The sequence below is a fragment of the Ammospiza caudacuta genome, chromosome 2, assembly GCF_027887145.1.
Source record: "Ammospiza caudacuta isolate bAmmCau1 chromosome 2, bAmmCau1.pri, whole genome shotgun sequence".
NCBI classification, from domain to species: domain Eukaryota; kingdom Metazoa; phylum Chordata; class Aves; order Passeriformes; family Passerellidae; genus Ammospiza; species Ammospiza caudacuta.
Genome location: NC_080594.1, coordinates 31,451,647 through 31,739,657, shown reverse-complemented (window position 1 = coordinate 31,739,657; position 288,011 = coordinate 31,451,647). Strand labels below are relative to the sequence as shown.

At 40.6% G+C, this 288,011-nt stretch overlaps 4 protein-coding genes across 6 annotated transcripts; 1 reads left to right on the top strand and 3 right to left on the bottom strand.

Annotated features, from left to right (window-relative positions):
• Nucleotides 1–13,733: 13,733 nt before the first annotated feature.
• CD86 (CD86 molecule) lies at nt 13,734–22,866 on the bottom strand. Its single transcript, XM_058800389.1, has 5 exons — nt 22,817–22,866; nt 21,202–21,543; nt 16,930–17,238; nt 14,761–14,901; nt 13,734–13,973 (listed from the first exon to the last, which is right to left on the bottom strand). Exons 1-5 carry the CDS (start codon nt 22,860–22,862, stop codon nt 13,954–13,956), a joined length of 858 nt encoding a protein of 285 aa, XP_058656372.1. The 5' UTR covers nt 22,863–22,866; the 3' UTR covers nt 13,734–13,953.
• Nucleotides 22,867–51,994: 29,128 nt separating this feature from the next.
• Nucleotides 51,995–184,754, top strand: MAN1A2 (mannosidase alpha class 1A member 2). Its single transcript, XM_058824745.1, has 13 exons — nt 51,995–52,548; nt 81,676–81,931; nt 95,211–95,307; nt 111,418–111,536; nt 113,890–113,970; nt 137,497–137,591; nt 138,995–139,118; nt 139,531–139,624; nt 157,490–157,605; nt 163,331–163,550; nt 170,478–170,650; nt 177,715–177,830; nt 180,281–184,754. The coding sequence occupies exons 1-13, from the start codon at nt 52,241–52,243 to the stop codon at nt 180,411–180,413; spliced, it is 1,932 nt and encodes a 643-aa protein (XP_058680728.1). The 5' UTR covers nt 51,995–52,240; the 3' UTR covers nt 180,414–184,754.
• Nucleotides 184,755–196,421: 11,667 nt separating this feature from the next.
• On the bottom strand, nt 196,422–207,073 carry LOC131554580 (3 beta-hydroxysteroid dehydrogenase/Delta 5-->4-isomerase-like). Of its 3 annotated transcripts, none has more exons than XM_058800074.1 (4): nt 207,040–207,073; nt 206,561–206,774; nt 201,621–201,785; nt 196,422–197,607 (listed from the first exon to the last, which is right to left on the bottom strand). In XM_058800074.1, exons 2-4 carry the CDS (start codon nt 206,712–206,714, stop codon nt 196,793–196,795), a joined length of 1,134 nt encoding a protein of 377 aa, XP_058656057.1. In that variant the 5' UTR covers nt 206,715–206,774; nt 207,040–207,073; the 3' UTR covers nt 196,422–196,792. The 3 variants fall into 3 exon arrangements, with proteins under 3 accessions (XP_058656057.1, XP_058656059.1, XP_058656058.1); XM_058800076.1 differs by having other exon boundaries at nt 206,982–207,071; XM_058800075.1 differs by having other exon boundaries at nt 206,902–207,068.
• Nucleotides 207,074–209,726: 2,653 nt separating this feature from the next.
• HAO2 (hydroxyacid oxidase 2) lies at nt 209,727–222,067 on the bottom strand. The gene is made up of 8 exons (XM_058825722.1): nt 221,990–222,067; nt 220,234–220,386; nt 219,424–219,575; nt 218,363–218,646; nt 217,770–217,985; nt 215,874–216,032; nt 214,101–214,170; nt 209,727–212,399 (listed from the first exon to the last, which is right to left on the bottom strand). Exons 2-8 carry the CDS (start codon nt 220,362–220,364, stop codon nt 212,344–212,346), a joined length of 1,068 nt encoding a protein of 355 aa, XP_058681705.1. The 5' UTR covers nt 220,365–220,386; nt 221,990–222,067; the 3' UTR covers nt 209,727–212,343.
• Between the last annotated feature and the right edge of the window lie 65,944 nt (nt 222,068–288,011).

Sequence of the window (288,011 nt, the reverse complement as noted above, 5' to 3'; positions counted from 1 at the left end):
GAGATTTGAAATATTGTTACATTGATTTTGAAAACCATTTTTTCCATCTGAATTTCTGAATATTTTAAATATTTTAAGACATAAATGTTGGAAACCAAAGGGTATTCCTGTTAAAGAATGCCTAAATTTGGAAATATTAAATTCAGATAGCTTAACCACATAATTTCTTCCCCAGATTTTACTGAGTCAATTAATAAAAAGCTGCACTTTCTCACCAGCAGGGCTGATTTAAAAGAATTGGCTTTTCCTAATAAACAGTATAACTTCAGGAAAACCACAGCCAGTTTTAAGAGGCACTGTGTTCAAAAGCACTGCAAAACTCTTCACACACACTCCTCACTGCTTCTCAGTAAGAAACATATCATCACCTGGTGGTAACCAGCTTTTTATCAATAGCTGTCAAAAGGTACAGGTCAGCAAGACCAGCACAGAAAAAAAGGTGCTGATGCAGGTATTCTGAGTATGAGGCCTGACCAAGTAAGATGAGGAGATGATAACATGAGGGCTTTCTTTTTTGAGGGCTTTCTTTTTTTCCTTTTTTTTTTTTTTTTTTTTTTTTAACAGAGGCTGGAATTACTGGAGGTATCAATTAGTCACATAGATAACCACACAAGAAAGTTTGTTCTCTGTGGACTGCAAATGAGAAATGAAATAATTTGCAAGGAAATGTGTCTATTGCTATATGGTCCCCAGAATGGCAAAGGTCAAAAATTCCTGATCAGGTATGGAGGTTGATCCCTACTGCCTGCTGCCAGCTTCCTGGAACTTCCCATTAGCTATCTCTGCACAGTATTGAAGATGTGATGCATTTCCTTGAGTATCTAGGAAGTGAGCAACTATAAAAAGATTGTTATGGAAAAGTCTATTAACACTACTGTGTACTGATTGCACATGTACAATATTTTAGGATTCAGAAGTCACGGAAATGCCAATGGCTGGTTTAAGAAACAAAATTATTAATAGAAGATTAAGTGTATTCACTTGGATGAATGACAAGCAGGGATATTTGCTTTAGATAGTGCAAAAGCATATTCTGATGAAAATATGGGGTAATTAGACCAATAAACCAATTCTTCCTTTAGTCCACATTTGTCAAACTGGTACTTGCAAGCCTCTGACTTGACTTGTTTCCTCCACTGTGCTCTTTTTCCCTTGCAGATCAAAGCCTGCCTGGGTTCTAAATATGCTTGTTATCCTACTGCCACTCAGAAACAACCACATCCTTTCCTAACCCAGTCCAAGCAAAGCCCAGAATGTCTTGGAAAAGTGGTCTGCACTGACTGAGATCAGCTGTTGAACAGTTGGCTCAATAAGGAAGAATGGCCTTGTGGATTAGAGAGTGGAGTGATTCTCAGGAGATCAGACTCTGTACCTTGCTTTTTCACAACTTACCTGAATGACATTGGCCAAATTACTTAACTCTGTGCTTTAGTTCTCTTGCAGCGTGACAGTACTTGTGTACTTCTCTTGGAAAATGCTAGTACATTATAATGATGCTGACAAATAGAGCACCTAAATGTCTACATAACTCCAATGCCAATTTCTGTATCTGCCCTGACATAAACCTCAGTGCCACAAGATACCAGGACCTTCAGCGATGCCTTCTCTCAGTTTGCTTTTTCTCAGTTTCAGTGTTTCAAAGTTAGTGTTTTCTCAGCTTTTCTTTGGAACCACTTAGCTCCATTGTTTCAGTTCCAGGCTTTCCTTAATGCTGAAATGTTTCATTTATGCCAGATTATAAATCAGATTGTAGCTAATGAAAACAGCCGTTTTATTTTTTCCCATCTACTTTCAAATGCAGGAAAAACATGCTTCTTGGAATTTTCAACTACTCAGCCATTCTTCTAATTTCATTTCACCAATTTCATTGTAGGAAATGTTAAAAATTGCTATGGTCCTTCTCAGATATTTCAGTAGTGAGTTGGTCCTACACAGAATAAATGTGACATGCAGAGAACTAGAGCCTTGACATGGCTCCCTTGCTTCCCAGGTGCATTTCCCTGTGTCTGAGAATCCATTGCAGCTCATTCTTGGAATGCATTACTGTAGCTGTGGTCCACAGCACCAGTATCCTGGTTTAGAGCAAATTTGGGAGGAAACCTCCAAAGGGGTTCTTCTAGAAAGCAAACTTAAGTGGCTCCTCTCTCAACCGGTTTGGGAAAATATTTCCTTGGAGAAAAGTGGAAAAAAAACCCTGTTTATTTAACAGGCAAAGAATTCACTAGCACAAAAATTTGAACAATATTAAACAATAAAACCTCTTGCCACTCTGAAGGGATGACAAACTCAGGAAGTCTCCTTCATGGGCTGTAGCTTGGCTTACTCAGTCTCTTATCAGTCCATCCAGCACTGGGAAATGCCACGGCCCAGGCCTGGCCCAGTGGGCCACAGGTGTGAGTTTCTGGTGCTTTTTTGAATTTTCAGTCTATAGCAGGTTTAAACAGTTCTAAGAAGAAGAAAAAATATACAGTCCAGGGAACTTCTCTGCCTCAGCTAGCTAAAAACAAACTAAAAATAAAGGAGAGCTCTCTCTTGCTGTCTGTCTGTGCTGCAGACAACACAGTTTGGGAGAAGGATGCGGGGGAGCAAGTGCAGTACTTGATAACAAACTCTGCACTTCTTCTCTCCCCTCTTTTGTTCTCAGAACTAGTCTTAAAGGCGCAAAACTTATTTCTGGGCTAAACAGACAAATGGGGATACAAGCATCATAAAGTCACCCCAGGACAACCAGTGACTTGGTTTTCCCTCTCATCAGGGACATTGTAGAGGATGAGCCTGCAATTCTTTTTCTTATGACTTAAAGTGGCAGATTCCTTCTTTAGTTTACGAATTGAGAAATTTTACTTCGCTTAAAAAAAATTCTCCCCTTGTTTAATTTTACATCAGACTGGATGACCAACAGGACAACCACCTCTCTTTTGCTGAAATTAATTGTACCTAGCATTCTGCTGTAGAAATTGCTGAACAGAACGAAGCTTTGAACATCTTTACTCTTTCATGTGTAAAAAAGGACAGAACAGCCACATTTCCAAATATGCAATAGACACAGGTAAGTTCACCTCCTTCTACAGGTCTATGTGTACCTACCAGAAAGATGAGCCTGTGATGTTTCTTCTAATTCCCAGCCAACATAGTTCATACAAGATTGTTTCCAGGGCACGCTATATTGTCTAGTTCAAATAGTTATATTTTCTAGTTCACAATTTTACCTCTTGTCACAGATCTTCAGATTAGTCAAGAGTGGCTCTATCCCTCACTGGCTTAATCACATCAGCTGCTCCCTGATCTCAGAAGGAGGAATGGAGTAAGCTTGCTCCTCTTCATAACAGGCATTTTTAACCAGGGGGACTGGGCATACAGGTCAGAACAATCTGTGTTCTCCATTATGTGTGAAATCTAGCTCACTTCTTCCTGAAACTGCATTTCTACCAGTTATATTGGACTACTTGCTTAAAATAAAAGCAGTGCATCCTCCCACTGAATGCTGAAGAGCAGCATTGCAATCGTACACAAAAGAATTTTTTTCCTCACTGATCTACTTTGAAGGTCCTAATGCACCAAAATCTATGTTTGCCTAACTAATGCTCAGAAGTCTGTATCGATCTGCTGTCTTCCTCATCTTTTCACACAAACAATTTGGTTGTATTTACAGCACTTGGAAGAGAAAAAGGCAAAGACTCATTGCAGTTGCCTGCTGACCAATATACTGTATTTGTTAACAGCCTTGTTAGAGACTTTTTAAGGAGTTCACTTGAATCAGGAGTAATACTTCCCTCCATGATTTTCCTGCATATATTTTTGAGCTTCTTGTGCAATTTGCCTTTCAGATAATGTTTTGTCCACGCACAAGGGGCCCAGACCTAAGAGCTGGCAAGTACAGCACAGAGATTGTTATTTTACCTCAAATTATTCAGATATTTATAGCTAAAATTAGAAAAAAGATGCTCCTATTACAATCAAGGTACCAATTGCAACAACCCAAGTGATAAGGATGGCTTTCTTCCAGAATATTGTGTACTCTTGGAACATGCAAAGATGCTGCCATCACTAGATGGGTGGGACACTCCTTTTTTTTCTTTCTTTTTTTTTCCTCTTTCCTGCACATGTGAGAGGGAGAAAGAGATGAAAAAGGAGTAGGGGTTTTTAGTGTATTTCAAATCTTATCAAGGCAAAAACTTCCATTAATATTGCTAGTATAACCAGAGCAGTACACAAAGTGTCTCAGAGAAGATCAGTAACAGATAAATGACATTTTTATATAAGTCCAATAAATAATTATGGCAACGTTTCCAAGTCTTAAGTCCAATGAGCTCCACAGCTTACCTCCTAAAATGTCCAGAGCAAGCAAAAAATTGGCTGCTAAAAATCCATAACCACAGGACATCTTCCTTCATCTCCTTTGCTTGTGCACTGTAACACTGTGTTATCATGTGAGGACATGATAATGCTATCTTGCACCTTAAGGTGTTAAACTCAAGAAGAAATGTGACAAAGAATACTTTGCAAAATGTCCTTGTGACACCCCTACCCAGCTTAACACTTTTGTCAGCACCAGTCAGCATTGCATGGGGGAGTCACTGCAGGTGTGTAATAGCTGTGATCCTGGAGCCTTCCCCTTAGGGTTCATATTCAACTCACTTAAATGCTTGGGAATTGTCAGGGGCATGTAAAGGAATGGATTACCATGTCTCAGAAGTACGGAGCGTTAATGTAAACTGAAAGGATTGGTACTACAATCTCTTGGCTTCTCACAGCTCTGTCTGATGGAGATTTTTTGTCAGACATTGTCTTTTATAGCCTGATATTCCTTCTTTTACTGGTATTACTTTTTTTCATATTGTTACTTGTTCCTGAAATTGTACTTATTCACACCAATAAAACATTTAGGAAAACAGCTGATGGAGAAGTGTATGTACAATGGAGTTGTACAGCACTATGGAGATTCAAATCTATCCACAATACTTATATCGATACATATCTAATGACTTGTGTTTGATAAGCAAAATTATCATGTCTCTTTATTCACTGGTAGATCAGCCTCCAAGTACTTCTCTTTAGGCTGGCTGAAATTCAGTGCAGGATGCCTCTGGTATTAGAACAGAAACTTTCAACAGATTTTTAAATTTCTCTTGGAAATGCTGAAAACAATTTGCAAAAATTGTCTTTGTAGGTTGGGGGGGTGAAATAATTAAACATTTAAAAGGATTTTAAAAATATTTTATATGTTCTCATTCTGTTCCCAATTTTGTTTGGATTGTACTATAGTGCCTCTATTGAAATTAAATGCTTTGGCTAGATTTTTTTCCCAAGGTTTTACAAATACTTTTTTTATAATTTCCCTTTTAAGTATATACTTAGAATTCTTAATGATTTCTCTGAGAGGACAACTGCTTTCTATCAGTTGCAATTTTCACCCGCATGGTTTGCAAGTTTTATTAAATAGGAACTTCTCTCCTTAGAGACTCTTTGTCCCTGTCTCCAAAGGGCTATCATCCATATTCTGATTTGTCTGCATGAATTCAATTTTTCCTCTTGCATTCAGTTGTCTGAATAGCTTTAGACTTTCCAACACACCTTATAATTAATTTCCCCTCTTTTCTAAACCTCAGTCTTCTTGTCCCACATCATCTTTCCCTTGACTGCCTCAGAGTTCTGTTCACATGAATAATTCTCCTTTTCCCTGTATTTTCTTCTAGCTTCACATGAAAATTTCCCAGAATGAGAATGGAGCAAATTGCAAAGAATTTGTTGAGAGTGGGCTAGACTGGTGGGATTGATCATGAGGCAGGCCTGAGTGGAGGGGAAGTGACAAGAAAACTACAGTGCAACATTAAACACCAGCAGAGGGAATGCATAGGCACTCAATACCTCATGTCCAAAAGTGCTGTAGCTGCTCTGGAGAAAAGGTGGAAAGGGGATGATGCTGGTGAGATTACTTCTGTCTCTGTAGCTCATGACAAAAGAGTGGCAGCAAACAAGGCTGATGTTTGCTAGGGCTGTATTGACAGCAACATTGTCAGTAGATTGTGTGAGGTGAAAGATGCTACTGCGTTTTGTTCAGCACTTAGACCACCTCTAGAATAGCCTGTCCACTCCTGGGTTCCACAATGCAAGAAAGACACAAATTAGTGCAAGTTTGGTGGTGATGGGACTGAAGCACTTGCACTGTGAGGAGAGGCCAAGGAAGCTCCCCCTGTTTGCCCTGGAGAAGAAATCACATCTTTCCAACAACCACAAGGAGGTTATTGAGAAGGTGGAGCCAGGTTGTTCACAGTGGTGCATGGTGAGAGGATCAGAGACGGCAGCCAGAAACTGAAAGAAGAGCAGCTCAGGCTTGGTGCGAGGTAAAAATTTTTCTCTATGACACTCAAGCAGCAGAGCAAACAAGTACTTGAAGAAGAGTGTTCCATTTCTATCCTTGAGTGCAGAGAAAGGCGAAAATCTGTGGAAGGATCACGCAAGTAAGTCCTATGAGGAGTGGCTAAGGGAGTAGAGGGTGTTTAGCTGGAAAAAAGGGGTCTCAGGGGAGACCTTACTGCTGTCTGCAACTGCTTGAAAGGAGGTTGTAGCCATATGTGGTGTTGGCTTCTTCTCCCAGGCAATTAGTGACAGTAGAGGATGAAGTCTCAAGCTGTATCAGGAGTGGTTTAGGTTGGACATCAGGAGGAATTTCTTCCCAAAAAGGGTGATTTAAACATTGGAATGGCCTGCCCGGGGATGTGGTGGAGTCACCGTCCCTGGAGGTATTTAAGGAAGGACTGGATGTGGCACATAGTGCCCTGGTATGGTTGACATAATGGTATTTGGTCAAAGGTTGGACTCAGTGATCTGGGAGGGCTTTTCCAACCTTATTGATTCTGTGATTCCATGTTTCTATTTACAGAACCTGGCAGGACACAGCCCTGGGCAGCCCAGTCCAGCCTCATCGCTGACTCCTTTGGGAGTATGAGGGGAACTGGAGCTTCCTGGCGTTGCTTCCAGCCCTTGGCGCTGTGACCCTACAGCTCTCCCTCAGCACGCCCTGACGGCAGACCCCGCACAACACCGCAGAGCTCCTCACAGCCCTTCACAGCCCCTCAGCCCCCTCACAATCTCTCACAGCCCCGCGCAACACCGCACAGCCCCGCACAACACTGCAGAGCCCCTCACAGCCCCCTCACAACCTCTCACAGCCCCGCGCAACACCTCACAGCCCCTCACAGACCCCTCACCGTTCCTCATCCCCCCCACCAGCCCCCTGACAGCCATCTCACAGTCCTGCACAGTCCCCTCACAGCCCCTCACAACCCTCCACAGCCCCCTGATAGCCATCTCGCAGTCCTGCACAGTCCCCTCACAGACCCCTCACAGTTCCTCACAAACCCCCATCCCCCTGATAGCCATCTCACAGTCCTGCACAGTCCCCTCACAGCCCCTCTCAGCCCCTCACAGCCCCCGCACGGCCCCGGGGCCGCCGGGCCGAGGGAGCGGCCTCCGGAGCCGGCAGGGGGACCTCGCGCCCCAGCCCGCGGTGCCGGCGCCGCAGCCTCGGCTTTTAAGGAATAAAATCGATGTGGAATTCAAGTGAAATTGAAGTGGAACCCAAAGGGTCCCGTGTTGTCAGTTCAAGCCGTGCTCCTTGCCACAGGGAGTCTGGGGGGCAGGGGCGGGCCGCCAGGCCTATTCGGGGTCTGTGGGGGCTGCTGGGAGGAAAAAGGAGGAGAAAGGCGAAATAAAGACCCAAGCCCAATGGCCTGACTGGGCACCGTCATCATAGGACATAACAATGTTTTCCCTCTGTGGTGCACTGCCACTGCAGGTGTTTGTGCTGGGCTTTAGAGCGGGCACATACAGTCAGCACTGAAATGTCTCTTTTCATTGGTGTCAGGGATGTGGATTCCCTTGAATCCAGACTTTCACTCACTCCTTGCCAGTGAGAGGAAGCTTAGCAGTTGTAAAACTGATACGAGAAGATACGTAGATTCCACGGTTCTTAACTCTGGGATCAAACAGCTGCTTTGCATCTCTTTAGGGGAAGCTGGGGTTTGATGTTTCTGTGTGCTATGCTGATCAAGCATTTCTGTATTTTCATTGATAAAACTTCTATGTTCCTCTACTGAGTTGTTTTTATACACTTTCTGCTCTGGGTGCATACATAATATTGAGGGACTTAACTACTGACCCAATTAAAAAAACCAAAAAACCACCTTCTTAAAAGTCTAATCGAATTTCTATAAAGGCTTAGGTCTGCAAAACAGTTTTCACTCTTTAGCACTTCTAGCCTGCTTTGCCATGATTTCAAAGTTCTTAAGTGATAGCTTTGCCTTTTAAGTATAAGCTTTAACTCTGATTGAACTAAAGCAGATGAAGGAATAAGTTGTTCATTATTTTAAATCATCTTTTCCAATACAGCGGGGCAAAGATGACTGGCCATGCGACCTGTTGTTATCCCTCAGCATAATTCTGCCAGTTTCAGCCAATCCAATCCAATCCAATCCAATCCAATCCAATCCAATCCAATCCAATCCAATCCAATGCAGCCTCAGCTGTGTCACTCTCCAAACAGTTAATTGGACAGCAGGTCTTGCATATTATTTCAGGCACAGAAAAAAAAATCTCTGAAGAAAGAAGATCTTGCAGTTTTAAGATCTTCTGCTTCTGGATGTCTGATCTACTAGGAAAGGCTTCTACCTTGTTCACAATATGCTCTGTTGCCATAGGCAACTTGAGAAATAGAAGCTGTGGTTCTCATCATTCTTTCAAGAAACTATCTAGTGATAAAGGAATAGGATACCAAGCATCTTTTTTTTCTTTCCTTGGCTTTGTGTTGGTTTTTCTTTCCACACAGAATCTCTTGCTAGGTGTCATAATTTGTTTTCCCCCTCATATCTTGTTAAATTAGACACTTTCTATTCCACAGTACAAATGTAATATATTCTGGATGTTCCATAAACATTCAAGAAACCTGATTATTCTGACTCTTTCATCTTCACTTCTTTGTCTCCTTTCCATGCAGCAGCACATGCTGGCAGATGAAAAGCTGGAAAGCAGCTTTGCAGAAATAGTTCTGGTGGACCCCAAGCTGTACAAAGTGACAAAGATACCCCTCCTGAACTTAGGAGGGGTATCCTTCCCCCACTCAGCACTGGTGAGGCCACACCTGTAGTACTGTGTCCAGTTCTGGGCTCCCCAGTAAGAGTCACTGAGTAGGAAGGATCTTTCACACCTTCCTTATTTAATCAGTCATTTAAAGTGTTTTTGCACCAGACAGATTAATCAGGTACTTTCTCCATTTTCTTCATCACTTCCATAGGTTGAACTTCACAAATTCCACATTGTAAACATGCTTTCTAGAGACTTAACCATCTTTTTTCACTTCTCCAATTCTAGTATTTTAACTTTTTAGAAAATTATGACATGTTTCTGGGTATGGTAGTGCATTTAACAGTGCAAGGTAAAGAAGTAAGATCTCTCTGTTGCTTCCATGTCATAGTCCCATTTTAAAACCTGGACAAGTTAAATCACATACATGTTTCAGAAGAGGGCAGGAAATATACATGATGCAGCAGCTGTGCACATAGGTATGCAACTGCAGTCTGAGCTACTCTCAACTCAAAGTTTCCATTTTTTCCTAGGTGTATGCCCTTCTGAAATAATAAGCACTGCTTATTAGAAGCATGTGGCTGGCCATAATTTTTTATTATTTTCATGAGGTTGTTTTAGGTTTTTGTTTTAAGAGATTAACAAAAGCAATGGACAAAAGATATGCTGGTCTCAATATCAAGAACATACCAAGTGGAAGATAATTTGAGGTTGTATATCAAATTCAGGTTGCAAGCTCAAATTCACAGGTATGTGAGGAGGTATGACATGTTAATATCTGTAAGAATATACCAAATTTCTGGACCTCTGTGCAAAATCTTTCTTTGCTAGTGGCAAGCCTTGCCTAGCTTTCCTGGAGTCTGTGAATCTGCTCTGCACTTGATGCATTGCACTTCCTGTTGCAAGCCAGCCTGGTGTATCACTCATCTCCTTACACTTTCTCAGTCCTCATCCATTTCCCATCTTTCACAGCTTTCACCAGCTTTCCTGTCTAACTGTAGTTTTTGTCTTGAAAACCTTCTGGCAGTCCATCCCGAAATCAGAAAACATGTTTTGCTTAAATCCTTCCTGGTCCCAGCATTATGGTCCTGTTAGTGCAGAAGATTGAAAACCAAGGAGAAATTAGTTATGAATTTAGGACAGCCTGGCATTCCAGTGTAGAGAAGCATTTTGTTTATACATATATATAAAATTTTGCTTTTTGCCTTCTGAGTTTGGAAAGGAGGAAGAAAGATAATTTGAAACCGAAACATAGATAGATTTCTTTAATAGAATTATTGTATTTTTCTGGCTGAGTGTAACTTCCAATAGCAAATAATTCACCTGAAAGAGGAAAAAGTGCCCTAAGGCCTACTTGCCGTGTGGTGCTTTTTTAATATCGATCTCCTCAGAAGTAACTGCAGAATGTTCTGGAAATGCAACACTTCACTGTTCCATCACTTGTTAACCATAGGGAAATATTGCTTGTTGCAGTAGCACTAGCTGGCATTAAGGAATTTTCAGTAAAACTAACTGACTTTCCTCTTTGCTAATGACCTGTATGCTGGGAGCAAGTGTACACTCACCAAGTTTAAACAAAAGACTTGGAGCAGCGGAGCCCAGACAATTGTGTGGCCATCCAGAGGGGTCTCAAGAGGCTGGGGAAATGAGCAGAGAGGAACCTCCGAAAAAAAATCGAAGGAAATCCAAAGTTCTGCATCTTGGGAGGAATAGCCCCCAAAATGCACAGGTACAGGCTGGGGCAATCCATCGGGAAAGCAGCCGAGGAGAAAAGGACAGGGATGGCCTGGTGGACAAGCAGAAGATGAGGCAGCAGTGCGCCCTCGTGGCAAAGGCGGCCAACAGTGCCTGGGCTGCACCAGGGAAAGCGCTGCCAGCAGGATGAGGCACGTGGTACTGCCCCTCTAATCAGCACCAGTGAGGCACCATCGGGAATCCTGTGTCCAGTTCTGGGCTTCCCAGTATGTGAGAGACGTGGACATACTGGAGGGAGTCCAGTGAAGGACTGCAAGGATGGTTTAAGGACTGGAGCATCTCTCGTCTGAGCCCAGGCTGAGTACATTGGGGCTGCTCAGCCTGGAGAAAAGAAGCCTCAGAGAGACCGAATGAGTGTGTATAAATCCCTGAAGGGAGGGTGCAAAAGAGACTGAGCCAGACTCTTTCCAGTGGTGCCCAGTGACAGCCCAAAGGCAATAGGCACAAACTGAAACACAGGAGATTCTCTCTGAACACCTTTCAGAAGGAAATCCGGTTAACTGTGAATGCTGAACCCTGCCCAGATATGCTGTGGAGCCTTCCTCCATGGAGATACTCACAAACTGTCTGGACATAGACCTGGGAAACTTGCTCCAGGTGACCCTGCTCAAGCAGGAGGGTTGAGCTGGATACTCTTTCTAGATCCATTCCAATCTCAACTATTGGGTGATTTAGTGCTGGTAATCAGTTAACTTGAAGCAGTCTATCACAACTCTGAGTCTGATAAAGAATTTTACATTAGAGCATTGGATGTGAATTTAATGCATCTTTGCCATTTCTTTGTTAACATTTCTTTGTTTTCTGAAATTCATAATGTTCTGCCTAAAAATAAAGGAACGGTGTTTTTGAGTGAAGATGTTCTACGCTGTGGTACATAGTGGATGTACACTCTTTCATGTTCTTGCCACATTGATGGAGTCACTGACTGAAAGCTGTCAAAGAAAGAGATGAAGTATATGAGGAGATAGCCTGGAAATGTGAGTACAATTGTATGGAGGACAAAAACGCCAGCACATCAGCCATGCTTTTCCTGTGCCTTGCTACTGTGCTCATTACACCTGCTAGTGCAGAGGAATAATGTTTCAATGCACAGAGGCAAATTAAGATTTTCCTTGAAGCCCATCTGCTTTTTTCCCCTTAAATCTTTACCTCAGGAAGGAATTAGACTTGATTTAAGGGAAAGAATAGAGGAGGTAGAGAAATTGAGCAGTTAATAGAAAGAGATTGGCAGCCTAAAGTAGAGGGATGGCAAGGGAGAAAACAAACAACTTCACCAATTAGGAACAAATTAAGGATGGAAGGGAGTTGTCAAAGGATAAACCTAACCCACCATGTTGCCTTTTCCACTAGCTACAGTTGCTGATGTACATATCATATGTACATATGTACAAATGAACATATGAAGCCTCCACTTGTCAGTCTCAGTCATTGCAGCAATACCTTTTTTATTCATTTGTTTCCAAGAAGTAATTCTGGAAATGTTTTCTCCCTGAGAACACCAAATGTTGGTATTCCGTAACAAGAAGCTTTAGTGGAAGGAGAATAAAAACAGCAACACAGAAAAAGACATATGTTTTAATCCATCATTAAATAAGCTTGCTAGAAAGTACAAACTTTTACAAAAAATTAAAACCTTTACCTTCTAATAACGTTTGAATGATATTAATCTGAATGAAAATATTTTGAATGTTAGTGTAATAGCTTAATAAACTGACTCCCAAATAATTTAGCTAACTCAAAAGGACATGCATTTCTCTCACATACTTGAAAATGGAGTAAAAATTGAGTTGAAATCTAGCAACTCTCATAATTTAACAGAAAAGAATATTTCTACCCAACAACTGTAGAAAATTTATGTCCCCAGACTGCAACTCTGAGCTGAAATTTGTCTTAAGAATATGATGCTAATGTCCCTGCTCTTTCTGAAAGTGTCAGACCTACAAACACAATCAAGATCTCAGAAGAATTTTGTCTCAGTTCTGCTGCATTCTTCCTCTGGAGAGATGTCAGTGCTGTTGAAGAATATAAAGTGCAGAGATCATTCAAGATTGGAGAACTGACACATTTTGAGCAAAACAAAGGATCTTTTCTGAAGGATAAAACTCCTTCCTATGGCTGAATATACCACAGTGTATGAATTGCTCTCTCATCAGGGTCTGAAGCAAAATTAAGAACATAGTCAACAAAAAAGGAACATGACTTATGTAATGTTTTTTCATTATCTGCTCAGCCTAATTTTGTATGATTAGATATACACACATATGATACCTCATGCTGTCATTTTCTATCCCTGCATCCACCTGAACAACTCTTACAACTCTCAGTCAGAATACAGAGGAACAAAGTGTGGAGGCACTAACTGTCTGGGTGTATTAAGCTTGGATGATATATATATTAAAAAAAAAAGACATTAATCACAAATTATGTTTAAAGCAAGTATTTCCTTTAGATTATTTCTAGATTCAAATGCTTGATAGGAATTCCATGACTTTTCTCAGAAAGTGGGGATGCGCCTCAAAGTTCCTCTTCCTGATGTGAAGATTTACAAGGAAGTTACACAGTTGCTCTGCGAAAAGCATTTATGGCTTATGGTCAGGCAGGAGGCTTGAAACTAGATGAGCTTCAATGTCCCTTCCAACACAAGTCATTCTACAGTTCTATGGTTCTATGATTCTATGATTTATGGGTAATAGCTTACCTCGGATTTTGTTTGCAGTGATGGTTATGAATCACAGATTGTGGCTTAACTCTTTCTATTTCTGAGACATTCTGTGACCCATACAGCTCTGCTTTCTCCATTGACTCTCAGGATTTTACATTGTCACAGTGCATATTAAAAGATACAACAAAAAGGTAGTCAGGCAAAATGCAGACAGGCAGAGCATCATATTTACTACCATTTACTACCATTCTGGAGCAACAATAAAAACAGAGAACACTGGGCAGTAGGTTTCAGCCATCACACAAAAGTGTTGCATGTTGTTCTGTAGGGCTTCTGGGGAGGATTCTTGTTCTGGCAGAACCTCTAAAAACACGGGACCTCATGCTTTGCTGGGTGCAGAGGTGGTTCCCAGTCAGCAGTCTGGCTGATGGCCTCAGTTTCAAGCTGGATAGCATCTAGACTGCTAGACTGACACCTAGAACAGATCAATATGTGATTTACAGACATGTGAAAAATAGGAGCGGGTAAAGGAATTGACAGTAAATGTCCAGTTATCTTAGAATTTCAGAAAATAACAAGGTGGGGCTCAGGACCCTTAACTGTATAGGGAAACAGGACTGACTGAGGGATGCATTTCCCTCTTGCTATAAGGAAAATAGATTTTGATGTCAACAGGATTCAATGCTGAATAAACCCTGGACTGCTGAGAATTAGTCTCGGAATAAAATAGAGAAATGAAATGCCAAGATCAAGTTCTGTTCCCAGTACAAGATTAATTTTTTAGCCCAGTGTGTGGGCAGCTTGTGGTGGAGCAATGTTCAACTCTGTGATGACAGAGATCCTTCTGTGAACTTCATGTAAGTTCATCTCATCCCTGCCCCAACTCCACCTTTCTTATAGTAGTGATAAGCAAGAAAGATTTATATAGTTCAATGACTTTAAGAGCCAAATCTACCCCAAACCCAGAAAAAAAAGAAGGATGAAACTACTGGAAAAGGTGGTAAAATGGTGCCATGGCAGTCTCACAGAGCACAAAAATGGGCAGAAGTGGATTCCAGGATGAGACAGGAGAAAGATGCTTTGACTTACTGCAGGATGAACTAAGTTGCTACAGGAACTAAATTGTCCTAGGAAGTTTAGCTTAAGTCCAACATGAAACCTAACTTTCTGTCAGCAGCTTGAAAGTAGGTAGAGGGATGATTACGAAGGGTAAAGCCTGTGAGCTGAGGGATGGTAGAGCTGAATGACACGTAGTAACTTACTCTGGTTGGTAGACAAGATATTTCTGTTCTTCTTTAATATCACAAAACCCAGAAGAAGTGCAGAAATGATCACTACAACCACAGCTATAAGTGGGCCAAAGAAATTTATCTTTGCTTGCTCCATTTCTTTCTCTTTTATCTCTGAATAAGAAAACAAAGAAGATACACACAGCCAAGATTTAATTTGGTGGCAATTACTTTAAACACTCTATCCCAAAGTTACATGAAATAGAAGTTTAGGTCAAGGCCCTTAACAACCTTTTTGCTTTGCTAGTGTCAATAAATCACTATCCACATTATTTTATTTCCGGTTCCAATAACTAGTGAAACTACCTGATCTTACTACTCACTTAAACAGCAGCAAAGCAAATAACTCTTTCTAAGGTTTGGGTAGCATGTGAAAGATCAGCAACTTAATTGGTACAACAGCCTACGAGGCAGCTACAGTGCCAATGCTGCTCCGTGTTACCATGCAAGTTGGAAGAACCTGGAACATGTTACTACTTGGTGTCTGTTGAAAATGATGGTCAAAGCCTAATGAAATCCTGTAAGGGATGTGAAAGTAGCAGGGAATTCAAAGGACTTTCCCTCTATTTCTGGTTTTTGTGTTTTTGAGGTTTTGGTTGGCAGGGTTAGCAGCTGATAGAGCTTTAGTTATTGCCAAACAAAACTGATGTTTGTGTAGAGTTCCTGGTTTCTTACCCACCATCACTGTTTGTCAGGTATCTATTTTCATAAAGCCAGAGAGGAGAGAAGAATTGAAGAGGAAAGAGGAAGATTCAGCATTATAGTTAATATAACCGTTTCAAAACTAATGAGCAATGTGCAAAGCTGAACAAACATTAGAAGGCTTCTAGACTGTATTTTAAGAGTATTTGCAAGTCCTAGAATGCAAAGACATCAGAGGCAGTTTGCCATATCTGGTGTTGATAACTTAACCCTTTAGCTAAATTTATATTAAGGAAACTTCACTATGGAACTTTTTCAGAACAAGTGGCAAGTTTATTTTACATCTGCAGTAATAAGGTGCATGTTTATACTGCCCTGGTAGGCTTTCCTGCAATGCTACCATTCCCTCTTGGCTCCTTGTTCCTCTTAATTGAAGCACAGCTCTCCATCTTCAGCATTGTCTAAAAGAGACATGTGCAAGCCAAAGGAACGTAAGACCAAAATGGGAATTGTCTTTGTTTTGATGTTCTTGTGCCATAGCTTATAAACAAAAACATGTGAAAAGAAGTTTTCCCGGTCCAGAAGATAAAAAAAATACTGCCTTAGTTTAAAGAAAGGATCAGCCATGTGGAACCCTGAGATAATCCGTCAGTAAAGTCATAATGGAACTCAGGTCCCCAGCTTCTTCTTGCAAGAGGTGTCTGAAAAAAGACACAATTTCAGAGATGAAAAATCCCCAAATAGTCATTTTGGAATGTGCACTTAATTCTGCCAAATGTTATGAAAACCACCAGGAATGCTTCTAATATTAGTCCAAGTTTCATGGTCTTTACAGTTAAACTCAGCACAGTTTATTTGGCAGTTTGTGAACCAAATATGGTCCATGGAACTCTTCTGTTTAGCCTTCTGCCTCTTTCTAAGGAATAATTAAGAATAGCACTTTAAACCAGCAAAAGACTCCTTTTTTAATATCAGGGTAGTCAAACTCTGGAACTTTGTGGAGTCTTTATCCTGGGAGATGTTTAAAATTCAACTGGATAAAGTGCTGTGCTACTTACTGACCCTACTTTGAGCAGGGTGGCTGTACTAGATTATCTCCAGATGCCTCTTCCAACCTCACCAGTTCTCTGATTCTGTGAAGTGACAACCTCTCCCAACAGCTGTCACCTCCAGAGACTTGTTGCTGCCTGATCCAGACTCCTAGGTTGCTTTGTTGCTACTGCAGCATCTTTCAGGGAGGGGATCAATAGGGCTGTGCTCTGGATTGTGTAGCAATTCCTTCTCTGTGTTCTCTCCTTGCTGTAATAAGATTTCCCACGTGGAAAAGAGAGGAAGTTCAGTGGTGAATAGGATAGAGCACCTACAACCCTTTTAATCAACTCCTAGTCCTACTTAGAGTTTATTCCCTGCCTTGAACCTGCTGCTGTCTGTGATCAGCTGTGCTGCAGTACTACCTGCTCCTACCCATGCAGAAATTGGAATGGCCAAAGGGAGACTCACCTATGCTCAGTGGGACTGAGACAAGGCTTCCCAGCTGCTCCCGAAGGCGAAGTAAGCAGCTGATATTAGTGGAGCTCCCTGCAGGAACTGGGATATTCAGCTTGCTGGTAACGTTGTACAGCTTTGTCACAGCATCCTGTGAGACATTCATGTGAGCCGGACTGCTGAGTGTTATGTTCTCATGTGAAATCAGCCAAGTCATCTCCTTGGGCTCTGGATAACCTCCACTGGAAGAACAGGTGAGGTTCAAGTATCCGTTGGGCTTTAGTTCCCCAGAGTGCAGTTCTATCTCAGGTTGACTATAGTTGGCTGAAATAGACCAAAGACAGAGGATCATGAGCCAGCCACACCATGTTTGTGACAGTCTCTGCCAGTTATTTAATATTTAGGTTATTTAAGATTTTCAGGAAGCAACAAGTCTGAACACTTTTCTTCAGGAAGACAATGGGAATTCCAATAAGGGATTTTTTTGGTGTGTATGTAGACTTGCTGCTTCTTGTTCTCAGGGTGTTTCAAGGATGCAAGTCTGATCAGTCAGATAATGGGCCTCTGTCTCTCCCACCTCTTTAAGACACATTAATACCTGAGAATAATGAAACCTTAAGCCCCACAAATAAGGGCTTAAGCAGAAAATGGGAAGGGACTACAATGTTCCCTACCTTTGGTATCCTGAATGGGTAAGGGGAAACCCACAAACTTCTAACTGGGAAATGTAAAAATAGAAATAATCTGAGAGAATCCAGATAGGGTAAGTTCAAAGTGCAGTGCTGTTTAAGTAGAAATATCCCTGGTGTCTGTCAGTATTGTAAGTAAACATTTTGCAGCATATAATTCATCATCACTTTGTGGCAGGGTTCTCTTAGCTTAGCTTTTCTGATGGAATTGATTATAGCATAAGGGTTTTTTATTTTGTGTCATTCACTCATCACAATAAATGAAAAACACACCTGTTGCTTTAAAAAGTCAAGTTTCCCATGCAAGAAATAGTGAAACAGGAATGGGAAGAACTATTTAAACATAAATAGAAGCTTTTAACTAATACCCTCTCTTAATTAATCTAGATATACTCAACCAGGATTTGTTTGGTCAGAGGTTTATAGTAAAAATAATAGGCTATAATTGAAAAGGAAAAAGAGAGAATGTTGACATAATACTGACCACTAAGTTGGCATATAGCAAGTTAAAAAAACCCCAAAGAACATCCTAAAAAGTCAGAAACAAATACCGAGAAGTAGACTCAAGATTTGATTGCAAATTTTTAGGGCCAATAGGACTAAAGAATATGCAGAAATATTGGAGAAGGGAAAAGGGCTCTTAGGAAAATGTGAGTCTTGAGAGGGTGAGTCTCACTCTTCTGCACATACACTCAGTGTGTTGGAACAAGGATCTAATCCTTGCCCTAGAGGACTGTTAATATGTATGAATGAAGAAACATGATATTGCTTTTATTTTCTCTATCCTAATACACAATGCATAGGATTTAGCTTAGTCACTTAAATCCCCCCAAGAGAGTTGATGGATATGAATTCAAAATGAAAAAAAGCCCCCCCTTTTCTATACCTCAAAATTTAGTTAAGGTGTCCCTCAGAAAAGCTCAAGGTCTGACTAGCTTAGCTGACTGCTGTCAGACTTCTAGTCTGGAGTATTTATTCTCTCCTTGGTATTTTATAGGGATAGCAAGAATGTAATCCATGGCTATGAAACTTGCCACAACATCCAAGTGATTTAAGGGCTTCAATCTTATTGACAGTAAGCAAGTGGAAATAGTAGAATACAGGTTGCACTTCTCTTTTATAGTTTCTGGAACCTCAATTTACTGAAAAGTGATGCTGGGTGCATTCAGGGTGTGGGCTACATATATGGGGTTTATGTTTGTTAACAGAAAAGCACATTTCAGGAGGTCTTTTTTATTTAAAGATATTGTCTTCCAAAAAACTTTGGGATTAGGTTAAATAACTCAAGAGACAGCATAATCACTTTGCTTTTATTCTATTTTCTTAAGTGACCATCTGCCTTACTTCCTTCCGGACACATTAATTAGATAGCTTTGTTTTTTTTCTTTTTTTCTTTTTTTTTTTTTTTTTTTTAATATGCAGTATTTTACATGTATTTCAGGTTCTCACATTCTGGAAACAAAACTCTTCTGATTATTTTGTGTTATAAGATTGTAAGATTGTTGTTTTAATGTTTCTAGTTGACTGTATTTTTTCCAGTCTTCAGATAACTCTACTAGAGCTTTTTTTCACACTTTTCAGTTTTTCAACATCCTCTTTAAACTGAGCAACTCTAAGTCTCTCTTGTGACATCATTTCAGCCTCAATGCTCTGAGTAGTGCATATTTTGAAACAGCTTCCCTAGTATTAACTACTTCCCTTATTGATCTATCCAGAGGAAGCACTGCAGACATGCCACAATAGCAGATTTTCCAGTTAAGCTGCTTGTCGGCATGGTCCCTACCTTGCATTTTTAAGAGCCAAAGTTTTCCACTGTGAAGCCTTCCTTTTTTTCTGGAGAAGGATCTGAGTCTGTTTTTATATAAGTCATCATGGCAGTATGAAATACATCTAACATATATATATAATCCTAGAATTTCTTGAGTTAGAAGGGACTCAGAAAGATCATCAAGTCCAACTCCTGGCTCCACAAAGGATGGCCAGGAGTAACACCCATGTGCATAAGAGCATTGGCTAAACTGTTCTTGGACTCTCTCAGGTGCTGTGACCACTTCCCTGGGGAGCTTGTCAGTGCCTGACCTCCCACCCACAGGGTGAAAAACCTTTTCCTGCTATCCAACCTAAACCTCCCCTGACACAGTTTCATGCTATCTATATATTGTACAAATGTAATACATAAAAATAACATGTTTAAATTGAATTCAAAGGTACTGCATTATTTCTGAATACTTTGTCACCAAGTGATCCTAGCAGCTTTGTATGACTGCCCTGTCATTCTCGTACAGCCCTTGGGTTTTCTTATGCCCATTTTAAGTGTGACATGCCAAACTACAAAAATCCCTTCCTGTATGATATGAGACTCTAATTAAAAAGCAGCATGTAAGCACAGGTACATTTCAATATTTGCATTTTTCATCTAATTATTTTGAAGGGCTTGAGTTTCTTTAAAATACGGTTTTATACTGCTCCTTCCTTTGAGAGTTTCTTGAACAGAGAGTAATTTGGAAGGAAGACAACAGCACATTGTTAAAACTGTCTTCCTAACCTAAACTTTAAAAGGTGTAGGAGACTTTTAGTCCTAAGAGTGAGATGTCTGTAACATGTTGCTCAGATTTTGGGTAAACTGATAACTGATTCAACTGTTTGAATTGATTGAGCACTTGATGCTACACATCTTAAACCAAGGGCCTTGATACTGAGTGCACATTGTGAATTTCTGAGTTCTGAAATGCCACAGAAAATGCTTCTCTAGTAGATCCTGGGAGAACCAAAATTAACAATCTATATTTTATGTCTGTGGAACAAGGGAACACTTGCTAGTAGCACAAAGCTAAATAGGGTCAATTGTCCTGGTACCCTCTTTTTGGCTGCTGTTACACTTGGCCTGTTCTCTTTTAAAGCAGTATGCTGAAGCCTGAAAACACCAGTGCAAGTTAGAAGCTGCTTTATTAATGACTAGCACTAGCACAGTGGAAGACAGAACACAGGCATAGAGATAAACACTACTAACAGAATAATTTAAAATAGAGAAACATTAGGATTATATATTAGGAATTAAAATAATATTAGAAAATGTGAAGAGAACATTGGTGCCTCACTTCCATCTCCCTGTTAAAAGACTAACTGCCTTTTCCTTTGATTACAAAAAATTCTCTGATGCGGAAAAAACAGGTGGAATCTCACCAATGTATGTATATAATTTTCTTCAGAGGTATTTTCTGCCTTCCTTTAGCTGAATATATGAATTTCTACTCCTACACGTGGGCTTTTTTTTCTTTATTTTCCCTGTGATTTATATGATCATAAAATAGCTGTGTGTTTGCAGAGATCTTGCCATGTTTCAATTCTAATTTGCCACCAGTGTTGATAAGGTTGGATAACTACTGCTACTTTTAATAGAAGGTAGTTTGTCAGATGCAAACAAACAAGTTTATTTTCCAGAGTCCTAAAAGCCATAAAAATTGCAGGAAGCAAGTCTCTTATTCATGTTTAAAAATTTTGCTCCAGAACAGGCACAATTTCAGGACCCATATTTCTGGACTGAACTAAACCACAGAGAATCTCACAGACCAGATGGCAATCAGAAGAGATTACTTACCAATGATGTGCAGTGACCACTCAGATTGGTGTATGACCCTTTTTGATTGTTCAGTTGTTTTTTTCATAATAATACACTTATAGTGTCCCTCATCCTCAACCCCTGCATTTAACAACTGCAAGGTCCATCTGGCCATGTCCACCTTGGTGCGATTTATATATTCAGGACTAAGGTTCTCATGCTTTTCTTGGCCATGATATACTTCATGCACCACTTTATTGTCTTTTTGCCAAAAGATTATTAAATCCTTCACGTCAATTTCCTGAGAGTTTGGAAAACAGCAGGATAGGTGTACAGTGTGATGGAGAAATGCCTTCACCGGATGCACACTGGCAGCAATACCTTAGACAGAGAGAGAGAAACATCAAGATTTCTACCAGCTACAAAAGAATATCAAGTTGCACTCAGATATCCAACACTTAACAACAGTGGAAATAAAACCACCAACATTTAGACATAAATTATCCCACTAGGTATGACAGGACACGTAGTAGTTCAAACTGACTCATTTAGTCATGAGGAGTTCAGGTCATAAAACTATTTCTTGTTTTTCTTCCTATATTTTACTTTCCAAAGAAGGCCTACCACACAGAGGTCATGAGCATCTATATCTTAGAAAACTTGTCTCCAGGCCAAAGATTCAAACAATTCTTGCTTGCAGCATCCTGAATGTAATGAGGTTCTGCCACGAAGAAGATAGATGCACAATTTCTGTTTAAAAAGTTGAGTTAATTCTCCTAAGGAAATTACAACACATTAAATTTTTGAAGAAACTGTGAAGTACACACTGTGTGGTAAGTGTGAGTGTCTAGGGAATGCATGACCAGAAGGTCAGAAGCAGGTGAACACTTTCAATCTCTATGAAGAATTAATCTAAAGTTTAATGACAAATTAAATGTCAGATTTAACTGTTCTGTAATTAATTTAGAATTTAATGACAGAGTAAATGTCAGATTTAACTGTTCTGATCTTGTTAACAGAAATGGTCAATAAACACAATTATGCCTTCATGCAAAGAAGGGATGAACTGCACTACACAAGGGATGATTTTTCTCCTGTGCATGTGTCCATTATTGTGAGTAGTGGCCTGGGGGACTGTGTTTTCTTGGAAAAAGAAATGCAGCCCTCTGTCCCAGAAGATACAAACATCTTTGCTGTGTTCAAAAGGAGAAGAAGATTTACAGTCTCTCTCCTGGTGCAAAGTTTTGACTGTTCTTCCAGAGCACAAGACTACAAAATGATCTCTGTGGCTGCCTCAAACTCCAGTTGTCCCATATCAGACTGCCAGTTTTCAGTTTAGTACCGCTCTTCTCTATAATGCACAGAGGTGATACACACACATTTTAAAGACAGATTTAAATTGAGAATTTAGGAGCAACATAAAATAAGTGAAATGTAAAGATATAAAGTTGAAGAGAGGAAGTACTTACTATATATATTTTACAGAGTCCCTGCACACAATTTAAATACATGTCACATGGGCTACATGACCTTGATTGTGCAATGGAAGTGATTAATAGTACTAAGGAATGAGCTTCTTAGTGGATGAAAAAGTATCACATAGCAAGACACAAACAATCAAAATAGTTTTAATAATTGAAAATGTGCCTTTTACCTGGGAGAAATATCATAGCACAGAAGAAGAATATGCAGATCTCCATGACACTGTAAGAAGAAGAAAAGAAATAAATGTATTAGAGGTTGAAAACATTCCAGTACTTCCAAAGAGGTGGTAAAACAAGAAGTTTTAGCAAGAGATAGTATCGAGAAAGTTAATCTCACCTTTTTCTATAGATTGGTGCAAGGGATTCTATGTGTTTCCCAGCCTTCAGCAACCACAACTAGCATGCTATGGCAGATCTCTGGTTTACAGAGAAGGTGTTGTGCAAGATTACTGCAGACTGTGTATGCCATGGGAGGAACACAGAGTCCCTGAGGTCCAAAGGGCAGGACAAGTACCCAAAATGCCTGGAGTGGAGGAAAGAGGAATGGGGAGCATACTTGGCCTGGCAGTGTGGGGGAGAAGATGGGGAATTGAAAGTAGAGGGGGAGGAGAGTGTGATGAACAAGGAAGAGGTGGGGGAGACATCTCGGTGATGTCAGCTACCAGAAGTGATGAAGTGTGTGACCTTCAGTTTTGTGACAGTAACAGGAACCAATCCTTAACAACAGCCAAGGATAACAGGGAAATCTTATGATATATGATACAGAGAGATGATGCTAAACAGCATATAGTTCTCGGTAAAGAAAAAATTAGTTTCTCTTTAGGAAACAAAACCCTAAAAAAAACCCCTATATATTGTCTCCTAAGCAAAACACCTCTCTGGCTGCTTGGGTTCATGTGGTGTAAGGGCCCATAGTCCTGGTAAGCAGCCAAATGTCATTCCCATGCAACCTGAGAGTGGCACCTGCCTCCAGTCTGTGTTTGCTATTTTGCATTTTAGCAGCACCTTTGTGGTTTTTGTGTGCCTTTTCCATAAATGTGGGACCTGCCTCCAGACCACCCTTGCCAAAGTCCTTCCCTCTCCTCCTTCAAACAGCTCCAAAGAAATCACTTGGCAGGAGCAGATGTAAAACTTTCCAGCTTTCATACTACCTAAAACCAGTGAGATCTCTGTCTGCTGTCCTCACTAGCAGTACACTTTCCTGATGGATGGTTTCCCATTTTTTGTCATGTTTTATTTTAGACTGGTATACTTGGGTCTTTACCCCAGGTCTCTGGTGTCTTCTTCTGCTTAATACAGAATTCCCCTCAGTCCACTGACATGTGTTTTGTGAGTATGCTGTAATGTACAGGACTGACAAGGGTATTTTTTCCAACTTCATCCTACCTTTTCTTAGGAAAGGAGAGAAAGAAGTCCACATGGCTTGGAGGATATGGATAACTTTCTTTTGATCCACCTGTCACAGCAAAAGAGGCTCATGCAGAATCCATTGTCATAGACAGAGGTCGTTCTTTTTCTGCTCCAGCCACCCAATTGCATGGTAAACTTTTATCAAGGGATTTTCCTCTCCCAAGCTGGGCCCCACTGAACTAAACCAGACAACTGACTGCCTAAGTAAAAATGCCTGTGCCAAGCCACTGAAAATAATAGAAACTGCTTTGCAGCAGTCATATTTCCATCCTATAAATAAGAATTTTAGCTTTCAGTCAAGGGAAAAATAAAGGATAGCTCTATTTTTTTTTGATTCAGTGCAGGTGTGTAAGAGGAGAAATTAAAGCAGTTCAGCAACTACTGACATAAGTGGAGAGAGTGTTCTGCATGTTTTGCAATGACTGTCTCACAGAAGCAAAGAGCAAAACCAGAACTGAAAATGAGAGAGAGAGAAAAAACCCAGGCAAAAATACCAAATAGCATTGCATGCCTTTCTTTATGGTTTGGATTTGGAGCTGTGAGAACAGAAATCCTCAAAGTTCCTACATGTATTCCTGGCTGCCATCTTCCAGGAGAAGGCACTTTGCTGGGGTAGATGGCAATGAAGAAGCATCCCGTGAGTCTGCAGAGGGGTGTACATTCACCTTCTCTCATGGGAGCTGCTTTATAGAGAATTGCTGAATCATTAATCAGGCTGCTACAACTTCAGTGCTGCAAAGAGCTTTACTTCCCCCTTTTTATAAAATGCCTTTAACCAACAAATGCAAATCCTTGGAACCAGTGTCCAGAAGACTGAAGGGAGGGAGGGGAATTACACAGTATCACTGTGAGTTACTTACACCATTCCTTTGGCATATTCAATACAGATTCTGTGCTCAATTCTCTCTTATATTTGCAGGCCTTTGAAAGTCTTCAGTCCCAGAACTGACCAGCAGTCAAAGGTGGCTAGGTAAGAGAGGAAAGATGGACATTGTGAGTCTGTGTGTGGATGTACAGTTTTGCTTTTCACAAGCTGAGTGCATCCATCTGTAGAACTGACACTTTTTCATGGATAACTGGTGAGATGGGAATGGTTTGAAGACCCAGGGCTTTAAAATTATCTCTGACATCCTGAATAATGTGAGGTCAGACCATGGGGAGGTAAATATTTTCCCTTGCTAAGTAAAGCTAGCATACGTGGTGTGTCTTTCTTCCCTTTTGGAGCTTTTTCTGCCATTCCTGGAGATGTCTCCATGACTCACAATTACAAATCACGTGTGGACGTCAGAGATGAAAATGGAGAAGCATATTAATTGAAATTATGTCAGTATGCAGTCCGGGGTCACACTCAACTTTTTATTTACTACCTCTGCAGTGCAATCACTGAAAGGAGAAGAAACCATATAAGCACGTGCACTTTAGAGGCCTGATTCATGAGGGCTTTGGTTTGGTCCAAACCAGTCTGAGAAAACTCATGAGGCAGTTCCCACTTGGCTCAGTACAGGGGGATTCCTATCCTGAATCATAAAATCATAGAATGGTAAGAGTTTGAAGAAACCTTAGAGATCACCAAGTCCCAGTGCCCCCTGCCATGGGCAGGGACATCTCCCAGTGGACCAGGCTGTTCCAAGCCCATCCAACCTGGCTTTGAACACTGTCAGGGGTTGAGACATCCACAACTTCTCTAGGCAACCACTTCCAGTGCCTCACCACCTTCATGGTAAAGAATTTCTTCCTAATATCCAGCCTAAATTTCCCTCTTGCAATTTGCACCCATTCTTCCCTTTCCTATCACTACAGTTTCTGATGAAGAATCCCTCTCCCTTCAAAAACTGGAAGGCTGCTATGGGAGGGACTCCTTGTGGCCTTTCTCCGGACTTGCTCCAACAGTTCCATGTCCTTCCTGTGTAGGGGGCACCAGAACTGTACGCAGCACTCCAGGTGGGGTTTCATGAGAGGAGAGGAGAGTAGAGGGGGATTATCACCTCCCTCATACTTCTGGCCATGCTGCTTTGGACACAGCCAGGGTATGGTTGGCATTGTGGGCTATGAGTGCACACTTCATGCTCATGTTGAGTTTTTCATCAACTGTCGTGCCCAAGTCCTTCTCCACAGGGCTGCTCTCAATCACTTCACTTCACCAACCTGTTGGTGTCCCTGGGATTGCCACAATGCAGGTGTAGGCCCTTGCACCTTTCTTCTTTGAACTCCATGATATTTGCATTGATCCACCTCTCAAGCATGTCAAGGTCCCTCTGGATGGCAAAAAGTCTAACACCAATGTTTGGGAAAAAGAGGCAACTTCATTCCCTTTACTTTTGAGGGCAATTGCCAGAAAACCCTGTGTTACTTATTGAGATTGGTTTTCTGTCTCCTGTTCCTTCCAATCCAGCAGGTGAAACCAGCATGTAAAACCCCAATAGGCACAGTGGAGCATGAAGGTCTTGGAGTAAACAAGAGCTTTGTATCAGGTATGCTTGCCTGGGTTTTCATTTGCTCTCCTTTTTGCTGTTTTCAGTTTTGGATGTAGTCATTATCTTTTAAAAGACACTGGCACATCTGTGCTCTTTGACTCCTAAGTTCCTTCATTACCCTTAAGTTCCTTCCAAAATGTGCCTTTCTTGCATATTCCCACAGGTAATTAGTTTGTTTTCTTATAACAGGTACACATATTCTATGGGAACACTCTCCTACCCCATGCTGAACTCAAAACAAAACTAAACACTGAACTAGTAAAATACTCATTTTATTTTTCTAGCATGGGGAATTTTTCTAAAATTTCCACCCTATGCAACACTGAGCAGCTCCATGAGCAGTGCTGTGAGCCTCCTGGAGGCAGGACATCTGTGACAAAGACTTTCCACTGCTGACTTGGAAACTATCCCAGGGGCTTGTAAATTAAATTATCCTGAAAATGCATTTACCAGCCTTCCCCCATGTTGTAAATACAGGTTGATCTGTACAAGTCTTATGAAAGGAAATCACATCTTAAGACAAGTTCCTTAACATGGCAAGTTCATGGGATTCTATGATGCCTTCCCCACTAATACTAAGCCACATGACCATATAGCTATCCAGCAAGGGACATGTTTTAAAAACATACATTACTCAGGCAATTTGGTTTTCCTATGTGCTTTCCCAGTCAGAAAAGTGTCACTGTTTTAATCAATTGCAAAACATTTTCTATTGCTCATTCTTTTAGAACTATCTTTCATTCCAAATTACATTTAAAAATGATGGGATTGTTATTTAATTATTTTTTATTACATGAAGAAAATACAACCCTCTGTCTTCCTGATGTTTGATTTCTGAATGCATTTTGTATCCCTTCCCATTCAGCAATATCCTTACTGTACCTAAGAACTTCAGGAGAACCATGACTTTCACTATGATTCTGGGATCACTTTGCTCTAACATCTAGAAACTCCTCTTTTAACAACAATAAAAAACATCAATTATTTAAATAATACCTTTGGTCCAGAGATCATGGAGCATTCCAGTGCCTCTGCAAGCAGAATCCTTCATCCACTACTTGGGGCAGGTATCTGTGAAAGAGGGCACAGCGGCTGCCCAGTGACACAGAGTCCCACTGCACAAATGACAGGACACAAATGTGTTCTCCCTGCAAGTGAAACTGTGGGGGAAATTCGGAGGGGAAGAACGTCATCAAACCAGAATTAGACATTCGTTTGGATTAGCTGTGGTGTTTGAGTTCCACCTAAAGGAAAGGTCAGGTGTACATATCTTTCCACGCTTTAAGCCACACTTGGGCACAGGGTTGGCAAGTTGGTTGAACCACTTCTACATCACAGGTACAATAGGTGACGTCTGTGCTCCTTTCCCAGCTCTCACACTTGCCTCAAGGCTAGTAAAGCAAACTTGTGAGCTGGGAAGCAGCAGTTGCTGGGTTCACATCTCACCAAATCACAGCAGCCTGTTTGACTTTGCACTGAAACAGAGAGAGACCACACCCCTGTTCCCGCACAGGTCACTATTTAGAGGTGACAGCTGATTCACAGGCCAATCAGTTGCTGGAGACTCTTCAAGAGTCATTGTACAGAAGAGGGAATGTAAATGCCCATTCCCAGGCTGTCCTTCTTCCAAGCCCCCCATTTCTGCACAGGACACTGCCTGGAAATGGCATCATGGCTACACAATGCAAAGCAGGCATAACTTCAAATAGCAGTTTGCAGGGCACCTCTGGTGTCAAGGTGTGTGCTGCATAAAGAAAGATGAGTCTGTATTTGACTCCTAACTGTACAAACACAGCTAACGAGGATTAGCTGCCATGCAATATATTCTGTGCTTAGTCCTCAGGTGTTACATGCTTTATTTTCAATAGGAGTCTTTCAAAATCAGCTGAGCATGTGACACAAACCTCGTAGTGCTTTTCAAACAGAAGGATCGCTGATCAAGTGCTACTTTTCTTGCAATAAATTAATCTCAATTATTAAATGAAGATGTGATATTCAGTAGCTCAGTTAAATGAGCCAAGCCTCTGCTCTAGTGCAGAAATCACTCTAGGGACACATACTGATTTTCTCACAGTGCTTCTTATGGCACATTAACTTTACAAAGGTAGAGGAAACGATTCTGCCTTTTGGTTTTGGTTTCTCCCTTCAACCACCAGAACTGAGCTGTGAAGAAAGGACCTGAGTCTCATACTCCCTGGTGTAAATTAGAATCAGCCTCCTTATAATGTGTGTGATTGGACTACACCCTGGAGATCCACTTTGGTCCTTTCACCCAGGTCCTGATTATAAACATTCAGCTCCAGAAATTCAGGAAATGATTGTGCTGATGCCACCATAGGATGGGCTCTGGCTCATTCTGCTATAGCCTGGTCAGCTTGCTTCAGGAAGTAAGGGATGTGTGTGAAGCTGCTATGACAGCAGCTGTGGCTCAAATGAAACAGAGAGCAGCTGTGGAGTCACTTCACTAGTAGCAATTATGTTTTTATGAAGGTGTGCTCCTACTTGTTTATAGAAGCATTACAAATGCTTGTGTCTGTAACTGTCCAAATCATTATCAGATAAAGAAGAAAGGCTAAAGCACTCGATCAAAAGGATTATTTCAATACTGGGGAATGCCTTATTTCTTTCTCCAGTGTTCCTATCTCAGAGGCAGCAAAATACTGCAGTATGGATCTTGCTTGATAACAGAAATGTTCATCCTTTCCTCTGTCCTCACTGCCTGTCTTCCACTGTGTGCAAAAAGCCCAGATCACAGAAAATCCACCCTTTCCTATCAGAAATACGTTTGTGCTACTTATAGCAAGTACTCTCTGTGCAAAAGAAGCTTCCTCTTTTTTTAGCCGAAATTCCCCTTTCAAGGCACATTTAATTCTCTCACAAGTGTCAGTGTTATTCTCAGTGTCCCTGAGCTGCTGTGTAGCCCCAGCCTCCACGAAAACCTTTGCTCCGATTTTGCCTGAAGGAAATAACCCTTTTTGAAGAAGTTCTTATGGCTGGCAAATACCATTCACTTTTCTTTGCTTAAATGGGTCTTTGAATATAAAATACAGTTTTTTGGCAAAGACTGAAGTTACTACAATGAGATTTAAAAAAAAAAAGCAGCCTGTCCTTCCCTAGTACTCCACTGCTGAAAGTCACCAAGTTAATTTAAGAACTGATGACACAGTAAAAACATATCTGAATGGATTGTTATGTAAGAACAATGATATCAGTACTGATTCCATAATATTTATAGGAAATTGAAGAAATTTAAGGCCATATCTCTGCCATAGCTGCACTTCTTGCTATATTCTCATTGACTTTTCTACGACTGAGTAAAGACTTTGTGATTATGTGTTTGACTATTTATATGTATAATTCTTTGGTAAATTGATAACTTCATTTTCTTGTACTGCCAATTTATTTACATGGAATTTGATTTCTCCTGTAACCTCATTTTGATTCTGCTAGCTTAGTAAAACTTGTAATTTTATCATTTATTTATATTTGTTTCAAGTTGGCTTATGAGCATGCAGTGAGCCTCATAAAAGCCCAGCTTAATGAGTGCAGTTGTTCTTGCCAGCTGTAGATAAAACAGTATTCACACCTGAGTCCCTTTTGTCTGAATCAAATTTTATATGTGGCATTCAAAAAGGGGCTGCCTGAGTAGAAAAAAAATCCATCCTGTATCCTTAGCTTATTAAGCATCTGCATCTATTGCCTATTATTAGAAATGAATTCCAAATCTGTTTCTGTATGCACGTTTTTCTTTGCCCAGGACAAACTACTCAACAGCTCTGATTAAAAATAGAGAAGTAGGCTGTTAGGAGTGAAGAAGGGGAAGTTTTTTCTCCAGTCTGTAGCAATCAGAGAACTATAATTTACTTTTAACAGTTTCCTGTGAATGCAGCCAAAAGAATAATTTCTTCAACTAGATTGATTGAAGACTAATTGGACCTAATTTAAGTGTTTCCCAAACATATTCAGCAAAAATCTAAAACCTAGGAGCATTTACAGGCTTCAGATTTTTTCCTTGCATGCAACTTAGTCTTGCAGTTAACAAGAAAAACAGGAGAAGTGCATACGATTTTCAGAGATGATGGAGTATCCTCCTCCCACTCTAAGATGTCACAAGAAGTAATGATGGATGAGACCTAAACATTGCAGTGGAAGAAATCAAATTGGAAATGTTAAATATTCTTTGTCTTTCTGCCTACAGAGTCTCACCATTTATTCTGAATGTCATACTAATTTATTGAGTTCAGTTTTCACCTGAGTCAAATCCCTCACCAACCAGGCTGGTTGCAGTTGGATTAGAAGGTAGTGAATAAGAACTTCTTCAAAAAGGGTTATTTCTTCTTTGTATGAGCCTGGGTAACTTTTGATGAGATGGGATGTGGTTCCTAGTTCATGGGGAAAGATTTGCTATGCATTTACAGGTTAGCTTTACCTATATTTTTATTGATAATCATAGGTATTTAATCGAGACAGCTGTGTGGGCAATGTATTACTGTGATGCTCTCTTAAAAACTTGTTGGGTGACATCTGAAAGAGGAAACCAATGTGTCTAAATCAGAAGGGAATCTAAAAAGTGTGAAGCAAGACAGTGTGTAGGCAAGGAAAGAGAAACTAGAGCAGGCTTTAATTGAAACACATAAAAACTACATGAGAAGATGATAGAGCATAGAGAGGCAGGGATTTTGCAGAATATAAGTTAGCAGCTGATAAGAAGTATTTTAAGAAGAGGTCAATTTAATAGTCTTAAGGGAAAAACATACTTTGTGGTAGGTCATAAATAAAAGGTAAGCAATTATTTAGAAAGACAGACTGAACTTGAAAGTCCAGGCTTAAGAGTGAGTTTTCGTCAGAATTTCATCCACTTCTTTGTCTGTTACTAAAAGAAAGACCTTGAAGTCTAAATTGAAGAAATAACAAAGATAACAAAGTAAGGATTGAAAAGAGATCTCCAAGTTGGCACATATAGAAAGAGGAAACATGTTCTTTGTTGAAACTCGGTCACACAAAACGTGTGTATCACTAATACAGCACAATCCTAAAAGCTGACAGGTATTGGGAAAGATGTTTCCTTGTAGCTGTGAAAAGGTTTCCCTTGGAGATATGTAGCTGCAAGGACAAGATGCTATGGTGTGCACAGAGCCTCACTGAAATTTACAATTGTGCATCAGGGCTGCAGATTAAAAAGGTCTGGCAATCTGTGATATTGCAATGCACTTACATTATGGTAGGACTGTAGGTGCAAAAGAGGGGTTGAAGCATATGGGGACACACGGGGGCATAAGCCTGTGCACAAAGCACAGGTATGAATGCTGTGAGCAGCCCAGACATGCTCAGCAGACACCCCAAGCTGACACAGGGCTACAGTGAGGATGCCTGAAGTCTTATTTTTTTTCGTACACACAGATACTACTTAGCAGTTAATGTTAGAAAGATTTTACTTATGGTAGGCAGGTGTTTTGTAGGTGCTTATCAGAGTGGGAAAAGCATGGGATAAAATGATCAAAGGCAAGCAGATGGTGTACTGACCGTGTGAGGATGTGGAGAGATTTTTTTAGAAAGCTGGTGTTGGGTTGTACTGGAAAGGAGGTAAAGGACATCCTGAAGGAAGGGGTCTTAGTGTCCTAGGAAATGGTGTGTCCTGAGAGTAAGTGCTGCCTTCCTTGGGACCCCCAGAAAACTTCCAGAGGAACTGAGTGATGCAGTGTCTAAGGCTGAGGTGGCCACCAGGAAGGCAGGTGAGAAATCATAGGACCCCAAAACTGTGGTGATGGCATCAGTGGCAAAGAGAACCACCCATTTTACAGTGACAGAACCCCTTAGCCATATGTAGGATCTGAGTTTTCTGTTAATGGCATAAAGGATGGCAAAATATTCTTCATTATGCCCAGAATATTAAATGCTGATGCAGAAATTATGCCTGAGAGATTAAAAAGCAAGATGAGTTTCATAAAAAGGTGTGTTACAATAACAACAGGGTGTTGTTACAGTAACAACAAGGTGTTGTTAGGAGGTATCTTGACTCTGGAGACAGGATTAGGAAATTGTTTTGGCAATGTTCCCCTAGAGTCTCTGGGTAGCACCAAGGCCAAAACCTCTGCTAAGTGGCATAAGCATACCAAGACAAAAAAGACTGAGAAATCAAGCTGTCTTGTTTCTTCTCCCACAGTCACAGCTCACTGTGAGAAATGAAAGGCACAGAATATTACCAAGATGTGTTGTACTGGACAAATCTTAAAATCTAGGGAAAATGGTGATGAATTGACAAGACAAGTTTTGAAGACAGAGAAATATCTTTTATTAATCCAAATATTGGCAGAAAAGACACAAGGAGATTCAAAAGCCTTCAAAAATGCCTGATAGCCTGCTTTTTTTTTTCCTGGTTTTTTTCCTTTCTAATAGGAAACATGATCTCTCTACAAATCTTGCTTCATTTAGACTATCCTGGCTACATCAATACTACTATTATAATTAAGGCTTTGAATGCCCACCTGCAGAAAACAAGAAATGCTAAACATAATTAATGGGGAGAATGAAATGCTTCCAAATGGAAATTTTGGTAATGCTAATTACCAAAGGAGGAGGAAGTCACCTACATGAGTCTATGGGAGAAGCCTGCAAAAATATGTCTTCAATCTGACCACTTTCTAGGATAGCGCTTTCTCATTCGATGCTAATAGGTACCTGATTTCCCTCAGGATTCCCAGTCTAAAAGCTTGTTCTGCTAAAGAGGCACCTTCATCACCTCCTCTAAAAAGGGTGCACCACTGTATCATAAGGATACAAGCAAATCCCTTTTTCCTTCTTTAGGAGGCTCAGGTTCATCAGAAGATTTTGATTTACTTTTTCACACTGCAGGACTACTTTGTGTACCAGGCTAAAGGCAGTCCTGTAGTAGGGCCAAATCCCTTCTGAACCAGCTCTACTTTGCACAGGACAGTTACAAATCTCTTGGTCAGAAAAGAAGGAGCATAATGACCTCCATTTACTAGTGCTTCAAGTGGATGTGGGAGCTCTGGATTCATGTTGCTGCCCCCAGGACTGTATTAAGAGTTTTGTGTTAAGTATTATTATGCCAAATGCACAGGCAGTGGTTGGGGCTAGGAAAAGAAGACCAGGAATGACCTCTTCTTTGAGACTGCTTGCATCATGCAGCTAAAGCAATATTCCCCCTTTCTAATTCACAGGTTCAGGAGAGGTTGAGGATTGCCATCTACCAGGGAATAGCTGTCTAGAGTGCTATTCCATAATGTGAGAGTTGGAAGCACATCAGCACCTGACAGACAGGACTGGGAATTGGCCTGCACCCTCCTAGCCTCTGAATGAGAACTCTAACCACTAAGCAAGTGTAAAAACAGTCCCAGTCCAATTGGCAGAGAGAGACATCATTCCTCTTACCATATTTCCAAAGGAATAAGCACCTGCAATCCAATTTTGTGCAGAGACTCATTCAATAAATATGTTCTGAGACAACCAACTACGTCAAGTCCATCAGACAAGACAACCAGAGAGAAGGCTGGGACTGGCTCTTTGTAGGGCCTGAATTACTAAATTGCCTCTAAGCATCTCAGGTTTTGTCACTTGCAAACCTGAAATTCTGGAGGCCTAAAGAATTTGGCTAAATAACAGCTGAAAAGGGGCTTTTATCTTTGTCAGTCTGTGTTTGGATGCCTTAAATCCAGCCCATGAACCATCCTAAGTACTAAGAGATTTCAGTGGATTTGTCCTAACTGGACAGACTTCTTGTCTCCTTTCATGGCCAGGGGCAGCTCCTGCACTGCTTTTTGTTATGTCTTTGATCACTGGTGAGTACCAAAGTCTACTGAAAATTACATCCCACCCATAGCATGGAAAAAACTTCTGGAGATGAAAGCAAACCTTTAGGAAGAAGGTACTTATTACAGTTCCTAGGAGCCATGGCCAGCAGTACTTAGGAAAACCCTCTCCCTTCAGAAAAGTCTGAGATTTAAAATTCTGCTGGTCCCAGGGCCCATTTTGGCAAGTCCTAACAGTTGTCCAGGAATGAGAATTCTCAGGCACACCCTGCTTAGTTTTGATTCAGAGAAAGAAGGAGTTGCTATTATGAGGCAGGGGAACTACATTTAAACTTCAGTTTTTAAGTTTATTTAGTGGACTGGATCTTACAGGATGTTCCAGTTAAACTGGGAGCAAAGTTTATTTAACATATAATTGCATTTTGAGAGATGGAGATTAAAGCATCCAGTGCATTTGGAGAGGATTTCATTCTCATGGCATCTGGTTTTGCAACTTGTTTAAACAAAATGTGATTCTTTGATGTGGAAGTGATGCTAACATGCAAGGGAATAAAATCCATGAAATTTAAATACAGGGAATGAGTTTACAAATACTTAACCCTGTGTATATGCTGATGTACTGAAGTGCTCTTGTCCCATGCATCCTATATACTTATTCACTCTTCTTATATATTATGCCAGCTGGAGGAATTATGACATTTGAGACCACAGCAGAGAGAATATCCTTTTCAATTCAAGTCCTCTCCAAGCATAAGACAATCTGGCAGTCCTCCGAATAAAAAATAAAAACAAAAACTGGCTGAAAATGGACGAAAATTACTGCAACCTCTTCTGCAGTACAAGTCCACTGTGTGGAAATATTATCAAAGGAGAAATATAAAATTTTGCTTTTAAATGTTTTTGAGGGTTTTTTATATATACCTTAAAATAAATTAAACTCATTGCTGGAAAATGAAAATAATCACATAAGTTGACAACTTGTAATCTCTCAATCACTTTTGTTCATTTTTTAAAAATAAATACTGAGAATGACTGTTTTCTTTGAAGCCATTGCTTGGAGACAGCAGTAAAATAAGCTTTGTCTCCTTTGGACAAAGCTTATGTATTTAAAGCTGTCTTTCCATACTCTCCTATCTAATGCTCTGCTAACATTGGTTTTACTTGCTTAACTAAATTTCTTATTTGTGTACCTGCAAAAAATTCTTTTGCCAAGGGTGACCTTCCTTTGGACAGGGTGAATAAAATGACTTAATTCTCCTGACCCTTTGCTGCTCACAGGACTAAAAATGATTGAAAAATCATTGAGAGAGTTCAAAATATTGGCAGGTGCAATGGGAGTATCAATGAAGTCAGAGAAAATATTGGTGAAATAGATCATCAATGAAACTAAACAACCAGAGGAAGTGAGAGAAACTGGCAGCATCATCAATTCACCTCTTATCCTATGTGGGATTTGATAAAAGAGCTGTGCACTAATCTCCTTATCCTGAAACCTTCCTATTTTGAGACCCTTCTATCATGGCTTTAAAAGAGGTTGACAACATGCAAACTGCTAGCAGAAGAGTTCAATTTACAGGGTTTGACATGGGGCTAAATTGAAGATAATCCCTGGAAGTTAAAGAGGGCAGAAAAAAGGAGAGGAAACAGCATGTTTCAAAAATGTATGATGTGACAGCCCTCAGTACATCTGAGCAGATGAAGAGAAAGGAGGATCCCATCCATAAGGGTAAGCAGCACAGGAAGTTTCCTCTGGGACCAACAAGATGCAGATTACTGCTGTCCTGGAGCTAGTCCAAAGCAGATGTCAGCTCAAGGCTCTGCAAACTTGCCTATGGATGGTTTCCCTATGCGTGAGTAATATTTGTAACCTTTAGAAACCGTGATTAAGTGTGTCTGCATGACAACTTGTACACATCCAAATATGTAGGAATTGCTGTCTTAAATCATATTGAATTCCAAGGGTTGGAAACTGTGTTTGTCGTGTATTAGCTTGCCAAAATGGGAAAGAGAGGGTTTTAAGCCATTTTGAAGGAAACAAGGGCAATTAGGTTAAATAATGGAAAATTGCATAAATTGCTCAATAAACAACAATTCTGATAAGCCTAGCAGCTGCCTCAAAGAGGCTGGAAGAAGGTTATGTTTGTTATACTGCCATTATCATGCGTTCTTAGTCTCAGGCAGGTAATTTCACAATCTGAATTCCACTTGTGTTCATATAAAGTGCAGTTGTTGACTTCATACTGTAACTTAAAAGTATATTAATTCGCTTTATTGCAGTTGTAATTTAATTTGAGATTTATCCTGCTTTATTTTATTTAGCCTAATGGGTAATACTGGGTTTAGGCTTCTTAGTTTATTAATGGGTAATCACCCTTGTAAAAGGCTCTCAGGCATAGGGTTTTTCCCTTTCAGAAATGTAGTAAGGTTATAAAAGCTATAGTAATTCTGCTGGTAAATATTTATCCCTATCTCTTGATGTATCTGTGCTCTTCCCAGCACATTATACAACTCTGTGTAAGATACTTGTTTACCTTAGGTTTTGGAACTCTTATATTACATGCCTACATATACCTGTGTGTCAGTGAGTACTAAATGAACAGGGTATGAATAAATATTAAAAAACCCCTAGTTTTTCTAATTAAATATAACTTCAGAAGGTTTGATGGACTATGTTTGTGCAACTATGGCCTCTCAAAAAATCTATTTGTTCTACACTGCAGTTCCCACTGTATTTTGTCATCTGCCATCATTAAACCTCTACTTTTTTAACTACTATAACTTCTAGAATTTGAAGTACTTTACCTTGAATTTGCATTATGTATAACAGCCAATGGATCTTGAAATATTCTTCAAGGTGATTTAATGTGCTTTTGTTACCTCGTCACAAGTCTGTCAAACACAAGTGAAAAGTTGTGGAGTTTATTAGCAATGCTGTAAATATTTAGTCCAACAGAATGTGCCAAAAAATGATTATATAATTGACAAAGATGTTTTTTATACATTCTACATTTACATTTTTATTGCAAAGGCAGGCTTTTCAAAACTCAGAAATTCCTGCATATATTATAACGCTCCACCTGCCTTGCCCAGTGCATTCATTCATGTAGGCCTGAAGGAAGCAATGTACCAAAATCAGAATTGTGCAAGAATGGCATCATCAAAACCTCTTCAACTGAGGCAGATGTGTCTGCTTTTGTGTAGTACCATTCAAACACCTCCTTCACTGCATTATTTCTGTTACATACTATTTATATCTTACAAAAAGTCGGGAGGAGCATTGGAGTACCTCACTACGCTGGCATACTAATACTTGAAATATTATCAAGGATTTTGTTTTTATGAAGCATATAGGCTGGGTTCCAGTCTGGTGAAGAAAAGACCTGAAGAAATGGTACAGCCTTAATAAAAAGACATTTTAATTTCACTGACATTATCAATTACATTGACCTGCTGAGACGTTAATGATGTGAATATTAACACCTCTGGTTATGATGTGATTAAGACAGATAGAGAGGCAAAAAAGAGTTTCAGAGGTAGGACTGTACAGTGAAGACACAATTACTTTGTTTTAGGTCTATAGCTCATAGAGCCATGAATTATTTAGCCTGGAGGGGATCTCTGGGGAACCTCCCTGCTCAAAGTATAATTACATCAGGTTGCTCTGGACCATTTCTAGTTGAGTCTTTAACACCTCTTGGGAAGGAGATCCTTTAACCTCTCTGGGCAACCTCTTCCAGAATCTGACCACTCTCAAGGTAAAAAAAGAAACCCAAATCAAACAAAAAAAGGTGATCTATAATTTAAGTTTTTCATGTTCTAACTTGTGTTTTTGCCTCTCATGTTATTGCTGTGCAGCTGCGGCAAGAGGTGAATCAGAAGTGAAGATTCCTAAATGCCTGTAGACCAGTGTGCTAACTAACACTGGAAAATACAATAAGGCAGCAGGGTGGAAGGAGAGAATAAGAGAAATATGAAAAGGGCTGACCCCTTAAAATGGTTAGAAAACCTGCAATTACATTGATGAGTTATACCTAACCAAGTTTCTGTAATGGGCAGAATTCAAATCTGCACTGTTATGGGGAAATTAAAAATTGAAAGGTTTGCAGTTACCAGTTAAACATCAATAGAGATTAATTTTTGTTCAAAGAATTTAAGACTCTCTGGACAGAAGGGGCCTCCCTGTTCACCTAGGCTGACCCTCCCTGTGCAGAAGCCGGATAAAGTTTTTCTGGAACTAGATCAAAGAATGTCTTTTTAAAAGAAATCTAATCTTGTCTTCTGCATTCAAAGGAATGGTGACCTAACCACTATTCCCAAAAAGTTGGTAAAAATGTCACTTACATAACTAAAAAGCCTTAATATCATAGGATAAATATTTTGGACTTCACTACAAGGAATAAAGATGAAAGTTGCTGAATTGGAAGCTGGTGGTTACCAAGAGACCAGTGTTCAAGGCCTGATTATATTTAGCATGGCCAATCACATGAGAGTCTCAAACACAGCTTCAAAAGCTTTAATTTATGAAATCTTGGGAAAGTCATAAGGAGAATCTGTTTGGGTAATATATCTGGGCAGAACAATGTACATGGAAGATGATGGCTCTTGAGGAGCATTTATCAGCTATCCAAAAGTCACTGTCTAAGCAAAGAACATTGGTACTCTTTTCAGTTGTTGAGGGAAAGCCATGACAAGAAATAATGAAGCAATTTTTAACAAGTAAAAACAATTGGATACAGAAGAATGTCAAATGAGGAGTCACAAATCTTGGGAAATTGATATGGTAAGATAAAGCTGCCAAAGTAGGTATCTGATTGGAAAGTCAAGAGCATAAATGTGAAAAAAAAACCCAACAAACCCCACCATTAAGCCCCAGAATTGTTTGGTCATAGCTAGATAAAGCTGGTAAAATTGCTTTTAATGGTGCAGAAAAGACAAAATTAGAATTTTCTTACTATATTTGGAAGAAATCTGTGTGATACACGTCTATCAAATGAACTGCTTTCTGGCCCATTAGCTATTGGCTTATTAAGTAACAGATGCTAACATCAATAAATCTGCAGGCTCAGCTTATTTGCTCCTATGAGTTATACAAGTATTGGCCAACTTGACTTCTGCATCTTTGATAGCTTTAACAGACAAAAGAATGATGAAAATACCCCAGAAAATCATGTCTTAGTGATAATATTGTGTCAATATTCACAGAATTAGAATGATACTGCTAATTATAACTTAGTTAGCCTGATTCAGTCATGGTAAAATAAGGGAAAAGCAGTTAAGGCATTAGCTGAGAAAGACCTGAGGGGTAAGATTATAATTAATGTCAGTTAGCATCTTTTTAGGGAAATGAGTCAGATCAAACAGTTGTGCTGGGAAGACAGCAAGATACACTGATAAAGGCAACCCCGTTGATACATAATATACAAATGTTTATAAGGCAGTGGATTCAGTATCTCATTACACGGATCAAAACTTTGCACAGCGCAGTGAGAAGGGAGCCCACATACCCTGGGTTAACAGCTGGCCAAACCCTGGCTCCGAGTACCAATTTGCAAAGCAGGAGCTGTGGCTGAGCAATTGTGCTGAGCTCCTGGGAAAGAGCAGTGCCATGTGTGGTGGGCTCCTCTGCCACTGCTTCTGGGCACAAGCTGCTGGCTGGGGCTGTTCTCAGCAGGGCTGTGCTCTGGGGCACATCCCTGTGCCATGGGAGCAACTGTGAGGAGCCCGAGGACTCTCACAGTGACAACTCTAGCACAAAACCATGGGCAAATGACCACAGCTTCTTCCCCAGATGTTTTTGAGTGAAAATGCCCACTTTCTCAGCTAAAGAGTGGAAGACTCTGGTTGATAGTCCATGAAGAAATAGCTCAGAAGAGCCTGGTGCAAATCAGGTCGGAGGGCCTGATAGCCATGGACTGGCTCTTCTTGGGCAGGAAAGCCAACTTGATTCCTCCCTGACTGTGGCAGAAATGCCCCAGAAAGATATTTTCGAAGTCTCCTTGCCTAATTTAGTCAGGACTTTTCTTTTTCAATTCATTGTTCAAATTGGAAACGGTTTGGAGATAAGATCGTAACACAATGGGAGTTCCCCCTGCTTTCCTGATGAGAATGGCTGAAATTTGTTTTGCTTAAACTTAACAGAAGAAAATTCAGCAACCGGATAAACTAGGCATGGGAAATTTTTGTCAGAAGGTAATTGTGGGCAATTGTAAACAAGAGAGTTGAATTGAAACCCTTATGCATCCTGACCAAAATGAGCATTCAATAAAACTACATTTTAGATTCTGTATCTTTTGTTTAGCCTCAATTTTTCAACTGGTTCCTTTTTTCCCCGTGAAAAGCGGCTCAGTGTAGGCACATATTTCTTTGCTTCCCATAATCTGTGTCCATGAGCATTGAGCAGAGGCAGACTAAAGGGAATTTTGGAAGAATTTTTCAGAATGAATCTTGGGTGCTTTCTCCTTAGGTGCATTTCTCTTTCAGTAATGATAAAGAAGTACCACAGTGGAACATTTATTCTGACCTGTGGGGAATGTGTCATGATTTGTTTCCTGCTTGAAGACTGATGAAGCTGCTAGCATGTGAAACTCCAGTGGTTGGCCATGCTGACAAAAAAGGAATTTGTAGTTTTTAAGAACTGCCATTAATCATACCTCGTGTCAGGGAGGGAAGAGTGCAGCAGCGCCAGCACATTTCTAAGGAAAGCTGACAAAAAGGGGAGTGGGATTAAGAATTGTCTGTGCCTGGCTGTGAGGCTGTTTGGTGCTGTGCTAGGTGGGTGGAGTGTGCTAGTCTCCCAGGTAAGGGGGGTCCCCAGGCAAATGCTGAGCTGCTGATTCAGGAGGTAACTTTCACAATGCTCATGCCTTTGGGAGAGGTGTGGAAGGTACGAGTGGGTTGTTTGCCCAAACTTTTCACTCCCTTGCTTCCCAGGGTCCGTGCCAAGACTATTTTGTACTTGTGCACCTTAAAATTATTTTTGAAGTGCATCAAATTAGTTTCTTAGTACATTTCAATTGTTAAATAATGTCTGTGAGGGATTTGAAGAGTGGCTGCTGACAGAGAACATTCAAGATTTATGTGCTGTTATTAGCTGTGTATGAAGTTTAGTGCAATAAGCCATACTTAAAAGCCTTCTGTCTAATGTAAACAGTACATTTCTTCTACCTGTTGGTAAGTAGGCAAATAGACATGAAATAGCATAAACAGAGCCATTCCAGGCACAGATGTACACTAAATGTTACAGATATTTGCTTTATTTATTATGGGATATCCATGAACAATCTCTGAATCTCTGCCATGAGAAAAATTCAGACAAAACTAAATTTCAAGCTCTTCATAAAAAGAAATCATAAAAACCTGAACACTGGTACTTTAACAGTAGCATTTGAGCAGAAAAAAATGGTGATAAATTAGTTGGAGCAAATTTAAAACAGATGCTACAAGATTTTAATCACTGAAGAATGAATTTCTGGAATATTCTTGCATATTGAGATGTAGGTGCAACTAAGGTTGAGTCAAATATAGCACAAAGGAGGCAGAAAATGTGGGTCTGGTATGCCATAAACTCATAAAAATGCAGCTGATAAATTGAGAAGCTGGTATACCTGATGATGGGAGGATGATGGGCTGGAGAATGTGTCGTGCGGTTTAGCCACAGGATTTCTGCCAGGATTGCTCCTCTTCACAAAAGCAGGCAGAGTAGGAGCAAGCAGGAGGTAGAAACCAGGCCTGGAAATATCTAGTCAGGTCCTTGTGTCTGTGCAGAAAAGTCACAGCTGCAGAGCACTCTATGAAAGAGTTTTATGAGGCACTGTCTACCAAACACACGACAGGAACAAGCGCTTAGTATTGTAAAAAATCTGCAAGTTACAGTGATCTCCAAGGCCTTCTATAAATATTCTTTTGTCTCTGGGAGACATCTCTTTCCTGCAAATACAACTCGGTGTGATGCAACCAGCTCGCTCAGATCTGGGTCAGGTTTGTTAAGGAAGCTGATTTTCTGTAGTTACACACACCTTGTTAAGGCAAAACACATTTGCCTGTACTCCCCCTGAGATTCTAATGGAAACTCACTCGTTGCCTGGGTGTACCCCCACACCCTTATCTCACTGCTCGGCCTTTTCTCTGAATCGATGCTGCTCAGATACTTGGTTCTGGAATTTCTCCCCCAGTGTGGCATTTTACTCTTTGGCATTTCAAGCTTGTTCCATGTATATAAAAATTGTTTCAGTTATTTCTATTTCTGCTTTCACTTTCCTTGACAGTGTTCTGTGTGTTCTATATTTTAGAATATGAAACTTCTGTGCCTGGTTTTGTTAGGTATTCTCAGAAATTGCTCCTTCATCCTGCTTACAAGGACCTTACTCCCAGGTATTCCATCTTTCCTGCCTTGTATGTACATCTTTGTGAACTAGTTGGGCTTGTCACTACAACTGCTGGTATTTTAAAATTTTCTGTTATATCTGCTCAAACAGTGTCAGCTGATGTTTTGCTGACGTTGTTTGGCATGTTTATTTATTTTGCTTTTTTGTTTTTTGTAGTCTTCACTGAAATAGTCTTAAATGGGTTGTTTAGTATCATGTAATCTGTTCCTTTTAAAGACCTTTGGGATTTTGATTCAGTTGTCACTCAGATTTCTTTTTCAATGATTCACAAGTTTCTTATCATTAATGAATAGATCTGATTAGGCCAACCAACCAACCAACCAAAAAAAAACCCCAATAAACCAAAAGCCCCCACATCCCACAACAAAACTCTTCAGAGTGGAGGGGAAAAATCCTACTTCCTCTTTTTATTCTCCACTTTTTCTGAGAAACTGGACATTTCCTCCTATAGACACAATGTTCTTCCTACCTTTGCACTGGCATTTCAAATCAATCTTCTCTTTTATCTCTCTATATAAAAGGCAACCTATATTACTCAAACCAGCGCCATTCCTTTAATTGTCATCTCTTTTACTAGTCTAAATGATTTTCATGTACAACAGAAAATGCTAGTTGAATGTGATCTTTTTCAAGATTTCATCAGCATCTCATAATTTTTAAAGCTGCCATGTTATTTACACAGTGCTGCCCAGAGAGGTTGAAACTCTCTTGTGATTTTTCTGTACCAAAATTAGTGATTTTCATCTAACATTTTAGAGTTATAAAATAATTTAGATTTGGAAAGACCCTTAAGATCACCAAGTCCAACCATAAACATGACACTGTCAAATTCAGCATTAAACTATGTCCCTAAGTGCCACACCTACATGTCTTTTAAATACTTCCAAGGATAGTGACTCAGCCTCTTCCCTGGGCAGTCTCTTCCAATGCTTGATCACCCTTTCCATGAAAGAAATCTTACCTAATATTCAGTCTAAACCTCCCCAACAACTTGGGGCTTGTACTGTTGCTTGTTACTTGGGAGATGAGACTGAATTCCACCTGGCTACAGCCTCCTTTCAGGGTGTTGTTGAGAGTGATAAGGTCCCCCTGATCCTCCTTTTCTCCAGGCTAAACACTTCCAGCTCCCTCAGCTGTTTCTCCTCAGACCTGTGCTCCAGACCCATCACCAGCTCAATTCCCTTCTCTGCACTCACTCCAGCCCCCCCATGTCTTCCTTGCAGTGAGGGGCCCAGAACTGGGCCCAGCCCCAGAGGTGTGGCCTCAGCAGCGCCGAGCACAGGGGACAATCCCTGCCCTGATCCTGCTGGCCACACCATTGCTGATCCAGGCCAGGTGCCACGGGCCTGCCTGGCCACCTGGGCACAGCTGGCTCATGTTCAGTCAACCAGAACCTCCAGATCCTTCTCTGCCAGGCAGCTTTCCAGCTGCTCTTTCCCAAGACTGTAGTGTTGCATGGGGTTATTATGACTCAAGTGCAGGATCTGGCAACATCTTCCACTGCCTTGATCTTTTTTCTATATTTACTGTGACTTGTAATTTCCATTTTAAGGATTCTAATGTATTGAATTCTGATTATACACACATTTTAGGTACCAAACCACAAACAGTAAGCACAGCATTCATGCTGCTATCTTTTATTCTAACTTTTGACTTGGCCACTGTCCCTGAAGAAGTATGTGAATATCGAGCAATAATACAACACAATAACCTGTCAGCAGTTATTTAACTATTGGATGGAACATAAACTTCCATTGCAGCATTTATAGGGAGGCTGGATAGGCTCTCTGAGGCATGAAAGGACTAAATGTAAAGCTCTGAAGATGTTCAGGTAAGATCAGCAGATTTTTATTAATGCTTGAGAGAAGGCATGAAGTTGGCTTCATTCTTCCTGAGGGGAGACAGCTCCCTGTTCTTTGTTTTCAGAGTGTGTGCTCACATGTGGGTGTTTCTGGAAGGGGAAAGAAGACAATGCATAATGATGGTGAAGGTGTATAATCACAGATACAGCAGAGCAGAAGTTCCCGGTCTCCTGTCTCTGGGCATTTTTATCAACAGTGGCAACACTGGTCATTACAACCAGTAGAAGCAGGCACAGAAACACCTTTTTCCTTCACCCATTGTCCCATGCCTAGATTTACCCAGAGAAGCTCTGTTTCGGTATCCAGAATTTCAATTTCTCTGGAACAGGAGAATTTCTAAGTGTATCTAGTGGACCCAAGTAGCTGCAAATCTCCTGCATAGTTGTTCCAGCTGGGGGGGCTGTGTATCTGGAAGTTAGGGTGGTTTCAAACACACACCTCACACAGTTGCTGCATAGCTGTCAAGCAGAGCTCGTGCCATGAGGATGCACTGGGCTCAATTACTTTCTGTCTGCTACAGCTGGTGGAGCCTGAACAGCATTTTGAGCAAATTTTGGGTTCCTATATGACTTTGATTCATACCTTAATAAATGCAGCACGATCAAAAAGGTCAGGCTTATTAGTCACCCACACCTACATACATCTTGGAAATCCCAGACCAGCAGTGGGAAGCCACTTGGGCTCACATGGCACAGCTGGAATACAGGCAGGGACCCCGTGGGATTTGTGGCTACAAAGCTTCATGCAGTGGGAGAGAAGGTATTAGAAGTTCCTAACTAGAGGTACTTCAGAGATGCAATGTAGGGCCTTTGCTGGATACATTCCCATTGCAGCTTCTGCAGGGAAGCCCTGCAGTGCTAGTCTGATGTTTGGATATGTGTAATTACAGACCCACACACAAGTTCAGCTAAAAGATGGTGGGTAGGAAAAGCAGTGGCCACCTGAGGGCTGGGTGGCTATAGATGACTTGGAGGGAATGGTGGGGAAGAGGGAGAAAGTGTTAGATAAATGAGGGCAGGATTACTGAATGGTCAGAATAACAAATCAAGAGGATGCCTTGTGTTTGGATGAGTAAATCTTCCATTTCCACTGGCTTGACTTTGAACCTGCACAGAGGCAGATGGAAAAATCCCTGTCTTACTGTTACCAGTCCTGACATGCACCCTGATGGCTTCACAGGGTAGCAAGGATGAGCACAATGCTTGGGACAATGCTTGGGACACAGCACAGCATCTTTCCCAGCTGCACATCACTCTGCAACTGGCTGGATAAATGTAGGACAGACAACAGTCTGACAGACATTTATTGGGTGACACTGCATCTATGCAACAAAGTAATGTATTTGCCACTGTAGCTGATGATGGTGCTCCTGATCTGGCTTTTTTGATTCATTTGGAAGAAAGGAGCACTGGTTCATGAACTTCATAGTGTATCCTGTGAACTGACAGCTACTGCATCTGGTCAATTTGTCTTGATGCCTTCAGTTCCACTGTCAGGCTTGAGTCAGCCTAAGAGATTCCAGGTATAAAGGTATTATAGGTGAAGCCTGGAAGAACTGCAAGTTGTGTAGAACCTTTCTTCCCTCCAGATCTGTGGCTGGGCTAATGAAGGGAGGTAAGAATGTGAGAGCTGACACTGTTATTTTTACATCAAGTGGTATACTCTCCTGTAACAGCAGAATTCTTCACTGACTGTTCATGGTCTGAGGCTCATTCAGTAGCATGAGTTGAATGAGAACATTTTACCCAAAGGTTAGGCTTGCCAAAGGACTTCCTTATCAGCTTGTTGTAGCTCTAAGGCAGTTTATTTTTGAATGTCCACCTTTGCTTCATGTTTTTTCTCTTTCTAAAATGAAACATCTTTTAATTGCTCTTTTGGTATTGAAGGAAGATAATGCAAACTATCAATAATACAATGATAAAATGTTAAATGGCGATATATGGAAGGGCCCTTCAGTTTTCCACATATTTGTGACTGACTTTCTTTAAATAGAAAACATTTTTTTTCTTTTAATGTACAGATATAGAATAAAAACATTTGAAAGCAAAGAGTGAAATTGGATCTCATTAAAACATGGAGTTAGTGGAATGGTGACAGATGGGCCCTGCTGGGAAGGAGAAGATCGTTGAATGAGACTGGGATAAGTTAGTGACTTTGCAATTATAAAGCATGTGGCTTTGTAATTTCTAACCCCCAGTTCTGCAAAGTAATCAGTGCAGTTGGGTCCATATGCCTGCAGGGAGGCTCATTGAGACAGGCACGAAGATCTGCATAGAGGAACAGGGGACATGCAGATATTCCAAAACACAGCTGCAAGGGAGCGAGTCTCTCTCTTTTCCAGCCAAATTTTAATCTGCCCTCTCCAGAATGAAAGAACGCTTCACTGTGAAATATGAACTTGATTTTCACGCTCTCCTGTAGTGCTCACCAGACTAGGGATGGAATTTTAAGAAAAACATGACCCTTTCAAACATTGATTGATCTGCCACTGTTAAATGTTGTCCATCTCAGTATGCCTGTGGCAATGGGTGACAGGTTTTTCTAATTATGTTTCAAAGTAGACTCTGATCTGTTTTTTATAATGTTGAAAATCTTTATCTTGACTCATTTCTGTAATAAACTTCTGGCAATGGGAAGCTATAATTTATTTACTTAGAAATTTCTCAACTCTATTATCGTAAAGATGTCTTAGCGATTCTATTTTTAGGATTGCACAAATGGGGCATAAATCCTGTTTTTCTTTTAAAGCAGATTGTGCTAGGATGTCGACTATCAAATGTGTGAGATTCATGTCCATCTGAATAATCAGCTTAGTTTTTATTTCCAGGGACAACCTCAGCCATCAAGTCCCATCATATGCAAACGTAGATCATGAAGCAGGTGATATATTTAACTCGTTACACAATCTCTTCCATGCACTTAACAAGCTGCAATAATTCAGGGATGGTCTTCCCAGTGCACACTACAGGCAACTATTTGGTTTCAAGGCCTTGAAGCTGTGCAGCTCTTGGCTCTTTTTTCTCACCATCCCTGGAAAACTTATTTTCACTTCCAAGCCAAAGAACAGCATTACTGCTGCTGATTCAAATACACACTCATAGATATCACATTTCCTTTACAATCTGATATTTATGCCCATTTTGTGTCTCTGTAGAGAAGTTGCCATGAGTAAGTTCAGTTTTCATAGCTGCAAATTTTCTGGTGCAGTCTAATACACTTTCATGGTTCCCAAATTTCTTTTTGATGTGCAAGTCCTTTCATGCCTTAGGGAAGCACAGCAGAAAGCATGGAAGTACTCGAAACATTAATAAATAGGTGTTGGAGGCTGATATTATGGGCCAACTGGGTGTAGGAGGAGCTGGTGTCTTAGAGATGAATCAGAAATCCTAGGAGAGAGGGAAGGCATGTCAGGAAAGATTGGGAAGATGCAAAGCTTGAAGTGACACAGCAAGGGCAGTCACTCACAAAGAAAATGCATTTCCAGAAGAACTCTGAATGGACATGAAAAGTGCAATACTGCCTTTTTCAGAACCAGAGACAAGGAAGCATGATAATACCTAGGTGGAATAGTTTGGCTGAGGTGACGGATCAGAAAATTTGTATCTTTGGTATGTTACACAGAAAAAACTCAGCAAGGTGTGAGTTGGAGTTTGGATGTGAGGACATAGGGAGAATTCAGAGCAGTAGACTCGCACATGATATAGGTCTGAATTAGGAGAAGAGTGTGTTCTCATCTCGATTGAAAATGGAAGGATGAGAATGAGATTAGGACAGTAATAATCATCCTGCTATAGCCACATTAAGGATGACCAAGGCTAGACTCCCTCATAAAGTTATAGGGTAAGGGTTGCTTGGAAGAAGATGGGATCTGAATTGCAAAGGTCAATTTATGATTATTATTTTGATAGAAATAATAGTAAAGTGTACGTTTACATACACCCAGCAACACAGGGAGGAGGATATAGAGAACAGGGCAATGGGCCAAAGACCAAAGGTTTGTGGCAAAGGCTGGCTGAGGGTAAAGTCTTTTTCAGATGGGCTGTGATTGGAGGGATAGGGGCGAAAACATAAAGACAGCCACAGGAGCCACTAGTGAATCTCTAGATTTTAGATTTCATAAAGAATGTGCTCTTGGGACCACAGTCACCATTGAGTCCAAGAGAACATGAATGTTGTTTCAAGATACATCGGATTTTCCATGGAACCTGGAAAGGCTGGACAATTTTGGAGAGAAAACTGAAGAAGAAGCTTCGCAAACAATGAATCCAGACTGTGTGTCCAAATTCTGATGCTAGAAAGGATCACTGCGGTTTCAAGAAGAAAGAAATAGTACATTGATATGGATCTGTACTTCTACAAGACTTACTTTGTGTACCTTTGAAAAATGTGGACTACCCTAATAGCTTTCCAGAAATATTGGGTTGTGGAAATACAGTGACTTTAGAACTGATGATCAAGCACTTTTGGACCTCAAGTTCCCAGTTACATTAGCAATTGATCAAAGTCAAGGCAGTGAGTACAGGAAATTCCTGGTTCTTGTAAAAGCCTTTATGTTTCAGCTCAGGACACTTCTGAGAGTGTTCTGGGTGTCTGTGATAAAACACTAATAGATGCAAAATCTATACAATGTAGCACAGCCTCACAAAACCCAACTAATTCAATATGGTGCTATATTTAATATTGTTCAGCTACAGAGTAACACCACTGCAGCGTGGAAAATCACTGGCAAACTTACAGGGATATGCATATTACCCAGTATGACAGAACCAAAGGATGAAAAATTACTATTAGTCTTTGGTAAAAAATAAGGAAGTCAAAACAAGCAAAAAATTGTAGAAAACTTCATCACGGTTTAGACACAGATGCTTTAGAATTTGGAAAGGTCATCATAAACTAAAAAACCTACAGAAATGTCACTTTCTTCCCATAAGCTAAACACAAAGAAACATTTTCTAAAGAAATTGGAAGCTTCTGCTCAATCTTTTAAAGCAAAGGAAAAACTAGCAGTTGGCAGAGAAGAGTGAAGCAAAGGGCAAAAAGACTGAAGAACAAAAGTCTTCATGGACTGATCTTTGTTTTCCAGACTGTGTATAAAAGCAATTTAACAAGTGAAGACATGAACATATTTGAAGATAATTTACTTTACCAGATCAAAACTAGAAGACAGTTGAAGTGGCCAGCAGACCAGTTGAAGCATGTTGATCCTGTTCTAATAACATTAAATGTTGGGTTTAGTTTCTGTACTGACTGGAGTGCATTGTAGTGTCATTGATAATACAGCTCTTTTTGCATCTCCTCTCTTTGGTATCTCTGTCCCACACTGGTGTTTTGGATTTTATCACCTCATGGCAGTTTCTCACTTTATACTGCTTTTCAGTAGTGCAAGACTACTGAGCAGGGCCCAGCTGTCCGCTGCATGGCATTGTCACAGGTCTTCTTTGTAGAAAACAAAGAGGAAGCAAAATAAGTTGATGAAAGAGTTTAGCTGGGTGGAGAGATGGGAAAGGCCAACAGCTCTGACATGGTACACCGTAAGATCCAGCAAGGTGGGATTCATGACTTGGTTGTGAGGACATAGGGAGTGGTCAGAGCAGAAAAGTTAATCTTGGTAAGGTCTCCTTTACCTTGAGCAGTTAACTTCAACTAACTCGATTGTCCCTAAGTGTTCCTTAATCTGGATTTTTTTTGACACACCCACACCTGTGCCACTATATCAACTGTCAGAGTATTTTTGTTAGCTCAGCTGCTTTCCTTCCCTGGAAACATCCCAAAGTAACCTTTCTCGAGGGCTTAATTTCCAGAGTAAACCACACTCAGATGAGAAGCCGAGGAGTAATCTTCAGCACATCCAGTTGGACTTGGAGTTCTTCTTCCACAGGCCAACATGATTCAACAAATTCAAAACATGTAAAACAAAGTATAAGCCAGATAACAAACCTAAATGCCCGGGATTGCTGTTATCCAACCTGCATTGCTCAGATTCCTGCTGCTGTGACAGGGATCAAGGCACTCCACTCAGGGCCACTGGCAGCATTTGTGGTACTGGAAACCACTCTTGGCTGCATGTCTGCTTTGTCTACCTGCAGGACACGTGTCTCAATGCTTTTTCTCACTTTCTTTGTGTATTTACACCTCTAGATGGGATTCCTCTTCCTTCTGGAGCTTGTCTCAGTGGGGAGGTTTCCTGCAGGGAGCTGCTGCCTGCTGCTTCAGCTCAGTTCTCATCCTGTCACTCCTACAGGGGTGACAGCAACCTGGGGTTGCTGCCTGCCCCTGGGAAGTCCTCTCCAGCCCAGTTAGCTTCACTTCAGCAGGCTGGGCTGACCTGTTCTCTCCCCTGCCTTTATACCTCCTCAGCTGTGATTCAGATTTGCTGCCAGTTTCACTAAACAGACCCTGGTCTCCATAATCTGGGAGTACCTGAGTCTCCAGTGTTGTTAAACCTTTATAATGTGGAAAACACCTTACTCTGAAAAAAAGCTGCCAGTGAATCTTGTCTCTGAAATTTATGAACCTACTTTTGTTCTGTGACCTCCATTGAATCTGGATCCTGCAGCTCCCTTGACCAGGTCTTTCCTTTTGCCTTTGCATGAAACCTTGTCATGGTGCTCTGTCGGATTGGGTGTCCAGGATGACTTCGTGGAGATCCTCCAGTCCAACCCCCCTGCCAAGGCGGGGTCACCTGGAGCAGGTTACTGTGTGCAAATAATGGAGCAGGAATGCCTCCAGGTGGGCTTTCAGTGTCTCCAGAGAGGGAAACTCCACGGATCTCCATGAGCAGCCTGTTCCATTGCTCTGCCACCCTCAGTGTAAAGAAGTTCTTCCTCCTGTTTCGGTGAAACTTACTGTATTTTAGTTTATGGCCACTGCTTCTCGCCCTGTGGCTGGGCACCAGAGGAAAGAGTCTGGCATCATCCTCTAGGCACCCACCCTTGAGATATTTATGTGCATTAAGGGGATCCCCTCTCGGCCTTCTCCAGACAAAACAGGCCCAGCTCCCGCGGCTCCCTCGTAAGAGAGATACCCTAGTCCCCTCAGCATCTTTGTGCCCACCCACGGGCCCTGTCCCGCAGCTGTTTGTCCGTGCGGCGTTTCCCCCGAGAGACGCGGCTCCCTCAGCCCGGCCCCGCCCCCGCCCCGCCCCGCCCCCGCCCCGCGCGCGTGCGCCGCCCGCCGCCGCCGCGCAGGCGCCGTGAGGGCGGGCAGAGGGTCCGGAGCGGGACCGGCGCGGCGGCCGCTCCCGGCGTCGTTCGCAGCGGGGCCCCGGCGCGGCCAGGGGGATGCGCCTCCGCCCGGCCCGGACAAGGGGACGCGGGTGGAGCCACGCCGCGCGCCAGGCCGGGCCCCCGGCTCCCCGCTGCCGCTCGTCCCGCAGCCCCGCGGCCGCGGAGCTCGGGGAGCGCCGCTGACCGGAGTCGCTCGCTCGGGCCCGGCTGGCCCCGCGGCGAGGGAGGGAGGCAAGGAAGGAAGGAGGGGGGCGCGCAGGTAGCGGGGCGACCGCGCCCCGGCCCGAGCCCCCGTGGGGGCGGGGGCCGTCGGGGCGGCCCGGCCTCCCCCCCGTCCTCCCTTCCTCCGGCAGCCGCGGGGAGGATGGTGATGGTGCAGCCGCCCGCAGCCCCCGAGGCGGGCCGGGGCCGCCCTCCGCAGGGGCTGAGGGGATGAGCCGTGCCCCGCCGGGGGGTCGCTAGCGGAAGGATGACCACTCCCGCCCTGCTGCCGCTCTCCGGGCGGAGGCTGCCCCCGCTGAACCTGGGGGCCTCCGCCTTCCCGCACCACAGGGCTACCTTGAGACTCTCCGAAAAATTTATCCTGCTCCTTATTCTTAGTGCCTTCATCACCCTGTGCTTCGGGGCGTTCTTCTTCCTCCCCGACTCCTCGAAGCACAAGCGCTTTGACCTGGGCTTGGAGGATGTGCTCATTCCCCACGTGGACACCAGCAAAGGGGGCAAGAACCTCGGCGGCTTCCTCATCCACGGGCAAGGGCACGACGAGCACCGGCACAGGTGGGTGCCTCGCTCGCCGGGAAGGGAGCGGGACTGGGTGACAGGGAGATCCCTTAAAATATATCTTTCTGCTGTCCCTCCTCTCACCGACGTCCTCCCAAACGTGTATCAACTTCTGAGCGCTAGTCCTGTGTCCTCCAGCTGCCATATGTAGCTGTGGCTCCGTGTTGCCTTCCCTAGTGTGAATTTAGCCTTCTGGCGAGCTAGACCTGAGAGGGCAGATACGAGGTGTCCTCCAGTGGCTGATTTATTTTCTCAGCCTGGCCAATTCCATGCATCAGCCATGGAAAGAAGGGGGTTAAGTTATGGCATTTGTGGAGGCAGTACAAGTGACTGAAAAACTGCCGCATCTCTTCTACAGCTATTATGTGCTTACTCAAAACAGCTGCTTGTTGCTGAATAGTGCACAAGAACTTTGATCTGAAAAAGACTTCATGCTGTGATCCAGAGACTGTCAGCCTATGACGTGCAGGACACAGAACTAGTGCAGATGGCACAATTGCCTTTTTCTGGCCCTTAAAATCACTTGCTCTAATGTTAATCCAGACGATTGAAGGTGCCGGTGGCTGAGTTTCCTTAATTGTATTTGCCAGTGTAAAGAAATCACAGATAGAATAAGAGTATCAAGGGTAGATATGCTGTATCAACAGCTTTTAGGGGGCCACCCATAGCTTTGTGTGGTGCAAGCCTCTAAATGTTTAGGGCTGGATCATGTGAAGTTAAGCATTCAAAACGCTGGTAAAAAACCTTAAATCATGATTATGCAGTATATTTGCTTCTAATATACTTCAGTTGCCTAAACCTTAAATAATGATTATACAGTATATTCACTTCTAACATACTTCAGTTGCCTAAATCCTACACTGCTGCCTGGATCTTAATGAGGCTGACAGATATATTGTCACTGTGAAAGATGTGTTAAAATATGATGGTGGGTGATAAAATACCTGCTTTTCCATACTCAAATTAGTAATACAGGGGATTTTAAAGAAAGGTTACTTATGCTGATAGTGTTCCTTTGGAAACAGCTTGAAATATATCTTACTGGCATAAGAATGATTTAAAGGTTATTTGTATGAGATTAAAAGGAGAGGGTTTAATTTACTTATTTTTATTAATGTGTTAGGAGTTATAAAGAATACGTGAATACTGTGGTATTTTTCCTTAAGGCATCTTCACTGGCATCTTGGATGTTTTTGGGCACTTAAGTTGAGCCCTTTCTCCCTATCTGAGAGAGCACAGGTACTTAATATTTAACAAGGACTTGTTTTGTCTATGATGTTAATTGCTGGTGTGGTTAAACGCTGCGTTAAACATAGGTTTAGACAGTCTGTAATATGCCTCTGAAGTTCTTGTCTTTCACTGTGTGGGTTTATTTTTTTTGTGTGTGTGTGATCTTATTTCTTAGCTTCCCCAGTCCCTGTGGCACATGCAGTCAGATTCAGTTTCTAAAATATAGGACAGATGAAAGAAGAGTTCAGGAATGTTCAGAACTCCAGCTGTGGCTTGTTGTACCTTGTGTTGCCCAGTAGATGGGCTGTAGAAAAAAAGGAGTCTGTTGATAGTGATAGTTCATATTCTTTCCAGGTTCCCTCTCTTAGTTACTGAGGCCACATCTTTAGGAATGAAGTGCTACTTTTTTCTGTGTCATGTGTGGATAAGCAGTAGCTTACAACTGTCAGACCTAAGTTGTTTGGGATCTGTTCTTAAACAAAGTGGTTATCCTGACATCAGTTAACTGAGCTGTGGTTCCTGTATTGCTATGGCTGTGTGTACCTCCCACCTGCCCTACATCCAAAATTTCCGTCATGTTCATTTTTTGAGTTGTTATTTGAGCAAGAATAGTTATTATTCCTGTTGTTTTAGCTTTGCAAAAACAGGCATATCTTAACTACTTAAAAGCCTGCCTGCTTAACCTGCTTGTGAAACCCTTTTGTGAATATCACAATATGCATTGTGAAGCAAGGTTATGTGCTTTACTTTTGAAGCAACTTTGGCTGATCACTACAGTTTAATCAACTTTTATTTGCCATCAGCTTGTGGCTCATGTGGTTGTTTAGCATAATGGAAAACACATGCTGCCATTTTCATTGCAGAGTTCTTGCTCCTGGATTGCAGGGATATTGACAGATGGTATTTTGAGAAAGTGGAGGATCTTCAGTGGTGAGCTCTGGATTATTTACTGTTACAGTTTGGGATGGAAAAATTTGTTCTGCTTACTATCAAGAGGCAAAGTCAAGCAAGCATCAGCTACTTTGTAAGTGCTGTTTTTTGAGTGAGGCAGAGGGGTTAGGGTAGAAAAGATCAAGAGAAATTAACCTAATCCTAATGTGAAGGAGGATGCAGTCTGAAATGGGAAGGGTGAGGATGGATTGACAAGCTGTTTCCAGAAATTGAGGGGCTTCAGAACTGATTGGATCAAAGGTCATTCATATGAAGTATACACTTGATTATGAAGTCACAGATGTTTTGATTAGTCACTAAAAGCTATAGTGTTTCTTCTGTGAATGCTGCTATTGGTGTCTACCAAATGATAAACACATCTTATTATACTGGTCCCTTGGTATATAGGCTATAATATTTTAATGCTCATTTTGCCTTTCTCAAATCTTTAGTTTTGTAGGCTACTGGAAAATATTTGTATTTCTGTCTTCTAGAAAAATGCAGCAGTGATGTAGGTAGAAAATCATTGTGAAAACCATGCTTTACAGTTGGGTGTGCAAACAATGGTTCCCATTGGACTTTCTCTGTATTCCTTGCATTGCTTTCCCACCTCTTCCCCTGGGCACCCTTGACATTCTTGAGTGCTTTTATTTTTATTGTTACAGTGGTTACCCCTTGCTGACGTTAACTTTACATCTTCCATTAAATTGTTTTCTTTACTGCTCCTGTCTTTTGTTTTCCCCTTCCAGGCAGAAAAATTGGGTGGGGGGTGTGGAGGGAAAGCCCTACTCCCTTCCTGATGATCTTAAATATTTATTCAAAAATTAAAATGTTCTTGCCTGTCTCCTGAGAAAAACACAATTCTTCTAAGAAAATGGTTAAAATCTGGAGTGAAACTGCAGTTTGTGTTTGGGAGATGGATGGGCTGTATTGCAAGGCAGTTCTCACTTTCAGCTGTTCATTTCATCTGTAAGCTCTTCCTGCAGGGTAGTGCATGGGGAATGAGTGAGTAATGTTGGGAAGGTGTACCGCAAATTTTTTCCTTTGAGAGGAGGGAGAATGGAAAGGATTAGTCCAGGACTTAGGAAGATATGTGCATACACATATCACAGTTTTAAAAAATCAATTTCATTTCCTGAAGATGAATTTCTTTCCATTTCAAATAGGATATTGCAGAGATTTTGGAACGAGAGCTGCATGGTTTTGAAGACACATCTTGCCAAACAAACTTGTGTAGCACTCAAAATTTGTTACATGATTTTAGATAATTGCAATTTTCCCCAAACTTCTGCATCTCTTGCCGCACAAAGATACTTAAGATGTTTCTTACTATCCAGCTACTTTTCAAGTACCTGTGGTGTTTCATTCTTCAGTACCAGATCTAAAAGATAGCTCTGGAAGTAAACCAAAACATTCTTATAGCTTTGCATCTGATGCAAATGAGTGAGAATGCAAATGCCCTGTAATCTCCTTGATTTCTCAGATTTTTTAAAAATAAGATTATCTGCAATATGTAAATTGAGAATACTTTTTGCTTTAATGATCTGTCAAAGCAGCTGCTCTCTGTGTTATTTGACAAAAGCTAAGGCCGTTTCTGTGGTGAAAGTGTGTGAGCTCTTAGCTACTTTGTAGCAGCACTTGGACTGCTGTTGGGCAAACAGTTCAATCCTTCAGAATCTGTGAAGATGTATCTTCAGCTGCTGAATTCCTGTGTATCACTTCAAGTCAAAATTTCTGTCTGTGCCTGGAAAAAAACCTCAGCAGCCCTCAAGCCATCAGGTTGACAGCAGCTGCTCATACATGTGCCCACCTCAATGGCCTTGGCCTCTGTGTGGCAGTGGGTATAGATCAGTTTAAATCGTGCTTTTGACTTTGTTTCTGGAATGCTGAGGATTACTGACTGCTGTGTTATGCAAAGATGGAAGGTCTGCAGTCTGATATGATGAGTTGTGCGTCAGCAGATGTATGGCAATAGCCTAAACGTGCTCTTTCTTCTGTTGCTCAGTAGGTGAAAGCAACAAAAATTTTTCTGAGGTGCTTTTGGTCTTAATTTCTTCTTCTAATTTCTGCAGTTTTTTAAAAAAAGAAAAGCTTAATATGCTTATTTTGAATCCCTTTATCTTCTCTCATCTATATTACTTAGTTGGCTATAGTAAAAGTGGGCAGAGGAGATAATTTAGCTTCTATTGCTCAGTGGGATCAGTGTCTTCTGTCATCATCTGCCATGCCATTGAGTATAAAAGTGCATAAAACTCTTTGCTCTTCCTTTCCAACTTTTCTTGAAGCACAGTTCATTAATGAAATTAGGAGTACTTGCTATTGTGATTCAGGGAACCTGTTTTTTTCCCCTGAAAAATCAGGAGCCGCTCTGGTGTCCACATCCCAGCTCTTACTGCATTCAGTTTTTCAGTGTGTGAGATTGAGCCTATCTTTAGAGCAGGTTCCCCACAGCCTCTCTGAAATGTGGGCACTGATTTTAAGCTGAGATGCTTGATCTAGAAGCAAGGATTTTCTGGAGTGCCACTTTCAGGAAATGCAAGTCCTCATGGTGACATCTCTGGAGCCAGTGAGGGCAGGATAGTGCATTCCAGGTCAGGCTTCAGAGACATCTCATATGTCTAGTGTGAAGTTGAGGTGTAACTGCCTGGTGTCATCTTCAGCTGCTGAAGCTTCTGCAAGAGCACTGACCCTCTTTATTTGAAGACTGTTCTTGGCTAGAGTTTTTAGTAGCTGCATGTTATTCTTTTCTCTGGAGCCTGTGTTGAGAAGAGACTTCAGAGATGATGCTGGTACTTGGAAGAATTAGGGGGGTTTGATGTCTTCTGGAGTGCCTACGTTATAACCTTAAACGTAATTGGATTTTTCCTGCAGTTGCACTGGACAGTGGGAGAGGTGTCCTCTTGGATTATTTCTAAGGTTCTGCTGAAATTAGTGCTTTATATTGTAGGCTGAGAAATGCTTTCAGCTTTGAAATACAAAATGCAAATTTTAGACCATCTGTTTAGATGTCCTCCCTCCTCCCCCCCCAATCTGCTGAGCAGCCTACATCATATGTAGAGTGCTGCTTTCTTCATGTTCTCTTGCTGTACTCCAGTTAGTCAAAGTATTTCCTGTATTATGAAAGAGAGGAGTTGAGTGCTGGTATTCTCCAATTCTTACCCTTTCCAGTAAAAAAAAAAAAGTTTGAACTTGTTGGTTTTCTGCATGATCTACACTTTGTCTACATGATGGGAAACAATCAGGTGTGGGAAAACAGCAGAAAGCCTGCTGGCTGGATTTATGCCAGCTAGTGGGTGGAAGGCAGTAGCAATTTCGTTCATTTGGAGTTTTGTAGATTAAAATCTTAGAAGAACTTTAGCATAAATGTGGGTTGCTTGATGATGGTAGCAGTGCAGGCAATAGTAAGCAGTATGGCTAGTTGTGGGCATACAGCACTGCAAGAGTTCCCCCATCTTCTGATCCTTTTGGTTTCCTGTAGTAAATACAGATATCTCAGTCCTACTGGGCTAGTTCTGAATGATGGGATTTTTCTTCCTTACAAAAATATTACCAAACTTGTAATTAGTTTTACATCCACATGTGGTTTGTGTACATGTTTTCATAACAATTGAAATGAGGCTAAATATGGGCAAAGAAGACAAATTTTGTAATATCTTTCTTCTTATGTCCATCCCTAAGAAGCCTGTAAAATTTTAAACATGGTCAGTGCTTTTATTCCACCATCCTTCACTTTTAATTATTGCAGCTCTCAGTGTTGAGAAAAGTCTGGTCTCATGGGTAGGCAGCTGTTTCTCACAGTAGTTATTCAGGCTAACAGAGTAGGAACTTGAGGACACATGTTTGGGTATAGCTTATGGGATTTGTTCTTTTCCCTTCATTTTCAGAAGCAAGCTCAAGTGAGTGCTGTCATCTGTCTTAATTCAGTAACTAGATTATCGCTTTTTTACTGAATTAAGAGTTCTGTTGCAAGTAAACTGTGGGGAGGGGGGTGCTTAACAGGCCAATAAGCCTATAAGGGGCAAGAAAGGGAAAAAATAAATGCCTTTTTCCTGCCACCTCAAACCTTGAAATAAAAATTCTGAGTGCTCCAAATGTCCTGTATGCCTGTAACTGTTCTATTTAGAGTGAATACATGTGTTCATGGGGGCAAAGATAGGGAAAAGTTTTGGTGACTAAGTTCTTGTCATATGTTTGCTCATAAAATCTGTAGGCTTTTGATTCCTTTTGTCTTTGTTGTCTAATCTAGTGCCCAGTATAGAGCAAATTATATAACTTCATCTGTTCACTCAAGGATATGGAGGTTCTGTGTTATTTTTCAGGTCTGCAAATACTAAATGATAAATAGGAAGGGAGATAACTTTCCCTGGTAACTTCCATTCCTTCCACTCTTGTTTTTTAGAGTACCTAACCAGGTACACTAGCATTTCTAAAATTTAAAAGGAAAAAAACCCCCCGAGAAGATAGGTTAAGAAGTAACCTGTAATATTCTTTTGTTATCTAGAGACTAGTTTTGAAAGGTCGTTTTTAGCCTTGTCTTGGAAGCCAAGAAACTTTGTGGCCATGCTGTGGACACATTGTAGCTCTCACTGATCCCTTGCTGTTCTCTATTCCCTCCTTTTCCCCACTCAGTCAGCAGCAAAGGGTGACCTGTTAGAATTACATTTCTCTATCTTGCGTGTCCTGGTGCTGAGGGAAAGACCTTAACTGGGAGCTGTGCTGAAGGAAGGATCACAGAGCCCAGGAGTACCTTGTGATACTTCTGCTGCTGCTAGTCAGTCTGCACAAGTGTAATTTTGAGCCAGCCACAGCATGAGTCTTCTGTTCTTCACTGATTGTTAGAGAAGGGTGGCTGGAAATGAATGGTAAGGAGAACCGGGGATTTGTGGCACAGCAGTAGCAACAGGGTGTGTTTACTGAAGTAGTAGAAAACATTGGGACAGAAGGCTAAAGGTCATTCAGGTTTGAAATACAGGGGTGTGTTAGTTCTGTTTCTCCAAGGATTTATTTGCCCAAACATTGAATCATATTTGTCATTATGTCTTGCTGCCTTTGTTCTTTTAAATATTCTTATGATGCACACCTATGAACTGGATTACCTGGCATATTGTATTCAGCATCAGTTTTGTTAATGTTTGATGTGCTCTGTTACTTGTTAGTTAACTCTTAACCCACCAGATGATTTTGGAAATGCTTCCCCAGCTCCTTTCAGCAGCACTGCCATTGCAGCTTCCAGTGGCCAGCTAGTTATTTTCTGTGATTCTATTTGAGAGAGCAAGTTTGAGGTTTTCACTAGGCTTAACATTATGTAATCTGATCAGTATGGCATGAGCAAAATTACAGTTTTAAGGGAGTGACGAAAGTATTTTCTTGCTATATAAAGCTCTAAGAGCTCCTCAATGAGATTACTTTGTGTCTGTTAACACCAGCATGCAGAAGTGTCAATTTTCACAGAACTTTGTTTGGGTTGGAAGGTATCTGAAAGAACATCAATTTTTAACTCCCCTTCCAAAAGCAGGGACCCCTTCCACTAGACCAGATTGCTCAAAGCCCCATACAGACTGGCTCTGAACACTTCTAGGGGTGGGGTATCCACAGGTTTTCTGGACAGCTTATTCCAGTGCCTCATCACCCTCACAGTAAAGAATTTCTTCCTAACATCTTATCTAAACCTGTTTCAGTTTAAGGCCATTCTCCCTTATTCTGTCACTACAAGCCCTGGTAAAAAGTCCCTCTCCAGCTTTCTTGTAGGACCCCTTTTGGTACTGGAAGGCTGGTAGTAGGTCTCCATGGAGCTCACTCCAGGCTGAATGAACCCCAGCTCTCTCAGCCTGTCTTCATAAAGAGCTGCTCCAGCTTTTTCTGTATGCCAGTACCCATTTGGAAGTGATTTGCATGATGACATTCATCTCAGCCGAGTTTTAGCACTGTTTGCAGGTCAGCAAGGCATCTGAAGTTTGCACCGACAAGCTGTGTAAGTATTTTCTCAGTAATTTGTTATCATATCTCTCTGTGACCTGCTGACATGTTTTAAGGCTGAAGTGTACCATCAGGCCACTTAAGAGCAGGTGACCATCAGTGGTAAATCAAACGAATCCAATTTGCTTTTTATTGGATCAACCTGAATGTACTTACGGAGGGTGAGAAAAACATACCATTTGTGGGAGCGGTATATCCCTTAAATCCTTCAGTGGGAATCTTGCTTTGATTGTCCTGCTGGATAAACAAACCTGTGGTGAATATACTGGGTTCTATTCCTGGTTTAGGTTTGTTAGCAAGTAAGAATAGCTCACAGCAGTGTGCTGTTTCCTCAGCAGATTTTTCTGGGTGTGTTGCTATCTTTACCAATGTATTGCCTTTGGAGGGCTATTTGCTGTTTTCCCAATGCAAGTTAGAGGATCTGCTTTTGCTCCAATATACTTGTGTCCTTTCTGCAGTATATTTAGAGAATCATAATCCAGAGCTGACTTTCTGGACCACAGACTTCCTGTTTGTTTTCATTACTTTTATGAAATAAAATTTGCTGTGCACTTAAAAATAAAAATTGAAAGAAGACCTGCCACTCTCTTGGGTTGTTTGAGATGACAGTACAGTAGTGGGAAAGATGCTTAGAGAAGAGGGAAGTTATTTTCCTGGTTAATATATAATATTTTTCCCCCCTCCTTTTTTTTTTTTTTTCTCACAGAAAGAAAGTATTTTTTTTTGAAAAAATGATAGCATGAAGTAGCTTGACTTAGAACTGTGTTTCTAGTGACCTTTTAAATCTCTTAATCAGTTTTATCTTGGAAACACTGATGACTATTTAATTCTAAACTTAATAATTGCAGATGATGCAAGCATGTGTCTGTTTTTCCAGTACTGTAATCACACATCCTTAGTTTCCTAAAGGCATCTGTTCTGTTGTCACTGGCTTCTATTTGAGTGGAAAGTGTTCTCTAAGTGATTAAGTAACACATGAAGTGAATTCTGAATTGCAATGCACAGTGTTCTGGAGAAGAAAATATTGCAGAGGTGTAAGAGGCTCTTTGCATTCTGGAGTTCTGATGTTATAAGGAGTATAATGGAAATTCAGATTTCTGATTTGTGAATAAATCTGCCTTCTACAGACAGTGGAATCTATGACAATTAAAATTTTAATTGGTCTGTAATACAGACATTTTCCAATAAGCAGAAAAAAATCAGAACAAATGGGAAATAATGCAAGCAATTAAACAAAACTTTAACTTCAGTTTTATCACTGTCTTGCACATGATTTTAACTGGTTCTAACTGTTCTGATTTAGATACTTAAAAACAGTCAAGCTGGATGTGCTAATTGTTACACTTGTTAAATTGCTCCAAATCCATGCAGTGAAAAGTTCAAAGAGCTGCACCATTACACCTATTTTTATGTGAAATGAGTTAGTTTTCAAATCCCAAATTCTGGAAGGGAACTCAACTGCTCTTCAGTAGCTGACACGCTGATAACTAAGAATTTTTTTAGTTTTGTGTCATGTCTGGGAGCTTTGTCATTTTGAGGGTCTGATACCTATGGAAGGATACCAAGGTATCTGTGTGTGTAATATCTATATCTATAAATTGCCCAGTGAGGTGGATAATCAGTTGTTACTGCCATAATTTCACTACTTGAATGTGAAACTTCAAAGCCAGTGGCTAAGGAGATGACTGGTACTGTATTGGCACTTTTTATGAATAACTTCTGTATGAACTTGGTTTAGTATTTATCTGAACACAATGATCAGAAATGATTCAGAGTGTGTTGGTAACCAAAGGAAGCTCTTTTGTGAAAATAAGACCAAAATTTACTCAAATCCCTACCCAAAACCAAACAATAAAGCCTGCCATCATTCTTGGTATTCCTTAATGTGAAAAAGATTCCAGGTTCTCTTCCAGCAGTGTTTTTTTGTTGTTCTTGCTGACTGGCTTTTACTTAGCCCCATGTTGGCATCGCAGTGTTTGGCAGCTGCTTGCTGGCCAGAGTAGGCAATGGGAACAGTTTATTGACTCACTAAGCCAAGAGCCTAATGGTGACTTTGTTCTTGTGTGTGTTGGTGAAACAATGGAATTTTTGTGATTGTATTACTCCATGTGAACTCCAGGTCCTTAGTTTGGTCCAGGTTTTATACATCTGTGGTCTTTTGATATGTTTGTTTTGATTTCCATAAATCACTTGAGCACTAATTTTATTCAGATGGATTTGCTGTTGCAGTTATGCATCGTCGTTTGCTTGACGCCCTGTCTCCCCTCTTCAGACATAATTTTCTCGGAATAGCATCTGGCCATCACACTACAGTGGGACTAGATCATCCAATCTACTGCTATTACAAAGAAAAATGAGGCTTGACATATTCGTGTCAATTTGGCAAAATGCCTGAATCATTATGCTCAATGAAATATGTGACATTTCAAGTGGGAATGTAACCTGCAGGAGCACTTGCTGGAGAAACTGGAGGAAGTGCAAGGAAAATGCCACCCTTACTTGTGCTGGGAGGTTCAGATACTGACACAAGCCACCTGATCAGTACCCATCCCAAGATTGTGGTTTACTCCATTAAGATATTTAATTTTGTTAAAAGATTTTCAGTCTCTAGAATTTGGTGGTGGTGATGATGCTGGGAAAATTTCAAGAACCTTTTAAGTTTAAAAGAAAAAGAAAATCCAAGGAAACATCTATGGAACTTCCTTTCATACAGTAACAAGTAAACCAACTAGCAACTAGCCCAAACTCCAAAGCAGTGTGTGTAACTTCTGAGTCAGTCGTAATTACTTGCTGTTCTTTGGTTCTCTAGCAAATTTGTTTTGAACCTTCATGGATTCATAGTGTGGAATTTTTAGGAAAAAAGCAGGCTGTGTAATATTGCCTAGTGTTTTAGTAACTAGAAAATATATGGAAGCATAAAAAAATTTAAGTACTCCTTAGATATGATACCTAACAAATTCATTTTTCTATATCTGCAACCTTTTAAGAAGGAAAAATTCCTGGAGCCTGTACAGACTGTAAGTAGAGTTCTTCCAAGCTGTCTTGAAAAAATTAAACTTAAACTCCATCAGCCATAACCTTGCTCTTTCTAGCTTTAAAGTGTATTCAGTAATGCTTAAAATAGAATGTCTTTTGAGATTTAGAAGCTCTTACATTTACTGTTTTTACTTACATTCAACTGTTCAAACACATTTGTGGCAGATGGTTTTTGGTTTTGTATTTTATTTTCAGTTCCTGCTCTACCTTTCCTTTTTATAGAATTGTTCACTTATATTTAGCAATTTGACCCTACTGCTTTCAGTTCAGTGCTCAACAGTTGAAATAAAACAGGGCAGTAAAGTGGCAAGGGCTATGCAGTGGCTCTCTAGTCCAGAACTTCTGAAACAGCAGCATCATCTTCTATGCTCTCTAGAGATGGAAAAGCTGGGAAGGGAGGAAAGGATAGGAAGAGTTGGATTGAAGTGTAACCCAGAAATTTTTCTTGTATTGCTTTATACCAATGTCCTGGGGTGACTTTGTGATGCTGAATTGTATCCCCATTCATCTGTTTAGCCTAGAAATAAGTTTTGCACCTTTAAACTAGATCTGAGAGTGAGGGGGGGAGAAGAAGCAGTGGAATGTCTGAGGTGGCTGTACTTAAAAATGAAGGGATGAGAGCTTCAGCCTGCTCTCTCACAGATGGTATTGTCTGCAGCATGGAGAGGGCTCTTCTTTGCTTTTAGTTAGTTTTTTTTTGCTAGCTGAGACAGAGGAGTTCCCCAGACCGTGGCTTTTCTTTTTCTTGGAAGTGATGAGCCTTGCTTTGGTCCAAAAACCCAGAAAAACACTGGGAGCTCATGGCTGTAGCCCACTGGGGCCTGGGACACGGCATTTTCCAGCACTGGAGGGACAGATAAGAGACTGAGTGAGCTGAGCCACACCCCACAAAAAGGACTTTCTGTTTTTGCCATCTCTTCAGAATAATGAGAAGTTCCATTGTTTAATATTATTCATTTTTCCATGTTTTGAGTACTTGTTAAAGAAACAGGGGTTTTTCCACTTTTCTCAAAGGAAATTTTTGTCTCTTGAGCTGGGTGAGGCAGGGGCCACTTGAATTTGCTTTCTAGAGGGACCCCTTTGGGGGTTTACTCCCTAAATTTGCCCTAAACCAGGACAGCTATGCTGTTTTTCACATCACAGCCTTTGCCCCAGCCTTCTTCCTACAAAGGCTTGGTGTGGTCCTGAAATGTGTTATGGTGATGGCTGGATAATACTGCTTCTTTTAACCTGTTGATAATGACTGAACTGTAACCTCTGAAAAGAAGAAATTAGTAAAAGTCTCAATAAAACTAAAGAAATCCTCAAGAAAGGAAGTTACATTAGGCTTTGACATCAGTCTTAAATACCAAGTTTTGTGTTATTTATTTTGCCCCATACCTTCTTTCTGGAATCCAAAATGGTGACTGATGGTGACATAGTGTTAATTGGAGATGGAATAAAACTTTCAATTCCTAGTCTGCGTATTTAATTTTGCAGTGTCTTTAGGATTGGAAAGAACTTCCAGCTAATATTATCTTCCATGCAGGACACTGGCTGCAAGGACACAACCTTTTACCAGACCATTAGTCTTGAGAAGTAGTCTGTCTTTAAAATTGCCATGGGTGAGTGTTCGGCATCTTCTGCCATGCGTGGAGGTTCCTCAAGCAGGAGATACACAGCAGTTATTTACTGGCTCATGCAGAGAGCCTAGCCAGTTAGGCAATTTACTGTGGATTAATGTGCTTACCAGCTCAAGGAGTCCCTGCTGGCCTGGAAGGTATAAGGTAGGAAAATACCAGCCTCCTTTGATCTTGAAGTGGATTGATTCTTGATCTTGCTGAGTCAACATGTTCCAGATCCACTTTTTTCTCAGTTTTTATTCCTCTTTTAGTCAATATTCTTCTCTTGAATTAAGTTAGTGTCTCATCAGTTACACTCTTTCTTAGCTTTTGTGGCTTACAGTGATGAGAGAATCCTCTTATAAGGTACCACTTTATTTTTGGAGGAGCTCAGCCCAAGCTCACATTGAATTTTTGGGTAGTAAAAGAGTACAATTCTTGGTTTGGTGATCTTGGGATTGCATGCTTGTTTACTCTGGACAAGTGTATTTGAAACTATTAGATCTGAACTCAAAATAAACATGACTGTTGCCTACAGCCAGTGAAGTGAAGGAAAGGGTTGTGGGTCTTTTTCCATTTCCAAAACTTGCATTAGTCAAATTGACAGTGTTATCCTGCTTGAGTAATCTCTTTCTTAATTATGTGCAGTTATAGCGTGGATGTATTTGTTAGTGAAATGAATTTCTTTTCATGAATGAGGTAAGAACGTTGCCATAATAATTTTAAGTAATGGAACAGATTTTAATTTAATCTTGAAGGAATCAAACATGTAACTACAGCTATCCATGAACCACACTTTGTTGTTGGGAGTTCAGGAAGTTGTATGTGATGGTGGTAGAGGAAGAAGTTAGACTTTACATGCTGGATGCATATGTTATTTTATTCTGCAAATGAACAGGGGAAGAAAATACTGTGTACTATGTACTGTTTCTAAAGCTCTCTGAAAAATCTGAGATTCTGTTGTTGAACACAATTCAAAGATCAAATCGTTGAGACATTTTATACCCCCAGCTCTCCCATTGTTCTAGATTCATGTTTTGGGCTGTGGTACTTCTTTGTGTTTTCTGTTTTGGTCAAGAGTAGTTTGTGTCCAGCTCATCTACTGCTGCATACATCTAAAGCCTGTGTATGGCTTGTTAAACATGTTAGTATTAAAAGTATTTCACTGATAGTGGAAATAGCACTGATAGCTTTAAATCAGCATTTCATTGCATTAGCTTAATCTGTTAATATTATGATAGGCTTGTGAAAACCACATGTGGTAGTTCTAAATGTACATACTGCTGAAACATTGTTCATTTGCTGTATTTTGTTTCCCTTCTTGTGTCCTGACAATATTTTGATTGCAGATATATGTGGACAAAGATTTGCTCAGCAATTCCCAAAGAATGGCAAGTCATCTTTGGTGAAATTATTTACATATCATTGTTTCTTCTCTTGTACTTTTTGCATTCGGTGGTGTTTACTCTCATGATGCTTCGTACCATCCTTACCTTGTTTATGGGTCAGTGATTCCTTAGACTGCAGCCTGGATTTTGCTAGCTGAGATGGCTGTCAACTGTGTTTAGTCATTTGGGAATATATTTCAATTGGGAAGGTATCTTTTGTGGAGTGAAGCTTATCATTCATATTTTGTGCAGTTTGCTCATGGAATGGAGCAAATGAGCAAACTCCTGCATAATTTGTGGCAATGATATCTATATTTTTGAAGATATTTGGAAGCTATCTGGATGTGATCCTGGGCAAACACCTCTAGGTGACCCTGCTTGAGCAGTGGGGTTGGATCAGATGACCTCCAGAGACATCTTTCCCTCTCGACCTTTCTGTCATTCTGTGACAAGGACTGTGTTCTCATCTGACATGCAAATAGCTACTTTTCCATATTTATAGATGTACAGAGTAGTTTGAGCCTTGCATTGCTAGGTTTTTTTGGATGGGAGTTGCTAACCTAGTGTTGCTTTTCTGGCCTTTTTGAAAAGGAAAAAAACCAACATCCAGTTATCTGTCTCCTGAATCAAAATTGCGTATTTTATTAGCAGTGGGGATTATTGTCATGTGGAAACTTATTAAAAGCACCTGGAAGGCTAAATAATTTGTCATATAATTGTCTCTTATCCTCTGCTTTACTGACAAGATTAAAGAACTTTGGGAGTAATGAGATAGAGTTTTGCTCTGTGGAAACAGCGCAGATTAGACCGTACATCATGATTTCCAGGTATTTTGTTGCTCTATCTTTAGTTACTGTTTTGGCTGATTTGCTAAGTGGAGAGGCATAAAGCTTTGGTGTTCTTTCTTTCTGACTAGTCCCAGCAGTGCTGAATGTGAGAATTTAAATTTCTGTTTTAGTTAATGCAGCATTACTCCTAAATATGTCCACACTGCAGCCTGTGCCATTTTATATGAAAACCTTTTGAATCACAGTGTATGTACTATATGTGTCTGTGTGTGTGTATGTATTTCCACCCTGAAACAAGGACAACTGTGTTTAACAGCAGAACATTGCCTGCAGCTCCTGTCCTGTCAGAGCTTTTCTCACGACATGTCACATAATACCTTCTGGAATCTATTGATATTCGGAGACTGAGTTTGAACTAATTTTTTTGTTTGTTTAGTTACTGTTGTTGCCCTGTAATTCATCCAGTTTCTGCAGAGCAGGGCTAGGTTTTAAACTGCTGCCATGTAGAAGGAAGGGAGTGATCCTGCCAATCTTGCACTCAAAGCTCTGTGTCTTTCAGACAAATCCAGTCCTGCTGCTGTGCCACAGCAAGGCAAATTGAGTAGCACTGATTCCGTGTGAGCCAGGAGGGTTGTGCATAGTGGTGTCCTGGGGGCAAGAGGAACAGTCAGGAGAAATTGTTCTGGGCCTGTGTTTGGACAAAGCTGCCCACTCCTAGTAGGGTTGGTTCCCCATAGCAAAGAGCTTGTCTCCCTTTCCTATGGGAGATCCCAGGATATTCCCCCTCCTCTTTCTCTGCAAGCTCTGCCATACAGCCTTTCAGTGCAGGGCTTGTAGCACCATGCATGTTGAGTGCTATTCTGATTTTAAACACATTGGTAGACAGGTGTCAATTTACCATATAGACATACAGTAACAATTATTGGTACAGGAGGAAGAGAAATCTGAGCAATGTGTGTGAACTTCCAATCAGATATTTAAAGCAGTGTTGCTTCTGGGATGTGCAAGGCAGCTTTGGCTGGGTGATTAAAATAGCATTATGGAAATGTGGTAGCTTGAGTTGACAGAACATCTGTGTGAGGGTAGTCACTTCCTTAGAGCTCTGTAGGACCTGCCAGAGGGTTTCCCATGCAGAGAAGCCTGGTACCATCTGCTTACCTGAAAGTTTGCCATCTCTGAGTCTGCATTATATGCCACTTGCTACTTTTACTTTGTAACAGCCATTTTCACTTTGTCTTTTTTTGCTGTCTATTTATATTTGCTATTTATATTATTTTTGCTGTCTATTTAGTATTTGAACAATTAAGAACTTTCAGACTAAGACCATAATAATATCATGGCTGTTGCTTTAAATTGCTAACTTTCTCCAGCTGTTTTTCTTCTGTTGGTGAGAGTTTTGGTGCTTACTCCTGGAGATCAGGCTACCAAGGAGACTCAGAGTGTAAAAGGAGGGAGCTATTTTATTGACTATGATGCCCCTTTGGAACACAGACATCAGGAAGAGGGTATTCCTTCAGTTAATATAGTTCTCATTTTCCAAGTATAGGGGGTAGGAAAAGGGAAGGAAGTACCTGATTGGAATGGGAACCTGGAGGGGGAGAGGTGAGATTGAGCCAGGGCTTGCAGAGGACCTTGGTGGTAGTGAGGAGCAGCAGTTTATTTCTTTGAAAGCTGGAGATGGAAACTGCACTTGGAGCAAAATAGACGCGTGTAGGATAACACTGAAATATTGCTTTTTGGTTTCTTTTCCTTTTTCCCTAAGTAGAAAAAGATTATTGTTGTCTCAGGTGTAAGAAGAGGCAGGCATTGGCTGTGTGAGATACCAGAGACTAATCAGAGGCCTTGGGAAAAGGAGAAATTTGGTGGAAGTTGATAGTTAGGAAGGCAAATATAGCATTTAAGATGGTAGGAAGTGACTCTTGCTGATGGAAGAAGCAGTATCAATGGGGTAGAGTAGAGGAAACCATGTGGCTGAGTGATGGAATAGATAGAAGTGATAGTAGGGAATGGCCATGGATAGTAGTGGTTAATGGCCATGTGAATTTGTGTGCAGAAAACACGCTACTTGTACCTTGGGCTTTAGTTTAACACCCCTGAACATGCAGGTCTAAACACTTTGAAGCTCATTTCCTGTTCTGCTGTGTCCCCAGACATTTAATCTTGACGATATTCTAGCCTCAACATCAGTGTTTGGGCAGTTGGCCAGTTAGGAGACCTGATTTGGCCTGAAATGATCCATAATTTTTCAGCTGGCTCAGCTCACCACTGGCTGCATGGCTTGTTGCCCAGTCTCCTGAGTGCCAGCATAAGGAGTAAGGGAGCTTGCTTTTACAGGACCACTAAAAGAGAAAAGAATGATTTGTACAGAGATAGTGACCAGTACAAGGAATATAGGGTTATAACATCCTTTATCCATAAACCAATATTTCAGCTGTTATAATTGATCATTCTAGTAATGCTGCAGTCACACACAATCAGTCTTTAACCTACTAAATCAGCAGCAGGTATGGACATCCGAGCATCCTTATATGCCATTTCTTGTTCCTACAGAAGTGCTAGTTTGTAGCCATAGGTGACTGGCTGTGACAATGCCAGGGAAGCTGTGTTCTGGGCTTTATCTGGCTGGAGGTCAGCAGAGGGGACCCACGCTGATGAAGTGCAACTCTAACTTACCTAGAGATATCTTCTTACCGCACAGGGTAGCTTCACAATCTCAGGTGTGCAGTGGTGGCAGTGTTATTCTGCAGCTGGAAGTGGGGTCTGCAGATGGATCCCCTCTCAGTTTGTCAGAGAAGAGCTTCCCAAAGCTCAACCTGCCAAGGCTTGTGCATGCGCTGGTGTTCTGTGCTTTAGGTGCTGTTTCAGTTGTCCAGCTATCATTTATCTCACCATGTTTTTATCCAATAGTCCTCAGTTTCCAGCAGATCCTTGCTGTATTGCTGTTGGGACATTTCACTTGTCAGTAGCTAGGTATTAATCAGCTTAAATATAATGTGTAATGGAGTCTCTTTTATTTTTTGCTGTGAGCTGAGATGTGTGAAACCCTGTCAAGGTATTTCCTCTTCCTCTGTTGTTTACGTAGATAGAGGATGACAGCCTCCTGCTACTAGCTCAAATGGTAGATTCTCTTAGTGACAAAAAGCTCTAGGATTTCTGTTTTGAAACACAATAATATTTAAATGATTGTCATAATTTTCAGTGATTGCTGCTGCTTAATTTTCTTTAAAAACACACCCTTATCCCTTACTGCAATTCTATATGGCAAATGTCTTTTGTCAGCCTATTTTCTGTTGTCTCAGGTTGTGTTCTTAAGGCTGCTTACTTGATGCTTCTAGAAGTCAGTAAGATATTGCTGCTCACAGTTGCTGTCTTAACTTTTCCTGGCTGTTATTTGAAACTAAATAAAGTTTTCAAACCCTGTTCTTAATAAAATAAAGGAGGGCTGATAGGGGTGTTGGCTTGTTAACTGTGTTGCTTGAAAAGCTTTCTTAGTCTGTGTTGTGATTTGCTTGATCTTTTATACAAAACATCAGTAGACCAGGAGTTTTCTTCTTTCTACTCTTCATCCTGGAATCATACATTTAGTGTGGGTGTTTTTGGACAAATTCTTTTCAAGTATGTCCTCTCTTGTTCCTTCGTTTTAGAACAAGCTTATAATGTCTTTGTAGAATGTCACAGAAGCATCTGTCCTACCACATGTGGAGAATGAGGCTGTCCTGTTCTATTAAGTATTTAGAGCATTTGTATTAAGCACTTCTCATTGCAAGGAAGTAATGCAGCTTTCACTGTGATAATCTTACACAGTGATTTGAGCAAGCTTTTGATACCTGCTGAATGAAGGTTTTCAAGCTCTAACTTTATGAAGGTAACAGGCAAAATCCTGCTTCTCTTTTGCTTGAAGATTCTTCTATATTGCTGTTTCTGTATATCAGGTGAAATGTTGGAGAACTCTTCATAGCTTATGAGGCAGACAAATATTGTTCTCTTATTGGGCTGAACAATCTGAACAAAGGCATGTGCACATCAATAGATGTGCTAAAAATTCTTTTGCTTTAACATGTGCATGTGCAGAAAGAATTTTTTTCAACTGGCTAAAGCTCCTAATCACAACTTCAGTTTCTGAAGACTATTATTTGGGTCCTTTCCATTACTCCTGAACATTTTTTGGCCTGACTTCAGAAACTGTTTCTTTTCCTCTGGTAGTATCATGTGTAAAAGGAGAGATTTATAATTCTGGGGTCAAGGAAGATCAGAAAAGGAGGGAGGACAAGATACTGTGTATAACACACATGTATGATTGCAGTTCCTCTGTTGTCACTTTGTTCTTGTGTTTGTCCCCATATCCTCCCAAAATTCCCGTACAAATCTGAGGTTTTGAACCCAGCATCCTGTCTTGGCACAATTCTTGGGCAATGTGGGTGGTACAGAAGGTGAAGGGAGTAGTAAGTCAGTACTGTAGTGCTGAACATATAATTCAAGCTTCTGTAGAGTATGCACTAAAACAGTTGCTGGTGGTGTACAAAATGGAACCCATGATTCATTTTTCTTAGGTAAAAAAGATTTAGGAATTATGTTTCTGAAAAGTCAAAAAAACTTCTCACTCCCAAGAATATTAAAATATGTAGAATAGCAGTTGCACATGCAACTTGTGGGTCTGCATGTGCTTGAAAGGGTGAAAATTAAGGTGTAGCCGAAACCAGTGATATTCTTGGGGTTTAGGTGTTTTAATCTATTGTTTTTAATCTAAAATTAAAATTAATTAAGTCTAGCTAATTTTAGGGTTCTGTTTAATGTTGGATAGCTAAGTTAGCAACTTTTTCTCTGAAAAAACTTCTATCGAAGCAACTTTGTTTATTATAGTGAAAAACTTGAGTTTACAAGTACTCAGTTTTGTATAGAATAAAGAAAAATAGGTAATGCTTGTGAAGATTGTAACGTGGTGACCTCTGCGAAGGATGAGCTTTGAGTGATATGGAAAATGCAGCAAAGCTTCAGACTCTGCAGCAATTTTTGTGATATATGCCAACTTATAGAATGTACCACTCTTATTTTCCTTTATGTCTTGTGTGGATGGGTTTAAATATTTGGGTTTTCTTCCTATTGGAAATTCAATTTTGGGTAATAGTAGTAGACTAGAAATAATATTTAAGAGCTTAATGCTGTATGTGGGAGTTCTCTGTTTCCTTTTAGTTCTGCTTGAGCATATGCTTCAGTATCTGATCTGTGCCATCAACATCAGTGGGACTGCCTTGTCCTGTATGTAAATGTGCCTATTTATAAAAATTCCTTCTTTAGTAGGAAGCAGAGATGATGCATTGGTCTTGCTTGAGAACTCAGTTCATTACTTCCTCAGTGCCACAGGACCAGCTATGTGTTATTCTACCTTCATCAAACTGCTCTTTGTGTTGATAAATAATGCAGTATGCAAGGCGGTGGTCCATGCTTAGACTTGACTATAGTGAGTAGAGTGTAAATACATTGCTACATACATAATTAAATTTGTGTAACAGCAATGTTTCCAGTGACTTAGAGTGATTTGTAGTGGAAAATACTGAGGTTTGACATTGTTAGTTGTAATGGGCTTCTGAAATTAATCTTGAATTAAACTAATCCTACTGGTTTTTGATGGATTGAAACCCATGTCAAAATAAACCTAACATTTCCAAATGGAGAATTCTTAACTTTTATCCTACCCAATTCTCTTTTTCAGTATTGATTTCTTTTTCTGTTTATTACTCCCCTAGTCTATATGTATTTTTCTCTCCCATTTCTTATAAAGTTCTTTCATCTTTATTGTTTTTAAAAACTAAAGTCTGTCTCATTTGAGTGCTAGTTGGAAATGAAGATCTGATGCTCCAGTCAGTATGGTGCTAGGATACAGGAAGCTATTTAAAACAGTTTTACTCAGGGCAAGGTACTACCACTCTTCTCACTCAGTTTTCTTGAGGAAACAGGAAGAGATCCTAAATTTCCTGGACTTTTAGTAGAATTTTCAGAGTCCTTTTATAGGCATAAGATTGATTACTAAAATATATTTTTCCCCCTCTATGTTAGCATTGTAAGTGCTTGGACCAGATTTAAGACCTTGTTCTGCAGACGCTTAATATTCTGCACAGAAGCAATTAGTTGCAGGTGTTAACTCAAGTTCCTTTAATCATCAAAAAAACTGAAATAATGCCTATTTTTGATTGTGTTAGTGCATTGAGGCAAAAGTGGTTGTATTCTACTTTACACTGGAGGAGCAGAAGAGATACAAAAGAGATGTTTGATAGGGCTGTAGTGATTGAAAACTCCATATTGTTGAACTTTGTGCAACTCCTGCTTTTTCTAATGAAGTGGTTTTGTACCCAAATGACATTAAGACAGTAAAAACTAAATGAGTTTGCCTATATGTAGTTGAAAATGTGTAATTTTGTTTGCTCCCCACTAGTGAACGTTCCATTAATTGCTGTTGTGGTCTTAAAAAGTATTATTTTTCTTCCTGAAATAGTTGATCTGATTCTTCTGAAAATCTCTTTCAGCTGATACTCTAACTGCAAAACAAAGAAGTTTCATGTAAGCTTTAAATGTGTACAGTCTCTGGTGACCCTTCTTAGCATTGTCAAATGCCTGGCTGCTCATGTAAGTGCAAGTGTAGGAGTGTTTGTGGAAAACAACTACTTTCCTTCCCTAGTAAAACTTGAGCTGACTGTACCAGCAGTGCTTCCTAAGCTTGGCACCCTTGTCCTTTTTTAAGTTGTTTTTTTCAGATTACATGGCTGCTGTAGACAGAGGTGAGGAACAAATGCCTTTGCTAATGGTCACGCCACTTGACAGATTCTCAAAATAAGTTTTACCAATTCTGTTCGTGTAAATATTCATAACATAGGAAGCAAATAATTCCCAAAGGATGATCCCTTACCTGCATATCTTTTTTTCCTTCTTCCTTCAAAGGCTATACATGTTCCAAATTTGATAGTGTTAGCTGTACTATTTTGGTCTTAACTGGAAGGTATGTTTTGTTCTTTTTATTATGGTTGTAAAGAAACCCTATGAGTTGTCTTTTATGTTAACATTCTTAATTAATAAGTTATTAGCATAAGAAGATCCATGAAGGTCCTGGCTGTTCTCCAAGATACTATATAAGATACCAAGGAATATTCAGTGTTGTTTCATTTTGTAGATGACTTCATGCATAAGGGATGTGCTTCAACTCTGCACTCCCTTCTGCAAGTTCTGTGTGCCCATTCAATCTCTGTTTTTGAAATTCTCTCTAAATATATTTCCCCCAGGATTTTTCTTGTCCTCATTCTAGAGCTGTTTCCAAGGCCCATACCTAAATTAGAGGACAAAGGAAAACAATTAGGCAGAGACAGTAAAGTACTAACAAGCAGAAGGCCTCTAATGACTAGCATAGAAATCTGTGAGTTTAACATACTGGATTTCTGGAAATAGACATATTTTTTGGGTGTTTCTAAAAAAATGCATATAATGAATTAAAGTTGCAGGGGAAAAAAATACAGAAAGGCAATCTAAGGATGTCAGTAGTTAAGTGGCTTGTCTTCCTGGTGGAATTGCTGGGTGAAAGGAGCACAATCAAATTCTGAGGGCTTCTAATGATATGGGTTAAGAAAGACTGAATTTAGAATACTTGGCAACTAAGCAGATAAATTAGATGTAGTCAGGTTCTAGAAAATGGGAAGAATGCCCAGACACTGGCAATCTGGACAATGGCAAAGTTTCCACTGCTAAACAAAAGATAGGGAAGGAAGATTAAAAGTTAAGTTAGTTTATTTGCTTGAAGGTGACACCCAGCTATCTACAAAAAAATGTTAGGGGCTAAGGTTTTGGTTTAAACACAAGAGCAGATCTGAAACAGGATCTGTGAGCTTCCGTCATGGAGATGAGAAGTCTTGAGGGCAGTGATGAGGGTGGCTAAAAGCTCAGATTCTTGGTCTGAGATTTGGGCTATGAACAAGATCAATTAGGAGCATCATTTCTTGCAGAAGGATGGAAGGAAATTTATTTGGAGAAGGTCTGTGTAGACTTTGTGGGAGTATTTAGGATTCAAGGAGAGCGGCTGTGTCAGTGAATTCTCTCTTCTGCCTAGCATTGTCCAAGTAAGTTGAATGATTACAGTGAGGAGGACTGGCATCCAGAGGGGTGGCCCTGCCCTTTTTGAAGACCAAGGAAGGAAGGTAGTGAAGCCTAAGTTGGTGCAAATAATAGTAAAGGAAGTAGGAAGATGAAGGAGGTTAAGAGGAAGTGTTACAGCAAGAGGAAGAAAAGCTAAAACTAGATGGAAAGGGATAGGAGTTGAATTAGGATTCTGTCTCATTTTCCTTCTGTTTGAGGAACAGTGCTCATGTCATATGCAAATTAACCACTTGCAAGGAAAAGATTTTACTGTCATCTTTGTCTAAAAGAAACCACTCAAGGCATCTATTTTTTGGGGTAATTTTCTGGGCAGTAAATCACAGAATCAGAGAGTATCTTGAGTTGGAAAGGACCCAGAAGGATCTTAGAGTTCACTCCTGGTACTGAGGGGACAATCTCAAGAGACACCATGTACCCGGGAGCATTGTCCGAATGCTCCTTGAACTCTGTCAGGCTTGGTTCTGTGACCACTTCTCTGGGGAACTGTTCCAGTGCCCAGCCACCCTCTGGGTGAAAAACCTTTTCTAATGTCCAACCCAATTCTTCCCTGACACAGCTTTGGGCCATTTCTTTAGGTCCTTTCACTGCTCACCACAGACAAGAGATCAGTGCCTGCCCCTCCTCTTCCCCTTCTGAGCGAGTTGCAGCCTGCAATGAGCTCTCTCCTCAGTTTCCTCCTCTCCAGGCTGAACAGACCAAGTGATCTCAGCTGCTCCTCACAAGGCTTCCCCTCCAGACTGTTCACCATCAGAGGATGGCTCTCCTTTGGACACTCTCTAATAACTCAATGTCTTTCTTGTAGCACCCTAAACTGCCCGCAGCACTCGAGGTGAGGCTGCCCTGGCGCAGAGCAGAGTGGGACAATCCCCTCCCTTGCCCTGCTGGTGATGCTGTGCCTGATACAATGTTGGCCCTCCTGGCTGCCAGGGCACTGCTGACTCAGATTCAACTTGCCATTGACCAGGATTCCTTTCCACAGGTTTTCTGTATATGGAAAAGTTGTTCAACAATAGTTTTTCAAAGTGTATTAGATATGTTCTCTTCTGATGTCATAATGAAGTGTTATTAACTCCCTTGGGGAAGAAAGGTTGAAATGGGGAATATTCTGCATTTCAGCATTTCATTCCCAGGCCACCACATAGATGCACAAGTAACTGTATAGAGTGTGTATATAGCACATGTAGGTATTGCTGTTTTAAGTAAAACAGTGAGCAGGTAGAATGCTTGCAGATACCTAAAAGAGCATAATGTTCTTAAAGTAGTTTAGAACATTGACAAAGGACAGTTTGACTTAGTAGTTTTTTTTAAATAACAAAACCTTTTTCCTACTAACTTATAATCTCTTTACTCTGAGTGCTAGAGTTTTAGGCCGTGTCCATCTGCAAGGTGAAAATATATTTAGAAACAGTGTTTTGGGGACAAAACATTTGGTTGAAAACATGAATAAGATTCTTCCTAAAGTCACTTTTGAAAATCTTTATAACCAATACTTTGACAGTATTTTTGATGTACCAAAGTTACCTCCATGCCTGTAGAATTCATTTTTTTTCCAATAAAAATATTCCTTTCTAACCAGTGATCTCTGACTCAGTTCATTACCTGAAGAAAAAAAAATTCAGTCTAATAAATACAATCTTGACTTGCCTTGAAAGAGAAAACTCTTGCTGAGTAACAGCCTCTGTGTTAATGGTGGAGCTTCCTTCTTCATCTGTCACAGACACATACAGCTCTGGTACTCCTTCATGAGCCTACCTCTGATGTCTCAGAGCAGCCCAGCAAAGTGGGAGAAAGTGGTCACTTCTGCAGGATGATCATGATGAAAACCAAATATTAGAGAAAAATAATCAGGCCTCTTTTTCTGTGTGTGCTTGACAGTAATACAGCCATCCATACAGTAAGGGTAATCCAGCAAGAACAAAATCCAGCACAACTGCTCTGTTCTTCCAGTTCTTCCTCTTTCAGACTCCAATCATGTGAGGGGCAGGATGTGTATCTCCATGCCTCATGTATGCCACGAATGTATATTCACCATATACTGAGGGAAGGTAATGGGGTTGTGATACATGGGGATAGTATAAAACAGTGTATGCTGAAGGACTGGAATGAAGTCTTGCAGTTAGTGTGTGAAACGCTTCTTAGGGGCTGACTCTCAAACTTTTTTGTTTTAATTAGTGCCTGCTTTTTTTCTTTCACCGTCTCTGAAAGTAGCCTCTGGTTGAAGATCAGACGTGACCAAAGGGTAAAAGTTCACAATTTCCACACAGGAGGTTATTTCTGAATGATAAGCTTACACAAATATTTGTGTCCTCTAACAGTTGTCTATCCATCTGCTGAAAATCCAAATGATAATAAACTGTGTGTCCTTTCTGTATAGTAAGCCAGTGGCCTACTTTTTCATAGCAAGAACAGTTGCTGGTGGCCTGCTTGCTTTTCTTGACTCCGTTCTAATTTTTATTTCTCTCTTTTAAATCTTGAATCTCACAAAGAAATTTGAACAAATTTTTAGAGGGTTTTTTTTCAGTTTGCTTTCTAAAGAGCCTGTTGTATCACAGCAGATAGGGAAGACTTTTGTTAAAAGTCATTGTCTTGACAAGTGACGCTTGGGAGCTGTTGAGAAGGCTCGCTACTGTGTGCATAATTAAAGCACATTAAGTTCCAGTTGGTGATTTGGGTGTCAAGCGTTATAATTTGTGGTCTTCTCTGAATGATATTTAGGCAGCTCGTGGACACTTTGAGAGCATACAGTGTTCCTGCATAGGCAGCTGCAATAGCTCATGGCAGTGATTGTTTAAAGAACTTGCACCTGTTTCTAGTTTCAGATTCTAATTATTAAATCTATTTATGGTTCTTCTTGGCAAAAACAGTCTAATCACAGGTTATTTTAATAACATTGGTTGTTTTAAAGTAGCTACTGCTGTAGTTTCATGGTACTTGAACATCTCTTGAGACTCTTGAATAAGCTTTAGGGATGCCTAGAAGTAAGTAGCTTTCTCTTAGATAAGGTTTTGAAGATTTACTCAAAATACTTTAAATTTTAAGAGTTTACTTATGTTGCTTGGAAGCGGGGGTGGGATACGGAAACAGTTTGACAGGTTTTGGTATACGTGTTTATGCTGGGATTCTCTCCAATCTTATATTTTTAGATTGATCCTTCTGAGGGCTCTGAGTATTTTAGTATAGTGCTCTCTGCATGTATTAAATTGTTGCTTACACCTTCCTCTGCTGGCCAGGAAGCTTGGTGACTTGAGGGGGTGTCAGCTGCTCACACATAATCAGTCTTCTCATTCTCTGAACTTTATTCTCTATTTTCACGGAATTCTTGCTGCTTAAGAGCTCAGATGAAACATGTGGTATTGTTATTTAGGGGTGTGATTTTTCTTCTATCAGAGTCTTATACTTGAATGCATTTAAAAATATGTCTTCAGCTGGCATGTAGAATATGAGGTGTCATGTAGCTCATGCTGTCCATCATTGGTAATTGCGCAGAGAATATGTATCTGCAGAAGAAGCTCTTGTGCTGTCTCCTGTAAACTCCCTCAAATACCTGTTGACCTTTCTCTTCATCTTACTGTTTGTTTATCTCAAAATGTCACTTCCTGGAAGAAAGGCTTTGAGCTGATCATAAAGTTAGCATTGGGATTTTTCATCTCTATTGAGTCTGTTTATTTTCTTCTGAGTGACTGAAGGAAATCAGACTGTGCCATTCAAACTTTCTTAATGGCTCTAATTGGATTATTGTGCTCTAGAAATGAACAGCTTTTCTATGTTTATACAGTGGTTCCTGCAGTGTAGACAGATGCGAGTTCAAAACTTGTTTTCCAATTTATGGCTGTTTCATGCACTTTGAATCTAGAAACAGATGAAGTTTGTAGAGTGATGGAGCTTGTATTATGATTATTACATGTGGCACCTGGAACGGAAAACTTAAAAAAAGATAAAAGCAAAATCTTCCTGGCACTTGATATTGGTGGTGCAAAGTTAAGGTTCACAAAGCACATCGGCAGTGACTCATTTCAGTGAATCAGACTCACTGTAACTACTCAAACTTCATAATTCTTTTTCACACAGGGGGATTGTATTTAGGCACTTCCAAGTTAACCATGTGTTTTACCAAACATATTTCTATTTATCAATAAGCAATTAGGTTAATGTAAAGATACCTTGACCAACTTTTTATTAAGGTCTGAGATACACTGTTACCTTTTCCGTCATAAAAATGCCGTTATTTCAATGATGATTGATCCTTTGCAAAAAGAATTTCAATACCTATCAGCAAAATATTTGTGAACTTAGAGAGTAAATACTGTCACTTACCTAAAGATACTGAATTTTGAATATGGGAAATCAACCTGCAAAATACATTATTCCCACACTGAAATATTTTGACTCTTAACCGTTCAGTAACATTTCAGATTTCTCATTCTTTGTCAAGCACCTCTTTGGTTCCTTTACTGTCTCTCGGGGAGAACATGACTGTGGGAGTGATGTCTTGTTCTGGCGACCTCATTCTCATTCTCTCCAGTTGCATTTTATGCAGAGCCCTCTGCTAGCCTTGGAAAAGCTTTCCAGAGCTTCAGATCTTCCAAGTGGTAGAAATTTTTTCTGTTTTTTGTTATTGCTATTTGAGCATGATATTGCTGCCACAACAGAGTGTGAGTAGCTTTTGCAGGAATACAAGGAAGTTTTTTTCTCATATAAGTGGGCCACAGTAGAAGTAAAAGTTATCCTAAATGGTATTACTTGTTCTCTCTTTTTAGAACAGTGTTTTGCTGCTTTGGAAGTTTTTTTGCTTCTCAGTAAAGAGAGAGAGGCACTGGCACTGATACCTTTAGACAGTTATTAATGATCTTGGATTTCACAGTCAAATTGAGGAGCTCAATCCTTTGTTTTTTTATTGTTTGGAAGAAATATGGATGTGGTGTGAATCATATTGAGAAAAGTGGCTGAAGAACTTCAGTTTGAAAGTGTTTCCATCAGTGCATCTATTAAAATGTTGCTTTGTATTCTTAGTACTGATATATTGAAGGTAATAATGCTGCTATAATTTATTTTAAATGCAAACCTAATAGCACTTTGGAAAAATGTAAGAGCTAATAAAGTACTCTGTGTAACAATGCATTTTTTTTTACCTAATGCTTGTTTTAAAATGCCTACAACTTTTTTTGGCTTACATTAGTCATTGAGCAACTCTGTTTTTTAAAGAAGCTTGTAAAGGTGGTGCTATATTGAGAGTCTGATGTGTGTCTTTCTGATGCCTTGAAATATTTTAGGACTGGAACAGGCCATTTTTGTCTGTTGTTAGAATAACCTCTTTAAGCCAAGCTTTAGAACTCTTCATTCTATGTGCAAATCTTAAAACCTTGAATGATCATTAAAGATCACACTGTAAGGTATTGCTTAAAATCAAGATGACGCTGGTCTTGTTGAAAGTGAATTTCAAAATAATGTTTTACTAAAAGCTCTTATGCACCTAAATGGCTTTATAATTAATTCTGCTTTTAGGACTGGTGGTTTAAGGACTTTACTGATTGGAACAATGAGTTGTGAATTGAAGGGAAAACATGCTGTGGTGGGTGTTGGTAATAAATGAAGTGGTTGTGGAGTTTTTTTGTAGTGGTTACTTCCAATCTTGTCAAGTTGTGTACGATTTATTTATTGTGGAGAAAGTGAAGAAGAGCCCTTCTGATTTCTTAAAAAAAATATTATTGAATTATTGCTAGATAGGCCTCTGCACACATCCTGTAGTTGAAGTACAACTCTCTAAATTCTTGAGTGGGCAAGCAAAGGTGCTAAGACAATCTAAAAAATTCCTATGATAAATTTTTCTACAATAGTGTTGTGGATGTGTGTGGTGTTCTTTTGGGGTTCTTGGCAAAAATAGTGTAGGATTGTGTACTAATATAAATCAATAAACTTGTCTAAATCATTAGAATTGCTTCGAGAAAACCAGGTTAGGATGTGGCTTCTGTTGAAGCTGCAGTTTGTTTGTAACCAATATTTTTTTAGTAATGAGATGCTGACTAGCATTTGTGTCTCTAGAGAAGAAGAGGAACGTCTGAGAAATAAGATCCGAGCAGATCATGAAAAGGCTCTGGAAGAGGCTAAGGAGAAATTGAAGAAATCACGGGATGAGATTCAAGCTGAGATTCAGACAGAAAAGAACAAAGTAGTGCAAGAATTGAAAAAGAAAGACAGCAAGCCACTGCCCCCTGTTCCTTTACCAAACCTGATAGGGATACACAGCGGAGAACCAGCAGACCCGGATATCCGAGAGAGGAGGAACAAAATTAAAGAGGTAAAGATGATGATGATGATGTGGTTCTGCCTGTTCTTGTGTCTGACAGCAGTTATTTATATGGCATTTGGTTTCTGTGATTTATGTTAAGAAAGAAAAACAGATCTGCAAATCATGTAGTAAACTAAAAGTAGTAATGAGCATCAGCATTATTGTATGCTGTTTGAGTATTAATATTTCACTGGATAACAACTTAAAAATTATTTTAAGGAATTTCTTCAGCTTAGTGGTATGGATTCAAAGTGATTTTGTCATTAACACATGGAAGAGTAACAAGGGCATCTTTCAAGTAGGGCATGACTTTGTGAGTTTCCTTTCAAAGAATGGAATATCTTACTGTGTCACAGGATGATTTTAGATGTTAAAACATAAGATTGAATGTGAGGAAAGAGAAGACCTGCTGCTAATATTTGAAAATTACCAAATGATCGCATACTTTTCAAAATGCATTTTAAATGGGTTTTAAAAATTGAGTAAATTTAAATGGATTGAATGTGTTACAGGTAAGTGAGACAAACTAAGATCTTGCTTAGGCTTTTGATTCTGTAGCAACTTACACTATGGGAATTGCTGTTCCTCTCCACTACTGGTTGGCTGTGAGATTCATTGCCCCTTTTTGTCCTGGCAATGCCAATTTTCTATTACTATTGCCAGATGTTTCTCTGAGTCTGACCTTCTAACTCATATAGCAAAAACATTGTACAGCCTCCATTATTCTTTTTCTTCCCTGCACTCTGATGAGTTTTATACCAAAAAATTGATTGAGCGAAGCAATGCTTCACTAAAGGAATGCTTCAGGCCAGATGCAGACAAGCACTGACTTTGTTACTAAAGAATGTCCAGGACAATAGCACTTAGTATTTACATCAGATAAATTTACTTTTAAATTGCAATCTGAGTTCAGGTCACTTATAAAACCAAAAAGAAATCTGTCATTCACCTGTCCTCGTTGTAGGAAGTAGTTGTAGCTGAATTATGTGCCATTCTGTGGGTGGATCACCCATTCTGTAGGTAGACCACCCAAGCTGGAATTTTACTTTGAGTATTAATGATGGCTAGATGGAATCCACTCTTATAAAGTAATGAGCAGCTGGTTATTATATATGAGTGATGCAGTGTCGAGCTGTATTTGCTCCATATAGAGCCCTGGCACAATCTGGGTATCTGAAGTGGCAAATCCTTCTGTGAAAGTTGTGTCTGTTAGTGATTACTGCAGAAGTGCTTTTGCTAGGAAGTTGTGTCTGGAATATTGGACCTCCTTGACCCTGCTTGGTTAGGGCTGCTTCCCGAAGAACAAAATTGAAATGTGGATTTGAAAAGGCTCTACTAATTTGTTTGCAAACATTTTGAGTGAGAATATATAGAGCAGTTTGCTTTTCTAAATGTTTTTGTAGAGTGGACAGTGAACAGCATGGTTGTCAACACTTCTTGAGTTTTACTACAGATTACTGTAGCAAAATACCTTTGAGATGGATTTAATGCATAGAATAAAGTTGAGTTTACCAAGTAATGCAAAATTACAGAACACAACTAACAGTGAAGAACTATCTAGAAGAAATAATTAACCAAAGCTCTTATAGACCAAGTCTGGAATTGGAGGGGGGATTGAAAATTAGTATTTGCCTTTCTGAGGTTGTTTGGTCAGATTGTAGCTTGAGAGATTATAAACTCTAGGTTTAGTAGAGAATGGCAATTTTCATGGTCTCATGAAAAAGTAGTAAAATTTGGACCATTCTTGCTGATTTAAACCTGGAGGTATAGCAAAGTGTAAGGAATTCAGAGTAGTTTGTGAGTAAGAATCACCAGGTGGTGATCCTTAGCTGCAGTTGCCACACACCTCATGCTGTAAAAGGCTTACTTCTTTTTTTGATGATCAACCTACGTGTGAGTCACACTGACAAGCTGTTTTTCTATTGCATAACTTGTTGATGACTACTATTATGGTTTCTGAAGTGTAGCTTTTCATTACCAGACCATAGGTGTTTGTGGGACTATGTTTTAAGTGGGTAAGTCCTTCAGTTAGGATAATAATGCCTTTGTCTTGAGCAGTTTTCCCTTGAGCGCACACTGTGCTTGTTACAGCCCAGGATCACAGGAGCGTGAGTGCAAATTCTTTGTTGTATGAATTGCCTTCATTGACTCAGCCACGTTAGTACTGTAGCTACCAGGTGATCTCCAGAGTTCTTAATTTTAGTTTCATGCAGGGTAGGAGATTGTCACTTCTATAGCTAGATGTGTGAAGGCATAGAACACTGCAGTGGGAGGTCTGCTAGGGAGAATGGATAAGGAGTAATGCTCAGGAACCATTGATGAACAATGTGGCTGAGATTAAAACATATATTAATAGTGTCAAATGAACAATATTTTATCTGAAGCCTGTTTTTGACAGCATCCCATGTCTCAGAAAAGACAGCAGCGATTTCAGAGATGTGAAGTGCATTTTGAAATCCGTTCATCACTGAGGTCCTCCCTCACTGTTTTATGTAACCAGTGTGGACTAATACAAATAGTCTTTGGAGATAGAGACATAGCAGAAAAAAATGAACAAAGAAGACAATATCTAATGTAGGTCCACAACTGATGTATATGAAAAAAAAAATAAAATATATATATATAATTTTTGACATGTAAGACATTATGATTGCCTGAAAAATGGCCCAGGGAAACTACTGACTCTTTGGTGGCTGCATATCTGGCTTCAGAATTCCTGGTGTTCTCAAGAAAGCATTTGACCTGCTTTGGTTTATTGTGAATTGTCCTGATAAATTTTTGAGGAATTTCACTCTCAAAGAACAGCTTTAGACTGTTCAAATTCACAAAATTAATGATGTTATACAGCCTATTTCAGCTCCTATCAAATGGTGAAAAATTGTATAGAATTGGATGGAATGGTGGGGGCTGTTTGTAACACACATGAGTCTTTACATATGTGAGGAAGGCTGGAAAATTTTCAAATGAGGATCCAGTTTCTATTATTTTTGCAGAAAATATATTACCAGTTTTTCTTTCCAAATAGCAATTTGTTGAAGTCTGTTTTTTTTTAACATCTCTTTATAAGTGGTTTGGCAGTAGTTTAACATTTTAAAAAGACATATTTTGATTTTAGAAAAAAGTGCATATAAAAGTAAAAAAGAATTTCTGTAATGCTCTTAAGAGAGCTTTGCAAAACATTTGGAAACTTTATATAATAGGAATGTTTGCTGAGCACAGAGAGGGAAGTTTCTTAAGGTCAAGGAATACAACTGGGAGCAGAATCTGCATCTTACTGGGGGGTTTTTTGTGTGTCATTTGGTTCTGAAAATTATATATAGTGTTACATTGTATTCTCAAGTTTAGTTTACAAAATTGTATAATCTGTCTATATTCTACTAAGAAGCTATTATTTATTTCAATAAGGAGAATTTCTGAGTTGGCTGATTATTTTAGATGCACAGTGACAACTCTGAGAAATAAAGGTTTTCCACTTACTTACCATACATGCTTTATAGCACTTCTCTGGCATATTAGCTTGCTGTTCAGGCTTTGAGAAGATGCTGTGGTGTTTACTTAACTGGTACTTTAAGAACAAACACATTGAAAATTATTCTTGCTGTTACACTTTAGCTTTGTATTCATATTTTGGCTTTTTGTATTATGTAGAACAAAAATATTGAAAAGAGAATTTTTTTTAAAAGATTTTAAGTGCAGCTTGCACTGGAGCCAAGCACTGGAGCTGGCTGCCTACAGAGATTGTGGAGTCTCCCTCCTTGGTAATGACTGGGAGTGGACAGCTTGTTTAAAATTACCCTCCTTGAGTGGGGAGGTGGGACCAGATACCCTCCAGAGATCCCTTTCAACCTCAGCTATTCTCAAGTAAGATGATGTTTGTTGTCTCAGCCTGTCAGCTGGAAGACAGCTTCTCTGGAATGTTACATGAGGGCACATGGTAAACTTAACAGCTAAATAATAATGCTTCAGATTAAGGTTTCAGATAGATGGGAAATCTGAGTTCTCTGGAGCTTCTGTTCTATTACTTGTTCTTTGTTGTGATATGCAATCGTGTGATTACACAGTGCTAATTATAAATGCACTTTTTAAAAATCAAGCTGAAAGGAGGTGTGCTGTCCACAGAGGTAAGGTAGAGTTATGAAGTGACTGAAACTGCTGCCTGTACCATTCTTGCTTGTGCAGTTTAAAAGCTCTTATTTTTAATGAGATGGGAGGGCAAGGTGGAATCTTTCTGATAAGCTGTTCTCAACCCAGCAAAATTCTGGTTGTGTTCCTGTGTATCACACCTTTCTGGTTAAAAAAAAAAAAAAAAAGGTGGATGAGATATTTAAACAAAAGTTATTGTGAAGTGGACATCCAGGAACTAGAGGCGCCAGAGTTAAAGGTCATTGAATAATAGAATAGTTTGGGTTGGAAGGGACCTTTAAAGGTCATCCAGCACAACTTGAAGTTCGTTTGTGACATATGACACCTGTAGAAAGAGTTAAGTTTGGATGCTTTGCACAAGTGAGGAACAAGTCTGTCTGGGAAGCTGGGGATGTTCTGACTTGAGTTCTTTTGCCAGTGAACTTCCCCCATCACAACTTCCCACTTAACCTCTTTTAAAATTAGTTGTAATATATTGCCTGTTTGAAGAGAAGGTAGGAAGTTAATTTATTTAATATTAGTGGAGGCAATGTCAGAAGTATTTACAGATAAGTGCCAAGAAGAGAAGTGATTAAAATGTATTTTCATCCTGGTCTCTGGATGATACTCAAGAGGCTGCTAATACTGTTGAGGAGTAACAGGCTGTTTTATAAGCAGCAAAACTTATGATTTCCTATGGATTTTTGACCTATATTCCCTCATACTACCCTCTGCTGATCATGCACTTGTTGCTGTGAATATCCTCTTAGCTTCCTATTTGCCTGCATGAATTGCAGTGTGTTCTGTGCCTTCTTTAGAGCTACTGGTGTGCTAAATGCTGCCCCCCTGAATGAATAAAGGGTTGAATTATAACTGCATTTGTCTCAGTCAGGGTACCAATTTGTATCGGTCTGCTTTATCTAGCCACAGATATTTTTTCTTTTCCTCAACACAAAAAGTAGAGTATCTGGTTCCTCCAGCTCTTTAAAATCAAGTGTGAAATTAGAAAATGGATTAAAAGGCTACTGTAAATGCATGTGTCAAATGATGGATGTACAGACAGCAAGGTTGCATAAGCCTCATTCTTTTAAGAAATTGGGCTAAAAATAGAAAGTGTCCCTTCACCTGAGTTCTAATTTTTGTGCTTATTGAGGAAAGAGCTGTGTAGAAGAAAGAATTACTTAATCATCCAGAGATCTTTTCATCCTACCTAAATCCTCTTTTCATAGTTACTATTCATACAACTTTCAGAGCTAATCTCATTTATTGTTTCTCATTGCAGTGTTTCTGATCTAGCCAAATAGGCTGCCTTCTCTGACTGGAGGACTTTTTATCAATATCTAAAACCAATTTAGAACAATTTCATTACTGCTGACACTTTACAGTCTTTGTTTCCCTGGTCAAATTTACTTGGACTTCTAGTTGGTTGCAATACCAGTTTGTAATGATCCATGCCTGTGAAGGGTTTTGCATTGTATTTTGTAGCTCACTGCTCCTGACTTGCATTTCTTCAGTTATTTCCTGAAACTGAAGGACGTAATTATCATCACCCAACTTTTTCAGTATTTAAGGTAACACTCCCTGCAGTGTAAATGTTTATATAAAATCCATACACACACATTTTATATATGAGTGTGTGTGTGTGTGTATAAAAAGCTCTTTGCATTTACTCACGTGTATACACACACACATTGTTTATTAGTTGGTTTTGTTTGCGCACATTATTTGGATTCTCTATGTTCGGGGTTTTCCAGTGTAATCTGACAAGTTGAGAACAGATAAATTTGTTTTCAGTTAGTTTCACTGCACTCTTTTATAGCTTATCTTAATTTTACTGAATTAGTGCAATCTGTAAATTGAGGATAAAATCTTTTTGATTGAGCCTATGGGTAAACTAGTTTTCCATTTATATATTAGAATGAATATTGTTCAATTGGCACTTTGGCCAGTACAGGCATGTTAGGAGTGGCCCTGAAAAAGCTGTGCCCCAGCTTGTTGGAATGATTTTATAAAGAATTCATTTTACATTTGTTAAATCAATCATTTATGTCTGTGAGAAGCTTTGCATCTCGGTGTATTTATTTTGCTGGAATAGAAGAATGGAAATCAAATCCTAGTGTGCAGCTTCATTTGCAATATTTCTGCTGCAGATCCCGGATATGTTGATTTGATTTGTAACTTAAAATGCGCTACTCGTGAAGAATGCAAGTTTTTGTTGGAGGCTTTTTGTTTTAAAAATGAATCAATTTAGTCAAGTTGTAGAAATTACAGAATTCTCCAGCGCTTATGCAGTATTGGAAGCATGTTAAAAATTCAGGAAGGTGTTCATTATTAAGGATGGCTTTTTTCCAGACCATTGTGAGAAGAACCTGTCTTTCAACAGTGAATTAGCACATTTGCAGTATTTAAAACTCATAAATGCAAATTAAAATCAAAGAAATATAGAAATATTTCACTTAGCTGATATTATCAGCCAAACAAAAATGAGAAAAACTCCAGGTAAATTTTCTATCTTCACAACTGGGTAAATCAAAAGACTCCATGAAATCTAGTTGACCTTACTGCTATTTTTTTTTAAATTTGTATATTTTATGCCATTTATTCTTGTGAAACAGAAATGCTGGTAGCAAAAATAATGAATTACAGCTAGATTGAAGAGATGTCTGTTTTAAATTACACATGATCTATTATACAAGTGACAATAGGTGTGTTTTGAGCTACGGAGACTTTGATTGGAAAGCCAGAGCATGCTGTTGTGTTCTTGTTAGTCATCTTTACATAATTTCTCCTGTAGTCCCCTCTGTGTTTGCTGGAGCAGCTCCATAGGATATATGCCAATGTGTTTTTAACATGCAGTTTTCCTGATGGTGTTAGCTCTCAAGTATTGGTAGTAGTGATGATATTGATACACAGTCTGAGCTACTGGTAGTTGATGTGTAACCTCTCACAGTGCATTCCATTAAGTCAGAGACCATCTACATACAATACTGAGCTACCTGAAACTCCCTACAGTTCACTCTAATTAGTTCACTCTGAGATTTGGATTCCTGATTTGCATCGCTGGCATCTATTCTTATTTTCTGCTTTGTTACCAGAGGAATAGTGGCTAACAAGGCATCAGTTTTTGAAAGGGATTCAAGGAGAATCCAAAGCAACTGCAGAACCCTATGCCTGCTGAATGAACTGCAGATTACCAGAAACCAGAACAGGGAATAGAGTCACTGAGCATATAGATATGTGTGATGTCCTGCTCTATTCCAAAGCCATCGAAGATCCCCAGAAGAGCCAAGAAACATGTGAATAATGGAGAGATGGTTGGATACATAGTTTAAAAAAAAAAAATATTTGGCAAGGTTCACTGCTAATAGGTGTTGAACTAAGCAGCCAAGGGATGGAGGATAGTTTCTGTGTTTGCCTGGAAAACTGGTTAGAAGGCAGGAAATTGAGAGTGCGGATAAACAGTGCTGGAGGTCACAGAGGACATGTGCTGGGGATCCATGGTCTAAATTATACAAATGAATTATTTAGAGTTTGAAAATGGATGTGTAGTGGTATGACAGCTTTGCTGCCAGTGTGAAGAATTGCAGAAAAACCTTATGGGACTGAGTGATAATCTCTTTTTTATTTCTCAGCTAAATGTAAAATGATGCATATTGGGGCTGGAGATGGAGAGATTCCAACTTCATGCTAAGTATGAAAAGCTGTGAGGTGACTTAGTACACTTGAGAATGAGAAATTGTGTTTTTTATAGTTCCTTGGAAATGTCACTGTAGTGCTTAATGGCAGACAGTGAGCAGATATTCAGCATTTCAGAGAAGAGAACAGATGAGGTTCTTTACCTCAGCCTGTGAAGCTCAGGTGCCCCTGCATCTTGGAAGCTTCATGTAGTTCTAGTCTTTCAGCTTCAAAAAGGATAGGGTAGAACTGGCAGGGGTGCAGGGCTAAGCAGATGATGGCTAAGCTTAGACTGATGCCTAAAAGGACAAGACTGGAAGAAAGGAGCTATAGGAAACTCTCTCTCCTGGCTGATGTGCAGCTGTGGTTGTTTACAAAGTTGATCCAAGAGGCTCTACTTTTCTTAACAGTACAGCACCAATCAATCTTGTGAATACCATATTCTCTTGAAACTGTGATGATGCCCAAGGTCAAAAATACCTGCATCATGCTGAGTTAAAAATATTTGGCTTGCTTAACATTTTTGAGCAAGGTTCACTGCTGCAGTGAAGGTCTCCAGATTTAGGCTCTTTACATCTGCTGTTCCAGTTCTCACCAGTCTGAAGGATTTTCCTTTGTAATTTCATCAGGCATCTAAAGCTTCAAGTATTTAATGCCAGCAAAAAGAGTTTCCCACTTTGCCTCCATCTGATAAGTGGTTTTGTTTTATTAATGGATTTGTTACCAGATTTGACAGTAAAAGAAAACCTAGTGTTCTGTGTTAGGAACATATTCCAAACAGACTTTTTCAGTGACAATGTTTAAAAATGCATGACAGAGGCATGAACTGGTGCCTAAAATAATTTCTTTTGAGATAGAGTTCCCAGAAAATAAATGTATGAGTTTTCTAAGTTTCATCAAAAATCTGAGTATAAAAGGAAAAGATAATTTTTTAAATTAACATACAACAGTAGGAAAATTATTATTAATTTTTAATCTGCCAATTGAGCAGTAATTTTGTCAGCAAGTCCTTGGTTAATTTTAAAATAGAGTTTGAAGATGGTTTATATAAATCTCTCAAAATTGTATCCTTAATCAGAATACATTGCTTTGAAAGCAAAACCTATTTGCTGTCTGTTATGCATGTTCCTGATGGAATGGCAGGAACCAGTAAATACAGCAATTTGCCAGAAAATTGGTTCTTGTGCTTGTTTCTCAGGACTCCTACTTTGTCTGCTGGTTGCCTGTCCTGTTTTTAAGACTGGAAAGCAGTTTTTGAACCAATCCTTACCTTGAATTACCGTTTGTGACATGCTGGTGTAGTGGTAGAACTGCCTTACAACTCACTTTTCAATAATTGTAGCCTTCTTTTATTGTTTGTCAAAAGACATCATTGATACTCTGTCTTTATAAAACTTCTTTATAAAAAATCTGATTTCCCAGTGACTGTAGGAGATTAGATCCCACGAACATGTTCTAAAGTCAGCAAAACCAATTAGATAATGGTGTACCTAGAAAAGCAGTTTCATTTGGCATGTCCTGCTTCTTCCTTTTCTGTCTGTCTTGCAGCAGAGTCCAAATTAGTCTTTTTTGTAGAATTACCAAGTTGTATTTACAGCAGCATCTTGCTGGTTGTAATTTCCATTACATCCCATAAGAAACATTTTCAAGATTAGGATGCAGCAGACCAATACCCCATGAATGATGTTGCTTTCAAAAGCAAGATCTGTCATTAATGGTGTCAGTTAAAAGTCAAAACTGCTTGTTCTCTGGTGGCCAGATTGCAAGATGTGTATATGACATGCCCAAGTTCCAATCCTTTCCTGTGACAAGCTGCTATCAGGTATGGAAATTTCAGCTATGGAAATGTATGTCTTGTGGTTTTCACACTTACTGATCCATGCTTGTAATTTTCATTCTACTGAGCTTGAGGTACTTCTCTTGAGTTCTTTAAGGGCTGGGTACATTTGTTTTTTAAATAGTTTTACCTTCTTGCTATTATCTGTAGTGCTGATGTTCCAATCAGTTCTGAGACTTTCCTCTCCTCTTAAAGACAGAGCTTTGTTTTAGGAAAAGCCCGTCTATCCCTGCAGCTATTCTTCAGCATTTCCAATTTGCACTATGCAAACGCTGCTTAGCGTACCTGTAGAAATAATTTTGTTTTTTCAATCAAGAGTTCATGTTGTTTGTACTTTCTGAGCCAAAATGCCATCCTCAGTTAAATTTTGTAGCTGTCAGAGGCATCTGTCTTCTTGTGTCTCTCCAAAGCTTTTGTGTGCACAGCTGCTCTCAATGGTATAGATGTTCTGTCTACAGTATAACATGCTACCTGTTCTGGCAGTAACAGAAACCTCCATGTTGTTACAAGATCTCTTGGCATCTCATCCTTACAAAACTTAATAGTGTATGCAAGAGCTCTGGGGCTTCTCACTTGCGTGTGATGTGCAGCTCTCCACTAACATGATATCATGCAGTCTGTTTGCTTTGTGGTGGAGGAAAGCAGCGAGTTGAGTGCCCAAGTAATGGTCAGCGTTCATCTGGAAACAATCAGTTGGCTGCTTAGTGTCATAAATGATTCTTGAGGACTTAAAACACCATATTCTTAGTTTTTGGGGCAGGCAGAGAGGCAGGACAGGTGTGTTTGTGGTTACCAAAGTAGCTTAGTCTCCTCAAAATATAATTTCTTATCTCAGTCTTAGTTGATGCAGTCAACTAAGTCTCTTGTGTTGAAGAGACTTTCAGGTCTCACTAGTGTATTCTTAAGTTACTTCTGCATTAATTCATCCATCCATTGAAATGTACTCCTTTTCAGTTTCTATCTTAATAAAATTTTCTTAGGATAAATTATATATAGCGAAACGTGTCGTATGTATTCTGTTTTGGCCTTTGTAATTTGCATACTTTTTTTGGGTTTCTTCAGAATGAAATATTCTGTAATGAATTATGTACCTTCCCCCCCAGAAGTACAGCGAATTGGGACAGTGAAATATTCCACAATTAACATTCTGCTGTGAGGAAACAAGTTGTTCTTCTCCTGGACTTAGCTAGCTTTGGTGTGTTCTGGTATTTGCTATCAGAATGTTAATGGCTATTTGATTCTTCTTCATGAAATACTTATTTGGGACATCCAAAGATCTCAGAAACCCAGTTTCCCTTATGTGCAAGCCAGTTGGTTGGATCTGCCACGTCATGGTCACATGTTGTTTAGTTATCTCTCTGCTTTCAAACACAAGGAGTGCAGTGGTCTGCCTTTAGTTTTATCCTCTAGTTCTTTCTAAACCTTTAAGTCTGTTTTCCCAAGTAGAGTTTTTAGGACTGGCAGGCTGCAGGTTACAGCAGGACCCTTCACAGCGGCCTTGACTGTCCCCAGTCCTTAAGTCTACCCTGACTAGATAAAGCCTGAAGTAGCCCAGAGTGATCCCATAAGTGATTATGCTTTGAGCAGGAGGTTGAGCAGGAGAGGCATCCTGAGGTTCCTTCCCGTATGAATGATGCTGTGAGTCTCGATTTTATGTTACTAAATTAATGAACAATTTTATATGGAAGGTTATAGGTTTGTTCTGGATAACATTAGTGAGAGCTCTCTGAGGAACTTGTGTGCTTACTGCCTGTCCCAGGCTTTTATTGGATTTGTCTCACTGCAGTTTTCTTACCTGTCAAGAGAGGGTCCCTTTACCTGATTCATCTTGATGTTCAATAGCCATGAATTGGCCAGTTTGGTAAGTGCTGTGTAAACACTAAGGAGTTTGTGACTGCTAGGAAAATGGCTTTTCTCTCCTCTTTTAATGTATTTGCATCCTCTTTTTCTTACACTGCTAGTTCATGGCACTAAAAAAAGTTCTAGAGTATTATGGCCTAATCAGGTGTCAAAATCAGTGCAAATACTAAAAGCAACATGTGAGTTGACTTTGAATGACAAAAGGAGTGGGACTTTGACATCTTGAGAGGGGCAGCTGTGCTTAGGTTGATGCCAGTTTAACACAGAAGTGCTCCCCGGCTTCTTGGGCCTGTGGAGGGTTCAAATTTATTGTCTAGGCATGACTTAACAGGGCCATGGGAAATTTGGAGGCAGCTTACATTAAAAGGAATTATGACTTTGTAGTTTGGATAGGGGTCTCTTGATGGTTGTAGGGGGAACAGAAACTTTGTTTTCCATGTCTCAGCAGGCAGTTTAGATGCAGTTTGAAAGATGCTGACTTCCACTCAATCTTGAATGTGGTGGGAGGAGGAATCTGAGAGGTAGTAAGAGGAGAGTTGTGAGGTAGTGCTGGTAAGGCAGCTGGCTGCATCTAATTTTTTAGCTAGCATCTGCTTGTTCCTTCACATTTTCTGTGAGTATGGTGGCTGTCTGATTAAAATAAGAAAATTACAGTCATGTAAATCGTAGTGAAAACAGATTGCCTTGCCTCAGTTTCTTAAAGGGTTAGTATTGTTCTGTTAGTTACATTCACATAGTTTTTCCTCTTAGAAAGCATTTATCAGACTTGTGAAAATCATGATTTTAAGTCCTATGCATTTTCTTGGATGTTTTGTTTATATTAACACTATTTTAATACCATTTAAAAAAATGAAATATAAAATAAAATATGTAAAATGTTGTGGTTATAGACACATGGCTGTTCTAAAGGTTTCTTCTTACTGTTCTTGTGTCTGGGGCAGTCAATGCCTTTTGATATCTAATTTTTTCCTCTTACTTTCTTTTACCTGTTTGTTTACTAATAATATTAATTTATTTAAAACTGCATTCACCTTGCAATTTGGTGGCTGCTGAATTTCCAACAAGTAAGGAGTTTTAAGGGTTTTAGCAAATTCATGAAAACATTGCTTAGTGGCTCATGTGCACAACTAGTCAGCGAGACCTTTTGGGTTTTTAGATGCAATTTTTTTACTAGGTGGTGGAAATATCTATTAAAAAGCTAAATGTTTTGTGTAGTAAATGTTAATAACATTATACTGCTTTGTTCATTATGCTTTCTAAAAAGCAAAGCTTTTGGCATTTCTTTTGGTAGAGGCTATATGATGGTACATCTTTGTCAAGTAGGTGTTGCTAATGAGAAATCTGTTATGCCTTTTGTAAAATTGTTGATTCCTATTTGGAGGTACCAGTGTAAATGAATCCTTTTTATGCTTCAGGTATCAGTAGATATATTTTTCTTTTAGTTAGCATCTTAAGACATTAGCCAGTGTTTTAAAGCAATTTCTTACACTTAAATGCATTCCTTATGCTTACGTTCTCAAATGTCTGTGCATATATTGAAGGAAAAGAAAGAACAAGAAAACAACCTAATGCAGAGCATTAGGATCTGTCGCTCAAGTCAAATAGGCCTGAAATTTTTTCCAAATTTATTCATGCTGTAAAATCTGATTTTTGTAACAGAAGCAGTGGCAAAATAATTAGTCACTGTGCTGGGATGCTTGTGAAAGATGAAATCTCAAATAAGGAGTAAAATGTTGTATTCATAGAGAGTAGTTTTACAATGTAATCAAATCCTATTTTTTTCCTGTTTCTTAGATGATGAAGCATGCCTGGGACAATTATAGGCAATATGGATGGGGACATAATGAGCTCAAACCAATTGCCCGGAAAGGACATTCCACCAACATATTTGGTAGGCTATATTTTCTGGTTTGTTTGTGATTTTTTTTTTTTTTAATATTTCTGTCCATGTGTCTTCTTTGGAAGTCTTCCCGAACTTTCTAGCAAACTCTGTTTTAATAAAGAATCTTTCAAAGTGTGATTGACAGAAATGTATTATTTCAGTGGTATTTCATTGAATTACTTTATTGATCTATCTTTTTGGGAGTAGTATGTTCTTATTATTGCAGAGACTAAGCTGTGTCTATTTACACTGATGCTTTGTGTGCATATGTACATATATAAATGAAAGTCCTGATGCAGTGATGGTTATTTTTTGGCTATATTTTGAGATGCAATGAATATAAATGTGTTGGGTTGTTTTGTTTTTGTTTTTTTTTTTTTTAACCCACCTCATATTGTCTAGATCTTTGTGTTTAGGTCCATGAGAAGCATGGAAGAGTTTGAGTTGGAGGGAACCTTTTAAAGATGATCTAGTCCAACCCCTCTGCCACGGGCTGGGACCTTCCATGAGACCAGGTTGCTCAGAGCCCCATGCAGCCCGGTTCTGAGCATTGCCACCCACAGCTTCTCTGGGCAGCCTGTGCCAGTGCCTCACCAGTGGTGCTTAGCACAGTGCAAGGAGAGAGTGAGCTGAGTGCCACACTGGAGCAAAAGGCTGCTTCCACGGCAGAAGGGCATTTCTTAGGTACCAGGGCAGCATTGTGTAGCACTCTTAGATACTTTGTTATCTTGTACATAGGCACTGCCATAAATTTCGCTGAGAAAATCTCTTCTGCACCTCACTGTGATTTAGTTTTATGTTATGATTAATTGATGGTTTTCCTTTATGTTTTTTATGGCTGATGAAACTGGATTTGACAGGGAAAAATCTTTAATGTACACCTCTATGATCATGTAGTCTTTGCTACTTGCAAATCTGTTGCTTAATTTGCCATGTGTAATTCTAGATTAGCCTTGGTTTGTAACCCAGACTCTATGAAGTAAGTTTTTTTCCTTCATGTGGCAGAAAGACATTTTTATGATGTTTGTTTTTAATGTAACTGACACGATATTTTGAAGCAGTTACAAATTGCAATTTCACTGTAGTATTTTTTTTTCTATTCCTCCTCTGCTTACTTCTAACATGTCTGCTAATGAGTCTGGAGGATTTCTGCTTTTTTTCTTGGAATGATTATTCTTTGGAGAGCTTATTTTTAAAATTTTGGCATTGCTTTCTGAAAGAAATTGCAGGCCTTGTCCATGCTAAAGTTTCTGCTCCTCTTGTTCCAGCTAACTCTAGCAGCCAATGCTCTACATGTTTGTCCTTTTAAAATCCAGATGCTATTTTGTGCCATTTAGTTTTTAGCCAAATCATGTCATGATTGCTGTATTCAAGGCTGTTTCATATGAAAAACTTTTCTGAAACACATAATCTTCAGCATATATCAAGTCTAAAATAGAATCAGCTATTGTTCATTTGGTGGATGGTTGATGGGGGAGATGTGTGCGGAAATAGGTCTTTGTCAAGGACTGTCTTAGGCTGTATTGTTATTCCAAGCTCTTTACCAATCTCTATTACCCCTATTGACACAATTCCCAGCAGTATTTGCCTTTATAGCAGGGTTGCTTAATTTTTTTTGAAGCCTCATGCTAGTTTTAATAAAAAGATGCTCAGCAAAATCTGTTTTTATTATTCATCTCAAAGATGATTTGATCCAAACTATTTTCAGCCATTACTGCAATCTACTGTGCTTCCATTTCAATTCCTAGCACGTCTATGAGATCCTGCAAGGAGATGGTATCGCTGGTTGAATGAAAGGCAGCCCTTTGCATGAATCTTTGGGAAATCAGGTTTGCTGATAACTCCCAAGTGAGGTTAAACACGATTCAATTTGGAAGACAAATAAGTCATTAGTCTTCCCCGTTGGACTCCACTTTTGTCTAAAGCAGTGTATATCTATATCTGTGCCAAGGAGAACACAACTGTTTCTAACATTGCAAGATCTAGCAGGTTTCAGTCTGGGGTCAGAGAAGGGCAGAGGAGCTGGCCTTCTCTGCTCTTAAATCTTACTTTTAAGTAATTTAAAATATAAAGAAGGATAAGCTTTATAAACTTTAAAGCAAGATGCTCTATGCCTTGCTGAAGCATGCCAACAAGGATGTTTATGGGCTTCCTCAATTATTAGTTGACTTTTATGACAAAACGTGGTAGGTTGCTTTAGTTGGCCTGCAGCAAGAAACTCTTGCCAGTCTTTTTGAGATGTCTGACTGTAAATTGTAAAGGAGAGTCTGCTAAAAATACTGTCTTTCAAACTGTGTAGTTGGGCAGTATCTTGAGCAGCACCTCTTCCACAGCTGGGTCACAGCATTGGTAGTATGGTACTGCTTTGAGAAAGTATGACTGGGAGTGGGTGAGCTTTTAAAGATATTTACATTTAGATGATATATGAAACAAACCTTAATAGGTTCTCTCTTGGTGAAATGGGGTGATAACTGCTTTTGAAAAGGCTGGCATTTATTCCTATCCTGTAAAATGAAATATAAAAGTCAAGGAGAAGGTGCAGCAGAGAGGTGTAAATTTTCTTTCCAGTTTAGATTTTTATTTGCAGCTCTGCTGAAGGTTGTAGCAGCTAAGCTAAGAAAGAAAAGTTGGCCTTTTTTGTTGGACTGCTTAAATTGGTGAAAAAATTTGATGGCAGCTGCAGGGTCTTGTTGCAGAGGGGGTTTGTGTAGGATCCTGGTCAAGTTCTCATTAGAACACAAAGGGTAAAGAGGCTGATTATGAAAATGATGCATGTAAGATAATGAGCAAGCACAGCAAACACTGAGCTTGCTTCAGGAGGTTTTGTGAGTTTAGCATGAACCAGATCAGTTGATGGTATTGTTGGATTCTCTCCCTGTAATGCAATCTGATTGGATTTGCTTTTGAGAATGAGAGTAACCACCTGAAACATGCTGTTTGAAGATTATTTGTCTCTGTTTGATGTAGGTGAACATCTCCTGAAAACACAAACAAAATTATTCAGTCCGGATATGCTTCAGAGTTTTAAACTGTATGTGTTTGTATCCGGTATAATATGAACTAATTACCATAGCATAAGCTGTAAGGATACTTTATTGTGAGTTAAATTGAGTAGTTAGTACTAGTTAGTTTGCATCAGTCTTCAATCTGTGTTTTTCTAAAATATGTTTATTTGAGAACCTGAACTACTATAAGGAACAATATAAAGAAAATATACAATGCTTGGGCAAATTGGAGCACTGTCCTCATCAAAACTAGAAATTGTGGACTGTCATCTAACCTGATGCTTTCTGAAATAAGAGTTCTGACATTAATAAAGAGTTCTGACGCACATAAAGTGAAGATGTGCAATTTGTCAAGTAATAAGTACATGGCAAGTACTGATACAATTCTTGCAAAATTGAAAACTTCCAGTATTACTAGCAATGCACTTCTAAACCTTGCATTTGGATGTGTTCTGTCTAGAGATGAGTTGCTTTATATGAAGATGGCCTGGTAATGCACATAATCCATAGACAGTTATATGTCTAGATGTGTTTTGAAGGGTGTGGAAAGATTTTAATAGTGATGAAAAGTTTTAAAAGTTTAGAATTTGTGGATGCTTGTATATACACATGCCTATTCTCATGCCCAAAGATTTAATGAAGTCATTATTTTGTATTTTGTCACACTAGAGCTGTCTCATGCATTGACAGTGCTTTCATGTCTCTCCTGTTCTTTCACCTCACATGCCATGCAAACAGTCAATTTACCCTGAGCTGCCTGCCAGCTCTCTCTTGGGATCCTGTCTTCTAAGAGAGAATTGTCAGTGAAGTCACATTGTGATTGCATTTGTGGTACCTGGTAGAGCCCCGAGGCTGCAATGCAGTGCCTTATCTCTTCCTTAAAGCTTGACCAAATAAAGCTGTCCTCTCTTTTATGAGGGATTTTTTTGTCTGGCATTTTAAGTGTCATTGGTGAGCGAGATACGTCCAAGGGAATAACTCAAGGATTCAGGTGGGGAAGCTCATGTGTTGAATATTCCTTGATATACCAGTGGACTACTTGGTTTGTACCACATCATTGAGCATGTCCAGCCTCAGCCTTTTGCTGCCAGTGCCACTGATGCACACCGGTTACTCGGGCGAAAGTTGCTGAGGTGACTGCCCGGTGCCGCAGCAGCGTAGGAAGCTGCTGCAGCAGCTCCTCGTGTTGCTAAGCAATGGAGATCTGACAGTGCATTTCTCCCTGTGCCGGGGAGCAGGAGCAGCAGAACTCCCAAAGAAAATGCATCTGTCACACTGCAAGGATGGGAGGCTGTGGCAAGGAGGAGATGAGTCAGGCACAGGAGCCTGCTTTTCCAATGCCTTTGACAAGTACAGTACAGCCTGGGAGAGCAATGTGATTTCTTTGTCCACTTTGTGGTTCCTGAAGTGAGGGGTGGAATATTTCTTCTAAGCACTAAAAGAAAACACCATAACAGAGTTTTTATTATTACTTACCCTTGGAAATATTCTTTAATTTATAAGACATTTTTGTTATCTGTCCTTGTGGCAGTTACTGGGCTGCCTGAGCTGCTCTGGCATTATCATCTGCTGTCACCTGATTAGTTGTAATTTACTTTTGAAGTTCATATTAATTGTCAAGGGTGTCTGATTTAGTAAGCCTTTTGTATTTTCTGGTTTGTTTGTTTGGTTTTTAGCTGGCAAAATACTTGTTTATAAACAGTATGGAGACAAACACTTTTACTGGAAAGAAAATAGGTTATACACTTTAAAGACTGTGGAACGACCTTTTAAAAACATGGTGGAAAACTTCTCATGTCTTCTCACTGTAAAATCCTAATAAAAAGACAGATGGAAATCACAGCTTCTGCTCAACATCCTTTTTCTGTGCATGTGTTCAGCCTCTGAATCCATGTAGAGGATAAACGGGCACAAAAAGGGAATATGAGGTGTATATGTAAACAAAAATGTTCTTGACTATATGTTATCTTGATAAACAAAAGCCTCCTTAGTGAGCAGTAGTCCTTATCTTTTAACTGTACATGCACAAGTAATGTAGTCATTATTGCCTTTTTCTGTGGCAAATGGAAAGGGAAAGAAAATCCATTCTTCCTAACTAGGGAAGAGAGGTAATTTCACAATGCAAATTTCAGCCTAATCTCTGTACTTCAGGTTCAAGTCAATTTTAAAATAAATGGAAATGGCCTTAAGACAGGCCTGTGCATCTGTGTCCTCTGCAAACTCCATAATGAGTGATTACAGCAAGATAATGTTGAATATTATAAGTACATTGAATGTGTATTTTTTGACCAGTAAGACGAACTTTGAAAAGATAAAATTTTGAGAAAGAGCATAACTCTTGAGCTGCTGGCTTTATTTGAAACTAGAACCGTGTTCTAATATCAGAAGAAAAGTTCCTTTAGGTCAGATGACAGATCAAACATGATTGTTAATCAGTGTTCAAAAATTGCTCACAGCAGGTACCTAGGGAAGACATGTAAGAGCAGGAAAAGCTCATAGTGAGCTTGTCTCAGAGTACTCCACAGCCTTACAGAAGTTTGTATAGTGCTAGTGTTTCTGTGGTCAGAGGCAGCAAGTTTTATTTAATCACTTCTAGTTGATTTTTCCTTGATTTTGTCCAAACTGCTTTGGAGTCTGGCCAACCTTAAGAGCAACATAACCCACTATGAGTGGTTCCATAGTTTGATTTGATATTGTGTAGAAAACATTTTGTTTTGAAGGCTGCTCGCTGTCCTGGATTACTGCTTTTGGTGTTGGAAAAAAGAAATAAATCCATTATTCATCTCTTGCTTGCCGTTCATGGGTTTGTAGAACTGCATATGCCTTCAGTAGTGCCCCTGTCCTGCATGGAGGGTTTTAGCCTGTAAACTCATTTATCTTACTTACATTTTTCATACCTAATATGTTGTTATTTTCTTTCTTTGTATATTTTCAAGGCAGTGGTTTTGGGGTCTTTTTTGGTCTTTGAGACGAAGGCTAAAACTTTGCTCCATTTTCTGTTTTGTCTGCTGTTCCTCTCCTAATAATGATAGTCTCTGTCTTTTAGGCTCCTTCTTGAGTCTACAAACACAGTACAGGGTAGCATTTCTCCAATAACATTCCTTTTGGAAATCCTCACCACTGTACCCTATGATTTATGCTAATGTTATAAATATTTTTAGTTATTTCATATTTAAGCTTTTGTCCAACCTAATCATTTCAGTAGGATCCCACTGGTGATTTTACCTCACACTGATGGCTGTTTACACTTATCCCATTTCCTATCTTTTAAACCGTTATTCATCTGCACGAGAACAATTTTCTTTTACTGTGTGGCAGGTCAGTTTTCTCAGAGATTTTGTTAAGGGATGGTCTCACATCCCTTCTGTGTATGTTCTCTGCCGATATGCAAGTTCACTTCTTAAAAAGACTTTAACATTGATGCTAAGACAACACATCCCTCTACAAAATTTCTGACTTTTCCCTCTTTTATCTCATTTAAAGCTGTTTTCTGATTGATGCTGCCAATTGGGCAAATAGTGATTTGTTAACACTGTTTTGCTTCACTGCAATGTGTATCGTGCTTATTCAGAATATAGTTGTTCTCTGAAACTTGCAAATTTGTGCAGACAGGATACAATCTGTCTGTATGTTCCTTCTTAAGTGTTTTACAGTACTGGTGCTGTAGATAAAAACAACTGCTTAGTAAGAATGTTTTTTGAATGTCACTGATATTTCATCAAACTGTCAAAAGTGTGCCTATGCATATCAGGAAAACAGGAAAATTCACCACAAGCAGCTGTTGTCTTGTTCTTTTTAATAATACAATATTCTTACTGAATTCTTCTCACACAGTTTGTATTAGTTCGTGTACAACATAATTAGGGCAGTTGTACTCAGTGACTTCTTTAAGTGTCTGAATCAATTACGTTAAATCCTATTCAGAAGATTGAAAATTCTGCTTTAATGAGAAAATACCACAAAACAAACAACAGATGCACAAATGCAAAGTGAAATTAGATAAACACACCTCACCTACACACACATAGGATAGTGAGGTAAACATCTGCATGAAATGGCAATGAAAAAATTATTCATGCTAGAGTTTAGGGCTGAGGCTCAGAATTTTGATTCTTCCCAATAGCATTCTCTTCTGTTCTTCTCTTATAAATCAGATGGTTTGCTCTGAGGAAAAAAAAAATTGTTTCTTGTTGGAAATCTTTGGACTTAATGTTTATTTTGAATTGTGAATTATTTAGGTTGTGGGAATGCTTGAATTTAAATCATGAATTTAAACTTTTTTCCTACCTTTTGGAATTGAGCGCAGAGGGTATAATAAGGAAATGAAGATAAGGCCATGCAGCCTTGTTTTGAACAGGCATGACAGCTGAGTAAGAATTAGCATTCTGAGCTCTAAACCTAAATCTGCTGAGGACAACTCCATGGGCATGTGTACAGTGAGGGAGTCAGGTGTGGGTGTGCTTTGCTGTCATCTGAAGCCAGAGGATGCACCAGGCAGCTGGAATTCAGGAACAGCTCAATCACGTGAGTGGAGCACTGTGCTTGTGCCTGATACACTGCTACTGTTCACTCAAGTTTTGCACCCATCTGGTGAAGTTCTATGGCTATCCCACTGGAAATCTGCTCCTCTTATGCTGTCCCAAAGAAAATTTAGGACGTGGCTTCGACCAAAGTGTGTGGAAGTGGCCCAAATATAAAGATAGAAAAGCCTGTGTGCCATGATGGCTCTTAGGTGTTGTTTTTTTGATATGTGTTTTCCTACTGCCTAGCTGACAAAGTAATTTAGCTTACAATTATCTGTGAGAGATTGTTATCTTGTCATGGAAGACCTGTACTTGGCTTGCTTCATATAAAGTCACACAACTATACTCAAGTCCAGATAACATCTTGTTCTCTTATTTACTCTCAAATATTAGTCTTGCTTTGCTTGCCGTGGTGTTTAACTGATTGCTGCTAGTGTTTAGGCTCTTCATACTTCCAGGCCATCATCCACAGATACTTTTCCCTTCAGTTTTCCACTTCCTGTTTTCTTAAAATGGGCTTACTTCAGATCTATATTTTTGATTAGTTTTGATTGACTGCTTTGTGTATACAGCAGATTTGCTGTCACTATTCACTTTTCACATGTTATTCTTGCTTTCTTTCTGATGTGCTTCCATGGCCTCTTTTGTACTCAATGCCATCTTCTCTCCCTCTTTCCTTTCCTACTCTGAAATTCATCCTAACCTTCTCCTGACATTGTGGCTTTCAGTTATCACCAGGTCTTAACCTTCCACTAACTCATATTATAGTTCCAACATTAATCTTTATTATGGTCTGCACACAGTCTTCCTCCTGTATACAGTAATAGAGTTTGGTCTTGGTGCTTTAAAAATAAGAGAACAAAAAATATGGAGGAAATTGGATAGAAATGTAGAAAATTGAAATGGTCTGAGGATATTCAGTCTTTGTACTAGGGGGGACTGCATTCAGCTCTTGCTTGCATGAATTTTGAATTAATTTGAAGGGCCATGTAAGATTTAGGGAGCAAAGTAAATCAATCAGCTGAAGAGCAGTCAAGAGGAAGGTTTATTGCCATGTAGATTTTTAGACAAAGTTTTAAAATTCGAGTCTTAAGAGCATGGGTATTCAGGCAGCAGTTTGTTGATTATTAACAAATACCAGCAGGTCCAGTTTTTAATAGGTTCAAAGTCTAGCATACAATTCCGTGTTCTACTCCCATGACTTCCTCAGTTATGAAATTAAGGAAAGCATTAAAATTGATCATTTAATGTTATTTATATGTTGAAGTACTCTATTGTCTGATACAAAACATTAAGACCTCCTTTTCATGTTGTCTATTATCAGCAATTTAACAGAACTAAGCAATCAACATGCTTATTTTTTTGTTCTGCTTTTTTAATTAGTCTAAAATGTTAAAGGCAATTGGTTTCTTCATGGATACTTACAGGCTTATTCATTGCATTTTATGACTGAGCTGAAATCATACACTGCAGTTTTGTATGAAATGTGTAGTTTCATTGACTAATTTTGAGGCACTTGTTTTCTCAGTGAAATTAAACTCTCTTGTTCAAAAGTTTAATTAATTTTCTTAAACGTTATCTTGTTCCTCGTGAGTCATTAAGATATTTTGCAAGTGGTATGCTTCAGCAGTGGCAGCTTTATTGCCAGACTCTCATTAGAGATACAGAAAATTGTTGATAATTGTTTGCTTTTAATTTTCATGTTACATATTTTCATACTATGTCTCTAATTGTCTGTCACATCAAGAATTTCTGTTGCTACAATCTAAAAACTTGAATTATTTAAATCTTTTGGACTAGAAATTGGTGTATTTTCTAATATATAGTGCAGTCTTGCCCAGTATGTATTTTTCAGCCATTATGAATCTGGGCAGACAGGAATAACAATAACAAGAATATTTATTTTCCTTAAGATTGTAATAACTCTGTATTGAATGTCAGGCTGAGTTTATCAAGGAAGCATTTTCACTCAGAGTCTGGGAATTAAAATAACTGCCTATGTGAAAAATAACTAAACTTTTACCTTCAGAGTGTAACACTTCAGAGTCTTGAGAGAGTATATATTTCTCCTTGGGGAGGCTTTACATCTCCTCTTTTGTTTCTGGAACCACTATGGTGGAAAGGGGAGGATCTGCTTTATGCTTGTGTACACCCCAATGGTTGGGTTGCTCTGTCAGTAGTGCTGGATGAGTCTGAAGCTGAGGTTGCCTGCTTAGTGGAGATTTATCTTAGAAATTATGGTAAATTACCCCTTGAGGCTTTGGTCCTCTTACATTCCTTTTGCAAGCTGATCCTGCCTCCATCCCCAAGTAGCTTCACCACCAATCAAGCATGTTCTGCACCAGTAGGAGTAGGTTCAGCTTCCACTGAGTGATGTCTGTCCAGGGCCCTGCAAAAAAAAAAAAAATCAGATATGAGACAGGCTGAGACCAATAGTATTTCTGGCACTATTTCTGTTTGTATCTTATCTGTCAGTCAATATGACCATCCCATTGGCCATGGGAAGTTGTTTTGAGAATGAAAGCTATTTTCTTGCATCTATATCTCTAGCATTTGCATATAACTAACTATGGATTCCAGCTTTTTATTGCTTAGGAAGATAAGTCTGCTTTCTAGAGTATAAAATAATTTATTTTGATTGCAGGGATGTCTTAACACAGAGATACTTGCTCTTTGTGTGGTGTAGAGACACTTGTCTTCAGTAATTGCCCAAATGCTTTTAGTGTATCTAACTTCTTGTTCCTCCTCAGTCTTGCAATTTCCCTTAGCTTTCTTCAAAATGTAGCTGCTGCTGATGTCTGCAGGCTATCCTTGCCAAAGAGAATAAGAGTCTTTATTACTGTTATTTATTCCTGTGTGATTTTGTCACTGGTTTAGGAAATATGAAAACCCTACCTTGATTGTAAATGGACTGATGAGCATCCTGCTTTTGGGCGTGTCATCTGCTGTCTTTTCTGAGGAAAAATAAAATGCTTCCTTCTCAGTTACTGCTTGAGGCAGAAGAGTAGGAATGGTTACATGCATCTATTTATATGACTTCTTTGTATTTATATGATTTCTTTGGAAGCAGAGTGGCCTTGGTAGTTTTACACTTAGGCTGGTTTCCTTGACTTCATAGGAGCAGCGTACATTTTGGTAATGAGAGATCCATTTGAGTAGGCTGGATTTCCTTCAGGTTTGTTACTCCTCTAGCAAGTCTCTGGGTAAGTGCCAAGTGTGTTGTAAGACACTCACACACTTGTGGTACAGGGGTGTTGGAGCACAGGCATAGGGAGAAAGGCTAAGAAGGAAATTCTCTCTCCAACTTTATGCCTTCCCCTGGCTTATTCACTGTGGGGATTCAGGGGGGGCAGGAAAGAGAAAGCCTTGATGCTGTGCAAGCACTGCTCAGCAATAGTCAAAATTCTCATGTGTTTCCAACACTGGTTTAGTCACACATCCAAACCCCACAGCACCATACAAGCTGCTGTGAAGAAAATTAACTTGCTCCCATGCAGACTCAGTATCCCTGCTCAACCCTCCACTTAGACCAATGAAAGCTCCTATGGATTGTTTTTAGGAGAGGTAATGAGATTTGTGTGTGATGTATACATGTTGAAGTAATGAGGAGGTATGGGTGAGATGTTAAATAATCAAAGTTTCTGTGAAGCACCTATTTGATGGTTACCTTTCAGCTTAGTGCATGACTTCAGTCTGTTGGTGCAGAGTTTTGTCGTCTTGTTCCTTATTTAACTTGTCTAGGTATCATATCTTTAGTCTTTTCTGTTCATAATTGATCTATGCATAGTTGATCTATTAATATATTTTCTCTAGTACCTCACTGCTTATAGTCTCTTCTGCTTCCACATAATAAATACACAAAGAAACTCTGAGCTGATATAGGGTGATATCAGACGTTCTAAATCTCTATACTTTTTCTTATGGTATAATGAAAATGGGCTATTTATTTTCTTCATATTCATTTTGTTGTGGAACACTTGACAGCAATCTGTCTCCCTTGTACTCTGATAGTCTCTTGTGGGACTTCCAAATGGTACTAATAAGCCAGTTCTTCATCTAGTGCTTTGGCATACTGAAAGAATTTTATATGAGAAGACTGTTTTTCTTTTAGAGGCCCTGATATTTACACTTAGTCATATTATTTGCTAGAATTTTCAAACTGTATTTTATGTGGCATTGAGTGAAGGAATTATTTGACTTATCTCAAGAAACTGAAGTCTAACTACAAATTTGAATTACCACTTTGCAGTCCTTTGGAATAATACTTTTGCTTAATGAGAGTCTGCATGATTTTCTTAATAGTTCAGCTATTTCACTGCTAAATTCTTTCCATTAGCTCATGATGGATGTTCTGTTTTATTTAGAAGAATGGGCATTGCATTCATTAGGCAAACTTCATTAAATTTGGAGCTCAATCAACTAGAACTATAATTATATGGAGAGGAAACTTCCTAATCTGACGTTTTTAAAACGGAGCCGTTTTGGAATTGGTTATTATCTTCTGCGACATGACTAGCTGAGCCTTTGTATTGAACAGAGGCAGACCTGGGAGGAGTGCCTTCAGCTAGCAGAAGTGCTATTTTCTATTATAGTTTAATTGTTTTATAGACTTTTTTCACCACAATGAGACATCTGCTCCCTCTATATGTGGAGCAATAATAGACTGCTTGAGGTGGTAGCAAGAAGTGTATACTATAAACTGTTATCTCGTCATTTAGAGTTACTTTATGGCACTTTGAATGATACCTTCTGCAGTTTAATTCCAGGAAGGTTATCCCCTTGTCCTTTTGATCCAAAATTTATGGATCTTGGCATGGCTGGGAAAGAAGAAAAAGGAGCATTCTCTATTATGAATGGAAAATGATTTCACTTTGTGACTTTAGATGAATGGTTTCTATCAGCATCAGTAGGGGGAAGGACCACTGCCTATCCATTTCTGCTTTACCTATAGCAGCACACTGACCCTAGTGCAGGCTAGTGACTGGAACACTTGCTGTTTCTTCCTTCTTCAGTTTTCAGTCTATGCCTTGCTGCAAGTGCAGTACATTTTAAGATGAGGAATGTCACTGCTTGTTTTGGTCAAGCTGTAGATACTGAAGAATTCAGTGGAAGGTCTTACTTAAGAACAAATTAAGAGTGACATCCTTTCTACACAGTCCTTGAAGAAAGAAGCTGAGAGCTAATTTTACTCTGACCAAGCATCATATAGCCCACATATAGTTTTAAGTTGTACCTGTCTTACAGTATGGAGTAGCCAAGGTGTTAAATGTGTCTTGTCCTCAGTGTTGCATTATGTTCAGTTCTGCCTTGTATTCTTGTTGACACAAGATTTCTGAGTGTGAATTCTGCATTTTGGACTTTTCCACCTCAATGCCCATGAGGAAGGAATTAGCTTGCTTCCTGCTGCCTGATTGACACTAAAGGAAGAAGACTGGGCAGACAATCTGTTGCAAAATTTTGATTTGTCATCTCTTGACCTTTTGGAAACATCTTCAGCCAAAAGGATTGGAAAATGCAAAGATTGTTCTTCTGAGTCTTCCTCAAGGAAGAAGTACTCATGTGTAGAAAAAAGAAAAATAACTCAAGTTTGGTTGAAATAGTCTGCTTATATGAAAAAACGAATAATTTATTATAGGTTGGGAATGTATATGCTGTCTTTAGGAGATTGGGATAAAAAAGAGTTAGGCTCTCACGTGAAGTCTAGAAAATATAACCACACTGATTTGTGCCTCAGAAACAGGTGCCCATCACTGCTTAGGGAAGAGGCACATGAGAATAGAACAGGCTTTTCTCAATCATGTTTTGTTGGACATGCATGGTTCTAGAAAAGATAAACATAAAAGGCGAAAGAAAGGAATGTAAAGGCAGCTGGAATGAGGGCTTGAACAAAGTATTAGGGTATGGCCCAGACAAAAATCTCAGAGTGTAAGCCTATGCTTTGAATTGACTCTTAGGGACAAAAAGTACTGAACAAGCCAGTTTTATTGGGCTACACTTGTTTCTGTGGCTGCAAACAGCACCAAAGGCTCTGTAGAAGCGCTTTGTAGGCAATCTCTTTTGGGGACCTACTGGTTTAGGTGAGATCTCTGTATATGGGGTTGAGGGCTCACTTTTAACACAGGGATAGTGAAAGCAAATTTCTTGTCTTTATTTGGTGAGGTCATATTTTTCATCATTATGGGATGCTCTGGGGAAACATTGAACACCTTTGATCAGCTCTGGAGAGAGCTCTTTTCTGTTCTCTCTGAATTCATCTATTGGATTTGTTAGATGGCAAAAGTTGTGTGCTTTTTAATTTCCATGGCCCTTCTTTTGTGGCTCTGTGCAAAGAGAATTCGGTGAAAAGGATTGTTTAAATTTGTGGTTTTGAAGATACTTTCTTGACATCTGGCAAGTAGATATTCTTGCCCCCAACATACTGCTCTCCCATATTGTTGACAGTGAAATGTAGTTCTGAGATCCAGAAAACTGTGGAAGATTGTACCATGGTGTTTGAAGTCCTTTGGAGTAGGTGTGGGGAGGTAGGGTGGTGGACAATGACACAACAGGCCATTTCCATGCAACTTGTTTTCAGCATCCCTTGCAAGCTGAAGAATACGAGAGCTTACTGATCTGATTACCACTGTGTTTAAGTTGGAAAGTTTTTACTTTTTGAAACTACTGCAAGAGGAACTTCCACGATTTCACAAGACTTATGTATCCCTATTCGTTCAAACACTGTGTGTATTTGACAATTTGATCAATGTGATTTAAATAAAGGAACAGAAATTACTTTGAGCATGTGGTGGAAGCTGTATAACACATTCCAATTTTATGTAAAAAAAAATACTTTGTCAGCTGGTACTGAAGGTAGTCCTTGTGTCACGGTCTTATTTGCATATTTTTGAAGTGATAAATTAGATAACTGTCACATGATGCTTTTGAGAAGGTGCTAAGTTTAAGTACAGTGCTGTGGCTCTGCTCAAAGCAGCCTCCACTTTAGCATAAGCAGTGGAATTTGTCATTTGGCTGAAGGTGTTAAACCTTACAGTACTTGAGCACCCCAGTGAATTCATTTCCAGAGAGTTATAGGTATGGCTGGTGGACAATTTGTCAAAGGATTTGTCTTTTAATTAATCTTGCAAAAGGTAGCGTGTCCCAATCTCTACTTGAATTTTCTTAACAAACACTGCCAACTTCAGGCTTTTCAAATCTAATTGAAATTAATTAAAAGCAATGCATGGCTATTCTTTAAAAATTAGTTGGTGGTTACTTTGTCATGGATATTGTTGTGTTTAATTTTTATTATCTGGAGAAAGAAGTCCCTGAAAATGGAATTAAGCTTTCTCAGTCATTTAGATGTGTGAAAGAAACACAGTGGGGATGATGGCTTCATTCAATTACTGTTATGTTTGAGGGTAAAAAATATAGCTCTAACCATGTGAAAGTCAGAAATGGATGAATAAGAACTACCAAGCAGGAACACTGCTGTAGAGATTCCCATTAGTGGTGGAAAGCACATTAAAAGAACCCTAAAATGGACTTGTCATTAGCATCATTAAATTACAAATCAATTCACCAGAGTTTATAAACCAGCGTGCACTGGTGTATAGATTACAGGTATAGACAGTGAAATTTGGCGACTTTGTTGGTGCACAGGAAGTTTTAAACACTTCATGAAAACAGATAACTCAGGATGATTTTGGTTTCCTCTAGAAACCAAGACCTGTGCCTACTGAGGGCAGCAGGTTTGGTTGGCATGGCCTAGGGAGATCAGGGCTCTCACGGGCCAGGGCTCACCATCTCCTCATCCCTTGCACAGACCGATGAGTCACTCATCAATCAGCTCTAAATTGCTGCTGTTTCAAGTGAATGGCATTTCAGCTTAAAGCACCATTGATTTTTATTTGGCTTTCAATGCTCCACTTGAAGTGGTGACAGTTGAGAAATCCATTAGCGCTCCTAGCGCGTCCCTGCAGACGCCCAGGAGAACATCTTGGGACTGCGGCTCTGGCACTCGCGCCCGGCCAGCGCTTCCCTGCTCATCAGGCCGTGCTTTTCAATCATTAGCTAGCGTCCATAATTGCCAAACTTTGAATATTTCAGAAGTAAATGTTGGGAAATGCAAGGCATTACTAAGGCATTACTGCAAGTGCTGATTGCTTTATCTTGCCTATGCCTTTTTCTTTTTTTTTCCCCTCCCCTAATGCTTCTGTCCTAGAATTCCTAGTAGCTTTTTGAAGCTGAATATCTTTCTGTCCTTTGATTTTTTGTGGGTTTTTTTTTTGGTGTCAAAGTACAGTTGCTCAAGTTCAAGTTGGGAAAGCAGATGAGAAGGGCTCTTTTTTTCTGTCTTTAGCATTCTTTTCTCCGCAGAAGCCAAACTGTGCCAGAGGATTGATACTTTCAAAGAGAAGTGGGAATTCTCTTCTGTACCTGATAATTCCTTGCTCATTGTTTGAGCAAGGATAATTCTTTGATAATTCTTTGTGCTGACACCTTTGTAGTAACTTTGCTTTGCTACTGCTTGGGTTATTTTCTCATGTTTGTGATGCTTAAGAAAAGTAGTGAAATAGTCACTTGTAATAGAAATCCTTCTTTTTTGCACGTAGGAAACTCACAAATGGGTGCTACCATAGTAGATGCATTGGATACTCTTTATATCATGGGCCTTCACGATGAATTCAGAGAAGGACAAGAATGGATTGACAAAAATCTTGATTTCAGTGTGGTGAGTAGATCCTGCCCTAAATATTTCTGTAGTTCTTTTCAAGTGTTCATCTTGGAAGAGGTCTTTCAGGTGAAACTTAATAAAAATTACAGATCAAAGTGTTAGATCTGAACTTGTAACAGGTGTGACATTCTCTGTGTATCTAACTTTGTTTTAGAAAAAAAAATGCCATGACCTTTTTACAGTTATGATTCTAAGTAGAGGTACACCTATATATTGTATTTTCAAAGTACAAATTATAACTGGATAATGGAAGTAACAGAAAATGTTTTGTGAGAAACAACCAGGTATCAGAAATGAAGACACAAAGATGAGGTTTTATGGGCTGATAGTTGTTACAAATAACTGAGCTATGAAAGACAATTTTCCCCAAAACTACCATGTGTAAATTACTTAAGAATACAATCTCTTCTTCCATTTCTTAAGAGTTTTAACACAAAATATGCCACTTGAATTCGTGAGTTTTCCTACAGGCTCTTAATCTATCACAAGAATTTCCCAGTTGGTCATACAGTATCTGACATTCTTGAGAAGCATTAAATGGAAGAAATGGCTCTATTTTAGTCTTATTGATTAGTGTTCTTTGTACTAATTTTGGGATTGTCACAGACTCTGTGATGGAATTTGTATTTCAGTCCTTAGATTTGCCCTATGGTTCCAAAAACAATTTTTCATTCAGTAAATGTACCTAATGAAATATAGTTGTATACTCCAAATTCAGCAAATGCTTTCTGTTGTTTCTTTATTTTAACCCACTTTTCAAAAATTATTTGTTTGGGCTTTTTCCTTTTGATTTATACCTTGACTGTCTGGCAAGCATCAAAGAATTTTTACTCTGCTTTTTCTGTTAGTGCTAGATAATTATTCAGTCTAAAACTGAAGATCCTAAATATATCAGAGACAGTGTAGAGATAATGATGCCATTATGAGGATGAACTAAATTGCTTCCATAACTTTTGTCTGATCTAAGGCAATTTCAATATAAATTTGCAGTATTTGTCTAGGATTTGGATGGAAGAAATTTACATGACCCTCTGGGGTTCAGTTACATCTTCCTATGTATCAAAAACCATTTCTGAAGGTTAATGAGTTGTCTTGTGTATACACCAAACTTGAATAATTTTCTTACATAGTTTGGAGTTTATAAATAAATACATAAATTTGATCCTCTTGGATTCTTCTACTGGGAAATGGAAGTCATTGGTTTCACTTTACACTGTCCCACTGCATGTATGATTCATGACTTTAATGGGTATTAAGTGGAATCATGCTGCATTGGTGTTATTTTTCTTGTATCACCTCTATGTTAAAAGGGAAAACCTTTTACTGAAAACATTTGGGAGTATTTCAAACTTCCAAGTTTTAATCAGTGCTGTTTGAATAAATTTTTATTCACATAATCTTTCTGAAATATGTAATATGTGCAAAATGAATTTAGTTTTGATCCAAGCACTGCAGGTACCAGAGAAATAGCACAAAAGGAAAGACGTACCTGTAAATGTCATTTCAGCTGTGTGCAGATTGGTGACTCAGCTTGTTCAGTGCACATTGTAGTGACTTTTCTGGATAAAAGGAAAAGTTTTGCCTATCTCAAAATCTCTTAATAAAACTATATTTCTGTGTCTAATAGGTTGAAGAGAAGTTTATGGGGGAGACAGATGGAGTGTATGTGGAAAATTAGCTGAATGGGGCACAGAGGGAGTCAGTTGCTAAAACTATCTGATTCCTCTTAATGTTTTGTGGGTTAAATGAGTCAAAAGATACTGTTGAATTTAACCTAGGGATAATAAAGTGGAGGAAGGCAATAAAATTGTTTATTCTCTTGAATTTATCAGTGGTCCTGCAGTACTACTTGTCATAACAGAAAAGCTATTCCGAGACAAAGATTATGTTAAAATAGAGCTCTGAATTTGAGTTTAGTAATTTAGGTTAAAAAAGTGCATTATGGGAATTCTCTAATTATCATTTTGCTTTATCTTTTTAAACTAGAAGGTTTGGTGCTATGCTGAAGCATAAAAGAGAAGATGCTGAATTATAGAAATGTGTAGTCCTTGCCTTCTTTTCCACCAGCCCAAATTACTGTAATTGCACTTTGTGGTGATAAAATGGTTAGAGGGCAGGAGAAAAACTAATTTGATTTTATTAAAATCGGTTGAAGCTGTAACTAGAATTGTCATTTGGTGTCACAAAGATGTGCATGAGAATTTCAGTTTGGGTCTAGAGACTGCAACAGTACAGACCCTTGCATGTGGATTGCCTTAGGATATGTACTTTTTTCTGCCTTGACAATTTTTTTTTCTTCCTTCATTAAGGAGTTGGTTAATTATTTATTAATGCTCTCTTTCTGTTCTAGAATTCTGAAGTGTCTGTTTTTGAGGTCAATATTCGCTTCATTGGTGGTCTTCTGGCAGCATACTACCTTTCAGGACAAGAGGTAAGGAGATTGAAAGGTGTCTGAAATTCATTGTCTTCTATCAAATGTGGCATATGGAGACTTTTGTAGAATCTTTTTTTCTCAGTAGATTGCAAACTAATTTCACAGCAGTCAGATGTCCAAAATAACAAAATTCTTAGAGTATGGAATCTTTAAAGTTTGTTTCTGAGTAGGTCTCTTGGCATTTAGGACACTTGGTTACAGTTCTGAAATGCTTCTTTTATCGAGATGTTTTCAGAAGATATCCACTCAAATAAGCATCAGCTTGAAATGTCAAGTGAAATGTCAACCTTTTCATGCCAACAATAACTTGTTTTGATATTCTGTAGCTCCATGAAGGCAGAAATAATAGCTTTGTCACTTGTCCTGCAAGGATGTAGGTTTGCTTCATCAAAGTGCTACTCAATCTTCTTACCATTTTCTTGGTGACAAACTGGGAAATAGCAAGCCAATTTTATACAGCTTCTGAAACTTCTGTTAAAACAATGTAGATTCATGCTTGGATTCACAGGATGCATGTCCCCAGAGACTTGCAACAATGGACTTCCTTAGTCCAGCAGTCACAGTGCTGTGACCTCTTACTTCACATACTTTAACAAGAGTAGAGCTTGACCCCCAGCTCTTCTCATATCTTAGGAGCTGCATGAATTTAACTTATTGCCTGTGTCTTTGATTTTTGGTTTTGTCCTTTATTTTTCATGACCCATCTGTAGCCCACTACCAGGCATATTTCATGGCTTTCAGGTGTTCTTAGGTAACTACTTCCTTTGTTTAGGGAAGCACCACATATGTACCAACAAGTTCTCAGGGATTTTAAGATTGTGGCCCTAAAAGTAACCAAGAGAAAACTCATAATTTATTGTCTCTTTATCTGTGAATTTTCTCCTTTATGAGGATCTTCTCTTAGGAAGAAGAGCTCAGCAGCAAAGCAAAAATCCTGTGTAGCTCTTGAAAGAAATGGGTGGTTTATTTTTCATCCAGTGCTCCTGCTTCACCTTCTTCAAAATGCACCATGCTCCTTAGAGGTATCTACTGTGAATATGAAAAACCTCAGAGAAAAAGCTAGGATCACATGTTCACAGCTGAATTATTTGTATATATTGATACTGCACTTGTGCACAAGCCCCTTAAAAAGAACTTTTTTGCCCCAGTATGCAGATGGGTGCAGCCAAGCACTGCCAAAACATATGCTTTGCCTGCATTTGTAAAGCAGAGTATTCTTTCTTAAATTTGCTTCTAACCTTTTGGTAGAGTCAGAACAAGCTCTTTTGCTTTAATAGCTTTAATTTCTTTCCTTCTTAGAAAACATCTACCCTTTGTTTCTTAAATGTTGGCTGAGCTGAGTCTTTTGTTTTTAAGATTTTTATGGCATCATTCTCTCCAACAGACTTCAAATGCTTCATGGCTTGTGATACAGGATTCCCGTCAAATGTCCATATGTATCATCTTTATTTTCCTAAGGAACTGCTGAAAAAAGTGCTCAGACTGCATTTCTTTCAAAATAGTGTGGCAGCTAGGATTGCTTTGGGTATCTGAGACACTGCTTCATTTGCCAAGTTGGATGGGTTTTCTCTGCAATTTGTCGTTGTGGATATGACAAGGAAGAGATTTTGAGGCTCTTCAGCAATTGAGCCCAGGAGAGACACCTGCGTCTGGGAACTCCTTGGAGTTGGAAACAGGTTGCTTGAGATGTGATTTCCAATCTGGTCCTCTCTCTTCCCCAAAAAGGGAACATATTCCTGAGCTCAGGATTGGGACATGGTTGATTTCTTTATTCACTGCATTCAGACATGTGAGGAGCACTTTGTAGCATTGCTAAGACAGACAAGCCTCTTCCCAGTCTTTTGGGTGTTTTACCTGATCAGGTTGTGAATGTGCACGTGGGCTTACACCTTAGGCAGTCTCTGTCTCCTGGTAGGTGTCCTTTCTTTGTTCATCGAGCCATCATGTGCTTGATCATATTCACTTACCCTACCTTGTTGATATTCCTGTCGCCTTCTTCCTATCTCCAAGCCTCTACTTCTGCAAGGCTGTTGCTAGATTGGTTTTAGAAGGTTTTCATACTGATTTTCCGTACTTTTGCATGTCTTGTTTGATGTATTTATAATAAGGTCCGGTACAATGAACTGCTGCTTTGAATTAATTCTGTTTTTTCCTTTAAAGAAATATAAATTCTGCTTAGGTCTGCAACAGGAGTTACTGCTGTTTGGTGATAGTTACTAAAGCTGCTCGTACTTCATTTGGACTCCCGCCACTTAGTGTTGATAAAGGTGCTGTAGGGACAACCATAAAACAATGTCCAAGACTCAATATCAGCTGTGGAACTGTAATAATTTGTAAATGGCCATGTCTGGAGAATTTTAAAGTCTTCATGGTGTATCTATGATGCCCTTTGTTGGGAGAGAGTAACTGTGCTTGACAGGATTTTATCTGATTGATTCATAATGGTAGCTATTGACCATAGTTTTCAAGTACAGCAGATTATTAATTTAGATGAAATAGTCCTTTTCAATGCTTTTATTGAAAACATGTTAGATTTAAAATTTATTTAGCACGTCCAGTGGCATGACTTTGTGGCTTCCATGCTGTATTTAAACTGTCAGTTACTGCTATTACTTAGAGGAGCATCAACTGAGATCATGGTTTTAATAATGCTGATTATAGGTAATGGTAGAATTTTAAGCCTTTTTTACTAAGATTGTGAGTATTGCTGTCCTTTCATCAGTAAGGGTTCCCTCTTGCTCACTGCAGTGAATGAGTGAATAATGAAATATATCTCCCATACAACCAAAAATAAAGTTGCTGTTTTTAGCAGCTGACAGCTTGGCTGAAAATGCTGTAGGGCTTGTCCTGTCCAGTGCTGAGTCACAGCCTTTCTTTGTGAAACATGACATGTGTAAAATTTTTAACAGCTCAGCCTTTCACATGTGGGAATTTCTGGTGGGCTTTCATAAGTGATGAGCATGTAAAGCTAAAGCTTGAGAAGGATGCATTTTGGTGCAAATGTCATGGTTGTCTTGCCTCCCTGTATCTGTGTGCTAAAGTAGCGAGACAAAATTGTTTCCCTGTCTAACAGGCTGTTCTCTCGATGTGTGAAAGATCACCATCTTTCTCCATTTTTCCATCTCAGCGTGCCATTTGAATGGAAGATAATCAAGATACAACTGCAAACCTTAACACAGTGGAAAATTTGCCCATGCATTCTGTTTCAGTCTTCTGAAGTTGAAGCAACACTGATACCTCTCTGGTGGCAGAGGTTGTAGATCTGCAGTCTGGGGCCCTTGTTTAAATCCTCTGCACAGTATGTTTTTCCTGGCTGATTGTGGACAGGCCGTCTGGTGTCTGGCTAGGTGTATGTTACCAGATGAAAGTGTGTTTCTTCTTTGTCTCAGTTCCCACAGAGAAATGAGGTCTCAATCTGTCATCAATTTTGAGATTCTTTGAGGCAATGACTTTTCTGCAGGGTACATTATTGAACTATATCGTGAATATATGCTAAAATCATGGAATATAGGATCATAGAATGGTTTGGGTTGGAAAGGATCTTTGAAGATCATCTAGTACAACCCCCTCGCCGTAGGCAGGGACAGCTTTCTACAGACACATTCCTCAGAGCCCTCTCTGACCTGGCCTTAAACACTGCCAGGGAAGGTGTGTTCACAGCTTCCCTGGGCAGTGCAACCTCATTACCCTCATTGTAACAAATGCCTTCCTAATAGGGCCCTAAGAGGACTTTGAGCAGCCTGATGTGGTGGAAGGTGTCCCTTCCCTTGGCAGGGGTTGGAACTAGATGATCTTTAGGAGTGTCTTCCAACGTGAACAGTCTTGTGGTAATATCCACTCTAAAACTACCCTCTTTCAGTTTTAAAACAGTTGTTCCTTCTCCTGTCATTAGAGGCCATAGTAGAAAGTCCTCTTCATCTTTCTTGGAAGCCAGGCCTCCTTCAGGTGCTGGAAGGTGCTAGAAGGTCCCTCTGGAGCCTTCTCCATGCTGAACAACCTCAACTCTCTTAGCCTGCCTTCAAAGGAGATGTGCCTCAGCCCTCGGATCATTTTTGTGACCATCTTCTCAACCTGCTCGAACAGGGCCACATTCTTCTTTTATTGGGACCTCAGAGCTGCAAATGTTATTAGGGTCCTCGGTATAAGTGGGGGTTCAGTGTATTTTTTTTGAAATGGTATAAATGAAAGAAAGAGGAGGTTGGACCAGATGATTGCCTGTGGTCCTTTCCAACCTGACCGATTCTGTGCAACAGAGGGAAGCTCAATAAAAAATGAAGAAAAAAAGCATGTTCTCTCCTGGGAGTGCTGTGTGTCATAAAATAATAGAATCATCTAGGTTGGAAAACACCTTGACAATAGAGTTCAGCCTCTCCAGGCAGACTCTCTTGTATTTTGCAGTATGCCAGATATTTCTTCCCAGTTCCAGTAAGCAATCTGTGCAAAGTGTTCACTCATTGTTATTCTTTATTAAATTGTATGCTAATAGGTATAATCTCTTAAGTACCTAAATACCTAAATAAGAAATGCAAAATTCATTGTGTCTATATTTAATAAGGAGCCACTAATTAAATATTTTTGAGGTATAGGGTTTATGAGAGTTGCTTAGTAGAATTGTGAGTGACTGGGAGACATACTGTGAAAACTAGGCACTCCTATTTTCTACCCCAGGTTGTGATAGAATGGATAACATGTTTGTATTTTACATTTTGATCAAACGGGATTGTAGTTAAAGTGTGTGAAGTGCAAGCTTCCCACCTTCTGAGTTCAGAGGAACCACTGTGCTTCCTCTTTTGCGTCTGTCAAATAGATTTAATAGTCCAAAATAACATATTGATGGTAAAATATGTAATGAATTCTTATCTAAGTTGAACCAGACTGTTTCTCAGTAATCCCTGCAACAATCCTTTAATTTCTGTAAGAACTATGTACAGTCTTCATTATGCTTGTGGCTTGGGGGTGAGGGACAACACTATGATACAGCTGATAATGTAACAGAAATAAGTATAAATTAAATGTTCCATATGCCTAGTTTGGAGTAAACATTGAGTATGGAAAACCAGCCTTACATGATTTAAAAAACAAAAAATAACTGTCAATAAAATCCCAAAACAAAATAACAAAAAACCCAACTTTTTTTTTATGTGGTTGCATTAAGGGATTTTCTTTCTTTAGTGCATTGTACCAGCACAAATATAATTTTTCTCTTTAGTTATGAATCCATGTGGTTTTTTATAGTTTCCAGTGATGCCTGGCAAGGCACTGTTTAGCATTTTCCCTGGAACAGTAGGCTTCTTTGTTTATTCCAAGTTCATTCCCTAGACTTACTGTATAAGAATGTTTTGTATTCTTTATGATTTTCTTTAACTTAGTATCCAGCACTAATGAAATAAAATATCTTGATGTCACTCTATTGTATGTAACACCATCAGGATAGAAATGCTTAATGAATGAGTATCATGTATACAAGGAGATTAGAGCAAGATAAACTACTTGTATTTCACAAAAAAAAAAAAAAAAAAGAATGCTATTGCAATTTGTACTCTTATTAGATTAGATCTGTCTGTTCATACAGTCTTCTAAAGTCATTTTCCAGGGAGGTTGTCTGGAAATGAACCCCAGCATGACTGGTTTCTGAGGATGTGCCTCTGGAATTCTTTGATCTCCTTTGGTGTCTATCTAGTTCTGCAGTTCAAGATTTTATTCAAGATCAGTCATGTTCGGTGCTTGGTTTTTCTCTGGGTAAGATGGGGTTTTTCTCTTCTATATGGATGTTGGTATTAATAAATTCATTTTTTCAACACGAATTATCTAATTGATCTTTATTTGGTATATGATTAATTATATGTTCTTCCACTTCTTTCAGTCGCATCTGTACATCTGGGTCTTTTTGAGCATCAGGGTAGCTGATACTGATTTCTGAGGGAGGATAGGAGCACTGCTTTGTAAAATCACGCTATGTCCACAAAGCTTTCAACTCCTGCTGCAAAAGTGCAGCAAGCATGCAAGCAGTAAGAATGAACTGCACGAGGCAGAAATGAGTTGGCTGATCTCTCTGTGTTAATGCTGCAAGAATGAAGCTTGCCAACAGACCACAGCAATGAGCTGCAGGAGAATTTACAAAATAGATCCATGATGATTGTGTCTGAATGTAGAATTTGTGAGAGTAGGCTACCAGGAAACCAGGAGTTCCAGTGTCGTTAAAGACTAAAACAGTAAAAGGACTGTTGCAACCTGATGTAGGATATCACACTGGAATTTTCAGCAGAAGTTGGATTTTCTTGTGGTGTGCTGTATCAAGTGGTCCAAGAGTTGTGATTTCTGCTGTGCTGTCCCCAGACCTGGCTAGTGAAGGAGCAGTCAGTATGAGGAAGACTTCACAGATGACAATGCCAGAAGAAATCAGCTTCAAGCCTTCCTGTTGAGTGTGTGAAGTTCTTTGAGCTCATAAAAGCAGATGGAGATTCCTAGAGCATCTTGCAGGACCCATTGTTCCTTATTTCTGAAACCCATCCAAAAGACAGCAGTGAAGATACTGAACCCTGCTATGAGCAGTATTTTCACTTCCAAGTGTTTGTGAGCACACTGTAAATGAACTTTCTGCTCTCCAAATGGGAATGTCTTCAAGGAGGGAGGGACGGACATCTGCATAGTCTAAGTGTTATATACATGCAGAATCATCCTGTAATTAAACACAGAGAATGATCATTGGAGCAATAAAGCCCAAATAAGACAAAGAACAGTCTTGTACCAGAGGTTATTGCTCTGTGTTCAAAATCCAATTTTTTTACAGTAGTATTTGATGAATTGCCGTCACTGCTCCTCTATGGCTCCTGCCCAATAGCCTCCAGCGTGGATGATACCCACTGCTAGAATGAACGTGACTGCCTGCCAAATGTCTGTCCAGCTTCTTGAAAAATAGATAGATACGGTCCAATTTTTTGAGCAAATCTCCAAGAATAGTAATCTCTTCACAGGGATCCCAGTCAAAGGCATGTCTGCTGTCTCTGGATGCTGTGACATCTTCCCTAAAGGTTAATAATCCTTGAGTACTATTTCTTCTCCATGCTGTGGAACTACTTCTTGCTTTAGAAAAGTTTGTATTTCCAGAGTGGCTTGGCATACTTACTTCTTACACAGCAAGCCCTAGCCAAAAAATAAAGAGCCTCATCCATTGATAATTACAGAATTATCAGCATCTCCCCAGGAAGGGAAAGAGTCTTCTACCTTTTATATATCAAGCCTTCCCCTTCCCCATGGCTGCAGCCCAGTCTGTGACACGGCATGGCTATCTGGTGGCTAGCTGTGGTGGTGAGCCCTCATGACCATGGATCCCCTCTGGGGCTTGGTGTCACCTGTGGGAGTTGGTAAACTCCCTCAAATAGCAGTTTCAGCCTGGGTTAGGGATTTTGGTGTTTCCCCTGTGTGTTCCCAGCATGCATTATTTTCTGTTTTCTCATAATATGTGCTAAGTGAGATACTGTTTATATGGAGATAAAATCCTCTAACACTGAAAGAGAGTACCTGGAGCAAACATCTGCAGGCACTTGCTGGAGCTATGTCTCCAAGTAGGAGAAGGCAGGGTGTAAAATGCATATCATTGTCAGGAGGCTGAGGAGATGTAGTTAATGAGACCAAGAGAGTCAGAGGAACATGATGTTACATGGATCTATTTTGTTTCACTGCAGACTTTCTTTCAGGTACCTAGATTTTATCTAAATTAAGATGGATCCTTTGAATGTGTGGATTTCCCCTGTCTTTCTGAACATTAAAGAAGAAATAGTACAAAAACATGTAAATAGAGCCCACATCTATACAGACAAACTCTTTAATGGTCATTTCAGTGAGTAAGCCTGTTTTATTTTCTGATCCTTAAAAAGTCATTGCTTGTTTTCATGTGCCTACTCTATTATTTATTAAAAAATTGTATCACAGGCTCTAGAATGCATCTGCCAAGCTGGTTGTTTTGAGCTAGGATTTCCACCAAAGCACTGTGTGTGCTGACTATAGTATCATGCTACCAGCACTCCTCTGTTCCATGTCTGAGATGGTCACTACATTCCAGGGTGCTTGGGAAGTAGTGCTCTGTTCTGCAAATGCATGAAATGCAACCTCAGCCAGAGAGGTGATCACAGAGGAAGGGCTATTCAGCCATCACCCGTAGGTGCTGTGAGGGACAGTTGGCAGGTGTGTGTGTGACATCCGTCTTTATGAGCACCCAGGCTGAACTTCGTGTTCTTGATCGTTTTTGTGGAATTGTATTGTACGTATGTCCCATTAATGTGCGTGAAGGTTTACAGTGTTGTGAGAGAATGTTGTCATGCTCGTTTCAGGCATTAGTAATTGCAAAGTGGATAGACTTGAGAATAAAAATAGTGAAGATATTTACTGGATTTGGAGTGCTTCAGTGATCAGGAGTATGACATTACCTTTTCTCAGCAATTAGCACTCTGAGTGCCTGTGGCCCTCTCACATTAGAGTCCTTAAAGCTTCTGACAGTTCAGCACATTTTCCGAAGGAAGAAGAACCAGAAAAAGGAATGTGACAGTGATCTCTTAAAACTTGGATTTAACTTTTCTAATAGTATCTGATAGAAAGTCTGTAACAAAACCAGACATTGAGCCCATGGCCTTGGAATTGCTCCCCACAAAAGTTCATCTGCAGCTGTTTCCAGTTCTTGCATGTGTTCTGGTTTGTAGGCAAGGTGACTGAGAATTGGGCTAAGTAAGTGATAACTTACATTCTCTGCCAAGAGCTCCTTTGTTAGCAGTCCATAAGAGATTTGTAGGGTAGACAAGAGTGACCCCATCTTGCCTTTAGAGTAACTAAGTGTTCTCTGGTACTAGCAGCATTTGTCTGAGGAGAGAGTGCACAAACGACCCATTGACTGCTTGCTTTTTTCATGAAGTGAAACTTCACAAATCTTTAAAACTTATGGTGTGAGTGGCAGTTGGAAATAAAATATTCCTGCTAGCAGTAGTGCACGGAATGACAAAAGCCCAGAGATGGATGGACAGTCGCTTGTTGCACAGTGTACATGGCTGTGCTTGAGGAACAGCGTCAAGTAAGGAAAACAAAGTGAATGTTATTCTAAATGTCTCTTGTGTGATAGCAGCAGGAGGACACTTACACCATTATGACAAAGTGTTCTTGTCTGCTGCTGATTTATTAATATAATAAAAAGGGTAACTTATTGTTTTATTTTTGTTGAACAAAGTTATTTACGGTATTTGCAACATAAAAAAATAGAAGATTAATAGTTTACTCTGTTTACTTTTGTCAGCTTTAGATATAAAGCAGTTCATTTACATGACTGTCTTTTTCATCTTTTTAAACACCATCAAAATGACATATCTTTCTGGGCAAAATAGTAATATAATTTGTGTGGATCAATCTAGCCTCAAATCTCATTTAAAGTAGAGCACGAGGGATGTTAAGTACCTGATACTCTATTAACAGATAATCAAACTAATCCTTTCCAGGAATCTGACAGGCAGCATCTCCTCTGTTCAGGAAAGCTCATTAGTCAAATTATGTTATATGTGTCAATGGATATCCCCACCAACCAACCTAAATAGATGAAATATGGGTCTTCAATAAGTAAGACAATACTGTGTGTACTGGTTTCACGGGATTCTTAGCTGTACTGATGAAATTACCTAAATTAAAGCTTTAAGGCCTATCTAAATTAAGTTTTCAAAGGGTGAAAATCTCAGAAGAGTTAACAGCATTGTGTATGTCCTATTCAATGAAGATGAGATTTGAGCTTGTTGCCAGGAGATGAGCTGCATATTCATAAGTAGTTATGACAGCTCACTGGTCTCTTAACAGGACACAGTCTGAAAAAACCCCTCTATTTTTCTTTGACTCCTAAAGTGTTGTCTCATATTGGGCGTTGCCACAGCTCACTGCAGTGCAGATCGCAATGCTTGTGCAGTTTCTGTTTACCAGGCTTGTAGTAAACATATTCTTGACTGGCAAAGGACACTTAGCCCAGTTTATTGCTGCATCTTGGTGCTGCACGACACCTGAAGCAGAACACTGACTTTATTTTGAATTTGTTTCTTCCACTCTGATTGGAAATAGATTTTTTCTGTTAGTGTAATATACTTTAAACTGGTGGAAATAAAGGACTATCTGATTTAGCACTAGAAAATAGAATAGCTGTGCAGTGATAGCTACTCTTAAAACTCATTCTTTGGCCATGTTCCTGTGGAGGGCTGTAAAAGCTAAGAAGGAGCAGGTCATTGGTAACTATTGTTCATGTGTCATGTATGTCCTCTTGACCAGGTCTGTGAGTTTGTCTGTCCCTCTTCAGTAGTTTAAGAAACACATTGATGCTGATGGGCACCAGTGACAGCAAGCACAGTATCCTTCCTGTTGTTTTTCCAGACATTTGTTTATTGGCATTACTCTTGACATAGTAACACATTAGTTTCTACCATGGGGTTTTCCTCTTCTTTCCTCCTGAGGATTTTCCCACTTTATCTGATCCAGAAAGGAAGTATGGCATTGTCTTTTGTCAACTGAAAACACAGTTCTTCCAGCAGGATTTTTTTTCACTTTGAAACAGAACTGAAATACAGCTCTGGACATACTGCTTTAAATTCAGTATCTTTGGCTGGCTTTGACTTTTGGAACTTGTTCTCATTCAGTACTAACTCTTTATGTTTTTGTCTTGAAAAGGAATTTGCATGCTCACTGAGAACAGATATGGTGAGAGAAAAAGAAATGCCAGGAATGCTACAATAACTGCTAAGCAAACCCACTAGAATCTAGGAAAATATTAACAAAAAATATGTTGCCTCTAATGGTGTGTGCACCTACCACATGATAAAGATTATAAACTCTTGTTATCTTAGGAATCAAGAGGATGCTGTCTGCAGTAACATTCTGTTACCATTTATGAATTGGAAAATCAAGAAACAAATATTTAAAGGAATGACCAAGAAGTTCTCTAGCCTTCCAACTCAGCACATTCTGTGATTCTGTGATTTTTTTTTTTTTCAATTCAAAATACAGGATTGAAGATAAGTGCCTATATCAAAATAGTGCAACTATGTGCATTTTAAGAAAAGGTCTTTTAAGGTAACCTAGGTAATTGTGAGCCAGATAGTCTGATTTCACTTTTTCTGCCCACACCAGAAATTTATATAATGGAAAATAAGACATGACCGGTACATTAGTGATTTGATAATTAAAGTCTTAAGAATTTATATCTGACTGTAAGTTTGCTCTTGTTGAGATGGAAAATAAGTAGAAAACTCCTGAGAAATTTAATTGAATGTTCATCTAGGCCTGTGTAAATTAAATCCATTTTAGTGTTGCCAAAGGTGTAGGTGCAGACTGGCAGCTACAAGAAAAATGAGCAACTCATGTTGAACAGACCAACATGGGGTCAGAATAAGGGATTGCATTTTGAGTAGTTGTGGCTTTGGAAGAGTATGTGAAACTCAGAAAAGGCAAGCTGCTCAGCTTGAATCTCTGGTATGAAATCCTGTGGCAAAAGACCTATGAGCATTTGGGTTTATAAATAGGAACTTCACATATGAGGAGGAATTTATTTCTGTTGAAGTCATTAACAAGACTTACAAGACTGCTGTTGGTATGCTGCAAGCTTCTTGGCAATAATGTTCTTAGAAGGATTTGTAGAAGCAGTACAAAGTCGTGAAAAGTAAGAGGACTGGTAGTTGTGCTTCCTGGACAAGTGAATAGTCAGGATGTGATACAGGACACAGTCCGGATATCTCTCTGAAGGGAATCTTCCCCTTCAGTACTGCTTATTGATGTATCTGCGTAAAGGTATCTTGACACTTACTCCTTTATTTTATGCAGATGATTAGATTGTTGTTCTTGAACCTTTTTTATTTTCATTTGTGTGGCATAAAAGAGCAACATTTTTATCTTGTAGTTCTGATCCTGAGAACTATAAATTATGCTGCAGGAGTCTGGATATTTATCTCACCATTTTGTCAAAGCAAATGTCTGGTTTTTCAAGTGCCTTGCAGAATTTATGCTACTATGAAGATTCAGTGCTTACTAATTCATTGCTCATAGGTTTTGCTTGCCAACTAATTTTGTGTCAGAACTTAGTCCATATATGTATATACAAACTGTAGATAAGCTACATATCTGTTGACTGGGGAAAACAAGCCAGTTCATAAAAAAGAAAAAAACAAACAAAAAACAACCACCAAACACTATTTACTTTAATCAGGTGCAGTGTAATGTGCTTTGCATCTGTCATTGTGTCAGGAATATGTTTTTGAAGATGTAAAAGCTGTATGATTTTTACCTTTTTCTTTCCCCCTAGACTGTGATTTTTGCATTGTAATCTCCCACTGTCACATTGCCACAGTGGGAGAAGGGAGGCTGTGTGTATAATGACTGCACATAGTGTAAAACAATATGTAATTTAATCTCTGTTTAACTTTTCTTTGTAAAGGCAAATACAGTCTAAAAGGGACTGAGTCGTTTCTGACAAAGACTAAAGGCGAAATCAAGATAAATTTAAAAGGGAAAGCTTGGCAGGGAAAGATTGGCAGCACATTCAAGAGAAATGGGAGATAGAGGAATAACTGAGAAAGAAAGTAGAAATTGAGACAATCTAAGCATAGAGCTGAAGGACAAAAAAGAGAAATATATGGGGAAATATATTTCATGGCATAGAAAAAAATATATGAGAAATTAAGGAGATATTTGTCATGAATAGAGAAGGTGCTAGGAAAAGGTGTTGCCGAAAAGAAACCAATGTCAAGAGAGATTAATAACCACAGGAAGTAGATAACTTCCATTGCACAAAAATGGTTCTAATAAAACTTGTTAGCTTAGTACAAACATCTTAATTATTTGACTTCAGAACCATTTCTTAAGGTTTCTAATGCAGATTTTTCTTCTTAAAAATCACAGAGTGATTGGATCATCAGTTGAGTTGTGAACTTCAGGCACGTAATGCAGTCTAACTCAACTGAGAACAGCTGGTAGTACCAAAATACCAAAGACCATTGATTAATAGAAAAAACCCAAAAAACAGCACTCCAAGGTTCATTGATACCATTTGCTTTGCCTGGATGTGTTTGGCTACAAAGGCAATATATTAGAGTCAATTCTAGTTCCTAGGACTATGTTTTGGAGATGAGAAAGTGTTTTTCTTCTGTCACATTCCCCAAGATGTTTCTCATAATCCTGTTACTTTCAGCTGTGCTCTTGGCAGTCCATCCATTTTATGTCCTACCTTCTTTAGATCTCCATTCGTTCCCTGCCCTTCCTCCTGATGCCTTTGTATCTCCCCTTCACTGCCTATTTATGCTTCCTTCTTTTACCAGCTTCTCCCTGACACTTCACCTTGTAGGAGGGAGGGGACTAGAAGCCCTGTGCTTTACCACTTCTGCTTCCCCACTGGCAAAGCTCCATGCTGATCTTCTGTACCTTGATGGTTCTTTTCTCCAATTTCCTGATGGCCATTCCGATTAATTTTTCTCCCTTCTCTGTCTCTGTTCCCTTTCTCCACAGTTTAAATCAGTCTTTCTCTGTGCCAGCTGCTAGTGGGGGAACATTTAATCCAGAAGCCAGGCATTGTCCATGCTGTCACATCTGGTTCCCTCTGCTACTGGAGTAGCTCCCACAGAAAAAGGAGATTGTGCTTAGGCATGGGTGATTGTGGTTGGTGTGTTGTGCAAATTCAAGATTGTTGCTTTTAGTTCAGGGACCATTTTTTAACAAAGGTAGCTAAACTGGCAGGTCAATACTGCTTGTGCAGGTAAACTTAGAGTGAAGAAGCCAGAGATATGAAAAGCAGGAAAGATGAAGCACAAAAATTGCTTACTACTCTAATAATAATAGCAGAAGAAAAATTAACTCAAGACTGCCATGGTTTTTGGCTCAGACAGGATGTGAAGCAATATGCTACATCTCCTGGAATTATCAGATTGAGGAGGCATTTATATGCCAGATTTTAATCACATTTATTCTGAATTTTAAGTCATCTGTGATGTTGACTGACTGCTGTAAAGTGCCTTGGATTTGAAGGCCCTTTAAAAATTGAGAACATGTAACATTTCTACTCAGAAATGCATGAAATCTGTGCCAAGGAAGCTAATACGGCTATTGAAGTAAATGGAAATTATGCAGTTTAATTGAAGTATTATTAGCCAGTGCCAGGTAGTTCAAATATGATTAGCTGGTTGTCCAGTTCATGCCAAATTTTTATTTTCAGATCTTCTAAAGCAAAAATGTTGAATATTTCTAATAAGCTAATATATGCACAGACTTTCTCATATGGATTTTTCAAAAATATCAGTAGTGTGAAACCAATGAATATTTCATTACGTCCTGAGATGCCTCAGTCAACAGTAACTGGATTCCTCATGTCTCTTGTCCAGGAAACCAGCTTTGGAAAACTTTTGAAGAAGGTAAAGATAGTATCACTTAAGAATTCTGTTTGGAAATCTTTCCCTGCTGATCATAGAGAAATGCCAGAGTATTTATCTTTTATCTAAGAAGCACTATTTGAATATATGATTGCTAATTTGTAAAATGTAAATAGGGGAAGTTGTAGTCAACCAGATAATATCTGTCTTATCTGCAGTTAACTGATGGAGTTGGAGTATTTTTGTGTGTTTATTTTTCAGCTCATTTGTAGACTGTAGCTGAACAGTGTGATCAGGTAGGCATTTTAATGCTTTTAAGTACAACTATTAACTAGGATAGTTCTCTTAGAGTGTTATGATAAGATAGAGAGTTTCTTCCCATTTCTTTTGATTGTCTTTGTCCCTGTATTCATTATTCCAAAAAATCATTACTTGTATTTTCATCTCGAAATAGTGTAGAGCCTCTAGGAAAGAAGCAGCTTTGGATGTATGAATGGACCTATCCAGTCCTGTGGGCTTTACTGAGCTTTTGGGTTCAGAAGCAGAGTGTAGAGCACAGTTGCAGCTTTTGCCTTGGAAATTGTGATAGTTGTGATACCCTGCAATAGAATATTTTTACAAGCTGAGTCTCTGCATCCTTAAGCAGAGAAACTAAGGAGAGCCAAGCTTGTGTAGCCATGAAGTTTAGGTGTTTCATCACCTAATTTCATGTGTCATCTGAAACTGGACAGCCTTTCTTGTCTTTCCTACTGTTCTTTAAAATTGTCAGCAAAAATGTATCTTTCAGGGAGGAATCTGGTGTGACTTCTTTAAATAAAAGTGTTTGTAGAAGTCTTGTTTGTGATATTACTGGTTAAAGAAAATGTCAACCTAGTCAACATATTTTGAAAACTAAGGGAGTTCCTTTTTTCCACATAGAAGGAACATTCCATGAAGCATTTATTGCCTTGTGAAATGAGCAAATCATCAAGTTATGTAATATTTATGGCTTAAGTACTATCTGCTTTATCCTGTTGCTCTTGAGAGACCAGAATTCTCCTAGCCCAGGAGTACTTTGCAGCAGCGGATTTAACCAGTCTGGACTTTTATGAGGGTGAATTTGGCAGTGTTTTAAAATTTTGGAGACTGTTAGAATTAGGCAGAGTTTCTTTGCCTTTGCCTGTGTAAACTGCCTGCATGTAACAGCTGAGTGCCTTGCAGAGGTGTAGTAGCTTTGCTGCCAAAGTGGGTATCAGTGGGCACCAGAGCTAATGCTCAAGATGAGTGTGATGGTATCACACCTAGATCACTTCTGCCTTCAAAAAGGGCAAACCAGGAGGGTCTGGGGAACTACAATCTGGCCAGTCTTACCTCTGTGCCTGGAAAGATGATGGAGCAACTAATTTAGTAAACTATTCCCCAGAACAGCAAGGTCATTGGGGAACTCATGTTCAGCCAACCCTGATGACCTATGATGAACTGACTTTATTTCATAAGATCCTTGCAAAGAAGTTGGTGAAGTATGGGCTGGATGAGCAGATAGTGAGGGTGATTGAAAACTGCCTGAGCAAACAAGTTCAGAGGGTGATAATCAGCTGTTCCAAATAGAGTTTGAGGACAGTGACTGGAGGCCTACCCCAAGTCCAATCCTGTTCAATGTTTTCAGGAATGATCTGGGTGATGACACAGGTGGCACTCTCAGCAGATTTGCTGATGACACCAGACCAGGAAGAGCAACTGATATGCAGAGGAACCTCAGTAGGATGGAGAAATAAGCTTGACAGGAACATCATTCAGTTCCGTGGGGGCAAGGGCAAAGTCCCACACCTGGGGAGGAACAAACAGACCCAGCTCTGCAGAAAAGTGGTGGACACCAAGTTGACCATGAGCAGCAATGTGTCCTTGCAGTGAAGAAGTGAATGGTATCCTGGCATGCATTAGGAAATATGCCAGCATGTCAAGGGAGGTAGTTCTTAGCCTTTACTGTATCCAGTTATAGGCTCCATAGTACAAGAGACATGAACACACTGGAGAGAGTCCAGCAAAGGACTGACAAAGATAGTTAAAGGACTGGATTATCTCTCATTTGAGGGAATGCTGAAAGAGCTGGGATTGTTCAGCCTGGAGAAAAAAAAGGCTCAGGAGAGACCCCATCACAGTGTGCAAAGTAAAGAAAGTAGAACGAATTGTCATGATAGCCATTTTAAGTTGTCACTGTAGTCCAGATTCAAGCTGATTCTTGGTTTTTTAACTCTGATCTTAGACTGCTGGGATGGGTTTAGATTTTTCATTTTCATATTGATTTTTTCTGTCTCAATGTAATATAAATTCATAGAGCATTGCCTTTGCAGAATAAGTCTTCTCTTATTTAAAGAGTTTCAGTCTTTTGGAAATGCTAAGTGTTGTTCATCAAGTACTTTGGTAATCATTGCAGCTCACCAAGGACTGCAATAGTACCTCAGCTATGGCATTGTCTTTACAGTATCTGCATATTTTCCCTCCTTGAACATCTGCTACAACTCAAGAAACCTATAGTGCTGATGAGGTGCTGTTGAATTTATGTATTTCTACATCATTTCACCTCTGTAGGTAGTATAGTTTGTAACTGCCTTGCTAAATTTCACATGAATGTGATTTACATTCTCCAGGACCAATTCTAGATGTGGCATACCTCTTCAATCATCACTAACAAACATCTATGAAATATACCTCAAGTGTTCTCCCACTCTCATTTCATACTATGATAGCTGAAATCTTACCAGGATCTTACTGCATCTCCCTCATCTCACAAGATGACTTTGTAATTACAAAGTGAAAATTACTAGAAGCAGATGTGTAAAGAGGGAGCTGTTTCTCCATTTCTCGGTAGCAAGATGGCCCCCACTAGCAGGGGAGAATGCCCTAGGAACAGTGGGAGCCCCCAAACCTGGGAGCTCCCAAGATTTACAGAAGCAAAATATGTTGAAATTTAAGAGCTATTCATCTAGGAACTTGGAGCTATTTATCTGATATGCAGACATCTTTTTCTTATGCAGTAAGACTTATGTATCATCAAATCTGTAATGCTTATTAAGCTACTTCTGCTTTTCTTAATTATTTTTTTTGTGATAATGCTGCTTGATTTTCACCATGAACCTTTATCTCTACTTATGCAGAGAGTACTGTCTAAGACGTTGACCTTTAAATGAGTGTTTAGCCACCAAAAGGCAGTGAGGAGCTGACTGCTGCAGATTGAACTCTGAAAGTACAAAGATAACTAATTTTGATTGGGCCAAGGAATACCACAAGGGTCTGTGGAATACCACAAGGTATTCTGGAATACCACAAGGGTAGTTTCCTCAAGGGTCTGAGTCTGGTATTGCTGTCAAGGGCTCTGGTTTTTCAATCTACATTTAGTAGATCGATAGATCTCCCCCATCATCTTCATCCTTAGTGTTGAAAGGAAATGTGTTCAGGATTTGATACCAATATAGTAGTACTGATGCTGAACCAAGCACTACATTTCTGTGAACTTGTGCAATATGTCTGCTTTGTCTGATGTTTTTTTCAGTGATCCAGGGCTATCAAGCCTACAGATCCAGCCACATTGCAAGGCCATAGATTCTCACTACTTAATAACCATCAGATTAGAGAGAAGTCTGGCATTTATTACTTTTTAATAAGAACGTTTCAAAGGCTGCTCTATGCACATAAATGAAAGAGATTCCTTATTTGTAGAAAACATCTATCATCACTCTCAAAGTTAGGAGCAGAGGCCATTTGGTGCTGTTTGCCATTCATAGTGCTGGAAGGGAACACCTAACAGCAGTATTAGCATAATACAGTCTTCTGAGAGCTGAAGCCATGCATCTAGGCAGTCACTGGATACATCAATAAGGCTTTTGAAGAATCATTGAAATCTTTAAGGCCCTTTTCTGCTGCATGTTTTAATGGCCTTGCTTGGATTAATCGGCTCAGGAGCAAGCTTTCATATTGTGGGGTGGGTAGCAGGTTTGATATGTTAAGCATCAATTTATTGGATGAAAATTATTCAGGCCCTCACAGCTGGTCTGCTGTACATACTAGTTTGTAAATACTGATTGCTGTTTTCATCTTAATGAGGGATCCACTTATCCGATTTGGGGTTTAGATTTTGCTTTTTCTGCCAATTTTCACTCTCTTTCCTTCTAGCTGCCTACAGCCTGATTTGTTTTTGAAAGGGGGGAAAATTCTTCTATTGGTTTACAGTATTTGAAGAAAGAAGTGTTAGGCTAGTAAAGGCCATGTAAATTGATGGCTTTAATGTGTTAGATTTTGCCATGTAAAATGGAGACACTTTTCCAAGGCTACAGTGGCTTCTAAAACTTTTCTGAAGAATGCCCATATTTTGGGAGTGGACAGAACAGCTACCTTGGGTTTAATACCCATTTATCTAGAACAGTATTTTTGAATCTTCAAAGCAGGATGACTTGCTGCTACTGCCTTTAAGAAGATTCTGATCTGTTCTATAATTGTATCTTTGTGCTAACAAAGTACCTTGGGGTGGATGGTCTCCATTATCCATGAAAGGTGCATTGTGTATCTACAGAGTAGATACCACACCTGAGGGGCAAAACATTTTAATCTTAGGGATACGGAATGTGTACAAGCCATCTCCTACTTGGAAACTGTGGTGGGTTGATGCAAAGTGCCCACCAAAACTGCTCTGCCACTCCCCTCCTCAGCTGGACAGGAGAGAGACAAAAAAAAATGCAATGAAAGACTCATGGGTCAGGGTAAGGACAGGAGGAGATCACTTGCCAACTACTGTCATGGGCAATTAGACTGGACTAGGGGTAATTAATTGATAAAGAGAAATAAAAATTAAATCTTGAAACACCTTCCCCCCACCCCCTCTTCTTCACAGGCTCACTTTCACTAACAATTTTCTCTACCTCCTCCCCCACAGCAGCACAGGGGTCAGGGAATGGGGTTGCATCAGGTGTTATCTCTGCCATTCCTTCCTCTTCAGGGGGAGGACTCCTCACACTCTCCCCTGCTCCAGCATGGGGTCCCTCCCACAGGAGACAGCTCTCCATGAGCTTCTCCAACATGAGTTCTTCCCACAAGCCACAGTTTTTCACAAACTGCTCCAGTGAGTATCCCCCCACGGGGTTGTCAGTCCCACCAGCAAAGCTGCTCCAGCGTGGGCTCCTCTCTCCACAGGACTACAGGTCTGCCAGGACCCTGCTCCCGTGTAGGCTCCTACAGGGTCACAGCCTCCTTTGGGGATCCACCTGCTCTGATGTGGGGCTCTTCCATGGGCTGCAGGTGGATCTCTGCTCCCCCATGGACCTCCATGGTCTGCAGAGGAATCTCTTCTCTGATGCCTGGAGCACCTCCCTTCCCTCCTGCACTGACCTTGGCTGTCTGCAGGGTTAATTCCCTGATATATTCTCACTCCTCTGGCTGTAGTTGCTCTTCTGTGGTTGGTTTTTTACCCTATTCTTAACTATGTTATCCCAGAGGCTCTACCACCATCACTGATGGGCTCAGCCTTGACCCATGGTCTGTTTTAGAGCCAGCTGGCATTGGCTTAGCCAGACATGAGGAAGCTTCTGGCAGCTTCTCACAGAAGCCATCCTTGTGTCCCTCTACTACCAAAACCTTACCATGCAAACAAAATGCAGCAACATGGCTGGAAGAGTGCTAAGACAGCAGAGTAATTCTCAGTTATTCTTCTGTTCCTTGGCAAAATTAAATCATCTAAGTCTTTGTATGTATTGTGCAGAGCATTTTTAAAAGCTTTGGTGATGACTTTGAAGCAATCAGAGTCATGCTGCATTAGTAGTTATTCTTATCATCAATTTTTTCCTAATAACTAACTTACTTTTCCTTGGTCCATTTTGGTGTTATTTTTTGTTCTTTGTGTCCATGGAAAAAATATTATTTCCTTTTACTTGTGTTAGCCTTTTATATACTGAAAAGTCATTATCTTGTCCTCTCTTGAAAATCTTATGTCTAGACTAAATAACCCCAACTCTTCTGCTGTTTCCTAATGAGCTCTATTTTTAAGGCAGCCATTCATTTTTTGTTCTTTTCTGTTTTTCTTGCCTATTCATTTTTTGAAATGCATTGCCTGTCAACAGGGAACTGCCAGGGCTGAAATAGAATCTATGAGTTCAACTCAGTGTAAAAAAAATTAAAGTAAAAATATTAAATGATAAGTAACTGTTTTGTCTGATACCAACACATTATTTATAAGCTAGAGCCCAAGGCTTTTAATGTTGTTCTTATGTTAAGTTTGAAACTTGCTAAAGAAGGCACTTTAATGAGCGCAGCAAAACTCTCTGGAGACATCTGCAGTTTCCCATAAACGGCACCTCACTCACCACTGCCTGCTACATTTCTTTTCCCTCCCTCTCTCCAAAAATGCTCTTGTGGTCACTTGGCTCTGATAAAATCCTATGCAGCTGTCTCCCAGTTCTTACTCCAGCCTGCATAGGTAAACACTGTGCCAAGCACTCAGTGGTTTTTTAATGCAGAAGTAGCAGCAAGATCAGACTGAGATGACAGTAATAGAAAGTAAAGGCATGCTTTCAACCAATACATTCGGTTTTAGATGTGAAGCATATAGAGAGGGAGTGTTGTACCCTTCTGATGCTACATCAGTGGTGCTTAAGAGTCCTCAGCCCGATGGAGGTGACAGAAAAGTGCCTTTAATCACAGCCGGTTTGGGCAGGTACTGCTAACAGCATGGTTGTGTGAATTAGCAGTTCCTGCTGGTGCTCAGATGCTGAAATGGCTCTGTGATTGCCTTTTAACTGTCTTGTCCAGATTCATGCACATTTAGATCTGCTCAACCTTTACTTCATACGCTCTAGCGAAAAATTCCTTCCTCAGATACCATACATTTCAAACTAATTAAAAGCTGGATAGCAATCTAAATAGCCATTAAGAATATTCTTGAGCAAGGATGTTTCTCAGGATGTTCTTCCATTGAATAGTCTTACCCTAATGTTTCAGTATCTTTTATTAATGAACAATATGATAGTGCATAGCACTTTCAGAGGGTGCAAGATAAGAAAGCTGAAGATAAACAAATTTATATTACAAATGTCTTTCCAAACTATTTGCAATTTCACTGGAAGTCATCATTCTGTTCTTCATTAGGTATTGAAGCTTGCTTGCACTGTAGAGGGAGTACTCCCAGATGACTCCCAGTAGATAGTTCTGTCTGGTCTTGACCCATCTGCTACTTAAAATTCGAAAAGTTCAACATGAATTTTTGATGCTTATTTATAGATTCAAATGAGGTAGTTCGTATGCAACTGGGCCAAGACCGAGGTTTTAGTTCTCTTAAGGGTTTCTTTTTTTCCCAGTTACCAGAGATTCCACCTGTACTATACCTCTTCCTTATACTATGCCTTCCTGTTCTGAATCGGTCCTTTATTCAAGGTCAAAGTGCTATATGAATTGTACTCCTAAATTTCTGTGTATTTTCTCAAAGACTGTCTTTTGTCAGTTTCTTGGCTAAAAATCATTCAAGCTGCATTGCCTCTGTTGCTTCATAGTTATACCAAATCATATTCTCAGGTATATCCTTTTTCAGTTTAGACATATCCCATCTTACAGTTCATATGGAGAACCTCTCTAAAAGTTCTTTATCCTGGCTCATTGCTTTCACATTCACCTATATCTCTCCATACTCCACTGCATCAAATACAATTAGATGTCATCTTTAGTATTTTCTTCTGGTTTATTTCATGTCTCACTAGTCATTTCCTCAAACATAAAGATATTGATTTTTTCCCACCTTCATATGAAAAATAAGGATATTCTTGATTGCTTATTTTTCAGCTTGCTTCTCTAGTGAGCATCTCTTCAGTTTCTTCCCATAGACCTTACAAATCAACTGCTGCAGTCCTTCCTAAAGATTTTATTAATTATGATTACAGATTACTGGTCAGGTCATTAACAATAGAATTGCAGAATATCTCAAGTTAGAAGGACCTTTAAGGACTGGGGAATCCAACCCCCTGCTTCTCTCAGGACTAGCTAAAACTGAACCATGTGACTGAGAGCATCTCCACAATTTCCTTGAGCTCTGACAGGCTTGGTGCTGTGACCAGTCTCTTCGTGAAGAACATTTTCCCTATCTGAAACTGCCCTTGTGCATCTTCATTAGACTTCTTCATGTCCTATTGCTGGTCACCAAAGAGATGATGTTTCTATGCTATGTCTGTGTTGCGTGTTATTCTGGGATGTGGTAGCTTTTTTTCTAACTGTTTTGTGTGGTGCATCAAATTGGCAAATAATGTTATCTTCAGGTTAAGGAGATACTTGTCCAGAAATGTAGTGAATACTGAGAGGGCGTAGATTAAAATGTGTGCTAGCAACTAACTGGTAAAAGCAGATTCATACTATGGAGTATGAATTATTATTTTACGTATATCTAGATTGTATTATGTATATCTAGGTACCAAATATGCCTTTGGAAAACATGCTTGCAGGTAGACTTAGAAGAATTCCCCCAATTGCTTGTCTAATAAGTGCTGGGCTCTGAGTAAGGCTATTACAGATTTATGTTCTAAAAGTAAGGAGAAATAACAGTAAAAATTACTGAGATTTTGTCTTGTCAATAATTTCTTTGGGGATTCAGACTAGAGAGGGAAGATTAGCCCTGGAATTATTTTTCATATGCATTATCGATGAAGGAAAAAACAGAGGAAACTGCATATCTGGTTTTGCATAGACAATGTTCATAAAAGACTAGGAACTCTGTCAGAAGTAAAGTCATTAAAAAGAAGTTGGAAGTTTGTAAAAGCTAAAATACTTGGGTAGGAGAGTTGTGTCTTGGTTTTTAACTGAAAAATACAAGGTATGATTTAAAGACTGTTTTAAAAAGCACTTGAATTTCCTAATAGCGGTGGAGGGAGGTGGGAGGAGACCTGATATTCTTCTGTAATAGGAATCTAAGAACTGTTGCTGGAGAGATTGGAAGGAAAGAAATCAAAATGACAAGTTTGCTTTTCATGTTCAAGTCTAACCGAAAGTTATAAAGTGAACAAGTGGCAAAAAATTATAAGTTAATATATTTTTTAAAACATAAAGCTTTTTTAATACAAAGAGGTAGGTGGGGCAAGGAAATTTCAGTCTTTACAGTTCTGGGAGATAAATCAGACTTTGTAACTATTTGCAATTGATCCTACTATCTTAGGTTTTCAAGATCAAAGCAGTGCAACTGGCAGGAAAACTTCTTCCAGCCTTCAACACACCTACGGGTATACCATGGGCAATGGTGAATCTGAAAAGGTAATGAGTTTTCTTTTGTGAAATGTCTTCCTCCCCTTCCCTCCAACTTAAAATTAATAACGGCATACAGCAGTTTTTCTTAGTAGTGGGACTGTAGAAAATGTAGACAAATTGTCATTTTTGGCATGTTAGAATAGTTTTGGTAGAGTTCAGCACGTTCTAACTCATAACTGCAATACATTTTGATCCTGGGTTTTTTTTATGATTCTACAATAAACATTCAATTTGCCATTGGACCACACAGTGTATTATTCTGTGTGTTGCTCTAGAGCTTAATAATTGTTTCTTTACTCATTACAAAATCTGTTAAAAATCAAAGTTGTTTGCAGGACATGATTGAACTTACTGGGTTTTCTGTACTGTTTGAGGTGTATATTACCTTTAGAAGATTCCCAGCATTTGAGAAGATGATGGGACTCTGAAGTTACTATTTCATTTTGCATTTTAGCTTGGGGTCTGATGTGCTAAAGTGAACTGTGGTCTGTGCAGATGGAGAGGCTCCTTTAGATGACTGCTCAGATCAGACTGAACTTAGATGGTCTGCATTGCCTCATGGAAGACAACTGCCTTGCCTAATTTATGTTGTATTGCTTGCTCAGTGCTAGGATTTCCCTCAGATTTTGAGAGTGTTTTTGATGCAAGGCATTCTTTAAATTTTCACTACGTCCTTAAACAGTAGCTGAATTGGGATGTATATCTCGATTGTGTGTACACTAACTCATAACTGAAATCATTTATGAGAGGAAGTAGAAGTAATCTTCAGAAATACATAGTTAATTACAGAAATTAAAAGACCCAGTCCTGAAAGGTGGTGAAAACTCCCAGATTAAATTAAACCAGAGGTAATTTAGGAGTTAGGATTAGCAAAATGGTATCACTTTGAGTGCAAAAAATAGATATGTCACGCTTTCTGCTGATTCTTTAGGTGAGCCTGAGGAACTCAAATATTATGCCAACAGTAAACATCCTGTATTCCTATGTAGACACAAGATAGGGAAGCACATCTCACACAAGTGAAGCAAACACAGCAGATCAGCAGGACAAGGCAGCAATGCTGCCACCTTCAAAACTTGTCTTACCTTGGTTCTTTTTCTTAAGAACATGCAGTGAATAAGAAACAACTGTGATTGAGCCCAGTGTTAAGTCACCATATCTGTGTGACTTCATGATATTATATTATTTAAACATAGGACTTTTTGTCGATGAGGTTATGGTATCTTTATTCCAAAAAGATCCAACCAGTGTACCAATTGACCAATCAAATCACAACTCCTGTAAACTTAAGTGTGGGTTAAAATATTGTTGTTGCTTGCTTAATTGGCTGTGGTAGTTGTGCTGTGCACAATAATTCTGACTTTTCTGTTGTTTTCTTCCTTTCTTTATGCATATTTGTTGGAATTCAGTGGTGTTGGTCGAAACTGGGGCTGGGCTTCTGCTGGCAGCAGCATCCTTGCTGAGTTTGGTACTCTGCACATGGAATTTGTCCACCTTAGTTATTTGACAGGAGACCCTGTATATTACAACAAGGTGAGTCTCGAAAATCAATATTTTTTATCATACTTCTTATCATAAATTTAATTAAAGTAGAAGTACTTTCTATATTGAATTCTACTTCCATTCTTGGTAGCAGGTAAATATTTTCATGCTTGTATTTCTGTTACCAAATTGTTGTATTTCAACTAGAAATATATGATAACACAGGTTTTCTTATTTGTTTCAGAATACATTTAAGAATCATTATTTTTAAACATGTTTATGTGAGCAGTCCTTTAAAACCAAAAATGTACAAATCTGAAGAAAGCCCTCAAGAAAGCTTGCAGTTCAGATTAATAAAATTTGCTACTAAAAATGAAAGAAAAATAAAAAAGATTAGATTTAACTTTGTGCAGAGGGCAGACAAACGTTGTTAGTGGTGAACCTGATTCTTGATTTAATTTAGGTCATGCACATTCGGAAGTTACTTCAAAAAATGGATCGTCCTAATGGACTTTATCCAAATTATTTGAATCCAAGAACAGGCCGGTGGGGTCAGCGTAAGTATTCTTATTTTATTAATTCCTAATTAGAAGTCTACTTCTTATCTTGTTGTTGAGTTGGAGATCAGAAAATTTATTCTGTAGGGCACAAACAGCATTACTTGATGACATAAAATGCAGAAGGATTGCTTGAACTTGAAATCTCCTGAAATGAATCTTTTCCTGTCTCTGTCTGAAGTCACTGAGCTCTGATGCCTGTCCTTATGTTTATCAGTCAATAAAATCTTCAGTAATAAAGAATAAGGCTGAAAGTATTTCCTCATTTTGATTCTGTTCCTGGTTTTGTTCTGCAAACCATCTGGTAAGTGGATTATTGTAAGGTGACGTGAATTAATGCATGTTTGTGGTGGTTAAATTGTGTTAGGCACTGACATCTACAAACATAATTCATCTCCTTAGTGGCCTGTGAAATGGCATGATGAACCTCCTTATAGATGTAAAAAAAAAAAAAAAGCTTTGGAATGAAAAGAAAAAGCAGGCATTATTGCTGACAAGTTAAGAGGAGAGATAAAACATCAAGAGAGAGACACAAACATGATTCCTTTCTTGTAGTGGCTCTTTCAAAAAAAGTTGAGTGGTTTTGTGCTTTGGTAGTGGCAGTGATAAAAGAGAATTTTTTTCTTCAAGGTTTTATTTCTTTATCTTTTATAAATGCAAGTCTATTTAGGAAGAACAGGCAAGATGATCTATTTCTGTCCTGTTTGACATCATTGATAGGTTTTGGGGATTTCAGTGGTTGGCTGTAAATATCCTGCAGAACATGTTCTGGCTTGCAAACTGAGAATCTGCTTCTGACTTTGAATCTGGTATGTGAGGGATATGAATACAGCTGTCATTGCAGTCATTGTGAAATACTAGTCTAATCCCATCTTAAAAGCCAAAATTCTCTCCAAAGCATCTTATATCTTTGAGTGGATCATGACACCAGCTGAGATGGGCAAATGGTTTGATGGGACAAATTCTTCGGATAAATTTAAGTTTAACAACATATTCATAAATAAGAAAATATGCAAATACAAATACTCAGGCATTATTTATTCAAAAGACAGTTTTGTATTTTTGCTTTGAAACAATTTTTTGTATTTTTTTTTTTATTCCTAACCATCTGCTTGTGCTGGTTTTATCAAAAGCAGTCTAATGTGATGTATCACCAGGATTCTTTAGAGGCTGTTTCACAGAATCTTGGAATGGCTTGGGTTGGGAGGGGCAAGTAAAGATCATCTAGTTCCAACCTCCCTGCTGTGGGCAGGGGCACCTTCTGCTGGATCATGTTGCTCAAAGCCTCTAACCTGGCCTTGGACATTTTCAGAGATTGGGCATACTCAACTTCTCTGGGCAGCTCACCCCCACAGTAAAGACTTTCTTTCTAATATCTAATTTAAACCTACTCTCTTTCACTTTGAATCCATCTCCTCTTGTCCTGTCACTACATGCCCTTGTAAAAAGTCCCTGTCCAGCTTTCTTGTAATTACAATGCACAGAATTAGTATCTCTTGGGAATTAGATGCTCCTCATCACTAATAATAAACATACAGTGGAACTTTGCAGAAGTTTGATGGAGCTCAAACATATTATTAAATGGATTTTGCAAGATAATTTTGCAAAATAATAATAATTTGGGACTCAAGTTTAGGAGTGCAAACTGAGACTTGCGTTCTGAGGATAAAAAGAAATACAAATTCTTAGAGCTGTAATTTTTCTATGCTGATCATGAGTGAAAAATTTATTTTCTGGAATTTAGTGATTGGGGTTTGAGGTTTTTTTTTAGCAAATAAGGTTCCAAGTGCATATTCAGATATTCTTGTAATATTTCTAGGATTTTTACAGTGCAGCCATATCATGGCTTAGGCTAGTAGTCTCCATTTTAGTAGTTCTGCTAAAACCACAATCTGCTGCTCACTTGCCCTCTGCCTGCCTCCTGCACAACAGATCACTGGTTGAGATAAGAACAATTTGCTGGAAACAGCAGTGAGATGAGAAAATGAACAATAACTGCGAGAATATTAATAACAAAACGTATAAAACAAAGAAGTGGTTTATATAGAAGAGGAGACCTGTTCTTTCCAGCCAGTTTCTTCTCCCTGAGCAGAAATTATGCCCTTTTCCTGAGAGGGGTCATTTTCCCTGCTTCTGGCAATGACCTGAGATGGTATTGAGCAACATTAGAGTCTGGCCATGCCCCCTCCCAGCTACTCTAAAAACTTAATGCTGTCCCGGCTGAAACTAGGACAAACAGCATTTGGAAACCTAATACTCATATTGTGGATAGCATAATTCTCTACTTCCTTTCACAAACTTGGATGGAATGATGAGAAAATGTCTTGGCTGTATCCCTGGTAGATCAATCTTAGGTGCATCTACTTGAAAAAAATTTAAGAAGTTACAGTAAAGGAGCACATGGTCTGAAACACTGGACAGATGGGATGGAGTAGCAGGGGCTTAGGCAGGAATTTCTTTCTCCCTTGCAGAGGTTGTGTTCTGCTATGCATGAGTGAGGCGAGTAGGGATGGTGCCTTACCACAACATCCCAATTCACTAGAGGACTCATGTCTAAGCCCCCTACACTGTCACTGGCTTGAGTCCCATGGTTGGTATTACAGGCAGGCAAGGCTTTTATGTTCCCTTCAGAAGGTAATTTCAAAGAGCATTGTATTTGGCTTGTTATATACCTTTGTACTGGAAAGACTGAGACAATGGAAAGAGTATCAAAGCATAGCTTTTCTTTTTCCAGCTTCTGGGAAAGCTGCCCTTTTCATCTTTGCTGTGACCTTTAGTTTGATGCATCTTATCTTGTACAAAGTACTTTCTGCAGATAAGTTTCTGAGAATTATTTCGGAATACCTTATTTGCCTAGATACAAGTAACTTCACTCTGACCTTTCTAGTATTGCTTTCCTTTTTTTTTTTTTTTATCCCTTTCTTTCTTCCTTTCAACAATTTTTTCTCTGCTCAGACTTTTTTGGTTCAATTCTAGTTAGTTTTTTTGTTAATCTGTGCAGTATTCCAACTAAGTCACGAGGGGTGTGAGATAGATAAAATCAGCATAAATATATACCTAAAGATTCTGCTGAAGAACTATGGGATATAGCTGCAATATAACATATTTCTAGTGGTGGGTTTATTTTCTATTTATGTACCCTTTATTCTAGTGGTGAGTGCCTTTATTCAAAGTAATAATAACATCAGTGGTGGTGGGAACTTAGCAGTCAGACCAATTAATGCTATAACTACCAGTTGATTCTTAGTATTAGACAAAATATATAGTGGAAGTATTAATTTAGGACAAATTTTCTCAGCAGTTATATTTTTTCTTTCTCTTTATATTTACTTTTTAATGAAAAAATTTACATTATTTGAATAGAAGAAAAATTGTTCCCTTCTAGAAGTATTGCTGCTTTGTTTAATTTTGTTCCAACAAGCTGATAGGTAAGCTTGAATATTTAAAGAAATTCCTGTTGCAAGATTGTGGGACAAAAGGGAAGCATCATTTTCTGTGGCTTTGGTGTGGCCCCATAGGGCTGTAAACTAGATCTATCTGTACTTGCAAACAAAACCTTGTGGAAAGTTCTTGGTACCTTCTACCTTAATACTTGTTAGAGTATTTTGATTCTTTCTCAGAGCTGTTTGCACTAGGAACCTAGGCACACCCTAATTTTGTAGGGTTTAACCAAAGGTACATTGGCCCCCCTAGTCCTCTTTGCATATCCAGTGTTCATGAATGGTGATGAGCTAGCTTTTGTAAAGGTCTTTCAGGCTTTTTGGGGATCAGCAGTTGTTACAGGGTTTTTCTGTGCCTCAGAATATTTCTGTCTTAGCCTCCAAAGATCTTAGGCCATGTTGCTGTGTCTGGTTTGCCTCGTTTAAATGTTTGCTCAAAATGTGGTCTTGTGCTCTTCTTGGGTTAGGAGAAGGGGAGTGGTGTGTGTGATATGCTGTAATTTTGTCAACATCCTTCTGATGTGAGGTCCAGTGAGTCATTTCTGCTGGGGTTGGATTTATCAGAGTGCAGGCCTTTTGATCTCAGTGTAAGTAGCGTGTTCTGCGGTTTCACTGCTGGGAATGACATGCTGGGGACAGTGCCCTGAGATGCGCAGACCGTCTTTTCCACTTATTCGTCTGCTGGAGCTTACAAAGACAAGTGCTTTCATTCAAACCAGTCAATGCTTCTCTTACAAATGCCTGAACAGCTAGAAGCAGTGAAGTAACCTACCAGTCAATTAGTAATAATCATTTCATCAAGAACAATGTGACCATTGCTTCCAGGTTCTTAACAAGTTATAGAGATGAGTCAAATCATTATGTCAGTGTGGCATTAATCTATAGGCACGTCTTTGAAGTGATTACAATTTAATTAATATAAATGTTCATTTGCATTTAATGCACTTGACATAGCCCTTGAAGAAGGGTGACAGATTACTTCTTTCTTTTACTGCCTGCCTCAGTGAAGCAGCAGCAGCCAGGGTCTGAAGCCACAGCAGGCAGGACTGAGCAGGGACTACTGCTTCATCCCATAATTTCTTTCCACTTGAATGCTGTAAACCCCAATTCTAAGAACTTCTGGGTGAATGGTTTACTGGTCATTGCTAAATCCCCATCCTTTCCTATGCAAATACTTTGTAATACAACTGGACACTTAATGCTGTGTAGCAGCAAGGGGGTTCATTATACCCAGGAGGAGGAAAATGATAGCTAAATATTTGGGGTTAAGCTTATAATGGGCAGGCATTATTGCAGCATGGGGGTCATGACAGACATCTTTTGAATGGCTTCAGCTCAGTATTTGTCAGCTCACTGGGGCATTTGCTAGAAGGCAGAGCTGTAATGCCTACAGGAATGTTGACAGATTCCATTTTTACGTATGGGCTAAGGTGATGGTCCAGTAGGAACAAGTTATTTACAATACTTCTGTTTTGGGGTTTCAGTTTCTGTAAGACTGAAAGGAAAATAGCTGTCAGGAAGGATTTTCTAATCTCTCACATTAACCTTCAGTTGACTTTGTTAGCTTTTGGTTTACACATGGTGAGTAGTTGGATTGGTATAAGCATCAGAACTTTGAATTTAGATTATTTCCAAAAGCAGTAACAGTGCTTTCTAGAGAAGCTTCCTAAGCAGATATAACAGAAAGTTGATTAAAAAGCTGGGATTTCAAAATTATGAAAATTGATTGGTACTGAAGAAAAGTGATTTCTTAAAAAATTAAAACATGTTGAAAAAATTTAGTTTGCATTTGCAAACATGTTAGATGAGAATACCAACTAGAAAGGCAACAACAAAAGAAAAGCCAAATCTTCATGTTATTGCAAAGTCAGGGCATGCACGTCATGTTTGCACATTTCTGTAAATTGGTCATTCTTCCTTTTTGCTTTCCAACACTGAAAATAAACTACTTTATTTCTTCTGGTTCCAACATCTCTTGCAAGTAATAATGTTATTGAAGAGGAACTCTAATTACTCTTAACTTCAAATCTCATTTCCTGCATCTGGGCTACCTATGGAGTTACCTGGATTGGTTACTAAGAGAGTTGTCAGTTTAACTGAAGATGGGGTTTAGGCAAAATATGGCTTCCATATGCGAGAAAATAAGCAGAAGTGTCATACTGTGTTAAACTTATATGTTTATTTCACCTTAGTGATATGTGGGCACATTGACAGGTTGCTATGCAGTAAGCTAGCATGTGAATTTAGAGTGCATGAGCTGAGCATTGCTATTAGGAATGTAGCAGCAGACACCAAATTTGTCACCACCGAATGCTGATGTGATGAACATTCAGGCTGCAGTCTGTTCTCTGCTGCTTTATTCGTGTCTCCTTACAGAAAACAAGCCCCTTACTCAGACTTGCAAGTAGCCCAGTGTGGGACACTGTCATCATCTTTATAAGGACTCATTGACAGTGTGATATTGATCACAAGTGATCAGAGTATTAAGTGCACTAAATCTAAATGGTGTCTTCCATGTCAAAGTGATAGCTATCCTTTAAAGACAATAAGAGGATTCACCCGGGTTATTTAGCTTCTTACACTATTTTAGCCCCCTCTGGTGATGTTCTCACTTTCTTGCAGCTTCTTGTACCTGTTACTACAGAGTAGATAAAGGTACAACCTGGATGGCTGAATGGGAGAAGTTTACATCCTCCATTTCCCAGTTGATTGTGCTGTAGACTGGCCTTCTAATAAACTTAAGCAAGTATCTTTATGAATGTGCAGATTGCATTTTCTTCAAGTGGTCTTTAATTTTCAACAATAACTGCTTAAATGAAACCAAACACTTTTAATTTTAAAATGCTACTTGGAGGAGGCATCTGTAGATTTATTTGTCTTAGATTTACCTTTCTTTTAAAATGGTGCAAATTTGAAACATTGGAAAAAAACATTAAATTACTGTCATTAAGTCAGTGGAAATACTGGGTGAATATTCCAGATTTTTTATGCCTGTCTGTACAGCTGGTTTGAGGCTAATGCCCTTGGGCTGAGCAAAGTAATTAAGCAAAAGGCTTCATTTAAACTCTTGCAGGTAATAGACAAACCATGAGCAATGCATCCTATCTATTTTCATTTGTGATATGATATGGTATCAAATACACAGCACCATCTGTGTATATTTATTTTTCAGAATTTAAAGGAACAGTGAAAATAAATTTGATGATAATGTATGTAACATGGTTAAAGTTGATAAAGAAACCACTGTATTTAGCAGACTCCAAGACCTGTGGATTCCTCTTTCCCAGCACTTGAAGGCCAGCCAGGTCCAAGTGTCTCCATCCCTGTCTGATGGATGTGACTGCTGAAGTTCCCATTTGCAGTCAGGACATATTCCAGAGGTGCATTAAGAGGATAGTGATGCAGCTGCCCACACAGCCACCAAGAGCCCTGCCTTGGCAGCACCCCTGTGTAGTCCTGCCACAACTCACCTGCAACACACCCACAGGTAGCCAAGTTTTGATCCTCCTCCTTATGTTCACTGTCAAATAGATGCCTGGGCTTGCACCCTTCACAAGTATCCTCATGCTCATGGACCCTTCAAATATTAGCAGAGGCTTTCAGTCCAATACTTGTGCTTGCACCCTGGACCTGTGTAGATGCAGAGGTCTCCTGTCTCCTGCTGTCCAGCTGAGAGTTTGCTAATGAACTACATGTGCACTCAGGATTAAATTCACTGGGAAAAACAAACACACAGAGATGATTTCAGTTGCTGGCACGTAAACCTGGGGCCCTGGGACCCACCATCAGCCTCTGAGCTCTGCCACGCAGCTCTCCCAGCCCCTATGATCTGCAGACCTCTTTTTGATGAAGAAGGTGCTGTCACACTCTGTGCATCCCCTTGTGAGAATGCAAACACTGAGAAAAATCAGCCTGTCAGCTGAAGGGTATTGCCCTGTCAGTGTGAGCTCTGTCTGATCCATAGGGAGAGTGGCTCTCTAAAATGCAAACTTTCAAGGGTGCTACAGAGATAGAAATCCAGATCCTGATTTATTTATCAGTTTTCAGGCCTTTCATTTTTAAAATTAAGCAGAAGCTCTTTCAGTCTTTACACCTGCCTCTGGGAGATGAAAACCCTTGCAGATGGCAAGGTGAAGTGAATAATACTGAAGAATGAAGTAGTCTTTGAAAAGATTAAAGAAATACTGCAGATAAATATTTCAGATAAAAATGTAATTGTAGCATAAATTAACAGGTTGATGGTGTGGTTAGAGATAGTGCAAAGATACTAGTTGTGGAAAACACGTCTTTTCCAGCTGAAGCTGCTCATAATCTCCTTTAACTGTGAAGATATTATACATTCTCTCTTGTACCCTTACCTATTTACTACATGCCTTGCTTAGCACAAGGAGTATCTTAAATTATGTCTATTAATACCTGTACCTTCTTTAAAGAAACTAGCAAAGTCAGGAAGTAGCAAAGTCAGGAAAAATAAAATTGTGAAATATAAGGTCAAGTTCTGGCAAAACATCCATAAGCTAAAACGAAGCAAAGGGAATTGAGTCAAGTCAACCTTGTATATTCCGAAGTATTTTCCAAAACTCATCAGATAACTACTTTCTATTTGGACTTGTGAATAATAATTTCTAATACTTTAAGTTGCAGATGATTATTTTTCCCCTTCAGCTTAAGGAAAAGGTTTTCTCTCTTAAATAGAAATGGTACAGAAGTAAAATAATTGCATATTGTAAAAGTACATGTGGAGTAGTTCTCAACCTGACTGCATTTTTGCACATTTATTTGATTTAGCAAGTAAATTTCTTTTTTAATTTGTGTTTGGAACATCATTTATAGAACTGGAGATATGTGATCTATTGGATAGTTTGGACATTTGTGTAAGCATTTATTTATGGAGATTTTGCTATTTGAAATCTGCTTTCAGTTTATTACATTATGAACAAATAAAATTACCGCAGTATTTCTAGACTTCCAGTAGTAAGCATGCTGTTGCATATGAGGAGGTGGGGGTGGTTCTTTGCAGTTTAATTTCTTTTGCTATCTTGACAGGTGTCCTTAATTTTACTCTCCAATTTATTTTGTGTTGTTCTGTCCTTTGGAACATGCATGTGTTTTGAATAGAAGATAATCTGTGTAATCTCTGCTGGGGAATTCCCCTTGCACTTTTGCTTTACAACCTTGTACAAATGTAATTAGCTGTGTTCCAGGAAAAAGCTGCATTCAAATTTGTTTATTCATTAGAAGCCAAGAGCAAGATAATCTGTTAAAACTTTATTTTAATGAAATACAACAGAACTGTGCATTACAGGGAATGTGCTTTTATAAGACTACAAGGTTAAGATGGTCAGCTGGTCTGCTGAGCAAGATGCTGGAAGAGGTGAACAAATAAAAGCTTTGTTTAGTGTGTTAAAGATTCTAGTGTTATTGGAAGGTTAAACATGTATATGAATTATGCATTTGGAAAGAAGTGTCTATAAATAATTCCTAAAGAGAGGATTTGGATATGGTGTAACTTTGGGTTATGAGAATGCTTGCATACATTGCTAGGCAAAGAGATTAATGTTTCATTTTGTTTTACCATCAAGCTATACTTTTAGGGCATGATCTCGGTGGGGAGTGCATCGATATCTAGAATTTGTGATTTGTCCCACAGCGGCTTTTCCACTTGTCTTTCTCATCTTTGTCATTTACTGTGAATTCAGTAAGTTTATCTGTATTAATGAAGTATGGCATGTTTAGGGTACTGCCTGATGTTTTTGAGAGCTTAAACTGATGGCTTTGAAGACATTAACTTGAAATCATTGGGGAGTTTCCAATGATTATTATCCTTTGACACCTCTGTGAGTTTTTAGAGTTTGATTGCCTGTGGAATCTCATTATTTCTGTGATAATTTTATGCCTAAAACTGCATTTTTGAACCATTCTTGACTAATTAGTTTCTTACGAAAGGGAAGGCTATCAAAGTCCACTTACAGACTTGTTACAGTCTTACTAAACTTTCTTGGTTTTATTTTATTCCTTCTCTGTAATGTGTTGGAGGTCCTAGTGTTTCTGTTGATGCTCTCTAGATGATTGGTAAATTCAGGTGACACATCTGTTGTCATATCTGACATCTCTTTCTTTTTATTATGTCTTCAGTATTAAGACTCCATATTCTGAGTTCTATGTGGAGATATAACTGCTGGTGGTCACGAGAGAAACATTTCCAGTTTGGTGACATTGAGAGGAAAGGGTCTCTAGTTCTGTTCTGTGAACACTGAATGTATCTGACCAATGGCATCTTTTAATCCTGAAGTTTCACTGGGAGTTGGACTGTCCTTGTAGCAGCAACCTAAAATACTGTCTCAACTTGAAGATCTGTGTGATATGGTCCCATATGACATATATAGTCAAGTAAGAGAGGAGTGGTGATGAATGCAGTCCACGTATGGTGTTATAGCTCAGTGTCAGTCACAGAGCATGGACTGAACAAGTCTTAAAATCAGCACAATTTCCCAGCACCTACAGAGTGATCAAAATGTCAGGCAGCTGCGTGCACCATTTCAAGCATCTGTCATGAGAAGAAAAATAAGAGCTACATAGACTGAAGTTTAGGAGAAAGAAACAGAGTAGCCTGGATTTATATTGCATGTGGTATAATCCAAAAGTACATCAAAAACAGGGAGTGTCTTTCCTTGCTCCTCAGAATCACTTTTGACTGTCAGCGTCCATGTAAGAGATATAAATATAAATATATATATGTAAATATATAAACTGCCATGTCTTTATACAGCTTGAAGGGTGAAGTTTTTGACAGCGGTTTTTCCAGCTGATTTGGTGCAGATGAATGTTGGACTAGATTTACTCTAATAAAGGTTTCCCTCTCCCATGATCTTGTTTATAATATTCAGGAGGAGAATCAAGATATTCAAGGAAGATTAAGGTGAATAAACTAAAGGGTGTAACAACCTTAAGAACTTGTCAATCCCCCTATACATGAACTCTTATTCAAAAGGGACTCTGGGTTTTGGATGCATACTTGCAGCAGGTGATGCTATCCCTTTTAGCTTTTTCACAGCCACCTTGACAAGTAAAGTCATCAGAGACAAGCATGCACGTGACTTCCCACCAATCCACTGCAAATCCCAGAGGCTTTGTTAAAGCTGCCCACACAGTTGGGATTTACAGTGACTCCAAACTTGGCTAAGAGGCAGGTGTGCTTCATTTGGGTGGCTCTGTGGGTGAGTGTAATAACCTTGAAAAGACAACTTCAGGTGATAAAAGGCTTCTGAGTAAACTTCTCAGTAAACACACTGACATAAGGATTTAATGTGTTTCTAATTTTAGCATGTGGACTTGATTTTTTTAGTTGATTGGTGTTTAATTCTTGAGTATGTCTTCTGAGAGATGATCTACATCTTTCCAGAATTATAAATAATAGCTGGAATGTTTTGATGTTTCAGGAAAGTTTGAATACAAAAAACAAAACAAAACATTTGTTCCAGCTGTGAATTCCTGAGAGTGAAAGTACAGTCTGTTGTAAGATACCAAATTAGGATATTCCTTTGACATTACAGAATTGTAAATTACATTCAGTCTGAAGAAATGTTTTGATTCTAAGAACATTAGTTACCTAAATATGTGTATTAGTTGGCTTGTTATGCTTGCTGGTCTGTTTCAAAGTGTTTCTATTGTCTTTGGACTCACTCAAATTGTGCAAGTTTAACTGTTTTTAATCTGTAGTTTGATAGTCCCTACAGATCTAGGAAGTAATTTTGCTTAATTTTATTATATGAGAAACTGGTAGCACTTATAATTAAGATTGCTTAATACTTTCCATTAAATGATTGTGTTTTCAGTTTTTGTAGCTGCCAGACTTTAGTTCTTCCAACTGGAATATTCTGTCTGCCTCAAGCTGTTCTCTTGGGGTTTCTTTAAACAACTTTGACAAAAATGCTTTAGTCATCTCTAAATGAAACTAGAAATGGAACGTGATTCTACTCAGATTAAACTGTTTTTTCAAAGAGTACAGTTAAGGAACTCAAGAACCATCCATATTTTCCCAAGTCTTGTTAAAATATTTACATCTAGGTTCTCCATCTGGAGTTTTTAGAGTTCAGCTGCTCCATTCTCCAGAGCTTTGAGTGCTGAGCAGGCGTGCTCACGCACCCCCAGGTTGGGAGGAGCTGAGCGAGGTGTTTCATGTTGCTGGATTCTGTTGTGGCACCAGACTGTAGAATGGGAAGGAGTGTCTCTTCAGCTACCTCCCAACTGATAAATGCTTAACTTAAATTCTCCAAAAGTGATTCTGTTATATGAGACCCTGAATGTTTTCCGAAAAATTCTCATGCTGGTAATGTGTTCCTTAGTGATACATAGTTTATATTTGACTTAAAATTGCACCTCCACTTCCTTTTACCAGGGCTGCCTTTCCTGAAGTTAATTTACAAGTGTTTGCACTTTTAAGCCAACCACTATGGCTTATGACATCCTTAGGTTGAATTTCTGCTGTGAATTGCAGCAGCTGCAATTTCCAGGGCCTCAGCTTTCTGGATTAAAGGATTAAAAGGGGAGCTTGCACCTATTTAGAGCTGCTGAGGAGCAGTAAGACCAACTACATGAAGTAAAGATTGAACTGAAATTTAATCAGAGCCAGCCTAAAGACAAACAGAAAAACAATTCTTTGGAAGTTTCCTGCACAGAGAAAGAGGGCTCCTGCAGTGTAAGGCTAGTTGGTGCAGGCCAGAACAACTAATGGTGATGGGCTATGTGGGTTTCTTAATGAAAGTCAATATTAGCTACCCCCTCCTGGTCATTTAACTTCTCCACTCTTGAACTCCTTCTCTGACATATTACAATAACACTTTGTCAATTTGTGATCCTTGGGGAAGATCAGCCTCCTTTTTATTGCTTTCTTCTTTTGTTGCAAAGTAATTCTGTACTACTGCTCTTGGTTGAAATTAATCAGTGGTTTGTTTATCTTGGCATTTCCAGTCTAGTGAGAATAGCACAGGTTTTAGTGAGTTTTGCTTTATTTTAAAGTCCAAAGTGACAATTACAGTTCCGAGATTTCAGTTTACAAATAGCCAAATTAGTAATTTTTTGCTTGCTTGTTCTCTCTCTGTCTCTAGTTTAAAATATTGAATCAGTGTTGTAGTTACAATTCGTGAATTAAAAATACTGTGGGCATAGTTGATCCTGATCTCCACCTGTTTGTGCTTCTGCACTGTTCCAATGTTATCTCACTGTCTTGCTTTCCAGCAGGGCAGCCTGTGCATGCTAAACATACCTCTGCTCAGTATTGTATTTCATCTTTTTTATCCTGTGTGCAGTAATCTATGCAGAAACTTTCTGCCCCGGGGTCAGGGAAGGGCAGAGGCTCGCTCCCCTCTGCTCCTGGCTAGCAGGAAGCCTCACCCTCAGGTGTTGGGACTGCAGCATCAGTTCTGGCATGAGGTGCTGCCTTTAATACAATGCTTGGCTTCTTTATTTATTCTTGCTCCTTGCCAAGAAATGACAATTGAACAATTAAGGCACAAAGCAGAGAGGGTTTAGCAAATCATGAACTGTTTTTAATTTGCCTCATTAAGCTGCTGTTAACTACTTAAAGCCATCTGCTTAAAAATAATTTGCACATCTTAAGTTTGCTCTAGAGAGCAGGTAGACCTTCATTAGAACAGGCTTCATTATTAAAGTTATCTTTAGGGGGCTGTCAGTTGTTGTGGGAAACATGCTCACTGAACCAAACTTTCCCTGTAAACAAAACAAAGTGGCACATGTTGGTAACTTGCAGTCTGTGGCCATAACCATATTCTTGGGAACTAGTGCCATTCATGTGGAAATTGGCCTGCTCTGGAGGAAGTTGTTTACAGATATTAGGTACGTCTGGGTATGACAAATGAGGATGAGCTATGGGAATGCATAGTATCCATGGTATCTACAACCGTCCTCAAAAATTAGTCCTGAAGAGAAAGAGCAGACAGACCAGTCTCAGTGCCTCACCTGTCACTGAGGAGGGGGAGCCTTGTTGCCTATGCCTTGAAGAGCTGTTTGCAGTAAAAAACCTGTTTATTTGTTTCCCCAGATTTGTAAAGAAACAGTTTCACTTACAGAGAACAAATCACTCGAGCTCTGCAGACCCTCCCTCCTCTCTGGGGCTGAGATCCAGTGACATTTCAGCGAGACTGTGTGCCCTGTCTGACCTCCTGCCTGTGCTGTGGTTTAGTGCTGTCCTGCTTCTTGTCTGGGAGACTGTGTCAGCAGTGAGCTCATGGGTTGCTGATACCAATAAGATCATTTGGAATGAAACTATCTTAGGAATATTAGATAATGATGGTGTGATGTTGTAAAAGAAGGTCCCCGTCTCAGTCTGTGGGAAAGAGGTAGATCTGGTTTTCAGCATATTAGCTGAGACACGATATGTTACTAAGCACAGATATTTTATCAATATCTTAAAAACTCATTAAAGTATTGCACTGAGATTGATTGGTTTGTTGTTCTTTAAGGGTTTTTTGTTTACAATTGGATTTATTAAGAAGAAAAATGCCAATATTTAACAGGATTAAGATCCTTTGTAGTAGCTGAGCAGAAATATTGCTGTGAACTTGGAATACCATTGTCTTTCTATTAAGGTTTTATTTGTCTCTTTTTGGGAAGAAGAATCTTTACAAACAGACTAACTGCACAGGTTTGCACACAATATACTTTCAAGTGTGATAAACCAGAAAAAATACAGGGTTTCTTGTAATTGCTTTTGGTTGCAAAAGTTGAAGGTATTCTTTCCAGCTGCAGTTACTGTGTCTTTTAGTTTGAAAGGAATTCCAAAGCAATTCTTGACTGGAATCCTTTTATGTTTGCCCAGTCATCTGGGCCTACATTTGAAAAAATGCAGAATGAAGAAATTACCCAAATTTGTCTTGATTTGAAGGAATGAGTGTTCTAAAAATATATACATTGAACAGAACATGTGGCTTCAGCCACATTTGTTGTGCTATCAAGAACTTCTGTTCTTTTTGCTATATTTGTCTTAATCTGGAATGAATTCTACTCCAGAATTTCACTGTAAAACAGCTAATCAAAAACAGCTCAAAATAAAAACCTTTACATGACAAAGAGCTAATTAAATGTTTCTTGTAGATCAAATTTGTGAAAGAGCGAATCCATTTTAAAATGTTCAAAATGCTTGTACTTAATGCTTATCTTCTCAGTTGTTTACTGCGGAGTACCCAGTGTCAAGATGCTATTGTAGGCTCAGTTATTCAAATCACAAGTTATTCCTTTTTAGTACTCTGGATTGACACAGAAGGTTAGGGCCAGTGTGAAAACGTCAGTAAATTTCATGTGGAAAACATTTTTATGAGCAAAACATTCAGATTTGAGCTGACTTAAATCTTTGAAGCCATCTGAGCTATAGCTCAAAGAGCAGGAGAAAGTGATAACCACCATGGACCTTCTGATAAGTTTGGATAGGGAGGTTTGCTTTTAGGAGAGAATGATATGCGATGACCCAGTTCTACAGTCTTCACCAGTTATATATTTCCTAAGGAATCTTGAAAAATATTTCTTTAGCATTTCTGCTCTAGGTGAGACCAAATTGTCAAAGACCCACAATCTGTCGCAAACTGTGTTTTAAGTAATTTCTACTTACAGTTCTTATAAAATGCAGCAAATTCTGCTTTAGCAGACACTAGCAGAAAAGCTGAAGAAGACCTTGCCAGAGTGCAGTTAATGCAGCTGCAGAAGCTGGAAAACTCACTGTGTTTAAAACTCAGTTCAGCTTCTGCACTGGCCTCCTTTTCACTTCCATCCCCTTTTGGCTATTTTTGTGAATGGGGAGGGGACAGGACATAAAGACAGCTGCATCTTGATGTGGCCAGCTCCCCTGAAATACCATCATGTGCTCCCACCAGAAATATTTCATATGTCCTTCTCCTGCTGCTGAAGAGAAGGAACAGGATCCGTTTGCCTTTTTTGACAGGTCTTCCCTCTGGTCCAGCTGTGAAAGGCATCAGCTGGGGAGTGGAGTAGCCCACTGCTGGATGAGAGAGGAACCTTGAAAACTCTGGGCTGGTCAGAGCTGCAGTGAGGTATGCATAAAAGGAACAAGGAAAATGCTACTGCTGGGAATTGGAAGGCCCTTGAAAGGCCTTAGTTTCTTACCATGTGCTTGTCTGCTTCTGAATGGGAGGAGGATCTGAATCCAAGAGGCTTGAGCAGCCCTGTTCTCTGCACGAAGAAGGTGCAAAAAAGACTGTCTAGGGGATGGCTGTGAGTTCTGTGTCCCCCAGTGCTTCTGGTGCCTGTGTTCCCTATACTCTTGGCTAAGATGAGAAGGAATGTGAAGGAGAAGAGCTGCTGACAGAAGAGAAGGACAGTTCTCAAATGACTGCCTGGAGAAGTAGTCATGAAATGGGACATGTTGCTGATAATTGACTTTTGAAAGACACCTGGAATGTGGATTTCTCTGTTTAGGAAATGAACCTTTTCTGCTCATCTTCCTGCTCTTTCCTGTTCCAATCCCAGCTGGAGCTACTACGAGAACACTGCTGAGGGCTCAACAGCCTGTCCTTGTTGGGACCTGAGTGCATCTTTCAAGGAAATCTGGCTGAGGATCATCCTTTACTCAAATGACAGAGCTCAGCTGGGGACAAGGCAGCAGCTTAACAGAAGTAGTTTTAAACTGTCTCTTGTGAAGTCAGTCCCTGAGCAATGCTGGCATGAATTGTAGCTTTGAAGTCTTGGGATAGTTTGGATTTTTTTATTTTTTTTCCTGAAAACCACAGACCCTTGTTTCTTGTGTCTGCTTAAGAATGTAACTGTAAATCGAAGGAATGATTTCTAGCCCTTGTTTTTGTGTAAGAAAGTGACTCATGACCTGAATGTCCTCTTATAGCTCAGGGTGAGAAAGCTTATGAAAACTCATAATCACTGAGTAACTGGGTGTGAAAAGGCAGGGAGAGTCGGAGGTACAAAAGAAGGGCATGAAGTAATTTGCTTCAAATTCACAACTTGAAACGAAATGGGAAAGCTACAGACTCTACTTGCTCCTTCCTTTGTTTAGAAATCCATTTTTAAGTAGCAGAGGAGCCAAGAGGCAGCTAGAAGAGTTAGGATAGCAGCATATAGCAGCATCTACCAGCTCTAACCTCCTACTCACATCTTCAGAGACAAGCAGACATGCTGTGGTAGAGTGGTGCTTGGAGGAAAAAAGAACAGAAGGAGAGCTCAACCTCTCTTTTGCACCTTTATCCCAGAAAAACTGTGAATAATACCACTTTTTGAGGTATTTTTTTAAAGGAAGTGTCATATCTTTTCTTCACCCAGTGAAAGGGTACTTACATGACTCAACCAGCCATGTTTAGGGCAGTGAATTTCTGGCATTGTGACAATGTTGGTGTTAAACATTTCCCTTGCCTAGCTTCAGGAGTCTAAGACTGTTCTGGTGCTGCTGTTTTGAGAGCTGTAACATTAGGAAAGAGAAGGTTATGTGTATTCTGGTTGGAGTCACTTATTAAATCAAACAGAGTGCTGCTTTTTCAATGAAGAGTGTACTGAGTGAGTGCTTACCCTGGTTGGAGCAGGAGCTGCAAGGCTGCCAGACCATCAGTAGGCTTTTTGTGGGGAAGTATGATAGTTCAGCCAAAGAGAAATACAGATAGTTCTCAAGTGGTCTATCAGCACAGAATAGCAGTGACACTATTGGTGAAAGGCAACCTCTGCAAGGGAACAAATAAAATAAAATAAAAAAGGGGATAAAGAAGAAATCTGTGTGTTAGGAGGTTCAGTTTATGTGCTGGTTGATTCTAATAGTGAAACACTCTTACCCTGTGGCACATGGCACAGCTTCTCAGGCACAGTGGAACAGAGCAGGGCTTGTGCTGTACACTGCAAAGGCACCTTGCTTGCCTTTGAAAAATAATTTCAATAAGAACATTTAATTTAGGGAATTCATTAGGCTGCTGAGTAACTACCCTGTAAGAAATAAAAATCTGCTGGAAAGATTGGATTCTGTGTAGTTAATGAATGACAGTTTGTAGCCAGCCACATGACCTGGTTGCATCCTGGATACAGAGGTCTTAGGAGGTTTTCTACATGCTTTTTTCACATATACCTTAAAAACCCAAAAACTAAAACCCCCAAACCCTGGCAGTAAAACAATTAGGTTCTTTGGAATGAAGTAAAAATAGAGGTTAAAGTACATTTTTGATATGAGGGATAGCCTATGCAGAATGGCAAATAGGGAACACATACAGATGGTTCTATGCCTGTGATGTAAGTTTGGAGGGGAAGGAGCGCAGTGCAGCTTTCTAAACAGGCTAAAAATGTTTATAATTCTGCAGCAGTAGGCCTTAAAAACACAAGTTTATGTTTTGAATAAATCTAAGGTGCTATTACATAACAACTTCAACCTTTTTTTTTTGTTGTTTTCTTCCCTCTTTCCCTTCTACAGATCACACATCCGTGGGCGGGCTGGGAGACAGTTTTTATGAATATTTATTGAAAGCCTGGCTTATGTCAGACAAGACGGACACGGAGGCAAGGAAAATGTACGACGATGCAATTGAGGTGATTATGATTCATTGAGTTTTCCAATACAGTGGAACAATCTTTAATGATTTTAAGGAAATGAAATTAAATTTAAAAAAAGAAACCTAGGGAGAAAAACCACCACCAACCAAAGGACTTGTTTTGATTATGTAAGTTTTAAGAAATCAAGTGATGAATAATACTAGCTTTCACTTTGAGTAGTTTAAAAAGTATTATTGTGGAATACATGTGATGCAGATTATTGTGCTAAAAATAATCAGCTTGTCCCAAATGGTACAATGTAAAAGCCCAGGCTCTAATTTATTAGAAGGAGATCTAGCAACCTTGAGATGTGTGCAGAACAACCAAGTCACTTTTTTACAGTGTTGAGAATTCATCATTCTAGGACACAAAGTCCCAAATTGTTTTATTCTTTGCATTATTTTCTAGGGCATTTACATGTTATATTCCATATTTACCTTGTAAAATGCAGTTCATATCTATTCCTGTTTCTATGGTTCTTTTGTGCTATGGTCTTACTCCCTGTCACAGACAAAGTGCTTGCCTAAGCAGGGCAGTACTGCAGATGGTTCAGTGGGATTTGGGGGTTGGTGGCCTTTCTGTGGTGGCTCTGAGCTTTTTGCTGCCCAGCTGTTACTTTCCCAGTTTCCCCATCTTCTCTCAGCAGCCTCTCATAGTGGTTCCCACTGGGCCACCATTCCTCTCCTGCAGTTTAGAAACATAAAGAGTAACTGAGCTGGTCTGAGTGAGCTGTGGTACCAGCAGCAGCAGGGGCTGTGTAGCCTTGTCCCAGTGCTGATGTGTGGCTGGTGCCTGATATGTTCCAGGCTCTGTGCATGCCCTGTTGCTTTCAATGTAAGTTTTTACAGCTTAGTTTTAGTGTGGTCGGTCTTCTAAAGCAAAAGACCTATTCTTGGAATTATCAAAATTCACATTTTACAAGATATATAGTGAAAATTCTAGTACAAAATTGTTTTGAAGCTGTAATATGTCTTACTCCTGACCTGAATTTGATTACATTTGACTTCCAGCTGCTTTGACTTTTCCCTTCTCTACATTGTTTTAAAGGGTTATCTGCACCATATAGTTGGTTACTATCAAATGTACAATAGAAATTCTCTCCTGAAGGAAAAGTGCCTTTTTTTTTTTTTTTTCTGCGTCTCACAAGATAAAACAGATTTTGAATTATTTCTTAAGCTTTTTTCTATGTATTTCCCAGTATCTTCAATATGGAGACAGCAATGTTCTTCTAATGTGATTCTTCTTCTAACTGATTCCTTCTTGATTTTATCCTCTTCATCCAGCCAGAAGCTCTGCTTGTACTCTTAACCTTTGCCTCACACCATCATCCACTTTCCAGTTGCTTTATTCTGAAGCTGGTTATAATCTTTTCGATTTACTGCTTTCCTACCACTGTGATTTACATTCCTGATTCCTCAGTGTTTGACCTTACACTTATCTCTATTGCAACACATTGTTCAGGCAAAACCTGTTTTGTCACCTGCTCTCAGTGATTTTACAGAACTGACTTTTCCTTTATCATTATCTATAGTTACATCAATTTTTGTGTCATCTGCAATTTTTTTTCTAGCATTTTTCTTGGAGATCATTGTTAGAAATACTGTCTGGTGTTGAATAAAGTAGCTATGCAGAATCTTCATGGGATAAGGATTTTTTTTTTTTTTTCTTTACTTGTTTAGGACTAATATTTTGTAAAATGCCAAGAAATTTTTGAAATCTCTAATATTTCTAGTATCAGCATACACATATCAATCAAACATTTATTTTTGAAACCACATCATTCATTTTATATAATTGTTTTATTAACTTTTTAAACTACTGATCAAGCATTGGCTGTTTCCCAGTCCTTTTGAACTTCCTTAGCTTTCCAGGGTTTGTTAAAATCTATATTACTGGTTCATAAATTACTCGTGTATTTTTAATAGGTTAAAATACAGTGTATGGGGGCCTGTGGGTTTAGAGATTTTTAGGAGTTGATATTTAGCTTCCATTGTGGTTACTGTTGAAATATTTTACTCTAATTCTTAAACTCTGAACACTTCAAAATTAGAGGAAATAAACTCTCCTGTTCATCCTCTTCACTGTAAATCATCTTGCAAACATTTTATATGGGCACATCTCTGAATGGAGACAGAGCAAAGCAAATTTGGGACCAGGTGAAAACACACTGTGGATAGGAGGGAGGAAAAGCCAAGCTGCTTCTTATTCATGTGTGATATGTCCTGCAGTCCAAGTATCAGAGAATTCCTTCTGTTTTTTCTCACCCACCCTCTACATTTGAGTCTGCATGAATTGTACTGATTTATGTGCTGTGGAATTTATGTGCTGTTTCAGGGTTTGTCTCTCTCCCAGGTCCTACTTGATGTTGAAGGACATAGGAAAAGAGTCATTAAGTAGGATTCGCTTTGTGTAACTGCAATTGGAATTTTTATTATAATTTTTTTAAGAGGCCATTCCCTTACCATTCTTTTGTTTTTGCCTATAATATAGGTCTTCCTCCATAGCTAACACTTCTTATTCTTTGTTTTTCAAAATGTGGAGCAGAAGCTGTTTGCATCATTTGTGCAAGCAGAAGGGGAAAGGTGTAGCATGCATTCCTCCCACTCACAGCACAGAGTTGGAAATGTTCTCAGCACCCACCAGTCTAAAAGAATGTGTCTGTCCAGCCACACTTCATTCCCTTATTACAGCAATGTGAGTGGAAGATGGACAACATAACCTCACTCCTAAGTCTTACAGTAGACAGTGATATCTCATTCCTTGGAACTATCACAGAGAAGAAAAATGCAGCATCTGTTCTTCAGATGTCATGGTTTCCGATCCATGGCATATGAAGTCTTATCCAGGTCACCACATACTTCTAACATGAATCCAAACAATTTGTATATCCATAACCCCTCTGTATAACATGGGTGCAATCTTCCACTGTAAAGGACACTTCATTGCTATCTCCTAGTATGGAAATTCACAGCTGTGATAAAAGCTGAAATTGTGAAACGTGTTGGGAATTTTTTGTGGTGATAAAAATTGAGGATGGGCCTCTTGAATTTGCTTTCAACATCATCATGTGGGCCTTCCAGCTAGTCTGGTTTCAAGTGTCTTTTTTTCCTTTTCACATCAGGTGGAGGATAGGTAAGCTTCTTTTTGATCTGCTGCCTTGAGTAGCCTAATCTGTTAGGCTCACAAATTTGATCCTCACTCTTTCTTACTGCACAGCATTAGGTAGCTAAAAGAAGGATTTGGCCGTGTGCTTGACTGTCACAACGTAGCAAGTACTGCTGCAAGACAGCTCAGAAAATGCTATTTTTTGTAGTCATGAAAAGCATGTGAACTTCAGGGAACATTCAGGTTTTGCATAGAATGACAGAGTACCTTGAATAGCAGGGGACCCTCAGGAATCATTGAGTCCAGCTCCTGGCCCTGCACAGGAGGCCCTGCACCCCAAGAATCACATCATCTGCCTGAATGTTGTTAAAACACTTCCTGAACTCTGTCAGGCTTGGTGCTATGACCACTGCCCTGGGCAGCCTGTTCCAATGCCCAACCACCCTCTGGGTGAAGAACTTTTTCTTGCTATCCAACCTAAACCTCCCCTGACACAACTTCAGGCTGTCCCCATGCCTACTGTCACTGGTCTCAAGAGTGAAGAGATCAGTGCCTTTCCCTCCACTGCCCCTCGTGAGGATGTTGAAGGCTGCAGTGAGGTCTCCCCTCAGTTTCTTCTCTAGGCTGAACAAACCAAGTGGCCTCAACCACCCCTGTTGCTCAGGCATTGCTCAGACTAAGGAAGCTCCTTCCATTAGTTAATCTCTTAGGTGATGTGAACTAAATCTTCTCTTTGGGAGTTGAGGTGTACACATCCACTCTGGTATGTGTATACTCCTTGTAGTCCAGCTGGATGCCACTGCTTTGCAGTTCCTGTTGGAGTGCTCTGTGGCCTCAGCCATCCAGCTGAGGGTACAAATGCCGCACCTATCCCAACCTGCACCCCTGGGCAGTGCTCCCAGCAATGCCCAGCTGTCCCTTGTTAATTACTGTAAATACCAATTGCCATTTTTTTGCAGTTGGCAGGCAGCAGGTTGTTGAACGATAAAGTATTTTGAGAGAGTTGCATTTATGTTCTTGAGATGCCTCCTTTGTGACTCTCAGAACCTAACCTAGTTATTAAGTAGCTGATAGGACTTGATTTTCAGATTTCAAAAACTACCCCTTCTACCAGGCAGTTATTTCCAATTTCAGAAGATGTGTTTTCTGCTCAGAAAAGGAGCATGTTGCACCTAGAACATCCTCTTCAGTCAAACTATGAAAGCAAATCCAGAGTAGAAGTGTAGCTTGTGGAGAAATATATAAATTTGGCCCTTGTTGGCTGTCCTGGTGCTAGCCACAGTAATTTTGTCCCACTGGAAATGCTTCTGCAACCATTTGCTCCTCAACAGTTATGAAGTTATGGGAAAATATAATTCAAAAGGGGATGTCATTTAGCATTTGGAAAAAAATGCTTTCCTCTAGGAAATAAATAATCCATACGCTTTAGTGCCTTTTTGCTCTTCACAGTTAAAGTGGCTTTCCTTCAAAGAGTGCTCAACTTTTATGTACCATATGGTCGAAAAACATCAGTTTTGTCACAGTCTAGAATAATGGAATCAACAGAGTTAATGCTCCAGATCTTGATATCCTTTCCAATGGCAGTTTTCAGCAGGTCCAATACTTCCTGTACCAGTACTTTCAGCCCAAATGAGGCCTGTAGAGTTAACCACATCAGGCTCCTTAGCAGCAGAAGGCAGTCGTCAATACCAATTTGCCTGATGGTTAGACAGGCACCCTGGCAGCTGACAGAGACTTACTGGTTTCTACTCTGTCAGTTACTTCTGCCTTCTTCTCTCTGGATCCTGCCATGAGCACAAGCCTCAGATCTATCAGTGGTATTAGTGAAGGAATTAACCCAACAGCAATGCAGACCAGCACTTCTCTTTCATTACTTTTTCACTGTCTAATGCTAGACATAGTAAATACTGAAGTAGGTTGGTGGGAATTGTGATCCTCTCTGAAAGAGGCTTAAGCAAATGTTGTTCCATGTAGTTTGCAAACTTTGGGAAGTTAAGTCAGCTGCTCTTCTAAGAGAAGGATACCATTTTTAAGTCACAAGCAATGGCATGTTAGGTACAAATGTGTAAAAAGAAAGCAGCAATTGCCTCACATATAAAATAAAGGGTTTTTTGTGATCAGCTGCTGCAACACCTATCATTTGAGAATGTGCAATCAGAAAGCTGCTATGGAGAAGTTAGAAGGTGGCTGGAGCATTCCTGCCACTTCCTATTAAAGACAGGATGACTGCATACATTGCTGACCAAAAATTTCCAACATGGTTGTGTTTTTTGAGTACTCACAGAGTGCACAGAGCTCCGGTACTTCCCAGAGTTAACAGTTTGACAAATACTGTTTGAGCCATAAAATAAGTGTTGAATTCTCAAGTAAAAGCCCTGTATTGTCTCTGTTGTGATTTTCATATGTTAGATGTCATTAGCATTTTTAGCAGTTAAGGGTTTTTTTTGTGCTTTGAAATTATATTCTTAGAGCTGTCTGTTCCTGTGGTGCTCAGAAGTGAATTTGAAAAAAGAAAATTATTTTTGTTTTGAAAGCCAGACTTTGCTTGCTAAAGGAAAGTTAATAAGTAAAGCTTGCATGTGAACAGCATTTGAATGTTCTCTTAATCTCTTTGTAGGCCATAGAAAAACATCTCATCAGAAAGTCCAATGGAGGACTGACCTTCATTGGGGAGTGGAAGAACGGGCATCTTGAAAGAAAGATGGGCCATTTGACCTGTTTTGCAGGTGGAATGTTTGCCCTTGGAGCAGATGGTTCCAGAGATGATAAAGCTGGACATTATTTGCAGCTCGGAGCTGAAATTGCACATACGTGTCATGAGTCGTATGACAGGACAAGTAAGACCTATTGTTAATCTAATTATTTCAATAGTTGGAATACAGTAACTCTTGTAATTATTGTTAGGATTTGTTTGGACTCTGTCTAACATGCACTGGTTTTATACCAATATGAATTTTTAACATCTGTGTATTTACTTCTGCTCTTCATCATGGTGAGTAAATCTAAACCCAGATTTTATGGTTCCTTCATGCATGTTTGTCCTCATTTTTGGATCAGTCAGCTAAGATGGGTTATCTGGGTATGGTGAGGAAGGAATTTATGTGACCTCTTGTCCTCACAGATATATAGGGAAGATTTTCTTTCATATATACTGTTCTTACAGTTAAGTAGAGGGTAAAAATTGTAAATAGACTTTTTACTGGTTTTAGTAATAGTCCATTCTGAATAAGAACAATTAAACAAGAGAGGATGAAGAGTATTCTGCAGACTGTGAGAAGGCCAAAGGCCTGACTAGTGAGGAGGCAGCATCAAACTTTGTTGGGCTGGAAGCTTCTCAAGGTCAGTCTTTTGAACCAGGATTATTTTATAGTGACCTTGATGCTTGAAGTGTACTGAGTATGCTTAGGGTGGCCATATAGTTGTAGAACATAATTAAAATGGAAGAGTCTCAGAATAGTAATCAGGGACATCTTGAGAACTGGACTATCAGAAATAAGAAGTTTGCCAGAAAAAGTCAGGAGCTCTTTGTCTGAAGTGGGAGTTGAAAAATGTCCTGGTCTGTATCAGATGAAGAATTTTCAGCAGAGATTAGATAATATTAAGACTGCCTTAGAAGACATGTGTAATTTGTCACCCTGAATACTCTGTATAAATCTGAATTTCAAGCAGAACAAATGCAGAGAAGGACCAAGAGAATGAATAGAGTGACAGAGCTTTTATCTTACAGTGGGGAAAATATGAGAGATTGGCCTGCTCAGGCTAGAAAAATAATACCGAAGAAAGGAACAAATTTATTGCCATCTCAAGGGGTAAACACTGAAGAGAAATAGTTATTTTAGGATATAAAAGAACACAGTTGTAATGAGAGCAAAATTTTTAAGCTCGCTGTGCATAAATGTAGGTTGGAGATTGGAAATGGTTTTACATAGCTATCAGAGAAGTGAGTTTCTGAAATACCTTCCCAGTAGAAATAATGGTAACTATAACTTAAGCAGTTTTAAGATGAGAATTCATGTATTTATCCACAGGATTACATTGTATCATTGTATAGTTGCCTGTCTTTCTAAATAATTCAGTCACAGAAGTGATAATTTTATTTGCGTAAGCAACAGTTTTAAAAAAAGGAAAAGAAAAAATATGAGTATGCTGAAGAAGAAAAGGTAGGACATAGCAGCTATTGTTGCATTCTGAAAAATTGCATTTAAATGTTTAATTTGACATTTAAAAATAAGCAATGTTAAATTCACAGTTGTTTGAGCAGACCTAATTTTATTCCTTCAGATGTTTATTCTGTACCCTAAATAAGTCAAAAGATGGGGGAGATAAAAGTTTTGATTACATATTTAATGACTGTATAAGAACACATGAGCAAGAAAGACTGAAAGCTGTACAGACAGCTATAAATTTGCAATGCCCTTGTTCTCTTTTGTTCAGTCATGCAGTCCCAGGAATGTGGATTGTTTGTGTTTGGATGTTTTGGTTTTAATTTTCTGGCCTGATTTTTCAAAGGATATTGAGAACTTATATATGCAAAATGTCAACTTTTTTGTTATGTTTCAACAGCAGGATTTGAGCATAATGGTACACTTTAATGGCAGAACTGATGGCAGAAAAAGCATCTTTAAGAGGGCAGGCAGACATCCTGGTTCAGCTAATAGGTTTATGGTTCAGCAGGCAAAGGGGATTTCCTGATTTTTCTCCTATGGACATGGGAGAGCTTGCCCCATTGGGCATGCCCAGAGGAGGGAGAAGGATGCAGAGACTGCAAGCAGGGGTTAGGCAGCTCTTTCTTTAGATAAACCAGCAGAGCTGCCCTTTCCTGTGTCATCCCACAGCTGCTTGTAATAAACTACAGTAATGGTGATGTAATACTTCAGTATGAAAATACTACTTTATGAAGCAACCTAAATTTCCATAGCTGAGCTTAAGTCTCTCTCTAAGAAAAATTGAAACAAAATTTCACAGAAGAAAAGCATTTCTGGAAAATGAGGGCATTATATTGACAACTATCATCAACCTGTTGCACATATTGGAGGTTTGAAAGTCTGTTAGAAAAAACAACCTGATATTTCAGAAAGCTGGTTATTTTAGTGCTGACTGGTACAGGGAAGCTGGAAAGTCCTTGAAACTATTCCTAATGTGTTTTCTTGGGGATTATGTCCCAGTGGCAGCTGGCATCACTGCCATGTAATCAAGAAGTTTATGCAGAGATGTAGTCCCACTGATAATCTGTCACCTGTCAATGTTCCCCAGGAATACCTGAGAGAAGACCTTAGACTCCAGACTAAGATGCTGGAGGAGTGACTAGGTATGTTGTGAGAAGCTTGGGCCCTTGTCATGGCTCTGTGAAAATCCGTGTAGATTCTGCTTGAGCTGAGGATCAGTCTGTAGCACTGCTCAAAGGATGTCTTTCTAATTCAGCAGCTGGAGGAGGCTGGTGGATTTTGGAAGGTGAAGGCAAGGGGTGCAGTCGTCGTTCTGGTCTGCCTCTGAGCAAGGGATCTGTGTTTCCAGGATCTATTTGGCATGGCAGCATGAGAGCCCCCTCCAAGGCTCTTCCCCCCTTCAGGAAATTGTTAATGCATGTGGCACCCTTAGAAAGGATTTGAAAAGGATTATTGATGCTCAATGAGAAAACTTAACTGTAACCAGAATAGTCTTGTGATGTGCAGTCTACACATACCTCTGTTTCCTACCAACTCTACTATTTTTTTTGTACCATGAATTATCAATATATTAATGCTGCAGCCATCCTAAATCTCCCATCCTGTGACAGGAGATTTCAGGATTTTCCTGTGGTCCTGTGTGCTCTCGGTTTGAAGAGAAGATTGAGAAAAACAAAGATAGGAGGCATATTCTGATTGGTGTGCTCATTTACCAGCAGAAGAAATCACAATGCTGTCAGTGGGCACTGGTAAGGCTACAGAAATACAGCTTCCTGTGCTCATGGCACAAGGTTTCTTGATGTTGAAGCTTATGTGAGTACTGCACATCTTGAGGTGTTCTGGTTTCTGGCGATTAGTTCTTTGTTTTTCATGCTTAATGTGAACCACTGAGAAACATGGCACAGGCATAAAATAATTGGCAATGCGAAATCTGGAGATGGCAACAAAAAACAAGTTCAATGAAATCAAAGGAATGGAAAGATCACTAACAAATCAATCTGAATAATCAGCTTTCATAAGTATTGTAGAGGTTAGATAAATAAGCAAAATTATCTGTATAGATGGCATTTGTGTGCTGATCTATAGCACACAGTATTTTTAGTACACTCTACCATCCCTTATGCATAAGAATTTTCCTAGCCATTAGCTGATAGTGTGTAAAGTATTGACTGACTACAGAGAGCTTATTTTAGGATGAAATTTTTTGCACTTCTTTAAAGTTTCTTGACAAGAGCTGTCCTCAGAATCGCAGTACAGCTTTAGCTGTTTTTTATGTGTGACAATTCTAGTGCAGAATAAGCCAGATGACTAAGATTTCAGCTGAGACATATGCAAGGGTATGAGTAGATGCTATCTCTGACCCAAGACTTTCACTAAGCAGCTAAACAGGCAAGGCTGAGGAAATGAGAATAATAACATGTTTTTGTGAGACGTATGAAATAGCAATGTGTTGATGGAATAGTTCAGAGTCTCAAAGAGAAGTGTCTTGGATGTTCTGTTCCTCCAATTTTGTATGAATTAGAGCCTAGCATGTATTATTATAACTGTGAATCCTTTCTTACTTTCAGAAATTTATTGTTAGATTGATTGTAGTCTTAAAGAAACATACAAAACAGACAACAATATTTTCAAAAATACTTACGGAATTAGAAATATTTATTTAAAAGTACAAAGATTTGCCCTTTTGTTGGCAGTGCTAAATACAGCTCTCATTGAAGTCAACTTTACGTCAGTTAAATTTTTTTTTTAATGGTGGTTGTTCAGCTTTGCACTGGTATAAAATTGTTTCTCATCTAGTCTCACTGCCTAGACTATAGTCTATCAGTGCTATTAATATGAAAATATTTGGATTATTCTGTGACCACTATAGCATTGTAAAATGGCCTTAGATGGTTCTTGGCTTAGAAGAATGGCCCCTGAAAGATACTGTGTCCATAATAGCTTATTTTCTTTAGTCAGCTATCAATTTTGCATCCTTGATTTCAGATAAGTATTTGGTGAAATCATCACAACATGCAGAGGTCACCCATCCTTGGGTGGTTTAATTTCTTGTAGTGCTCAATAGCATTAGGAGTAGGTGTGAGTAGATAATTAAGGATTTAATGCACGAGCAGGCTACAAAGCAAGACAAGACATCACAGTTTCTGTAGGTGGTGGATCACCAGAAGTGTCTGAAATCCAGCTTCTTTGGTGGATAAGACTAACATAGCTGTGATTCCCTGATTCCAAAAGGCTTTTTAACAAGTGTTTTACTAAGGCCCATTAGGGACATAAAATGATTACAATTTAAGCAGCAAGTACCTGCATGGAGGAAGAAAATGGGCATAATATAGAAAAGAGGATAGAGGTAAATAGTCTACTCTTGCAGTGGATAAATGCTGGTTAACCAGCACTACTCTGATATATTTGATACATATATATATGTGTGTGTATAGGTGTATAAAATGTATACTGTATTTATATACATTGTAAGTGTGTAATATATTTGCATTTCATATTTTAGTATGTATTATCTATAAATAAAGCACACATATACATAAATTATCAGAAAAGGGCAGGAACAGTAAACTAAGTGTGCTGATAACAACAAAAAAAAACACTACACAAGGACCTTATGAGGTTGAGTAACTGCATAATAAATTGCTAAATTAAATCCAGTGTAGTTAATTGTAAAGTGAGGCACCTCTGAAAAAATTATTTCTAACCTTACATATTAAATGATGAGTGCTAACTGACCGTTGCAATTCAGGAAATTGCTTTTGAGATTATGAAAATGTCAACTCAGTAGCACTCAGGAAAAACAAAATGAGAAAGAGAAAAATAGAAAATGTCATTATGTCACTGTATTAATCTCACCTGCACCTTTTTTCCCTGTATTTGCTGGTCCTCTCATTTAACAAAGGATATAGTAGAACTGGAAGAATTGCAGAGAAGGGCAAGAAGATTAACTAGAGGCATGGAACAGTTTCTATTCAAGGCACAACTGAATTGAATAATATTATTCGGGGTAGAAAAGGGACCTTCTAGGTAGGATTCATCAGATTTGCAAAATCACATAGGGATTGGAGAGTGGTTCAAATAGGTATTAAAGGTGTGGAACCCCTTAGCAGAGGTTGTTTTGGATGCTCAAGGCTTACACAGATTTAAGGAAGCACCAGATGAATACTTGGGAAATAAATTTATTAAGAATTACTGATCACCTAAAAAAAATATGTCTAGTTTGGGAGAAGTCTTGAGCTCAAAAACAGTAGAGGCTGGTAGAAAAGATGGAAAAAGGTATCTCATATACTTGATGGGTGCTTCCACTTCCCCATCAATGTCTGATCTTGGCAATTGTTTATGTGATACTGGAGCAGACAGAATTCCATCTGGTCCAAGATAACCATTCTTATACTCAGAATTTTGGATTGGTAGAACTCTGTATCTAATCTCCTCTATTTTATAGTGAGATTTATATAATTTTTTAAGTGAAACTGGTAAAGTGTCCCATTTTGAAAGAAGTGCAATAAAAATTTCTTGATGGAGTTTCCCATACCATTCATGTGGCTGAAGCAGTGTGATGCTTTTTCTTTTGGCATGCAGAGCCATAGTCCCTTGAAACAAAAAGATTAAGGAACTTCTGGAGATTTTCTGCTGGGGCTGCACTGAGAGTTGCTTGTATTTTTCATTATAGCATTCTAAGGTTCCCCTTTCAGACCCATGAAACCTTGGTTAATTTGAATCTCTAGCCCATAGGAATTACACGATTAATTGCTTTGATAATTTTTAAAGCTTGAGTGCAGCTTCAGAGTTCAGCACCTTAAAAAGTCTCTGCCAAAACAAATGGTGCAGTGCAGTAATAAGAGTGCATTAGTAATGTTAAATTTGAGGACCAATGTTCAGCTGTTTAATACAAAATATGTGTAACTTCTTATTATAGACAGATGTTTTACAGGTGTGTTGTTCTTATATGAGTAGTCTTCCAGGTGCTGACACAGGGCCCTTACAGGTTCCTTTAAGGGCTTTAACAATAAGTGAATCTCTTATTTCAGAGATTTATTTTCTGGTGTACTTAAGACTTCGCTGCCCAGTTGTAAACCCTTTACTGGAAGATCACAGCACATCAGTTACAGTGACCTGACAGCACATCCTTAAACCAACAGTTTGGATAAAGATACAGGTTATTTGGTATGATACTACTTGGTTTAGTTCCAAGATCTTTTCCTACTGTTCTAGGTGGGATCAAATGACATCAAAACCTGTGTTGACCCTTTTTTTCTTTTTTCTTGTAAGGAACTGATGTTGGTCCCTTCAATTTTATCCTATAATTGAATGTGTTAGTGTGTTTATATTCTTAGTGTTCCATTAGTTTTCAAGAGGATTACTGTAGTCCTGTCAAAATAGGTAGTTTTCTCAAAGGAATTAGATAAATTATTCATAAGAAAAATTATAGGCCTCTAAAGTAAGAAATATTTATGAGACTGCTTAAAGGTTCTGTTTTTTTTTCCACACAAGCTTGGGATAAAGCAGTCTCCTACCCATCCTTCCTGCAAAGATTGGTATGGAACAAATTTTTTCTTACCTTTACTTTTTTGTTGTTGTTGTTTGTTTTCTCTGCAGCACTAAAGCTGGGCCCAGAAGCATTCAAATTTGATGGTGGCGTGGAGGCAGTGGCAGTACGGCAGAACGAGAAGTATTACATCCTAAGGCCAGAGGTGATTGAGACCTACTGGTATATGTGGAGGTTCACCCACGATCCCAAGTACAGGCAGTGGGGCTGGGAGGCAGCACAGGTAACTCTGTTAATCATCTGTCACTAATTAATTTTGTGTATTTCCCCTTTGAAGCCACTTCAGTCTCATGGTAATGAAACACTTGGAGTGGTAATTGATTTTCACAGTTTGCTGCAAACCGGGGTACATATGAGGGTGCACACAGTTATTGCTGTTTTGCATTTGCTGAGTCAGATGCTCAGGTGAGAGGTGCATTCAGCATTACACAGCCCATGAGTTCAGGCATGGAAACAGAACTCCTTAGTCATGACTCCTACTGTTGTCAGTAGTGTGCAGCCCCCAAGAGTTTCTCTGCTTCTCTGAATTGCTCCAGCAGTCTTTGGAAACAGCTCAAAGCCAGTTTCAAAGATGAGAATAAACATTAAAGATAACAAGACAGTAATGAAATATTTTGACTACATCCAGAGGAGATGAGAGAAAAGCAAATGAAGAGACAAAACCAGGAGACTGGATAAGTTTATTCTGTGGCTGAAAACCAGTTTTGCTCCAGAAGCAAGAGATCAAGAAAAGGTGGGAAGAGATCTGTTGAGATGCCTGTATTCAGAATATTTAGCCAAGCTCATTACTATCCATTCCTCAGCGCAGCTGCAACACCTAGAAGAGGCCAGGTATTTTACAGTTGTGTATTAGTGTGGTTTTGCCTTTTAGCCTGTTTTGTTCCAACAAGAATTATGTTATTCTGGAGACAGGTTCCACATTTGTATTCCAGAATGCATTGCTGCTGTCTCCAAAACATTGTCTCCTTGCCTGTGTAGATACTACAAATTCTTGCTGATCTAACCAAGCTCCTTTCAGAAGCTATGGCTGGATGATCCAAGCTGAGGTGTGGGGTCCTTTGTAATAGGTTAAAAAATTTACAGATGTAAAGATTTTCAAGCCAGGATCAGTCTCTTAAGCACACTGCAAAGCATGTATTTTAATCGCATTTTGCTCAGTTTTCTCCATTTGCTTTCATTATCTTGGTTCTCATTAATGCTTTCAAAACAAACCCTCCCTTCCTCCTCCCCTGCCTCCAGTTTTCTCTGTGTGCGGGGTAGGATTTTATTTTATCCTTCTGTCAACCTCCATTGAAGTTGTAAATCAAGCAGCCCCTGTGCTTAATTGCCTCTATCCTTACAGACTGCCTTCTTCTGCTTGTTGTTTCCTTGATACAAGATTTCTTTATCTAACTTAGCCATAAATTATTTTTGACTTCTTCATAAATAATTTTGCAAACCCCTCCTTCCCACAATTAGGAATTTTCCTACCCCACAATCGTACTGACACAGAAGCTTGAAGCTTTTTGCTCCCCAGGATTTTCTGTTCACTGCATATAGATAATAAGTTCTTGTGTTTATTCCTCACACCTACTCACTACTTTTTCTTCTTCCCTATCACACATTGCCCTGGCTGTGTTTATTCCATCATTTATAAATAGAGAAGAAGCTGGTGTGACACGCAGAGCAGTTGGCTTACTGCTGTTGTACAACACTGTCTGAATTTGTCTTCCTTTTGCCTTCCAACCTCTGAAGCATACTTGGATTTATTATCTATATTTTTTGACAAAACTTATGCACTTTAGTACAAATCCTATGCTTTGTCCAAGGCCTGTTCTTTTGCATCTCTCCAAATCCAGTGTCTCTGGGGGAAAAAACAGGAAGTTCAATCTTACATTCCCTCAGTGATCATAAATCCCTGTGACAGGGTCTCTATCTCTTTCCTGATGAAAAAAGGCTAATTCTCCCTAATACTGTACTTAGCACTAGAGACAGCATTCATCTCAATTGTATTGGGCCAGTCAAATTGGATGATGGTGTGCTGGGGGGCTGGCTGAAGTATTGCAGAAATATGCATGGAGGATACTCAGGGTAAATACAGAAAATTACTAAAATCCTTTTCAGGCTAATTATTTGAAAGCAGTAAGAGCCACCATTTCACAATAGGCATGTAAAGCCAATTACTAATCTGAGCTGTGTGAATGAAGGGCTCAATTAAGAGTTGTGGACTTGTGTATCTCACTAAATAGGACTGCACCAGAGAGAGGCTGCTGAGTTCGTCAGAGCTTCTGTTAACAGTGAAAATAAATAGCCAAGACCTGAAGCTCAGGCTAAGTTCAGGCAAACTGAGGGTTGATACTAAGATGGAGTGGAAAGACCCATAGCTCTCTGTCCTCATGAGACCTCAGCTGCACCCAGATCTGGGGTCCTCAGCACAAGAACGACGTGGACCTTTTAGAGCAGGTTCCAGGAAGGGACAGAAATATGATCCAAGGGTGGGAGCACCTCTCCTACAAAGGCTGAGAGAGCTGGGGTTGTTCAGCCTGGGGAGGGGAAGGCTCCAGGGAGACCTCATTGCAGCCTTCTAGTACCTAAAAAGGGCTTATTAAAAGAAGCGAGATGGTGTTTTTTTGTGGGCAGATAATGACAGGACAAAAGGCAATGGTTTTAAACTGAAAGAGGACAGATTTATATTAGATGTTAGAAAGAAAGTCTTTACTGAGAGCATGGTGAGGCAGTGGAACAGGTTGCCCAGAGAAGCTGTGGATGTAAGTGTTCAAGGTCAGGTTGGATGGAGCCTTGAGCATCCTGTTCCAGTGAGTGACATCTGTACCCATGACACTGAGGTTGGAACTAGATGATCTTTGAGGTCCTTTCCAACCCAAGCCATTCTGTGATTCTACTTAGAGAGGAGTAGACAGAAAAGAGCCAGACAAGTTGGAGGTAAAAGAAATATGGTTTCACAGTTTCGTGGGTTAGAAGCTGTGAGTATGACAGCTGGTGAAGAAACTGGCACAGTTTTCATGGGCATGTTGTTGGCACAGTCAAGAAAAGTTGCATATGCCACAAAAAACACCCTCAGAGAAACTGAGGGAGCTGGGGTCCAATCTAGAAGCATATCAAATTTTATTTCCAAAGAACTTAGGTTCATGTTGACCTCCCTGTATGTTATCGGCACTGAAATTTCATTTTTTGTCACTTTTGAGTCAAGACACATGTATTTGGCAGGAGTATACTGCTGAATATTCTCCTGTTCTATTCTGTATTTGAATAAAGGAAAGTAGAGAACCCACTACTTCTTGTAGCTTGCTCCATTATTTATTTGTTCTTGCTGTTAAAAAAAACCATGTTTTATTTCCCACTTGAACTTGCCTAGTTTCAGCTCTCAATCACTGGGTTTTCCTGTGACTTCCTATGCCATTTTAAAATGTCCTTTCCCCCATGTTTTCTTTCCAAAGAATTTTCATAGATTATAATAAGCAATGTCCTAGCAGGAACTCAGACTGAACTATCTTACATGGCCATGGAAGTCTTTGAAGTGTCTCTGCATTCCAAAGGTTGTCTCTACCTTCCAGGCTAGCCTGGGTCTGCAGTTACACAGTCTTGATGACTAGATTTAGGATTATGTGCCTGGTTTTATGAAACTCATTTTGTTTGGCACCCAGTTACCAGCAGATTACACTGTCTGCTGTTATTTACATATGTCATTGTAGCCAGCAGCAGTGTTGCAGTGATTGATAAAACTTCAGACTGCTCCTTGTGGATCTCTGTGAGAAGCAGCTCTATTTTGTGGTGATTTTGCATTGCCAGTTCTTTCTTATAGCGCTGTCAGTCAATTTTAAATTGAATTATATTGATATGGTATAGTGCTGCCTTGTCTTCTCATAACATCTTAAATACTGTGGTGATTGCCTTAGAAGCTTTTAAGTTTATTGCATCTTTGCAGTTACCTTTATTTGTCAAATTTGTAGCTCTCAAAGAATGAAATCAAGCTTGTGACCAAAATAGTTTTCTATAAAACCATGCTGATTGGTGTCAGTTATCCTCTAATTTTATATACATACATATATATATATATATATATATGTATGTATCCATGTGTCTCTGTAATTGACTGGAACTAACATTAGGTATGCTGTCCTATAATTATTCAGTCTGCCAATGCCTCATAATAGTAGCAATATTACCTTAATACCCTTCCAGTCATCTTGAAGCTTCCCTGTATTCTCTGGTGCAATAAATTAAGCATTGTTTTTACAGGGAGACTGGTCTTCAGCTCTGGAGTGAAAGTGTATCTGGGTGGCACAGCAGATGCCAGTGCACCAAGTGCTCTGAGGTCTGTGTGAAAACAGAACACTGAGAATTTCAAGTGGCATCTAAGCAGCTTGTCTGTGCCACCAAGTTTTTCAGCCAGTGTCCTGAAATTCTGCACATCTTGGAATCAAGGACAAATATAGCTGAAAAGCAATTTTCCAGAGGCTTTTTTCCTGTACAGTTCACTACTACCTGTATTATGTAGAACTCTGATCAGCTAGGGCAAATCCTTTGCCTATTCTGAACACAAGTCTACCTTCCCAAGGAGAAATTTCTGAAGATACAAGGTTACTTGGTAACTGTAAGGAAAAAAAAAAAAAGTTGATCATGAAAAAAAAAAAACATACATTTTCTCTCTCTAGGCTTGTAGGCCTGCTGGCTTCACCAGTTTTGCACTTAGTTACCCAAATATGAGACCTCTACAGCATAGAGGAGGATCTCAGTGCTATCCACTAGCTGCAATTTCCAAAATAAGCAAGTTTTGTCTCTTACACTGGCTTGGGGATTTAATTCTTCTGGAGGAAGGAGATAGTGTCCTTACAGTGGTACCATGTATTCCTTGTTTTTATTTTGCCACAGTCGCTAGCAGGTTTCTCCTGTACAGGCTGGGGCACACAGCATCAGGGTTGCTGGCTGGTGGACCAGAGTCCTGATCAGGCTGTATGCTGGGAATTCTGGCAGGAGTTGTAAACACTGGGGCTTCCTCCTCCATCTTGCCATGCTTCAGAGCAGACACAAGGTCGGGTTCTGCATTATTATAAAAGGGGATAGTGCCAAGAGCAGGCACTTCGTTTTCTGCCTAAAAAGGGCTTTGGCTCTTGTTTATTCATAAAACACCTACCTGGTGGCTGTAGGAGTTCTGGGGAGGAATATGCAAATTGTTCTGTAAACAGCATATGCGTTATTTCTTCAGAAGCTAATTAATTCATTTTTTTTCTTTCCTTTTTGTTGGTTTGTTTGATGGGTGTGTTTTGATTTTGTGTGGAGAGAGTGATGTTGGGGTTGTTTGTGTTGTGATGTTGTTGTTTGGCTGCCATGTGGTAGCTAGCATCACTTTTGTTGTGCAAGAGCATGCAGACAAAGAGATTGTCATGGGTTAGATGTGTCACATACACCTTTCCCTTCACTGTAGAGAAAACCTGGTCCACCCAGCTCTCAGCATGTGAGCACTCTCAGTGTAGCCCTATCCTGCACCAGTAACCAAATCTGAAAGTAATTCATCCAGACACTTTCTCCTTTTAGACTCAAGTCCCAACAAAAAATGGAGCCTTTCCATCCAAACTTGGAGAAAGCTGTGCTTGAGATAAGGAATTAGAGCAAGCATTAGATTTTGCCAAGAAAGACTGTACCTTTCTTGGCAGAAGTTCAGACTCTAGAGCCACAGCTATTCCAATAACATCCTTTTGCCAGTCTCTCCACTTGCTTTTCTAAAACCTTGCTTTTTGGAAAATTGAAAGAACTTTGTACAGTCTGGATTATTCTTTGGTCCGTGAACGGTCTGAGATTTCCACAGGGTATGTTCTAGGAGGAGGTCAGCTGTAGTACCTGCTGTGACTTACTGTCCTGGGTATCCTGCTCAATTTTTTGCTTTTCCTCCTGATTTCAGTGACAGCATCTGCTGACATTCTTTGTCCATTTGCCCAGTGGAAAATTCCTCTCTGTCTCCCAGTATTTCTAGTATGCAAAGGCAATACTGAGGTCCTTGAAGAGTTAGTTTTGATTGAATCTGTTTTCTCTGCATAAAAAGGGCATAATTGAAAACTTATTTGCTCCCCTGCCTTGACTCCCCTCAGCTTCTGCTGAGTATAACTAGCAAAAATCAGAATTAACAGAAATGTGGGCCTAAAGCACCCTGTGGAGAGGAGCTTCACACAAGGCTATCGGGCTGAATCATAGATGACTGAGCTACAGGTGGCTGTGTTCAGTTGTTGGTAATGACAGACATCCCGAGACAAACATTTTCCTTCATCCCTGATTCTTTTCTGTCCCTGCATGAATCTATTAAAAGAGTTGCTATCTGCTGAGGAAGCACAGTCAAAGCAGCAGGGAAGCACAAATAACCTGTGAATCATTTCTTCAGAGCCAGTTTTAATGGCTGATATCCTTGTGTGCTGTAAGGTCGTGCATGCCAGTGGAATAATGAAAGTGTAGGCGAGAGGTGCTCTGAGCTACTAACGCGTTCTTTCCCGTCTCCTCCTCTTCCATTGTGCTTTTCACAGTACTGTGTTGAAGCTGGGGAGGGGAAGAATCCATTGGCCCCTTCCTTCATGGAATGTGCATGGATTTAAACTCCATGCTTTAAAGGTAAAGAGCTCTGCTGCAGTCCAGCATGCAAGCTGACTTGAGTTTCAGCTGTATAAACAGGAAACAGAGAATAACGTAGGTAAGAGAAGGAGATGAGGGGAGAAAGCAGCAGCTAGAAGAATTTACAGGATGGAATCAACAGTCCATAAAGATGAGAACAGTATTTTATTTCTACTTTCAGTAAGTCTCCATGACTAGCTACCAATCAAAAAATTCCTATAACTCTTCAGACTCTTCCAGCTCCAAAATCCAGGGATGTTTGTTACCTTCCTGTGCACATCACAGCACTTATTCCATTGATTTGACTGATGTTCTACCCAGTGTCACCAATGAGGAACTGCATGAGCTCAGAGAAAAAGTGTATGGAGTCCTTGTCATGTCATCAATATCAGCCAACAGTAAATACCCAGGAAAGAAAGTGTTCTTCCCCAGACTACTTTCTTAGCATGTAGCAGTTTGCCAAATGTGGTGTCATTAATAATGCTGGAAGGATGTGACTTCTGTATGTGTCCAGTCTATTTTTTTCAGCATAAACTGTTAATGTCCATAGCATCCTTCAACTAAGACATTCACAGCAGAGAAATTCAGCACAAAAAGAACCACCTTCTTTGTTGATTAGGCTTGATGCTTTAAAATTTCCAAATCTTGTTCTACAGTTAAATTTTCTGTCTTTTCCCTTCCTTTTTGCAGGCAATTGACAAGTATTGCCGAGTTAGTGGTGGCTTTTCTGGTGTCAAGGATGTGTATTCCTCATCTCCTACATATGATGATGTACAGCAGAGCTTTTTCCTTGCTGAAACTTTGAAGTAAGTACTTTTCACTTCTGCATCTTTCTGTAAAAACTCACATCTAAATTCTAGAAGATGCTCCACAGGTAGCTAAAGGAGACAAAGACTGCTTTCAAGTATTAGGAGCACCAAATGGAACAGAAAGCAGGTCCTGAAAATGGCAGGTTTTGTGTCTAATTCAGGCATCACAGCATGTTTCACTGGGAAAAAGGGACTCCAAGTTCATTGTGTCTAAGGGGATAGTGTGGCTATTCTATCCTTCTGCTGGCTCCTTACCAAATTCCTCTAGGTAGTCACAATACTTTGTTGCCTTGTGTTACCATTATAAAAAGGAAGTCAGCCGCTGCCACCTCCTCTGTTGTCTTCTTTAATTTTATTTCACTTACCCTTCAAGTTCATTTTCTGGAGACTAAAAGCAGTGGTCCCAAAGAGAGAGGCAGCAGTTTCAAACAGATCAGGGCAGAGAAACAGTACCTCTCCAGGAACTGATGGTATATGATTGATCTGCCTATAAAAGCCAAATGAGAGAATGAAATCTGCTCCTGAGGGACTTGTGTGGTGGCAAGGCTGACTTTTGATGTATCACCAGAATCCTGTCTGCATGTTAAATAATCACAAGGAGATCTGAAAATTCACTGATGCATCATTCAGTAACTGGATATATTATAGTACAAGCATTGCAGATGGTGGCATTTCTAGGAAAGAACTCAGAAATTCTTACTGACTTTTGGTTTGGAGTATTTCCTGCTTGTGGAACAAAATGAAGGTTTATTGAAGAGCTGAATATTAGATGTTTTTGACATCTATGCAATTGGCAAAGCCCAAACCAGAAACTGCTTTCACAATGAGATAGCCCAAATGAAAATAAAGACAGAAGGGTTGGGTATGATGTCATGAGAAAAATGAAGATGTTCCTCAGAAGAGGGGCGTAAAATATGTCTTAAGCAATACCTGCTGTAGTCTTTTCTGCTATTGGTGATTATCTCTGCATATTCATTCCTCTCAAATTCAAATTTGGTAACTGTCCCAAATATGCTTTGTTGCTGCTTGGATACTTCAATTCATCAGAGATACACAGCAAATTTGAGAGATTTGAGCAATACCTGGCATGAAGGTACCTGTTGAGTGGGAAGGACCAAGATGGAGAAATAGGTTGCTTAAGTTATTCAAAGGAAAAGTGTGAATCAAATGAGGAAGGTGAGTTTGAGTAAGATGAAATATTGCTGCTGTGGTGAGAAGGGGCTTGGAGAGCTGCAGCAGGAGACAGCGAGGCAGAAGTATTGAGGAAAGGAAGGGCCTGATGCTTTAAAGACAAATGAAGAGTGTGGAGAAGGAAACAAGATATGTGTGACAAAACTGAATCATCCCTGCAAGAAATTTTTATCTGTAAACAGTAAATAGATGAGGAAGGAAAGAAAAAGTAAGGCTCCACTGACTGGATTGTGGATAGAGCCGGCAAATAAAGGCAGCAGAAGAATTGATCAGACAGTGACACAGGGCTGAAAGCAGCAGACACTCCCAGTGTCTAATGGAGAGAGAGCAAAGGAGCAGCAGAACAAGTGTGCACATTCTGGATGTGACAGAGTCCACTAATGGGAATGACACCCTTTCCTTGTCAAGTGCAGCAAGAGCTGTCTTATTCTGGATGGCAGGAAAGCAAGCAGGAGGTGAGAGATCCTGTACACCCACGCTGTTGTGGTTGCACTCAGACAGCCAGGTGTTCTGTAACATGGGAAATTCATTTGAGTTTTAGCTGTTGTGTTAGGAAACTTTGACAGATCCCTACTACCAGTATGTCCTACAGAGTTACAGCACAGCCGCGTTCAAAGTGTGCATTAAGAAAAAAGGAACAACAAATATTTTTTTTCTGCATATGTCCAGTAATCCTTATTTTGTTACATGCTTTATGTCTTCTGCATTTTATTATAATGTCCAACATCTGTGAAAACCTCTGCACAATCTGTTGTCCCATTTCCTCTCACCAGAAGCTGAACCAGCTTCCAGAACAGTGATGACAAATCAGATACCTGCCATGGTTTAAAAGCTTCTTCACGAAATCTTTGGCTTGGATTAAAGAGGATTAGTAATTTCCAAGTGGGTTTCCTCCATTAAGAAAAGCTTTTTGACAACTTCTCTGCTCTTCTGGTCTCCAAATACTTGTGCTTGGGGTCTTGATGTTTGTTTTACACTGCAGGTCTTTGAATGGAGACTCAGAAACCAAAAGTTTCTTGGAAAGATTAAAATGTTGTCATTATAACAACTTTTCATTGAAGGGCTTGATCATAATAAAAATGAGTTCAGATTGCCATAATAGGGAAGGTTGTGTGTGTGCTGTACAAAGATTGAAAGCAAGTAATTTGTTTATAGCTGTAGTTGCTGAACTGTGAGGCCTGAAGATGGTCTGTTGCTCCTGTCTGCCTGTGCTCTGCTTTAATATCCACGTTTTTCATCTCTGTCTTGTTGTCCAGGTATTTGTATCTGCTTTTCTCCAATGATGATCTTCTACCATTAGACAACTGGGTTTTTAACACAGAAGCTCATCCGCTGCCTGTTTTACATTTAGCCAACACCACGCTGTCAGGAAATCCTGCATATCGATAAAAACAGCTCTATGAAGAGGAAGAGAGACTGTTTTCAGCTCTGTTTTGTTTACATGGACCACTTGAGACTTTAGCAGGAGGGGAGACAGACAGACAGACACTTGGTAAACCTAGACCCCCGAGTCAAGCAAGTATTGGCATGGGAAATGAAGCTCTTCAACATATAAATAAGTTAAAAGTTCTGTTTTATACATGACCAAAACACGTCAGTGTGATTTTTGCAGGCGGAGACTTCACACGCTTTGAACCCTGGCAAGACATGGAATCTACAGATGATATTAATGCAGCAGCATGAGAAAGAGGAGGCTTTCCCTTCCAGGGAAAGGAACTTGCTGCTTGCTGTTGCAAGGAACAACACACAGTCACCTCTTCAGATTGGGTGGGTTCCAAATACCTAGGTTTTCTTTTCCTTTCTTTTTTTCTTTTTTTCAAAAATTTTTATGATGGCATGAACAAAGCAACACCACTGCACCAGCAGCATCAGGATTTGAATTTCTTTCTGTACCTGTCTGAATTTTCTAAGGAGCATCTGTCCAGACTGGCAGCCATTCTCAGAGCCTCTTATCTGTTAGACCTAAAGTACAAAAAATATTGCCTCCTCATTTCCCCTTTTCAAAATAATGCTTATATCCAAAAAAGAAAAACAATTAGTAAGCATTTGCTTTGTAGTTCACTGTCAGCAGAGTGGGCTTAGTTCATTTGGCAAGCTCAGTCAGAGTCTGGAGTGTATCACAGGAGTAGGAAGGAGCCTAAGTTTCCCTTCTTCACAAATTATGTCACATGGAAAAAACCATTCTCCTCTTAGTCCTGGTTCTTTTAGCTAGATAAAAAGAGATGACAACATAAGCATAACTGTTTCATGATTTATATAGGAGGATACAGTATATGGAACTAAAAGAAGCTCCCCTTGAGCTAAGCAGTGAGAGCTTGCTGCTCTGTATTTTTGTACACAATTTGTTACATTTCATTCTTTGGATACTATTCACAGAACCTTCTTTGCAGGTATATGGGTGTCTGACAGAAGCCTAAAACTGCTTTTGATTTACTTTACAAAACTTGCTTTTCTTCTGGGTGCTCCAGTACAAATCCAACATGATCTTTGGAAGCAGCCTAACATCTCTCATATGTGACTGGAAAAAGAAACTGAAGAGTCTCTTCTTTTATTAATTTATGATGCTGCTAAATGCATGGGGTATTTTCAAGTACATCATGGCTGGGCTGGATAGTATCCCTTAAATGGAGTCTTTTTCAGTCTTCATTTATTTGCTAAAAAAAGTTTCATCTTTCCAGATTTTTTATCTTTTCAGTTTTGTCTTCCTCAATCTCTTTTACTGTTGCTCAGAATAATTACAGCTCAAACTATTCTTTTTATTCCCCTATATAGCTCTCAGATCTTTTTGCCATGGTGACTGGCTCCTTTGCTGACCAACAGCCCACAGGTTTCCCTCCTAATTAGTGCACAGGTTGAGTCTTTAAAAAATCTTGATGATGTTTTTGTACTGAAGCAAGTGGGAGAACTCTTCAGTGAGCTACAGCAGTACAGCATCAGTTTAAAGGGAGTGAGTGCTATTTTCCCTCCTCAAAAATGTTTTTATATAAAGTTTTCTAAAAAAAAACTTTGCTCCTTATCATATTATATTACATCTGACTGTAGAGTTTCCCCCCAAAATTACTCTTCATTTGTCTGTGTCACTAACTTAGACATAGAAATCATCATATGATCTTGAGTAAAAATACTGTCAGATGCTTTTTTTCCAGACAGTTACTTTAGTTTAAGAGGAAGAAAACATGGGGCTTGGGAAAAGTTTGTCTCAATGTTTGTACCTTAATACCAGTTACTTTGTTACTGTAATTTGCAGCCGTATCCTAAAAATAATTTGAGAACTTATAAAGTAATTGGTATAGTAAATAATACTGATTTCAGTAATTGTTTATTTAAAATTAGAAGTAGCTTAATAAATGGATTCTTCTTACTGGCCCCACATTAATTTATTTTTCTAATTATTATTCAGTGACTTACTGAAGAACTAGCAATTTTTCATTTTCCCAAGTTCAGGTATGCTGTGTTTTCAAATTGTTTTTCTGATCCTATGAGAACTGTTATTAGTTTAAAACTGCACTTGATTGCCTTGTTCTCCTACATGTCTCTGGGTATATAGAAGAAAGAGGAAAAGCAGACCTTTCTGTTAAGAAAGAAAGAAAGAAAGATTTAAAAATAATAAAAGCACTTTCTGCCCCATAGACCTGTCCCTGTACTCCTCCTGGTAAATGCAGGTGTAGAATGGCTGCCAGTCTGTTCAGAGAAATGTCAAGGAGTCCCAGAAACAGCAAACTTGCTTCTCCTCCTCCATCCCCCTCTTGTGAATTAAAGAGGAACCCTTCAAATTTTCAAACTTCTCCATGAATCCCAGTGGGTTAACTTATTGCCACAAGAATGTCTGAATTGAAGACTGCGCCATTTCATGTTATGGGATGGTCTTCTTCTCAAAGCAGATGTACAGTACTGCTGTTTCTTCTTTGTGTAGATAAGCAGCAGGAACCAAATAAAGAACACTTGTTTCTTGTTTCCCAGTCACCCCAATGACAGTCAGTTTATTCTCCATCATTCTTTAAAGTACCAACTGGCCTTTTCCTCCAGAAGCTAATGATGTGCAGAGTCTATCAAAAACAATGCATTTTAAGGACTAATTGCTGTGTCTTTCATAAATTTCATCCTGAGATTTCCTAGATCAAGCAGAGTTTGGAGGTTATGGGTTCTGGCCGAGGTACATGCTTAATTACCAGGCACCACAGATACTGAAACTTCAGACTGAAGTGATGTGCCCTCCTTCTGAGTCCTTCACAGAAAAGTAGGTTCTGATCTGCAAAATGGCATTATGTGCAACCCAAAGTTCAGACTGTTTTCCCTCTGGGTACATAAGGTACAGTAGAATGTTGTCATTTCATTCTGTTGCTGCTGTCTTACTTTCTTGAAGATAAGAGTGTAAATTTAAGCACAAAAATGACTTTTTAGTCCTAGCTGTTTCTGAGTCTTGCACTGTACTCTCTAACAAAACAATCCTCATTTTCTCTAGGTAGCTGTCCATTTTACAACTTCTACAATACCCTCTCCCCTTACAGAATGAAATAAAAACCAGAAAATCATGTGCATTTTTGGCACACTGGATTTGGGCAAGAGCCTGGAAATCCCCAAATTGTCTATTTCCTGTTTGCATGCAGTCAAAACAAGGATGTATCGTTCTTTTCCTAATCCAAGCCTCAAACTTGCCTGTTGGTCAGGATCTGCCAACAGTAATTTTTTTCCTAGCAATTAGAGCTTGACTTTTCAAAGAGGCCAGATTTCTGCAGCTTCCATTAACAACCCTGGAGCTGTGCATGTCCCGCAGTCAAGAAGTCAAATTCTTAGCGTTGTCCTCTAAATAAAAAGCACCCTTGAAGGATATTCTGAGTGTTAACTTTGTTGCACAATATAGTCCTTCAAACTGAATGTTCAAGGAAAGTATAGAAAATAGCAAGTGCCCTGGAGTAGAAGGAAGAGCAAGTAGTTCCATGTGCCAGTCACACCTTTGCTGTTCCTTCAGCTCTAGATTTATGGATCACTGTGTTCTAGCTCCCAAACACTGACACATTCCCTCACAGTATTTTACAAGATTTGAATATTGCCTGGGTTCTGAAAGGTGACATTAATTACACACTCCCTGTAATGCCATCCTTTAAGGTTAGAGGTGCACCCCCTCAGCAAAGCCCTGTTGGTATTCACACCACTAAGCCTAGACCATGTTTATAAGGGGACAAATAAGAAACAGACTTCTTGATGCCAGAGAAAAATGAAAGCAAGCTCTTGATCCATACTGTAGTTGGGAGATCCGTTCACCCTGAGTAAGACATCCCTCTTTCACTCCTTGAATCTTGAGAAAAGTCTTCTGACTCAAGAGTTTGAGTTGCCATACACAGAGGAAGCCCAGGCTCTTTTGCAAGGTGTGTGCAAGCTGTAGCAGAGATATTAAGCAGGAGCTGCTTCAGCTGTCAGCGCCTTCTAACAAACTGCTCTGTAATTGCCCAGGAAAGTTGGGAACCACCAAAGTCAGAGGAGACAGCCTGACCTGTTACAGTGAATTGTTGCCTTTAATCCTAATTGCTTGGTGGAAGTTGGATTTGCATTCTGCCTTTATTCTTGCTTTGTCTAAAACTGACAGATTTTTTTTTTCCTCCAAAATAATAAAAGGGCAAAAGTCTATCTTCTGATGTGGAAACCTTCTGCCTCTGACCTGGAATCCTGCATATGTACTTTTTACAGATTAAAAAATAATATTGTATATAAAAAAGATTGAATAAAGAATGTCTTTAAGTGAAAAGAGTGTGGTTTTTGTCCTTTGCCTCCAAAAGCAGCATCCTGTAGCACTGAAGTGTGAAGCTGACCCTATTCCAAAGGCGTGGTGGTGCTGCAACTTTTCTTTCCACTGCAGCTCTACTAAGGACTTAGTCAACTTAAACATGTATCAAGACCCCCTGTTGCAAATTTAAACCCCTGTACCTTGTACTTGCTTCTGACAGGTCCCTGTAGTGCTCAGATGGCTCTCAAGGTGCAGCTTCAGGCACAACACTTCAAGGCTGTTCCTGGGTGTCATTGTGAAAGCCACCAAACCTTACGAAAGTTGTGTGAAATTGTGTGAAAGTGGCTAAAAGGTCCAAAGATCCTTTTAGATGAGGGTAAAGGGTCAGACAGACAAGCAGTGGTACTAAATAATTAAGACACCAGGTTAAACCCCCAGCTTTTCTTGAGACTTCAGTAGCCAGTGAGTTGGGCAATAACATCTGTCTGTCCATTCCTCTGCTGTCTGGGAAATGGAAAGTTTCCAATTAAGTGTTATTCACAGGGAAACTGCTATGTGGCTTCAACTGAGCTTGTTTTTCCCCTGCACCTTGAAATTCTCTGGAACTGCTGCTATAGTTCTGTTTTTTCCAGTACAACCAGTGAATAACCAGATTTGCTTTCTGATTCACTTTAACTTTGCATAGTCCTTTCTGTCTGACATCACCCATGTTGCTCATACATGGTACCTTGTTTTCAGGATGTAATGATCATAAGAGGAAATTGCCTTCTAAGTGCCATAACTGAGTGCAACACATGGCTCCTGCTGCACTGCCATGCCATCCACCTTGAGATCCAGTTTTTCATCCATGTGTTGCTCCATAGCTTCTTGCACTGGCACATTCACGCTGCACCCAGCTCCCAGCTGCAGCGTCACTTCCAAAGCAGCAGCTTTTGCATCCTTTGATCTCCCTGTGGTGTCCTCAGCCCCTGAACCACCTCACTGGGATTCACTTGCTGTAGCAAGGTGTGTCCTGTCCTTTGTGGTTGCACTGCATTGTCTGTGCCTCTTCAACAGTGAAGTGCTTCCCGCCTCTGCTTGCACCTCCTCTGAAGCAGACGTTCTTTTGCATGTTCTCTGCCCAAGGGATATATATAGGGAATATCCTCTTTTATCTCTCTGCTGGCACTCTGCCTGCATGTCACCCCCCCCCTCCCTTCCCTTGCAGACTCTGTGATGGTGTGTGCTCCTTCCTAGAGACCGTGTGCCTTTCCTATGCATATTAATTGGCTGTATTTAAAAATCCTGAAATTAATCCTTTAATGGGTTATTTTTAGCCTTTGTCTTGTAACTCTGGGAGCTGGCTTCTCTCAGTGCAAAGTCATAGGCTTTCTGTGGGCTTTGGAAAGGAAGCATTACTCTGTCTTTGCTGGTTCACGTGTGGGATGTGTGAAGGCTGGTGATGGTGTGGTTGTTTTTTTAATATGAAGAGCAAGAGTCTTTTTGACCATATTTCAGGCTGAGGCAACCCCCATGAGAAATGGTTTGAGAAAGAGCAGTCACTCATGTAGCCAAACTTACTTGCAGGTAAAAATTCAGGGAAGAATTTGGGGAGTAAGGGAAAAGCACCGTGTGTTCATGTGTACCAACAGTGTCACTGCTTTCTTAGGTGGTTTCCGAGTAGTCACAGGTGACAGGTGTGATGTCTGTCTGTAATGGTAAGAAGAATTTGTTTGCAGAAAAATCTAGAAAGAATTGTCAATACAGAGAATAAAGGATCAGATAATGCTGATGCCTCTAACAGCAGAAGACAAAAGAGATTTAAAAAGTGAAAATGCAAAGTTGTTCCTCCTGGGAGAAGGAGCAAAAACTTTCACTGTAGTCTGTGATGTCAATCTGAAATTGGTAACAGAAAAAATGGAATATATATGGCTGAACATACAGTCAGCCATAATACACAGATCACCAGTGCAGGGTGAAAAAAACAAGTGAAAATTAAAATTTTTGTGCTGAGTCAAAACTAATGTCTGTCTGACCTCGTATCTTAACTCTGATCAAGAGCAAATTCCAACAGAAGAGCAGGAAAGTGAATTTTGATACTTCACAAACGTAGCCTGAAGTGATCTGCAGCTTCCTGAGCCATAGGTGATTATCGTGGTATTTAATAGGCCTTGACATCCATGGAGGGGGGCTGTTCTCTGGAATTAGTCCAGTCACTCATTGAATCAATAGCGGCTGTCAGGGACAGAGCAAGCTCTGCCAAGGAGCCTCATGGTGCTGGCAAGGCATCCATGCACTGGGAGGCCATTTCTGATGACACAAAAAGCATGTCAGTGCTGTGCAGAGATGGGTGAACACCTCTGAGATGTGCTCTGTGGTTCTGGTCACCTGTGTTCAGGAGGGCTTGTCTCAGTGGAGACAGGAGTATTGAGGCTTACCAGGGAATGGGGAGTTGGCATCAGGAGAGGTGAGAGGAATTCAGCCTGGCAAAGTGGAAGACTTACAGAGATGATATCTGCTGTCCACAACACAATCAAGTGGTTGGTCAGCCTGGGAGAGAAAAAAGCTGTTTTTCCTGGAGGACAAACCTTGCACAAAGGCCCCACACAAACTGATATCTGCAACACCTGAATAATTTCTGACAATGATGTCCTAGGAGTAGAACACATGTTTATCTGCTGAATAAAAGGGTGATGTTGTGTGCTTGCCTGCAGTTTCATGTACCTGAATCAAGGATGTAGGAGGTCCTTTGCTGCGTTCCAGAGCTCCTGTGGGATCTCTAAGTCTAGGGTTGAGTTTACAAAAGCTCTTTCCTTTGCTCTGTTATCTGTTTCTAGGGCAGGGTGAGTTTAAAAGGCCATGGAATCAGGAAGCAAAAAGCCTTTCTTAACTTCATGGATGGGAGTTACTCACATTTGCTATGCTGTTTGAGTAATGATGAATAGAAATTCACCAGAAGACTTCCTATTAAGTTTTCTAACATGGTTATCCAATGACCTTTTGCCACTGGATTTTCTGTGGAGAAATCAGAAACAGATTGCACGGTGTTGGAGCACAGTGTTAACAACAGAGGGGCACCAATCTCTTTTGATCTAAAGATTGTTACTGAACAAAACCCAAGTAACTAAGAATATTATATTAAAACAAAGGAGTTGTACAGTCTGCAAATAGAGTCCTTTGTGCAGTAATTCTTACTCAGCAAACTAAGGGAAGATCACCAGTACCCTCAAGAGAGAATCTCTGAAGATACTCTCTGTTGCATGAATTTAAATTCTTTCTGCTCCCAGTTCTAGATGGCTCATCTTGTCCTTTGTTTGGGTACACATCCTGTTATTACTTGGGGCGCTTTATGCCTGTGGGCTATTTCTGCACTAATTAATGTTCACATCAAGGGATTTCCATGACAGTTCTCTGGCATTTTTGCAAGTGTTCTCTTAGCTCAGCACTGATACATGGTCATGCATTTTGAACACTTCAGCCAGGCACATAATTTCAAAGAATGCACAGATTCTTGCTGTTAGTGTGCTCAAATCTTAAAACCAGTGTAACTTGAGCAACCATATATGTCAGACCAGTACTACAGTCTGCTAAACCTTATGCCAAACTCCCACACTGTACTTCTACTTGTATCACAGCAAGGTTAGGTTTTCAGGTTCTCATTAGAAATTTTGCAACTGAAGTGCAAATTTTCCACAGGGAAAAAATCCTCCAAATCTTTGAATGCACACCAGCCATCAACTTGTGGAATTAATTGCTTCGCTGTGAAGCAGGCTTTGATGAGTTCAGTGACAACAGTGAAAAATTCACTGCCACATCTAGGTGACATCGTTACGCTGACTTTTTATTAGCTTAAATAATACACAAATGCTCCTTTTTCAAGTGTATCCCCTAAGAAAAAAATTCAATATACTGCCTCAAATTTTCTCCAGATCCTGCTCATGCTGTTTCTTAATAGAAGTCTATGGGTCAAGCACATCCAGGCTTCATAGAGCACAGTCTGTAGCCCTGGAGATGTTCCCTCTGAACAGGTTATGTTCGGTGCCAGAGGCTGGTTAGCTGCATCAGGAAGATGCTCTGCCCATATCCTTTTTTTACCCCTGCAGTAGAAACTTCTTGCCAGCTTGAGCTGTTGGGAAAGGGCAAGGATGTGGCTGGGTGTGCTCTGGCACATGTCAGTTCAGAATCTGGAAGTCATAGTTTGTTTTCAATAATAGAATCAGACTGACTTCCAGAATGGTGACATTTGAGCATTAAGGTTCATATGTCAAACACTCTCACCCAAATGCTGAACAACCTTTGTCCACCCCTGCGTGTTTAACTTGCCAGGATTTGCAAAGTTCCTGGTTTGGGGAGTCAGCGAGGCTGAGCAGAGCCAGCCAGGCACAGGGGGCACAGCAATCTGCCCTGAACAGATCAGAAAATCAATACAAAGGATGAAAATGCATTTCTGATATGGGATAGGAACTGTGTCTGTGAGGAGCCTTCCTCCTGAAGGGAAAAAAAAAAATCACCTGATGTGGAGGGTCTGTAACCTCTGTGGGCACCATGAGATTTTAACTGGCTCCTGTTGGGAAAAGGCTGTACTTCAGCTGCTTCACAAGCCTGATTTTTCAAAAACTGATGAGTGAGGCTGCAAGAATTATGAGATTGCTTCTAAATAATGAGTTTGAGGATCTTTTTCCATGTCTGCAGTTGTGGGGTTTTATTTAATCTCAAGCTTTTGTGCCACTCAGAGTTTAATATTTCCAAGCTCTGACCTTTTTTTTTTTTCCAGAATGGTGAGAACCACCCTTAAAAATAAATGAAAAATAAAACTTGGCTTATCTTCCAATCTGGCAGAAGTTCCAGCATTATTAAATGATCAAGAGCGGGCACTGCTGCATTAAGCTCACCCAGAGCGTTGCTACAGATACTTAAGGGCAACTTGCTGTTCAGAAAATAAAATTCCAAAATTTTTTACAACTTAAATGTGAAGCAGACATGGATCTTCATTCCATAGACATACCACACAATTGATCCTGTGGACTGCTCTGGTTCAAACAGTTGGCGGCATCTTGGTTTTAGTGAGATGGCTCACAGTAACCAAGTACAAAACATAACACTCAAAAACAGAACATCCAGGTAAAATGTCCCTGTGATATAAATGTGAGCCCCAGAGTCACTTCAAGGATTCTTGCACTGATCTTCATGGGGACAGAATAATTTTTCCACACCAAAGTGGAAATGAATAAATGGGATTTACGCACTTGAATGGGATTCATACACTTGACCTTGAGTCTATCACCTGTGGTTCTTCCATCACTTGCAGCAGGAGTGCTGGAGGGAGGAAGCAAGGGAGAAACTCCCGGGATTTTTTTAACCCTGTGCTACTTATCTGCTTGTACAGAGAGACCCAGCAGACTTCAAGTGTATTAACCAATTTGTTCTCAGACAGGAGCAAAAAGCTAGACAGTGACACTCCAGTTTTGGAAGCTTCTTCCAGACACTATCTCAGCTGTGCTGTAGCTCTGGTGTTGTCACAGCTAAGCATGGCATCACTCCCACTGGAGCAGTGTCAGAGGATGAACCTGAGACCCTTTCTTAAAATATATGTATCAAGTCATTCCTTTAAAGTGACATTGAGAAATTTTGACTCGTAAGAGGAGCTGTCTTGGACTGCAAAGCACCCAAGAATGCAGAAGAGGAGGTGGGATGAATACTTCTGTGATGTATCAGGGTTGTTCATTTGTCTCTGTTTGTCTGGATCCCCCGTACCCAGCAGCAGGCAGCCCACACCAGCAACCTTGCACGGTGTTTTTTGTGATAAAAGTGCAGACTTTGTGAGGACAGAAACTCCGCAGTCGGAATATTAAGTCGGGCTTTGCAGAGCAAGTGAGGGGAAACCATCGCTGAAGATACCATCTTGTGGCAGTAAGAGGCACAGACCAACAGAGCCAGCAGATCTAAGCTGCGTGGAGCAAAGCATCAGTCCTACCCAACAGCTGATCGTGCACTCCTGCCTTTCCAAGAAAAGGAGGAAATGCCACCGAGGGGCAAGTCCTGATCCTGGGCTCCGGTCCCGCTGTGTCCTCGCCCAGTAGCCGCGGGAAGGGGACACGCAGGGAGAGCCCCAGGTTTACACGGCACTCACCCCACCCAGCGGCCGCTCCTGGACATCCATGCCCTAAACAACTTTCCCTGTGGCAGGGTGGCGAGATCTGAATGCAGATCTGTGGTATTGCACTAAATAATTAATTTAGTTGTTGTTTGGCACTGGGTGATTGGAGATTTGCACTGAGTAGTCTTTATATTGCACGGAATAGTTGATGTTATATTACATGGTTTGTTCTTCCGCTCTCTTATCATATGGCTTTCCCCTCACCCACCCCTCTCCCCAGTACCCCCTGGGGGTCTCTGCCCTGGTCAGTCCCTCCTCTCGCCCCTCCTCACCGGTGTCCCATTGCCTGTGGTTCTCTTCCTCCGCCCCATTCCCCGGGTATAAAATGCCCTAGAGGCCGCTGGCGGTCTCGGTCCGTGGGGGTTTTTCCATCTGGTAGTTCTCCTGGGAATAAAGGGATGACAGTCATTCCCACGTGGAGAAGAGCGCTTCTCGTCTTTTGCCTTCGTCCATGTAAGATCGTGTGGGCTGAGGGCCATAGCCAGCCGGATTGGACCTGAGCAGCCTGCCCAGACACGGAGTCTCACACAGATCGGGTCCTTACCCCGGGACCTCTCCCAGGTGTGTCCGTGGCCCCTTCCCACCCGCCTGTCCAGTCCATCAGGAGCTCTGCCCTCTGCCGCCAGCCCCTGATGCCCAGCTTGGCTGCTCCCATAGCCCAGGAGGAGGCACCGAGGGCAGGAGATTCCATCTGGGATCTGTGTCCTGCAGCAGGACCCGGCCAGTTCGCACTTAATCACAGAGCTTGTTCCTAGAGGTGATCCAGCTCCTGCTGAGAGCTTGTCCTGGTTCCTTTCCCTCATTTATGGCAATGCCAGGAACAGAGAGTTCGAATTAAATGAGGCCGCTGTAATAGTAACTAATTCCTGTCTGTAAATGGATAGCCAGGACATTTAAGGGGGCTGAGGGAAAGTTCCTGGAGAAGCAGGAGAAGTTGAACACTGCAGAAGCACACTGCCCCAACCACTTTGTACAGGCAATACCTGCCGTGCCATGATCGGGATCCGACAGTTCTCATCTCCTGATTATTGCTGGTGGCCGGCCAGAGAGACCATTGCTGCAGCAGCGCCTGTGGGCCAGGGGTTGTTTCAAGAGCCCTGGAGACAAGAGACATCAATTCCAATTTGGACCAAAAGAAACTCCCCCCTGAAAGTGAACTTACTTGGACTTAGTGGTGAGTACGGAGCGTTCCTTATGTCATCAGCACAAAGAAATTGCAAACAGAGCATGTAGAAAGCCCAAGTGCATGTGAAAAATCCAGTGTGCTTTTGGTCTAGATAAATGAAACCTAAATATATAATTAAAATTGCATGTGGGATTATCAGAAAAATATATATCTAGCTTCTGATGAAATCACCACATAGAAAATTTTGAGGTGCAAGAATATTTGAAAAAGAAAATAGAGAAGCTGAAAGTGCTTCATTCCTGAAAATTACAGGAATTTTCTTTTTAACAAAAAATCCTGGAAGGATGAGATTATTACCGAGTATATCAGTACCTTCAAAGCAATTTTTGCCCACATGTATTTTGTTTCCTTTCAAGTTTCTAGATTGTCTTTCCACGTTTTAGGAAGCAAAAAATCCCCACCTTTCTCTGTCTTGATGGTCTTCCACAATGCATGTTAAGCATTTTGAGTGGCGCCTGTTATAGGATCGAGCTGGAGATTTAATAAATCTTTATTTTTGATTAATATTCTTTTCCCTTTTGGAGATTAATCCTTAACTGCTTAATATTCAGTGCCTGCTGCCAGCACTGGAGAGACACATCTTATTTAAGAAATGAGACAAGTTTAGCTTTTTGAATGAGGAATGTCTAGAAATAGCAATCACTGGTCTGAGTAAGAAATCCATTGTACAGCCACACATGAATTCCAGTTATCCAGTGGATTTTGAACTGGGATGGAGATGCGGAGGGAGAGATTTCAGGAGGGACAAGAGTATTACATGGGACTGCAGGGGACATGGCAAGGAGTGGTGAAGTTGTTCTTTGGGAATGTACCCAACTGTGCTCCCACTTCCCAAATTAGCTTTACAGCCACTATAATCTATTATAGCTACATGTATCAGTGACAGATTTCTCAGGTCAAGAAACAATTGGTACGTTTGGTTTCCTACATTACAGGGCCTGTTCATAACTTTTCACATTGTTATTCTGCACAAAGCCTGTGAACTGAGCCAAAGCTTTAAAAAGGAAAAAAAGCAATTTTAAAGATCATAATTGAGAACGTTAACATTAATTTTGTGATTTTTATAATTTAGTCTGCATTAATCCATTTAACTTCATAATGTAAAAAAATTTTATCATTCTTTGAAGTCTGCAATGCACTCAGAATACCAGTGTCATGCTTGTCTGATAAAATGGATTTTTCACAAAAACATGCTCATTGGCATCAACTATCCAACTGTCCTCCACTGACTGTATCCTATATTAATGATACCAATTCCAGGCATGGATTTCTGGTATTGACATGATAACCACTTTTGCTTCTCTTCCTCTGGAGCTTCTTCCTTATATCTAAATCTATTCAAAATGTGTGTTATTATAGTTCCTGGTCCCTTTTAGCAAGCAAAACTCTGCTCCTCTGCAGTGACAAAATATTTAACAGCAAATGGTGGTCTTTATAAATGTAGGGTTTTGAACCTGCTGGAACCAGAAGTCATTAATTTGCCTCTAGCATGTAAGTACCACTGATATATTTGCTATTTCATCCTTTTCTGCATGTCTGAAGGGTAAATAAACACCTTTCCAGCAAAGCAGCCTTAATGCTTTGGGTTTTTTTTTTTCCTTTCCATTCTTTATACAGAAGTAAAGTTCTTACTGACTGTGATCCTGTTGACAGTGGAGCTTCATTGATAACCAATAGTTTGCTTTCTTGATTGCCAGACAAACTAATTAAATCAGAAGAATGGTCCTGGTCAGCTGACATAAGAACAACAAGGCTTGTCCTGATCAAGTGCATTTTGTAGCCATTTTGCTAACCTGCCAAGGGTAAAAGCATGGAAACATGTTACTGCAAAGTAGACTGGAGTGCAAACTTGCAGGAAATCAACCCCCTGCAGTAATTTTGCCTGTTCTCCCTCGCGGTATCCTTGGAAAATCTTTATTGGCTTGTGTTTGTTACTGGGTAACAGCTCCAGTGCCTCTGGGCAGCAGGATAAATGTCTCAGGCAGCCACTCCCTTGGGCTTCCAGGACGTTTTATTGCAGGCACTCCACTATTTTGGGCAGACACCTGAAGCAAAAGGCAACACAGATGCCAACCCAGGGGTGCTCAGGCAGGGACTGAAGTGGGGAATGAGCTTCCTCTAAGCAGGAATGACTTGTCGTGGGGATTGAAGGAATGTGGTAGCGAGACACAGGGAGGAAGTTCAACAAAGGAGGCATTTGGCACTTAGAAATCTGACTGTTGGGAGCAAGGCTCTTGGAGAGATGAAAAAGATCCCACTGTCTTCCTGTGAAGGCAAAAATGGCAAAGAAAAGTCTGGCAATGGGAGCTTGCACTTGGGAAACAAGTCACTGAACTGTGGAAGAAAAATTGTCCTTTATTCTCTCTGGCAGTATCTGTGAATATTTTAGGACCTCTGTTAAACATGTGGAAAGTTGTCCCAGTTTTCTGGTATGTGTTTTAATGCCCCACCCCTTTGATGTGTGAAGTGTCTCCCCCTGTTAAACAGTAGCTTTGGTGCTGTTGTCCCTCTTCCCTTGCTGATCTAATTCCCTGTGCCTGGATTGCCCTTCCTGCTCCTACCTCAGTGACAGAGCAGCCATGGCTGCACCCATTGCTTGACACCCACTGAGCATTAGGTGAAATATCATTAGCCCAGAAAAACTGTGGGTGTTACTGTGCTAAACATGTTTTTGCTTTTCTAAGGGTGTGCAGAGAGCAGAATAAATGCAATAAGAGTGTGCCTGCAGGGGAGGGAAGAGGAACAGTGTCCATGGAAGGCGATGGAGAAGAAGAAAGCACAGAGATCCAAGTGCAGTGTCCCAGCTGCAGGGAGAGGTGAGGCCTGACAGGAGCAGCTGGTGCTCTGCCAGGGCCCAAAGCAGCAGCACCCAAAGTGCTTGTGACCCTTCCTTCTCTCCCCAGACCTCTTTGGAAGAGAGATCCTGTGTTCCTTCAGGATATTTGATAATCATTGTCACCATGGCAGAAAAGGTGAATCATCTCACATCTGAAGGCAGGGAGGGATGAAGTAATCTCCTTGCAGGCAGATGGAAACCAAAGGCCATACCCTTGTGGGGATCTGTGTCCCCAGAACATGACTGACAGTTCTGGTGTCTGCTATTCTGCTACTTCACATCTTACACAGTTGACCAAAGATGTTACTAAAGCACATAGTTATGTTTGCACTGGGACTACCTAATGTCTAGGGCGTTGAATAATTAAACTGAACACAGACTTCAAGCACTCAGCACCCCTGGAAGTGTGATTTATGTATGTTAGTATTGAGTCAGGTAAAATGTTTCTGTTCACACCTCTGAAACAACAGAGGAATTCCCATCTTTAGAGTTGTTTTCAGCAAGTGAGGTATGTTTAAGAGACAAACACTGGATCAGATTTGTTTGTTCAGACAAGATCTGTATTTTTGCCCACAAGTCAAGTCACACATTGTGCAGAAGCTCATGTGGCTATCAGAGAAGCACAGGGGCAGCACACGTGTACCTATCAGCCTAGGTTAGCCTTTGTTCCCAGCTGAAGTGTGGTAAGAGCAGGATATTTTTCAGCACTCTTTATTTTTCCTCAGCGCTCACAAATACATTGACTCTGCAGTGGGAACCCCTCTGTGATCAAGGCCTTCCTGCAATATTTTTCTCCGTTCCATTTTCTTGAAGTTGTTCTGCTGGACACCCACTGGATTTATTGCAAAATGAGGGTGTATAAAGTATTCACCTGACCAGATCTGTCCCTTCTCTCCCTCCACATGCTGTCCTGATTAAAACTGTATTGCACTTACATTGTACTTTTGATCTCATGATGCTTACGGTGCTCAGAGTTTGACTGTCAGATGAACATGAAATGCACAACACCCTTGAAAAAGTGAACAAGATTTGTTGCAGCTTTTGCCATCAGGTGGCTTCTGCCTGCCTACTGTTTGGTGAGGTTGGCAAACTCTGAGTGAATAGGGAGTAGCTGAGTGGTGCACATTTGTAATGTGTAATACTTCTAGGACAAGTTGTGTTTTACAAAAGCCTTGGAGGTGGCGTGGAGTGAAAGAAGGGCCGAAGTGTTCACACCATGGATTGTGTGGAGTCTTGCTAAAATAAGTCCTTGTGCTGCAGAGATGTACAAGTGGGTGTGAACTATGCAGTACAGTTACCCTCATCAGCCTGTACTCAACAAACAAATGAACATTTTACTTTTATTTATTCTGAGGTCGAGGGTGAGGGATTGCAGTGGGCTCTTACACAAAGTATTCATTTAAATGCTTTGTAGTTTGCTGCTGCTGCTGCTCTCCTGGCCCTCTGTGGTGGTGTTTGCAGGGGTCCTAGGACCAGGGAAGAGACAAGGATCTGACTCCATGTTTCAGAAGGCTTGATTTATTATTTTATGATATATATATTATATTAAAACTATACTAAAAGAATAGGAGAAAGGATTTCATCAGAAGGCTAACAAGAAAGAAGAAGAATTGAATGAATAACAAAATCTTGTGTCTGACCAGAGGGAGACACATTTGGACTGTGATTGGCCATTAATTAAGAACAACTGCATGAGACCAATCACAGATCCACCTGCTGCATTCCACAGCAGCAGATAATAATTGTTTACATTTTGTTCTTGAGACCTCTCAGCTTCTCAGGAGAAAAAAATCCTAAGGAAAGGATTTTTCATAAAACATGTCTGTGACAGGCTCTCCTCTGGCTCAAGGCCCTACTTGCTTAGCTGGGTTTCAGCTCCTCTTCGGGCTCAGGCAGTGCTGCTCTGCAAGATCAGCCTTCTCTGGGGGATCACGGAGGCAAGCCACTCACCAGTGCCCTGCTTGGCCTCTTCCCACGAGTAGCGGGGCACGTAGCCAAAATCCTGCTGTGCCTTTCTGTAGGAGAAGGTGAAGGGGGTGTTGAGCAGCGTGACCAGGTGGCGATTGGTGGAGGGGACATATCTGACAAAGGGCCTCAGCAGGAAGCTCAGCATCTCCAGCAGCAGCGAGAAGTAATAGAGCATTGTCAGGGGCATGGGGAGCCGGGGCTCAATCCCAAACCCCAGCTCCTTGGTCAGCTCGTAATTCAGGTCGGCGTAGCTCATGTGAGGAGTGTCATCTGAAATGTAGTAGAACTTGCCCCTGACGTGCTTGGCTCTCTGCGGGGCCCGCAGGGCTTTGGCGGCCTGCACGTGTGCCCAGGCGATGTTCCCCACGTACACGGGGTTCACCAGAGCCTCCTTCCTGGAGAAGCGCAGGTAGATGTTCTTGTTCAGCAGGCACTTGTCCAGATGGCCTTGGAGAAAGGGGCAGCCTTCCCCAAAAATGTACATGGATCTCAGGGCACAGGTCATCAGCGTGCCGCCATCCTTCAGCACCTGGCCGTCTGCTTTCAGCACAGCATCCTCTGCCAGTCTCTTGCTTTGGGCATAAGGAAATTTGGATGTGCTCTCATAAGCTGTATCTTCGTCCCCGTTGAAAATGGGGTCCCCTTTGCAGTTTGGGCCCGTCACTTCTATGGTACTGGTGTAAATGAAGTGCTGGACGTTGCAGCGGATGCACGCCTCCAGCAGCAGCTGAGTACCTTCAGAAAGCAAACATGAAAGGCAGTCTAGGTTAGGGTCTCCTAACCAGGGAAAAGTGGGGGTTTCGGGTCACAAACAGCATCTCTGGCCTGAACTTAGCCAGATCTCCCTCCCTGCAGCTGGGAGAATCCTGTCCTGAACAGGGCAGTATGTTCAATGACCCTGAACCTGCTCTGAATGTGTATTTAAGTGGTATCAGTGCACCTTCGAGAGTTAAACAAGGGTGAATATTTGATCCTAATTGCATATTGTGGGAGGTTTTTTTATGCCAAGAATCAAAATTTTGCCCTTCCTTAGCATGGAGACTGACCATGGGTTCAGGGATTTGTGCCAACTTGAGTAGGCTTAAGGCAGAGAACCTTCAGAAGCTGCCCCTCTCCTTAGGTGTCATCCATGGTGAAGCCCATGTTTTTCAGGTTTGAGGATGCTCTTGGTTTGCTAAGGAGGGACAAAATTATTATGGGACCTGAAGGTCTGCTGCAAAATCAGTGCACTCACACCTAGTGCAAATCTATCCAGTATTTGACTGACTAAAGAGAAGGGCTTGGAGAGAAACATGGTGAAGCAAGACACAATAACATGTAGTCAAAGATCATGAAGTGCAATGAGAAAACAGAGGCTTGTGGATGTATGCCTCCTGTTCTGGCATAATCTGGCTTTTCCTTGCAGTAGTACAGGATTTCTTACATTTAAAATCCTTTAATGCTTTCATCGGGGGCAGCAGAGGTCAGCTGTTCAAAGTCTTTTAAATAGCCAAGAAGGTTAAACAAGGAAAGCACACTGAGGGGGAAATAAATACTTTAATAAGTTGTGTTGTTATAGTTGCAATTAAAATCTTTTTTTCTACCCAGCTTTCAGGCAGAAATTGCCTTACTTGTTGTGCATGGTGTAATGAGAGAAATTAAATGTAAAAAGGCCAGTGACTTTGGAAATGAAGACACAGCTCAAAGACATTTGAAAAGATCTTTGGCAGAGAAACATTAAATTAAAATGACTGATATGATATCAGAAGGGTGTAGACTAAAATCTAGGGGATAAAATCAAGCACCAGCAGTGAGGCACATTAAAGATCATTCAAGTCTGCCCAGTCTGTTACAGCAACAACTGAAGGCAGCACAAGGCAGACCAGAGTAGTGTGACTGAAACAAATATAATGAATTACAGAGGTTCAGAAGAGCCAGAAATATTGGCAGCAAAATATGGACTTGTTAATGAGTGAAAAATAGGAAGAATTATTGAACTGAATATTGTTATGGCACCAAAATTCCTCTTTTCAACCTTGAACAAGAAAAAGAAAGAAATTGAAACAAATGGAAAACAAATCTGTACGAGGCTTTCAGAAACATTAAGGAAGTGCACTGGAAAAAAGTTATACAGATAGGAATAAATTAATGTGAAAAATGAGCTCATGCAAGTCACCCTGTTTAGATGACATAAAAGCCAGGGTCATCTGGAAAAAAATGTATTTATTATATTATTTTAAAAATAATAGCTTTATTCCTGCTGTCAATACTGTTTGGTAAATAAGGGAAAGTAATCAAATACAGAAGGTCTTGATGAAATCAAATGAGATAGCAAGTTTTAGAAAAAGGCAATAATAAAATAATCTTGACAGTTGATATCTGTTCAAGATAATTTTCACCCAAATAAAACGTGGTTTATTTGAACATCAGAGTTGTATGTAAAAGTTTAAAGATTCCTACAGTAATGGGAATCTGAGTATCTTTCATATAGCATGTAATAAAGTAAATTATTACTGTGTTACATGCTTTATTTAGTGAGAGGGTCCCCATGGTTTGCCTGCCCTTCTGGCTGAGGATCTGGTTCACAGAAGGTATTTTGTTTTGATTATAATTAATTATTTTCTCAATTCACTTCCTTTTAAAAATTTGCTTCCCTTCCTTCCTAAAAAGATATTTTTGCTTTGAGATATTGTGTGACGGAGCAAAGCCCTGCATCAAGGCAAGTTTAACTTTCTCATTTCTGTCCTGGTTCATGAACAGCCACATCTGATTCTTGAAACATTTCTATTATAGAAACATTTATATTTATATTACACAAGTTCTATTTTCTAGGAGAAACAAAACTTCCATCCTGCAAGCCCATGAAATACATAGCAGTGCCCTGGCTGGTCAGAAAACCAGAAGAGCATCAGAATGGAAATGGAAGAAAACAGGGAAGAGAGGACAGCAGCATTCACTCACTGACCTTGTGGCCACTTGGCTCTGGGAGCAGGACTGTGGGTGGTATTTCATTCTAGCAAATGTTATCAGCTAATCCTCCCTGGCCCAGGGGGCTTTTTTCACCCATAGGCAGACACTGTTGCCAAGGGACTGAGTACTGGGGAGTCAGAGCTAAAGAGCTTTCTGGGTTTTCTGGGACATTTTAATAGTAGTTGGATTTTTTTCTTTTTGCCTTTTTTTTTTTCCTTTTTTTTTTTCTTTTCTTTCTTTCTTTCTTTCTTTCTTTCTTTCTTTCTTTCTTTCTTTCTTTCTTTCTTTCTTTCTTTCTTTCTTTCTTTCTTTCTTTCTTTCTTTCTTTCTTTCTTTCTTTCTTTCTTTCTTTCTTTCTTTTTTTTATTTTTTTAATTGTTGTTTTTTATTTTTCCCCATGGTAAAATGTGTTTGAGCAGCACATTCTGCTGTGAAAAAACACATTTTAGCAGGAGTACAGGCATCAAGACAGAGCTTTAGAAATCCTCTCTCTGAACTACCAACCAGGTATATTTTCATATTACCCAATGCACAGGTTTCCAGGAACTTGCCTTTCTACTCTTCCCTCCTGACAGGGGCCTAAGAGGCTGCCCAGTGGGCTCTGTGCTTTGATCACTGACAATTTGTGGCTTTGATTGAACCAAAATGAAAGGGTCTGGAAGCTAATGATACAGGGAATGAGGCACATAAAACAACTAAAATGCCATCCCACTGTTTTTCAGGTACATGTAAGAAACAACTCGACTGCCAAGAATTCTCTCTTCCTCTGAGCACTGGTGAGCAGCCAATATTTGTGAAAGTGATGCCTGTACCGGTATGTTCCTTATTTTTCTGTGAAGAAGCCCTGTGGCTGTGGCGGAGGGGAACAAAGAACTGGGAAAGCTGTTCATGTAAATAAGAACATCTTCCCCAAATCTGCCCCAAGCTGTTGAAGCAGCACAGCCAGGGAGGCCAGTGTGCATGCAGGTTAGGCAGTGCCTGTTCTCTGAATGGCACTGGGGGTTTTGGCATCACAGACAGGGGTGAAGTTGTTCCTTTAGGAAATACCTTGAACTTCCTGGTAGGTGATGCTAAACCTTCTCCCTTCACCCGATCTTTCCTGAGGAATGGGGGTTCCTTAGTGGAAGGGAAAATCCCATCACTGTGTCACTGAAACTCCTCCCTCCCAAAGCTCTGAATTTGTTGGGGACTTTTAAATTATAAGCTCAAGGTGGGAGAGCACTTGTTCCTTTCAACTGCCTTCTTGCACACACAGACTTAAAGGCAGAGGAAGGAAAAGGAGAAAGAGCAAAAGAAAAGGAATAGCAAGGAGAGAGCCACAGGCTCTGGGATGTTATCAGTGCAACATTTCTGTAACTGCAGCCAAAGTCTGCAGTAGTTGTAAACATTGAAAAACGTACTTAGGCAGGGATGCCATATGGGGTGGGAGAATAAGAACCAATTTCTGAGGTGAGCATTGGGATTTCAGAGGGGAATTTCTTCCAGAAAGTTCCACTGAGCATGGGTTTGTAACTATCACCACTGAAGGCAGAGCCTGTGCAGACCTCAGCATGGGCATACATAAGTGTTGACAAGAGTGGGTGATCCTGCACTGCCCTGAAATGAAAGACTGGATGTGGAGAGGCCCAGAACTTCTTGGGGCTGCACAGACACGGGATTTGCACCCCTGGGTTTGTCTGTGCAAGATGCAGAACAACCCAGGTAACCTGGCCCAAAACAACCACGGCTCAGGTGCTCCCTTCCCTGAGCAGTGATCAGGACACAGATGTGGCTTTGAGGAAGGTGCTTCCCCTGCTCACCTGTGACATTGACTTCCCAGAGCAGCTTCTTCTCGATGAGGCCCAGGGTGTCAATGAGGGAGGCCGTGTGGATGACCAGGGAGACGCCCTGGCAGGCGCGGTGCAGGAATGTCACATCTCGGATGTCCCCTTCCAGGATCTTCAGCTCAGTCTTCCCCTTGAACTCTGCAGGGGCAGCAGAAAACAGAGCACAAGACCTTACAGGCACCCTAAGAAGAGCTCTGGAAGGCTGGTGAAGAGCTGACCCTGCCTGGCAGGTGCTGACTGTCCAGCAAGTGCAGGGATATTTAAGGCTGTGAAACAGAAGGCATCTCCCCAGGACTCTCTTGTCAATGCTAACTACAGTGCTACAGAGGTTTATTTTGCATTACCTGCCATAGATCTGGAGCCAATATTCAACGTGTTTCTTTCTATTTTATTTTTTAGAGAGAGATCTTTCCCCCTGCTAGCAAGCTTCCTTGAGCTGTGGCTGTGTTGAAGCTCACAGAGGAGTGGCTTTAGCTGTGCATGTTCTGGTGGCTGGCTGGCTATGGATGTGTTAACCCAAGAGCACTGAACAGGCACTGCATGTTCCTGTCCTCAGGCTGATGAATGATCTCTCTCCGCCCAGAGCATGTGATCACAGGGATGTGTTCATGCCTACTTTCTGCACCTTTACCTTGCCTGTGTTGCAGCTCTTCTAATAAATCGCATACAATTCTGACATCTTTTTCTTTTACCTTGGCCAGGACCTACAGTGCCTCTTCCAGCTCCAGCTCTGGCTCCATTTCAGTGTCTGTGCTGTGGGGTCATTTTTAGCCTGCACATCTTTCTGGTTCATACCTGAACTCTCAAGAGTGTTCTCCTGAGCTACCTCAGCCTGGCTTGATTAAATCTTGCTTTTTACGCCCTGTCCCTCCACAGCAGCTGCAGTGTGTGACCCCAGAGGAGCTCTAGGTCTCAGAGCCATCCTTCCCTAAGCTGTGCTGGGCAGAAGGATTCTTTCTGCAGCCCAGAGCTACACAAAATGAGCCAGCACCAGACAATCACTTGGAAAAATGCCCAATCCAAGGCAGTGCTGCTGTGCAGGGGCCTCAGCTGGCCTGGCTGCAGCAGTGCCACGGGACAGGAGGGGACTTCCCCAGCATGCCCACAGCCTGTGAGGAGCTGGTGCCATCACCAAGTCCCCTGGGAGCCTCTGCTGTGGCTGCACTAGATGGCTCCCCAGGCACAGCCACTGGGCAGGGACTCTGCAGCACAGGCAGAGCCTCTGTCTTCTTCAGCATCATCAAATGCCCCTTTTAGATAAGAGAAGCTGATTAATTTGTACAGCTTTTAGCTTCAGCCATGACTGAAATCCTGTGTATCCTAGTGCTTTTGTCACCAGCTCCAAAGCAGGCAGTATTTCATCCCATGTCTGTAATAAGAAACACTGAGAGAGACAGCTGCTGGATTTGGAACCGAGTGGGGATATATTTTAAAATGATTTTATCTCATTTTCTCTATAGCACACTAAGAATGTAATCCTGTGTCAATTTAACAATTATTCTGATGCAACAGGCTTAAGGGACTTTTTTTCTCCCACCACAGACAGTTGGTCTGAGATTTAAGGTTTGTGGAACATTTGCTGAACTGTTACTAAATCTAGAGTTGCTGCCCTCCCAGCACAGTCATTGCCACACACTCTCTTCTGCTCCTTTATTTTACAGACTGCATTCATTTCCTAGGATTCTGTCTCCAGAAGCTTCACTCTGATCTCTGCTTGCATGGATGCAAAAGTGTCAGACTAGGGCTGGGCTTTTAAGCTCCTGATTTATTAGAGATTTGCTCTAATAAATATTAGTGTCTGCATTGCCCTTAGGTTTATGTTCTCCATGAACAAAGCATTATGGGGTTGTAATAATCCCAAGAACAGACAGAAATAGTTTTCACAACATAAATTCTGACATGTGACCTCTTCAAAGTTATCACAATGCCCAGGAAGGGGTTAGGAAAATGGAAGCTTTACACATGCAAATCAAAGCTTTTGGGAAAAGTACAGAAGAAGCCTGTTCCTTTTAAAGCTGATCACAAGAAGTCTGCTGTCTAGGTGCTTTGTGCCTTGTTTGGGCTTGCAGTTTGTGTGTGTATTATATGAGTCAGGAAATCTGCTCCTCTGTTCTGTTTTATCCAGCAGAAGTTGCCGTGGTAAGTACAATGTGGGCCTTGCTCCCATTAGCAGCATCAGCTGCATGTCAGGAATCAGCAGATTGATCTTGTTTTGCCCTGGTTGAAGACAAAACTACAGGTGAGCTTGGAAGAAAGGAGAGTTAAGAAATGACTGGCAGGGGTTTCAGTCAGGGATGGCCAGCAGAGAGAACTGCTCTTGATTTCCATCTGGACAAACCATTACCCAGGCAGCAAAAGAACGCTTGTGGGTGGGTCAGAGGGGGAGGAACAGAATAAATTCAAGTCAGCTCTCCATTTTTGCATAAAGTGATTATGACAAAGTACCTCCTCACTGGGAAAACTTGTTCTTCTTCACCAGTGGTTTCTGTGTCCTCTGAATTGTAAGTAATCTCCCTGCTTGCTTGTGGGTAGTTTTTGCTTGAAAATGCAATGATTTCTCAATAAAATTCAGTGTCCTGTTGTGAGCAGTTTTTGACTCAGCAGTACAGACTATTTGCCCTAAACTTGAGAACAACATAGGAGTTTTCATTTCTCCAGAAGTGCCAATGCAATAGTGAACAACAAAAAAAGGATTGTGTAAGTGGGAGCACAGGAAGGGCAGAAAGATAAATCTGACATGGGAGGTGGGAGGTAAGAAACCAAAGAACCATGTTGAATGTGACATCCATTCTCAACCACACAATGGAACCAGGTGGATTCCAGCTCACAGCCCTGGACACTGACTGGATCATCCCAGACTCCCTGGGGCAGTGGAAGACCACAAATGCCACTGTCCTACACAGACTGATGGGAGGGGCAAGCTCTCAGCAGGAAAGTTGTGTGGACAAAAGGGGAGTGCCCCTGAGTGCCTTCTGGCACAGGGACCTGTGACTTGCACACACTGCTCTGTCTCATTACCCACAGCTCTGACTCTGCACAGATATTGCAAGTGCAAGGTGCTCAAGAGATTAGTGATGAAAAAACCCACTCAGCTCTGCTCCTGCCTGTTCCAGAAATCCAGATAACATCTGCTAGCGAGTAAAAGCCCCTGTAGTAAAAATAATGCAGGTCAGAAGACTCCAGCCCCACCCACAGGTTTTGTAGCTGCCCCGCACTTGGAATAGGAGTACTGAGACAGGGAAGGGCTTGAAAGGGAGCAGCAGGGAAATATTTTGGGCAGCTCTGAGCACAGGGACTGGCAGGACACTAAAAGACATGTAGCCACAAGGGCTGATGCAGACAGAGGTGCTGCCAGTCAAAGTGCAGGGGTTCAAATCTGTTTAAGCGCATCTGGAATGTCAGCCTATGGTCCCTACTACCTATTTATGGGGAAGAAAAGGCTTTGGTAACTGATTTTTCCCTACCTCCTGTGCTGCTCAGATAGGCAGAAGGAATGTTAAAAGAATAGGAGAGGGGGTGTATGGGCAGTGCTCTGTGGAGGAAGAAGGGAGAATAAGGAAAGAGGGCACAGAGCTTGCCTATTAACAAAAAAACAAAGCATCAAAATGTTTGCTGCAGCCCAGCCAACATTGTGTCCACACAAACAATGGTTGTCACTCCCCAGGATGTTCCATTATCCCCACAAAGCTCTTCTGGCCCAAAGCTGTGTAGATGCCTCTGCCCTGCTGCATCACTGCTAAACCCACACACACTCCTGCTGCTTCAGCCTCTATTGTAGCTGCAGGTTTTGGGTTTGTTCCTGTGGAAACTCTCTGGAAACCAGAGCAGGAAGGGCTGCTGCAAAGCTCAGGGGCATTTAGAAATCCTGAGTCAGACTTAATGGAGAAGAAGTCTGTAAAATGGAGCAGAGTTGTGTAAAACAGCGATAAAGGCTTGTGCAATTTGTACCAGGTGTATTGTGCACTGTTGCTGTCCCTTGATGACACTTTAATGCTCTATAGAGTGATTGAGGCTCTTCAGCAAATCATACAGAGATATTCCTTAAGGGCTCCCATATAGTTTCCTGCATAGAGGAAGAGGAGTCTTGCAGTGAAGATGTGATGGAGGAAGTTACTGTTAAGTAAATATAATGTAAGGAATTACAAACCTGACTGAATTTAGGCCCCTTAGATGCCTTTTTATAGATGTGCTCAGTGTATCTCAGTAAACAGGATATTCAAAATTAAACCCTCTGAGCTGCTTTCCTTGCCACAGACTGTTCCTGACACTGGGCACATCAGTCCCTTGTGCTGTCTCCAATCCATTCAAGAAGCCTGCCTTGCACTTTGCAAATGGGTTCTGTCTCTTCTGTTTAGCATTTGCTTAAACAGGAAACTGCAATAATGTTATTAACAGAAGCAGTTTTAAAAATACCTCACCACAGCTCTCAGCCAGAAGATCACTATTAATCAAATTAATCACAGGTTGAAGAAAACCATTGGAATTTGCACCCACAACTTTTTCACTGCCTTCGCTGTCTGGCACAGCAGAGCCCAGCACAGCATGCTCTGGATATCTCTGCCCTCCCACCCAGTACAGCAATGCTTGAATTTTCCCTTTCCCCAAGAAGAAGTGTGAGATTTTTGCATTAATTTTGCTCTGTGGGTTTTGTTGTAAGAGGGGTCAGGTTGAAGACAGCCTGTTTACTGCATGAACAGTATACAGAAGCCTCAGGGCCTGACAAAAAACCCTCTTGTTTTCACATTTTACATCTGATTTCTGTGCTGGAGAGAGAAGGAGGGATAGAGCAAGGATTCCTTGAGCTGAAACCTCTATCTGCAGAGCTGTTTCAGATGACAGGTAAAGGTTTCCCAGGCGCCCAGGAGGGACTGCAGCACCCCCAGCTGCAGCACAGTCCCAGCAATGTCACTTACTGTCAAACCTCCTGAGTGCCTCAGCGCTGAAGGCTTTGTCCAGCAGCCGGATCTCGGCCGGAGCCTCCTCTTCTTCCAGCAGCAAGCACACAATCCTCTGGCCGAGAAACCCTCCTGCCCCTGTCACCAGGCAGCTCACCCCAGCCAGGGACATCGCTCTGGGTTGCTCCTCGGTGGTGGATTTGCCGTCTCTTGAGCTTGGTTCTCCTCCTGCCTGAGGGAAGGAACATATGACATCAACCTCTGGAAACACTGCCAATCAAAGGGTGTTACCAGAAGGAGAGACTACTGAAAAACAAACTTTAATCCCTACATCAAAAAAATTTTTAAGCATGCCTTACTTTTGCTAGCTAATCCTATTCAGAGGTAGTCTATGGATTTTTTCCATGCAAAGAAAACATTCTAACAAATCATTACAAACCACCAATTCAATTAGCAAATCTGGAAATGCTCAAAATCGACTTCAATGCCAAACAAACCCCACAAGTCTGCCTTGAGTCTCGGTTCCACCTCCCTAGCACTCAGCAGACCGTGGGGGAGATTTGCCTGTATTTATACCCTGCAGGGCACCACCTCAGTCATTCTGCTCCCCTCCCTCTTGAGTGCCTCCTTTGCTGCAAAAGAATGTGATGCTTCCACACCACTCCCACCAAAGAGGAAGGCTCTGAATACAGTGAGGTCTGAGCCTAGTTGTGGTCCTGCATCCCTAAATCCCCAGAGAATAAACCCTCATGTTCATAATTCTCTTCAGCTGCACTTGCTTGTGTAATACAGTGCCAGTGTGCCAATATTGAGGGTAGGGAGGATTTAAATTAAATGTGAATAGAGGAGAAGCTATTTAAAGTTGATTGAGGAGTGAATTGTGCTGCTGTATATTTTCTGGATACTGGGCTCCCCCATTACCCCACAATGTGGGTTTGTTACTCTCTCTGTGCAACATCAGAAACTAACCCTGGGGATTTTGTATTTTTTCAGTACACTACAGGCATTTGAAGTGATGAAATTGTTTAATGTACCATCCAAGTTAAATTCAAGCGCAGGAGGGAAAGATTCACCTTTGGAAATGTCTTGTGCAAGAGTAGTTATTTAAAGTAAGGCTGTTTGTGCCTCTGCAGTGATCTGTGTCTTTTCTGCTGTGCATCTCCAACAAGCAGGGAAAATGCCCAGGTGTTTCTCCCTGGGGTTTCACTCCACCTCCAGCAAAACTGTTTTGCAGTGTGAGACCAGGGCAGGGCAATAGCCTGAACCCCCTGAAGGCAGCACTGCCCTCCTGGGTCTGTCAGGACACGCTGGCTGCAGCTGTATTTTCTCTCTCTCTCTCTCACACAGGGATAGGCTGCCATCCCTGCTGAAGCAGGATGATAAATAGGGAGCTGCCTTAAGCGACAAGGAAGTTACAAAGAAGCCCAGCAACACAATTAATTAGGCTGAAATCACTGGAGAAGGGATCCTTGTTTTGGGACATAGCTGGAATGGATCTCTAAAAATGCTTTGTTTCCTTTCATGCTACGCTCCTTTTTTTATTCTATCATGGGTTTTGTTCACTCATTAAAGAGAGTTCTGAAGAAAAGCTGTAGAAGCATCCCCACACTGTTACTTTTTTAGAGCAAAACTGGGCTTGCAAGTCTCAGGAGGAAAACAAAACCTCTTCTCTTGAAGGAGAAAGGTTTCTAGTTGACACAGATGACAAAGTTTTGGCAACTGTTCCAATCCCAGAGTCCTTGAAAATCTGTTACTTACCCCAACAGAGCTTTAAAAAATTTGTTATCAGTGCTTCTCTCCTTGGCTTTTCACATTCAGGACCTTGACATTGTATATTCTTATCAGAAGCTGCTGCAAATTAATTTTGTGCACTTTGCAAGGAAAAAAAAACTGGCCAAATATTGCTGCTCCAAGTGGCATTCTCTGTAACAGGGCTTCCTTTTTTTTGCTTTCAAAAAGGAAATAAAATGCTTTGAAGAGGCATTACAAGACCACACAACACCACATAGCCTCTTAGGATACAAAACACTCTTCTGCACCAAGCTTGCCCATCAGAATGACCAAGCTTAGCAGGGTAGTGCTTATATGAGAATATGAGTGCTTCACGGGGGACTGCAGGGAGATTTACTGCTGCTGTGCTTTGTCCTCTCAGGTACTACTCCGACAAATGCTTGGCTTAGTTTGAGGGAATTTTATACATCACTGCATAGCAGCCTCCATCTGAACTGCTGTGTGTGAATGTCAGTGGTCAGACAGCAGCAATTTGCTCAGTTCCAGCTCAGACCTCCTGGTTCTTCTGCAGTTTCATCTAGAGACAACGTTTTCACCTCTTGTTTCGTGTTGATATCGCTGCTGGGCTGCTGAGTGCCGTGCCAGCTCCTCCTGGGCAGACAGGACTGGCTCTGGTGCTCCCCAAAGGAGAGGGAGGCAGATGCTGGAATGGGCTGCACACCCCAGAACATGCCAGTGAGCAGCAAGGCCAAAGTCCACCAGACCCCCCCACCAGGAACAACTTGATGAAATTCAGAGTTATTGCACAGGTAGGGGACTTGCAGATAGAAACATAATTGAGCAGTAATTGAAAAGGGTACCAAGCTGTGTCAAGGCATAGACATTTTTAAACTATGTTGATGTCTGTAAAATGAAGCCACCACAATCTGATATTTTGCTGTAGAATGGACTGCATTACTGAGAGCATCATTTTAGAAAATCAGAGCTTGTACATTTTGATGTGTGTGTTGGAGAACTGCTACACATGGACTAAGTGCATAGCTTAGTATATGTGCAATGCCCCATGTCCCATTCCAGCCTGGCCCAGGAACAGCTGCTCCTCTGCTTTGCTGTGACAGATACTTTGGGGCAATGTCTGGCAGGTGTCAGAGAATGTATTTGCTTAGCCTTGTCACAAGGGGAAAAATTGATTGGGAGGGAGTGTAGGGGAGATGAGAAGACACAAAGAGAAATAATGAAGGGAAAATTCCCAGCAGCATTAGGAAAAAACTGTATCGCGGTATTGGAATGAGCATGGAAGTTTTATAGGATAAAAGGTACTTTTACAGAGGGCAATGCTGTTTAATTATGGAATCTGGTAAACTGGTTTTCCTATCAATCAGGGTATCCAGAAGTAAAAAAGAAAGAACAGTTCTATTTGTCCAGAAAGAATTTTAATTCAGGAAAGGGGTTTCTGAAATCTGGCCTGTTGCCCAGACCTATGAGAACTGAAGCAGGGAAAAGCAAAAGCAGCAAAAGCATACTCTTTATTTCGCTGGACCTTTTGATTTCTAAATATAGAGTAATTATGACCAAAACACACACACACTCTCTCTCTCTCTCTCTCTCTCTCTCTCTCTCTTTCTCTCACTCAATTCTATGCTTCTTCTCACATGAAAAACTAATGTGTTTCTCTAGCACTGTATGTCTGGCAGCTCTGGGAGAGAGGCTGGACTTTGAAATGTAGTTTTATTCAAGGAAATCTTCTGCCCTTCAGTGTGGGAGGCACTGTTCCCTCCTGGAAACATTTCTCTCTCCACTAGTTATATATTGACAAGAGGGGAAAAATATTTAAATAATTAACTTGTGGACAACTGTCCTGTATTGGACTCTGAATAAACACAACTTCTCATAGTGGAGAGAGTTGTAAGACACTTTTATCATGGTATGAAGAAAACCAGCTTAAGAGGCCTCAGTGTTTCTGTGTCTTCAAATTTGACAAAGAAAATATCTCCTATTTCAGTAATACCAAAATTATTCCAGTAGAACAGAGAAGCTGATTGTAAACATTTCTGACATTATCTCCACGACCAAAAAGGCTTCTTGCAGTAGTCTTTGCCATATTAGACAGCACATGATTTGGGCAATTATCTAGAAACAAACATTTAGTCTCCTTTTCCCTTTAGTTTTAGGAAGAACTCTATTTCCTCAGGTGAAATTGATGAGTGACTCATATATTTAAAGGCTGGAGAAATTTGCATTATATGCCAAAGAAAAATGTTTATGTTTGGATCCATTTTGTAGATAAACTACCCTTGTAAGTAGGCTGATTCTCTGTCCCATCCTCCAGGGATGCTGGGAAACAGCAGGGTTTGATTAGTCCTTAAATTGCATGTTTACAATCTTTGAGGACAGTTTTTTTATAAGATTTAACCTTGCTTGAATGTGTATGAGACATCAAGTACATAAAGCAGAATTGGGTGCAGACAACGGGGTGTAAAACTTTGGTATGCATTGGCTTAGGCCTAACTCAGATCACAGAAAACTTTCAATATCTTGGAAAAACTGGGCTTGTTAAATAGGCTCTTATCCTGATTGAACCCTGTGACCTCTCACTTTAGGTTCACTCACCAAATATCTTTGTTTTTCACTCAGAAAATGCTTTCTTGCAGCCTTTCACGGAGATACACGGAGCCTCTGCAGCTCCAGGTACTTGGTCATGGCAGCACGGTGGCATGGCAGGTACAGATCTCATGTGCAGCTCTTTTTATGATTCTGTGATATGTTCCTACAATTCAGATTAAAGGCAACCTCGGGAGATCTCAGTGCCAGCCTCTTCTCACAGCAGTGTCAGACAGGTTGGTCTGGACCTTGCCCAGGCAAGCTCTGAATATCTCTGACAATGGAGGTTTCACAAACCCTGTGTTGCAGTGTCTCACTGCCCTCATGGTGGTTTTTCTCCCCACTGATTTCTGCCTGGAATTTTCCTCATTGCAACTTTTGCCCATTGCCTTTCACCCTTTTACTGCACACATCCAAGAATTTGGCCTGGATCTTCTCCAAATGAGTAGTAAAAGGCAGTGATGTGATCCCTCCTCCCCCTGCCTTTAGCCTTTGCAGGACTGAGCACTCCCAGTTGTCTCATTCTCTTCTTGTACATCCTTGAAATCCATCAACATGTGTGATGTGCTGTAATTCCCAAGTCTTATCTGCTGGGCTGTCACTCTGCTGACAAGGTTTATTGTTACTGGAACAGAGAGGAAGGCCTCCATGTGAAGGCCTCTGGAAGATCACTGCAGACACTGTTATCTCTGAGAAAAACCAAAGTCTAAACAGAGAGAGCCAACAGGGTTAGCTTCTTCCTTCTGCCCTCTTTGGGCAGATTCAAAGTGGGATTCATGCAAAAGGTCACCTTTTGGTAGCATGCCCCCCCCTGCATGTGCCAAGGAAATGGGTGTCAGGGAATCTGCTGGCTCCAAAGCAGGGGGAGGCAGGGGGCTGCACCACTGGAAAAAAGAGCTGGCTCTTTCCCCACAAGTGGCACTCTTGTGGCACTCACACCCCTTCCCTGCTTTGCATTTAGAAGCAGTGGGCAAGAACTGCCCCCACTTGCAAAGGGCAGCTGAGGTGCATGGCAGCTGATTCACCTTACTTCTATATCTTTTATGAATACATCCAGGAAAAGCCAAGTCTGTGGAAGATAGCAGCCGCAACACTTACAGTCCCAGAGCAGGAGAGGTGTGTGGATTGGGTTGCAGTGAGACTTGGCATGACAAGTGGAAAAAGCAAGGCACAGGGTTTTCCACGTCTGGCTGTCCAGTGTAGAGGAACTTTGGAGGAAGACCCAACATAGGTAATGCTGTGGAACAGCCAGTTTAAAGAAAATGCATTTAGACAAGTAACAATTACCCAAACTGTTATGGAATTCATTCAATAAAAGCAGAGAACAGCCGTTGCTAACAGAGAGCCTTTCCTCATCTCTTCAGAAGTGTCCAGAAGGCCTTATCAGATACTTATTGCACCTCCTTTTTCATCTCAGTCTGGCTGGGACCTTAGCTTCAGCTGCCTCTGTTTGGTGGGCAGGAGGCTGATCACAACCTTGAGAGCTGAACCAGGTGCTGGCCAATCTCTGAGACGCTGGCACAGCCTGCAATAAATGAAACACTGGTGAGAGGGAAAGGTCTGTGGGTGAAGCTTGGGAGCCCCCCTGCTCTGAACCCCAGTCTTGTACGAGCCAGGCTGAAATAGGTTGGTGCTTCAATATCTCCACTCCTCAGCAGCATCATCAGCCTCGAGGTTCAGCATTGGAGTTCCCCAACAAGAAGAGTCAGAAACATGAAAAAAATTATTTTTATAACAAGCTGAGCAGGGTCCAACCTGATCCAGTAAAATCAGCAGAAAAACAGAGAAAAGACAGGGGTTGCTGTGCACCAAATGGCCAGAGGTGAAGATTTGCATTGCCATTTAATTTGGACAAATATGGGTGGAATAGGGGTGCTGGTTGACAGCTGGCTGAACATGAGCCAGCTGTGTACCCAGGTCTGGTACAGCCATCCTGGCCTGTGTCAGCAATGGTGTGGGCAGCAGGACCAGGCCAGTCATTGTCCCCTGTGCAGGGCACTGCTGAGGCTGCACCTTGAATCCTCTGCTCAGGCGAGGTTTAAATTGGATATTAGGAAGAATTTCTCCACAGAAGTTGTTATCAAGCACTGGAATAGGCTGCCAAGGAAGTAGTTAAGTCACCAGCTCTGAATGTGTTTAAAAGACACGCAGATATGGCACTAAGGGACATGGTTCCATGGTGGAATTGGCTGTGCTGGGTCAACAGTTGGACTTGATGATCTAAAAATGTCTTTTCCAACCTAAAAGATTGTATCATTCAATGAATTTCACAGCCTCAGCAAAAGGATCCCAACTTGCTACTCTTGCTGAATCCTGTGCCCTTTTGCATGAAAAGAACTGGGGAAAAGACCCAGGAATATTTACTGGTTGAAAAAGTAACCCATAAAACCACACTATGGCCACAGGGATTTCAGCTTCAGTCTCCCAGTCAGTGTTGCTATCCACTTGAGTTCTACATGTCATAATATATAGAATATCCTGCACTGGAAGGAACCCACAAGGATCATCCTGTCCAACTCCTGGCCCTGCACAGGACACCCCAAGGATAACACCATGTGCCTGAGAGCACTGTCCAAATGCTTCTGGAACTCTGTCAGGCTTGGTGCTTTGACCACTGCCCTGGGGAGCCTGTTCCAGTGCCATAACCCTCTTGTCCAAGAGTAAAACTGGAGCTTGCACTGGGCTCTGCAAATTTGCTGTTTGGTGAGAGGCTCAAACAGGGCAGCTACAGCTGGGAGCAGGAGTGAGAAAAACAGAGTGAGAGTAAAGGGAGGAGACACAAAAGCTTTTAAAACACGTGTAATCACCTCCAGACCATATTGTCTAACACACAGAAAGAAAAATTCTGCATCCATTTTTAATGAGCTCTTCATGCAGAAAAAGATCAGTCGCATTTCACCTTGATAAACACTAAATACTGAAAAACTGCTGCTGTCATTCCCAAGAGAACAGAAATTCCAAGTTTTGCTCAGCTGTACTTCGGAGTTTTGCATGTATTTACTTGGGTCACAAAGCTGCTCTAACCTAGTCCCTCTGTGCAAACTTCATTGCTGTGACACCTGGAATGCCAAGTGGTTTCACAGGAAGCAGAGAATCTCAAGTATAGCAGCTAGAACCATCGCAGCTCCTGTGGATTCCCTTTTTGTCACCTATCCATCACACTCCTGATTTTACAGGGCTTGCATGCAGAAAGATCTGTAACACCCATTACAAACAAAATACTTACCAGCTAAGGCCATAGACAAGCAAAACTCATCCTGAAGGATTCTCAAGACATCCTGAAGCCCTTCTTCACCCTGCACCAACAGAGAAAGCAGTCAGGGTAAAAGAAGCACTGGCACAGAGCAGTACTACAGGATGCCTGCACCCTGAGAGCTGGGATAGTCCCTTAAATCCATGCCAATTCCAGTCTCTCATGCAGATGAATGATTAAAATGATATGATGGATGTGCTCAGTTCATCACAGATAAATTTAGATACTTTTCCTTTTGGGATACATCTGAACAGGGAAAGAAAACAAAGCTGTTTTTCACTTCTGACATTTTATAGCTGGTTCTTTTTTTTAGCTTTCAGTTTTCCCCCACCAATGGGCTTGCTATTTAAAATGTCAAGCCTTACAATGCTGACAGGTTTTAACAAAGTAATGAGTTTTATATATGTTACCACTCCAGAAACCGTAGTTCACTCAATTACTAGACTGAATCTTTAAAAATAATAGACTATGTGTTTTCCTTTGTGTAAGTGACACCAAGAAGCTCAAAAGCCAAAAAAAAAAAAATGCATAGAAGATTTTGATCTTCCTATGAAATACTGGGGGATTAATTTTTTTTCTCTTGAATTTTCTTTTTATGTCTTGCAATAATGAATGCTTTGGGTGCAGTCAGTGTTAGCACTTGTTTATGCCCTTCCTCTGTTGTATGCTTTGGTAATGCCACTGAGATACATCTTTAGGAATACTCTACAGAATACAACACCAAAGCACAATTGAACCCCCCAAAATCTCATCTCCTTTCTGTTGCCATTGTGGAGAAAGTGCAAGCAACTCACAGGAATACCTTTTTCATTTTGGGCCCTTTGTTGATATTTACTGGCCAAAAACACAGTACTGTCAACTCTAACAGGTTTTTTCAGGAGATTCAGGTGATTTCTTGATCAAAGTCTTGCTACTGGAATCCACAGCAATCACACCACTGGACAAGAGTGCCATTTAAGAGAAAGAAAATGTGTCTAGACCACACAAAAAAAGTATCTTTTCTTCTAGAGAAAAGTTTTGGAAGACTCCATCCAGAGTGTAAAAAGCAAAAAATTAACAAAAGCCCCCATCTGGTATAATAATACTATTTGAATTTTAATTATATTAAGTTTACCTCCTGCATCAGAGGCCTAATTCATGACTCTGGACCATAGAAATATGCCTGGAGTTGAGAAGCAGCAAAGCTGGAACTGAAATAGCTGTGGAAACCCAGGCCACAGTGGAAAACTGTGGATACATTTTTCCAGGATACAGTTTTGCTCAGCCTGGTCCAAAATGTTTCAGCCACCCATGGGATTGAGGTCTGTATGTATTTCTGAAGAATTCATAGCACTGCTTTGAAACTGTTCTACCAAAACCATGTATTGTTCCCAACTATTAGCTGAAAGCAAATAAAATTGTCAGACTAATCTTTCTGGCAAATAAGCCAGCTCCAGTTTTCAAAAGCACTGAGTCCTAAAGTATTTTAGCACCAAACTACAACATCAAGAAATCAGGTCCCACAAAACAATGCTATCACCTTCAAAATCCCATTGTCCAAAATCCCAGGAAATTGTCAAATTCAGTGATATTTTTAAATCAGAGGAAATGTCAGAGTTTCATTCAATTTGGGGTGATTCCACTTCAAATTCAGCAAAATAAAATTAAAAAAATATATTCTCCACCAGTGTCAACGGTGTGACTTCAGTTGCAGGACTGCTGGAGAGTGTGAGAAGCAGGCATATGGACCCAGAGCTCCTTACTCACCTTGTAAGCCAGGCCCCACAAAGCTGGTCTTCCAATAAAGACACATTTTGCCCCCAGTGCCAGAGCTTTTAGCACGTCGCTGCCTTTTCGTATCCCTCCATCAACATAAACTTCCACTCTGCCTCGTACTGCCCCCACAACCTCAACCAGAGCATCAATCTGCAAGAAGAAGCCAGTCTCACCTCGAGGGCAGCTTTTGATTCCCAGAGAAGCAGGACATATTCCAAAGAGACAGGTGAGGATACAGTGCTTTAGTAGGATACCTTCTCGAAGTGAAATGTGACAATGCATCACAAATAGTGCAGCACCAGGAGCTGCAGAATAACAAACATGCAGATCCCTGCTCTGCTTTCCAGACACTTAATGCCATTTTCCAGTGCTTTGCTTATACTGATATTCTTTGCTATCACTTTTGATTAGTGAAAAAGCAACATTTTCAATAGATTCATGAAAGATTTTTAAATATAAATTTCAATGAGAATAACTGTCATCAGTGTTTTATTTGAGACAATGATGAATAATATAGCTGTTTGCAAGAAAGGCTTATGTCAGACTTCTACTGCTCAAACTACCTAAGCTTACATTTCAACTTAATCCTGGTGACCACTTGTTGAGTGCCTCCCTCTAAAGCATCTGTGAAGGGCTTCATTTGCTATGTAGTACAGTCAATAATTTCCTCCAGGTTAGGTCTCCTGATTCCCTAAGGTCTTTTCTGTAGAGCTCAGCATGGAGTAAGCCTCAGATGTTATTGCAGGGCAGCACCACGCAGAGATGCTGGCTCTGGCCCCAAAGGCAGTACAGCCAGGGGCAGGACAAGGCACTGGACATAATTAACTCTCCTTCAGAGCAAACCCAAAAGGCTCTTTTCTGCAGTGTCTTATACCTTTTTGCCTTCCTTTAGTTTTTTTTTTTTTTTCTGAATTTCAAACTGAGAACCTTCAGGCTGAAATTTTCTAGGACTAACTCAGCAAGAGCCAAGCTTGGCACTAGAAAAATAGCAGAGCCCAACTAGGTATCTACTGCCTTGTCTGTGTATGTAAAACAACTTTTAAGGTAGAAGAACAGTTTAATGTGGATGCCGTTTCTGTTATTATGCCTTTAGCATTGAGTTTATTAAATTTTTTTTATTCGTTGTTGTCAGCCGTGACGCAGAATAGAAGAGAATTCCCTGGTACCTATTTTTATTTAACAAAAGAAAACCGAGAAAAGAAAGTTCGTAAGATACTCTGCAATGTAGAACTGTAAAATAAAAGCATTTGGAAAAACTGACAGAAGCCAAATTAATCCAGTGAAATACACGCATGTCTAAACAATGCATGATTTGTACAAATTTAAAAGCAGGGGAATTTTTCTCCAGATAAGTTATCCTTTTTCTGGCTCATGTAAGTCAATAAATTCCCATTTAGACTTGAGCCTGTAAATACGCAAGCAGACCTCTCACTAAATCTAGCTGCATTATTTTGCATGTTTTGACAGATGTGAACAATGAGAATACATTATGCTCTCATTTGTACAATTTTGGTTCCAGAGCTTTGTTTTCTTTTTGCTGCAGTGCGCAAAGAGTTTGAGTGTGCTGCACCAGCTCATGGAGGCACAGACAGGAACTCTCCCTGGCTTAGGCCAGGAGTTTACCTGCACTTAAGTGGGTTCTGTGGTACATACAGAACCCTGCCAAGAAGCTGAGGAAATACTTCAGTGGATAGCCCCATGCCAAGGCATGGATCTCACCAGTTTAAAGCTAAAGTATGTCTGCACACCTCCATGGCCACTGGACTAACTCAAGTCCACCAGAAGTGTACGCACAAACCTGGGCATAGAGACACCCAGGTTAATGCAAACGTGCAGACCGTAAACAGGGAAAATGTGGGACATCCATTTTCATCTATTCTCACTTACAGTGGCAGGTCCTTCATCCAGTTGTCTTCCACCATGGTTGGACACAATAATTCCCTGAACTCCGTGTTTCACTGCCAGCTCTGCATCTTCTCTTGTCAAGATGCCTTTGATGATGATGGGCAGGCGTGTCAGGCTCCGCAGCCAGTAGATGTCATTCCAGGTGACCGAAGGATCCAAGCTGTTGGGTGGCAGTCCGTACTCAGAGCAGTCATCTCCCTACAGCCACAATGAAACAGCAAAAGGAAAACTCATCCAGGCTGCAGCAATACACAGGTCCCTTGGTGTCTTCCCTTGCCCTAGAACAGATTAATCAAACTTGCCAACAGACATGTTCATCAGCTCCAGAAATGTCACATGTCTCTGGAGGAGAATAATTACAATGGGGGTGGAGATCAGTGTCTTTGAGGCAGCTGTGTGGGGATTTTGTGACAGAACCCAGTCCGGCAGGAGGTCAAGCCAGGATGCTGCAGAAGCAGCAGGGGAGGAGATACAACCCTATACAGCAAATGCCAGGGCAGCAGTTACCCAGTGGTTTTTCTCTCATGTGGTACATGCCAGCGCAGTGAATGAAAGGACAGGCTCATTTTACAAACCTCAAAGGCTCCTTCCAAATTCTTCACTTTCATGTGGGGAGGAAGGCGGAAGCCATTGCGGACATCGTTGCGTCTCTTGCCCGTGTAGGGCAGATCCGCGGTGAGGACGAGGGCCTGGAAGCCCAAGGCCTCTGCCCGCCGCACCAGCTGCTGGGAAGCTGCCCTGTTGCGGTGGATGTAGAGCTGGAACCAGCGGAGGCCGCCTGGCGCAGCGGCGGAGATCTCCTCCAGCGAGCAGGTGGAGTAGGTGCTGGCAATGTAGCAGGTGTCCATTGCTCTGGCCGCTGGGGGGGCGTTGGGAAGGAGTCAGAAACAAAGGCATCTGAAGGGCCTTGCCAGGCATCAGACACAAAACCATGCACTGTTTGCAGAGACCACCCCAACTCCTGATTTCATGTGCATCCTACAAAGCACAGGGCAGCTATGCCCCAGGATTAACAATGACTGTATTTACCCTACACTCTTGTTAGTCCATGGTTAAGAAAGCAAAAAAGGGAGAGGTAATTAATCAAGCTGTGCTTTCATTTTGCATAGGCATTTTTTAAAAAGCATGAATTTTATCTTTATGACTGAGTCCTCTCAGGGATGTACTGTTAGATCTATTCAGTGTACACAGAAGAAAAAACATTTCTAGGGGTCAGGTCTCCAAACTCTCCACAGGATTTGTGAAAAGGGGGTATCTTTTTGTCCAAGGGAGACATTTCTTAACCAGTAACAAGGAATTCACAGTCTGAGTCCCATCCACCCCTTCTACAACCCATCTAGAGCCCCTAGGACTGAGAACCTTATGTAGTTTTTGGTATGAGTCAGAAATATGTTGTTCACTGCCCTCTTCTTCGGTTTGCAGCAGACTCCATGGTGCTGATTTTTAATGTTGGTAGCTGGAGAAGAAGGGCACCATCTATACGGCTTCCCATGCAGTGTGTCAGAAAGTGGGAATGGAGTTTTCCCCCTCAAGACTGAAAATTTTTCTCAGTCACACTTTGAGTCCTCCTAACAGCTTCTTGAGGCTTTTCTACAAGCCCCTTTTGGTGCTACATGGCACCAGAGCAGAAGAGTACCTCTGGCTGTGCTTTTCTCTCCATCAGGCCATGCTAGCTGGTGGAAGCCTGTAGGGGCAATTCCTACAGGAAAGCTGATTTCAGAACCCAAAATTTTAGTCCTGATGTCCATCACGGATACGTCCCGCAGCATACGTGGCCGGAAACAAATTCTGTAAGGCAAAAAATGTATTCTCCACATCTGCTTTCAGGATAGCAGATGTTCAGTGAGTTTTCTGAAATTTCATGGAAACCAGGTCTTCGTTTACCACATAATTTCTGCATCTCCCGCCTCAGGTCACCGTGTCTTGTTCTCCCACTTCCTCCTCCAGATTCCTTTAACTTGCAAGCAGGCTGGGTCCTTCCACCTCACCATTCATGTGTCTGTCCTCACTGTACTGTGTGCCTGCCCTCAGGTTCTGCAGCATATTCCCCAAATCCCACCCTGCTTGCACATAAGCTTCCTGCTGTTCACCAAGAGCTCCCTTTTGCAACTCATTCTATCAGAGCTGCTCATGCCCTTTCCTGTAATGTCACACACTCCATAGCACACTGTACTCTACCCTACCCTACCCTACCCTACCCTACCCTACCCTACCCTACCCTAGCACCTGCCTATATCCTCAGCATCCCTAAAGCCTCATACAACCCGTGTCATACTCAGTCTGGCATCAGAGCACACAGTGCACATCACTCAGGTTTTGCATTTAGCTTGGGGACCCCCTGGAAAGGACAAGGTTTTAGGTTCCTTTGCTTGTCAAGTCCAAATACTTGCACAAAACCAGTTTGAAAGGTCCCAGTATGACTCCCTTCATTCCCTTCTCACATTACCTTTTATATGCCAGGATGTTTTCATCTCGTGTGGTACAGTCGTCTGCTCCAGCTGCAAAATAATCCCAAGCAATCTTGGGCAAATACTTCTTAGCATAAGCTTCGAAGTCAGAAAGACACACCATAGACATTGCTGAGAGAGGTGTAGAGAACCTTGAAGAAAAGAATGACATGGAGCAGAAATTAGATCCCTGAACTCTCATTCTCTCTTCCAGGGGCTCTAATGTCACTGAAGGCAAAACTTGGAGCCATCTGTTTTATAGAAGAGATGCTGAGTTGTCAGTCTGTCTTGCACATTGGTCTATGAATCCTTTACCACAGTATGAGGAAAACTTGCAGATGCAGCCATGACAGAAGGAGGAAGCTTGAATCTCTGTGCCTCTCTTCATTCTGTTTTAAACAGCAGCCTGAAGAGGACATTTTAGGTCCTCTGCTATTTCAATTGTGTAATTCTGTCATAAGTTCCATCTTAAAACAAGCTGCATTATTTGTTCCACTAATTCTGCTCAAAGGTTGTCCCAGAACATAATTTGTCAGATTACCCCTAAGGACGGCACCATGACTGAACAATTAGTTATGGAGCACAGGGATGGAATTCAAGACCATGAAATCTGGAAACAAGTAAATACAGAGTCTACATGTAACCTGCTCCAGGATGAACACACTGTAAAACTATGTCCAGACCCTGAGAGTAAGTCACTGTAGAGGCCAGTGCTGTGGAAAAAACAAACAATTTTCTACAGATCTTCCTTTCTCTTCTGGAACAAATACTTTCTGGGTGTTTGCATTACATGCTGGAGCACTGATACATATTATAAAAGGAATATACAGAATTTGGACAAACCATGAGAAGACACTGGCAAAAATCAAATTCCACAATATGAAACATATTTCTGAGAACTAACCTCAGCCTTTCAGGGAATGGAAGTGAAGTTGTGTGACCCAGATGTCTAATCAAACCAACATAAATGCTGCCCAGAAAATGCCTGCACTTACATACTTTTGAAGAAGCAAGAACTGAAAGCTATGCAAATGAATGTTTTAGCAAACCATGCCCGTGTGTGCAGAAACATGTGTACAAAACACAGACAAAGTCAATTTTCTAAATTGTTTGTTGCAATTACTTCTGCAGTCCTGATTAAAATAAGTATTTAGCAAGATATGTGGAAACATGAAATTTTAAAACAGCTGTGGCTCAGTCTGACTACTCTAAAAAATATACAGGAAGAAGTAAATATCCTAATTTTCAGGATTAACCTCCCACCCCAGATTAGCAAGGGTTGCAAGCTTCACCCAAATCAGCCTCCCGTGTTGGTCACTTTTGGCACAGATAAAGACACAGGTTCTGTACACAGACACAACCTGTCAAACTGCAGGCACCCTGCTTCTCACTGACTGAAGTACCTGTGTTTGCATTTGAGAATTAGCACTCACAATTCTCTGCTAGTAAAGAGCCCAGGATGAGGAACTCCTTGGAAGAAGAAATGCAACTGATTTCTTCAGTATTGTTCAGTCTGCTCTGACAGGCATCAGGTAGGAGAGGGTGCAAGTATCCCAAGTCTGCTTTCTCTGACTTTGAAATTGCTCTGATAGCACAAGTCTTCATAAATGTACTGTGACATTCTTTAAACCATCTATCACAACTTCTGCTTTTCTAACTTTTAGAAAGGTCAACATCATCAAGCAAGATAAGATAAACCAAGTCCTCTCATGGCAGAATAAACAGGAATTTTAAACAACCCCAGTTCAGACTTACTTTGGATTTCAGGGAAAGCTGCTGGGGGTGAGAGCTTCTCCTTCAAGTTTGCCTGCAAACAGGATTTTGAGAAGGTCTTTTCACTGAGTGGCTTCTGTTTCTTCTGCAGTCAATAAGCAACCACCAGAGATTAAAGCTCAATCCTGTGGTAAACTTTGTACTGTTTGTACAACACTAACTTTGTTTTGCCATCAGGAGATTAAAAATCCCTTCTGAAAAATGCATCACCTTGTCAGCATTGTGATTGCTTGGGACAGAGCCCTGTAGCTGAGATCTTTGGCAGTGGCTGATGGCTCTGCATTCACTAATCAAGCAACAGTATTTCAGGGGGTTTAATGAATCTCTAAACTGTTGGTAACTTGTTGGTTCATACTCCCAAAATGATGCTTCACAGACAGTGTGAGTAGTTACAACTCCCAGCTACAAAGCCTGAATAATTTACTAGCATGTGGGAGATGTTTTTTGCTTCCTGCAATGTATAGACAACTAAAATACCCTTTCTCTTCTGCCTTTTTTAATGGCCTGTACCTCATCAGGACAGAGGTACCAACAAATTTCTGATATTGATTTAAATTTTCAAGATATGAAAAATAAACACTGGACAGTTTTATTTGGCTTTTAGCTTCTTTTAGCCTTTAGGTTTCGTGCCTTCGACATTTCTGTGCAAGTATGAGAGCCTGAAGTTTTGATTTTTTGCTAACTGAGAAATGAGATATTACAGAGGCAGGTGCAGAGGACAACTCAGAAACTTGTTAAAACTTTCCCAAAGTATTGTTGGCCTCCCAGCTCAAGCAGCCCAGATGGGAGAGTGAATGAACTACTGTGGTGGGAAAAGCTGGAAGCTAAACAGAGCTGCAGCCTCATTAGCTAGCATTTAACTCTCTGGTCTCGTCCAGGAGAACAGACCTGACATTTGTGACAGCAGAAATTGAAGGTCGCTGGCACCATCTGTGCAGCTGTAGTGAGCACCTCTTCTTCCTGTTAGATGCATTCACAAGATCCTGCCTAAATTCAACCAGTCATGGTTGGCTCTACTACTGTCTTTTGAAACTTTAAATTCAGCCTTCAGAGCTCGTTATCTGCTGACAGCACTGTGGAACTGGCTTCTGGCATGGATAGCTGTGGGTAAAGGTGTCATAAGCTAGACAAGGTGTGCACATTTAGCTGAAATGCCCACAAGCTCCTTGGTTTTCTTCCCTGCCCAGCACAAGCCATAGGGCAGACAGCCTTCAGGTCTCTTCTGAAAAGAGCAAAGTGTGTGCTCACAGCCCAGGGCATGCCTGGGAAGGCAAAGAAAATCCTGCCCTCGTTCTTCCTCCACTAGATGTCAGGTTTGGGTCATATATTTCAATATCTAGGTTGGTAAAAGCAATAACAAGAGCGCAGTACTTGCTGGCCTGCACTGCAAGGCACTATGGCCTTAAAACTGCTACAATCACATCACCAGAGCACTGCTAATATGTTTGGAAATCTTCACTCCCTGTGCCTTATTTTTAACATTTTTTGGTGCACAGCACAGCAATAAATGTAGCTACATCTGGTCTGGCATGATCTTCGGTTCAGCTGCAGGGTCCTCTGTCATATTTCTCATTATGCTGATCTCAGTACTTCCATACTTTAGGGATGCACATTGCAGCCAATTCAGCAAACCATAGATTTTATGCTTTCATGATTATCATAATTTTACATGAATTCAAAATAGTCTGTGACTACTGTATTTTGGATCAGAAAAGGGGGAAAAGCTCTGTGTTTATGCTGTGGCTTTTAAGAGGCTGTACTTTGCATCTAGATATATTTGTTTCTTTCAGCAATGGACTCAATTCAAAGTAGCAGTGATTTTTTGTTCCAAAAGTGGTAGTTTCTCTGATAGCAGTAATAATCCTGATTTAGCTACGAAGCTGTAATCTGAGGAATCCAGAATTTGCCACAGAGATAATATCTTTTATTATAACCCCTGTATATACTTGAAAAAAAGTGGACAAGTTTTAAAATCCTGGAGCCTTTTCATTGGAGTATAGCAAAAAACCTTACAAAGACTCTCTAAAAACTTTGCTGGAAACCTAGCTATCTTCTTTTGAAAACTAGAGAAAATAGTATAGGAAATAATTACACACATCTGGTCCATCCTTGCAGGTAGAATTTTGTCAAGCAGTCAACAGGCAAAGCTTGATTTTTGCACAGATCTGTGTAGCTGGGCTTTTGCAGCTGCTTACTTTTCAGTGCTAACATAGTGAAAGGCTCATGAGTCCAACACAAAGATCCTCTGTAAATCAGTGCTCCAGTTCCTATTACAGTCACAATGCTCCTTCCTCCAGCTGGTTGTATTTGTTTGCTTTTCACAGATGGCAAATCACGATGGGTCAAGCTGACATCTCTCTCCCTGATGCATCCACTAGTGCTCCACTAGAGCTCAGTGACTTTAAAACACTTAGGTGAAGAATCTGGTGAATTCCAAGCAATGTAAATAATTCAGATCATATAACAGTTTGCATAGTCACCACTGTTTCTCCTTATCAGATGTCTTTCTTGGGCATATGCCTCAAGTGCACAAGGCCAGTTATGCAAGAAAGTTTTTCCCAAATTGAATGCTTAAATAGCCATCCCTCTGTTACAGGTGGAGAGGGCAACACATCTTATATTTAATGTTGCCTAACAGTTTTGATTATAAGATTTGTTTTTCAGTTGCTTTTAATTTTTTTTCATATTTTAATCATTCTAGGCTGAAATTTTCCACCCTTGTTCTCTGTGTTTTATTTTGGGAACATTTCACTGAAAGTTGGTCAGCAACTTCCAAGAATGAGGTTAGTGAAAAATATGGTTGGCCCATGCTGAAAATATCTTACAGTGGTTTCACTGCAGTTCAGTGCTTCATGCAGGGGCTTGAAATTAGTGGGGGTTGATCCCTGGAGACATCAGCCTGTACTTGGTGGCCATATGAAAATCCTGTCAGATCTGACCTAGCTGTAAATCACTGCTTTCCACTTGCACATGGCCTGCAGAGCTTGTCTGAAATCCAGATGTTGTCTGTGCTGAAGACTTGCCTGGTGCAGAGCATGCTGGTGCTGCAGGAGCTCAACCCCAAGTACGAGCAGAGGGCAGAGAACTGGCTGTGCCCTGCTCTCCCTCACCCTGTGCCACCCAGGGCTGGATCCAGCCTTAAACAGCAATGAAGGGAAGGAGGAGGAGGAGGAGGAGGAGAAAATAATGCCTCAAAACAGGACCTACAGGACAGCATCCAGGGACAGGCAGGGAGGGATGTGCAGAGGCAACAAGGCCAGAGACAGAGCAGGTGGGAACAAAAAAGACAGGGATGTCCTGGGATGGCAGGGTTGCAGGGGGATAAAAGGATCAAGAGAAGGGGATAAATTTGGGAAAGAGGCCGGAGGGGACAGCCTGTGACACACTGTTCTAGTGTTCTAGGAGACTACTAAGAATTTGGCTGCTCTTTCTGCAAAACCTTGTCTCCAAAAACCAGAAGAGAACTTGATTTATGCTCAGCATTCATCTGAATTTTTGTGGTATCCTCTTTCCTCTCACCCTTACAATTTCCTTTTTCATTCCTCCTTTCCCTCTCCCCAAAAAACCCAGAAGAATTCAGCAGCCTGCTTCTGTGTCCTACTGTGGAAGTCTGTTCTGCTGTCTTTCTTCAGATGAGGAAGATCTGGAGTGCTTTGTGGTACTGAAGAAAGATAATGCGGTTACCTCTCTTACCTGGAGCTGTAAACTGTGACACCAGCAGTGCTTGGATGAGTCCAACAGGCTGGGAGGAAAGACCACAAGAGTGTTTGATGTAGGAGACCCAGATGGGTCATGCGAGGAGGGATGACCTGCAGATATCAGGGAGGGTGTGTGCAAGCAGAGTCACAGGTTGAGCAGACCATGACAAAACATTTTTAAAAATGGATTTCAGAGAGCACATGCAGAGTTATTGAACTATTGCTGGGAAATGCTGGAGGACACTGACTGTATATTCTCACTATGAAAACGTACAGCACCCTTCAGGTACGTATCTAAGACGACTGTCAGTCAAAGAACTCCACAGATAAGTGCAACTTATAGCCTTTATGAAAAGTTGGTGTAAAGTGTGAGGTGAGCAAGAACAGACTTGGGGAGGAAGGTCTATGGAAGCTGTTTCCCAGAACACCCTTTGGTTCTCACCAGCTGCTGCCAAAGCTGTCTCCAAAGACACTGAGCTCACACAGGGTGGAGCAGCAGAGGAGCTCAGACAAGACTCAGCTTCGGGTTTTCCCCTTGTTTTCCATGGACAGCTGTCCCTCTTGAAGCCAGGGAGTCAGAGGCAGCTGGGAACTACATTAATCATGACATACCCTGACATATATAATGATAAATGTAGGTTTAGCTGTGGATTATTTTGTCCCTAGCCTTACCTAGCCTGCTGGGCCAGCTAGGCTTCTGTAGCTGTGGCCTTCCTTCTTTGCCTTGCTTTTAAAGTACCGTGGTCCTAGCAGTGAAAGCAGTAGCTTGCTCAGATTCACAGAGCACATGAAAAACAGAAACAAGAGGTACCTGGGACCTGCCCCTGTCTGAGTTAAAGGGTGCTCTGCTCTTGATGTTCCCTTTCCATTTTGTCAGCTGGAAAAAGTCCTGGTGGCTTCTACTTGCAGTGGGAGTAATCCTGCTATCTGCAGCATCATTTGGGAATCAGTGAGGATTAAGTCATTGTCAGCCACTGGACAACATTCACAGAAGAACAGAAAAGTAGGTTGGAGAGGAGAAGCCATCCAGTCCACTCCTGTTCCTGAAGTCAGAATTAGCTACACCCATGCCTGTCTGCACTCATAGAGATGCCAGTTCCTCCAAAGAAAACCAGTTTCATCAATTGACTATACAATGAAAATTTACAGATGTTTCATCTGGATCTCTCTTCCTGTAATTTCACTTATTTTCTACCCATAATGGGCACAAAAAAGATTCAGTCCCTTTCTCCTCATGTCTATTTTTAAAATATTTCAAGTTCATTGATGGGCCACCCCCTCTATTGTCTCTTTTCTAAACCAAGTTATGCAAATTCCTTTGGCTTTTCATCATGAGCCATATTTTCTAGATTTCTGGTCATCCCAAGTTCTGTCCTCTGACTCTCCAGCTGTTCAACATCCTCCCTTAATTAAAGCACCAGGAACTGGACATGATCTTCCAGCTGAGTCCTCTCCTGGCCCTCATATGGAACAAAGGAGACAGATTTTGCCAATACTACTGTTTATTCAGCTGTGATGATACAATATTTTTGTGTTCATTACTCAGCAGTATGTTCCTTACTTATTGCTTCAGGTGTGCCAGTCCATCCTGGAGATGAAGAAAGGAGACAAACACTTTTGTTCATCTCTTCCAAACAAAGAAGTAGTCTTATCTCCTCTTCAGCTCAGATAAGAGTCAGGCTAAGGGTAATAAAAATCTCAAATCTCAGAGATCAACCACGTAGCAAAGAACTCTCATTTTTGCTGAAGATGTTGAGAGGTGGCAGATGACTTAAAAAGACTCCATCCCAAATACATGACAGAGACACCCTAATACATCCTGGAAGTCACCTCAGAGAAAAAGAGGCAGAGAGAACTGCTATGGTGTAAAGGAGGCCTTTGAGCAACAGTGTCATGAACAATCTCTATCATGACAGGTCCACCTCAGCCTTGAGATTTCGTGGTGGTGGAAGGACAGAAAAGAAGGACATTTTAATGAATCTCAGTGTTAATGAGACTGTGGACTCAGAAGTATAAATGAGAGGCTGCTTTTAGCCTTGAGACTGAATTAGTGCTTAAGCTGAGCCTAGGGCTCTGGAACACCTGAACTGCTGCCTTCAGGGAGCAAACCTCCACTGGTGTATTGGAAGTTGGCTTGTCTACTATTGCTAATGTCTAGGCACCCAGCAGAGCTTCAGTCTCTCTTGAAAGTAGAGAATTTGCTCTCAAGAGGCCCCAGAATGGGTTCAGAGGCTGCCCCCATCCCCAGCAGCCCACTCAGAGGCACTCCTCTGGCTGACACTGACTCTGAGAGGTGGGATGCAGCTGAGCTGAGGCTGTGTGACCCTGTTTGCCCACTGGTCTGTGGCAACGCTCCACTGAGGGGTTTCTCTGTTTTGCAGCAGCTTTGCACGAATCTTTCAGCTTGGGACGCTCTGCAGCCTCCAGATTCCTCCCTGCAATGCTGCTGTCCAGCTCACAGACAGCTGGTGATTGAGAGCTAAAGGCAGAAGATGTTTTCCTCACAAAACTGTATACTAGATTTTCCAGATTATTTCTCCAGGTCATCAAGATCATTTAAACTAATTTAAAACTCTTAAAATATTCTGTGGGGGTTTTTTTCCCTGTGTTATTTGATTAATTAAAAAGTTAGCAATAGAGATCTCAATAATCAAATTAAGTGTGAATATCAAGGACTACTGTCTGATTATATTTTTCAGTCTGTATTGCTCTCAACTGCTGAAAATTGTACACAGACAATATTTCCTTAGCTTGCTTCTTAGAAGCTATGAGACATGAGACAATGTTCCAAGCCTCACTAAAGTTAAAATAATCTGTCTGCTTTTCTTCCCTTGCCACAAGTCCCATCACAGGAACATATTAGATTGGTTTGGTATGATTTGTTCTTAATAAATCCACCCTGGTTGCCACTCACCTTGTAGTTGACTTCTGGAGGCTCAACTATTGCTTCCCCTGCTCCCTCATTCTTAAAAAAAATGTAAGAGGCAACACATTCATCTCTGTACCTCACAGTTTCTCAAAGATAGCAGCTAATAGTGCTGGCATCACTTCAGACAATCTTCCCAGTATCCTAGCAGGAATTTCATCAAGTCCAGCTGATTTGAAAACATCCAACATATCTCTTTCATGATATTGCTTGGTCTTGCAGCAAATTGAAAACACTCCCAAACATCCTTAGCAAAATGAAGGCCCCAGACAATAATTGTGGAATTAAAATATTCCCCAACAGGCTGGAAAACCCAGGTAGCTGGGGCAAGCTGATGGGTGTGGAAAAGGCCAGGTTCAACATGGGTATCCTTATGAGATAAAAAATGGGGAAGTTTTGAATCCTCAAGAAAATCATAATGCAGAAGATGCAAGTAACCCAGCAGGCAAAGGAGAACAAACATAATGAACTTTATACAAGATGCCAATAACAGAACCAAAATAGTGCTACACTCACTTCCACATAGCATGTGAAATCTCAGAAAGGAAATAGGGAAGCAGAATGTTTGATCCAAAACACAGATGCCGATCAATCATACATATTGGAAACCTGGAGCAAAGAAGACTATTAAAGGGACACTAAACCCAGGATAGAAAATACAAAGATAAACTGTGCAGGAGGCAGAGATCTGCTCTTTCTCATCAAAGGCTCATCAGCAAAAAAAATTTACCAGTTCACCATCTCAAGTTACATGAAGTCTGTGCTGGTTGAAATTCCAGGCCTAAACAGAAGATTATTGTTATGATAGATAATGTTACTGACCCAGGATAGCAAAATGCCCTGAATTCAATACACTGTAAGAAATCAGAGAAGCAGGAAAAACAGTAGCAATGGGAGACATCAACAGCCCTCCTGTAGATTGACAAATGTCATGCCAGCAGATGAAAGAGAGATGACATTTTTGGGCTCTGTCAGCAGTTATTTCATGGAGCATCTGGTCTGAGCCCACAGGAGCAAAGGCAGTCCTCAGCTTTGTGGCTCCAGCCCTTCTAATGGCAGCTCCACTCTGTGACAGTGACCACAGAGGGCTCAGCTTCACCAGCTCTAGAGGAGCACTGCAGGCCAAATACGCCAGTGCCATTGTCCTCCACTTCAAGAAAAGCTATGCAGGAATGAGGGAGCTTGTTAAAAAGAATCTAGAAAGGTCAACAAAGAGAAATCCTAGCAAACAGCATGGAAACTTCTGAAGAACACCAGACTGGAAGCATAACACCGCTGCGTATGACCTATTGAGAAAGGCCGGAGAATGGATTAAAGGAGGCCAGCACATATGAACAGCCAAGTAAGCAAGTTTATTAGCAGCAAAAAGGCAATTTCCAAAAAGATGCCTATTGTATCCAAACCAATAAAATGAAAAGAATAGTGTTGTCAGGCAGATTAAAAGCAAAAATCCTAGAAGAGTTTGAGGAGAACTAGCTAAAGAAATCAAAACTAGTACTTCATCAAAAATGTCTGCAGAAAAATCTTGCTAGGGGCTCTGCAATGGCCAACTAGTGATTAGACAAAAATCAGAGACAATTAAGCCATTCTGCAGTGTTTTTCACTGGAAGAAAAGGGAAAAAGTTTTCATATGGGGGACAATGCAGAAGATACATCTGAAGTCAAAGTAATTGTGGATGAGATTTTGTTTCAAATAGACAAAGTGAAATATTTATTACAAGCTGCTGGAGTCAGATGATACCAAGCAGAAATCAAGGATGGAAACCCTGAATTACTGTTCACGGTGTGCAGCCTTCCATTTGGAACCTCTTTAGGACCTGAAGACTGAAAGGTGACATTTATGAAGCCAATCTTTAAAACAGGTCCTGGGGGACATCTGGGGAAACACAGCTCTTATGTTTCATAGTACTTTCTAAGCCTAGAAATGTGAACAGCACAGCTCCAGAAGACCAGGGCATGTTTGTGTCAGAGGGCAAATTCTGCTGTTGACAAGTCGTTAACATTCAGTAGAGAATTCATTCTTCATATGTGAAGAGATAGAATATACTTCAAGTGAGTAAAAATCTTTGTGTAAAGAGAAGTCTTCTCTGAGAGCTTTCCTTGCATATCTCTGAAAGGATCGTCAGCAGATTTTCAAAGACAGCCCTGTAGACAGAATCTGCCTCACCAAAGCCTGATAAGTGCACTAAATAGCCAGTGTATAAGAAGGAAGTTTATGAAAAAGAATTAATTGAAACAAAGGAAACAGAGAGTGGCAATACATATTTTTCAGAGCAGATATCTCCAGAGAAGCTGCACAAGGATTTGTGCCAGAGCCAAAAGTATCCTGGATCAAAGCAGGATAACAGTTTTTATAGACCTCTTTCTTACATAGAATCCTAGAAATTTGGGTTGGAAAAGATCTGTAACAGTAGAATGCTGTGGGTAAAGTGTCAGAGACTGTCAATACAGTGAATGCTGTGGGTAAAGTGTCAGAGACTGTCAATACAGTGTCATCAGCCCTTTGAGTGACAGTCTAAGGCAGCGCCGTGGCTACATTCAGGCCAGGAGAAACAAGTCATGCAAGAGTCATCCTCTATCTTACCTACCCATTATCAAAGGCCCCCTTGCCATCAGACTCTTCAGAGTTCCTTCTTGGTCTAAGTGTGAAGTAGAAGGTACTGAGACATCTTCTCTCTAACTAGACTTTCCAACTCCTCTATTTTGCATTTTTAAACAAATGGAAAGATGAACATTCTTTATAAACAAGATGCAAACAAAGGTTTTAGTTCACATCTCCTTAAATATTGATAAATATTCCTTAAATATTGACGAACATTTTAACAGTTTGCAGCTCTCTAGGCACAACCACACTTCTTTGTGAAGCTTGCATTAGGATCAGATCTGCTGTTCAGCCTGTGTTTCCTATTCAGTTTCATCGGACCATGCCAAGGTGTCATCAGCATAGTTCTAGTCCTGGGCTCTTTTCTGCTTTGCCATCCATCTCCTTCTTCATCCAGATCTTCCTGTTTTCTTCATATTTAAATATAGTCCTTATAGGGAAAAAAAAAGGCTGTATACTTGTAAACTATCCAAAATTATGAGTCCTGAAGTAAGAGAAGGAATTCCTTGGGTTTTGTTTGTTTTCTTGAATGGATTTGTCCAATTTGAGCTCCTCTCCTGCTAGATTATTAAAGAGCTCTTTAGAATGTAATATCTACTACAATGAGAAATTTGAATTACTGCAACATTTCCAGTGAGGTTTTAATATTTTTTTATGTGCACCATTTATTTCTCATCATTTTATTTTAGGGCAAATGAAAGCTGGGAAAAAAAAAAGCAATCAGTCTTCTTTAATTAAGGGTTATCATTCCCTCTGGTGAATTTGTGGAGAGTGGGAACAGAATAAATTTCTCTTCATTTCCTCACTGGGAATATTAAGTGCAATGCAGCTAATTTGTCTGTGAATTAAATTTCCAGCTCCTTAGGGCTGCTCTTATCTTTTATTTTACTGTAGCAGGGGAAGATACAGTACTATGCTAACCGAGGTATTGTGGAGAAAATAAACTTTGTATTCTGCTTGCCTTTTCTGGTATTGAATTTCTGTAACAAAGAGAAGTATATGCAGAAAATAATATATGTGATTGCTCTAGGAATCAATTTTTTATCAGTCTTCTCAGCCTATTAAAAAAAATCCTTTAGACAGAACACTTACAACAAAGTTGAATCATTATTTTGCAAATGTAGCATTCTTTCACCATTTACACAGATTTCATGCATGTCATTTCTGCTGGCTCCTATGAGCAAGGAGAGTCTAGGGCAGAAGCTTTAAAAGCAGCCCTTTCCAAAGCCTTTTCATGGAGGCCAGAGCCTTGGCAAGGTTTGTGTGAGGGGCAGGTGTAAGAGCCTGTGAAAGGTTCCTCAGGCTGGCCTGAAGGACACCAGAACTTCTTGCTGTGCCTTGATTCCCTGCAGCACTTCCTGCTCTGCTCCTTCCATAAGCAAGGGCAGTCCTGTCTTCCAATCAAGCAGCTGTCCCAATGAAAAGGATTATTTCTTGAAAGTAAAAAAAAAAACTTAGACTAAAAAGGTTCTAATCCAGCAGAACAACATATCTACTTGGAAAAAGAAGCCACTGACAGTCCTGTACATTCAACTTCTCTTCCTTTTTCTGTACTGAGATCTTCGTAAATGTTCAATAGATTTTCCAGCTGTAATGTTTTTGAAGCCTGAAGTTTGGCCCTTGCCCTGTTAGTTTGGGTGTTGGTAAGAAATGTTTCTGTCGCAGACATCTTTTCATGAAAAATCCTTTGCTTAGAATTTTTCCTCCTGAGAAGCTGAGAGGCCTCAGGAACAAAATGTAAACATTGATTATCTGCTGCTGTGGAATGCAACAGGTGGATCTGTGATTGATCTCATAGAGTTGTTTCTATTTAATGGCCAATTACAGTCAGCTGGCTTGGACTCTGTCTGAGACAGAGGCTTTTGTTATCATTCCTTTCTATTCTAAGCTTAGCTCGCCTTCTGATGAAACCTTTTCTTCTATTCTTTTAGTATAGTTTTAATGTAATATATATCATAAAATAATAAATCAAACCTTCTGAAACATGGAGTCAAATCCTTGTCTCTTCCCTTAACATAAGACCCCTGTGAACACAGTCAAATTTTTCTTACCAGTTGGCTACTGCCTTGCTCTCCTGCTTACTTTTTCTCCAGCAAGGCCAATTCTTTCCCCCATGAAAGCATTATAATCTCAAGTATAGTAAATCATCTCACTAATAATGTCACCATAAAGTTTTTATATCTCATTATTCTTAATCAATTTGCAGTGGTTTCCCATTTTTCACCCAGCTCCCTGTGGGAGAGAAGAGGAGATACAGCCTTTCTCAGAGCAGAATTAAGGTTGGATTCCAAGAATGACCCTACGGTAAACTTTAGATAAAACCTAATCTATTTTTTTATCCCTAATATCCTATGTTTGGACTGTGGTTTACATGTGACAGAGCGAGCAGTTACAGGTTTAACAATTTATTGCCCATTACTGAACAAAACAAAAAAACCCCATGACTGAATGTGTTTGTTACATTTACATGTGAATCGTTCATTATCAAAAATATGTCTTGCCCTATTTATTGTAAGAGTTCACTAAAAGCTATCTTGATATGGAACTTGGTGCTTCTAAAAGAACCCTTTCTATGACCTGCTGTTCTATTTTTCCTTTACACCTACATCTGTCTGCTAACCCACTGGCCAAATGGACTACTCCATAAATATTTATTTATTTATTATAATTTATATATGTTTGTAATTTTACTTGAATTACAGGTTTTCCCTACAAAATTTCTTAGGTGGCTGAGGAAAGCAAGGACTTTGTAGCTAGGAAGTGGCTGCAAAGCATAGCTCATAATTTCCATATTCTCCTCTATCTCACCTTTAGCAATTCACTTCTCTGGATGTTCTTTCACTTGGGGCTTCTATTTTTATCAAGGGACAATATCCTGCAGAAAATGCTATTTATGGTGTCCAAACAATGGTGTAGGACACTTGACAGAATGCTATTGGCAAGCAGTCGCCTTCTTGTCAACACTTCAATTTTTTTCTCCTTATCTCTAGAAATTTTGGCATGGCTATGTGGCCTGGCCTAGGCTTATCACACCCTAGATTCTAATCAGACTGAAAGATGGAAACTAATGCAGTACTGGTGGGTGCTCTACTGGTAAAGCAGAGAGAGCACAGATCTATCCTCGTCCTTCTGGGTTCTCGAGCATTGTTCTGGTACCTTGGAGGGACACCAGTTGTGGGTGATGTGAGGTAAAGGATGATGCTGTCTCCTGACAAGATATATTCAACAAGCAGTGTTGAATCTCCACCATCAGCCTCTTTATTTGTGGAAGCCATCAGGTGTTTTCTCTGCTCTCTACCTGCTCTTCTCAAAGTTTTTCCATTCGAGACCTGTGCCCTGTGCAGCCCGAGTCCATCCTCCTTGAAATAAACCTGGGAAGTACAGGGCAGAATCACATCTAGAAGGCACCGTCCTCAACAGAAAACAGATCCTAAAGTCTTGTGAAAAAGTCTTGTCTTCTTCTTGATTAAGAAAATGTCTTTTTGCATTTTAGAGGAAATTAAGGGAGAATAAAGGGTAAGGTTAGTCAATAGTGACATGCTTTAGAGGAACTTCTTGAAATGGAAGTTTGAATGCCTCTTGTGTGGTTCAGTATCTGCTAGAGTGAAAAACCTGGGTGATAGAATTGGATCCAGGTCTGAATAACATTTGCATGTGGGTCAAACCTATTGCATACATTTGATCTGGTTAGGCTCTGTGGCTTAGACCAGAGGAAGAAGCAAACAAAAGAAAAAAAAATTGAATCTGTTCCTATTCTCTGGTATGTTCAGCACACTTAAAGTAGCTGTCTTATCTTTTTACGAAAAACATACATGTATTTGAAGTCTTTTTCTCCACCTATCCTTTCCTCAAAGAGGCACGGTCTGGGTTTATAACTTCCTGCTACAAGCAGGCCTATGACACAGGAACAGGGGCTCAAAAATTATGCTCAGAAAATAAAATAAAAATGCTTTAAGCAATCTACCCTCTGCTCATTACAAGGAATCCATATGCTTGGAGATACAAAGCCAACCTCTTCCCTTTCTGATTCACACGGAGGACATTCACAGCAGCACAGCATTTGAATATGGTAAATACAGATGTATAAGTCATTCTGGAAACAGTGAATAGTGAGCCCCAAATCTTTTTTGTGAAAAGGCATATGAACAACATCAAGGTTAAAGCAGAGCAGTTAATACTGCTTTAATACAGCAGAAGCCTTCTCCCAGAGCCTGCTACTCCCTTAGGCTTAGATCCCTTCCATTTGCACAGCTTGACAGTGCGAGGACAACTGATGCTGGAAGAATATGGACTCAGTATGTCAGCCCAGCAAAAGGAGATGAATAAGTATCATACAGATGGTGTGTGCTTAGAGGAGAGGACAGGATGGAGACACTCTCCTTACAGCTGGACCAAAATTTAATCATCTGTGCACCTGGCTTCAGACAAAGTCAGAAGAGAGATGTGGTTTTAGTTAGGGATGTAAGCTGCATCACAAAGGCAGAACGTCTATTAGTTAATGGCTAGTATCAGTTTTCATGCCTTTTAAGACAATAAATATTTTAAATATCAAGGCTTTTTTCTTTCATCTGTGTATCTATTTCTCTTAAGTGCATTCCACTCCTGTCTGTTCTCTTCTCCTCTGCCCTGGTCTGCAAAAGATTATGCATGATTTTTTCTGATGTCCACCTCTAAGCCCTCAGTTATGGAAGATGTTCCTGTGTCACCATAGGTCATAGTCCATAATTATTTTATAATTCCTATTACCTTTGAGAGAGGATTTCACATTGGAAGACTGGGCACTCAGTTTCATAAAGACAGTGAAAGTTATGGCACAGCAGGGATCAAGCACTTCTCTAGGAGATGTGGATTAATTCAAAAAAGAGACTGTGAAGCTGTGACAGAGTAAATACTCCATCTGCCTAAGCGTGTCTGAGACTGAAACACAAAAGCAGACCTGTCTGGCATGGTCAGAGAAGCTTCTGAGAATGACCAAATTTCAGGCTGGAGTCTGAAATTCGTGTCTAGGAGTTATTGTTGGATTGGCCAGAGGTGCTCTCACCCATCCCACCTGCCCAGCCTTTCATTTCCTCCCCAGCCTCTCATTTCCTCCCCATCAGTGCTTGTGGTATTTGGAGAGTGTTTCTACATATGAAGGCTTTCTTATTTGTTTCTTTGCAGGTTTTATTAGTAAGCCATGCTGCTATTTTGCCCCTATGACAGGGAGTACACTGACCTTTCATCTGCTTTGTTTAACCTTGTTCTTTTTTTAATCACCAGTCAGCCAGCATGACAAGGGCAAATAGTCTTGCCTCCTCTTGTATGTATTTTTCAACTTCAGCTCTTTGCATTCATTGCAATATTAGTTAGTGATATCTTTTTGCACTGTCACATGCAATAGAAATGCCCAAGTGAGGAGGCTGACAACACAGGTAGATTGTACACTGTTAGAGAGAAACAGTGTCTGTGAATTTAGGAGAGCTACCTACAGGTTAGACCAGATTCAGCGGTGGGACTGAATCCCCTGAAAAAAACCTGACATCATTTATTTGTGATAGACAATTCCACTTCCTTCAAGTTTTTGTTATAAGGATACCAAGTGTTAATGAAACTAGTAGACTTTGTGTTTCCAGAGCTAACAATAAGATCTAAATAGTAGCTAAATACCATCTGGAGGGTGTTTGCACCAGTCAGGTGGTAGAAAGACTGAACAGCTTCAGGAGCACCAGAGAGGTAGCTCCAGGATTTTTATTTCCCATCTCACGTACAAAGATGAATAACCCTATATTGACCTCTGGCATCATCTGGGGACAAAAAAACATGACAGAAATTCAAGGAGTTTTCACCATAGGAAGTTTATCTGTCTTTAGCATGGGGGTTTTTTTGGGGTTTTTTTTGGGGTTTTTTTTTTTTTTTTTGTTTTGTTTTGTTTTGTTTTTTGGTTTTTTTGAGTGCAGACTTTATAGGTTTGTCATTTTCTGTGAGTAAAAGCCTTGCTGCAGACTTGGTCATGTATTCACATTCATATGTGTATGTGATGTAGGTTATCTGGGTCTCTGACAATTAAGAGGTTAAATTCTCTGTAGGCACTTCAACATTATGACTCTTCTGTATTATAAACACTAGAAACAAGAAAAATATCTACCTTTATCAAGCTTAATGAATAGGTAACTTTGTAATCACTTGTCTGCTGCTGAGGCTTCTGTGCCTGAAACTAGATTAAATCTCCAAGTTTCATAGTCATCTGTTTAGAGGTGCTCAGCTAAGCTGACTAGATACATCAAATGTTGCTTTCACATTGTCCTTTGAGAACAATTTGTTAGACCTCAAGCAGCTGGGGTCCAGATTGGAAAGAAGATGCCTACAGAAACCGAGTGTGTCATTAAATATCACCAGCTTCACAGAATGTGTTAAAGGGAGCTGGCATGCAAGATATGCAAGGGACATAGGGATTCAATCATCCACTGTGCAGTTTCAGACAACCCAACTGGAAAGAAAGAAAGAAGTGACATTTGTGCTATTATCTAGGAATGACTGAAAATGCTTTGAAGTCAATGGAAAGATTTTCACTGAATTCCGGAGCTCTGAATCAGGTCCTGGATAGTCTTATACAGAATGACAGGGAACTTTCATCTTCAGGATTTCATTTCAAGGGACATGGCATTAAATGGCCTTGACTAGCTGTAAAGGCCGGTGTACCTTTAAAAATGAAATGGAAAATGTTTGGAGCTTCATGGTCACTTCACTGCTGTACACTAAAGCAACAACAATCTAGACACTTATACTGAGATATATATACCTAAACTTCTATGTAACTAAGATATGGAGAGAAAACAAGCTTGAAGGGTTAGGCTTGAGAAATGCAAACACCCTAGAGGTCTGGGGACACTGTAGCTGTGAAATATAGGGCAAGGGGAGAACAGCACTGCCCCAGTATTGCTCCTTCCACACCTTTCAGCTCAGCATCACCCATGTGCTTGGCACCTCAATAAAATGTGTCATTTAATGATGCACATAGGCTTAGGGCTACATTTAGGGTTAGGCTTGAGAAAATGACAAAGCCTAGAGTTCCAGGGACATTGCAATTACAAAAGGCATCCAAACTGGAGCACTCCATGTCACGTTCTTACATTTGATTACAATCACTTCTTTCCAGATTTTTTTTGTATTTCTCTCAATCAAATTTCATTTCATTGTAAGTCCATCCCAGTCAGTTTTCTTTCACTTTTTTCTCTTTTAGATTTCACATCCTTTCACAAAATGAAATTCTTTATTTCGTGAAAGGAAATGAAATCTTGTGATTTCAATAAGGATCAATTCAGCATGGTTCAGCCCATTTCCCTGCACTTCATGTCATCCCATTCCTTTTTATTGTTTTCACTTTGGATTTTTTCTTGTCGTTGTTTCTTTTTGGTATTTTTAGTGGTTCATTTAATCAATTTCTTCTCCAGTTCTCTTTATTTCACTTAATTCCCTGATTTCTGGATTTCAATGAGTATCATTTTGGCAAGGTTTGGTCCATTTCACTGCAAAACAAGAGCATCCCACTGCCCAAAGCTTGCTCCCTCCACATCTTCCTTCTTGGCACAACCCATGTGTTGGTCACCTCAGCTAAAAGGCTGCTTTTACTGCTCTGCTTAGGGTTAGGCTTGAAAAAACCAGAAAGCCCAGAGCTCCAGGGATGCTGCAACTAAAATAGGCATGCCAAGGGAGCAGAGCACTGCCCCAACATTGCTCCCATACCCATGTTTGTTCATAGATCTTTGTTCTTATGCAAATCTATGCAAACCGAACCATTCCACAAACATATGTAGTATCATATATATATACACATTAACAGGTGTGGGCCTTGCCATCTGAGTCATAACTTTTGTTCCTGTTGTGTGGAATTGCCCAATTTGTCAATAATGATCTCTAATGACACCCCTGTAACCAAACCCAACAGGCAGACACTCAGCTGGTGTTCATTGGCACAATTCCACTTGCCTTCAAAGTCCTTAAAATTTTCAGGTGCAGGCACACCAGGCATGTAGAGAGGGGATTTACTGTCATGTTCTCTCATGTGGTATCATTTGTGTATGCACCCCAAACTCTGTTGCTGACACATTGGAAACTCATGTGTAATTTACAGGCTTCTCTCAAAATTAGGTCTTTTCCTTAGCCTACATATTCCCATGGCTCCCCTGGTGAATAATGTGCTTTAGATAATTTTCCCCATATGTACTGGTTTTTATCTTTTCCCAACTAGGATATCATTTTGTCACCCAGTTACCTACTCTCTAACTCTTGGGCTTTCTCTATTCCCACCAACCTGGGTAGTACCCTCATGCCTGCAGACATAAGAAACTTGAGTCTCACTCCCTTGCCCAAAAGATCTAGAAAATATCCACATTATTGTTCAGTGTGCAATGTGTTCTGCAAAATTCTGGAGAGCTGTAGACTGTAAGCCAGTTTTTGGGCAGTTTTCAGATTGCCTGTTAGTGACAAAGCATTTTAAATTATGCTACTAAAGCCAAAGGTCTGAGTCCAGAGTTACAACATGATTGACACAATTCTAAAAAAGAGACAGGACAAAGCAGCTTAGCACTGTGAAACCTTAGCAGCAAAGCACTCTTAGCACTTCCCAGTTGGGCTGCCTGCAAGTGCCTCCTAAAAGCTAAGACTGCTTGAAGGCTGCTCTGATTCATCTCACTGACCTCAGGCATGTGGAATCCAGATGAGGTGAGGACGGGAAGAATGCGAAGGTGACATGCTTGCATTGGTGACCTGGAGAAGGGACAAAGTAGGAGGTAGTGTGACTGGCTTCCTGCAGTGCAGGACAGGAGCAGGGGGTACTCAGGGGGACATGTAAGGCACATTTGAACCTGGCTCTGTGTTAAAGTTCTCGTGTCATATTTGCTCCACCTACTGCCCTCACTCTTCCCATTCATCTCACACACAACTGAAATCTATTTTAAAAGCTTCTGTCTGACAAAGTCTACTTTCTCTTCATGTTTCCATATTGTAGATCTTACTGCTACTTATCCTTTGACAGGTGAGCTCAGATGCACAGCGTCAAGGCTCAAAGACAGCACTGGATTTAGGCAGTCAAATGATGTATATGCTGTGGGCAAGCAGCTGCAGCAGAAGGCAAGATCAGAAGCAAAGAAAGTTTGCCAGGAGCCCATCCTAAAGTGGCACAGGTCATAAGGTGGCACATTCCCAACTGCAAAACATGGCTAGAGCTTTTCTCCCAGTCTGAATTAGTTTGTCTGGACAAACTAATAAAATTGCAGATGTTGTGATGCTGCATCATAAATGACTGGCACATTGGACTCATGAGCAAATATTTTTAAATAGAATAAAAATTAGACATAACACTTTCTTTGTTTTTAATAGCATTATAATTGATTTTGTCAGGTTTTTCAGATTAGTTTCTGCTGTTATCAATCATGCATACTCAATAAAAATTGCATTTTCAAATGGAATGGGAACTTGCCTGCAAAAAAATCATAGCCTGCATCTATCTTAAATATTAATCAACAGCCAGGCCCAGACACTAGAACTGGTGATCTGACATCTCCTAGTTAAAGCACTGCAACTGCCTCTTGGTTCAAATTTAATGTAGAAACCCATAAAGGACAAAAAGATGAAGGGACAACGAAGTGTACAGGGAGGTTGTAAACTTCCTGTGGGTGGGGAGGAGCATTGCAGAGAGCTGTGTAGAAGGCAGGGGCAAGACAGAGGTTCCCAAATGCAGCAGAAAGGGCAGAAGAGTTGTCAAAGCCTGGGGGAGAAAACTGGGAAGGTCAAGCACATGAGATCAAGACAGGGCAAACCTTTGTGGCATCTTTATATTGTGTAAGGGACCACATAGCAAGTTGAGGCCAAACTGCACTTGGAATTTCAATGTTCCTTGGCTCTTGCTTTTACAGCCATTGCAGAGCTAAGCCCTGAGTCAATCTGTCTTGCAATCAACTCTCCTTGTACCACTGCACAGTACATTGCCTTTTATTGGATGGTGTTTCCTGGCGAGCACATCTGAAATATCCATGAACAAAAACTGAAGTCACTAACTCCCAGTAACAGGATCCACATTTCTCTATAATCTCATTCAGTTCCTGATACTGTCTAGATATGTGGTTTCTTCTACAGTGAGAGTGAATGCCTTCACAAATTTAACTAATTGATGCTCAAGAGCCTCTTGTTGAATGTTCAGCTGAGCAGCCTTTGGAAAGTGTCACACACACAGCCACCTTCTCTCCCACCTCCCATTGCAGAAGTGCAGTGTCCTCCCAAAGGCTTTTTGTGCCCAGATATCCAATACAAGGTTTTTCATGCTGTTTTTCCTATCCTGTGGTTTTAAAGGAACAGGGTAGACAGGACATTCCCCCCAACCCCTCTCTCAATTTTTAATTCAAGATAACTGAAATACTTTCTTTTAGGCACTTTCTCTAGGCAATTATTCACTTTCAAGCTGAAATATTTGATTTCATTAATGCAAACTTGCTGCTGTGTATTTTATTAAAAGGTATAAAAGGGTAAAGCAAATTATTATGCATTTTTAAAAATACTGTATTAAATAGAACAGTCTATTACTAGAAATTTCCCAATGAATTTATTAAAAACATTGTGGCAAATTAAACCAATAAAATTAATGAGGCCATTCACACTTTTATATAGTGGAATTGGAATTAAGAAGTCAGGCTAGGAAATAGTTTTAGCTAGCTCCATTCATACATAAGTATGCATCTAATCATACATAAATATTTTATTACTAAAATAACACAAAAAATTCTAAATAGTGCTTAAAAAACAGGAAATAATATATTATGTAAATATATTTCTGATCATGAAGGTAGGGAAGATAGCATGCATATAAAAAAAAAAAAAAAGAAGAAAAAAATCTAATAAATACAGGGTGTATGAAACATAAGCAAAAACTGTGGATGAGTGACCTCAGCTGTGGGATTTTGTGTTCTGTTCCTGGATCCCTGACAGGAAGTTTCTGCTGTGATCTCTGCTTCCCCTCTCTTTCTGCCTTTTATGGGCACCCCCATGTTCACTCACACTCTTCATCTTCTTTCCTTACCTGTCCTACCTCTTTTCCTACACAGCACTCTGTGGATCTTCACCACAATTTTCTATTACCTCCTTCTCTTCCTGACCACCGTTTTTTATTTCTCTCTCCTTGTCCACGATTCCCATTCAGGCTATTCACACCCTGCACAATGTGACTCTCCCACCTTACTGCAGCTCCCTTTCTTCTCCCCCACCTTTTATTTCCTCAGGGATTCCTACCCCCTCTCTAGGACACTCCTGTTTTGCAGCTGCCTGAGCACTGCAATTTCTCACAACACTCTGCCTTTGCACTCACAGCTTGCTCTGTGGGCCCACCAACAAAGACTGGGGTCTTCCATGTCTGGCTCCTACCTGAGCTATGTCCATCCATCACTTCTCCCCACTTTTCGTCACTCTTATCTTTTGTTTCCTGCAGTCATCTTTGGTGACAGGTACTCTGCAAGGAGCCACTTTCTTTTGTTTTTCTTCTGTATTCAGTCCTTGTGGCCTTTCATCATGGAGTCAGTTTGGTGCTGGTATTGACCTGCTGAACCCTTGATCTCTTTCCCACACCTTTTAATCAAGCTGCAAGAGGAACTGTCAAGAACCAAGGCAAGTATGAAGTCCAGTCTCCCCGAGATCTAGGAGATATTTTGGGATGCTTTGCCATGTGGGTTCACAACATGGCTTTGTTGTGGATGGATGGATGGATGGATGGATGGATGGATGGATGGATGGATGGATGGATGGATGGATGGATGGACGGATGGGTTACCTGTGGTGGTGGAAATCCACAGTTTAAATAACTAAGTTCAATTCTCTTGTACAGAATGCCATTTCTGTATCTCAACTGCAACACTGGTGCCATCATCCTATGATTGTTCAATGCTGTTCTGCACAAGGGCACAAACAGATCCTGTGAAAGTGAATACAAAACATCACTGGAAAAACAACTCATAGGTTAATGAAACTTACATTTCTGCATTCCCAAATCTCAGTATGCCAGATAACCTCTAAATGCAATACAGGGAAAAGACAATTGATTAATTGATTCTTATTGGCAGAATCCCCATCCACAGATTGAAATTCCTGCATAAATGGTAAAACAGATCTCTTGGCAAAAGACAGAGAGATTGATTTGGCAATTGGGAACTGAGAAAGAGGGGAAGAGACTTCCTCTTGAGGGAAGAAAACTGGGAAACACATCTAAAACTGCTTTAGAAAACTGTTCTCCACAGGTACCAAAGTGAAAATCAGTCAGATGTCCCACCTGCTTCCTTCCTCTGACCTCTCCCCCATCAAGGACAACAAGGCAGGCATCCTTACAGCAATTAGACTTAAGCAAACAAAACAAATTGGAGGGGTTATGAGTGTGTTCCCCAAGTGTAAGAACAGGCTTCTTGCATCAGCATTTAGTGAGCCAGCATGTGAGAATGATAGATGGAGAGTCTGGGGGAAGGGAGATAAGGAAGTGTCCTCACTGTTGAAGCCCCCATTGAGTTTGATTGGAATATGTGAACGAGAGACTTGCAAGGAATATGGAGTTGATTATCAAAACATGGCAGGGAAACAGATGTTGCCTGCTTTGGAGACTCTCCTTGCACATTCAACACAATGGAAAGGGCTCAGATAATAAAACAGAGAGGATCCCAGCAAGAAATATAGTGTGCTGACACTTTTATGACCTGAGATGCTTACAAAATACAGAAATGGCGTTTTGTTTGCTTTCCATGCGCAGCTTGATATCACATGCTCAGCTCTCTCTGCTGCCACTTGGAGTCAGGAAGGGCGATATATTTTCTTTTCCAGATAAACCTAGTGATTCTAGTCAGGTGCAGAAAGCAAATAAATTACATAAGAAGACTTTCTGTATCTATTAATCAAATGGCTTGTCATTTTCCAGGCCTTGATCCACATGAAAGAAAGTGAGGAGGGGGAGAAGGAGGTAGGAATAAAGGAAGATGTGGAAGGGAGCAGAAAGAAGATTCTTGCTGAAGCTGCTTGAGAGGTGTCTCATAGCACAAAGGACCACAGCTTAGACAAATGTACTGAAAAAGAACTCCCTGCCCTCATCTTTTGAAGTTTTTCCTCTTCAAGCCAAGAGGGCGTGGTCCAAGAGGAGAAATGTATGAACCAGGAATATTCCATTATGCTTTTGGGGAAGTTATTTCCACATTTCCTTCTTCTTTTGAATGTTGAGAGGGGAAAAAACCCTCCTGTTGAAAAAAGGAGCCACACTCAACATATACTTGTTGAGGTTCCTTTCCAGCATATAGGCAAGTATTTGTGTACTATAGCAATAGGGTTGGCTACTTACACAGACAAAGAAGGAGAGGAATTTTCAGTGCAGAGCACAATAATTCTAATATCAAGTAGAGAGATATGATGGACTCAGTAGTTTGCATGAGAAACTGGCTCTATTTCTCTCTCAGAAACTGACCTCACCTGTAATATTAAAACAAGGCTCAGAAGAATCTTATTAAGGCAGACTCATTTACTTTCTTCTTTAGATCATCCTGAATGTAAATCAATGAGTATTTATAGTATTTTTGAGATCTTCCAAGAACACAAGCTAGAAAAGCATAAAATTACTGTATGGAGGGACTTGAACCAGGAACCTGGTTCATGGCCAAAGAGTAAATCTGGTTCTGTCTGAATCAGCTGCCTGAGAAAATCTGTCTAGATTTTCATGTAGTGCTAGATAATCATGTAGTGACAACATGGGCAAAGCAATTTTTAGCTCCAGGTTTTTTACTAATACTAACCTCAGCTTAGGGAAGCTGGTCTCTCTAGGTTCCCTCTGCCATCTTTGACAAGAGGATGGCTTTTCCCAGAGACATCTTGGAGGACTGGAGATTAGGCACTTCTGCATTTCTTCCTGGAGTTGCCTCCACAACTGTGTGTCTCTAATCTTTCTAATTTCTACAGAGAAATGGGCAGCTGAACAGTTTATACCCATAGCTAAAGTACTGTGATTGAAGCAATGATTCTAGTTCTGGTGTCCACACCCACGTCAGAATGGTCAAAATTGGAATGGATTCAAAAAAATTCCAGAAAATAATTTAATGACTAATATTAGGTCAGGAATATCTGCTGTATAGTGGAAAAGGAAGAAATGCACACCTACCTTATCCAATAGATGTTTTGAGATGAGATTGGAACCTTAACAACAAATACATATGTGGGGAGGAGGTATCTGATAAGAAAGAGCTCTTTAGTTTAGCAAGAAAAGACTATGAGAGTTACAAATTTGGGTTGGGAAGGATTTCTAATTAAACAATGAAATCACCTATGGGGAGACATGAGGTATTTTTCATTACAAAAACACCTTACATCAAAACTGAAAAGATTTGCAAAGGATATGGTATAACTCAACCACAGGCTACTAAAGTCACTGAAAAAAATTACTAAACCCTTTAGGTTTACAACTTTGATCTTAAATCCTGTAGAGGCCTACAGTTTTTTGTAACTCTGCCAATAACCTCTTAACTTGTTGGCAGCCTCTGTGCTAGGTAATATTCAAGGTCAACCAAAGAGGATTCTGTAATTTTTACTCCTACTTTAACGTATGTTGTCAGGCAGACAATGGGAACACCAAAAATACTGGCTAACTAACATTTGTCCTGCATATCCCTGTTGAAAGTGAGTCCAGAAAACAGCCATCAAGTCTTTCATAATTAATGGCAGCACAGTAAAGTTTCTTAACTGGATATCTGCGCTCCTCAGACAGGGAATTTGTCTCTAGATTTACATTGTGACTTGCTACATCTATGCCTTCTGTGGGTCCTGATAAGTGGAACAGAATACCAACCACAAAACTTTTGGCTCATGAGTTTCTTGTACATGTATTTGTTTGTTTAGTTTTAATGAAGAAGTGCTGTACTCGTTTCCATTATATTTCCTGTTCTGGACACATTCAATTGTTTAATTAATAAGCCCCTCATGTAACATTTTTTTCCTGCCTTAGGAAGGTTTTCCTGAAGTACTCACTTTAGTATAATAACTGTCTTTCCCCCAGCACTTGGGCCATGTTCTTGAGTCTCCTGCATGGAGCAATCCCTTTCTTTGTTCAGACAAATACTGGTAGGTTGAAGTGCCAAATGTCATTCAAAATGACAAGTAATATATTCACTGTGGGTCTCAGGAAGGTTTTCAATCCATATATATTCATTTTTCCAGTAATCTCAACTTCTTACTCAATTTTGCTACCATTTTCTGTCTAGCTCCATGGTATTCTAATTGTTTTTCAATTAACTAACAAGTTCTGGGATAGAAAGATGCATAATTTATGCAGCATAAAAAAATCACTTTGGAAAAAACGTGTAGAATTTAGAGACAAGATATTTGACAGGGCAGCATCACAATGTGAATATGCTATGAGAGTGAGAATCAGATTTCAGGGCTAACCATATACACCCTATATATTCCTGCTGGTTTAGTCTGTGATTATCTCTGTTTTGCTCTTTTGTTTATCAGTGGTTTGCAACAGCAAATAGCATTGAGGGTGCTACAGATGATTCCATTCTGTTGTGTTCCCATTTTGTCTTCTGGTGTCCATAATGGAACCATCACACATCTGCAGTGTATGAGTGATGGGCTGGGACACACCCATTCAGAGGTGCACTTACAATGGCTGGAAATCCTACCGCAAAGTAATGCCCAGGTGGGAGGTCTGTGAGAACCTATAGGGAATTGCCAGCATCAGGTCTGTGGCTGCAGTGTCCACACACCTCCTCAAGCTTCAAAACCAGTGCAACCACCTGGAAGAAGCAAGTCATATCACCAAATATAAATTTCATTTCTCCATGTGGCAGGGATATCCATCATACTGGACACAGCTGTTTATACCATGCTTTCTTTCATTTTATTTGTTTTATAGAGTAGGCACCTTACGCTGCCTAGGCATACTCCACCAAAATAATAAAACAAAAAGATTTTGCTCCACATTTTATCCTCACTTTCTCTCCTTCTTCCACTTCAGAACCACAGGATGTTTATTCATTCTGTGTGAATTGTGTTTTTCCAACAAATGAGGCTAGCTTGATTTCCTGTAATCTTTTTCCCTTGTAGGTTTTACTAGAATGTAAAGACGAAACAAATTATCTAAAACATTTCTCCCTACACCAGTCCCAATACCCAACCTTTCCATGTGCTCAAAGGCTTGATTTAAAGTCTCCAACTACTGGAAATTCCACCATATGCCTAAGTAAGTTACTTCAGTAGTTAACTGACTCCACAGCCATGCACATGTTTCATACCCAATCTCAATTGGATCAGATTTGGCTTTCAAACACCAGGCCTCTTGCGCCAGAGTTGCAAAATGTCATACAACATACATTCCTTAAAATACATGCCCTATTGATTTTTAAAATCTAAATGCTATTACTGTGGCTCAACTTAAGCTAATCCCTTGGAAGGTTAGCACCTCTGCTGTATATATGGAGGTTGACGTCTTATTACAAAATGCTTACAGAAATTTTTGTGGAACACTCATATTTCTAGAGGAAAGCTTCATAAATTTGGAATGTGATTGGACCAGTGCACCTCTGGCTGTCAGAGGTGTGTATATTCCACAGAAAGCTAGCAATATTGTTGCTGATTCTGAAATTATCTTGGCAGGATCCAGCATTAAGGAACCTTTAACCTTTTTTTTGGGTTTTCTTTTCTAGTAGCTAAGATATATGACACCTTTCCCAGCAGGATTGCAGAGGCCTGATATCTGCCCGTTGTTGCAGTAAATGGATTCACCAGTTCACATCATCCATAAACCAATGAAATCCACAAAGGATGCAACTTATGCATTCAACATCCAGAATTCATACACCTCCATACTCCTCATATAATGTGCATTCTCAGATCAGCATTTTTCTCCTCTCAAGGCAACTAGTGATATCTGTACCCAGGCCCTCTGCTGGACAACTACATGGAATGGAATTAACTCTTTTTGAGGTATCATTCTGATCATGGAGCACGATCTAACACATTTCAAAAGTGCTCAATTCCTGTTTGCTTGTAGGTTTAAAAACAGGTTCTATCTGGTGTTGAAGATACCTCTGACAAAGACATTTCAGTGTTTTAGAATGAGACTGTCTCTTGACAGAAAGATTTCATTTGAAGTCCTGTTCACCAGAGAATTGTAGGAAGTTAGATTTGGAAAGGAAACTCAATGATTTCAAACATTTCATACAAACTTCATGGTCTTCTCTGTAGTAAAAAAACCACATCCTGGTTAATTTGTACAAGAGGAAGTTAACTGTCATGCAATTATTGGAAGTATGTTGATGGGCAAAAGATACCCAGTGAAAGACAAATAAAAGCAAAAGGAAATCAATGACTGGAAACTGAAGAAGATCATCTCAGAGAATAAATTAGATTATATTCTTGTCCATGAAGCCACTTACCCAAGAAACACTTCATCAGCTGACATTTTCAAATAAAAAATTGAATGTATTTCTAACAGCTAATTTAGAGATAAAGCAGAAGATACCATTCTATTGACGGAACCACCAATCCTTGGCTTATCTTATGGAAAAGCCTACACTACAAATATTGTAGAGGTTACTCTGGGCTTTAGAATCTCTGGGAACATCATTAGTGTCCTGTGTTTACAGGAGTTTAGTTTTTATTTTACCTCTTCTGTTTTTAATAGGCTGATCTTCAGCTTTTAACCTCATGCAGCTTCTTCATGTGTAGAAGTGTCTCTCTTTTTGTGTTGAGCAGCCTCCTTCCTTCTGTGTACAGTGCATCATCATCAGGTCCCTTTTTAAAAATACTGAACCAGGCAGAGAGCAAAGTATGGTTATTTTTAGCTCACTCAGATGATGACATTTTCCTCTCACATAGCTCTCCCAGTAAGTGATCCTCCTTTGACCGAAAAGGGAAAACAAACTTTCAGAGAACCTGCTTCTTACCAGCTGGCTGATCCCCACTGAAAGCTGGCCTGGAAATCTCACTGTGACTTCCTTGAGCTGCAGAAGGACAGGTGGATGTGGGAGTGCTGAGTGAATGAGGGTGTGCATGATATGCTCAGAGAACGCAGAGCGCGGTCATGCGTATGGGGATGATGTCTCTATTAATGCCTGAGTGGGTGAGACATTAAACAAACTAAAGGTCACTGCCTGGGACATTGCAGCATCAGTGAAATCAATGTGTGGGTGCTGTAACTGGCAATCAAGAACCATGTCTTCACAGAAAGACCTGTAATTTTTAGAATGTGTAAATTTTAGAATTTTGGACACATTGATATGCTTTACATCCCTGATCGAGGTAGTAATGGATGGCTCTTCACTGACTAAGGAGCTCTTAAAAAAATAAAAATATCCTTTCTTCCCGTCCACCTTTTCCCTAAAATTTCTCCACGTAAGTTTCAAATAGAAAGCATGTGAGAGAAAGAGCTTTTCCAACCGGTTGAGAAATGTGACATCCAAGTTTCATTCTGTTTCTCTCAAAGCTTAGCTAAACAGCCTGCAATTACCCCAGCTAACACCTCTGGGAAGCCAGAGCTAAGGTTGCATATGTTGCCTGTAATTTAGGAACTTGATAAAAAATGGATAATGTTGCTTAAATAAAACAATCTGGATTGTAAGAAATGCGAGGTAAGATTAGAGATAAGAATATGCTGCAAAGGACAGAAATGCAGAACCAGCAGGGAATGTAGAGTTCTCTGGAGTACACCTTTGAATATTGTGTATCTACGCAGGAGATCATAGCACCTGTTAAATTTAATATATATTAAGTATTGTCATATCTTATATATCTGAGCATACCTTCATATTTTGCTGGCAGCCTACAATTCCCAGATTTCAGTTTATGTTACAGAAAGTATGTATTCAATTCCCAATGAAAAGCTGATTTAAAGGGCACTATTGGGAATTGTAAGGAGATTAAATTGTTTTAATATTTTCAGTACATGGAAGGGGGAATTTAAATGGGAATCTGGGCATCTTTGTTCCTTTTGTAAAGGTCAGGATTACCCCATAGATACAAGAGCTAGAAGAGAGTAGTTATGTGGATTTTTGGTTATGTAGATGTCCACATGTCCTGGGTGGGAGCTTAAGATGTTCTTAAATCACATACAGTGCACACTGATGGCTCATCTTGTCAATGTACATAGGGATTGCAGATCTGTGTGGGTTGTTTTCATTACCGAAAATGGAAGACATGCAACAAGAGGAAAACAGGCTACAGATTGTTGAGACCTTGAACTCACTGAGGTTTTAGATTTGTACATTACCTCACTGAATTTCCATTAAGCCTACTTACTTTTAACTCTAGTCTTTTACCATTATTTTTCATTCTTCAGACATTAATGGTATTTTCTTAATTTTAATTTAATTTAGACTGTTGGAGTGCTCATTTTTCTGTAGAAGAAATGTCACTCCTTTCTAGAATAAAATTAATCCTATGCAAAAGGCCAGTGCAATTGGTTTATATACCTGATTTATACACCGGGGTAGGACATGAAATCGTTGTTGGCAGCTGTGATCACGTTCTGCCCTGACAGTCACACTGTTCTCCTGGCAGCACTGCACCACATTGCCCATCACTGTCAACTTGTGCGTAATAAAAAATTCATGAAAGCCTTGCTTCCAGTTTTACTCCTCCCAAAGCTCTGACCCTCATGGCAGACCATACCCATGCCACTTGTGAGATACCCCAGAGCTCGTACAAGAGAGGAGGAGGAAAAATGGAGAAACAAAAAAATGGAGAGTTTCCTTTCCACTGTTCTCACTCCCAAGATAAAAGAATGCACATTCTATAGTATTTTATGTTTTATTTTTTAGTATTCTATGCACATTTCCTCTACTTCTGGTAGGAACTGATTTTAGCAAGAATAAAAACCATACTAATAGCTTGCTGCTTGCACAGGGAGAGCACCTGTGATCTTCAACTACAGCAGACAAAGCCCTCCCGATCTTTGAATTGATGGCACTATCATGGAAGAAATACAGAGCTCCTAGTCATCTTCTGTGTGTTTAAAACTGCTTGGGTAAATTCCCCCATATGCACTGAGAATTCAACCTATGCTGTATCCAAAAAGGGAAGCTACAAAAAAATTTAAATATGTCATAGCTGGCTGGGGTGGGCTTCTTCAGGCTCATAAAAATCAGCAAGAAAAGTTCCTAAAGGCTTCCATAGGTTTATTTCAACTTCAAACTTTAACCAAACGAGTCACAGGTGACAGTCAGTGATGATATCATCACTGAGAAAAAGACTGTAAAATGGAGCTACAAAGTACATTGGGGCAAATAATTAACCTATTTGCTCAGAAAAATGTCATTTGGGGTTAATCAAAACATAAATCCACACTGAATTTAGTAAATGTAGAGAAATTTTGCAGGGGGAGTGAGGTGAGAGGGGACAGCAAAGAAATAATTTTGACATTTTCTTGATAAACATTTTCATTTTTCCACAAAATATTTTGTTTTGAGATTTGCCTGCAGGTAATAGTCTTAAGACTAAAAAACAACTCACTAAATTTAAATTATTTCTCTGCTTTGGTATTGAAGGAAAAAAAAGTCATCTTGAAAAAATGTTTTATTTTACTGGGAGAAAAAAATATTGTATTAGTAAAAGAAAAAAAAATTTCAGAACTATTGAATCAGAATTAAAGCTGAAAACCATCTATTGATAAACCATTCAAAAACCAACATTCAGTAACCATAAAAAAGGCTGACACTGAACAACCATGGGCTTGGCTCAGTTTGGCCCAGGTCATTCCCTAACCCTTGGTTTCTGGAATTGAGAGGTGATGGGTAATTACATGGAAGGCTGTCCCTTGGTACACACCAAAGCTCAGTCAGGGAAGGGAGAAAGACAACCAACCAAAAAGGGCTGTCCCTTTCATTGATTTTACTCTCTGGGCCCCAAGAAGAACCTGAAAACCTAGACTGTGGGGAGAAAACCCATTATTTTGGCAGATCTGGAATTTTCCAGCCCATGAGCTTTTGAGTCATGACATGCCAAAAAAAAAAAAAAAGTGTAAAAAAATAATATTTTAAAGAATGCTTCAGTTTCTCTACAAGTCCAAATATGCCTCATCCAATTTGTCTCAAATTTTCCAGAAAACTTCTGCTCTGACATGAGATCATATATATGAAATGTAAGACAGACTGGTTTGTAGTTTTGGCAAATGCGGGGAGGAAGACAAATTGGATTGTGTTTTTAAAGAGAGAATTAGGATCTCATCTTTGAATTATCACTTATTTAGGCAAGTCATGCCTCTCATGACATTTAAATCATTAGGAATTATTAAAAGAGTAGTAAATATGTTACTGGGGACTACTTAGCACTGGCAAAGAGATCATAAAACATGGAGGAGGAGGATGAGACAGAAGGAAAATAGGGATGCGTGGGGAAACCACAGAGAATAAAGAGGAAGTAGTTACAAAAACTTGTGTGCATGCTGTGTGCAAGGAAGGGCTGACAAGGATCTCAGGGGACTCTGTGGTGTAGTAGGATTTTAAGAACCATAGAGGACTGTAAAGGTCAGAAGCAAAAGAACAAAGAGATGTTGAGAGGCTGGGGAGGTGAAGACCCTCCTGAGGAAAGAGAAAGAAAAAAAAGTAATTTTCTCAGAGAGGATTTAATGGCTAGAGACATCACAAAACAGAGTGAAGGGAAAGAGAGTTTATGCCATTGTAAGAATCATACATCCATAAATATTTAAAAGTGGATGGGCTAATCACTTTTGAGGGCTTGGGACACCCATCTCCCCACAATTTGTGCTGCAGGAAAGCTCTGGTACACCACCACCCACCTTGCTGCCAGCTCCTTCTGCACTGCAGGGAAACTACCATTGCCCCCCTGAGTGCAAGCACTGCTAAAGGGAAAAGTCAACATTTAATTAGTCAAAAATTTAATTAGTAAACTCTGGTCTCAAAGTACCTTAGGAGCAGCTTATAGTGCTTGAAACATGCATAAGGATGACTGGACCGTACAAAACAGGGTAAGATCATCCACTTGTGCTGTCAGCATGCTGAAGGTCACAACCTTAAAGAAATGAAACACTTCAAAATAAAATACAAAATTATAAAATACATTAACCAGTAATAATCTGCAAAGAAATAATTCTGTGCTAGAAACCTACCAACTCTTGTCTTATACTCCTTCAAGTGCCTCGGGATGATGGCTTTTATTACTTTTTGTCATGATTTCATTTTTCCTTTGCAAAGAAGAAAATCTCTGTTACTCTTGGAAAGACATGGGAGGGAACCAGAGGTGTCATGCAGCTCCCTGCCAGAAACACATATGAAGGCAGCCTACTTTGGCAGAAGGAGGACAACTGGCCCTGCCTGTCTAGCCACATATGTTTCCTGGTCTTTATTCTCCCCAGCACTACCACACGTCACAAAGTTCTTTACAGAGCCTTAAGAGGAACTGCAGGCTTCCCACCCAATCAAAAACACAGAAAACCAACCTTGCAATTAAGTATCCGTAACAAATTATGAGGCCTGAGGATGGGTTGCTGCTCTTCAGTTGACAAAATTAAATAAGACTTTTGACTTCTGCATTTTTTCTAGGGATGAGGGGGATTAGGGAGGAGGTTTGGTTTATTTTTTCCCTAATCACACTGCCTTTTGAGGGGAGAGCCCGGACTATGGGCATTTAGGTGATGTCATCTACTAGACAGCACCTACATGGAGAACATGAAGTGGAAGTTTTCTACCCAGCTCCTGCCAAACCTAGGGCAGATGCTGCATGACTGCCCAAAGCAGTCCACTGAGACACAATGGGATGATCTCCATCCTTCCAGATGTGCAAAGGGACCTCTGGCACAACCCATGTGATTGATGTGTGGGCAGACATCTCATCTCATGAGGTCTCTCTCAGCCTTTGTTTCCAAGGGCTGGTGTCCAGGAAAGGGCTACACTGGCTGAAAGGAAGCAGAAAGCAGAACCATAATGAACCTCCCCAGTCACCAAAGCAGGCAATCACATCATGTAATCCTTTTAAAATATCTACCAGCTCCATCTTAGAGTTTGTTCAGCTTCCAGTTTCCATTATTCCTACTGATGCTTTTCCTCAACTCTTCCAATTCACAGCACATGTTTGCTCAGAGCCATTTGTTCTTGTGCCAGGATGGTCGCTCTGCTTATACAGCTCTTCTGTACCCTGGCTGCTCAGCCCTGGATTGCGCACAGAAAATATGAGGATTTTCTTCCTGGTCTTCTGAAAACTCAGTTTAAAAAGACAAATTATGTTGGTTCCTCTTAACTTACTTCCTCTCAAACCATGACAGGTGTCCACACATAAGACAGGCTTTCTACCTACAACCGTGCCAGCAAGGCATCCTCTGCAATTTTACTTCCAGCTTAGGCTTTGCCAGGCATGAACTGTGTTCTCACTGAACTCTTGTATCATGATATTAAAAGTCAACATCTGGTAGAAATGCTTCAGGACACTGTAGGATGACATATGTTTTCTCCCCATTCATATCCCATTGGCAACTCACAGCAAACGTGCAATCAAGTAAACCCTCAGGTTTTATCCTGCTCTGAAACAACCTTGCCCTCCCCTTTCCATGCACCAGTATTTATATCCTTTTTTTTTTCCTGTGTAAAATATGACCTTTTTTGTGCTCATGATTTCCTCAGGTCTGTGCCATCAAAAAAGCCATCATTGCTTTCTTATGCTTTGTACCGAAATCATCAGATGAGATCCATCCCATCTCCATACGCACTTCCCCTTCTTTTCCTTTCCTCAGAAAGCTTGTCCTGGGAATCACTAGATTTTGAGCACATCATGCAAAGATGTTGTCCAGCCAGGGAACTCAAACTCTAAGAGAGAACAGGAACTTGGATTACATAGCTTGTAATGCAGTACACAAACTAATTTTAATAATGAAATAGGGTTCAAAAAAAATCCCTGAGAAAACATAATTCATAGATATTGAAATATGTTATAGAAATGAAGATGTCAAAAAATTTATCTTTCTGGATAAAGCTTTTCAGAACTTCTACTCTGCAGGAAAGTGGATGGTCTGAGCATTTGATATGCTAATGGTAAGCCTATTTTTAGAAAAAAGAATTGTTACTTAAATACATATTTCCATTCTTTACTAAAGTTCAAAATTAAGGTGAGTCATCCACAGAAAAATTAAAAAGATTCAACTGGGAGACAAATGGCAGCATATTCATACCCTGAATGATAAAATTGACGGTTTGCATAGCTATGATTTCACAAACAAATGGGAAAATGTAGGCTGGATTGCAAGGCTGCCAATGCGTAGAATTTGCAATAAGCAGTAAGATGTCTTTGCATTATGACCCCATTCTCTGCCATAGGAATTTAACTTATACCTTGCTGGAGCAAATTTTGAAAAGAGCAAATGCCTGTACCTGCAGCACTCCTCTTTCTTGCTCTACTATGTAAAACTCAAGGAGTGAAGTTGGTTGTTCTCACACATCTGACTGTTTAGAGTGTGACGTTCCCCACTATAGTTAATCTGGTTACCTCACTGTGGGTGGAAATCAGACATGATTTCATCTTGAATTTAAAATAATTACATGACATTATGGACATGGAGGGGAAATTCAATTAAAAATCTTTTTCTGACTCCAACAAAATTATCAAATCTTTCTAATCTGACTTTGAAGAATTACCATGCTATGCAAAATACATCAAATTGGCTTCTGAAGGAAAAAAAACGCACCAAATGTCTTTCAAATGGGCATCTTGGCCCCTTTTATTTTAAATCCCCATGCTTAACTTGTTCTTTAGGAGACTATGTCTACGTGAAACTGCTGTATAAATTATAGACATGATCTATGATGCAGAACAATATTTATAACATGCCTTTAAAGTTATGTAATACTGAGAACAGAAATGCAATTAAGTGGAGAGAAGAGGAAGTTCTGCCCTTTGCAGAGTATGCTGTCTCATCTTTAAACAATGCAACATGATGGAAACTAATAAATGTTTCTGCAGAGGTGACTGGTTACTCCTCTGATGTATTGATATGGGAAGGGTTGATCTCAAAGATGCATTTTTTCCAAAATCAATTTTTCAAATTCATTTGGGGAAAACAATGACATTTTCATTTTCTTTGTAAGAAAACTATGTACTATCTTCCCCACATGTTCTCAGAAGACTGCAGGCAAAAATGGGCATTTGGAAGTTATTTTCTAGTTTATACTAAATTATTTCATGTGATTCAAAACTAAAAAGCCGTGTTTATATGCATGGATATATTTGAGAATGAGACAGATAGTTTCTCAGAAATGGGAGCCCAGATGACAGTGACATCAAAGACTTTCTAAGGATATCAGCTGCACTAGAGAAGTCCCTTTGTTTTCCCCTAACAGAGTAGTAGTAATTAATCTTTTGATTTCACTTTCTTGAGAGATATTGTTTTTATTTATTTGGTTTTCATATACCAGCATAAATATTTTTCTCTCGCTAGTTCCTATCTACCACATTGAACACCATGCAACTGTTCTTTTGTGACTGATTAAGCACCAGAAATATAATGTAAATGTAAATAAATGCAATGTATCTCTGTAAAACACCCATGGGATATTAGATACCAGAATCATCACTAATGACAGTTCTATTGACCAATGTTGGCTTTCACCTTTGTTGGGTCACTCAGGCCTCCGTGCTTCTCTAGTGTGTAGTCCTAGATAACTTAAAGCTCTGGCACAATCATGCACCAGGAAAGGGCTGGTGGTAAGACAGATGCTGTAAGAGGCAAAAATCTGAAAACCAGGAAGAAGAGAGGCATCAAGCAAACTCTGTAAACCAGATATTTTGCATTGCAAGATTTATTTTCTGTGCATATGTTGATTTTTTACTGAAAGAATCCAAGTTCCTTGGGAAAGTGCCCAAATCAAATAAAATTCAACACTCAACCAGCTCTAGTATACAACCAAAATGAATAAAAAAGATAATACATCCAACTACAGCAACTTGAAAGTGGTTTGTGGTCATTATTATCTCATTTTCTTGATTTTGGGGGGAGGGGCTTGATAAGTTTGGGGAATATGAATTTTGTACTTCCCTGTTCCCTAGTCCTGATTTAGACCATTCTTACACAGATATTTTAATGGCAAAATGTTGCAGAAATTTTATTCTGGTGAGTCTTTGTAAACATATTTACAAATGCATTTTCCAGAGAAAGGGCTTCAGAGATCATCGTCTTCTGTATTACATTAGAAGAATCTTGAAGGAATCTGGACTAATTTGCAAGACCGCACAGAAAGATAATTAAGATCTTGCACATTCAGGCCTACTTAACTGGAGAAAGACTATTATTGATCACAAATTCAGAGGTGAGAGATCAGCTTCTCACATGTTTTAAAATTTGATTTCTGTGTTAAGACATTAAAATCTGGCAATTTCATCTCCTCAAACCCAGCCATGTGCACTCAGCTGAAGCTGTTCACCATACTCAGGCATCACCAATGGCTACATTTGTATTCTCCTCCACAGAATTATCAAAAGTGGACAGACTGCAACTTTTACAGTAATACCCCTAGAAATGTGAAGATTTCTGAGGGAGAAACTTGACAGGAGAACATCAAACATTTACTTTTTAAAAGCCTATCACTGAGAAAAAGGACAAACTACAGAGGGAAAGCAAGGTGAGGCAAGGCAAAGCAAGGCAAGGCAAGCATTTTTTAACAACTGACAAATGGTTATAAATCCTAGCCACAAAGAACTCAGAAATGTCCTCTGATTTCTTTTGTTTAGGGTCTAAGAAGAATAGATGAACAACTTAAAGAGATGAGGATTATTTTGAGTAATTGCCCATTTTCAGTAGAAAATTCTTTCTGAATTTTAGAAAAATGTGGATAGAAATTACTTAGCTTGTTATACTTGCAATCAGATAAATGTCACACCTCTAGGACCAGCCACATGGGCTCATTTTGCTAGGACTCTAGTAAAATATAGGCACTTCTTTGATATCACAAATATGAAAGGAAGAAAATTTCTCATATTGAACTTCTGTTTTTCACATTTGGGTCTACAGAAAAAAGGAAGAATTCTGAAAAATGAGCCAAACTATAGGAATCTAATCTCAGAAAAGAGACACAAAAGCAGTGTGATGTGTTTCAGGATTGTAGGACATTATACTAGCAATATTTCTCAGAAAACTGCAAAGCAGAAATCAGAAATAAGCTTGATCAAGTGCTCCATTTCTGCACTGCTCTGCTCCTAGCCACTCAGGACAAAAGAGGCCTGAACATCAACGCCAGCCCTTTCCCCTCACCAGCTCAGGTTCCTGATGACAGATTCCAGGAGGCGCTAGGCACTTTTAAACCAGCCCAAGTTGGCAGTGGTGCCAGCTTCGGTTTGGGAGGCATCCTGTGCAATGCGGAATTTCAGCAAGCAGCCGGCCACTCCGGGCCACAGACCGCTGAACACAAACACCATGACATTTCCCTGTCAAACAAAACTCACCAGGTAAGGTTATTGATGGCAGAATGCAGGAGGTGATTTGCACTGTCAAACCAGCCTGAGTTGGCAGTGGTGCCAGTGTGGGTCTGGGAGGCATCCAGTGCAATGGGAAATTTCAGAAGGCAGATGGCCAATCCGAGCCACAGGCCACTGAACAAAAACACTGACCCTTTTCCATGGGAAACCAAATTCATCAGTCCAGGTTCCTCATAGCAGATTGAGGGAGCCAACTGGCACTGCCAAAGAAGCCCGAGTTGCAACAGGGGGCAGATGGGGTCTGGGAGACATGCTGCGCAATGCAGATTTTCAGCAGGCAGATAGCCCCACCAGGCAACAGGCCACAAAACTCCATCGCTGGCCCATTCTCCAGGAAACAAAACTCACCAGGCCAGGTTCCTTGTGTCAGTTTGCAGGAGAAACCATGCACTATGAAAGCAGCTCGAGTTGGCACTGGTGGCAGCTGGGGTCTGGGACGCATCCTGTGCAATGCAGAATTCCAGCAGGCAGCCGGCCATTTTGGGCCTCACGCCCCTGAACAATTGTTCAGGACATTTCCCAAGGAAACAAAACTCACCAGTCCAAGTTCCTGGTGTCAGTTTGCAGGAGGCACTTGGCACTATAAAACGAGTCCAACTTGGCACAGGTGGCAGCTGGAGTCGGGGAACATCCTGTGCAATGCGGAATTCCAGCACGCAGCCAGCCATTTCTGGCCACAGGCCTTTGTGGGACAGACACTTTATGCTGTCCTTGTGAGATAGCAGGGCCTCCTAAAGATAAGGAGAAGCCCCATATCTCTCCTGAAGGAAGTCCAAGGTTGTTACCATGGAGACGGAAGGAAGGAGAGAAAGTTGAGAAATATGGACTCTTACTGGCTCGCAGAGTGACGTCGCTCCCTGGCTGCCTACTAGGAACTTTGTTTCTCTCTTATGGCCAATGGGCACTGTATGTGTGTTGGATGGGTGTAAACATCTGGAAAAGTATAAAAGCAATGCTGCGCTAATAAATCTCTCTCTTGCACACTTTTGATGGAGTCGTGCATTATTGTACTGTGTCCTGCTCTATAACGACAGGCCCCTGAACATGAACGCCAGCCCTTTCCCCAGGGAAACAAAACAAGGCAATAAACCCAGGCCTGGGCTATGGCTCATTCCAAGGAAAAAGCTGTGGAGGAATCCATGTTGTGGCAGTTTTTTGTTCCCCTCGGGACATGTATTGCAGCTGCAGTGTGCCTGGAGCTCTGGGCTTTGTGGTTTTCAGTACCCTAGCAGATGATTGGCCACTCAGGGCCCCAAACCCCTGAACAGCAACACCCTTTTCCATGGGACATAAAACTCAGCAGCCCAGGTTCCTGGTTTCACTTTACATGTGGCAAACTGATGGAGTGGTGAGTTTTACTGTCCTGGATTTCTCCATTATAAAGCTTCCAGCATCTGACCCTAGCCACAATGACTCCTCTGCTCCTAGAACTCACAGCCCTCAGACCAGCAATGTCTTATTCAATCCACTCTGTTACCACTGGCCCTTTTCAGATGCATTCCACTGCAGTCCTAAAACTCCGCATTTTCATTGAGCATCCTCTCTGATCCTGACCCTGACCATAACAATACTCCAAAATATCCTGAAATAGCCTTTAAAAACCCTTACAATACACTGAAAAGCCAAAAATGTCCTAAGAAACCTTCAAGAATCCCCTATATATCCTCAGAAGTTGTGGAAAAATCCTGAAAAAAATCTTCTCAGCCTCCAAGCCCCACCAGTTGCTCTCAGATGTCTTCCCTACCTTTTTGCAGTGGATCTTGTCTCTGAGAGTTCTGTTGTTATCCTGGTGTGAAGGTTGATGTCTTGTCCCACTAGGAGGGTTCCCGGTCTCACTGTTAGGGTTGCTGTGTTGTGCTGCTGTTGGGGGAAAAGGCTGTTGTTAGGGGGGCTGATTAGGGCTGGGCTAAGGGGTGGTGCAGCTGTACCATAACTTGCCTCCTAAACTGTACCCTGTAGCCCTGAACTCCACTGGACTGTCGAGCCCTCAAGCCCTCAGGCTCTGTCTGTCACACTCAAGCCCCCACTATGCCCCTCAAGGTGCCTCTCAGCTGCCCCTCAGCTCCTGTGTGTCACCCTTAATCCCTCTCCTTTGCCCCTCAGCCCCCAGCTTCTCTGAGTCACCCTCCAGCTGCCCCTGCCACCCTCAGCATCTCTGTGTGTCACCCACTGTCCCTTCTCCCTGTTCCTCCCTCAGTTCCCAGCCTCTGCTACCCTCAAGCTGCCACAGTGCCCCTCAAGCTGCCCCTCAACCTGTCCTGCCCTGAAAGGACCCTAAAAAAAACCTATCAATTCCCCAAAATAGCCCTAGTTTTCAGTGTCCTAAACACCCCACAAACATCTAAAAGAGCCTCAGAATACACTAAAAATACCCTACTTTTAAAAAGTCCCTAAAACACCCCCTAAAAATCCCCAAAGAACCTTTAAAAAAATCTCTAAATAGTCCTAAAAGAGCTCTGAGAATACCTCTAAAATCTTGAAAATGCCCTGATAAGACCCTAAAAAAGCCTAAAAAATTCCCACAAAAACCACAGAAATACCCTAGTCCTAAAAATGTTCTCCATATACCCTCGATAGTCCTCAAAAAGCCCTAAAAACTTTTAAGTAGTCCTAAAACAGCCCCAAGAACACACCTAACAATTCCAATTAGTAGTAAGACAGCCCTTAAAACACCCTAAAAACTTCTTTTAACAGCCCTGAAAAAGCCCTAAAGGCATCCCAAACATTGACAGAGAATTCCTAAAAAACTTCTGCAAAAAAATAACCCCGAAAATATCCTTAAAAATTACTGAAAAAAATCCTAAAAAGAACCCTAAAAACTGTTCAACCCCTACCTGTAATTCTGTGGCCTCCAAAAATCATCTCTACATATTAACTGGGGTAACTACCTGAACCTGCTGGGAGGGTTCTCGGGCTGTCCCACCATTAGGGCTGCACCTGTACCCTAACCCTACCTGGTACCCTGTGTCCTTTGCAGCCCTAATCCTCGGTGTCAGCTCTCCACCAGTCAAGCCACCCCGTCTTTGCCCCTCAGCCCACAATGTCTGTGTGTCACCCAAAGCTCATGTTTGGGCTCCCACGTGCTGCTGCAGGGAGTCACCAGTGGGCGGTGGGGAGAGTGACAGTGAAGGGGCAGGATGGGGAAGGGTGAAGGGCAGAGTGACAAATGGGGCAGAGGCAGCCTGGTTTTCAGAACCCCAGCAGAGGGCCAGCCACGTAGCACCACAGGCCCCTGAACATCAATGCCGGCCCTTTTCCCTGGCAAACAAAACTCACCAGGCCCAGTTCCTGATGGTAGATTGCAGGAGGCTCTTGGCACTGTCAAACCAGCCCGAGCTGGCAGTGGTGCCAGCTTGGGTCTCAGAGGCATCCTGCGCAATGTGGAATTTCCGCAAAAGAAATACGGATATTTGCATAAATGGTCTTTCTTTTGTTCTTTGAAGACACATGTGGTCCTGCTGATTAGTTCTCACTGGGGTTTAGAGATTCCTTCAGAGCAACCAATAGTGATGTGATAATCTTGGCCAAGAGTCCTGACACTCAGGCAGAGATCAAAAAACTAAGAGGCTATTTTCTTGCAAGAACTGTTGAAACTCGGATCCAGAGGAAGAGCATAGAGGTCAGCTAGTGAGCTGCTAGTTCTACAACCCTGCCAAATTTATATTTGTCAATGTTGTAATAGGGACCGGCCAAACACACTGGGAGTCAGTGCCAGGTCTAGATGCAGAGGAAAAAACAGACTGCCCAACAGAACTTATGCTGCTCTGATATCTCTGACATCAGATGAGCAGGATTGTCTGTACCCAATGAAGACAGTTGTTTTTTTCCCTAAAATTTATTTTGGTTGCCTGAGCTCAATGAGCTATTTGAACTTAGCATTACAACTGTCACCAGAGTAGTCCCTTTCATTTGAATGGACTAGTCACATGTTATACACCACACATCTAAGAACACTCTGAACTGGACTCTAGAACCTCATATTTTTGTGCTCCTGCTTGGTCTCCACTCCAGAACAGTGTGCCTTTGTAGTGAAGTCACTGCTCTGGTTGTCTGTAACACTTACAAAATGTATGAAATGTTAAATACAACAGCATAGTGGGCATTTTGCAGGCTGCGAAAAGAGGCTGGCTGCAGGCATGGCTCCCCACACATTGTTCTCCGTCAGAGGCCTCCACCTGCTCTACAGGAAGAACATTCATGGAAATGAAAGGCAAGATGGTAAACGTGTTTAAAATGTAACTTAGCTACAAAACTCTTCTCAAGTCTTGCATCAGGGAAGAATGAAATAAGAACATTAAGAATATAAATAGAATATTCTTCCTTTCCTACAGCAGCAGTTCTTAGCACTGTACTTAATATTTTTCTTCAGGTTCTTTTCAAACTCTGAGTTGATTTAGAGCTGGTTCCCAGATAATTCCCCTCTCTCAGCCGTGCCTGAGAGTGGAGTTCTCTGTCTACAGAGCAGGTGCAGCACCAGCAGATGCTGCCTGAGTTTCTCCAGACATTCACTGAGCCCATCAGTGGAAAGAGGATGGTCACACAACACACAGTTACACTGTGGAGCTCATTGCTTTAGGAAACAGGCACAGCTCAAAACCTAACACCAATTGAAAAAGACCAAGAACATCCACGGCTGCCACAGGCAACAACAGCCAATGTTCCGTACTTGAGGACTTCTGCCACTTCCCAACTCCTGGAGATCTTAATGGCACTGGGACACAAGGTCAAGACATCCTCTTCTCTTTCCTCAGCTATCATACCACAGGATCCTCAAATCTTCTTCTGAAGACTTTTGGGTTCTGGACACTGGACTGGATGGGCAACAGTCCAACAGGACCAGGAGATTCCACTCCTCTATACCACAGAAGGAGGAAGGGGGCTTCAGTTGCCCGATGCCTCTCCTTCTCCAACTCTTTCCATGCCTTTTATCCACAAAGCTCAAAGTACACTCTGTAGGGGTTATGTCCTGGTATAACCAGCTTAGAAAGGCATGTCAAACATGCTGAAGTGACTTTTGCTCAATGTCCCACAGCAACCAAGCATAAGAATCAAGAAGAGAACCCCAATATGCTCCCAGCCTATGATAACTTCGCAGCTGTGCTGGTAATTTCTAGTTGAGTTGCACATGTCACGACTCTGCCCACTCTAGGCTGGCATCCAGCCTGCTGCGTTCCTCTAATCAGAGTCTGGCTTCTCGCATTGGGATTGTGGTGGGCTCTGCTTTGAAATGAGATGCCTGAAAATGGTTGACACCTGTACTCCTCTGGCTCTCGGGAAAATTTGTTAACCTTCAAGAGAAGCTCTTGGAGAGGAGGGACTTTCAAGTTTTACAAGATGGTGAAGCTCTGTTTAGTTCCTTTAAAAAGCATTAGCAAAGGTCAGGTTAACAAGTCAACACCGAAACTAGATACGACCAAGACTCCCAAAACTGATGCAGAAAAGAAAAGAGGTGGGTGGGGACTGGGTGTGGGGGAGAAAGGCCCACAACACAACATTGGCTCTGATCCTTTCCCCCTTGTTGGGCCTGGGGCACACTTGATAAGGTGAAGGGAAATTGTAAAATTAGACCTGGCAACCTACACAGAGAGGCCCAGTGCAAGGCCCTTGGCCTGAGGCAAGCTGAGAAAGTTGAGGAATTGTGGGGGAAAGGGGACTTGGCAGCCTAACTTCCTGTGGCTGCATCCAGGGCTAATTAGTTTTCAGTGTTCTGTGTGTGTTTGAATGGAAACAAGCCAGCACTGAGAGGCACGGGGTGAGGAAATCAAAAACACATGCACCAAGAAGGAAGAAGGGGGGAAGAAGAAAAAAAACCCAAAATACCAGAAAACCTGTCCTTTTCAGCTACATTTTCTTTTTCAGGGGGGGATCTCATCATTTTGTTCCATGAGCACTAAATCACCCCGGCTCCCCTGTCTATCACATCTCACATCTGCTTCAGAACTCATTAAACATCAAAAGGCCTGCCCTATCAGTTCTGCTTAGTTAGAAGTCTGAGTTACTAGAGTCCTAACCAGGGAAGATTTTGTATGTTTTTAATAATAGCTTAAGGAACTTCTTAGCACCCCATAAATTACTTAATGCAACAAACTCTTCCTGTGGACCAGCAAATGTTTTACAGAGGAGCTGAATGCTGCCTTAACATGCTTGTGGTCAGTCCAAAGCTACACAGCAACCTGTTTAAATGAACCTTTAATCCATGTTTCACTTGAGGAACTGTTTTCTCATGTATCCTCTCCTGGCTCTAGCCCACTCTCATTTTTACTGTGGCTCTAATTTTATGTAACTACATTATAACTTATATTTCTGTAGCATTTTGATCCTTCAGAATGCCAAGGCAACTATTAAAGCAGAGATCATACCGCTGCAGCACCAATGAAACCTGCCTACTTCTGCCATACGATTTTCTCTACTTCAAATACACATGCACAGTGCCCTCCACTACTGCATGTGCCAGACAAACAGTTCACAAAAATAATTCATATACAGGAGACACAATGGACACAGTAAAGGCTCCAGTGGGCATTTGTTGTTAAGAGTACCACAGGAGCACTTTAAAACTAACTGAGTCTAGGCAGAGTCTGATCCCTGAGGCAAAAGCAAATCAGTTTTCACCAGGACATCCACAAGCTTTTGTCTTCAGTGAAGACACTTTTTTTTGCTGATTTTGAAGTTTTTGTCTGCAGCTATAGTATCATAAGAACATTTCTATCCCTTTTTAATCAGAAAGAATGGAGTTTGCAGTTTTCCCCTTACTTAGGAATTACTAAATCACTTTTTCTCCCACTTTAAAAAAAATGTGACCAGTGGTCAGTCTTGAAAACGTGACTCTCAGGGTGAAAATTACAGATGGTCATGAACAAATTAAAGAGAGCCTTTGAACTAAAAAAAATTCTGCATGTTCAGCTTCAGCAATCATTCCCACTTGATTTATAAGCTTTGTCATTGATTTGCAACTTATCCTTCTTTAGAAATAAACAACATGCTTTTTTTTTCTTTCAAATATTAGCATAAATAAAAGGAAATAAAGAATAAATAACATGACCCTCAAGCCAAGTTGAATTAACTCATCATGGAGCATAAGCACAGATGTGTAGTAGCCCATCTATTATAAGGCCCTATGCCTCCCCTGGCTATCTAACACTCACCTTGGTGCAGAAGAAACAACCTGCGATGTCAAAAGTACTACTAATCTAGGAATCAAGAAAAAAAAAATTAAGACAATGGCAAGTTGCTATGTATTTTCTAGGATTTTTGCTTGCTGGCAAGCTGTGAATACTGCTTACCAAGGAAGACTTCCCTTTCCAGACACAGTGTGTCTGGTTCCTTGCATTTCAGCGGGACACAGTCCTGCAGAACAGTGAGGACTTTCTACAGTGGGCACAGGATGGCCCCCAAGGGACCACTCCCTCCCTATGTTCATTTCTTCACATAGAGGTTTCTCAGTGCTCTCTGACCAGATCAGATTGAAGGGAAAAATGTTAAGTTTATTCCAATGTGAAGCACCACGAAGAAATTAATAGGCAATTCCTAGTCATTTAGCTCTGTTTGGAGATCTGTGTGGCACTCCCTTCAATGACACTGCTGATAGGACAATTTCACAGCTGTCAGAGCTGCCAGCTGAATCCCTAGGTGATCCATGGCCTCTGCTCATTGCTCCTCCAAAGAGGAGCCTTTATCTGGGATAAGCTTCCCATAAGAAAAGTCTAAGTCATAGAGGTCCTGTTAAAAATATCTGCCTCTGGGGACTGTCTGTAACCCTTCACCTTGACAAGAAATGTAATTAGGACATCAGCTTATAGAAGGGCATCAGTTAAATAAAGGCAGTCACAGTATCAGTCTGTCTTGTGCCGTGTGCTTAAGGAATGAAGCCCCAAGTTAACCAATAAATGAGTTCCCTTGCACCACACAAGGCTGGCACTCCCTGCAAAGCAAGAAGCCAGGGATTAAGTTTAGTCCTTGAGAGTTCACATATGTTTAAGTACAGAGATGTTCAATGACATATCACTCCAAAACTATTCACTACTTAAATACTTAAGTGATGGAGATTAATCCAGCTTATTACTAGCTCTGAACAGAGACTAAGCACATTAGGAAATGATGACAATTTGAAGGTAATTATGTTTAGAGTGAAAAATGCCTCAGCCGTGACTCGCTCTGTGAACCCACATCAGACCATAAATATTCCAGAATCACTGGAAGGCTATGAATAACACCAAGATGAAAAGTGACCAGAAACTATCATTGCATGGGTAAATCTTTCAAACAGGGAGGCCATGGACTCTGACTCTGAGGACAACAATATCAGCCCTTAGCTGATATTCTCTGATTAGGCATACAGCTGCAGTCTTCCTCCTGCAACCGCTATTTTCCTCTGTATTCAACATTTATATCCTGCACCAGTTTCAATTAAGCACCCCTATGGAGGAAATGACAGGTTCTGAGTGAAAGAAGCTCTAGGGAGTGTGTGCACTTTCCCACTCTTTGATTTCCCCCTTCATGTGGAGCTCACACTGCCTTGGGATGATATTTACTCTTAACTTAGAGTCAAAGAACATATTTGCTTTCTGTTTTTCATTAAATACAGAAGGTTTCAGAAAAGAGGCCATTTTTCATCAAAAAATTGTTTTCAAGTGAAAAATATCTACCAGTTCTACTCCTGACTCTAAACAATTCCTGGCCTACGAGCACATTACTGCGACTTTAGAGTTCATAGAGTGTGACTCCAGAAATGAGAAAAATGTTTCCAAAAAGTTGCCATGAATATTTTAAAAAAACCTCAACAAAGTATTTATATCACAGCTAACAGTCCAGCTGGTAGCCTGCATGCCATCTGAGACAGCCACAGCATTCACTAGCATCAATCTTGCTCCTTTTTTTGATGATGGGCTCTACGTTTGCTTTCACTAAGTCTCCTGCTTCGTCCTTCATTTTCTATCACTTTAAAATTATTGTCAGTAGCCTGATATAAGCTGCTGTATTTTTTGTCCTCCTTCTGCCTTCGTAGCCTTCCTGCATTTAAAGACTCTCTGGAATAAAGACAACTGCCTAGGTTGAAGGAGAGGATTGAACAGAAGGTACTTGAGAGATGCCAGAGTGATAAATTGAAGGTGCTTAGTGCACTGTGGCTGATGTACTAAATGGGACATTGCTATTTGGGAATGCTTTGAGAAGTGAAGTATGTCTTATTTGGGTTCTAAAAACTTTCATAAGACATTCTTCATATGTGCTCACATTCTTTGCAGTTTCATCAAAGCAAAATCTAGCCTCTGATCAAGGAGGCAATCCATCCATCCTTCCTTCCTTCCTTCCTTCCGACACTTCCTTCCGACACTTCCTTCCGACACTTCCTTCCGACACTTCCTTCCGACACTTCCTTCCGACACTTCCTTCCTTCCGACACTTCCTTCCTTCCTTCCTTCCTTCCTTCCTTCCGACACTTCCTTCCGACACTTCCTTCCTTCCTTCCGACACTTTCTTCCTTCCTTCCGACACTTCCTTCCTTCCTTCCTTCCTTCCTTCCTTCCTTCCGACACTTCCGACACTTCCGACACTTCCTTCCGACACTTCCTTCCGACACTTCCTTCCGACACTTCCGACACTTCCTTCCTTCCTTCCGACACTTCCTTCCTTCCGACACTTCCTTCCGACACTTCCTTCCGACACTTCCTTCCTTCCTTCCTTCCGACACTTCCTTCCTTCCTTCCTTCCTTCCGACACTTCCTTCCGACACTTCCTTCCTTCCTTCCGACACTTCCTTCCTTCCTTCCGACACTTCCTTCCGACACTTCCTTCCTTCCTTCCTTCCTTCCTTCCTTCCTTCCTTCCTTCCGACACTTCCGACACTTCCGACACTTCCGACACTTCCTTCCTTCCTTCCGACACTTCCTTCCGACACTTCCTTCCGACACTTCCTTCCTTCCTTCCTTCCTTCCTTCCTTCCGACACTTCCGACACTTCCGACACTTCCTTCCGACACTTCCTTCCGACACTTCCTTCCGACACTTCCTTCCGACACTTCCGACACTTCCTTCCTTCCTTCCGACACTTCCTTCCTTCCGACACTTCCTTCCGACACTTCCTTCCGACACTTCCTTCCGACACTTCCTTCCTTCCGACACTTCCTTCCGACACTTCCTTCCGACACTTCCTTCCTTCCGACACTTCCTTCCTTCCTTCCGACACTTCCTTCCGACACTTCCTTCCTTCCTTCCTTCCTTCCTTCCTTCCTTCCTTCCTTCCTTCCTTCCTTCCTTCCTTCCTTCCTTCCTTCCTTCCTTCCGACACTTCCTTCCTTCCTTCCTTCCTTCCTTCCTTCCTTCCTTCCTTCCTTCCTTCCTTCCTTCCTTCCTTCCTTCCTTCCTTCCTTCCTTCCTTCCTTCCTTCCTTCCGACACTTCCTTCCTTCCTTCCTTCCTTCCTTCCTTCCTTCCTTCCTTCCTTCCTTCCTTCCTTCCTTCCGACACTTCCTTCCTTCCTTCCTTCCTTCCGACACTTCCTTCCTTCCGACACTTCCTTCCTTCCTTCCTTCCTTCCTTCCTTCCTTCCTTCCTTCCTTCCTTCCTTCCTTCCTTCCTTCCTTCCTTCCTTCCTTCCTTCCTTCCTTCCTTCCTTCCTTCCTTCTCCTTCCACTATTCAAATGCAAGAAGATTGTTAGGTTTACTTAAAAGTCATTAAATATATTTAAAATAATAAATTGGTTTTATGTCTTTCTATATTTTTAGTCTTGACATTTGGCCCTCTTAATATACAAATATGCTATTTTTATGGACAAAGGATGACATACACAATCCCTTTAGCAAAAGAAACAAACCAAAATATTACTTGTCACAGGACAAACAGGTAAATAGTGTAAATTAGCACCATGAAACAAGGTGGAAAGGCACAGTAGAAGTTCATTCCCATTTTAGGAAAACACCAATGCTCCCTTTTTTCCAAGTTCTGTTACAGAATATAAGGTATCAAAAATAAAAAGACATCTGCTCTCAGAATCCTTGATCATGCTTTCCATGTTGGCAGGACACTGTGAGCTCGCTACCACGTGCCAGCAGGGCAGCCAAGAAGGCATCACTGCAGGAAGAGAGGCGAGCTGAGCTCATCAGGGACACGCTCACACTGCAACCATCCCCACACAACTGTGCCTCAGGATTTCTCTAGGGAGCAAGGCAGAAAATAAACCCCTGCCTCCTCCAAGGGAGCAGATACAAGGAGCACAGAAGCAATGCTGTTTGACATCTCCAGAGTGAGTCCTAAGTAAGCAAGATGCTGGACATAGAAAGCAGGTGTGATTATTGTGGCACCTCTGCAACATCTGTCCATCTAAATATCTAAGCATTGGTAGACTTACATCACCATGATGCATGGAAGTCCCAGAGTTACTGTTCCAACAACATAAAGCCACAGTCCAGACGCTGAGAGAATTTTTCATTTTATTTCTCCTCCTCATTTTCCACACCTATCTGTTGTTGGCGGTGGTGGTGGTGCTGCTGCTGCTGCTGATGTAAACTTCACTGAACACAGGAATTTATACATTTTATTTACAGAATGCCAAAGTCTCATCTTCACTGGAAAGCAAGCCAGTTACTGAGAAATTTTCCACCTCTGCTCTCAGGCCATTGCTTTCAAGTCTGACAGACTTCCTGTAAAATAGTACAGAAACTACACACCATATTGCTTGATCCCTAATTTCACCTTTGCTCAGTGCTTATTTCTTCATCTATGTATTACTGCTCTTGCAAACTATCTGGCAAAACATATTTCACTCAACTAGGAAGAACAGCACTTAAAGTGAACAGCTGAAAGGTAAAGAAATTGTTGTCTGCACAGGCTCTGAGGTTTCGTTTCTCTGGACCAAAACTCTTCTGAATAAATTTCCTGCAAATCAGCAGCACTTGGTTTTGGCCAGACCAAAATCTTCTGCACCATAATCTCTCCCTTTATAGTAGCTCTTACTCTCAGATATGTCTGCTTCAGCTTTGCAGAACAGATTTTTCTACTATTGCATTCTGTTCTTGACTATTAACCTTGATTATTAGACTTTTATTGACTAGAAGATCTTTCTCTGAATGTGTTAATTAAATGCCTGCCTGTTTTCCCAAAGAATAAGCCCACTGCAATTCCCTCTTCTTTTGTCCTCCCTATTTTTAATTAATTTTTCCTTTTCTTTCTTCTACTTCTTCAGTGTATTTGTGAATTCAGTAATTCAGTCCATGTCCTCTGTTGGCACAACCCCAAGTCTTGGTGCCAGACTATCCTGTGCCTTTCACATGCTCTCCAGCCCTCTCAGATGGCTAAGTAAATACCTCATAGTGCCTTCTCTGACTACACTCCCTCTCTTCTGTAATATTGTTTTTTCTATTCAGTTTAGAAAATTATTTTGCCCTTCTTCGACTAAAGAGAATTTATGGCAGGTATCAGCATACATAAAGTTTATGCTTCTCCCTAAACTTGACATTTTGTGGTGTTTTGCTTGTCTAAACTGACCTTTCTTTAGGACCAGGTGACCCTAATAGTGAGTGAGGGAAAGGTTGTTCTTGTTTTCTACCTGGACTTCAGTAAGCCTTTGACACCACTTCCCACAGCATTCTTCTGGAGAAGCTGGCAGCCCACGGCCATTCTTTGCTGGGCTAAAAACTGGCTGTGTGGCCGGGCCCAGAGAGTGGTGCTGGGTGGATTTACATCCAACTGGTCACCAGTGGGGTTCCCCAGGGCTCCATACTGGGGCCAGTCCCTGTGTAAAACCTTTATCAGTGGTATGGATGAGGGGATCGAGGGTAAGTTCCTGGATGACACCAGGGTGGGAGTGTTGCTGTGCTGGGGGGCAGGAAGGCTCTGCAGAGGATCTGTATAGGCTGGGTTGATGGGCTGGGGCCAATAGTGTGAGGTTCCATAAGGCCAAGTTCCAGGTTCTGCTTGTCAGTCAGAACAACCCCAGGCAGCAGCACAGGCTGGGGCAGAGTGGCTGGGAAGCTGCCCAGAGGAAAAGGACCTGGGGGTGCTGGTGACAGCAGCTGAACATGAGCCAGCTGTGCTCAGGTGGCCAAAAAGGCCAATGGCACCTGGCCTGGATCAGCCATAGTGTGGCCAGGAGGACCAGGGCAGTGACTGTCTTCCTGTATTCAGCACCATCCCTGGAAGTATTCCAGAAAAGATTGGGCATGGTAATGATTTAGTTGACAAAGTGGCAATTGGTCAAAGGTTGGACTCCATGATCTTGGAGGTCTTTTTTGACCTTAAATACTTTATGATCCTATGATTCTATAATATTCTGTTTTGAGAAGATTTTGTTCATATTCTCCTTCTGGCTTGTAGTTAGGTGGGGGTGGGGGAAAGTGCACATATATATTGTTTATTTCCTTTTCTTGTGTTCTCACTTAGAGAAATGAGTCAGTACAACTTCCTCCTTGCCCTTTTCTGTTTTGTACAGCTTGGACACCTCATGCTGTTCTTCCAGTATTATGGCACGAGTACATTTCAAGGTTTGTTTTGCTGTGTTGCAATATACATTCCTTAGTACAGCCTTATCCTCTGAACTGCTTACCTGACCCACAAGCTCCTTGTACACTAGGTAAATTCAGATGGTTCTATTTTTAATGCTTAAAATAACTTCATCTTTCAGCTGTGTTAAGAGAATCCACCAGACTATTTGTGTTAAGCAAAACCTTGTTCTTCTTATGAGGTTTAGACATCCACTGGAGGAGCAAACTCATCCATCATGAATCATTTACACCTGTACCTGTCACCAGCTCATGGTCATTCACCGTGCTTTGGTAACACATGTACACAATAGCAAAACAAGATCATCTCTTACATGTTGTTTCCATACATGTGAAGTCCATACCTGTGAAAAAAACAAGAAACATAAATATTAGTTACAGTTGTAATTTTGCAAAACTGAACAGAGGAATTAGCACTAGCCTGACAATCAGACCCAAATCTTCTCTTCGAGTCGTCACTGAAAGAAATATTTTGCTGAAATCCCCAAAGTCAAAGCTCAGCTACACAAATAAATACTGTAGCAGATCCTGACAGGAAGACGTTCAGCCCAATCTTTTCCAGATGGCAGTGATGGATGGCTGTGTGCTTCTATTTATTTGGTTTCCCAGGCAATGGTGTCCTGCTTTCACTGGTCATCACTTGAAGTGTTTTGGCTTACAGACCGGCACAACAGGCGTGTGCACTGCCAGGCAGGTACTCTGGTGGGCTTACTCATTACTTGGATGTCATAGCTGCAAAAAGAAGCTAAATATTACTGCCTTGCTGGGATTACCTTTTCTAGAAACTCCATGTTTAAATTCAGGACAAACTCACGGCACAGGACTCAAGAAGGTCCCAGGTAAAGCAGAGCCCAGTCACAGTAACTTGCTGATTGCTGAGATATGCCAGTTCTGAAAATAATACAGTGTCCCAAAGCAGGGAGAGAGGCAGAGGAAAGACATCCAAATCCCAAACCACATTGACTGAAAATGTGGCAGTCACTATTATTTTGTTCTGTAAAACACATGGTACTTTACATGGGGGCTATAAAACAAACGTCCATAGATCAGGGACTTGTAGAATAATGTGTGGGGAAAAGTGGAGGTGGGATACAAAGGCTTCTGAATCCAGGCCATTCATTTTGCTTGGACATGCCTGAATAGTGAACCAAAGTTATTAGCAACAAACACATGTTTGGTGGCCTAGGTAAAATGATCCATTGCTTCCAGATGATATTCATTTTGCAGGCATCCATACCAGGGAATAATATGAGAAGTGCCTGCTGCAGGGGTACGTGTTGCATGGTGCTAGCACATTGTGAGCAACTGGGGGGAAAGGCTGTGTTTTCATGTGCTTATATAACACCAAACATGGCAGGGCCATATTAGTGACTGTCCTAACAGTCACTATTTTGACACCAGTCCTAACACAGTAATGGATAAGTGCAAATTTTTGATACAAGAACTTCCTAGGAAAACCAGGTGACAGTGGAAATGTGGAGCCACCCAGCACTGAATGCCTCATTGGAACAAAAAGAAATGCCTGCTCTTCCCATGGTCTCAACTCACAAACCTACTTAGGCAGGCATTGTTACAAAAGCAATACAACCATTATGATAAAACCTTCTTCTAAATGAAAGCATGCCCACTAACATCAGTCAGTGGACAGATTAGGGGCAGGTTTCTTAAAAAAAAAGCTTTATCTGGAATCCAAAGACAGCAGGAAGTGAATGAAATTGGTTGAGGCTGTGGGGATGTGGTCACGCTTCTCTGTGAAGATGAACAGATGGGCAGCAGAATTTGGTATGTGCTGGTTTGGACATCTGGGACTGAGGGAAGCCATAGAAATGGAATGATAAGAGTATGAGAAAATGAAGGCAAACCAGGGATTTCAGCAGAGGCTGGGTTGTGCACAAGCATGAGTCTTGCAAAAAGCAGTCAGCAGGTCAATCCCTACTAGATTAGGGAATTGCCTACCGGGTTGAACTGTACGATTCAACAAACAGAAAAATGAAATTATGAAAACACTGCTAGCCAGATAATCGCAAATCAGAAATAATCTAACGTGCTTGGGTTTTTATGCTGCCTGCACTAATTAGGCTCTTCCGTGGATGTACACTATAGTTCAACCCTTAAGTATACAATCATATGACACATTTTTTAAAGGCTTCCTGAAAAATCAGAAACACAAAAATGTGGCACAGAAGTGGCAATGTATGGCAGATAACAGGATACAGATCCTGTTATTTTCCAAATAACACAGATCTATGTTGTTTTATCAAATAGAGAGAAATATTTGATTGTCAATGTCTTTAATCCTACATATAAAGATTAAGCCCCCTTACAGTATTGTTAATAGGTAAGTGAATAAAAAAAACTAATGATTCTCAGTTTTTCCATCAGAGGCTGGAAAAGAATGAAGGCCTTTTTTTTCCTCCCAATGTGGTTCTTTAACTGATCCTACTATGTGTCTCTCTCCTGAATCTTTCTCACCTTGGTCTTCCTCTCCTCATCCAGCTGCCTGTCTCAGAAAAATTACCTTGGTCTCACAGCACAAAGGAGCAAAACTTCGCCTCAGCCTTTCCACCAGCTACTTCTGATTTCCTCTCCCACCTCCCACTGCCACATGCCAAATCACAACCTCTTGTCCAGGTACACACAGTCCCTGCCAGAGCTCCAGCCCAGCAGCACTGTCCAAGGAGATGCCACAGAGCAAAGGAAAGTGAGGATTTCTAAAAGGATTGTGGCAGTAATTTATTTTATACATACTCTTGGCAATAAATTCATTGCTTGCACACAATATGCTGCTGAGTTCCAGATCATTATTTTCCTAGCCACTCAGCACCAACACAACAGCTGCAGCTGGCCCAAAGAAGATGAGGAGTGAGGTGAAGACACAAGCAGCAGCAGCAGCAAGATCCCAGTTATTTGCTAAACGTGACATTTTCATACAATAACACAACTGAAATAAGCATAGGCAAGCTTCTTTGTTTATGATGAAAATTTGAAAAATTATCCCAGTGAATTTAATCCACCCTTCCTGTAGATTAGGAATATGAACTATCTCAGCTTTCAGAATTGTGCCACAAAGGAGAAGAAGCAATCCCACAGGCCAAAGGAGCAGGAGAGAAGGTGGACATAGATTTTATGGTTACAGGAGAAAAATAGTTTACTTTCACTTTTAGTGAAATACAAGGCACAGAAATCCTATATAAAACTTCTCTAAACTGGAGGACATTTCACAGGCAAACTGCCAGCCATAATGTAAATTTACTTAGTTATTTCAAGGAAAGAGGAACACACTGCATTTGCTGATGGTTTTTTTTCCAGCAACTCTTTGGCCTCACCCTGCGTCCAAACTTGATTTTGTGTTTGATTTTGTCTATCTCACAATGTGTAAATTTGCAGACTCCTGGTGACTTCTGCCTTTGCCCAAGCAGTTCAATCAAAATCTTCTGTCTGTATAGTTACCTACAGGCCATTGTGGAGCTGCTTTCTCATTGCAGAGACTCTCTTTGTGGGTCCTATCTGCAGTAGTTTCTAAACTCTCGTTATTTTTTCATCGCCCTTTTGAAGTGTGGACAGCAGAACCAGGCACAGATCTTGTGCCAGATACATATGACTGGTGCTGTTTGCAGAGGACATCTGATCCCCTTATTCAGTGTTGTCTGTTTATATACCCAGTGATTACCCAGCCATCACTCATGGGGCTCACTCAGCCATGGCCCTGCACCAAAAGGTCATATTCAGTCATTTGCCACAAGCTGGACTTCCACAGTTATTGCCTCCCAGTTAGGCTTCAGCAGCAGCTATCCCTACTCCCTTTGTCCTGCTAGTGTATAGCATCCCATTCACTTCAAAAAGGTAGGAAAAAATTACTTTCTTGCATCAGGGTAAAGCACTCCATGTCAGCCTCACACAGAATTTCACAGTAAGACAACTCACCCCTATAGCACAACACTAACTGTGGGATGTTACAGAACCAGCCAGTTCCTTTTCAGACCATGTATCTGAGTTGCATTTCTTGCTAAGGAATATCCTTAGTGTGACAGCTTAATAAGAATTCTTCAGGTTGCACCATTTGCATCCTGAAGAGGGAGGGAAATAGAACATGAAAGTAAAAGGAAAAAACCTAACTATGAGGAGTCTAGGAGGGATCCCAGTATGAGTTATTTCAGATACAAAATCCCACTTGAGAGCTCAGCTACACACAGAGACAAACAAATTGACCACATACCACTCAGCCATGCTATTCATTTACTATGGGTTATGTTTGCTATGGAAATTGTATTTATTCACCTGACTTTTGGCCAACTAGAGATACAACACTTTTCACCACCCAACGATTTCCGCTTGTATTTACATTCCAGCTGGGGACTGTGGAATTTCACTCAAAGAGCTCACCACAAAGGGCATACTCTATCAAAACAAGAGCAAAAGCATAAAGACACTGCCCTCAAATACCCTATTTAACCTTAGGGTAAGGTGATGCAATTCATCTGAACACAATGTGCTACTAGCTCATTAAGCTGGTTAAGGCCAGCCTTGGGTTTGACTGTCCATTCTCAGCATATCTGAACAGGCATTAGACACTGGCTGAAAATATATTGGAATTCTATGACTGACGTTCTATTACTTCTGCCAAAACACTGTAGAAAAAACAACTTTATTTCATTCAACTGGAGACATTTTAAGGGGAAAATACACAGAAAAGCCAAATCCCTAGAGACTGATATCACAAGTTCCAGGAATGGAGAATGAAGATCTATTTCAGAATTTATTGGACCAGAGAGGAGGAGCTCGAATTTGTACAAATTTTGTGCAAAGGGATATAAACTTGGGGAACTCTCTGCTGCTGACACTCTCAGCACGAGCTGAAGATTCTTTCTGGCTGAAGTCCACACTGATTTACAGTGCTCAGCATCCTATCAAGACAGAAACATGCTATTCTTATTATCTTGCATTATTTCCTTCCACTCAGTTGTGGAGTATCGATTCCAACATCATGTAGTCTGGTGCTGGCAAAGATGGCAATCACTAAAAGTTGCAATTATATCAATTTTATAGTAGGACTCTTTGCTGGAGACACATTTTCCTGAACAGAGATGTGGATTTCAGTTTTACCTGTGCAAAGACCAATAACTTGAAATGAGGTTTCTCCATTTTGATTTCTCCTACTGACAGGATTTGACTTCAAATAAACAATCAGACATTTGGTGGACCAAAATGCAAGTCAGCATTACTCCTGCTGGCTCCAAGTGACTGGTTCTGCATATTTAGCAGATATGGCACTTGTCCAGTGCAGGTGAAAACAAGACTTAAGTCCCTACTCCAATTAATCATCATAAAAAGTGGCATTTGCCCCAGGAACTGCTGGATTTCCAGAAAAGACTTAAAAGATCTTTGGACTAAGTTCTTACTAGGAATACATGAGATAAGGACTGCAAGTGTGGATTAAGTACTGTGGGGACCTTAGACAATTTCCCACAATGCAGCTGAATCACTTGGCCTACAGGTCTTTTGGACAAGTTGAAGATACAATTCTCTCCTTTGCAGAAGAAATCTCTTTTGGAGACCTGTTCTCAGCTGAGTATTTCTGTTAATATAATATAATATTGCCCCAAACTGAAAGCACAGCATCTGTTTTCCATTAAGAGATCATGCCCTTGACTCCCTTTCACACAAAATTAGACTAATAGACTAAGAAAAAACTCGATGAACACACACTTGCCATGTTCCCTGGAAATGCATTGAATGTTGTGAATGTTGCAGTTAAAGCTCCTCTGTGAGCTCCTGCAAGCTCTAGAGCTCACATTAGCTCCAGACCATGGTCAATTTGGATAGAAAATGTTTTTTCGTATGGGATAGTTCAAACAGAATTCAGGCACATAGAAAAGGAGGCTTACAGAGCATTTTGTACTGAGGAAAATTTAATCTAAATAATGGGCCACATTTCTAACTATTTCTACAGTATTTTCAGTGTAAAGCTGTCAGTGCTCTGACTGCACTAACCGGCTTTAGTTTCTCTGACCAGCCTTACACCTGGAACTCTCCCATACTCCCTGACCATGGGCCCAGAAGGTTCCTATGACTTCAGTCCTGAGCTAACTACAGCCCTTGCTTGACCTTTGTTCTCCAGAGAAGATCTGGAACCCCATGTTTTGGGTGTCATTCATGGACCTGTCTTGTCACTGCAGACCTTCCCCACAATCCTGGACTCTGTCCCATTGATTGACTTCCTGTCTTGACCTTGCACTTGCTTCATCTTCATCCTGAAGATCTGGACTCTTGGTTTCAGCTGACCCTGTCTACTCTGCTTCCATCATTTAGGTATGATGGAAGTAAACCTAGCCTGGTAAACCTGCTGCCCTGTCAGGCATGTTACTGTTGCTGGCTTCCAGGTTCCCAGCCCTAAGGGAGCACTGGCCCTTTGGGATGGTTTGACTCCAACCAGGATCAAGCCCCACACAGCTGCTTGCTCACTCCCTCTCCAGCAGGACTGGGGAGAGAATTGCAAGGGTAAAAGTGAGAAAACCCATGGGTTGACAGTTAAATAGAAAAAGCAAAAGCTGCACACACAAACAGAACAAAACAAGAAACTGATTCACTGTTTCCCACAGCAGGCAGGTGTTTAGCCATTTCCTGGAGAGCAGGGCCCATCACATGTAATGGTGGCTTGGGAAGACAAATGTCACCACTTCAAACATCCCCTATTTCTCCCTCCTCCCCCTACTGTACATACTGACCATGATGTGATGTTGTCTGGAATGTCCCTTTGGTCAGTTTGGGTCACCTGTTCTGGCTGTGTTTCCTCACAATTTGCCATGCACCCCCAGCTTCCTTGCCAGCATGGCAGTATGGAAAGCAGAAGGGGTCTTGGCACTGTGAAAGCCCTGCTCAGCAATAACAAAAATGTTTTTATATTATCAATCCTTTGTTCAGCACAAAACCAAAACACAGCCCCGTACCAGTCCCTGTGAAGGAAATTAACTCTACCCCAGCCAAAACCAGCATGCCCTAACTGTCCCCCACTTAGCTACTAAGAGAACTCTTCAAGAATGTGTTTTCCAATTTTTAGGTAAATTGATCCAACTGTGACTACACCGACACAGACTGTTGAAAGAGCCTTCATTGTTAAGGCATACATTTACTACACATTCCTCTTCAACCTTCATCTCTCAGTGAGGGTCTTGCAGTCTAAGCAATGGGAAATGCCAGCGTAGCTCTTTCTCTGGACATTCTTTCTTTGTGATGATAAACACTGTAACACTTAAATATTACGTACATCAGACCTTGGAGCAGGTCCACCTGGGACCTGCTCCAAGGTAGGAGGGCTACAAAGACAGTCAACAAGTTGGAACACCTCTACTAAGGAGAAAGGCTGAGAGAGTTGGGGTTGTTCAGCCTCTAGAAGAGAAGGCTGTGGGTGACTTTGCAGCACCTTCCAGAACCTAAAAGGAGTTTATAAAAAAGATGGGGCTGAATTTTTTAGTAGGGCCTGTGGATTAGGATAAGGGGTAATGGTTTTAAGCTGAAAGAGAGTCAATTTATACTAGCTATAATAAAGAAAATATTTACAATGAAGGTGGGGAAATACTGCAACTGGTGGATGCCCCATCCCTAGAAACATTCAAGACCAAGTCAGACAGGACTCTGAGCAACCTGATCTAGTGGGAGGTGCCCTGCTCTTTCCAGGGAGTTGGGACTAGATGACTTTAGAGGCCCCTTCCAACCCAAACTATTGTATGATTCTAACACCAGCTTCAGACAGATTCACAGAGCAGTGGAGCAGGCACAAGAGGGTATGTATATGAATATATCCATTTACATATGAATGTTCATTGGCCCTGCCGAAATCATGCAGTCCTGCTGTGGAAATGTTGACATCCAAGGCCAAATACAGTTCTGGCACACTGTGAAGAGCACTGCTGACATATAGCTGCAAAAAACAACAATGAGATACACAGCAATAAATCACAGTTTATGTGGCAAGGCAATACCAAAATCTTTTTACAGCTCAGTCACATCTATGCTGCTACTAGCTGGAGCACTGTGTCTGAGACATCCAAGGACCTGGGACTTCAGGAAATACAAAACTACATTGAGAAATTATTCTGCCCACTAACACTTAGGCCACATGAAAATAATGCTACATAACAAACAACTCCCAATTAAGCACTGCAATACAAAATGGAAAATCCTATGCTTCCCTAAAAAATTAGTTACAGCACAAATTAGGCTATGCTTTAGTCTGCTCACATCAGTGGAAATACAGAGTAATCCCAGTGACTTCAACAGAGAGAGCTCCAAAGGTTGGACACACCAGCACAGGTGATGTCAGAAACTCATTAATTGTCCTTTCCATAATTTTGACTGTTAAGTCTCTGTTCAGAACACAAAATTATCAAACTGCAGCAGAAAAGTCTGTTGGGCGCTTTTGCTGCTGAGAGCAAATTAAAATGCTTCCCGAGGAAGCAAGGCTTATGAAGACATGTGGGCTGTCAAAGGTGAAAATGGAAGACTGGGATGTTCGTTTTCCTAGAATTTCCTTTCTATTCTCTCTCTCCTCACAATGCTGCTTGAACAGGTTAGCCAGTTTCAACTATATCTGACACAATAGAATCAATATTTCACAGATATTGATTCTAGATAGTCAACATGACAGTGTCTACCTGTACAGGAAAATCTTTGCAAGCTCTTCCCTGCTGATGGGGAGATGGCAAGGCAAGATTAGCTCTTCCTTGACCCAGAGAATCCATTCAGGAAGCTGCTCTTGAAGGTAATTAGAGAAAGAGGTCCAGGTCTTTCATGTCATTATTAGGCATCAAAATTTTAGTGGATGCCTGTCGTGGCTGTCAACCCACGACAATGCCACACAAATACCACAAGTTTTCATCCATGTTCTTTCCCTTAGTTTTATAATTAATGGAGTTATTTGCCTTCTATTTTGCTTAGTGATTGTCAGAATATATTCTTCTGTAATCACTGACCCATGATAGATTTTAGCAAGGGATTAGAAAATTCAAATAACAGGTCTGTGAACTAGAACTGCACAAATAATAGTCTTCATGTAGGGAATGCATTTCCAGAATTAGTGCCGGACTGTAAACTCTTAGATCTCCTGAAATGCAGCACACTGGTCTCCAGGGATCCCACAGAGAAGACTTCTTCAGGGAGGGACAGTTTCCTGGTTTTCCTGATATCTGAAGGGATTGTAGTAATATTTTTGTGCTAACAAAAAATAAAAAAATAAAAAATTAAGAAAAATGGGAATACAACTAGCAGATTGTTGAAGAATGGTTTGAGCAGCCCATTCATCTCAGGCTTCACCTCCTGAGATGCAGCTTCAGGTGTTCCTCTTGCCTTAATCTAGGCACAGATATCCTTTGTCTAAGTCGTCTACAGGTTCTATCTGCTCTGCAGGTTCTTCTAGGAAAGTTCCTGAATCTAATGTATTGGTTTCAATGGGTTTTCAATGTTGTTGAAGAGCCCAAAGAACACATGGAATCAACTCGTCAGACAGAACATACTAAGTACATCCATACTCTGGGCAAGCGCATACTTGAATTCATTTCAAAGTGTAATAAATGCGTAAGATTTTCCTTGGCTTTAACCGAGCGAGCCCACAGCCAGGTATTTCTGAGGTCACTTCCATAAAGAGGGTGGACAAATGCTGGAATTAAGCTTCGAGTCTCAAAGATGTTCTTAAAATGTGGAGTACCTAGAAGCTCACTCACAAAGTTAAGAGACACAGGAACTTGCATCAACAATAAGCAGCTTGTGAAGGTGAAAACACTGTGGGGCTTGGATTAGGAGTGTGATACTGGACCCTCTCATGAGCCTGGGAACTCTGAACCATATATTGAGCTTGAATATTTTTTTCTGCCAAACAGTGGTAGGCTTTATTTATTTATGGCTTTTTATGTGTTAGAGACCTTGGACTCCACTTGGGAATATTGTGTCCTGAGCATCAGCTGTGGTTACCTCACTCTTGGAAGGACTCTTGTCTAGTGGCAAGAAAGCTGAGTGCTGTTAGCTGATGATATGAAGGTGAGGGACTGAGCCACTGATTCTGGAAACTTCACCTTTCAAATCCAGCCATAAACACAGACAGATGGAGACACTTACCTGACAGATGACTGTGGGTATTTATACTAATCCCAAAAATTAATTTGAATTCTGAATCACTTGGCTTTGTGACTTATGCTAATAAAATGTTCACATTATGCCAGAAACTAATTGATTTATCCCTTCTTTAGACAAAATACAAATAATGTTAAGATCTTTTGGAATTAGTTTGCTGGTTTGATGGCAGGCAGAAAAGTCATACAATGGAAGCTGAGAGAAACCTGAAGAAATCTCATATCTGAATAAATTTGCCATTACAAGATTCTTTAATAGAAGCTAGACTTCTAGCTTCTATTAATGGTGGGGGGAGGGAGGAGAGGGGGAGGAGGAGAGAGGGAATATAAAACAAAACTGATTGCTTTGTTCAAAGTGCTTCCTTGAATGAAATGTGATCAGAAAGATTGGTCTTGGATGGGCTAAGTGAGCTGATTCCTGGGTTAAAGCTCTCTAGAAATTGATCAGAACAACCCTCAGCCTTGTTTCTGACTATGAAATCATGCAAAAAAAACACCTTAGAGATGATGATTGCTCCAGTGAAATCAGAATTTGATTAAACAAGGTCCAGATTTTTAAATACCTGCAGCTGAAAAAAATTGAATTATTAGATTCTATGCTTTGAGGGCTGCTCAGGAAGGGAAAGGAAGAAGAACTGTGTATGACTACTTACATAATAATTTGAAGTCAGATACTGCTCTGGAGAAGATAAGCTTTCCAAGGCAGAAATTCCTCCATAGATTTCCTTTGTCCTGACAGGCTCTGGACGACTGTTCTTTGTCCAGATGTTGATGTTTTCCAGGTACTGAAAACAGGCAGATGATGCTATTTGCATATGAGGTAAAAAGATGCGGAGCTAAGGCTTGCTCCATTCTGTTTCTAACTCCATCCATACTGTTTCAGACTTGTTCAGTCGCATCAAGCATGGTGTTGGCAGAGAGACAGCAAAAACTAGGAGGATGCAGGAAGAGTCACAGACCTTTTCAGCTTAAGGGCACCAAGGCAGAGGACTCTTCACCTCTCAAGGGTCACTTTATAAACCTCTTTCACCTTGCTTTTGTCAATAGTACAGCACCTGCTTTATAGGTACTTCATGAACATGTGGTCACCTTCATTGTCATCCCACATAAAGTTCATTACTACGAAAGCAAGGGCCACGTCTGGGGCCTCTTGGCTCCAAACCCACGCCTTGCTTGTGTGGACTTCATTTCAGGTCAGGAGTGTTCTGGGGCCTGGGTCTGATTTTGTTTCGTGTCTTTGGAGACACAGAGAACACTGAGACTGCTTAACACATAATAAAATAAATATTAATCCTAAATGAATGGGAAGCCCTGAACTATGAAATTAATAAAAGCATTTCCAAACGTGTCCTGACAATGTTTAACAGGTTTCAAGCAGCAGCTTGATCGCCCATGATCAAGATTTGCTCTTTATGTCTTGGCATCTCTCACCCTAACACTTTGAAGTGCATCTGTGCTGAAGAAAACTTGCTGTGTTTGTTTGCTGGTGGTGCATGTGGTCACAACAGCAGCATCCCCTTCCCGAGGACAAGAGCCCTTTGTCTTGCATACATTCTGCCACAGCAAGCACAGGGGTGAGACTGCACCTCACCTTTTATCCCAATTTCACACGTCGGCTTCACAGCGTTAATAAATTGGTTTCATTTGCCACACATTTGGCAGGAGAATTTTCTAATAACATTTTTATCCCCTTTGAGAACATGAATCACATGCATGCTGAGTATAAAATTACTTCCCTCCCTCTCCTTATTAAAGGCACCGCACGTTAGCAGGGGTCAGGCACTCGGCCTTGCCGGTGGCAAAGTCACAACCAAGGGCAGGGCTGGGAGGCACGACTGCAAAGCTCACTGCTTTTCTTTCTTAGGTATGGTGGATAACCTATTTAGCACCCAGAATATATGGTTTTCTCCAGCTGTCAATCCTACCTGGTTGGGATACAGATTGAGAAAACGTGTGAGATGCACCGCGCTGCCCATACGGCTGCTGCAAACAAGAACTACACAAAACGTGTGCAGCAGATGTCTGCTGCTCCTGCCCTTGTGGGGGCCACCAGAAGCTCCCCACACCTCGGAAAATGGTCTCTTCATAGCCATAGACACCTTGGGAGCCACAGGGGTTTCGCCTAAATGCATGGGAGGGATCAGCAACAAACCAAAAATGGCAGCATTCACACATTATATATCCATCTGTCTTTGACTTCTGGTTCGAAAAGGGAAAAGCACTCAATTTCTCTCATTTCAAAATAATGTTTTTATAAGGAGGTTTCTGTTTGACAACTGACTTCAGACAGTAAGCAGGTCATGCTCCTACGGCTAATTAAGTATTTGATTTGAGAAGCACTGCATTCTGAGTCATTTTATTCCAAGTGCACAGCCCAGTCAAAATGTGCCCCTTGAAAATACAGACCTGTCCTCAAATTCCCTTTTCTCTCGAGTTCTTTGCAAAGACTCCCTGTAACAAATTCAGATGGAGGAAAGACAAGTAAGAGAGATTCCAAGAACTAGCATGGACAGGGAGCTATGAACTAAACCACATTGCCAGGTGGGATCACCAGCACATCACAAGCATGCACACAACCCGCCTGAATCCCAGGCATGGATTTCTGTAGTCTCTGTCACAGAGACCTGAGAGGTGTGCAGGAAAATCCTGCTCATACCTCTCTGGTTTTCTTCTTGAGATCTTGCAGGTTACATGCTGCACTACCCAATGCAGTCAGATTTTACCTGCTCAGCAACACTTTCAAGATCACAAGGAGTTTTACTGGCAATGTGATAGCCCAGCAAGAAATTTAGACATCTTCAGGTCTGGCAGTAGCTTTGCTGGTGTTTTTGGCATGTCCCTGAGCAATCTTGATATTGGTTCTTGGTGCTAGTGGGTTGGTTTTGTTTCTTTTTAATGAGGCCTTTGTATTTTATTTCTGAGCTGTTCACAGGGATATGCCCACAGGAGTGATACAAGGTACAGCTTGAAGCTGTTACTTCAGTGATCATCTCATGTTCCCCAAGCTACATGAGAACAACACTGTGACAAAAAATGTCAGAGTATTTTGTCCAAATATGCTACGTAGTGCATAGAATTTGTCCACAGTTCCTTTAATGATTTTGGATCAGTTATGGAGGGCTGAGATTTCGTATCCAGCACAGCATGAAAACTGTTCCCTATCCACATATCCCTATTCAAATACAGAAATGAAAGATCAAACATGGTGAAGACCATGGGTAGGCAGTTTCTTGGTGAGCACCAGGTTTCCTGGGCTTTTCCCATTTGACCCTTCAAGGCAGGTTGTCCTTTTTCTAGCTTCTGAGTCACTGGTGAGAAGAGCAGAGTGCCAAGATCACAACAAAAACACAATCATGTGAGGCATCTACCCTCTTCTTCTGCCGGCATGAAAATAGCAGCCAGCAGGAGAGCCTGTGCCGCAGCTGTCTGGGCTAGGTTTGATTGGTCAGATAAATCACATTGTATTGTTTCCATTCCTTTGGCTCAGGGAATGTGTAAGCACTTCAAAACTGAATGCTTATGCATGAGAACTTTAAACTAGTTTACTTAAATGCACACATATGTATCTTTGACATTGACTTTTTACAGATTTTCTTGTCAATAAAAGTAAATTGCTTGACTGTTCACAGAAAGTTAACATAAACAGAGTCAGAGTGAATTCTTATTTTAAAACTGTGTTTTAGCAAGCAACTGCTTTCGTTTGACACAGTGGCAGCTTTGCCAAAAGCAATGATAAAGTCTTCACTGCTGTGACTCCATGCCACCACATCTCTGAAGTCAAATCTCTGACCAAGAGCCCTGAGCTTTAAGGAACAGCAGAGCACACACTGAATACCTGTTTCAGAGAGGGGAACTCGCTGATTTCTGGCAAACTGTGGGTAATGGAATTGTCTCAGCTCATCAGAGGACACAGACACTGTCCAGTTACTTCCCAACTGTGCAAACGCTTTCGTTTCAGGGCTGACAACTCTATACCTTTTCACAACTCCTCAGGTTCTTTTCTTCAGGGTGATGGAGAAAGCCTTTCAGTAAAAAATCATACCTCAAAATCTTTCCCAACTCTCGCACATCCTCGGGAAGCAATCTCAGCTGCTCCACAGAAGGGGTCCCAGCACCTCCTGCCTACCCACCCCCTCCACACCATGAAAACATTAAAGGAACAGGGAAAGAGAATCAAAATTCTGAATGTTTAGCAGAGTGTCTAGGACATAAGGAGTGAAAGGTAGGGGAGCATAGCTGGTGCTGGATTTTTTAGGACAATTATTTTGAAGGGGTATAAGAGTTCCGATTGATTAACTCAGGACAGAGCACTGAGGGTGGCTCTAGATTCTCTCTCTCTTTGCTCTGAGTCTCAGTTACATGAAGTCCACATGGGAACTCCTCCTCCCCTGACTGAGCCTGAAGGCACCATCAGCTCCCTGTCTGCCCAGTCCTCCCACTCCAGCTCAGTGTCACTCTTTGTACTGCTAGCATCAAACACTGCTTGATCCATCCCACATGGATTAGCGGTGACAGGCAGCTTTGCCGCCTGCATCAATACTGCCAGGGCACTGGCTGCTAAAGGGACACAGGCAGGTGGGGACAAGTTCATTTTGAGACATTTTAAGACCAATTATTTTTACCTGGACTCTCTTGGAGACCTGACTGATGGATGCAGTCGGATTTGTGGAGCTATTCGAAGGTTACCTCAGTCTTGATCTATCCTTGATCAACATGGTTGCTTCAGTCTCTGCTTCCCTTCATGTGTGAAGCAGCTGCCCTTGTTTTCTGAGGATGTGGGGTGGAACTGACACAATTAAAGGTCACCCTCCATCTGGGAAGAGAAAGTTCTGGTCTACAGTGAAGCACAGGGGCTGGTTTCCATTTTGTCAGAGTTATGTAATGTCTAAATAAAAAATATTTCTGCTGCTCACTACAAGATCTTGTTGCTTAATGCTCCCTAGAAATGGCTGCCAGATTCCCGTGCAAACATAGCATGTACACAGTGTTTTAAAACCTACATAGATTGGAAGTTCTTTAAATTGTAAATTCAAAGCATTTTATAGATGAGAATCAGTTCTTCCAACTGAAAAACAGGAGTGCCTGATTTTCAGAGGTGCTGGATTCCAGCTGAGACCAAAGGCAACTGCTTTTGGTTTGTGCTGCGCTTCTGAAAATTAAATTTGCAGTATTAACAGTACATGCTAATAACAGACATCCAGGTGTAGCTGAAAGACATGAAAATGAAGTAGAGGGACACAGGATAAACACAGAACAAAAACTTGACAAAAGTGGAAGCAGACAAGCCTTTAAAGAAAAGCACTATTTCCCACTTCATATTTCATAACTCCCAGTTCATAATACAACTGATCCATGCTGCAAAAACAAAACCCAAAACCTAAGGTCTTCCAATTTAAGTATGTATGTTCAAGAGCCAGTGACAAAAATTTCCTTTCTACCCAGGATTAGGTAAGTGCACCTTTGCTTATTTTAGACAATATAATACTTAATAAAGCATTTTTCCTCATATATGTCAAAATGCCCTAATGTTCAACAGAATTTCATTAGCTTCCACCGAATTAAACTTTAGTTTCATTTTGTGCATTCACAACATCTAGCACCTGTGGACATCCAGCATCTGTTAAGGTATCTAAATTTATGAATCTACAGAATTTTTTGTGAGTATATGTTTCTGTGGAGAATCAGATATGTGCATTGCATTATATAGAA

Coding starts and splice junctions, on each gene's coding strand:
- CD86 (XM_058800389.1), bottom strand. CDS start 22,862: ATGGAGATCTGCATATTCTTCTTCTGTGCTATGATATTTCTCCCAG. Junction 21,544..22,816: donor TGCTATGATATTTCTCCCAG/GTAAAAGGCACA, acceptor TCTCTGTCTAAG/GTATTGCTGCCAGTGTGCAT. Junction 17,239..21,201: donor GTGGTCACTGCACATCATTG/GTAAGTAATCTC, acceptor GGTCTATTTCAG/CCAACTATAGTCAACCTGAG.
- MAN1A2 (XM_058824745.1), top strand. CDS start 52,241: ATGACCACTCCCGCCCTGCTGCCGCTCTCCGGGCGGAGGCTGCCCCCG. Junction 95,308..111,417: donor ACATTCCACCAACATATTTG/GTAGGCTATATT, acceptor TTTTGCACGTAG/GAAACTCACAAATGGGTGCT. Junction 163,551..170,477: donor TGAGTCGTATGACAGGACAA/GTAAGACCTATT, acceptor TTTTCTCTGCAG/CACTAAAGCTGGGCCCAGAA.
- LOC131554580 (XM_058800074.1), bottom strand. CDS start 206,714: ATGTCCCTGGCTGGGGTGAGCTGCCTGGTGACAGGGGCAGGAGGGTTT. Junction 201,786..206,560: donor GGCACTCAGGAGGTTTGACA/GTAAGTGACATT, acceptor CTGCCCCTGCAG/AGTTCAAGGGGAAGACTGAG. Junction 197,608..201,620: donor CTGGGAAGTCAATGTCACAG/GTGAGCAGGGGA, acceptor TGCTTTCTGAAG/GTACTCAGCTGCTGCTGGAG.
- HAO2 (XM_058825722.1), bottom strand. CDS start 220,364: ATGTCTATGGTGTGTCTTTCTGACTTCGAAGCTTATGCTAAGAAGTAT. Junction 217,986..218,362: donor ATTTGGAAGGAGCCTTTGAG/GTTTGTAAAATG, acceptor TTGTGGCTGTAG/GGAGATGACTGCTCTGAGTA. Junction 214,171..215,873: donor TGTGGGGCCTGGCTTACAAG/GTGAGTAAGGAG, acceptor CTGTTGGTGCAG/GGTGAAGAAGGGCTTCAGGA.